Source organism: Toxorhynchites rutilus, chromosome 3, assembly GCF_029784135.1.
Source record: "Toxorhynchites rutilus septentrionalis strain SRP chromosome 3, ASM2978413v1, whole genome shotgun sequence".
Lineage (NCBI taxonomy): Eukaryota > Metazoa > Arthropoda > Insecta > Diptera > Culicidae > Toxorhynchites > Toxorhynchites rutilus.
In genome coordinates this window covers 263,483,025-263,728,042 of record NC_073746.1, presented here as the reverse complement: position 1 = coordinate 263,728,042, position 245,018 = coordinate 263,483,025, and the positions used below count along the sequence as shown (strand labels likewise).

Below are 245,018 nucleotides of genomic sequence, written 5' to 3'. Positions count from 1 at the left end.
TTTATTCGTCTTTCCTCATTTAATCACTACACAATGACACATTCTACTCACGCGATGTGGAAACGCAGTGATCTCGATCATAAACTCTACCAAACACACCCTTATTTCTATCACAATGGAGGAAATGATTTTTCTTGGAATCCTTGCAATCATGTATGTCATACGATTCCCGAATATAATCGGGAAAGAAACAACAGGAACAAAAATAACTGGACAGAAACAAGCGTAATGTCACAAGTAGGCTGGTAACATTCTAACGCGGAAAAACATCATGGGTATAAAACCGCATTTCCGCTTCCTTTCGTATTTTCTCTTCGACCTTATTCATCCTACAAGCCAATTGTTGTTGTTGATTGGAGTGCATCATTTTTCGACACGGTTGATAGTCAAATAGATGAAATTGCGCCTTAAAACGGTATGTGATACGGTGTACGAGTATATGAGTTATGATTTTGCGCGCGAGTACAGTGTACAACAATTCCAAAAACAGCTATTTTTTATCCCATCTGTTTATTTTTATTAGACTCATTTAGCAATTCAGCTGCAGCAGAGCCGAATTTATTCGTGTACATTTTTTTATCTCAAGATAATTTTTGTTACAGTGTAATATAGTAGCCATTTTTAGACGCAAGAGTATTCCTATCTATCGCTAAACATTTGTTTTATCTATTACACTATAGCCATTTCAGGCATAAGAGTATTCCCTTTCTCCTTCTTCGGGGCAAGCATATTCTTATTGTTCGAATGTTCACAGTTGAACTGTTCACAGCGGGACTGTTGATATGAGGCTTCCATTGTTGTATTATTAATAGTGCCAATTACCGATGCAGCAGACCGTAATGTGAGTGGTAAGGGACTGGGATTACAGTCAGATGATGATTGTTGCTTGGACGTAGTAACTAGAATTACATACAAAGATGGTCAGTTGTGGGCCCTGAGTTATGAACTCATGACCGATCGCTTAGTAGCGGACACGCAAACAATTAGGCTACGAAGACCCTCGAAAAAAGAATTAATAATTGTTGAAATCTCTTCAGATTGTGGTGCAATAGATTTGAATTGCAATGAATGATATATTTCAAAACAAAAATTAATCGGGCAAACGTAATGCACAGACCAACCTTACTAAAGGATCGTATCCTGTGTTTTAAACTTACTGGGCAATCAGTGGAACATAGGTTTGCTTGCAAGAGATCGCCACCTCCGACAGCGGGTCGGCGGTCGACTCGGATCACGTCATCTCGGCGGCTTGGTGCCTGCTCGATTCATTCCTCGTTAAATGCCCCATTACATTAACCTCAGAATAAATTTCGATAAAATAAATTTATATTTATATAAAAAATATTATTAATTTGAATAATAAATAAATTTATATTGGTTATTCTGCGAAACATCTACATTCATGATGTCTTTTTCGTTTTGCACACTTTTTCTGTCCGGTCATTTCTGTTGCTGTTATTTTCTTTCCGATTTTTCCCGGTCACGATTTCATACTATCCGTTATTTGCAAACTTCTAGATGTATGCTAGATAAACTATTCAGCGTAGGGTTCTAAAAAATAGAACAAGTAACAAGAAAAGGCAAGATTTCGAAATATTATAAGGCGATTTCTGGGAAGTTCACAGGAATGTCTGTATGAATGGATTGGAAATATTTCTTTTAATAACAGTTTTAACATTTTGATGCAAACGAATTTTGATGCTTCGCATACCGCATCGAAATTTCTTTCAAATTTACCAGCAGATATTTGATTGAGATTCCTAAATCTTCTAACGGGTAAGTCATAAGTAGCGGAACTGAATGAAAACACGTTTGGTAAGAAATGTTTTTTAAAATTGAATTCTTTATTGCATTTTCAAAAGTTCATACAATGTGGGTTTGAGGAGTGAAACAATGAGACAAATAGTGGTCCTTCATCTTCAGTCTTCCTTAAGAGTCCCGGAACCATCACTGTCATGGTCTTCTTCTTCTTAAATGGCACTAACGTTCCTAGAGGAACTTCGCCGTCTCAACGTAGTCATTTTTACTAGTACTTAGTTGAGATTTCTATGCCAAATGACACGCCTCAAATCCATTCTGAGTGGCAAGCTTTAGAATACGCATGACCACAGTGCAAGTCGGTGGAAATTTTTTTGACGAAAAATTCCCCCGACCAGAACGAGAATTGAACCCGAACCCTCGGCATGTTAGGTGTGACGCTAACCACTCGGACACGGGAGCATAACTGTCATGGTCTATACTACCTTAAAGTACAATTTTTTGTTACTTCTGTTGATACGGGATTTGAGCTGTTGAGCTGTGGTGGCTTCCCAACCTTTTTCGTGCACCGAATGGGACAGTATGGCCCAAAATGATTCGATTGGCCGCTCCTGGGGTACGTTTGGAGGATTGTGTTATGGGCGGTCCAGAGTGGCCTTTACGTAATGGCTCGAAACTAGGTCCGGCCAGAACACATCCTTAGATTTTCGAGCACCATTCCTTTCATTTATATAAAATTATTCTTTTTTTAATGCATACATTATGTACTTACCAAGTTTCTTCATGCAAAATCATTATACCTTTGAAGAGTTAAAATTGGAATTTCATAGATGACCGTTTGATTTTCAATACGTCTTCTATTTTACACATTCTTTGCAGAGAAGAGCATAATTCCACCGACGGAGGTCTGCGATAGGCCAATAAACAAATATGTGCAACTGATGCCGAAATACACGAACAAAAACCCACAGCTCAAATACCATATCAGCGGGATGCATTGAAGCCGATATAAGCTGATAATTGAAGCATTCGGTTTATCCTGCAAACACAAACACTCTCACCCCTTTTTACAAGACCGAGCCTTCCACAACCCAAGCGAACAAAAACAATGAAACAGTTGATGGGACCTTCGGCATTAAATTGAAATGAAATTATTAAATCGATAAAGTACTTCTGTTCGATACTTTTTAATCTTTCTGTTTTTTATTATTTTCAAAGTTTTTCATCAATGTCAATATACACAAAAGTTAATTAAATTATTTATTGTGTTCCATGCAATTTTCGGTTTGCTGCCTGAAAACGAAATTAAAACAGGTTGGACAACACGCGGGGGTCGCAGAAGTTAAATAGATTGTGGACAGATTAATGTTGCGCACCGGGGCAATCCCGGGTCGAGGATGGATCCATGTCAGGGAAAATTATTCAACACAACACAGTTGGTCGTATTAATTAAATCGAAAAATGCAAATTATGGTACAATTACAAGCGGCTAATGAATTTTCCACCTCCTCGCGTTCGAATCAAAATTTAAAAAAAAAACCGACTAGTATTATTACAACCGATATTTGTTTTTTTTCTGTTCCTCCATTTGTTATCCTATTTTGATATCTGTTGTGGCTCTCACGCCAGAACTGGTAATGCCATGATTTCTTGCTTTATCTTCTCTAGATCCTACGATTGATTACAGTTATTGTACTTAGTTTTATGTACAGAAAATTTGGATAGTATTTACATGGTTACAGATCCGAGCTTCCGAGGGATGTTATCTTTGCAGTTTCTAAAACCGCTGACGTTTCCATGATGATATGACGTTTACCTTTTTTTCATTAATTCCGAATCTGGGAAGTTCCTCTCTAGGTTGTGATAAAATCTGGTTCTAGGTTTTACTGAAACACGTTTACTTGAAGAGAAGGACAGGTACAGTTGATAAGAATTGTGGGCTCGGCTGGAAAAAGCTTCTGATGTGTGTGTGTTCAACGAATCGCTCCACGTTTGCTAGTGATTGTTACAAATTGACCAAATTGCTACATGCTTGGTTGCTAAGGTTACTTTTTACAGGGGCAAAAGGGGGTGCTCTATTTACAAGGTAAATTTACAGCGTTTTTTACACGACGGAACTATTCTAGTTTGACTAAAGATTGCAAGAGTTCACTTTTATTTCATTTTCGGCTACACGAAGATTTAGCAAGAGGCAGCGTGGCGCGGTTTGACAGCTCCACACATGTGTAAACACGCAAGTTGGCTTCGCATGGTCTGCTGATGACGTCTAACAATATGGATGACATGAACACAAAACGAATCGCCGTATGCCATCCACGATTGGGAGGCGTGGTCGACATAATTGCTTTGTTTATTTGCTGTTTTCCCTGTATTTTTTGGCATCTTTTGTTCGTTCGGTAACCCTTTTCGTGGGGGCAAAACAAGGCGCGTTGAAAAAGGGTGGTGGAGAAACATACAGTGTCTCAAACTCGAATTCGTACCCCACCATGCAGATCTCCTTTTCACCACTTTTGAAATTCGAGAAGTTTTTGAAACATTCTATTTGGTATGATATTTAAAGCTCAGACCATCAGCTTTGGAATATTTTACGAACATATTGTTATCTTGGTGTGTGTAGACGTAGTGGACAAAAATGAAGAGAACCTTTCGATCCGCCAGCGCCTTTCAACCAACGCCTAACAAGCGTCACAAGCGTTGATTGCAATGCCGGATCTACAGCTCGAGTAGAAACGAAGATTCAGTCCTACTCGACGATCGCCGGCAACGATGTTGCTTTGATGACCACCAAACGGGAAGTAAGAATTTTGCTCAGATGATATGTACTTAATGTGCAAGGGTGAGAAAAACTGAAAAAAACGATTTTTTCTTTCTTCCCGATATTTTTGTCCACTACATTTACACACACCAAAATAACAATATGTTCGTAAAATGTCCCAAAGATTTAGACTTTAAAATGATTTTCATACCATTATCTAAATATTGGGTTGCTCGAAAAGTAGTTGCCGATTTTTTCATTACTAATTAAATGCACTTTTTTAAACATAGAATGAGCTTTGATCTATTATATAAAGTGAAAGAATGAACGAATACTTTTTTTGGTGAATTGGTTCTTTCAGAGGTCTAACGCGGGAAACAAAAAACAAAACGTTATGTATATACGTTATGTGAACATAAATCATAGCTCAGCCAGTCTAAACTGATCTGTATTATTTCTTTCTAAGTATCGGCACTCAGTTGTGATTTTTCGGTGGTTTAGATTTTGTTTACGCCCGAAAATTACTCGTTCAATCAGAGCATTTACGCCTGGCAAGCACGATTCAAATTCTACAATTTTCTTCAAATTACCGAATGGAATGACGTCGAATATATCATTCACATCAAGTTCTCGAAGAAGGTCCTTCTCTGACAGACGAGAAGGGAATGTCCAAGCCGCTCTTCTTTCGAGTCATATGGTGAACAGGGAAATATATAGTACGAAGTGCTTGCCGGAGTTGGGAAGGTGATGTGGTCTTTATGCCGATCCTGGGATCAGCCCATTATGCCAAAAGATTACTAGAGGATGGATCGGCTGGAGATAAACATTGTCGCGAAGACCACAAACCCTCCCAACATTCCCCAGCTGCGCCCGATAGAAACATTTTGGGCGAATGGCCAAAATGAAGAGACAGTCGACCATCAAAGCCATGAAAAGGTAAAAGAACACGTCGACATACATCTTTTCATCGGCCATGGTTGAGGTTCCGGCCAACTTCCGTAAAACCGCCCAGCGCTTCATTAATGATACTTCATCAAACAACCCTGCCTCTTCCTGTCGAGTATACACTAGTTCTTCCGTTCTTCCGTTCTCATTTAAAACGTTAAGCCCTGACCGAGCTAGGGAACCAAAGATGGACTTTTTGTCTGACTCACGTTGGTCCCTGCGGATGTCGCATGAGCTAATGCAGCATTGCGTAGATTCGTCAATTGACAAAGTCATTCGTCAAAGTGATTATGTTTATTTATTCTACGTACTTAAAAGCGAGATTCGGTCGTATATATTTTATTCCTACATAGATTCATTCCAACCATTAAATGTCACTGGTGAGAAAGTTAGAATTTTGTATATTTACGATGGTTTCAACATGCAATTTGACCAATGTCATAGATAATCTTCGAAAGTTTTAAGTTTGATAATGCATACAGGTTATGAATACTGTGGATAATTGCGAAGAAATCGATATCATATTAAGTTGGATGATATCATTGATTATGTAGGGGACGATACGACATGCTACTCATCGTTTACCTAGTTGAAAAAAAATAGTTTCAAGACATAGACCGCGCCATTCTTCTCAATATACATACCACATTTTGAAATGATGATTTTCTAACCACTTCAGCGTGGAAAGAATACTTTATTCCGGGGAATTTGAAGAAAATTTTTTGCTATCAAAATTAAACGAATTTCATACCAAAAAACAAAACATCATCATTTTACTCGCTGCGCCATCTGGTTGTAAATCCAACGTAAATTCGTCGATAGAATGTTCCGGAAGCTTGTTTTCGACTTTCAAAAGTAGTGAAAAGAGATCTACACGGTGGTGTACGAATTCGGGTTCGAGTCACTGTATATACGAATGGTGGTTTTTTCTTCGTTGAAGTAAATAATGTAATTCGGCGTTCGTCACCTGCGGATGGATCGCCAAATCGGTGATCAGTTGGAGTGGTTTTGTGTGTGTGTGTGCGTGTCCCATGGCGAAACCGTCAAACTGGAACGGATTCAATGCTTTTTGTTTTATTTTGCTTTGCTACTTTAGTAGTTGGAATCGTTTGCAAGGTTTCGAATTTTTACAGTCTGTTTTTTCCCTCGATTAAAAGTTAAATTACAACCACTGGAGTACGTGTTCTTTGCTTGCTTTAAACATGGGTTTGCGTTTTGTTTCCATATATGAACTGACTCTTCGAACTAGGATTCATATTTGTGCTCTTGAAAACCGATCGAATTATTCTCTCATTAAGTACTAGCTTCAATTGGTTTTGTGTTAGAAATATTTCTGCTCGCTATTACTAGATACTGTATTTTTTGTGAAGAAGATTAGCGCAACTTGCTTAAAGTGTCTGTTCCTACGTAAGAGTTGAGTCTTAAAAGTAGCAATACTTTGAATTTGATAGCTCGATCGTTTTCATTTGGGTTCAATCTCGGTATGCTATAGATAAGGGGAATTAATGTGTAAAACTTATCTTAGTTAACAGTCTTTCTCTGGGGGTATGTCGCGAATAGTTTTTATCTACTGTTCAGCCTATACATCGGGGTTGAAAAAGGATGACGGGATAGGGGGCCTTAGATTTAGTCAATTTAAATAAGTTAGGCGTGTTTTCCACGTCTTTGCCACTTTTTAAAATTAAAATCACATTCTTTTCCTTAAACCTAACGCTTACGGCAGCGGTCGGGAGGTTTTACTTGAGTCCCGGTCTCAATAGCTTCAGATCAGAATCTTGCCGTATACGAGCTGCGAAACCAGTGTCGCCATTGGAACTTTTTCTCAAGAATCTGCCACGGCCTGCTGGGGTTCTGGTTTGGGTTGTTGTTTCAGTTGCTGTTGTTGTTGTTGGTGCGATGGTTGATTTTGCTGCTGCGGGGTGGATCGATTCCTGCTCCAGCCAACACTGCGGCCGGATGCCTGCGTATGCTGACTGTAGCCCGAATCGGATCCGAAGCTGCTGTCCCTGGAGTAGATTGCCTGCTGGTGACCATGACCGGCGCCATGATTCCGGAAAGTGGTGAACTGTGGCAGGATGTAGGGGTACGGTGGGCCAGCACTTCCACCGCTACTTCGATCGCTGTACGATAGGCATGCATCGTAGATTAGGCCTTCGTGAAAAACAGGCTCGTGGTAGATATACTGAGTAGGGTCTTGTGGCGATATGACCGCTAGATTGCTACCGTTGGTCGCATTGTTGTTGTTGTTGTTGTTGTTATTGCTGTTGTGGATATATCGTCGCCGATCCAATGACCGAGGATTGGTTCTGGATCGGTTGCCGACACCAGCGGAGTGGTGATTGTGATGGTTTTGGTTGTTGTTCATGCTGTTACCGATACAGGCGGGTCTTCCGTTACGGAATATCGTTGAAACGCCAGGGCCTCCGTTGTGAATGGTTGCAGCAGACGCGGATAGCTGGGCATTGATTCGATTCCGCCGCTCTATAGGATCGCACTCGTCGTCAATTGTACTATAGTAATTGCTTCGACCGCCATTGTTATTCAGACTATTGCTATTCACGAAGCTATTATTGTTGATGTGATTCAAATTATTAGGATTTCCTGCACCAATTGGGGCCGCGGCAGAGGCTTGATAGGAAGGTGGGAGCGTCATCATTGCTCGCTCATCGTACGACGTTGGGATTACTGCCACCCCACTCGCAGGCTCCGCTGGCGAGTTAAGATTGTTAAAATGCTTATTGGCCCTACCGCTGCCACCTAGGGTCGCTGGTTGCTTTCTAGAACGAAACAAACCTGCGGCGCTGGTGCTATTATTGTTGTTTCCATTATTGTTGTTGCTGTGACTGTTATTGCTATTGCTGTTATTGTTTCCGCTCGCGCTACTCGTACATTCGGTGCTAGAGTTAGAGTTTCTATTGTTAACGTTACTGGCGTTGCCGTTGCTGCCACTGGCTCCTGCACTCTGTCTCAGGTTATTGTCATTTCCGGATGACGATGAGGAGAGCAGTGAGTTGCGTTCGGTTCGGCTACGCTCCATGTACTGGTCGGTGTTGTTTCCACTATTTGTTCCCCCATTGCTGCTGGCGCTACGGTCATGGTATATAGTGGCCACCGTAGTGCCCCCATCCGAAGATGATTTATGAAATGACCGGTCACCGGGTAGGCTCAACTCATCTTCAGCAAAATCGTCATCAGACTGGACCGGTGGCTCCGAGTCGGTGTCTCGAGGATGCTCTAGCTCTTCGTACACATTGTCATTGGATCGGTACGGGTCGGGTCCAGGCGAAGAGCAGATAAACAACGGTGGTGACCGTGGCATCGGGTAACCACTGGGATAGTGAATTTGCTTCGGATGATGGAGCTGCAAAACAAAACAAAAAAATAGAACAAACATTAGGATAATACATTTTCAGCGGGGGATTGCAGCTGCATTTCAAGCCAAAAAACAATAACACCACTCGGTGTGAAAACTTTTCACACCCCTCAAGAGTGCACTCGACTGTTCGCCGTCCGATTGTTCCCAACAATTCACACAACTCTTCATCAATCCCATGCCAAGGGCTGGGTGTGTGAAATCAATCTGCTAAATATGCACACATCACACATTTCGTTGGCTCTTTTCACGCTCCAATTCCCCTACTTTTCATAAGATCTACTGCTGCCTATCGTACCGGGCATAGCTAAGGCTTCAAAACAAAAAGCAAAAGGTTGACGGGCAAAAAGCACTCTTCAAATGTGTGAAAAGCAATATCTGATATGAAAGGAAACGAGATATCGCAAACGAGTAGAACTTTTTGCTCTACCCTCTTCTTGATTTAATGGGATGAAAAGAGGAAAGCTTTTCCAAAACATGACACTGCTAGCCGTGCGAACCGCGGCTTCATTACTGACTATCCATGCGGTGCTCCGGAGCTCTTCCGACATAGTGCAGAGTGCAGACATTTTCGCTAGTTTTAATGTGGCTGTTTAATTAATCCTTAGGCTGCCGCCCACGGAAAGGGGGAAATCTAGCCCTCCAACTCTGACGATAGCAGGACACAAAAGCGTCGATGAGTTTCCTCTGCCTCGCCGTTGCGGTTGAGTCGAGTGTCGAGCGGGTACCATCACCGGTTGGAAGCTGCATTAGTGCGATACTCTTGTATGTGTGTGTACGTGTATTACCGTGTATCTTTCCATAATTAAATGCTGCCAGAACGCGACGATGATAATGATGATAATGGCTGTTCAGCTCTGCCTATATTCAACCCTTGCACAAGAGAGGTGTAGCATTACTTGTCACTCTTGGCTGCATTCACTCACTTTGCGGAAGGTCTATCGGAGCGGTTCTGAAGTGAACACTGAAGAACTGAGAGTGGTGGATTTTCGCACTTCTCACCGCACGGCTTCCGAAAATGGTCGGGTTTGAAAGTAATATTTTTCAGCGTACAATCCGCCATTTATAATTCCCTCTCTGGCCTAATATAAAACACGGTGGAAGGACACAAAGTACGCGAATTAAAACAAACGATCTCGAACAATAGTGAAACGTTCTTTTCAGCAGAGTAAATACTTGCTTTTTTTTGTTCTGTTGAAAACGACGATGCTTGATTCGCTAGTTTGGAGTCCTTGTTTGCGGACAAAAAGTTGTAAAAAATGGGAAACCGGGGGAACGGTACGGTTCCGCGATGTTTTCCTTCGCCGACCGGGGTGCTGTTGCTTCACAAAACAGTGCCATTCTTTATTATTATTGTTATTATTATTACCACTGATGTTGTTGCTGTTATTGCCGCTTGCCACAAATGGGGAGACTTATCAAAGCGCAACCAACAAAGAGTCGAACGGAAGAAGGGTACGTTCTAGGGAATAACAGCGGCAAAATTATTGTATTTTTTCACACTTCTGTTTCAGCTCGCTCCGCGCTTCGATCCGGCGGAACGAGGCTCGGTGTGATTTACCCTAGCTAGTGGAAATCTGTCGACCTGTTTTCACCCCGAGCGGTTTTGATGGGTTTAATTAAACGCAGTATTGTAAGAATGTGAGCTATTGTAACACTATCCTACGTGAAAAGTCCGACTATTGATCCAATGGGCACGAATGTCCTTCTGCGATTGTCAACAACGGTTGCATAAATGAAACATTATTTCAAAGCGCAGATAATGCTGAAAAAGGTGCAATTTTGCTATTCGACTAGATATATTCTACAAGGCAATGGCACTTGTTTATTGGATTGTATCTTTTTACGACATAATTGGTCATGTCGGGCAATTATCACAACATATGTGTTGAAGCAGTGAGTGATCGCATACTACTGTGTAGTGGCTGAGGTGGAAACAAAATAAAACATTGCGCAACTATCATATCCACCGTTCTCTACCATTGACTTGTACATTCTGTCCAACTTATAAACTGCGTTTCACAACTATAGAACCACTTTTTTTCTGAATTTCCAGAGATATTTAAGAAGTCGGTTGAATAGAAGTATATAGTGTAAAATATGACAACTATCTTCATTTAAAAGACTGGCCATTTGAACTTTATTGTTGTGTTCAGGCGCGGAACATTCTGAAAACTAAAATTCCAGTGTTTCATAACTATAGAACCAGATGAAAAAACTCTCACTCCTTTACAGAATTAACGTCAATTTCAAATGAATTTAGTTTATAATCCGTAGGTCATCTTTAGTTTTCAATCAGTTCAAATACACCATTCGGGGTGGTTTTGACCTAGCTGTGTCATGTTGTAGTGTGTATCTCGTTCTACGCAGAGGATACTGCTCGCTTAAGCTCTTCAAATCACTCATACTGCTTTTAAGCTGCATCTACTATTATCACGATCACTCCTCATAAGTTCTTGATAGGGGTATGATCTGATAAAAAAGGTCACCAGCCCAGAATTAGAAGCCCTTATTCTTCAAACCATGCCTTAACTTTCCGGATGTTATGAATTTAGGCCAAATTACCCAATTATCACGGTGTTTTTGATGCAACACCAGAAGTAAATGATTCTGAAGTACTTCATTGCAATTCTGTCTTATCCCGGTCCTGGCTCATCACGGTCAGAGAGATTCAATTTCCGTGGAGCTCTCTTCTTCGATCCGTATTCTTGACGATTCGCCAAATAATTGAGCACTTGATGGGATCGTCCATTCCGACGAGCAATTTCCCTGATACCAACATTTTCTTGGTCAATTGCATCGATTTGTCCTTTTCTCTCTCCGTGAGCACTTTTCCATTCGACATTTTTCAGATTTATCGATCAAATCAAATAAAAACAACGGAAAATGTAACTGGTCTTATACAAAATTGACACTTGAAAAATACAAAAAAAACATATGCTCACGCTCAGCGCTTGCACACATACATATATGAAAATCGCAGTGTATGATAGTTACCAATACCAATACACTAGAAAATAAATCAAAGCGTTGTTTATTCACAATAACACAAAGCAGCAAGTCTTATAGAAGTTGGACAGAGTCTAGCATGTATCAAGTAGGAATAGATGGAATGCCGCCCTAAGACTAGATGTGGCAACTGATTGCTTTCTTTTCTTTTCGCTTATTGCTTGTGAAATTTTGTTCCAACTTTCGCCAATTTTTTTGTTAGTGTCACAAAAAGATAAGTTTTACATATTTCGCCATGCAGTCCTATTTGTTTGAACATCATGATGTAATCTACATCCAAACTAGTGTCAATAGTGTTAAAATGTCTGTATGTATGGAGCAGATGTCTCATTCTCTCAGACTGAACGTCAGCTTGGAATTGTATTAAAAAAAAGTCCAAACGATGCCAAGCAGGGATCGAAACCAAGGCATGATTGAATGTAAGGGTTTTTTATACACGAGCACGCTGTTTACACAACTGTTGCGTGAGAATATTACACCACATTATAAAATGAAATTGGACTTTGAAATTACACATGGAACGGGTTTTCTAATAGCAAAAAGGATAGCATAAACAACGTAAACCTGTAACCTTTTCACGACGGGGGCCGTGTACGTGGCAAAGGGGTCATGTGTGCTTATTTGCAATGTGTCTCTTGTTTTGCTCTCTCATATAGTATACACAAACTCGTCTCCCGTTTGAGTAAGTGCTGTACTAGTATGGAAGGGTAGCACTTTTTTTTAAGTGTATTTGATGTTATAAATGAGGATGTCAAAATATGTGCTAGAAATTAATTTTGGATGTATGAACAACACCATAAGAACGAAGAACATATTAAAAAAAGGGTTTAATTCAATAGCTAGCTCGAAACCGCATTTTGGTGTGTGAATTTTAAGACACTGTCTCTGATGAAATAGTGATGCTGTCATGAAGAGTGTAAGAAAGTTCCAAGACTCATGATAACTAGTCCATCGCTGCAGTTGAGAGTCTTCGTGACCAGTTTGCGTCAAATTATGCACAAACATCCAATTGACGCAGACTGGAGCCCATTAACCGCTTTACTCCAATTGAATAGTAGAACATCGCCACGCCGTTCTCCGTTTTTTTGTTTTTTGAAAATTGAGACATGTGATTAAAGCTGGGGAGATTTCGAACGTATATTAAGCAAAATCGCTACTATGATATTTCATATATCGTAAAATATCGTAAAAAAGCCAATAGTTAAGCAATTAAACAATCTATATGAATAAAAATTATTTGGTGTTTCTACGTCACGATCCAATTCGAGAACGGAACAACGGGTTTGAATAGTTATTATTAGGTTTGATGTGTGTCAATGAGTCTGTGTCAGGCTAAAAAAATAAAATTGGACAGTCGAGTACACCATATATCGAACATGGAAATATACGCTATCGTTTGGCATTTTGTTACGATCGTACGAAGGATCAAGGCATCATGACTACTCTTGTGTACAAGGAATTGTTAGAGACCACAATGCTTCAAAATGCCAATGAACACATTCTGCAAGACAACGATCCCAATCATGCGTCAAGGTTTGTGAAATCATGGTTCTCCAAGGAGATTGTGCCCGTTTTGGAGTGGCCATTACAATCACGTATATTTGTTTTAACGCACAAAAATCCAGGCGATTTTATGGCAGGAATCAAGCAACAATGGTCCAAAATACCAATCGATTCCATTGCTTTGATCGACTCAATGCCAGCTCGATGTGCTGCGGTTACTACATCAAATGGCTACGCAACGAAATACTCAACTTAACTGAGGCAATGTATGACAAATGAAATGATTTCAATAAACAATAAAGCGTCTGATTCTTATGTTTGGTGCATTTTTTTGGCCATCCAGACTTTTGAAAAGTATGGATTTTGCTTCTCCTACTTAAACACATGGTTGTATCAGTAGGGGTAGTGGGGGAAAATTGGGGGGCAAAGTGGTCACCTGCTTGTTTGGTAGTATAACTATTGACTATAGATGCCGTATTGATAGTCACCTTATGTTTGAAGAATTTAATGACTTTTGAGTCACCCTGTACTTCAGTAGAGCTGTTGCATGTCAAAATACAAATAAAAACAGAAATTGCTCTCTCGATAGCCATTCGGCCGTAATTCTGTGCGCATGGTATCTAAGGAATTTCACGTGAAATTTAGTATATTCAATCTCATATGTTGGACAAATCATCAGTTTGGGCAACTGTTCACCTATTCTAGGAGAGGTGAACAGATATTTTGTTCAATCTAAGCGTTTAATTAGCATAGAGATTTTTTTCATGTTTGGGGGCAAAGTGGTCATAGGTGCATAACGACTTACAATGTTCTGTTTACAAGCTTAGTTTACAAGCTGTTATACCTCGTCACATTCTGCTCTTGAAGAGGTTTCTTTTGTGGCATTGACCCTGGAAACATATGCCACTCCAACTAAACGGAGCCGAAGTTCTTACTACATTTTTGTATGCATGAGAAAAATTAAATTGAGACTCTAGGTGAACATGCCAAGCTTATTTCATACATGTACCTACCATATCAAATATTATTTGAACAAATTTGGACGATAAAACGCATAAATCTATCCCATTTAGCTTGATATGTGCGAGTGACCACTTTGTCACTACCAATGCCAATTTTGAACGCGATCTGTCATTTAGTTTGTTTACAGCGTCATTAAGAACAAGTAACTTTAATTTTGCTGGGTGATTTTTGATATGGATATTTCTATTGGTCAAAGATATTGTATGAAATTTTGTGTTGCAAACAAAATTTCTGGTTGGAAATGTTGCAGAATACATTTGGTGACTCCACTATGTCGAAAACACGGGTGTAAGAATGTTATAAAGCATTCAAAGGCGGCTGAGAAAAGATGAACGATTTGCCACGTTATGGACGACCATCCATCTCTTCAACTGATGAAAACATCGACAAAATAAAAGGAATGGTGTTCGGGAATCGTCATTTATATTCGAGAAATCTAGCCCTTGATTTGAATATCTCTTACGAGACCGTTCGTCAGATTTTGGTGGAGGTTTTGGCTATGAGAGAAGTCACAGCACGACTAGTGCCAAAAAAGCTTAATTTTCTTCAAAAATTTTATCGCAATAAACTAGCTGGTGACATAAATATCATATAAGTATAGATAACAAAAAAAGCATTTTCTTTAACCCTCCTATACTGGCGTGTTTGAATTCAATTATAGTTTTTTTCTTTAAATAAATACCAATAACGACTAAAATACACAATAGCAATATTACAGAAACACGCACAGTCTGTGACACTGTTCGCGATTATACGTGTTATGATTTTGTGCACGAGTACTAGAGAGTTAAAATCACAAATTCCCGATATATATAATATTAGTTTGGGGGAAAAGAAATCCATTATTTTGAATGTCGATAAAATCACAGAAATAATCGAAGTTGACTGGCATGTTTCGCATCGCCCAAGAGCTAAACATCGACCATTAAACAGTTTTTAACCATTTGCGCTAAGCAGGATTCAGAAAGAAGCCACAACAATTAACACCAAAAAACATGATGGATCGAATTCCCATCTACGAAGTCTTGGCCAAACGGAATGAAATCGACCCACTTCTCAAACGGTTGGTGACTGAGAAACGAGTCACATATGACAATATTGTGCGAAAACGATCGTGGTCAAAACGTGATGAAGCTGCTCAGACGGTGTCCAACCAAATCGGACAATTCGAAACATCTTAAAGTTTCGGATCTCAGGCAAAAATAATGGAGTTCTTTTTCTCAACCTAATATTTGTAGAAAGGAATGTAGAAAGTTTCACAACTCAACACAATTTAACAAATTAATGATTCCATATGTTTTTCTTGGTCTTGTGTTTGTGTCCTCTTCGTTTGTAAACGTAATTTAATTTGAATTCCATCATCCTTAATTTTACCACAACAAAATTTACCGAATCGGCTAAATCAAACGAGGGAAAGCATACGTCACTTTGACAGCTAATTGTTTTTTGTGTCACAAAATGTTGAAGTGATTCATAAATCATTCTAGAAATTTTATAAATAACTATGTAGTAGAAAGTTTTGGTGACCCTGAAAAGGGTTGAAGGTTTGCGTGGTTTTGTAGAAGCAGTTGAGAATGATGCTACGTTTTTGCTCTCGCACTACAGAACACTACATATACTGACCAAAGTAAAGGCCTTATGTAGAAGCATACATTGCACCGATTATTCATTGCGAACGTTATCGCGGCGGTCTTTTTTACAGTTGACACACATTTTTCACAGGCAATTAAATTTTGTTCCACTAGCACTTTTAATCCATATTTCTTAACCACTTTAATCTATCGTTGTCAACGCAACAATATGTGCGTGTGACGCAAAAATACGCGAGCAGACGGCAAGAAAATCGTTGCGATACTTCCACCGAACATAATTGCATCTCTGTGTGTGTGTTGAACTGACGACGCGCAGGTTCTGGGCGGGTGACGCATGATTATCAAGTGGAAAAGTGCCTCCGGACTTGCAGAGCAGAATCTCTTTTGGAAAAATATTTCTGAGGAGAACTGATAAATTGACTCCTGCGTGGTAAACGGTGGAATACAACACGTTGTGTAAGGAGCAAAGTAGATGATAATGTTTTTATTTATAAAGGCTTTAAACTTTATCAAAGAATTCGCTTCTAGCCTTGAAAAGACCAATTTGGAAAACTTTAACTGAACCGTCGATCCTCGGAAAATTTAATGAATAAAACAGGAAAGTTTTTTTTATTTTATTCGCCGCTCACGTTCCAAAAAAAAACACAATCAACATAAGATGCTTGTTTTTGATGGCGTTTACATTAAAATAAAGCCTCTACTCGGAAAAAGTGAGACCCATTGTGACAGAGTTACAAATTGTTCTATTTACTAGAAAACATATGGAAAAACAAATTGCAGTTCCGTCAGGTCGCTCATCTCAAGTTTCACATGTCGCAGAGGTTTTGCGATTTGTGTCACCGCCAATGCGCTCCCGTGGCCGAGTGGTTAACGTCATAACTAACATGCCGGGTGTTCGGGTTCGATTCCCGTTCTGGTCGGGGGAATTTTTCGTCAAAGAAATTTCCTCCGACTTGCACTGTGATCACGCGTATTCTAGAGCTTGCCACTCAGAATGCATTGCAAGGCGTGTTATTTGGCATAGAAATCTCAACTAAGTACTAATAAAAATGACGCAAGTAATACTACGTTGAGACGGCGAAGTTCCTCTAGGAACGTTAGTGCCATTGAAGAAGAAGAAGAAGTCACCGCCAATTTTGAAGCACTCGTGAAATGGTACGATAGCGTCATTAGACCCACTTATCCGCATAATTTTCAACGTCAACATCCGGATTAACGACATCAGACTGTAGGTTGAAAAACAACAACAAAAAAAGATATACAAAACATTCGAGTACAGCCACTCGAAACTTTCTAAGCGATAATATTTAACTTGCTCAGCCGTATAATGGCCCCATCGAGGGGTGTAAATACTCGAAACATTTGTGTACACTTGCACGAGTCCCGGCCAAAGGGCAAGCGGTGCCGCCGCTCGGTGCGGTGCGGTGATTCAAGTCTTGGACGAATGCTGCATACCCACATAGGCGAAACGTAAATCCCATTCGGTACCGGAATGACCAGCGAGAATGGTCAGCGAGAAAACGGATGATGAAACCGAAGGTGTGGGAAATCGTAGCCCGGCAACTATTTGGGTGGTATTTCGCCCCCTTGCTCTGGCGATCTGTTTCCCCACCGAGGCACCAACGAGTTGCTCAGTGTGTCCGACTGTTTATGCTGTGATGAATCTTTACATGTATATATTTTGTTATTTTGATACGTTTGTTATTCAAACACGCTGTTGTTGATTCAAGTAATGTTTGATCATCATAATCTTTTCAAAGCTTTGACTTTGTGTTCGCGTCTGTTGTTCACGTGAGCGTGTAGTATCCGCTTCTAGCAAAACATTCTTTTCGATTCCTTCTCTTCTTCTAGAGCCGGAGAGTATCCCATCGAACCATTGTCCTATCTATGAGAAACTTGTATGCTCGATGGGGCACTTGTTATTTTCATTGTTCACCAATTCTAACGAAAAAGGAGATGAGAGGTTTCGTCTTTTCCTATGTTGACCTTCGGCCAACTGAACTGATTCGTCTTTTCAGCTCGGTCCAGTTCAAGTGCACTCTCGTGGGGTTCGGTCAACAATGTTCCCGTTTTGCATGTCTGCTTACAGTGCTCAGTTGTTCTCCATGTGCAAACAAGAGGTACTTCAGCCTATTAGTTATCGTACAAATGGCAATACATTTCACCTCCACCTCTCTCTTCATGCAATAAGAATATCAGATTCACTATTTCGTCCCACATTTCGCAGAAAAAATATCCAAGATTCCATACTGTTGCGTTCCATGTCTATCTGTCTGTTGCATGACTTGGATTCTGTTCTATTTTTTCCAAGTTCATTCTTCCGCATAAGCACATGTTGTCATGGTGAGAGGAATCAACTCGGAACGGTGTTCCCATCATCACATCTCTCCCCCGGAAAGAAAATGTGTTTATGTCTATTCCATCCCCATCCCCAACCGATCCATCGTATGCAACAGAACAGAGAGTAAATTTTTCACGGAAATGTGATTTTGTATGCTGCACAAGCAGTGCTTTCATTCTAAGCACTCAATATCCGCCAGTGGTGGTATTATTGCTCGAGTAACCGTATCCGTGTTTGTCACAATGTTTCTTGGAAGCAACATACCGCTAGAGGCGAAGAATCTTGTACTGGGAACGAAACTGCGAGTTTCAAAAAAAGTCCCACTAATATGATAACGGTGGTCACCGTTTCAATAACAGATGGTCTGGTCCTCTTGTAAATTGGTTTGACGTATGAAAAATGTTAAATATTCGAAAATGCACTTCTAGAAAACAATATTAGAAAATTATTTCGACGGGTTTCGGATAAAATCGTGGATTTTATGTGGAATTACCACCATAATTTGATCCACACGTTGCTGATCAATCTCATTGACAAGTTTGTTCCAAAATATCTTCAATGCTTTCTATGAAGTTTAGAATAAATTATCAGTCTATTAACGTTTAACGAACGAGCGCATTTTTCTAGAACGATGACCAGTTGGTTTTTATGAAATTAAGTGCTTTGTTTCCAGAGCGAGAAAAGGTGCATAATTACTATCGCTTTATTGGATTTCATGGAAACTTTCAGTAATAACACGGCTTAACCTAACAGAATCCCTGAAATATACCGGAATGCTGCATGTATGGTGGCATTCGGTCGCTAAGGGTTAATGGGTTATGTTATATGTGACGAATTTCATGGTAACTCGTCTTAGGAGTTGGTAGCACCATCTCAGATAGAAGTGAAAACGTTGTGGGTGTAAAGACATTCGTCATTCAAGCAACTTTGCTTACTTGAAATCTTCAAAAAAGAATTAAACAATATTTTGAAAAGGGTCACTGTTTTTGTTTTATTTTCTTACAAAATGTTATTACTCAAAAATTATAATACAGGGCGGACTCGAATCTATACAGTCTCCGATGTCTTTTCACTGTATATAATGAAATTATCTACAGGCAAACCTCTTTTTATGCGAGGGATAGGGATTGCACACACAAATCGTACAAAACTTCACCAGTAGCTTTAAAAAATTGTGTTCGCAACACAATTGGAAAAAAATGGTTCCTATTAGAAAGCATTTCATTTGAAACATAGTGTATTTGATGGAAGAATGGGGATGATTTGAGAAATGGATAATTTGGACGCAAATATGCTCTTTTCATACTGACAGTTGAAATAACGCTTTGAAATTAACCTTATCGTAATGGTTAAGGAACGAGACGTTAAGGTTAGGTTGGGTAAGCGTTGGACGTGGACGGCAATTGTTATTGGAATTGAAAGCTAAAACTCACGTTATACTATTTGTCATGATTTTATAGCTTTATTAGTTGACCTACTCACTTGCGCCGAACAGAAAAAAACTCTTTAATACATTCAATAAACTCCTAGCTATACGTCAAAAAACAACAAAACAAAGCATAAGACTGGTGATTGGCAGATACACAACCTATGTAAAGGGACGAAATGCTCATCAAACATCGAAAAACACTAAATGAACGATAACTTCGCCGAATATGCTTCTTTGCATATACCGCACAAAAAATGCACACAAGAAAAGAAAACCGCTTAAAAAAATAATCGTACATAAAAGAATCGCACAAAAAAGGTTTGCCTGTATAAAATCGAGTCAGAAAAAATGTTTTTATTTGTTTCTCATACATACATTTTTTGTTTTTCGAGTATAAAAGAAGAATTTAACCCTTTGCGGTCATTTGTCTGCTCTGACCCACCACAGCAAGAAATTATATTGAATACTTTTTTCAACAAAGTAATAGTTTTTTTTTTGAACGAATTTTAATGACTACACGAATGTTTACCGAGTGTCTATGAATAATAGGTAACGGTACTCGGCATAAACAAAATATAACTAGCGCGGAAAGATAAGAGTATCTGTTTCAAGGGAAATTAATTCCGTCCGCAAAAGGTTATTTTTTTTATTCGTCCCTTTAACGTCAGAAAATAAAATTCCCGCATAAAAAATCCGAATTCTCTCAGGAGGTGATAGAGGATCATATTTGATGGAAAAATCTTTCTTCGCATATGTTCGAATTTTAACAAAATACAGATTTGTTGAACCTTTTTCTGTTATGAGCACTGTTTGGTCTCATTCAGAAATAACGCTACGTAGGACAATTCTGTTGCTTCCATTTGAGAGATGACAAAATTTAGTACAGGATACAGTTATAGAAATTCTAAATTAGTGGATTAAAGTAACATTATAGATGTGAAAAACATGAAATGTAGTGGTGTTCTTAATTTTATCAAAAAAAATACATAATAAAGTTGAATGTTTCTATCGACCAAATTTAAGCTCTCTAACCACTCTACAATTCGTTCCTTGATACCGAACCCCTATCTCTTTTAATTTCGCTGCAATATCATTTTAAACAATTCCTGGTGAATCTTCAACTAAAATCTACCAACTTTTGGTACGACTTGCGATTAAATGCTCCTCTAATTGACTCCAAATTTTGAAAAATCGACTAGAAAAAACGGATGAACGTATCAATATGGAACGTTCACAAATCTTCAGGTGATGCACTAGGCTAAAAATTTGTCTGCAAATATAAGAACTTGCTGCGATATTTACAGAATTACAGTGGATTTTGTAAAGCACTATAAAAATCCTGTTTATGGTTAATTTTTGAAATCGATGCAAAAAATTTAAATATTTTTTTTTCGTCAAAGTAACAAATTATACTAGTGCAGAATTCATTAGAGTTTTTAAAACTGTCTTTCGATTTGCAGTGCGATAGTTGTTTATTGAATAATTAATCATCAAAGACGAAGAGGTAATTTTTCATTCAAACTGAAATATCTCTGAATGGGAAGGACAGTTCTAGGAATTAAATGAATACTGATTGATCAGGTTTCTTCGATTTGCCGTTGAGTTGGTAAACAAAAAATTGTGTTAGTCCAGAATATTCTTGAAAAAACAAAGAAAATCGATTTTTCATTTCTTCCCGATATTGTTGCCCACTACACCTACACACACCAAGATAAAAAGGCGTACGTGAAATATTATTTTGAAGCTGTGGCTTCAAAATGATGTGCATCCCGTCGATATGCGTTGATTTTTCACGAAGTTACAGCTTGTTACAAATCACTTAAAATTTCCGACTTCGCAGTCTGTTCCTCTAATTTTTTTTGTTGAGTGTATAATCGAGTCTGTATATCATCAAGTCCGACCTATACCTACAAAACTCTGGTCAAAGGATGAAACGTAGAAAATTGTAGAGAGAAAATTTTCAAAAAAAAATACACTGAAAAAAAAGTTTAAGAATTTCAAAATACATTTTTCAAAATACGTATTTTTTTAAAACTCAAAAAATTATTCGAATAGCCCACACATCGGAAGATGGGCACTTGTACAGGGAAAAAGATTTTCTAACAACTTTTTCGTGTTTTCTTTGAAAAAAATGCAACTAATCCTGATTGTGTTTTAAATCAAGATAGCGATATAGTGTTTAAGATGTTTTAGAAGTGTTAGATCTTATTAAAATGTGGGCTTTTATTCTATTTTTATAGTTTCTGGAATATATAACATGTTTGTATTGAGACTCCAGAAAAAATAATGTTTTACTCGTAATATTTTTGTGTGTGAATTCTCGCGTTTTACATTTTTTGACATGTTTATAAATAGAAAAAAGTTTGCAGACATGTCAATGGATAATTTATAATTAAAAGTGTAACGAGTTAAATATTAGTCAAAGTCATGAAATAGTTATTGTTAGAAAAACTTTTTACCTGTACAAGTGCCCATCTTCCGATGTTTGGGTGATTTGTTGGAAATTTCAAGGGCATTTTTAAGAATAATTAATTTGAATTTTTTTCAGCGTAATTCGAAAAAAATGATATTTTTTTATGAAAAACAATTTCCTACATTTTGAGTTATATTTCCTACATTTTGAGTTTTTTTTTGTAAAAAAATCAAGAAAATTTGTTTTGCCCTTTTCAAAAAGTAGTCTGATTTTTTTAATTTCAATGAACAATTGAATAAACTATGGAACGATGAAACAATGTTCTGGTTACGAATTCAGAGGATCTCTAGATGAACCAAATCTCTAGAATTTTCAAAGAGGAAATATGTAGGCTCCTTAACCAAATCACAAATTGATCCCAAATCCATTCATACTGAATCCGAGGAACACGTCCCCCACAGGATGCACGTTGCTGAGTGAAAGTATCGTTTTTCGCTTCGTGGAAAACAAACAAAAAACATGGCAACGCGCGATTCAAACTGGCAGTGCAACTACCGCCGAATAGGTTGTATTCATTCCCAAGTATTGCTCAGAAAATGAGCGAGAAAAAAACAAACAACCGATGGAACCAGATCGGTGCACACACAAACCGACATCAATTGAATGGGATTAATTTCCTGTCGTACATTTCGTCTGCACAATCAACACACGTAATCCAATTTCGCCGGGAACCAGAACAGGATGCTGTCGCCGCCATGGTGACAACAAAAGCCACCAAGCGCTCGCTCGTGTGCCTATCGCCTTGAGTGCCGGCATGTGAGCGAGAACTACCGCAAATATTCACCGGATTTGTTGCTGTTCAGGTGCCTAGACAGAGAGTGTAGATGCAGACGAACACACACAAACCAAACCGGTGGCTGTCAAAATGTTTGGACAAACGCTGTCAAAACTCATCACAGCGCGACAATATCCTCAAATTCTTTTATTCAGCAGCACAAAACAACCCTCTGGAATCGGAGGTTATGACCGAATGAACGAACATCTTTAACACAAAAGGCGAGGGCTCATAATCGCTGTCGTCGTCTCGCTTGCAGAGCATAATAACCAGCGATGATGATTCCTTTTCATGATTTCCCTCGTCCACGGGAATGTCTTACGGACCTCTCCTCGGCTTCAATTAGAAATGAGCAATGAGTGTTTCAAAGATATATCAAACCGCAACGAGCGCGGAGAGAAGCCTGCAGACACACAGTTCCGTATCGTTGGTAAGGCTTCACTTTTGATATAATATTTTAATAAAATAGTACGTTCATTCATCTCTTTTTTGTGCATTAATAAAGAAGCATCATTCTGTAGACGTAGGCAAAACGGGAGAGTGTATGCAACGAAGAAGATATTGTGGTTTCGTCTAGCAATATCATGTTTCCTGGTTCGGAAGAGGGGAATTCCCACATTTTGAACGGTTTGAAGAATGGACACACATAGATGGGGTTTCGGTGTGCTCCCGTGGCCGAGTGGTTAGCGTCATAACTAACATGCCGGGTGTTCGGGTTCGATTCCCGTTCTGGTTGGGGGAATTTTTCGTCAAAGAAATTTCCTCCGACTTGTACTGTGATCACGCGTATTCTAGAGCTTGCCACTCAGAATGCATTGCAAGGCGTGTCATTTGGCATAGAAATCTCAACTAAGTACTAATAAAAATGACGCAAGTAATACTACGTTGAGACGGCGAAGTTCCTCTAGGAACGTTAGTGCCATTAAAGAAGAAGAAGAAGATGGGGTTTCGCAGCCGTAGAAAGTGCAATGAATGGGTTGCTTATGGGAATTTTCTGTCAATTGTGCACATACCCTTGTGTGGACTATGCGAGTCATCTGTTAGTGACTTCCTCAAATATGAAATGGCACAATTCGAGTCCTCGGGATACAAAGAAATCGAAGTGTCTGACCCTGATAGCTGTAGGCCTCACCAGTATGAGTATTATCTAAGTTGGGCGTAGGGTAGAAGTACTAATTATAGTAATATAAGTGAGTTTTTATTAGGTCAACAAACATAACTTATTTTTCGTGTCCCTAATATGTTTTTGGTGCAGGACTACGTCTAGCAGGAAGATATAGGGGGTAAAGTGAAAATCTAAACACTGAACATGGAAGAAACAATGAAAAATTTGTTCTAGCATATATTCAACTGTTTTGCTCGATACCATCGAATATATCGCCCACTGTTGAGTTCCTGGAGAGAAGCAAAACATTTTATGTGGGGAGTAATCAGTAGTACATGTTAATGTTGAGTCTGAGAGTCAATTTTATTGCTTCGCTGCTTTGGGAATCGTTGACGTTGTCAGTACAAGCATTAAGTTTGGTTGAATTATATTTACACAGTATAGGAATATGAATAAGAAGCAGCAGTACAGAGTAGCCATTTAGTTGTAAAAGTATTCCTTCTTTTCCATTGTTCAGATAGACCGGACTGCGGAGACAGTTGCTATGATCATTATTGTGTTATTAATACCACAACAGCCAGATGTTTCTTGTTGCAAGCAGCATAGCTTGTATGGGCGGAGAGAGGCCAGAACTCCGACCGTGAATCGATATCCATCACTGATGATTGTTTGCGTGAACGTAGTTATTCTATAACAACGCAAAGATGGTCAATTGAGGGACCTGAGATTTGAACTCACGATGGTTCGCTTATGAATATTTCGTTCGAAATGCATATTTAGTGTAGTACGCGCATTGACACAAAGAAATAAATTGCGACATATCGCCAGCTTGTATACTGTTCTTGCGAGGGTAAGAATGCATTATGAATAAACCATTTTCCACTGATATCGCAGAATCACGCAAAATATCGGCCCTTTCCAGGGCCTTTAAAATCAACTATCAATAAGTTGTATTAAAATTTTAAAGTATTCTAAAATAATATTTGAAGTGATAAACAAGCGTATTGAATAAAATAATTTTGTAGGTCTAAGCCAACAATACTGACGTGTGCTATACACTCTATATTTTTTGCCAGAATTTTTAGAAAATGGAAATTTTTTTCGATGCCGGACGACTTCAAAATGCATGAAACGAGATTTGGTATCATCTCGAAAAAACAAAAATTTGCCCCAAAATCGATATTTTAGAACTTAGCCTGAGAAACGATGAAGGTATGGAAAAAACAAACATTATCGAATTTAGAGAACCGACCATGTACGTTTTGTTTATTAGCCCAAAACAATTAAAGCCTGTCCAAGTTAAATTTCGGACACTTTTCTTTCAGTGTAGTTTCTGAAATATTTCAATAATCAATGAAATATTTCATTTACATGACAGCTGAAACCCTACTCTTCGTTTCGATGTCCAACATGTTTACATTCTTCTTCAGTTTGATAAAATGGCGTCGAATCAAGTGGAAGTACGCAAACGCATTTTGCACGAATGGCAGCAAAATCCAACACTGTCGGTACGCGAAAAAGCTAAAACTGCCGAAGAGTACCGTGTTTAGTGTGTACGAATCGGACAGGCTTTACCTGTACAAAATTTCAGCTTAATCGGACATGATTCAGGGGTGCCTCAAAGCTCTCAATGTTTTGATTTCCCCCCTTAGAAGATGTTCGAGAATCAAAAAATCAAAACTTTGAGCGCTTTGAGGCACCCCTAAATCATATCCGATTGAGCTAAAAATTTGCAAAGGTCATTTTTTTGGGGCCAATAAACAAAATGTACATGGACGGTTTTTGAAATTCGATGATGATTTTTTTCCATACATCCATTGCCACCCTAATGTACACATGTTTTCTTGAATCAGACGCCCGGAATATTTCCAAGGCCTGTTGTTTTGTATAGACATTTCAACTTATAAAATATAAAATAAAAAACAACTAACTAATAAAAAAAATAAAAAGTGATACAACGTTGTTATCTATGACATCGTATGTATTAGCTCACATGAAAGATTGGTGTATTCAAGCTGTCGTAAGACTAACATAATAGCAAAGTACATGTTCCACGATTTTTTTTCCCGAACGTGACTTTTGAATTAAATCTTACGAAACTTTGAGGGAACGTGTATAATAAAACAAATAAAAAATGTGTAGCAGTACTTTTTTTTAAACTAACTTATTAACGCGTTATGCAATTCTTTGGAAGAAACCCGATATGGCATAACAGAGATTTCGTAAAAATTATTGAAGCAAAAATATTATCAAAAGATTAACAAATGGCGATTACGTCGGCTGGGAAACTTTGCGCCGATTACACCTCGAATTCATCTGATACAATCGGAACTTTTCCCTCCCATGCTGTGTGCACCGGTTGATGGCTAGAGTAGCCCAGCCCCGTGAATAACAATATTTATGACTCGAACACGACCACATTTTCCCGTGAACCAAAAGCCCACCGCAAAACTGACACGGACACGAGAAAGGGATTCGGTTACACAACGCTGCAGTAACGGCAGCGGCACCCCCTGCGGCAGTTCGAGATGTTCGGCCGTTCGAAGGGAAAAAGTTCGACCGCCTCCAGCCCACCCCCTCCTTGTTGTGGACACAAGCGAGGATGGAGTGCGAAGCGAATTATGATTGGCGTGTGACGATCAAATTTCGTGTCTGTGTAATAATGCTGTCAAACATGTTTATTTCCAGGTACCTATTCCCCCTCGGCTCGCTCCATACGAAGATTGGGGGAGTTCAAGGTGTGTCCTGCTGTTACCGAAAGCTGCTCATTCACTGTCGGACAGTTGCTTGTAAGAGGCGCGCCAAAACTAATTAAGGCAGGCAGGATTCTCCCGTGGTCATCGCTCCTTCCGCTGACCTCAGCTGCCAGGGTGGGTTGAAATGAATATCGCTCAAATTTATCGAATTGGGAAACAGTGCCGAAACTGACAGAACGATGGCTTGACACGAAAGCCGTCGCCAGAACGGATGTCAACCGGAACGGGTTGGAATTCCTGAAGGCCAGCGCATTTCTTCGCAGTGCGTGTCTCATGATCACAAACAATTCCAGTGAAATAAAATTTGGACTCGTCATAAATCTAACAATTGTGATGCATTCCTACGAAACTACCGGTGCTCAACGGTTAAGAAGCCCTCCCGCACAAAACACATTAAGATCTAGATCGACCATTGTCACATTCCTAGCACGAATTGAAATTTCAACGCTTTTCGAAATTACCATTCAAATTGGCTCTTCTTCAGAGAAACTACGAACACTTTTGGAATAGATAGGTAAGAAGAAAAATCCGACAATAAAACCGTCAACCACTTGAAATTGGATCCGTGGAACTATGCCAACAACAAGCAACGAATAGAAGAAATTATTCTCACACAACATTTTTTTTCTTTCCAATTTCATTTTCCAACCATCTTCACTTCATGCTCCTTTTAAGATTCGTCTCAATTCTCTCGGCGCATGGTGCTGACGGTGACATTATGATTATGTTTATTGTCATTACGATTATATCTAGTATCTTGATTTAAAGCCAGTGCTCTCTCTTCGCACGATCTTGTCCCTCGTTTGGGATCCAAGCATAATTGGAAACAGTTTAGATTATCGTTCGAAATATTCTCTACTCTTCGGCTTCGAATATTTAAAGCGCTGCACACTTATGACTCTATATCTGAAACCAGATCGTGCACATGTGTGTTCGTGTGAGTAAGCCAGTCATGCTCACGAGGATGAGAAGCAAAATATGTCATTTTAAGTTATTCAATTTCAGTTGATTTAATATAATCTGACAAAGCGAATTAATTTTGACGGGAGGTTCGGCTCTTTTCACTCTCCGAAGCATTCCTCGAAACCGCCTCACTACGCGGCGGGAAACACGAGTTTGGAATCGGGTGAACGCGAAAACAAATAGGATTGAAGCGAATTTGATTAGAATGTAATTGAACTTGTCGAAAAGATCTAATTGGTGCCGAGTGTTAACAAATTCAATATTTTGGCTGCTGCTGCGGGGGGGTGGTGGGTGGTTGCAGTAAAGCATTCAAACTATTCGGCGATAGCCTACCTCCATGTTGTGGTGATGATGGTGGTGATGATGCCGTAGCACCAACGGGTGGTGACCTAAGTGCACGTCGGGATCCTCGTACGTCACCGAGTGAGCAGCCGAGACACCTGTTGCGTCCAGATGATGGGAGGGTCCACGGGTTGGCGTCTTGCAGGGTAGGAAGTTCTGAACTTTCCGTTTGTGTCTGCGGAAAATAAATAGAGAAAAGTAAGAAAACAATGAGATGAAATAATATTAATTGCCGCATTGAAATATAATACACAGCCGCGAAGAACGCGAAGCTATGGAGACCTGCTAGCGGCCTGACTCGGCAACTAATTAATGTCGGCGGCGGCCGGAGTGTAACGCTGTTCCTTGTCAGTGGGACAGAACTCTCGACGTTAGAGGCAGTTCAAAGCAAACTTCTAATTTATCAACAGTTGCGCGGTGTCTAGTGTCTCTACGCGTAGGGGCTTTTTTGTCGCCTCCGGCGGCGATGCAGGATATATGACTGTCTCATGCTCGTGATGGATGAAATTAGAGGAGAAAATGAGTTTCATACTCGCTCTAAATTTAGTGCTGTTTTGAAAAGGTTAACGGAGGTCCCACGGGGATTACTAATCACGTTCGGTTGACAGAAATCAATTAAACGCGGTTGCATCCACCGGGGGAGACACTCATGCCAGTGTTATGTGCGGCGAAGAATCTGGCACAATAAACAAATGTATACTTTATAGGTTGTGCGGCTTTAATGTTTGTGAAAAGCTGACATTTATTGAAGATTCTGGTGGAATCAATTCACAAGAGATATCGAAACGTAAATAAAGCTATATGATTCATATGTACATTTTCTTTTACTTCTGTATTATAGTGAATTTAAACCTTTTGGCTAGTTCGTCACTCGGATCACGGCTTTACTTCTATTTCGAAGGAAGAATGTCGGGAGTGAGAATTTAACACGTGACCTTTAGCGTGAGAAGTACGGATGTTAACCGCTACGCAGGATTGTCTCCCCTACACATGTACACTAGGGTGCCAATGAAAATGGTCATCTCGAGTTTCAAAAAGTTACCCCATAAAAAATGATCACCACCTCGAAAAAACACCCTATGCAAAATATCAGCTCAATCAGACTTAAGGGAGAGTGGCGCAAAGCGTTCAAAGTTTGAGTTTTTTGAAAATCGAAAAATCACTCAAGGGGGGAGTTAATGAGATCGGGGTTTTCGAAAAAAAATTTTTGATGCCAAATGTCTTTAAATGGCATGAAACGTCGAGATCTAGTGTCATCTGCGAAACGAAAAGTATGGTTTAGGGTGCCAATAGAAATAGTTATCTCAATTTTTCATTCGGAACTTGCTACGAAATGTTGATTTACGCAATAATATACCCTATGCAAAATATTAGCTCATTCGAACTTCATTTACTGGTGTCACAAACGTTGAAATTAGAGTTTTTTTGAAAAACGAAAAATCACCGAAAATCGTGGTTTTGAAAAAAAAATTTGGATGCCAAATGTCTTGAAATTTCCGTCTGAGAAATTGATTTTTGAAAAAAAAAGTTAATTTCGATTGTTTGAGCAAACAATTAACATTTTATCTCATCGAAAACTTCCAAACTTTCAAAGAATGTACTATATCGATATGTATGTGCGAAAAGTGGTTTAAACGATTCAGAAGCAATGATTCTGATGGTGATGATAAAGAACATGCATTTCCACCTTGTTTATTTATTTGGTGCAACAAAAGTGAATACTCTTATTCTGGTTAAGGTTCTAAATCATCCACTAATTTTTGGTTCAATATTTGTGAATGTTAAGTAGCATGACACAAAATGATTCATTGGAAATTGAAGGATCTCCAGACACTGGCCTTGCCGGAGAACAACTTATTGAGACGAACGTTGTCTCCGCCCAGAGAGGCATCTGAGCAAAGTTCCAGAGTTGAGGATTGAGTAGACTGGCTACCCAATGTAGTGAAGATGAGATCGAATATAGTCAAAAGTTTAACCTATACTGATCGATGGTTTATTTGAGTCTGACTCTGTTCTTAACATTTCGTGCCCTATTTATACGATTGGCTGCGACAGCAAATCGATGCGGTATATACCGATTTCTCCGGAGCATTCGACAAAATCAACCACAACATCGCTGTAGCTGAACTTCAACATCTTGGTTTTAATGGTCCCTTCTTATTCTAGCTACGGTCTTATCTCACTGATCGTATTATGTCGGTGAAAATTGGAGACACTATATCTTCTCATTTTCGTGTAACGTCTGGTGTTCCGCAAGGGAGCCACCTCGGCCCATATATTTTTCTGCTATACCTTAATGACATTAATTTTCGTCTGAAGTGCCTGAAGCTCTCCTACGCCGATGACTTCAAGTTGTTTTTTTCGCGTGAATTCCACTGGAGATGCGGAGTTTCTGCAAGAGCAGCTAAATATTTTTGCTGAATGGTGCGCAACGAATAGAATGATCTTAAATCCATCCAAATGTTCGGTTATTTCGTTTTCTCGAAAGCGCACATTGATAAGCTTTGAAGATAGACTGCACGGTGAAATTTTGAGACGTGTGGACATTATCAAAGACCTTGGAGTTATGTTAGACTCTAAACTAACCTTTCGTAATCATATAGCTTACATCACTTCTAAAGCGTTCAAAGCCCTCGGCTTTATTTTCCGTGTCACGAAGCAATTTACAGATGTACATTGCATCAAAGCCCTATATTGTGCTCTGGTTCGGTCCATTCTAGAATATGCTTGTGTTGTATGTTCACCATATTACCAAAATAGTGTACAACGTATTGAGTCGATTCAGCGAAAATTTGTTCGATTTTCCTTGCGTAATCTGCCATTGAATTCCATTGAATCTGCCCAGCTACGAGGATCGCTGGAGTCTCATTGGATTGGATTCATTGGGCTCTCGAAGGAATGTTGCCTAAGCGATTTTTGTATCTGATATTATTTTATAAAATATCGATTGCCCCGAATTGCTATACTTATTTAATTTTAACATTAGTCGTCGCAATTTGCGTACCCGTCACTATTTGTACCTTCCACTACTCGAACAAATTACGACTACAATGAACCCGTAACCAGTATGTGTCATGTGTTCAATCTTTGTAGTTCGTGTTTTGATTATCACCTTTCCCGTTCGTCCCTCAAAGTGCTCTATTCTGTTGTTCTTAAGTAGTTATAAGGTTATAGTTTTAATATTTAGTTATCTAGTTTTATTATTAGTTTTTATTTTATAATTAATTCTCGGTCATTAGGGCAAACATGTTAAGCCTGTTGATGTTTGTAAATAAAATAAAATAAAATAAAATAAAATAAAAAAATTGTCATTTTAGTAGCGTTTGTTTGGATTGCTGGAATATTCGCTATAACACAATTGCGTGTTGTATAGCGGGCTCGTTTCTATCCGTTCCTGGCCTTTTGACAATTCGCTTGTTATTGTTTGTGATTTTTATGATTGTCTATATGTTACTTTGTAGTGCTGTTGTGTTTCGAGAGGTGCAAATAATGTGTATCAGGTTTTGTTCCGTGTTGAAAAGGTAAGTAACAATAAATATTCAGATATACAGAATCACTAATTACTCTTCATTTGCAGGTGTGGATTCAGGTTCTACCGCTGCGGACTCCGTCGTGTTATTAGTGTTTTGTTTTTAGATTTTTTGGTAGTTTTTCAGTAGTTCAGTTTTCGTATAACATGATGTGTTAATAAATTTTGTGTAACGATTGATCTCGACTGTTCGGACTGGGCCGTAACAAACGTAAAAGCAGAGTATTTGCAAATTCGATTACAGGTGCCAGCGAGCAGTCACTATCGAATCACGGTGTTATTTTGTCGCAACTTCAAACCCAAGTTGGAATTGATACAAAGCGTCGGTTTCAATGCCGTCTGGTGGAGAGCGTTCGTGTATTTTTGCATCACACGCATACATTTTAGTTGAATTTTCATGCGTTGCTAAAAGAGGATTGAAATATTTACCACCAAGCGGTTTTAATGAAAACATCGCAAAAGACGAACGATAGGTCCTGGAGAATTTGTGTTAGATGATAGACGGAATCTGAAACTTAGGCTCACCGAACTATTTTGAATTGCTTGTTAACTATTCCTTATTGTAATATTCGTTTGGAATGTTAGTGTCTTATATTAAATATTAAATGTAAAAATAAATTGTATGTGAACTATGCGTACTGTTGTGAATTCTGTAAAAATGATTTGATTTTGTTAAATTTAAGAAGTCCTGTTACCCATCCACATCTATGTGAGGGAAAAGCCATTGGAAATTCGAAGGAAGATCTCACAGCTTCACTTCCTCAATTCAACAGCATTTGATTCTTGGTTGTGTTTCAGAAAATTTGTTAAGGAGGTACAGGTCGGACTCGATTATATATAATCGCTATTTCTCTTACAACGTTAATTTTCGAATCCAATACATAATCGAATCACAAAAAAGCTATTTTTCTATTAATGTTTGACATTCATACATTAATGAAAAAATTGTTTTCTTGAGATTCGATTATGTATAGGATTTGAAAATAATTGTTGAAAAAAAATGGTCGACTATATATAATCGAGTCCGACCTGTATTCCAGTGAAGAGGCACGAGTTTCGGAAGTTTTTCTGAGCTCTGAGCAACTAAAACAAAGAATGTTTTTGCTATTTATTATTTACTTATTTGTTTTTATTTGTTTTTTTTTCAGTTGCATTGTTAAAAGATAAACAATGCAACTGGAACAATATATTTAAAATTAGAATAGTTACAAGCTGAAAAAGTGAGGGGATTAAAAAAAGTTGCACGCCATGAACACGATTCCAGCCTTTCTGGTTATCTTGAACAGAAAAATTTGACAGACTTTGAATCAGTGAAGATGCCGCTATGGTAAAACTTCGTACAATTTAAAAAAGAATGTTTTCGCCAAATCGCTTCTTAACAAGTTTTTTATGAAATTTTTTGAAAATATTAAAATTTAAAAACTTCAGAGATCTAAACAAAAAAAAAAGTTTTTTTTGAATTTCTAGACTAGATACTCCCTTAGTGTACTTGGATAACTGTTTCCGAAGCTGTCTGATGAGTCCTCGTAGCAAGAAAATTCTAAAATATAATCTTTGTTATAGTATACCGCTTAACTTTCTCCTCTTACTCTTTCAAATTGACTATTTATGAACGAAAAATGCTGATGCTCATTTCGCGATGTATAATTTTGAACGATTGTTTTAGAATAAAATTTTTGTGATTTTCGTTATATGTATTTTGTTGCTGTTTCGTTGATGTTTACTAAAATATTTTTTTCTATAATGTTTTTCATGGAAAAATAACCTTGTATGAAAAAGTATGCTTGAATAAATCCTCGTTTTTTTCTGCAGGCGATGTTATGAGAACGCATGCGTATAATTTAGATGGCGGCACATTCATAGAAAAGTGCTACAAACAAGATTAAACAGGCTTTCAGTATATCATTATTCCTAGGACGTTCTCCGCCGCCGGACGTTGAAATATTTGAAAAAAAAATTACAACACGCTGAATCAATAAATACATTGTGGATTTTTTTTTTGTGAAGGTGTTCCCCCGTTTACCTGTGAAAAATAAAGAAGATGTAAAGTAAGGTGTTCCGGCCTAGAATCATAAAATAAATAATTGACTCCATCGCCATGTATACATCATATGTACATCCTACTTTCAGGATTTCTTTCCGACGAGTGCTTTAGAATTTGCGTTCACCACAATGAATCTCGATACACAGCTCTTTCCACCGACAATCATCTCTTCCATGATAATTACAGGAGAACCACTTTATAGAGGCAACCCTTCTGGCCCCGAGTATCATGTCTACATTCCTATTCTTCCCCTGGTGACTGAAAGGAATTCCCTCCGGAGATTACTCAACAATGAAAGATGCATATTTATGAGCAATCATTCACAGAGAGAGACAGAGAGAGAGAGAGATAGAGATAGAGAGAGAGAGATAGAGATAGAGAGAGAGAGAAAGAGAAAAAGAGAGAAAGAGAGAAAGAAAGAGAGAGGAAGAGATAGAGAAAGAGAGGGAGAGAGAGAGAGAGAGAGAGAGAGAGAGAGAGAGCGAAGATTGAGATTATCCCTTCCGTGTATGAAATACAACACACTCCTTGCACTCCTTGGTTGAACCGACGACACCCTCTTTCCATATCACTAACCTGTCCATTTCCTCAAAAATTGTTTGCCCCTAATCTCGGGTAAATCGCAAGTAATCGGTCGAATCTCAAAACGTTTCGAATCAAGGTACAATTCTGCATTTCATCCTTAGAAATAAACGAATTGTAAATATTTATTTTTTCAAGAACCAACAATGTTGAGGGGTTCTTGAAAACATAAATATTTACAATTCGTTTATCGTTAACCAACGTACTTAACTTCCTTTTGCATTTAATACAAGCTAGATTTTCCATTCTTCCTTGTTTATTTCATAGATACTTCAAACTTTTGTGTTTCAGTCGTCTCTAGCCTTGAGAGGGGCCCTTGTGGAAAGAAAACTACTCCATTACTCTTGTTTTACCTATCTTAAGAATGACAATCCATTTACGCTCGATGCTCGCCGGCAACGATGTTGCTCCGATGGCCACCAAACGAGAACTGGCTAGATTTTATTTTCGGAGCATGATTTATCAATTAACGCACAATTATTTGCTAATTTTTTATTTTCAAGAAGACAAACATATCAACAAATCCGTGGTTTTGTATTCACTTATTTTACTGTTTCTTACAGTTAGGAGTCATATTCAGGCAAAACATTTTATGATTTAGTCAAGGATATCAAGCCTACTATTGTCGAAATAATTGAAAACGTGCTTCGATCGGGAAGATTCACCAAGCATATATTATTCATAAGCTTATTATTCGACGAAGGGTCTTTACTTTGTGGAACGGATAGAATCGTGACGTAGGACTGTGATTGTTAGGATATTAAATTTAGTTCTGTTTACTTTGAAAGATGAAATCAAACTCGATGAGACTTTCATTGGCAATCAGTTATTGATTCATTGATTTCTCTTGTGTCTCACATTGTTTAATGTTATTTAACTATTTTCACTATTTTTATTTAGACCGAAAATCTCTGGATAAATTTTATTGCATAACATATAACACAATAACAATTTTGTGTAATATGCGTTCACTTATCTAACAGATTCCATAGAGTGATATGAACAAATATTGTTAAATTGATCTTGGTATCAATGCATAAAATAAGGCACCGGAATTACTTTTTTTTGTGCTCTAAATTATCATTCAAGAACTTGAGAAATTATAATTTTCCAAGAAATTAATTTTAGTTAATGGTAGGCAGTTGACTGTGGAATAATGCATCCAGAAACAAATTTGTGTCATTTGGATTAGCACTTAGCTGGAGTCCTGGTGTCATATAACGGGTTTTGACTGAATTTTGAGTGGCAGATTCAGTAAAACGCGTATGCAGTAGGTTGGAAGTCGAACGTTGAAGCTTTCTTATTGCTAAAATCCACCAGTATGGACGGGAATCAGACTAAAAACTCCCTTCACGACATGTGTGAATAAATGAATGAATAAAGCCTCCACTTTCACACCACTCAGTCGCTTCCTTGCCTAATTGTAAGAGCAAGGGTTTCCCCCTCTGATCTATAGTACAGAGCATCTAACATCCACGCATGGTCAGTACTAATCCAGACAATTGACTTCTTCCGATCTTTCGACTAACATTTTGTGTCGTGTCGCACATCATAGTCCCACTGGTGGTATCGAACTGACTGGTGGCTACCCAGCGTGTACGAAACGATAACGAGCTAACTTTCATCTCATTTGCCGCTTGACGAACTCCAACGATATATCTCCGTTGGGAAGTTGTCGCCGGGGTGGGACAGAAAAAAATGCGCAAAGAAGCGCATAAAATCAAAATCATATCAAAGCGATATCGGAAGCGGCGGCGATGGACGACGGACCGACGAGAACGATTGGGTGGGCGAAGGCAAAGACAAACCTTCCGGCAAAGATGATGGGGAAAAAAGAGAGTGGTTTGATAAAAAGTCAATCCATTGAGAATGCTTTAGCAATAACCCGACGGAATGGATCCGGTTGGCTGGGAAAGGTGGGGCAGGCACAAATACACCCTAAAGAAGGATGTCAACTCGTCGTTTGTGCGGGGAAAACGCAGGATGAAGAAACTTTTTCCACGAGATACTCCGGGTTTTCGTGTGGCTGTCGGTCTATCATGTGACTCTCGCTTTGATTAGCCATTGATTGAATGTGTTCCGATAGAGAAATTAGTTTCCAGGGAGGAGGAAAACCACTGGGATCCGAGTTTCAGAGAAATGAAAGAAGAGTGGAAATCAAAAATCAAGTGGCAGTGTACTTTCCCATCACTTTTGGGCAAATTTCAACACAGTTCCGAAGCGGAAATTGATACCTATCTCGGCGGAAGGCTAGAAAGGATTGGCTCAGCTCGTTTCGTAGATGTCTATTGGCTTTTCATATTGTGAAGGGATAAATGGGATGAACGTTTCGCGATGATATTTTCCCCGTGAATACCGATAAAAGTTGAGTGGAATTTTTTTTCTTCCTCGAGCATTATAACCTCAAACGCGTCAAGTTGTCAACTCACTTTGATACTGGATGTCCTGGTTGACTGTTTGTCACTGCAGAAGAAAGGATTCAATTAAAAAAGATTAAAACCACGTCCTCCCAGAGGAGGGACCACTGGAATGGATGAACGTGTGGCTGCGAGCGAGAGCGGTTGGCCAAGTGTGTAATCCTTTGATGAAGAACATTTTTAAGATGTTTACCCATTCCAAGTTGAATGTTTACTTTGTCTGGTCCTCTAGCTGTGCTATTTTTCTTACCACTCGTGTTGTTTGTTAGTGTACTTCTTGAACAGAAGCGTGTCTCCTTCGTATTCCACCACTAGATTCAAAAGAGCAACGTTTTGTGTTGGCTAGGATGGATTGAAAAGAATTTGAAATTTAATTTTCTGAAAGAACACCAACAGAATTGTTCTGCTCTTTCTCACACTTCATGAGCGTAGCAAAGGGTTCTCGCTTTAATATTTAATTTTCGAGAACAACTGTAGGTTATATTTGAACACATTTTATCCTGAAATTCTCTTTTTTCCCTCGCCCACAGGGTGTAATTTGGATCGTGTTAGTCCATTTAACCCCTTAGTGACAGAATGGTGAACTTTCAGCTAGGGACACCAAAAAGTGTCGGCTCCTCCTCTCAGCGAGCCCACCGAGCATCGGATGACAAAAGTCCTGACAAGTTCTCTGTTGCGAAGGGGGACGATAGGTGGAAGGTGAAGGGTGAAGTTAAATTCAGTCAGAGCCTTTGCCTTCACACACAGCCACGTAACCTAGCATCTCCCCGAGCGGAGATAAGCTAGAAATTAATAGTTTTTGTCCCCTTAAGCTCTGGCTCTGGAATATACCTTTCCGGGCAATATTTGTTTTTCGGATTAACGACTTGGTCAGCAGCAGAAGCGGCCCGTTGGGATACCCATCTTGCCAAGACGACGAAACGACGAGCTAAATCGGTTCGACAATATTATCCGTAAGTTTTTCTTCCCAAACATGGGAGAAGACAGGTACTATCGGTGGAAATTGGATCAGTCTCTCAGCTTTAATCTATTTAGCCGAGGTAATGGTGCTTTGTGCGAAGTCAGAGCCCGGCGGTTTATCCTTCTCAGCACCTTTGAAGGGGGAATGAGCGTGAAAGTGGTCCCCTGTAGCTGTTAAATTTTCAAAGGACAACGGAAAAACGATGCCGCCCGTGGGAAGGAGGTGGGACGTGAAAAGTGCTCACGAACAAATTTGGGATCGTTAGAAAGGTTTTTCTGAATACGGTAGGCCATTTTTCCTTGGTGATATGAATGTTCAGGGTAAAGTAATGTTTGAATTGGAAGGACAAATATTTGCTTCCACTAATCGAAAAGAATCGATTTTTATTCGTGTACATTTTTGAACGGCGCAAATTAGACGGCCGCTTCGTTTACGGTAATAATTATAAATTAAACATTTATGGAAACTCATCCAATAACTCGACAGTTTCAAGCCGTTAGCAAACGATACTTCGGAAATGAGTTTAAAAACTTTCTCAACGATCAGTTAATGGTTTTCAGACAGTTAGTTTGTTTTCGCTCGGTAAAGGCAAAATAACTCCTGACAGTTGACAACCGCAGATCAACCCCAAACAAATGGCCCCGCATACACACACACACACGGACCCAAAACTCTTCAGACATCAGACTTCGACTAAGAAGATAAAAGACTTCCTGCTAAGAATATCGATTTACTTTCGTGTTGTTGTTTCTGGCGGTGGCGCGGGTACGAGGGGGAATCCGCTTGGTAGATGCAATTTGCAGCTGAAATCTCACCTCTTTCGTCTCTTTTTTATCCGCAAGATAAACATCGGATCAGGCAGAGACACACTCACACGTGACTCTGAGGAGCTGCTCTCGGAAGCGATACTAATAATATTAACAGCAGCCACAATAATAACATCAGCGAGAAGTAAAGCGAGAATCTAAAATAAATATTATTTCAAAATCAATTTCAGCGGAATTTTACCATCCATCATCGGCGGTTTTCAAGCCGCTGCAGCCTCCTCCGAATCCCAGACGCAGGCGAGATCTGCTGAGCTACCGGGTTTAAGATGTGTACCGTCGCGCCGCCCCCTCCTCCGCACACTATTTTCGCCGATCTTAGCGAACATGTTGAGTGGAGATAGATTTGCTGCTGGCGAAAGTGTGACGGCTGGGATTTGGGGGAGGGATCTCAAACCGCGCACCACAACATGCTGACACAAACAGTCAGCATAACTGGAAGCAATGGGTGAACTTTTACAGTCTTTCACCGTGACGTTGCTGTCGCGCTTCTCGCGGCAGTGCGATGTGGGTGTTTTTCGGGAAGCTAACCTCCGCCAAAGATAAACATCGCGTTTGCTACTTTTAATTGGAAGTTTGCCCATACAACGGAAGCGGCGATGGAATTGGATCGTATGGATCTTGCATTTAACCGAAGTGAGTGCAGTTTTGCAGATACGGGATCAAGTTTGGACGAATTTGTTTGAAATTGAATAGTGGACTTTTAAGTGAAACTTTTCATGGATGCGAGTGTTCGATGATGATTATCATACGTCATTCGTTTTTTTGTCCGCAAAATAAAAACTGAAGAAAAAAAAAATTAGTTGCAGTTGTATCTATGATACAACCGCAAGGTTGACGTGGGACTACCGTTGGCTTAGTAAGTATCTGTATTGTATTGATTAAATTATCGATTCGATTAAATTAACGATCCGAAGCACACTGCCAAGACCGTTGAAAAGTTGTTTCAGGATAACGAGGATGACGTTACGGAGTAGCCAGTGCAGTCACCGGATATGAACCCTATAGAGAACCTATGGGAGATCGTGAAAATGTCGTTGTATACGGAGAAGACGAAGAATAAGCATCAACTGTGGGATAAATAAGATCCAAGCTTGTTGGAACGCTTTCCCGGTCACTACGTGCCAGGAGCTGGTGGAATTCATGTCGAATCGGATGCGTGAAGTGATGCGTAACAACGGTATTTCACGGTATGAATTTTCTTGTTTTTATTTTTTTCCATGAATTTAAAAATGAATGACTATTGTTTTAACTACTGATGTTATAAATTTCTTCGAACAATGCAAATAAATTATTATAAATGAATTGAAGCACTGGATTGGATTATTTTTTCTCAAAGTTTTGTCACTTTATTATTTTTTGCTTGAGCAGTGGTTGCAATGTTTTGTCCGACACTGTAAGGGCCTCGTCGGATTTGAACCATTACATGATCGTCGAAATGCTCGCAAACCTATTTCATATGGAATCCGAGAGTGTCTCACGACTGTTGCTCAGAGTTTCTGCAGTAAGTAAATTCCAACATTCCACGACGAAATCGATGGGTAGACAGTTTTATCGAAGTGAAATTTACTTTCACGAATTATGGGTACAATGAGCGTATGTCAGGCATTTGTCGCGAGTTCAATCCGCTAAGTTTCCTCTTCAACTTCGAATTATTTCGTTCGTTACGTGAAGAACGCTACGCCTCCGCACTTATAGAGTTTTTTGCTTAGTAATTCAGTTTAAATTTACATAATTACATAATTCAAAAAATAGTATGTATACTTTGGTTGTACGTATCAATTTCAAGAGGAAGTCAACAAAACTCTTTATTCTTACGATCCCTATTTGACAAAATATTATTTCATGAACTCTTTGAATGACCGTAATCATACCGATGTATGTGGACATATAACCAGTAACTCATTTACAATTATAGCTCAGTGTACTCCCAAAGTAGTACACAAACCGAAACAACATTTTGAAACATCCAAATAGATTGCTGTTCCAAGCGGTACGAAAGTGGGGTTTTATCATCTCCACGGCCGCATTTCCGTTAAACAACATTCGAACTGCGTTTCCTTTGTCGATGGTGCAACGCAATCCACTTTCCCTGTAGACATCGCTGGATGTACGTAATCATAAATCTACACTAGAACCGTAAACACGTCTGAAAAACCCCAGACGAATCCAGAAACAGTAGAATACATACCGACAGCGAGCGCGAGCGCCCTCGGACAAAATTCCCTATCAGTTGCACTTCCGCCAAAACGAAACATAAACATTTTCACGTAAACAAAAGAGTTCGCGAATGCGAGCGCGCGAACTGGTATTAAATCAAAAACATAATCACAGTGCTGACGGTGCGCACCGGGCAATGTTTATGCGTTTGTCATAATTGTTGCCGTGTCGTGATCGCGTTTGCGAACCCGGGGAGTAAATGTTTTGGATGCGAAACAATAGTCTGCAGGGATAATAATGGCTTTCCGCAGAGCGCGAAAAACGGAATGGGAAATTGAATGCCTTCCTATTGAATTAAGATGAAAATAATACGCCTCGGCGGGGAACCGGGATCGAAGCAAGGTACCCAACCCGAGTGGTTTGGGTTTCTCCGACGACAATTTGTCAAAATTCAGTTTCAACAATTTGAAACGCCTCGCGGATTTACATTTTCGGCTCCGGCGAAAGCCACCAAACAATGCTTCACTGTTTCGCGTATCTGAGCATACACCACATCATGGGCGAAAGGGGTGATTTTATTCCCGAGGGTGCCGCAGCCCCGGAAGGTATGAGAGGTTAGCTTGTGTCGAAATATGTAGTCCCGCTCTTCTTCATGCTTCTCGCAGCTTAGCGTACGGCCACAGGAGCACATGTGTGAAAATTGAGGATTTTAACGAGAAATAAGGAGGAAAGGATTTGCGAGGTGGGGTTGATGGTTTTGTTTGGTGAGTTTTGAATCTGAAAGTGTCCGATGCGAAGTTACTGTGTTTTTGTTTCACCATGTCTGTCGTTAGAATATGTAAGGATCTCCCGGTGTATCAAATCTCCCTTTGATTTGTATACAGCTCAAAATAACGATGACAAACGAGAAAGCTTGGCATTCGTGGTTGCAGTGAGGCGCTTTAACATTGAAACATGAAAAAATAGGGATTTGAAACTTAATATCTATGACTTCTGCGCATAATCGTCCCTTTTTCTCTATTTTATAATGTTATGAGATTTACACAAAAAAATCTTTGGGTTCGATCGCAAAAGAAATGTTTGTTGTGTCCACGATTGATTAATAGCTTCACGCGAGTCAAGGCCCGAGCGGAAGCAACGCCACCGTCTTGTCGTGGTGTATTACTGTCAATGATGAATGAAAGATAAACCTGGGAATCTTTCACGAGTTAAATACGTTTTACTTTTGCTGGCCGCGTCGGTCATCCGGTATACTCAAGGTGCTCTGACAGAAGGTAGATTTATTTTCGATGTCATTTTACTCTGTTTCTTTCGGTGTACTCGTACAACATGCATAATTTACATATTCAATTATTTAAATGCACCAATACTTTACGATTTCATAAATCTTTTTTTCTCGCCCTTCGTCTCCGCCGTCCGCCAATCACTTGCCAATGCAATTCGCCTGGCTCTCGACTCCAACGCTGACTAGTCCCCGAGCCGGGTTCCAGTTACTCGCCATCGCAGCAGACAGTCCGTGGTTATAATTTCTCGAGTGGGATTTAATTAAATCTCTTTACATGTTTATTAAACGAATTAAGATATTTGAGATACTTCAATTAGACAATTCAGTTTAGCTTCCTCCGCTCGGCAAAACTGGATGGCTGCTGAATTGTTGTATTTATCGCGTACGCCCTCCTCATACGACCGGGATATCAGTGCGAAACCTTGCAATCCGATTTGTGATCCCGAGAATGAATATTCATGAAGGCGTCTGGCTCGGGTGAGTATTTGTTGCTGTGTGCAACCGCTTTGTTTCCATCCAAATGTTGTTCCAATCCTCCGACACCCAAGTGTCGGAGTGAAAGAAATAGTTTTCCCCCCAGCCCCTCGGGCCTGGCAGGAGGAATTTTCGACGCCCAGGCAATACAACTGTCACTGACGGCCTCGCTCAAGAGTTGAATGAAACGACGACCGCGCGATGAGCAAATGCAGTTCCTTCTTCGTCAGCACACGTCAACGTCAACACGGAACGTCGGCACAGAAGCATCGCGTCGGGCTGTCAGTCGGTGAAAGGAAACCACCGAGCGAAAACAATTTCCCTCTGCGTTTATCATTTTGACACTTGCATGTATATTTACAAAGTGTGAATGCAAGGTACTCACTGTAACATACGTTAGAACACAAAAGGGAAGCTCGTTTGGAACGAATGTTTTTCCGTGTTGTTGTATGTGCTGTTCTCTCACAGAGCGAAACTTGCGATTCTTTCCGAACTTTCAGCAAAACAGTTTAACATCGTCGAATGAAAATAAACAATAGAAAAGAAAGATTAACTTTTTTTTGTAATGAAGACGGAAAACATACCGAAAAGTTATCCCGCGATTTACACATTTTTTTCCTTCGGGAGGCTTACGATGAAACAAAATAAATTGGAACATGGGAGTAAATTGTTCATCAGCAGTGAAGAATATTTCGTTGATCCTGAAAGACGGAACCAATTTCACGGAATTTCACAAACGGAACAAGATTTTCACTGTCTCGCATAAATATCATATAATTGTGAGATGTGGGAGTTTCTCTTTGCGAAAACTTCCTGGGTAAATATCAGGCTTAAGAAAACGGCAGACAGCAGCTGGCAATGGTAACATCTGCATGTTTGCTGAAATTTTCTACGTTCTTTTTGTGACGATTTCGGGGCTTCTCCGTATTTCCCAGAGTTGTTTCGACATATGAAAAGGATTCATTTTTACGTCCGGCTATCGAAAGAATAACATTCTGATCCTCATTAGGGAAGTTTTACGTTCCTCTAATTTTAATTAATACTCGCCTCAAGTCCACACACATACCCACACCTCCTAGAATGCACATCGAACCACACTCAACATTCTCTCGTCGCTCATCCTTTTCTGTTGGTTATTCAAATACCGCCGCATTTTGCAGATGTTCCCTCGCTCTGCACTAGGATTCGCCGCTGTGCCAACGGTAATTTATGAAACCGCCAACTGACGTGGTGCAGTGAATGTGGAGGTAATTAAAATAGTTTAATGAGGAAGCTTTCTGTCCTTCTCGGTGTGTAGTTCGTTTTGTTTCTCCTGCCATTTTAAATGTGCTGTTTTTATGGCGAAAAAAAGTGCTATGACCAGGATATAAACAATGGGTAGGGGTTGATTAAAGGATATGTAATTCATGTTAAATTGCTATTTGTTAGTGACATGTGGAAACAAAGTCGCAAGTTCGCAAAAAGGTAGCCTAATTCAACTGTCTTTTTTTTCAACTCATTTGGCTGGTTCATCACTTTTACTTTTAACTGTCTTGACAGCTATAACTTGCTGGTTTACGTGGCCGAGTGGCACATAAGGAGTGTATCGAAAAGTAGTCTTAAATATTTAACACGTTATTACACACAAACGGGTGACTTTTTTTTGTCGTGTAATCAGAGCACGCTTTGTTTACATGACAAAAATCGAAATCGAGTCATTTAGTCGCAGCCATTAAGATGTTTTCTAAATGTCACGGATTGATTTGGAAACCAAAAACGAAAATTATGCACAATTGGTGCACCGAAAAGGGTGTTACATACCACAAAATAGAAAAAAAAATCAATGTTTGTCCAGAAAGTGTTCAACGAATCGTCGCGAAGTTCGGTAATGAATGTTCTTTCGAGGATCTCAGTAGAAATGGACTAAACCCCAGACCAAGTATTTCCGAATTGGACCGAAAAGTTGTAAATTATATTCGGACGAACAGATCTGCATCTATTCGTGATTTGGCCAAGAAGTTCAAAACCAGTGTTGGGATGATTCAGCGGATTAAACAGAGACATGGTCTAAAGACCTATAAAAAGCAAAAAGCCAAACACCGGAGAAGCAAGATCGCGCTAAAGCACGAGCTCGAAAGCTATAGAAGCGTATTTTGAACAATCCCTATTAGTGCATTTTCATGGATGACAAATATACGTCAAGGAAGATCCCAGAACGCTGCTGGGACCTCAATTTTATACAAAATCAATTGGAGAGAGTATTCCGTTAGCGGACTGTTGCGATAGAGAAATTCAGCCAAAAAGTGCTCGTTTGGCAAGCCATTTCGCCGTGTGACGTGTGATCGTCAATTTTTTTCACAAAATGGACCTTAAATGCTCAAATTTATGTGGAAGAATGCTCGAAGAAGATAATTTCTTCCACTTTATAGAAAGCACGAGGTTCCTCCTCTATTCTGGCCGGATTTGGCATCGGCACATTATGCCAAATCAACTCTACGATGGTTTTTGGAAAACAACATCATGTTCGTCGATGTCCCCAGCTGCGGCCAATTGAACGTTGCTGGGCAATTGTCAAGGCCAAGAACAAGTTTTATTTGAATGTTTGAAAGTTTAAGATTACTTTACGATACACTCTTTATCATGCCGGGGGCATCGGGTTCAAACACTGTTTTTGTCGGAATTATTTTTCTTAAAGAAAGTTCTTTCGTAAAGACTTTTTGGCAAATCTCAATCAAGCACTAACTGAGAATGATGCAAGTAATACTACGTTGAGAAGGCAAAATTGCAAAGAATAAGAAGAAGAAGAAGCCACAAATAACTTTTAAGTAGTTCATACAGAGCATAGATCTCATAGGGGAACATAAAATTTCTGCATAACTCGAGAACTAATCGAGCAAATGGAACCAAATTCGGCACATGGAGGTTTTAGGAAGCAATAAATGTTTTTATGGTGGTTTGATACTCCTTTCTCCTCTCTAAAGAGGAGGAGGGGAAGGTGCTGAAAAACTTGAGAACTAATCAAACAAATGGAATTTAACTTAGCATACAGAGGTTTTAGGGATCGACAAACGTTTCTATGGTGGTTCGACACTCCTCCCTTCTCACTAAGGGGAGGCTACCATACGAATGAAACACAAATTTCGGCATAACTCAAAAACTAATTGATCAAATGGAGCCAAATTTCAAGCATTTACATGCGATGTTGGCTTGAATGCTTGCGGCTAAACCAATTGTAACGAACGTGAAAAAAGTTGTCGGGGGCCGGTTTTCGACTGCCAGGAAGCATGGATCGGGGAAAAATCAAAAGCCGGAAGCTGCAGCGGTTACGAAAAAAGTGGTCAGCACTATTGAGTGGAACTCCAACATCTCAATTCGAGCAGACGTTCAGGATTTTGTAAGAAAATAGGAAAAAGAATTTCAAGAATTAACTTTGGCTTCTGAGGCGATCCAAGCGACAAAACCACGCAAACCATCGGTCCTTTTTCAGGGCCACCAAACTTTTCTATTAATTCTTAGATTTTGTTTCATTAAAAAACGAACCAAATTGCATTAAATACTTTCGTAGTCGTACGTCGACAATGTTGTTATGTCTTGAATCTCTAGAATTGTTATACAAATAACAATGAAAATGTGAAAAACAATGAAAATGGATTCTTTTCATTCATCAACATATTTGCGAATAAATAAGGAATGCAAATTTGATCAGACAAAATTTAATCGATTTCGGATACATATTTGTTAGACAGCTTCGAAGCAAGCCTGGGGTGAAATGCCATATATTTAAATGTATTTACCTCAGGAAAATATGATATATTTCAGATAGTCGTGCGAGATAGCTGCTTATCGATAATTCTAACAACCAGAGTTCGAATCCCATCGGAGCAATTTTGTTAATCATCGCCACCACTCATATTAAACATTTATATCCTACTTCCTCCAAAAGCCAATTGAACTCAAAAACTAAAAGACCTACAAAATTTTGGTCACAAAAGGGAAATGCAGTAAATTTTTGAAAATTTCCTTAGAAAATATAAAATAGAATGAAAAATTTACACTGAAAACATTTTTTTGGGGTCTTCGTAGACACATTGGTTGCGCGTTTGCTTACTGAGTGATCGATCGTGAGTTCAAAGCTCAGGGCCCTCAATTGACCATCTTTGTGTTGTTATAGAACAACTACGTCCACGCAACAGTTATCAGCGATGGATATCGATCCACGGTCGAATGAAGATTGATTGATATTCGATAACCCAACAATGATCATATCAACTGTCTCCGCTGTGCGATCTGCTGAACAATGGAAGAACAGAAAGAATACTCTTACGTCTAAATGGTTACACAAACAAATAAGAAGAATAATAAGCCAAAGGGAAATGAGAGATAATTGAAAATTTGAGTAGAAAACAATAGAAATTCATCAGAATCAAACGAAAAATTAATCCAGCAACATAAACGCCAGCGCAAAAGCCATACACTTGCATCACATTATCAATGGACGTTTACGACGATAACTTCAACTACTAAAAATATTGACATATAATAAGCATGAAAAACTTTTCAGGCTTTTCAGATGGAAATTTTTCTTATTCAGTAAATATCGACGTTTCGTGCAATTATAAGACATTTGACACTAAACATTTTTTTTGAAAACCCCGATTTCCAGTGGTTTTTCAAAAAATTCAAATTTTAATGTCTGCGACACTAGCGAATGAAGTCCGATTGAGCTAATAATTTTCATAGGGTATATTATCGTGCAAATCAACATTTCGCAGCAAGTTCCGATGAAAAATTGAGATAACTATTTTTATTGGCACCCAAAACCATGCGTTTTGCCTCGTTTTCCGAAAAGTCCCAGAGTGTCGATTTTTGACAAACAAATTTCGAGATGACAGTAGATCTCGACGTTTCATGCAATTTTTAGATATTTGGCACCTTTTTTTTTATTCGAAAACCCTGAATTCCTTCACTCCTCCCTTGGGTGATTTTTCGATTTTCAAAAAACTCAAACTTTGACCGCTTTGACCTTAAGTCCGATTGAGATGATATTTTGCAAGGATGTTTATTCGAGGTGGTGAACATTTTTTATGGAGTAACTTTTTAAAATTCGAGATGACCATTTTCATTGAAACCCTAGGGGCATTCTACGAAAAATGTAACGAGTCATTAAGAGATTTCAAACGCATATCACTCAAAATCGTTATTGCGACATATGTTGTGTTAAATACCATTAGACAGGAAATTTATTCAGTATTTTTTGCTTGAAACACGAACAGAAAATATAGTAAAAAAGTTAAACAATTCGACGATTAAAATGGGTATGTTTTTTCGATTGCACTAACCACTCGCTTTCCTGCCCGACGCAACGAGCAATTTTTTTGCCTTGAATTCGGCGTTAGCTCACAATGTAAGTCGATGCTTATCACGAGTTATTCTCCGTTTTTCGGACAAATAGGCATTTATAAGTTGGCAGAAGCCGTGGGGAGATGATCTTGGAAGGTGGTTTTACTCTATTATCCCCAAAGTTCAATCAATTTCTGCACACAGACACAGTCCTATGTCAAGGTCCCGTCCGCACTCTTAGGACCAGACCCATAAACTTTTTCGGAGAAACTTGGTCATATGGCAACAAAGTGGTACACGACAATTTGTTTGCCAGAAGCAGTGTTGCCACATTTAATTCTGTAATATTGAGAAAATATCTTTCTCATCAGTACTTTTTCTTCAGAAATTGTGTACCAAAAATTTGTACCATTAGAATTATTCATTGTAGAGAAAAATCATGAAATATGAAAAAATACTCATTTGTTTACTAGTAAATATTATATTAACTTGCTTACTTTATATCTAGATTTATTTACTACAAAAACTAGTACTTACGTATTAACGCCGCAGGCAGTTTTTATTATGAATTTACTTTTCCGTAATTAAATTTATTCTGATGTCAATGTAAGGAAGGCGAAGTCACCATCTAACGAGGAGACGGTCCCAAGCTGCCGAGGTGACGCAATCCGAGTCGAATTCAATATACATTAACATAAGCTAGCCCCGAATCTCTCATGTGTTTGATGATGCTTATACATAGTCTTTCTAAATTTAGACTGCGTACTATCATTCAATAAAATTTTCGAGAGAAATTTCACACGCGGAAAAAATCTGTACCAATCTGTACATTTTGATGAAAATCTGTAATCTGTACCGTACAGGATCTATACCAAAAATAACGAAAAATCTGTACGTGTGGCAACACTGGACAGAAGTTTTCAATGACAAATTACCGAGTTTCCCTTACTTATGAGAGACGCATTCAATTTTGCTATTTTATGTTGCCCTTTTTAAAGCTGAATTAGATTCTAATTTGTTCGCTTGTTTACAATAATGAATTATTTTTTTTTGGTTGGCTCGAGGTTAGTATTACAAGTTCAGCAACGCCCCCTAGTCTGTACCCCATATCTAGCATGGTGCGTCTTCTCGACTCGAGGAATCCAGGATAGAATGGTCACTAGCCAGCGCAAACATCAGCTCGTGTAGAGTTGTCATGAGCGGTACAACCTTTGGCTCTTGTTGAATGATCAGTGGACTGCACAACCTTTGGCCCGTGTATCTGTAAAGAGTGTGTGTATGTATTGCCGCGACTAAGTAAAAGTTTATAGATCGAATAGGAGGGATATGAAACAGGGACACAACGAAGGAAACATCATTAAACGTTGACATCGGCGTTTCTGAGGAACAGGTATAGATGAAGCAGAAGATCAGGATTACGGTTACCTAAGATATCCCGGACGGAGATATCCGATTGTTTGCCTTTTGCTCTCAGTGCTCTAGAGAGCTGAGAGCGAGCAGCATGGAACCGGATACACGACCAGACAATATGCTCGATGTCGTGGTAGCCATCGCCACAATCACAAAGATTGTTTGCTGCGAGTCCAATGCGATAGAGATGCGCGTTTAGGTTGTAGTGATTGGACATAAGCCGAGATATCACGCGTGTGTCCTGACGAGGAATGTGAAAAAATTCGTTATAAGCAATTTGCCTTTCAAAAAGTGTGCCTTCTGAAGCGCCCACCTTAGCTAGCGAGTCCGCTTTCTCATTCCCCGGAATCGAGCAATGAGAGGGAACCCATGCTAAGGTAATCTTGAATAATTTTTCGACCAAAACACTCAACAGATGTCTTATTCTTGTTAGGAAATAAGATGAGCGTTTATCAACTTTCATTGAACGAATTGCCTCTATTGAGCTGAGACTGTCTGAAAAAATAAAATAATGGTCGATGGGCAATGTTTCAATGATCCCTAGTACGTAGTATATCGCACCCAGTTCAGCGACATACACGGAACAAGGATCTTTGAGTTTGAAAGAGGCACTGAAATTTTCATTGAAGATGCCGAAGCCAGTGGACCCGTTTATGAATGAACCGTCAGTAAAGAACATTTTATCAGATCAAACTTTCCCATATTCTGCCGAAAATATCGGCGGAATAGAATCGGAGCGTAGGTGATCTGGGATTCCATGGATTTTTTGTCGCATGGACAGATCAAAAATGACAGAGGAATTGCAGAAGTATGGAAAGCAAAGTTGGTTGGAGATGCCTGGTGAAGGGTGCACGTCGTGGGTAAGGTACTCATGGTATAAAGACATAAAACTTGACTGAGGAGTCAGTTGGAGTAGATTTTCGAAGTTATCAATCACCAATGGATTCATGATCTTGCAACGGATGAGAGATCTGTAGGATAATTCTGTGAGTCGAAGAGTAAGCGGGGGTACTCCTGCCAAGACTTCGAGACTCATCGTATGTGTCGAATGCAAACACCCCATGGCTATACGCAAGCAACGATATTGTATTCTCTCCAGCTTGAGAATATGAATCCTGGCAGCTGATCGGAAGCAAAAACTGCCATATTCCAACACTGATAATATCGTTGTTTTGTACAACTGAATGAGGTCTCCTGGATGGGCACCCTACCATATTCCGGTTATTGTTTGGAGAAAATTGATTCTTTGCTGGCATTTCTGTTTCAAATACGCAATGTGTATTCCTCAGGTACATTTAGAGTCAAAATATACTCCAAGGAATTTGAAAAACATCGAGTGCCTGATCGCTTTACCGGATAGGTGAAGCTGGAATTGGGCGGGTTCGTGCTTCCTAGAAAAAACGACCATTTCGGTTTGCTCCGTAGAGAATTCGATACCCAGCTTGAGAGCCCACGTGAACAGGTTGTTCAGGGTATCTTGCAAGGATTTTTGCAGAATGGCGGGATTAGTACCCGTGATGGAAATAACTCCATCGTCTGCAAGTTGTCTCAGCGTGCAGTTTCTAGTTAGACAATCATCCATATCATTCACGTAAAAACTATACAAGAGGGGGCTTAGGCAGGAGCCTTGTGGTAGGCCCATAAAACTGTATCGAGAAGATTTCAAGCTGCCGTGATTGAAAAACATGTGCTTTTCTGAGAGTAAATTGTACAGGAAATTATTCAGAATTGGTGAAAGTCCACGATTATGAAGTTTCTCTGAGAGAATTTCCATGGAAACTGAATCAAATGCCCATTTGATATCGAGAAAAACGGAAGCCATTTGTTCTTTACGAGCACATACGATTTGGATTTCAGAAGATAGCAGCGCGAGACAATCGTTCGTCCCTTTACCTCGGCGGAATTGCGTATTGCGTATTTGACAGCAAATTGTTCGCTTCAACCCACTTGTCCAAACGAAGTAGAATCATTTTCTCTAACAATTTACGAATACAGAATAACATTGCGATCGGCCTATACGAGTTGTGATCGCAAGCCGGCTTGTTGGGTTTTCGTATGGCTATCACTCTCACTTGTCTCCAGTCATGCGGGACAATATTCGGCTCCAGAAACTTGTTGAACAAGTTCGGCAAACGCTGTTTCGTCAAGTCAGGAAGATTCTTCAACAAGTTGAATTTAATCTTGTCCGACCCCGGAGCTGAATTGTTACATGAGAGAAGGGCAATTGAGGGACAAACCTTTCTTGCAAATTTGAAAATCCAACGGTCAGAGTATTCTTCACTTTCATTTGTATGGTTCCAGCCACGCATTCTCCTAGCCGTATTCCAAAGAGTGCTCATAGCTGTCTCCCTTGACAAACCATTGACGAATTTCCGCCAATATCCACGCTTTTTTGCTTTAATCAGACCTTTTAGTTTGGCTTCTAGAGCTTGGTACTTTCGAAACCATTCCAGTAATCCAGTTTTCCTGAATTTTTTGAAAGCGGATGATTTTTCAAGGTAGACCTTTGAATACTCCCTGTCCCACCAAAGTGATGGAGGACGACGTCGGAAAGTGGTAGCAGGAACACGTTTCTTTTGAGCTTGAAGTGCGCATTCGTAAATCAAACTCGATATAAAATTATACTCTTCGAGTGGAGGAAGTTCATGCATTGAAACAAGTGCTTCAGATATTATTTCTGCAAATTTTCTCCAGTCAATATTTTTCGTGAGGTCATACGCAATATCGACTAGCTCACGAGAACCTGATTCATTGGCGATCGATAAAATTATTGGCAGGTGAACACTACCGTGGGGATCTTGGATTACCTTCCACGTGCAATCCAGGGATAACGAAGAAGAGCAAAGTGATATGTCTAGCATACTTGCCCGTGCAGGAGGGTTGGCTATCCTAGTTGCTTCCCCTGTATTTAAAACTGTCATGTTGAAGTTGTCGCACAGATCATAAATCAACGTGGCACGGCTGTCATCGTAGTGTGACCCTCATGCTGTTCCATGGGAGTTGAGGTCACCTAAGATTAGTCGCGGCTCCGGCAATGCCTCGATGATATCAAAAAACTGATGGCGGCCGACCATGGTTCTTGGAGGAATATATATCGAGGCAATGCAGAAGTCTTTGCCATTGATTTGTGTCTGGCAAGCGACAACTTCAATGCCTGTCATCGATGGGAGAGTGACTCTATAGAAGGAGTGACATTTTTTGATCCCCAATAGTACGCCACCAAACGAGTCATTTCGATCGAGGCGAATAATGTTGAAATCGTGGAAATTCAGCTCGTCGGCTGAAGAAAGCCATGTTTCACAGAGGGAAAATACATCACAGTTAGTTCTCACAATCGGAAGCAAACATAATACTATGCTTTTAAGAGGGTCATTTATATTTAAAGCATTTAAAATGTTGTCCACCAGGTCAGAAAGCGCAAGCAAACCAGATTGTGGCTGTTGCCTCGACCGCGAAAATAGAACAGACGGGGTGGGTGCTGCTCCGGGAAGTGCTGAGGACCCCTGGTGCGTAGAAGAACCGCTTAAACCAGGAGGTACTTGCTTCGGTCTATTATCAGCACGTTCAATTCGAGTTTTCATTCCAACTTGGGAAGTTTTGGTCGTCTTTCTGGGGAGTGATGGAAAAGAAGTAATTTTTCTTTTCCTGACGGCACCCTGCGATGTACCGGAACTTCCTGCATTGGGAGCGTCAGCAACAGGCTCGTCGTTCTGCAGAATGGAGTAGGGATTGTCCTGATTCGTTGGTACGGAACTCTTAAGCATTTCTGCATAAGTCCGCTTGGAACGTTCCTTTAAGGAACGCAAATAATGATTGGGAAATATGAACGAGGCCCTAAGAGTGATGAAAATGCACTACGCGATAGTTTTTGGGGTCGACCATTATGATATTCGTGTTGCCAAACCAAAAAGAAGCCTCAAGGTATCATATTGGTATCGAACAATGAAAAATGTTAAGAACTAGCGTTTTTTTTTAATTTTTTTTTCAACTGCCACCACCAGGAGAATAAATGAAAAATTAACATCAATTACCACCGCGGCAAATCTTCGAATTCTTCACCCAGCATCCAACTATCGTAGCTCTGGAATCACTCCACTCCCCACATTCTTTTTTTTCGTTTCCCAAGCATCGCCTGTCGAAGGCCGCACTCGCACTTTCAGATTTTGTTGACAAAACAAACTTTCATCACAAGAGGATTCTTTGCCATAAGTAGACAATTTTATGTGTCCTTCCCATCCTCCCATCGGCAACAGAGCAGCGTGTGGTCGTCTGCCGCCCATCGCACTCGAAACTCTTGGGCCTGCCCGTTCCATCCAGCTATGGTGTCTTACTCTGGTGGCAACATATGTCACCAGCGGGAGGATAACTTTTTTGTTGTCATCTACGAATGTACATTTTTCGTTTCGTTCTCTGGATCTCTCGCCCTGAAGAAGCTTATTTTCCACTTCAGCCCACATTTTACCAAGCCCCTGGAAGGAAAAAAAACGAATCCAAACTGAGAGTTCGTTTTTTTTCGGGTAACATTTTCATATCAATTTGACTTGTAAACGTGAGAGGGGTGGGGAGGATCTCAAACAGAAAATGTGGTTTTAAAATTGCCATCATCACACAGCGAGTGAGAGTGAGATACTTTCGCTTCTTAAATTCGATCTGTCATCGTCTGCTTCCTTTTCCTCCCGCTCCCTCCTACTACTACTGTCGCTCGCTTTCATCGCTTTTGTCGTGGAAATTAAACACGAGCATTTCCGAACCAAGATGGGACGGATAAATCAACTTCATCGGAATCACTTTGACAATTTTTCAACAAGTTGAAAGCAGATTAACTCTCTCACGAAAACGTGAAAGCGATTCTTCGGATGGATCGATGAGAGCTGACTGGAGGGGGCCCTTCTTCTCCACCTCACCAAGCGGCTTATCGACATTATTTAGTAATTTCCAATCGCACTTCCGTTTGAACAGTTCGGTCACGTTTTCTCCTGGGGGAGGGGAGGAAATTCGACAATCGTCATTGGTGATGAATTGTTACCGCCAACCACCCCAAGCGGTTGAAAAACTGGGACACAGCTTCCCATTTTTCGAGCAAACGGTTCATAAAAGTGCGATACCAGATAGGACACGAACAAGCAGTATTTATGCTTTCGACACACGCGCTCCGTCGGTCCCATTTGGGATGTGACCATCCGCTGTGGGAGGGGGATTGGGTTACCCAGCAAAACATATGATAACATGTGATACTTCGTAGGCACGAATGCGGCAAAAACATCGCAAACTTTTAATTTACCTGTTAATACACCCGCAATGTTTGAGGTTTGCTAACTTTGAAGCTTGTTTTTTGACAGCTTTTTTGTCGCACCGATCCCGCTCCGCCTGGTAAACGTATCGTCTGCGGTGAATTTCTCGGGAACTCCTTTCGCCTCACCTCCTTCCCCATGCTGCGGTGATGAACTTTTCCGGCGGCACTGGTTTTTATGCATCCTGGCTGTCGCCGCTGCCACAAACCAAGCATGGAACTCAAGCGAAACCTTAAACTCCTCTGCTGCTGCTGCTGATGCTTGCCTCGCGAAAAGCGTGAGTCGGAATGTATCGGTAATTAAAATTATCTGAAACGAAACCGTCGCTCCGTCTTCCCGGGCAAGTCAAGTTCCGGATTTGCGCCTCGCTGACGGGCGAACGAAGTCGTCCCTCTAACCGGTGGCGCCTCCGGGTGTCGTATTCGTGTCCTCCCGGCGGCGTCTGTTGGCGCAAATGTTGCCAAAAATTGCCTTACTCTGTTCACGCCTTTTGTTTCGCTTCGCGACAGCCGGGAACTAAAGGAAATATTAATTTGGCAAACTTTGGCAAGCGTTTTTGCTGGCTGGTGCGAAAGTTAGCGAGGCGTGACAAATTTATGGTGGTTTTTTCGTTCTTTGTTGGCGCTCCAAGGAACAGAGCACTTCTGCGGAAATTGATCATTTTGACGGTCTGCTGCTGGTGGAAAAACCAAATTAGCAGAAATGGAATAGTAGAAGCAAAAGAGCAGTTCAACAAGTTTAGTCCCTACCTTCACCTTCAAAATATTTCAGCTATCTGAAGAGTTAGTTGATGGAATTTGAAGTATTCAAATATGTGTTTTTGGGTCTATGGACTAGTGAGCTCGTCAACTGACTTGCCGATTTCAGGCTGTTTCCATGTTTCCCCGACTAACACGCAAAGAACCGCATATTTCGGAACCCTCGGCTGGATACCAGGCTCCCAGCTGTCGATAATGTTCAACAAAGATAAAATGATTCCAATCGAATGAACCTTTTCTTCGTTTCATCTGCAAACGAAAAGGTCTCTCATTCCGGTTTGGGACTCGAATTTACATAATTTTCGAAGTTGTTGTTTCGGCTGCTGCTGCTGCTGCTATGGATGCTTGTCCCTAATCGTTGTTATTGATCTGTACCGGTTGCCTGTTACGTCCTCCACTGCCACCACAGCTAAATACTAAATCAACACGGCCAGCTATTGGCGAGAACCGTTTTGTAAAACCGAACCCCACTAAAGTAGGGCTGGCTGGGGCAGTTCGCCCCCACGCGCCTTTCGGGGCTGACTCGCTGATGTAATTTATGCATCACCCAAGCGATTATCTCTTTGTGATTAATTCATCGTGATGTCTGATTGAGACACCAAAATGGCTGTCAGGCTACTAAAAATGGTTTGGAATACACTGGTAACACGCTTCGGGGGGCTCCTAATTGTCAGGGCTGCTTTGACAGACAGGTGTGACGGTCGTTGCCAAACAATCAATTATCAAGATAATCCGTTGTGATGGGGGAATTTCGTCGCGCTCCAGAAGCGATGTTTCGGGTATTAAAATATTCGTGTGTGCTCATTACTAGCAGAATCTTCAATCAAATTAGTGATCTAAGATAGATTGTTAAACGATATTTATTGATATTCATTTGTATAAGTAATTTCCTATTTATTAAAAAAATAAAACTAGAACAACGCTTTTTTTTGTTCTTGATTATAACCTAGTTTTATTTGATGAAGGATTCTCAGATTCTCACGAATTTTACACGAACATAATGATAGATGATACAGAACATAGAACGAACTCTAGATCTGAGGAAATAACACAAAACAAACTTTACTTGAATATTTTTGTAGGTCATCCCATCATTGCATTGTGCGGTAGAAACATATTCGAATCGGGTAGAAGTCTGATTTATAGTAAGCTTGCGTTCATTCTGGCTGGTATGAACCTCAATAATCAATCAGGTATTGACGCTTAGTATCCTTAAGCGGCCCTTACACGATCAGTAGCATCGACATTATCAATAATGGCAATACTAGCAAGACACACTCCATTCGGCATCATCATTATTATTCATCCCTACACGATTATTTTTATTGCTTCGAGGAATGCAACAACTCTAGCCTTCATAGTCGTAAGAGAAATATACACATTTTCGAAATGAAAACTATCAATGAAAATCAATTTCATTGTATCAAATAAACATCCACAGCAATAATTTGAAAGGTTTTCTGCAAACAATGAAAAAATCTAGAACGAAAGTTGTTCTTAATAATGTTTTCTAATTATGAGTTCAACAATTTGATCTGTTAATATAATGCCTTTCGGTGATGGTGTAAGAAGATTCTAAACAATATGTTATGAGCATTCGCAAACTATTTTGAAATTCTTTTCATTGATGTATTCACAATTTAAAACTGTATTTTTCAATAGTAATCTCAATAGCTTATGCTTGATTCATTACCATTTAATACCTTCGTAGATGTCGACACCGTATCCCACCCGTATGCTTCACCCACCCATTTGGGCAAAAGATGTCGACACTGCACCGTCGCTATCGCGAATTACCATTTTAAGCTTCGTGCTCCATCGTCGTGAAGCGAAAATGATAACGGGTTTTCAGGTAGAAAAAACAAACTTTTAAAATCAAAAAGTATAGATGAAAATCTTTTTTTTTTCGCATCAAATATGCTGCTCTATGTAATAGAGCAACAGGTTTTCTGTAAATGGTAAAAAAATCTTGAGCTAAAACTAATTCTGGTGGTAATTTTATTTTATACTAATGAGTTTTAGTAGGGATTTCAGAAAAATTATAGAAAATTGATCAAGTAAGGTTCAGTGCTACGTGTTTTATGCATTCAAGTAACAGCAAATAATAAATTTCATTCAAATTTTAAGAATTTCAAATTGCTTTGGGCCCACTAATCTGATAGAGAGAAAATTGACTCACAAACATAGATTTTGACACAAGATGTCGTACAGTATCCTAGACACCTTGAATGATAGTTTCCCTGCTCTATTACAGTAATGATGGAGCGAGATCAGAAAATCCGGATTTGCATCATTATTGCCCTTCATATCAGTTTTGTCAACCCTACACGATCATTATTATTTATCGTGTAAGGGACCCTTTAGAATCGCAATCGATATTATTTTCACCTTCCTCGAAACATGAAAACGTTCACATAATAATCTTGTAATACGTTTCCGTCGATTTGTGGGGAGTATTCAGAAACGATCGATAATCGATAATTGTAATGAAGCGTAATGTGAATCCAAATAATTTCACATGACAAACGGAAGTATCTTCTCCTCTTTCGAGACTGTCGGAACGTTTCCCCACATTGAATAGGCGGCATTTCTCCAAACAAATGGAATTCAGATTGTAGAAACAGAATTTACAAGTTATCATTAGAAGAAAAAAAAAACAGAGTATGAAATTTTCCAAAGGAAGTCTGAATTAAATAAAATTTGCAAGTTTTTTTTCACCAAACGTGTTTTCATTTAGTCCCGCTGCTTATGACTAACCCGTTAGGACTCTATATCGTATTTGATATTCGATTGCGAAATCTGAATATGAATTTAGAATTCTGAGAATCCATTGAAAGAGTCATTTTGGAATCCATATTTCTTAATCTAACTCTGAAAACTAAACTTTGGTTTGGAATCCTAATCCACAATTTTGAATAGAAAGTTCAATCTAGAACCATGAAATCAGAAAATGGGATTATGGTTTCCGAAATCAAGGAATATATTACAAATCATATTTACATACAGCCATTTCATGCGAAACCGATAGTGCTTCTCAGATTTTTGTGAAAAGTGGTAGTTTTGTTCTTCATCGCAAAACATTAGACTCACATTTTTTAATTTTTTTAGTAGGGTGACCATTTCCATTTTAGGGTTGTCCAAAAAATCAACTAATTCCTCTTTTTTCCAAAAATGACTTTTTTCAAAAATTTATTGCTTTTGAACTGCAGGACCGATTCAGATGAGTGATATATCAAATTAAAGCCAATTAGCTAGCCCTTTTTGAAAAAAATGACACATTTGCCAATAAATTGAATTCTAGTCGCATACATCCAGTTTAGTCGCATAGAAATATTGAACGAAGACTGAAAACATGTTAGCTTTGAAAAATCATAACTTAAAAACGAAAAATAATACATCTCTGACTTTTGGATATGTTATGTAAAAAACCCAGATTTCAAGAAAAAATATAACAAAATATAGCATCCTTGGTCCCGAAACCAAGTAAACTATGAAAAAAACTAATACAATAAATAATTACGAAATCAAAATCCAAGTCTAATATTTTTCAAAAAAAAAACTATCTAATTGGCTTTTATTTTATGTGTCGATCATCTGAATCGGTCGAGTAGATCAAAAGTTATTAATTTTTGTGTTGAAAAAAAAGGGGAAAAATTGATTTTTCGAACCGTTGGGTAACTTTGAAATATCACAACTAAAAATCGAAGAAACACGCCTCTCTGGTTTCAACATATGTTTAGTGAAAAGAGCAGAAGCAGAATTCAAATTTTCTGCAGGTGTATTATTTTTTCAAAATTTCCTTGTAATTGACTTTAATTTGGTATGTCGATCATCTGAATCGGTCTAGCAGTTCTAAAGTAATGATTTTTAAAAAAAAGTCATTTTTGGGAAAAAAGGAAAAACTTGATTTTACGGACAATCCTAAAATGAAAATGGTTACCCTAATGAAAACATGAAAAAATACGGGTCAAATGTTTTGCAATACAACAAAACTACCAATTTACACGAAAAACTGAGAACCACTAAATCGGTTTGGCATGGAATGGCTGTATAATCATATTTGTTTTTTTTCTGTCTTACTGGATGTCGATCTGGCGACAAGATATGCAAGCTTGACCTCGTGATATCCTTGGTCACAAACGCGTATATGGATACCAGTCTGTTTTTTTACGAAAGAGCAGCGCATCCAACGGGCAGTGCTTTGATGTGCCATCCGGAGAAGATACGAATAAAGTTCTCAAAGAATAGGTTTTTTTAATTCTGAAAAAAATAATATGAATAGTCTATACAATTACCAACAAGTCCTCTTCCATGGAAACTTCTGAAAAAATTTGTTTTACTTGTTACATTTTTGTGTGTAAATTCTCGCGTTTGACATGTTCTTGACATGTTTCTTATTAGAAATATGTTTGCGGAACCCGACAATCGGGATAATGTATACACAGAAATGTTACGAGTAAAACAATAGCAGCATTTTTTTCGAAGAAAACATGAAAAAGTTGTTGATATTTTTTTTATCGAAATATAAAAAAAATCATTCTCCGACCTAAATGATGTAGGTCTTATAATTTCTGTGTTTAAAATTTTTGTAAACAAAAAATAAAAAAAAACTTGGCCCTTTTCAAAAAGTAGTCTATTTTTTATGCAATATGCAAAAGTTGCTTAAATGGCCAATATTTTTAAACCCACACAGGTTCACTGAAATCTAAAATGGTGCTTCCAACGGCCAGTCGAATTGGCATAAAATTCGTCACATGCTAATTTGCTCGGAAAACTTAATTCGTGATCAAAGCTTTACTCACGAAACTCGACACGCGAGCATAGGCGAGAGTAGATTTTGAAGTAGAGCAGTCGGATTTTTGTTTACTACACTTTTTATTCAAAAAGCAACAATGTATGAATTCAAATGATTAACTTCATTTGACAAGTAACATTTCATTAGTGCCTAAAAGTTAAGAAGGTCAAAAGCCGCTATAATAAAGTGAAGAAAGCAAAATTTTAATACAGAGCATGAAATAGTTATAGATGTCTCTACCTCACTCATTTTATTTCGTTTTCTCACACACATTCTCGCTATTTCTTTTGATACTTCTACTTTACATGGTGCAGCAGAGTTGCTAAACTTCCAGTTTTTCCTGGATATTGCCAGTTTTTTAAGCATGCTAGCGAAACAGCCAAACGTCAAAAAATCTACAGTTTTCCTTGCATTTTTACAGTTTTATCCGGTTTTTTTCATTTTCTCGTCATTTTCAAGTTTTTACTCCTCGAAATTATATTCTTTTCTCCCGATTATGAGCATCCTACTCCGCTCCACTCGCATCGAAAACCTTCATGACGTTTTTTTATCCCATTTGTTTATTTATTTAGGCTCATTAGTATTATAGCAGTAAAAGAGCCGAATTTTAATTTGTGCATGTCACATGTTTTGTTTATCTATGAATAGTTGCCATTTTTGAGCGTAGGAATATTTCTTCTGCTCTCCATTGTTCGGTTAGGCCACCGGACAGCGGAGACAGTTGATGTGATCATTGATGTGTTATTAATAAAACAACAATCTGATGTTTCTTGCAGATCAGAGCAGTTGTATGGATGAATCGATTTGATTTCGACCGTGGATCGATCTCCATCACCATCGCCCGAGAACTTGATAATAAAACACCAGACTCGTAACAGAACTCATTCTCACTAACCGAAACACTCCGAGAGTAAGTGCCTCTTAATTGACGTTTGTTGAACATGATCACAATTTTTGCCGCCAGGATACAGAAAAAAACTGGTTCGTGACCCGGCGTTATATAGTTTGTGTAACACGTAGTAGAAGCAACAAAAAGTGAGAGACACGGTACAAGTATTCAAGTGCTATTCGTCGTTTCGTCGGGTCAAATGGTTATTGTTATGAGGCCTCCAGCCTCCCCAAAAAAAGGTCCATTATTTCAATTGCAACCGTCGGTTTGCAGTGGAAGAACACAAGGGCAGAGAAAGTGATGTAAAGGATGTGTTCCAAAGAGTTTTGCTTTATCTTCACGAGAAAGGAAATAAAAACGAGTCAGTCAAGAGGGACGATGATGCTAAAAACTTGATGGATTCACATTAAAATCATTGCGTGAAGGAAGTAAATTAGACAATAAAATTTATACGATGCTTCCTTCGTAGTCGCAGAGTCTCAGTTCTTCCGGGCACGGATCCTAATAACTTTTTCCGATGCGAGAGGATAGCGCTAAAGCGCTGGAAAGGAAGGGTGGAAAAGAAAGAATTTTTTTCTCGTGCTGTTTTGTATCGCTTTTGCGGCGGCAGGAAAAATGAAGGAAATTGCTGACGTTACAAATTTCCCTATATATTTCACGAATTTTTAAGTACCGTTTCTTCGCGCTTGCCAGCGGAAACTCGCTAATGTCTTTCCCTCTCGCTCTTCGCTTCTGTGCCACAATTCTTCAGAGCCTTAAGAGAATAGGGGAATTTCGAAACAAGAATGTCAAAAATTTGGAATAGATGCCCTCGCTGCTGCGGCCAGTTTGCTGTGGGGATGTTACGAAATTCGGCATTGTGTTTAGCCTTGTCTTTTGGCACCAATGTACAACTTCGTGAAACATTCATTTTCAGATTTGCCTAGACTAGGGTGAGGTAATTCAGCAGGGTTTTTGGATGTGGCAGTAGGGAAGTAAAAAAATGACAGAGATTTCAAATCGCGTGTAATCTTCTGCTTCTGCTGCTGCCGGGGTGATTTCCCAAGGGGTAAGCATCCTGTTCGAAATGCGCTGATTCATTTTGGCATTTCCGATAAGTGCTTGCCAGCTTACCGTCATTCCAGCGGATAGAGGTAAGCGAGTGGCTGCCGGGGTGGGAATGCAAGCTATCAGTTGAACTAATCCGGCAATGGCCGTCTTTCTCGTGCCGTGAGTGTCGTCTGTCGTTTCCGTCGGTGCTTTATTGGGCTGTCATCAGCAGCCGAGCTAGACGTGCTCTGGTCTAACGTCATGTCAAGTGGAACCGATTACGATCTTTGAATTGCCTGTCCGAAACTGAATCGTATCTCACAGCAAACGTATGTCACGCGGAGGTACTTATTAGAAGGTAATGAAAACGGATTATTATCCTTGTACCGACTGCTGCCGACGGCTGTGTTTGCTCGCACTGAATAGGGAGAGCAACCCCTTTTTTCGAAAATCACGGCGAAACAACCACAACAACGAACCCCGGTGGAAAACTAGAAGGATTTGCAGTTCCCATTGAAAGCATTTAATTAACGTTCGGCTCCTGAGTGGACGCTGTTGAACCGGAACGTCAACTCACGCCAGTTTTCCTGCGGAAAAGGGTGGATTGAATTGAATCCGGTGAACTGGTGATGTTTGTGTTTGCTGCGCAGGGCTTTGCTAATCTGGAAGCTGTCAGCTGGTTAATTGGAAGTTATCTAATGCTTTTTCTCGGCATATTAGGTACTGGAGACTATGCGAGGTTTTAAAATGCTAGAAAAATAATCATCTGTTTCTTTATTTTGACATATTGGATTTCCGCAACTGACAAACACAGACAAAACCCGCCAAATAATATTTGAATACACAAGGATGGTTTTCTAATTTTGGCCGATTCAACTTCCCTCGAATTCCTACATTTTGTCTCATTAAGGTAGCTGCACCGTTAGATAAATTCTTGAAAAAATTAGCAGCTTAACAATATTGCCACCATTGACACCATAATGCACTCTCAAAAGACATCGGGAAGCACCTCTGCAGTACACAAAACAAACGCGCAAGGTGCTTGATTTGTAATGCATATCAACGAGGAGGTGCATTAGACATAATTTGCCGCCGAACACCCCACTCTATGCATCACCGATGGATCCGGATCCGGATCCGGTAGGCAACAGCGTCATCATCGTCACACCCATTATCTGGCTGAACGACAGGGTTGGAGCGTTTGGTTTTGTTCTTGTCGGACACAGTGAGGTCATGTTAGCACATTATCATGTCAGTCTTCTCAGAACACATAGTTATGTATGTAACGAAATTCTCTTCACTGGTTGTGGATCTTTTTCATGTCGGAAGTTCAGAACACAATGCTATCCACTGTGATACATAATAATGGAGGGATACTACGCGAAAGTACAAAGTCTGTTCTAAAAGTATCGCGAGTTTTGATTTTCCGCAGGTTGACTTTATTTGAATCATTTGTTTGAGAAACCCCATAAGTCCACTTGACGCTTTTGCGAGAAAACGAAAAAAAACTGTTTTCCTCAAAATTTTGGCCTGGTCCATCAATTTGTTGGTATGAGATTCGATTATTAGACCCGACATATACTATTTGGGATCACTACTTCATCAATATAACAGGTTAAGCTCAATAAACGAGAAATCAGTGGTGTATTTAATGGTTTTGAAGTGATTCAATTTAATTTTATGTACTTCAAATGTTCATAATGTTCATACCAACTGAGAATGGAGCTGTTTATAAGTTAAGGTTATAAGTGCATTGAATGAGGTTGGAGAAGGGGTGAGGGGAGGGGGGGTTTTTGAATAAATATTGTTTGTTTTACTCTTAATGCATGAAGAATACAAAAACACGTTGTGGAGGAATATGAAGGATATTTTCAAATAGTTTTTGCGTTACCTAATATATGGAAAGTACCTGGTAAATATTGGGTTGGGAAAAAAGAAATGTCGTATATTGTCAATATATGGCAACACTTAAACATATCTTGTATTGTACTTATCGCATCGGGTCATACTATACGGCTATTTAAAGACGATAATCTGTGCTACAAGTGTCGTTTTGACAGTGTTGTGATTATCCTTTTCAGTCTCAAGTTATAGAGCGTCAAAGATAGAGATAGAGAAATTCGCCATATTCTACGTTTTTACTACCTGCGAGGTAAAACTGCAACGAAGGCGGCCGAAAAAAATCGTGTAGTTTATGGACCCGATACTGTAACGATTCGCACAGCGCAGCGTTGATTTGATCGATTTCGTTCTGGTGTATTGGCTGTCGAAGATACAACCCGTACTGGTAGGCCAATCGTCGTGGAAACCGATAAAATCGTTGAAATCATCCAAGTAGACCGGCATGTGAGCACTCGCTCAATTGGCCAGGAACTGGGTATAGACCATAAAACCGTTTGGAACCATTTGCAGAAGATTGGATTCCAAAAAAGCAGGATGTATGGGTACCACACGAGTTGACGCAAAAAAAATCTTTTAGACCGAATCAACGCCTGCGATGATTCGGTCTAAAACGATAACCTAAAGCGAAAAAAGTCGTGGTCGAAGCGCGGTGAGCCGACCAAAACCATCGCCAAGCCCGGATTGACGGGCAGGAAGGTTTTTCTGTGTGTTTGGTGGGATTGGAAGGGAATCATCCACTATGAGCTGCTCAACCATGGCCAGACCCTCAACTCGGTTCTCTACTGTGAGCAGCTTGACCATTTGAAGCAGGCGATTGACCAGAAGCGGGCAGAAATGATCAATAGGAATGGTGTTGTTCTCCACCAGGACAACGCTCGGCCTCACACATCTTTGATGACCCGCCAGAAGCTACGGGAGCTCGGATGGGATGTCCTATTGCAGCCACCGTATAGTCCGGACCTGGCTCCAAGTGATTATCATCTCTTCCGGTCCATGCAAAACGCTCTTGGTGATACTAAGTTGGCCTCAAAAGAGGCTTGCGAAAACTGGCTGTCTGAGTTTTTTACAAATAAGGAGGGAGGGTATTATAAGGGGGGGATAATGAAGTTGCCTTCTAAATGGCAACAAGTTTGCGAACAAAACGGCGCATATTTGACTTAAATTGGATAATTTTATGTATGTTAAATAAAGCGTCAAATTTCGATCAGAAATACGACATTTCTTTTTCTTCAACCCTATACTAGGGAACTTTGTCTGCTACTTAGCTTAGTGTTCTTTGTGCTTTAGAACCATGGACTTATGGGGTTTCTCAAACCAACGAATATTTGCAACCCCAATTTAAGGGGGTTCGTAGAACTTTCTCTGAATTTCTGATAGTCGTTGTACCGTTCTGAATCATATTTCGGACGCTTAAGGCATATGATACAGAAAACAGATCTAAACTTTATGCACAGGTATCATTTGGTTGATATTTTCAATAAATTAGTTCAATATGCTTGTTAGCTTTCGACTTTGGTACCTATTTGATGAAAAAATCATCGAATAAAATGCTTTTCAAATGAAGCGAATAAGAATCAAACTTTGGACACTAAATCAAATTTCGTACACTTCATTTTGTAATTTTTTGGACGAAAATTACATTACACTTGATTATATTTTATAGTCAACTGCGAAACACTCACCAAGCAATCACAGTAAACTGTTAAAGATGTTGAGAACTGGTGAAACACGAGAGAAATTTAAATATTTATGAACGGGTAAATTCTACGTGCTCGCGTTAAGGAAACATCAAACACAAACTATAATGAGTAGTGTTGTAAGATTTTTGCCGATTATGTTATAATTCAAATGTAGTTCTCATGTGAAATGATAGTGAAACCAAGGGATTACTCTAAAGTAGCTGTTTTGTCTCAACACAACACAAAGTCGCTGACGATCGCACACTCAGATCGCAGCTTGCTCTGACTCGTCGAAGGACCACGGCGCACATTAGCCGTAAAACAACACGAAATAAAGTCAATTTTTACCCTAACTTTTAGCGGCACACAGCAGATCCAGCAGAGAAATTTCAGCGGCTAAAACACGCCATTAACCGCTGCACAACACGATGCTGGCAAAAGGACAACGAACACGTTCGTTGCTTGTTTGTCGCCCGGTGACTCACAAGACAACGGAGGATGGAAATTACGGTGGTCGCCCTGTTGGCCAGATTGGAATTCACTGCTGCTGCTTCACTGGGACACTTCTTCAAGAAAAGGCTGTTTTAATTTTCACTTATATAATTGATGTTTCTCTTCTAAAGGTCACAAACAGAATGAATAAAAACTTAAATCTACACATCCTTACACACTAATAGAATAAAGGAAAAGAAAAACTTAAAACTACACTTCTCAGTATGTGTGAGTACGATTGCATCGACAAGTGCAGCCAATTGCATTTTCGTTTCTGCCGATTGCATCATCGTTCTCCCCCTGTTCGCCTGCTGGTGACTCGGGTCGCGTTCGTCGCGAACAGTAGCAATTGTGATATTAATTTGATAGCTATATCATCAGTGCATTAAGCATTTCAAGATATTAGAACAAAGTGTCTGAAATATGATGTTGTCCGAAATATGATTCAGAACGGTAGGTACCCTCAAGGACGCAAAATCTGCTAAAAAGTCAATTTTGATAAAAATGACGTTCATGGAGTTTCTCAAACAAACGATTCATTTGATTTTATTTTAGTCTCATAAATGTCCTTGATTAATGAAGGAAGGGGTATGATAACTGCTAACTGCTACTAGTCTAATTATTTTCTAGCTTTTAGTACATTATCTGTACTTTTATTATGTTTAATCACAAAGAAACCGTTTACCTTAAAAAGTTTTTTTTTTACTTATTTTAATTTGCTCTTATCTCTCGCCCGATAAACAGCAGACGGTAAATCGATGCAATTTATTTATTCATTACCAGCAGATTCTAGCGAATCTTATCTGGCCCAAAATTGATTTTAAGATTTAAATATTTCCGAACATTCACATTTTTCTGTAAATAGTTTTTTTTAAGCATACACTCGTTATTGATAACAGATGACGTCACTCGAATTTGATTTCAGAAAACACTTTCCGAGTTCGATTGAACCTAATATCCTTTATTTACTTTGTAGATAAAACGAATCATATGTTTGATTAAAACTTCGCCTGTGAATGACGGATCTCTATAGTAGCATGCCCGAAAAAGAACCTGAAACAATTGAGAACCACAACAGAGGGCTCAATGCCCCTAAGGAGGATGGTTGTAACAGCTGTTATCCATGGTTATTATGCAAAGAAAGAGATGGATAATCTCTTAAGCACATCAAAGTGAATCTTGATTCTTACCTCCATCCACTAACCTCTCTTCTCTGATAATCGCTAGTAAACCACGCTATAGAGGCGACCCTTTTGGCCTTCGGGCGGCGAATATCATACTAATATTCCTTCCCTTCCCCTGGTGAATGCAAGGACGTGGCCGGCGACGTTATTGACAATTTAAAGCTCGATTCACCGAAATTTGCGTAGTAAGAATGTTTAGCTACTCTCAAGCGTCATTCGGTGTGTTCTTTGTGCAATTTCGCTGGTTCAGGTCTATCACAGAGAGCAACTACAAAGTGTACAGTCTAGGATTGGGAGATCTCGGATCGATTTTTAGAAGACCGATCTTTTCTATTCCGATTTCCGATTTGATCGATCTTTTGTACTCCAGAAAATCGAGAAAATCGATTTTTTTGCTTTCGATCTTTTCGATCTTTTTGTAGATTTGTTTTTCAATATGCATCGATTTTTTATCTCACCAAAGGCCACATTTTTTTTTTAAATGATATCAACAATTGGATTGCTTTTTCTACGATTCACTTCTGTACAAATGCTGACAGAGACAGAACTAGCGGCAGCCACAGAGGGGATGAACTGTAACCGGTTGCGCATAGGATCACTGAACCTGATGTTGACATCAATTACAGGCGAAAGGTTGTTTTCTATATTTGGCGCCAAAATCAAGAATCGGCTTCGACTAAATGACAGATGAATGGAACGGTTGGCTTTCATGGGATTATTGTCAGCTGAGTTCTTGGCGCTTGTTGAATTTCTAATAATACTTTTCAATTAATTTATCAGATAAAACGATTGCTTGACGGCACAAGAGGAATGCCCTGTGGCTGTGCTGCGGAACAAAACAAAATGCTTTTGAAATTTGAACAGAAATATGAAATTTGTATTCCGTGTTCAAAGAAACGACAGCATTCATATAGAATAAGCAGATAAATCGAAAAAAAGCTTTTGATTTTTCAATAAACGATTCAGCAAAGATCGATTCTCTGGTTAAATCGATACCAAAGATTTTTTTTAGTAGGATCGTTGTAAGTGAATGTAATGCATTAGTATGGACGTATGTTATGGATATGTTCATTCATATGTCTCGGACTTTCGACATATGTGGACAGAGGAATTGTCGAACGACCAATGTTTTGTTTTCATATCTCTTCGTACTTGTTTCATCTCTCAAGCGTACTTACTGCTTTGACCGCAGATTTGCTCGGTTGAATCTGATCAATTTCATGTAATCAGTCTCCATATTGACATACATGTCGCCAATCTCAAGACAAGAAAACATTTTAAAATAAAACTTTATCTCTTTGAATACACCAGTTTTCCCCCAAAGTAAAAATAAGGCATCTAAATTTTTCCAGTTTTATGATGCCAGATCATCATTATCCATTTGAGTCGTACGAGTTTTATGTTGTTATGGAATGTAGGATGAGTCCATTATTTATGGTTATAACACATACAGACAGACATAGTTTGGTTTTCTGTCGAAGATTCCAAGTGGCTTCATCGACCAACATTGAGTGCAGATGTTCGATTAAAGTGACTTATTCTAAACTAAAATATCATCAGAACTCGAATTGGGCATGTTCCAGCCGTTGGTGCCGCACCCTATCACAATTCTCAAGTGGATTTTCAGATGACCTTGATTTTTTTCTTTCTTACGAATGACCGCGGTTTTTTAATGCGGATTCTCGAATGAACGCGATTTTTCTACGCGGATTTTCGCATTAACGCGTTTCTTACACTGATTCTCGAATTAACGCGATTTTTTAAGTGGATTTTCACACCAACGTGGATTTTCGAACGAACACGTTTTTTTACACGGATTTTCGAATTAACGCATTTTTACGAGGTACGTATCCCCCGTGTAAAAAAACCTGGATGTATAAAGAACATTACCAAAGACTTTTTCGTAAATAAATTCAAACACCATGTGAGAAATCCCATGAGAAAATTTGAACATTGAAATCATTCAGCCTAAATGGGATTTCTACTACTACATGTATATCTGCTGTAGCGTGTCTTTTTTGTGCTAGGAGAGGAAAATTGAACGCCCGGACGAGAGAGTGAGAATCGTAAATCCCTCACCATAGAGATACTCATTCTCGTGGAGTATATTCCTGTTGCGAGCTGTGCCACAAATTATCAAAATGTATTCACGAATGAAAGGATAAGCAAGAGCTATCTATACATTCCATTGCCGAAGTCGCTAAAAATAAGAATTTTGTGTGATGAATGGCCATGCTTTGCCATTAATGTATTTCACTCTCAATTGGTTGACGTTGAATTTTATGCTTTGATTTTCACAAACACGCAATGGTTTTCAATTTCTACGTTACGAATATAATGACGAAAATGAAGATGCGAATGAAAAATGAACTTCATGGCAAGCTGATGTTGATGATCATTCCACTGGTGTTCATTGATTCAATTCAATTCTTTGTTTTTAGGAGGCTTTAAATTTTGCAGTTCATTCGCCTATATTGTCCATTGATAGTGTTGTTTCATATTTATCGACTCTCGTTTGAGCAGTAGCTTATCAATACAAGGCAGGCTGAAATTCGCCGTATTTGAGTTTCGTGAACGTGAATATTTTCGGCACTGGTTGCGAGTTGTACACAAAATGAGTGAGGAGAGTAACTCAATTAAAGGGTGTGTCACATCAAATTGCATCACGGAAAAAACGCTGTAGAAATTCGCCCAGTAGACCGATCCTTTTGAAAATTTTAGACAGTAAAATAAAAACTATTAAACAACTTTTGGCATTTTCTTTTTATTCATACTTCGAGCCCAAGCCCGTATGCTCGCACCTTCCTCTTTACCCCGTCCATAAGGTTCTGTACAACGTCAGGTTGTAGTTTTTTTTTTTAACAGAAATCCATTTTCTCTTGAAGTCCGCCTCCGATTTGACAACTTTTGGGTTCTTCCGGAGGGCCTGCTTCATAATCGCCCAATATTTCTCTACTGGGCGAAGCTCCAGCGCGTTGGGCGGGTTCATTTCCTTTGGCACGAAGGTGACCCCGTTGGCTTCGTACCACTCCAACACGTCCTTTGAATAGTGGCACGAATCGAGATCCGGCCAGAAGATGGTCGGGCCCTCGTGCTGCTTCAATAGTGGTAGTAAGCGCTTCTGTAGGCACTCCTTAAGGTAAACCTGCCCGTTTACCGTGCCGGTCATCACGAAGGGGCGCTCCGCTTTCCGCAAGAGCAGATCGCTTGCCACACCATGTACTTTTTGGCAAACTTGGATAGTTTCTGCTTGCGAATCTCCTCCGGAACGCTGAATTTGTCCTCTGTGGAGAAGAACAACAGGCCCGGCAGCTGACGAAAGTCCGCTTTGACGTAGGTTTCGTCGTCCATTACCAGGCAATGCGGCTTCGTCAGCATTTCGGTGTACAGCTTCCGGGCTCGCGTCTTCCCCACCATGTTTTGCCTTTCGTCGCGGTTAGGAGCCTTCTGAACCTTGTATGTACGCAGGCCCTCCCGCTGCTTGGTCCGCTGGACGAATGAACTTGACAAATTCAGCTTATTGGCGACATCCAGGACCGAACTTCTCGGATCACGTGTAAACTGCTTAACTACGCGCTTGTGATCTTTTTCACTGACGGAGCATTCATTTTTGCCGTTCTTCACCTTCCGGTTGATGGTTAGGTTCTCGAAGTATCGTTTTAGTACTCTGCTGACCGTGGATTGGACGATTCCCAGCATCTTACCGATGTCCCGATGTGACAACTCCGGATTCTCGAAATGAGTGCACAGGATTAATTCAAGACGCTCTTTTTCGTTCGATGACATTTTTCCAAATTTACAAAAAATTGACAGTGAAGCATGGCCAACGTGATCTATACACTCTTATCTGATTATAAGCGAAAGCTGAAGATATAATTCCTAAAAATGAAATTTCTACAGCGTTTTTTCCGTGATGCAATTTGATGTGACACACCCTTTATTCGACCCAGATTCAGTCCTGCAATGCATTGGTCAACTCAGAGTTACCGAGAGAACATCATTTTGTTGTGATGGAAGAGGATTCATCGCTAGTCGTGCTGTATAGGTCGCGATCTGAACCATGATTGCTAGATTTTTATTGTTTGTTTTGTCTTCGATTTTCTTAATTCCATGTATTAATCGATAAATCGTCTATGATCGGCATATTCTGCTCAGAGTGATGGTTCAAGGGTACAAATTCAAGATTTCGAGTTCACATTCATAATCCCGGTGTTTGAATTCCCATATATGAAATCTTTGATATTCTGATTCAATAGTTCTCATTATTGATTTCAGATAGACAATTCTGGATCAACACCAACATCATTCCAGTTTTTAAAAGTCATATTCCATACCCGAAACTCCAAACTCCTATATTAAAAATTCCCAAATATGAAAACCAAAAATTCAAATATTGATCTCTGATACAGCATTTTCCTTGGATTCCGAGTTCTTTACTTAACTTATTTGAGATTCCAAGATCAGATTCTATTTTGGAATGACATGGGATATCTGTGATCTTGATTAGATTGAAGTAGCTAAAAAGAATGCAGTAGCTAAAAGACACGATTGTGGGAGCATTGGAAGTGGGAAATAAATCGTATAGTATTAATTCACGCATACAAAACAAAACTTTTTTCGAAGATCCTAGTACAAACATACAAAGCATGTATTGTATAGAGTAATAAACAAACAGTTAAAAATGTGATGGAGTCCGCGGGTAATCAGAACGTGGCTTTGATCTATCCCATCTGCAAATATCCACAAAGCGGGAAGAACGCGGGAAATCCCGAGCCCGTCAAACACAAACAGCACCCCTTCGGTCGAGTGTATTTAAAGGTCACATAGCTAGCTGTAGCGCCACCGTCACAGTGTTTACATTCGGGTGCCGATAATGTTGACCAGCGCTGACCTCCTGTCCGCAGGAGCGCTACAACGAAAGCTGACTGCAACTAGTCACGTTGTGAATCCAGTGTGTAACTAACCATCCCGATGATCCGTCCATATGTAAACCATGCTTCCATCGCTAGTTCGTAGGATATGTTTGGCAATCAATGACCGCGACTGGCCGTAGCGAAACAGAACGGACTTCAAAGGAATACATTAAGTGCATTCAAATGCCTCCAACCAGGCTCAGTGGAATGGTGCTTGATGCTAACTCTTCGGGGGTACGGTTAGTTAAATCAGAAATATGAATCAATATATGGTCAGTGTGCAACTAATTAACGTTCAACTGGAGGGGGTACTCAATTTTAGACTGTTCTGTGGTGGTATTCAATGGAGTGGTCTCTTGAAAATTTCCATAAATTACGCAAAACCAAGGTTTTATTGAAGCGTAATTGCCTGGTTTCGCCCACCTGAAGGTTGAAATCATTTCGAAAAGGCATTGGAACGGTCATGTGCAAAACCTCTTATTTGGTATCGCCCTTCTCGTTCCCCAAAAGTGCAACATGCGTTTGATGGAGCATCAATGAACATTCATTCTGACTGCGGTCGGTTGGGGTAGAACGGAAACGAATAACAATTCCGGATTTCGGGTAGCCATGCTACACAAAAGGGTACAGATCCGTGTCTGGCCAATTTAACATTCGCGCATGGCGCCGGAAGCTGAACGTGTACTCAACTCTTTGGAAGCTACCTTAATATAGATGCCTATCATTCGACATCATTGTGTTAATATTCAAGTGTAGCAACAGCGGTGATGACACGATGGAGGCAACCACAATGACGACAGCGCGTAAGGTGGGGTCTTCCTTTCTTATTTTATTTTGTCCTGTAGGTGTTTGCAGGACGGAACTTTGTTAAATAAAATCGAAACTAGTCCGATACAGCTCAAAATTATTTTGATAATAATTCACAACAGGAGCCTAACGTTTCTAACGTTGCCAAACTAACGACTATAATGAAACTTTTTACCAAAATCTACTGTTTTAGTCATCGCAGTTCACACTGCGCTCATCATAACAGTTCCGTTGATAAAAGCTTCTGGCCTTCTATTTCCGCACTCGACACACTGACAAGGGAAGAAGCGTCGTCGTCGTCGTAGAAGAACAAGCTTAGCATTATATTTACTTTAATTTGATCCGTATACCCGTCGTTACCGTATCCATCGTAGTGAACAACCGGGACCAGGTCTTATCAGTCGTTTTCATCGGCAACGGCTCGTATTGTTCTGCAGTCATTAACGTCATCATAAATATCACTCTTTCAGGCAGTCAACCCCATCTCCCATCCCCTCATTCGAATGGTCTCTCTTCCCTCTCTCCCCGCCATGGAACACTTTTCCGCGAGTATTCCATTGTAGTTTCACATAATCAAAAGATCACATCTCATCTCATCCCCGCTTGATGATAAAGCTCTCTGCACCGACGGTGCAGACAGGAGAGATTAATAATATTATTTCCTCATTTTTGCCATTCATTCATTCATTCATTTTCTGTCGCATAATAAGACTTTCATATTTACGCAGGAGGAGGGAATGCTGCTTCCGTTGGCTCCAGCGATGATGGTACTTATTGAAAGCGATAGTTCTGAGACAGCGATAGGTCTGAGACATAAACAAACGCTGGGTGAACGCTATTCGTTTCTTTTGCCAACATAAAAAAAACAGTAGCATCCATTCAGTCTCGGAATTGATCCATCACAACAGCTTCGCTTCGTGTGGTCTTCTGCCGGCCGCATCTTTTGGGAAATACTTACAAATTTGTGCGGAAATAAGCTTCAGCTTATTTGTGATAATATTCATTAAATTTGTAGACCATTATAACGAAGTTAATTTAGATTATTTGGCATTTATCTGTTCATTCGAATATTTCTTATTCAAATGGATTGGAGTTTCAAGTTTTCAAGTTTTCCGTAGAAATGGGCCAGAGTGTACTCGTGGGAAAAATTCAATCAATTTATGGATGATTTTTCCAGCAATTGGAATTCGGCAAAATATGAGCGATATATGCTAATAAAAACGGTAGCGGTAGTAAGCTTCAAAACTATAGAACTTCTTAAGAACTATCTGTGTAAGAGGGAGGAACGATTTGGCGTATTTCTTTTTAGTGTGTATTTAAAACGCCACTCATTTTGTAGGTGTTGCTCTATTATTATTTTGACGTTTGTTCTTCAGTTCTCAAAATAATGTCCAAGTAAAAGGAGTAACGCTTGGAATTTTCTCTCGCGTTGCAAAATCGGATTTCAAGCAACTCGCGGGACAGGGGTTTTACCCAACGATGGGAAGGGGAAAGTTGTCAGACATCTTCAAGACCATGCAAGTATAAAAGTGCCTCAAAACCTTAGGATGATTTATGGAATGTTGGAATGATTGCCTTACAACCAAATGTCAGCCTATTATTTGCTTGATTCGATGAACTTCAGGCACTCAGTTTCGGTTTTGACATTAATGTCCAACGCATATTGTTAAATTAATCGACGTTATCGCAGCAAAAGTTTATCAGCAGTTTGCTTAATCGTCAAACGGTCTGTGTAGAAATTCAGTGAGCATCTATGAGATATGAAGGCATATTTTCCAGTGCAGCCTTGAATAACCGAGCCAAAGCGTTGTGTTCGTACCCGCTTTTGTAGTCCGTGTTAGGACAACACATTCCAGAGTACAGAAGTACCCCCGGCTTGCATGAATCAACAACTCCAAAGAGATTTCAAACTTAAAAGTTCATTCGCCTCTAGTATCTGAAATGACGAGTTTCCCAGGCTCCTCAGTATAGAAGTACGTGTTAGGGAAACACATTCCTGTCTGCACGAAGACAAGCGAGTACAAAAGTATTCCCAGCTTGCATATATTTGCAAAGCGGATTCCCTCAGGCACATTGATTTTGAAGTCCTTGTTAGGGAAACACATTTCGGTGTGAACAAAAATATTCCCAACTTGCATGTATTTGCAAAGCGGATTTCCCCAGGCACATTGGGCTGCATGTTTTGTGTTTATGTTTTCATTTCACCCCTCATATACTCACGTTAAAAAGTTAGCTTATTTCGAGAATCCCAAACGCAAAAATTATGAGTCAACCCAGACGCAACATCCACATTAAGCGCAAAATCGAACCACTTTGGTAGGGAAACGAAGTCCGGTATTTGAATGATCCACAAGAAAATGTTACCTATTATGAGCTGTTGAAGCCTGGTGGAATGGTTGATCCCCAATGCTACCGAACAGCAATTCAATGTTTTGAATTATTCAATGCTTTGAGAACGACTAGAATACCAGAAGAGACAGTGGCATCCACAATTTGCTCGGAAACTGTAATAAAATCGTAATTATTTATGGCACCTAATTTAAATAAAATCGATTTTAATATACCGTCGATGGGGGTGAAAATAGTTTATGGGGGTGAAATGGGATCAATTCGGACGGATTTTTTTCGGATTTTTCGGACCATCGGTTAATTTTGAAAAATCATAACACAAAAACAAAAAATAACGCATCTCTAAATTTTGATAATTTTGGATATAGTTTAAAAGTTTGAGTTTTTAAAAAAAGTATTTTTTGAAAAAAAAGATAAAAATTATCTTTCGGACCACCCTAAAATGGAAATGGTCACCTATTTAATTTGATATGTTGATCACCCGAATCGGTACAATAGATCAAAAGTTATGAATTTAAAAAAAAAGTCTTTTTTTGGAAAAAAATGGGAAAAAAATGATTTTTGGGCAACTATAAAATGGAAATGATCAACCTAATAATACAAAATACGGGTCTAATGTGTTGCGAAAAAGAACAAAACTACCACTTTTCACGAAAATCGGAGAACCACTATATCGGTTTGACATAGAATGGCTGTATATAAACATTTCCATCGCGCTTCTAGGTGGATTGACACTATTTTCGTAACTCAAATAATCATTCAGGACTGTTACATGTTGTTAAATTATCTTGAAATTATTGAGAAATTGATTTCTAAACACAATTCTTAATAGAAAGTGTTATTCACTACTTTGACCCATTGTCATCCCCTCTAAGGGGTGAGATTGGGTCAATTTTCATTTTATCGTAGTTCAGTGAAAAATGGAAAACAAATTCTTGAACACTTACGAGTGTGTTTTACTCTAATTTACGATAGTTATTCAACAAAAAGTTCGAAAACTACAATTTTTTACCCATTTTCACCCCCATCGACGGTACTTGTTTTGTTTGTTTATTCATTACTATCAACAAGCCTGAACATGAGTGCCCTAATGATACCTAATAAATTTATAACTTAAAATACTTAATCTACTTAAAACTATGCCTAACTGGAAAGAGCGGCCATGAATGCCTTTCTTAAATTTGCGCGAAATAAGTGAAAGTCATAAGATAAGTAGCAGCGGTTAAACACACGAGACATACTCGATACGGGTTCGTTGTAACCGTAGTTTGTGCGAGAGTGAGGAAGGCAGAGAAATGTATGTGAACGCAGGTTACGAGGGCGTATATTAAAATCGATCGACTGAAGAAGATCAGCACAATCGATTCTCGAGGAAATTAGATCGGATATAAAAGTTGCCTTCGCTACATCTCTACGTAAGCTCAACAAATCGAGTCCGATCAATTTACAACGATCCTCATAGCTGGGTAACTTCCAAATGTAAAAAATTTGTTGAAAAAAAAATCGCCTCTTATATTTATACACTCGGTCCCAAAATAAACTGTTATGGAAGAAAAAAACACAACAATAGATCATTTTACCAATCATAAATTCATTTGAACGGATCACCCTAAATTAAAACACATAGACTTACTCGATCATCAAACATTTTTTTTATTTATTGATTGAGATGTCGATGAGGATTGAAGTCATCGTCCGTACTAAGTTTTGTTTCATATCCAGATTAAGCGAGTACGCATCCTACGGCTTTGAGTTGTTTTTATTTTTTTTAAATAGCTTGTCGAATTACTCCCGAAGATTCTGCAAGCTCTGTTTGAGTTTGACACGGATCTTGATCGAATATTGTCTCTAATTCTTTTTCGGTTGACCCGGACATAAACTAAAATCACTACTTTTAAATCGTCCAAACCATTCCCTACAAAATTCGATGGTGTAGAGTTATCTTCCGTGGGTGCTCCCGTGGTCGAGTGGTTAGCGCCCCACACTATCATGTCGGGGGTTCGGGTTCGATCCCCGTTCTGGTCGAGGGATTATTCGTCAAAGAAAATTCTTCCGGCATGCACTGTGGTCACGCGTATTCTAGAGCTTGCCATTCCAGAGTACTTTCAAGGCGTGTTATTCGGCATAGAAATCTCAACCAAGTACTATTAATAAAAATGATGACGCAAGTAAAGCTACGTTGAGAAGGCAAAAGTTCCACTGGAACGTTAGTGCCATCCAAGAAGAAGAAGAGTTACCATAAACTCCCACAATCATTCGATGCGCTTCAGCGGCACTTTTCTTCCAATGGAAAAAAATGAAAACTTCCCGCAAATGGTGTTTATTTGTAATGAAACTCGATATTTTCAATGCAGTAAAAATGTTCAGCTTCTTTAAACTTATGTAACTGAGCCTGTAAGAATAAACGAACTTATGCAGTAAAAATGTAACTCGTTGTACGAAATTCAAAGACTAGTAAACAGTATTTGGTTGGCATGTATCGACACTTCGCGATTCAGCCAAAGATTAGCTGCCGCTGTTGACTATTTATAGCACCCTGAGCCATCTTGTGGAAACGGAACGAACAAAGTTGCACATGCAAATGAAGATGTTTGAATGGAAATTCAACCTCGCGGGAACAATACACAAGCTGGCTACTTATATGTCGTAATTTGATTCCTTATGTCAATGTACGCATTGCTCTGGTTATTCATCGCGAACGCTATCGCGAAGGTCTCTTTGGTCACAGGCGATTATAAATTGGTTCCACCAGCACCATTATTACACATTTCTTAACCACTGTCAGGTCGAAAAATAATGAGTTTTCGTGTTTTTTTTTTCCGATGTTAGGAATAAGCTGAAGTGTTCGAATATTTTGGTTATTGTATAAGGTACATTTGAAGATGTATTTTCCATTTTTTGAGTGCACGAATAATGATTATTACGCTGTTGACAGATGAATGCGTCAAATATCGAAAAATCCTTTTAGGACAACATTTCTGAGGGCATAGAAAATCTTTTTTTCGACCTTCCGGACGGCGGTCGCTACATAAATCTACCTTTGGCTACGCATAAAAACAACATAATGAGTATGTGTGATGCAAAAAATTGTTCCAAATGATATAACGAGCGCAGTGCTTGTGTAACATCTTAAGTAATCATGGATACAACTCAAGTATCGTTTAAGTCTTCATTTTCCAATACTAATCCAATAGAAAAACCGAAATGAGATACTAGTTTTTGAATTACAGATACATCAAATAGCATTCGAATTAGAGCTCTTGAATCAAAATTGCATTTCATTTTCTCGCTTCCATCCAAGACATCTCCAAACAAACCAGCTATCGATAAATCGCCATCAAATCACGGCGGGAAATCAAAAGGCTGCCCATAAATAATGATATAGAAAACGCCCGGAACGGTCGCTCGCGTTTACGATCAATCATTCGGCCGGGAAAGAAATGGAGATGGGCTGCAAATTTGATCAATTCCTCGCAGCGGCAAATCACCTCCAGCGCTCAGCGAGTAAGCTCGCCATCGCTTCCATGCTTTTTTTTTCTTCTCCTTCTTCTCCTTTTCTCCTTAGCAATGAATGGGAAGCAATGCGAATGATGTAATTTGATTGATGTAAATTAGAAAGCAAACAGCCCTTACTGTTTGCTGTCGGTGCTTTCCTTGATGTGATTTCTCGCAGTGAGCCGCTTTCCGGAATGAGCAAGCGCCATCAACGGGAGCAGGGTGGGGGCGTCCCCTAATTCTTACACATTGATTGTCGCCATTTAGTCGGCATTTGACGAATAGTACTCAACTGAAGAAGTGAAAAAAAGAAGCAACGAACGAAAGGGCAGGGCGTATTCTTTCAACTGAAGGCTGCCGTCTGTCATCGGAACCGTTTCATTTGCAGCAAAAAAGGGATCCTTTCAAAGCATCCCGATGGACGGAGATCTGGTGCAAGTGAAGTGAATTTAATTTAATGAAGCATTGTATCAGCATTTTTCATATGTGGTACATCCCGACTGATAGCAGGATTGATGAGTCTTTCCATCACAAAAAAAATATTCTCATGGCAGAAGCACCCGTGGCAATGAAAGATGCTTCTTTGCACTCGGTTTTTCTCCTAACTGTACATTTATCACCCTTCGACGGGTCAGCGGAAGTGGCAAAGAATTTGCTTGAGTGGTTGAGGGTGAAGCTTCCGCGTTGGAATTATTTCTTTGGAACGTAAAAAAATATACCACGTGAGTAGTCGTGAACTATCTGAATATTTTTCATTCGAACCGCATTTGCCCGAAAAGCACTCACAAACATCCGAGACGCATCTACTCGGATGTCACATGAACCCGAATGAAAATTTCCCCTAATGAAAAGGGAAAACATAAAAAAATGATTATGATATCATCATAAAAATCGAAATGATTAAATTTAATAAGACTCGCCTTTGTGGGACAATTCGCCATTGCATTGAAAAAAGAATGTAACAAAAAAAGGTAACAAATTATGATACATATTTATCTTATTATTTCCTGCTGCTGTTTCAGATAGAGCGGTCATTTATGCAATGTTTGCAACACATTCCGTTGAAAATGAAGCAAATAATATTAACAAACTAAAAATGTGCAATAGTTAGATGACGAAGCTCTCGCACAAAACCTATCATCTTCATTTTCCGTGCAGATTGGATGTCATGTCACTTTCCCGAGATGAGAAAGCACCTCTAAATGAGATTCACAGAGTGCCGTCTAGCTTATATACCTGAGACGACATAAAAAACGTTTGTCCTAATGTGCTCTAGAACCATTACCTATTATAAATCATTTAAGTTGCTGTAAGTGCTCCGGTTTTTGCTCCAACAGTTCTTGGACCAGACTCAACAGGGTTAACGGAGATCGGGTCGACGTTCAGCGTTTAACATTTTGCTGCAGGGAAGAACACGAGCCCGAAGGGAGAATCCACCACTACAGAAAGATGCGCACGGGCCGAGAGCTTTTAGAGTGTTTTTCTGTGTAGAGGTGGAAATTAGAGAAAGTGCAGACATTTCACGGTGGCGACCGCTGCAACTCCCACTAGACGTGGCAACGTGACAGAACGCTAACTTTCTCCGTCTAAACTGACACCCGGAAGGACCCGCTGTGACTGGGCAGCGATGAGCGAAATAAAAGGAGCGCTTTGAGTTTTACAACGTTGTGACTTTCGTGAGCATACAGATGACGCCACTTTCGCTGCCAAGACAAGCCTCGCCAGGAGAATGTAAATTATTTATTTTGACAGCTGTGCGCAGCTAAAAAGCAAAAGTTGATCCATAGCTTTTATTTCTTCAAGAAGCAACAATGGGAGAATATCCAGGGTGGAGCCCCATACTCGGCGCGCAAGTGAAACGTAACCGGCCATCTGGTGCTCCCCCGCCAGTTATTCGTCTCTTCTTACTCCACAGCGATCCCTCCATCTCCTTAGGTAGTTATTATCTTCCATCCCCGTCGAGTTTCCTCACCAGAGGCACGTGCACACGGAGGATAAACTGTCATCAAACTTGCAATGAACGTTGCGCCATCAAAAGGACAAAAAACGTGAGTAAATGGGTGAAAAAGTGGGAGCGGAATCCACCCGGCAGTGCGTGAGTTATTCCAAACTTGCAAGCTGTCCAACAATACAGAACTTTTCTCGGAGCGGGAATTGTGTGAAAAACGAGAGCGTGTGACATTCACATTTTATTAACCGGAGAAAGAACTGCACTCCAGAGAGGATCCCCGAAGCCAATCATCATCATCATCAAAAGTAAAAAAGCGGGCGAAGTTTGAAATAATGACTTCGCGCAACTCCCTAGCCAAGTCGAAGAGAGTGAGAGTTAATGATAGAAAAAAAAAACGTTGTTTTTCCTCAAAAACACAAACACACATGATGTGCTTGAAGACGACCATATCGACAAAGGCTGCTTCTGGCAGTTCGACCGACCCAAGCGAGTCGATGGCAGCAGTGGCAGTGGCAGTGGCAGCAGGCAATGGCATCAGCACAAAAAGGGCAAAGACATTCATAAATCAAAAGATGAAATATTATATTGCAGTGCAACATATTTTTATGCTCTCAACCGTGCGGCGGGTCTGGGGGTTCTGCTTTACGGCCCGAACGCAGGGTGTTGCTAGTTCCCCTGCTGGGAACGTTTTCGCCAGCAAATGTGCGATTCTCATTTCCGACTTTCGTGTGTGTGTGTGTTTGATTTTTCGACATTCTCATTGGTTTCGGTTCCGTTTCACGAGGACATGAGGATGCAGCCAGAGGGATGGCGGTGAGTTGAATGTAGATCGATGGAGAATTAAATCGACTGGGGCCAAGATCCGACCAACCGTGGAGATGGATTATATTAGATTTCTAGGTAAAATACGGCTACTGTCTGAGTGATGGCGATTCAGAAGATTCAGCTCATTCAGTTTGCTGAAATAGCGTCTAGACAAGTTTACGAGAAATGTCTATTGATTTTAGTATGTGTGTAAATTCAACAAAATTGTATCTTGTTGAAGGTTCGAAACTAATTTGAGGAAAGCAAAAACAAAGTATATTGGGAACCACAAAAGTAAGCAAACATTGAACCAGAAAACAACACTTTTCAAAATAACACGGTAAATTCTAGCTGGCATATTTCCTCTCTCCGTACGTTTTTTCGAGTTATCATTCCGTTTTTTAATACGCTTTAATACACTTAATCCGAAAGTGACAACAAACTTTGAAAAAATATTGAACTCAGGCGTTCAATCTAGGAGAATGTCTCTATATCATGAATTTATGACTTTGGAAAGTCCATCTGCTTTATCTGGTTCCCAGATTATTCCTTCATTTTTGTTCAGTTCCTCTATTACTATTGACCTGTCAATGAAGAATTATGTGCATAATATTTCAAATGATCTCCGTCATTTAGTTATACCTGCGATATTCCTGTCTAGGTATAAACATATTGACCCAACCAAAACTTTTTTTACTTATGGATCTAGTCTTAATGGATCCACAGGCTTTGGTATATTCAATATCAATTTCTTCACTTTCCGTAGGCTTAGTTTACCCTGTTCGGTGTTTGTTGCAGAATTAGCTGCAATATACATGGTCTTACATCACATTCAGACCTTGGCACCAGATCACTTTTTCATTTTTTCTGATTCTGATAGTCTCAACTCTTTAGAGGTACTCCGTTCAGTGAGGACTAGATATACGTCATATTTCTTATCTGAAATCCATCAGCCTTTAAGTGCTCTTATAACCAGTTCATTTAATATCACTTTTGTAAGGATTCCGTCTCATTGTTCGATACCAGGAAATGAGAACTTGAGACTTTCTTGACAAGAAGGGCGCTATGGAAGGAGACTTATTGTATAGGCCAATTACTTTCGATGAATATCTTCATATTCCTCGTGAACGGGCACTTGTATCTTGACAGTCAAGTTGGAATAGTAGTGATAAAGGCCGATGGCTATATTCTATCATTCCTAGGGTTTCTCTCAAACCATGGTTTAAAGGATATAATTTTTCTCGTGATTTTATACGAGTAGTGCGCAGACTCATGTCTAACCATTATTCTTCGAATGCAACTCTTTTTCGTATCAACATCAGTGATAGTAACCTATGTGTGTGTGTGTGGTATAGGATATCACGATATTGATCATATTGTGTGGTTTTGTTCTGAGTTTCAAAATGACAGGTTATTTTTAATAGAAAATTTTCGCAATAAGGAAATGCCACCTAATTTTCCGATTCACGACGTTCTGACTACTCGTAATATCGATGCTATTTCTTTAATTTATGATTTTCTCAAATCCATACACTTTCAAATATGAATATATATGTTTATTTTTCCTTTATTGTTTAGATTTTTATTATTATTATTCTCTGTTTCAACTTTTTCCTCAGAATTTTAAAAGTGAGCAGTTTTTCATTCCTTCCCAAGTCCCAAGGATATAACTAGTTCCAAGGAGTTGGTCATCTCTGCAACAAGAAGCTTAAACAAAAAGTCTATAACATTATCTTATTGTGAACTTTGTCATTATCTATATTGTATTGACGTGGGACTACGTCTAACCGGAGTATATGGGGGGTAAAATGAAAACCTAAACACAGAACATGCAGGAAAAAATGAAAGATTCCGAATGCTTATAATTCGAACATTTCTTACTGGATCGAAAAGGTGTTTGCATCAATTGATAGGGAATATTTCTACGCTTCTATCGCTATTGATAAAATGTTATTTTTCATTCGCTAAACAAATGAATAATTGTAAAATGTTAAGCGTTATCTAAACGCCCTAACTGCTTCATTTTGATTGGCCCGATCCACGGTTTCCCTAACACAGCCATCAAAACCAAGCAGCCTTGGGGAAATCGGCATTGCAAATACATGAAAGTATGGGGACTTTTTTTCTCACCGAAATGTGTTCCCTAAAACAGACTTCAAACCCAAGCAGCGTTGGAGAGATCGGCATCTCAAATACATGAAAGTCGGGGGTATTTTTGTTCCGACTAAAATGTGTTTCCCTAACACAGACTTCAAATACATGGAACTTAGGGAAATTGGCATTGCAAATACATGCAAGTCGGGGGTGTTTTTTTCCGACTGAAATGTGTTTCCCTAACACAGACTTCAAACCAAGATATCTGGGGAAATAGGCTCAGCAAATAAATGCAAACTGCGAGTACTTTTGTACTCGCTTGCCTTTGTGCAAACTAGAATATGTTTCCTTAAAACGGTCTTCCGGGGGTACTTCTGCACTCGCATGTTTTTTTTTTGCACTCCGAAAAGTGTTTTCCTAACACGGATTACAAAAGCAGGTACGAACACAACGCTTTGGCTCGGTTATTCAAGATTACATTGAAGGATATGCCTTCATAACCGTTTGCTACGATAACGCCTATTGATTAAACAATATGCGTTCAATGTACATGTCAAAATCGAAACTGAGTGCCTGAAGTTCATCAAATCAAGCAAATTCGCGGTTCAAGAAATACGTACACTTGAGAGATGCAAACTTCAGAAGGAAACGTAAAATAAAATAATCGTTTCATAATTCTTCCGTTCCCATAATTTGTCCTAGACATCATACCAAACGTAAAAGGACTGTCATTAAATTTACTTGTAACAAAGAACATAATCTATCACAATGCATGAATTGACCTTATATGGAATTATACAATATTTTTACTCACAAAGCAAATATATTGAATTCAATCAAATACGGGAATTGTTTCATCAACTCAATAATTTAATCAATACAAACGAATGATTGCTACGCTAAGGTAGTCCCACGTAAGCATTGCGGTTATATCATAGATATAACCCACCAATTTTTTTTTTTTCGAAAAGATAATAGGATTTAAATGCCTTTTTGAGAAAGAACATTGGCATTGTTCTACTCACAGAGGCTTTTCCCTATTCATAAACACGGCTCATTGTTACTTAATGTTGCTGAGCCATTTGAAAATAAATTTAGTACAAATAAAAATAATAATTATAACACGGTATATTAGCACCAAATATTAATAGCTGCCCGAGTTGGCATACCTTTTGAAATAGATCTTTCAATCTTTTTTTAGATACCACAACTTATCGAAATCCCTTGATAAAAAGTAAACTTAAAAAAGAAGATGAAAAAATCGTCTCGATAACACCAAATTTAGGTAAGGTAATAATTTAACGGTCAAAATGGAGATGTCTCGACCTTGATGTTAACATTAGTCATTTTCGTTTTCTAATTGGTCAAAAAAAAGTAGCAAAGTAGCGCTGGTGATTAATTTCGTTCACCGAAAGACGGAATTCAACGTAATAAACCATAATTGTCGAAAAACATGCAAAGTGAAAATAATATTAGCATGATTTGAGAACTGCCGAAGAACAGTGTATGTTATCTGCATCATTCGAGCAGAGTTCCTATGCTAAGCGGAATTGCAGACGAGTGGGCACGATATTAGAGCAGGGAATGATTTAACCAAAACTCTAGCTTGATTTGCACTATTCTAAGGTTTGAATAATCAAAGGATGGATGGGATTGGGATTGGCATTGAACTTAATAAACTCAGAAAGCGAACGAGTTCTGAACACTTCGTGCCCATTTATATGATTTGTCATGAAAATTAATCTCACTGTCTTTTCCAATACAGTTCTGACAGAGGTTAGCAACAAGTAACTTTTCTTCATCTAGCATAATAACCAAATATAGCGCCTTTTGATTACCTTTTGTTCAGATCGATGCAGGATGGCTTAAACGCTCCCAAAATATTGAAGATGTACGAAATTGGATGAACGAAAGGCTGCTACGGAGTGGACATTGCACCAACGAACGGATTCCGCTATAAGTGAAGTTATGTACAACGTGTTCTCCTACATATTAACAACAAGAGTGACGCTGATAGGTCAGTAGCTTTATGTATGAGAACGAAGAGAACATGCATTTTGGTTGCCAGTGAAAATTTTTAAAAGTATAGCATAAATTGAGCAAAAATACCTGTATTGAAATAATTTTATGTTTTTTTAATAATAATAATAATAATAATAATAATAATAATAATAATAATTAATAAGATAATAATAAATTCAATTTTATATTCGCAGAGAAAAATCCAAGGTGACACATTCAGTCCTTTGTGGTTTTGCTTTGCGATGAACCCCTCAAGCAGAGCACTCAACCGAAGCAGCTATGGCTACCATATAAATAGAAGAACAACTATAACTCATACCTTCTATATGGACGACTTGAAACTGTTTGCGGAATCAACAGAAGCGCTACATAGTCTTCTAGAGTGTGTAAGCAACTTTAGTTCCGATGTGCGGATGGAACTCGGAATCGAAAAGTGTAAGGCAGTACAGCTCCACCGTGGACGATTGATGGAGACTGGAGGATTCCGCATTAACGAGAGTGAAGTGATTCAAGATTTGGTGGAAGGTGAATCCTATGAGTGCTTGGGATTTCTGCAACTCAAAAGGATTTGTCACACAAAAATCAAGAAGAAACTGAAGGAAAAATTCTTGATCAGAATCAACCAGGTTTTGAAAACAAACCTCTGCCGCGGCAAAAAAAATCAATGCCGTCAATACGTTTGCCGTTCCCTTACTCACGTATAGTTTCGGGGTGCTGAAGTGGACGAAAACCGATTTAGAAACAATAGAAAAAGCAATGAGAGTGACGTTCACAAAGCACCGCATGCACTATCCAAAGTCGTCCATAGAAATATTTACCTTGCCACGTGTTGTAGGAGGAAGAGATGTCACTGACATTAGAGCGCTTTGCAGTTCCCAGATCCAGCAGTTGCGGAGTAACTTCGTGGAAAGTCAGACCCGTCACGATATCTATCGTGGTGTCAGTGAAGTGGACCGTGGATTCAGTGCCCTGCATCTGGCGCAGGAGCAGTACGAACTTAGATGCAACTTGCAGACCATAGAAGAAAAAATAACATCATTGGACGCACCCTCATCGCTTAGAGCAAGCGCATATTAGCAAAGTATTAACGAACACGTGGCTGGTGCGAGGTGAACTCTTTTATGAAACAGAAGGGTTTCTGGTAGCCATTCAGGACCGGATAATAGCGACCAAAAACTACCAGAAGTACATCTTGCACGAAAACGTTGTCGACTGTTGCAGAAAGTGCAATAAAGTAGGAGAGACGATTGAGCACGTCATGGCCGACTGTGGAACGCTAGTCGAATCAGCTTATCTCAATCGTCACAACTCGGTTGCCAAGATTGTTCATCAACAGTTAGCATCAATCCACAACTTGGTAAATCAGTTGGTACCCTACTATAAGTATATTCCGGATCCGGTTTTGGAAAATAACTGCTACAAGTTGTACTGGGATCGCGAGATCATTACGGATGTCCGAATACCAGCTAATCGCCCTGATATTGTGGTCTACGACAAAAATAAGAGAGTAGTATTAATTATAGACATTGCGAAACCGTTAGACCACAATCTTCAATCAACGTTTGCTGCCAAGATAACGACTTCTCAGCTTGCGGTTCTGCAGAAAGCGGTGATTCTTGGAACATGTAATATAGTGCGACGGTTCCTGAATCACCACAATTAGAACACGATGATTGTGAAGACACTATTATAAAGAAAAAAAAAAAAGAAAAAAAAGATATCACAGAGCCTAATCCCCCTTTGGCATTCAAGAAGCCCGGGGTTAGGTGAATATTCCAGCTCAATGCTGAGAAGTGCCATAACTCTATAATAACAATAATAGTGGTTATATTCCCATACATTTTCGATATCTGCGGAGTAAGCGACCGATGCTTGGGAGGAATCAAATTAGTTGTGAAATTGTTTTTTGGCGTACGACTACGTCTTCGATTTCTATATCAGCCATTCCATTACCGATAACTCATAAACTAAAAAAAAAACGCCTCTCTGATTTCTGTTTATGTTATGCATAAAAACCTCAGCATTCAAGAAAAAAAATATAAAAACAATATTGCCCACTCTATCTTCAAACGAATAAACTACAACAAACAAATGCAATCAAAAATTACAAAAACAGAATCCAATTTTTTTATAAGTCTAGTAATCGTAGAAGATTAGCTCATAGGGTATGTCGATCATCTCAATCGGTCCAGTATTTCAAAAGTTTTTAAAAAGAGTTTTTTCTGGAAAAACTACCACTTTTCACGAAAATCTGAGAACCGCTATATCGGCATGGAATAGCTATAAAGGGGGGTCCTATAAGATTGAATATAGGGCATGTAACGGCGTAAGGCCGAGGACATAGTAAACGTGGTGCGGTACGATGCGATGCGGAGCGATTAACCCTTTCATCGGCCCGTCATCCAGATCTAGGTCACGGGTGTCACCAGATATGGGTGTCACTTTTCTCGTTCAATTTGAGTACAGCTTTACATGTCCAATTTTCAACATTAGATAGCATCTCAACTGCCTACTTTTGGATGAAACGATCGGTTTTTGTGGTTTCGAGGTGTCGAAACGTAACGGCGTATAAGCACTTCAAACGTTTGAGTGCGGAGCAAAATATGCCAAAATGCGAATGAGTTTGATTATTTTTTTTAAAAGTGCCATTTTAAACCCATCGAAAAATTGATGAACAATAAGCGATAGAATCTTGACATTATCAATCTGTACCCCAAATATGTTCCCGAAAGACAAAATCCTGTGTTGAAAGGTGCTCCTCGCAGTAACAAGAGGAGCGCTATCGCGCTCTTCCTCACTCAAAGGGGTAACTAATCTGCATATCCTGGCGATATAATTATTACGAACTACCACAGACAAGCTAGCTATTTAAACTCAAGTTTAAGAATACACTGAAAGATGATGACTTTTTATTCTATTCAGTCAAAATAAATACACAAAAAAATAGGCGAACTATCGATTGGAACGAGTGATATGTACGTATATAAGAAAACCATAGAATGTTGTGTGTTTCGTGTTTCGTCTGACAGTTTACTATTGAACATAAAAAGCATTAAGTCTCGTAACTCGTTTGAAGTTCAGTTCATATAACATTCGTTTTTTCCGGGGTCACCAATTGGAGTTTTGAATAAGTTGAATTTACGGATTTCTGAACAGTTGCAAAAACACAATTCCAAAAAAACAGCGTCAAGCCGTCGTCTGCCTCTAGCCACATACCCAACTACTTTTTATTTAATAAAATTTTACCTTCGGTCACAATTACAGAATCACAATTCAAATCTTTGCTGAACGATAGATTGGCAAACGCTCCGGAAGTTACTCCGAAAAAAAATGCTTAAAATAGGGGGTATATAATCTTGGTTTGTCCGATTTGGGGTGTTTCTACGCAACTAATAAATGCAAATCGATCTATCTTCATGAAAATCACACATAATTGATACGAGTTTGGGTTTGTTGAAAAGCCCCAAGCCTCTAGTTGCTAATACTATCATAAGGTGTTGAGATTATTCAAATTTTTATATTTTTGAACGATTTTCCTTAAAGAGGAATTATGATCATGGTTTGACCACCTTTGATCATGGTTTGTCCAAAAAATAATCATGGTTTGTCCGGTTTTAGAAATCATCATTTTTGAATGAAAATATTTTAATTCACAAATAAATGTTGCATTTATCATTGCTTGAGATTACTGTCATCATATTGATCCATTCATAATTCAGGCTTTCTTCAGAATATTGCCTTTTCTTGGGCATTTTAAATGTGTTACCCTCAACACACTCTACACAGAGAAACATTATTTGTGCTATCCGCGAAGGACACAATAAACAAACTGCAGCGCGTCAAGTGATTGCCATAGAAATCATGTGGACAAAACAACATTATTGAATTGGACAACTCATGATCAGAATTGAGTTCATCAAAATGCGTTAATTCAATGGTTTAGCTATGTAAATCTGATACAAATAGTGTGCATACATGATGTTTACAATATTTGTAAGTGCTATAATCCAGAAAAGGTCTAAATACCTGCCAAATAATCATCTGGTGATCGATTAAAAGTTAGCTCGAAATGAGGGGCGAATTGACACAAACAGAAGGTGTATTTTATAATCCTTTAACACATGTCATTTCGTAAAAGTATACTATAAAACTACTATAAATCATGTAAAAGACAATTTTGTTTATATGTTCTGAAACATTCGAATACCTTATTAGACACAGGAGCGCTGAATTAGAGCATTCAAAAAAGTGGGCAAACCATGATCATATTTTCGACTGGAAAAACCAAAATCATTTACCTTAATTGATGTTCTTCATTCCAACTCCTAGACATTTAGTTGGAGAGTGATGGAATTTTTTATAGTCTACTAGATTTTTTGCGGCGAACGAGGTGATTTTTGGAATGATGAAACTCTGTACATAACATATGAAACGACCAGGAAGACATGTAACTACTTCGGTAATTGATATATATTTTTATTAAATAGAACATATGAGTTAATACTTAGGAAAAATATATCACAGTAACCGAAATATGTAATTTTAATATGATATGTGAAAAAAGACGCTATTTTTCGGAAATCATATAAAAAGCAAGAGTCTCTTTGGCCAATCACTCGGCTGTAACTATACATTGTTGGTTTAAAAAAAAGACTGGAAAATTAGTAGAAACACTGATTAAACTGTAGTTTTGACAATCATGTCCTAGGCGGACATAGAGTCATCTGATTCCTCCTGATATTGATCTCTTTCCGCCGCTGTCGGCGGAAATATATCCCCATGCGAAAGCGAGAAATGTGTTTATCATCCTCAAAGGAGCACCCCTCGGCGCTGTCGGTAAATATTTCATAGCAAATCTAATTTCGGATTGTGCTTTTTTCCAACGTGTCTTTTGCTTCCTCTCGGCTTTCAGGAGAAGGAGGCGGAGGAAAAGCTCTTGATTTGACAGCGGGAAAGGTAAACATTTGACTTTTGACGGAACGTTTGGACGTTGCGTCTGTTTATCCGAGTAGGTGGATCGAAATTAGCTTTGAAGGATAATAAATTGCACGGGAAAAATTCTTGTCAGAAGGCCAAACCAGAGGGACGAATGACTAGAAATTGTGAGTGGGAGGGAGTATGCTGGCGTAACGGAGATAACATCAATAATTCATGTTTTGTCGCTTCGTGACCGAGGTGTGAGGACACCTGCCCATGTGGTCTCCCCTGGAATTGGTTGCAATCTCTAAAACTATCACCGGTCGACACGAGGTCAGAGCGATGAAGGTACAAAATGGAACCGGCTCTAGCCCGGCGTGTGTATTTGTTTATTTAAATTGGTCCAATCGTAAAAAGCGAAAGACACCGTGTAGAATCCGATCGTGACATGCTTCGCAGAACGTGCTTTACCGGGGCCCTTGGCATTGCTCAAATTTGCATATAATAAGTGTTGTTTAGATTCGTTTGCCCGTGTACTGCTATTGAATCACAATTAGAGGGGCTCCGCGGGACCGGAAAGGCCTCTGAGCATATCATTAAATATGAAAATGTGCAAATTCCGAGCAGAAGATTTATGTTTGTATTTCTCCTCTTTTTTTCGCGCCTCCTGGAATATAGCTAGCGATGATTTTCGCGGCTCCGTGGTGATTGTAGACTTGTTCAGGTTCGCGAATGGATTTCCGATAGAACTAGTTTCATATTTTCAACAGCGAGATGTATCTTCCCCTCGCTAATAAATATCCTATGATTTATTCGATCATTAATATGAATTAATACATGCGAATGCCGGGCAGTTCGAGTACCACTTTTTGTTTGCTCCAGTCACCTTTTTTTGCGCTCCGTCAGAATCGCACATTTCACGCAACAAAACGCAGTGAATAATATGGCCTATTTCAATATTTAATAAACCCGCCAATGCTACCGAAAACACAAACCTACACACAAACACATGGAACGGCCAGTGCCGGACCATGTTTCATTCTGTTGCATGTTTGCATGAATTTCGATGCGAACCGTATTCATTTATTCATAACGCTGCTCTATAGCCACTTTGCCCCCGATCCAAACACACATACGCATGCACTCTTAGTTTGAACTTAATTTAGTACTCAGAGGAGCGATTTACCAACTGGGATGAAGCAGGTCGGGATTCGATAGGATTATTGATATCGCCCGCTTGCCACACCCTGACAATTCGGTGTTTGACTTCTTCCGCTCGTCTTCCGTGTTCGAATTGATGTAAAATTCAGCGCGCTTTTCGAATATTCACCAATACGACCCTACGCGTAAAAAAAAAACTCCGGTATCCTTCCACCATTCGAACGAGAGCGCGACAGCGGGAAAAATGAAAACATTTATAAAAAGAAGGGAAAACAGCAAAGACACGCAAATCCAATTAATAATTTAGCATGGCCATCACACTGGAAGAGCGCACATGTTGCTATTTTTCCACTGCGGAGCCCATAAATGAAGCGCATAGCACTCTTGCCTGTAACACAATAGCTCAGCTAACTAATAGGGGGAAGATTAATAGCGTCGAGGGGTTGACGTTTGATTTCTCGGCAGACGAGTCCCGCGAGAGCTGCTGCTGCTGCTGCTTCTGCGACAGCAGCAATCAGTGCGCCCATTCATATGGTCCTCAATCTTTTTGCTAATCGAATGTATCTATGCGACAGCGCGCACGGGAGAAGAGGGAAAGCAACTTCCGCGCGCTAGTGACAGTTTGACAGCAGACCGCACCTATTTCAGTGACACTTGATTATATCCGCGTGGACGACACTTGATCATATGCTGTGTGTGTTTGCTGTTCTTGATGTTTCTCCACGTCTCGTGCTGGCCTCTCATGATGCGAGAATATATGCAATATGACATCAACTAAATGCAACCAGATCTCTTATCGGTTCATTGGATGATGATTTTCTTTATCAACATTACAAACAAAACAGTTGTTTTGCTGTTTTTCAGTTTTTCAGTGCACAGTTTTTGACAGATCACTCGTGATTCGTGCCATGTGTCAAAATAAAGGTTGTGTCGCATTCATTGCCATTTCATTATGAATGAACGAACACAATGAACAGCGCTTACTAATCGTTGATTTTTATCATCGTTAAGCGATGACGTACATTTTTTATTGAACGAAGCCTAACAGTTATGTTTAACAAGCAAAATAGCCGTATTTGGTCAGATAAGCTGCCACAAGCAACACAACAATAGCTGTCAGTGTATTCCGAAAAATGTACTGTTCGTTGCAGTTTCTTGTCCAGAGGAATCATTGGCGCTTACTTCTTTGAAGATAAAGATGAAAATCTGGTGATCGCTATGGAGCAATAGTTTCCAACTTTTAATTGCCCAAAATACACGAAATCAATCTTGTTGACATATGGCTTAAACCATACCTGTGAATTAGCTGCTCAGCTTTGAGACTGTTGGATTTTTTTTTGTGGGGTTATGTCAAATCTATTGTTTATGACGATAAACAAGCGTCGATTCATGCACTAGAAAGCAACATCACACTTGTTATCGGTGAGATATCAGCCGATATACTGGAACGTAGAACGAAAACGTGGTCGTGGCCAATATTTACATGAAATAATTATTGAAAAATTAAATGAAAAGGATTGATTTTTAACCTCCAATAATAATTTTTATATTTTTTACAATTTTCCTGTGTGTGTTACTAAAGGTCGTTCACGATAGGCAATCCATCCTCAGGATCTTTGAACCTATAAAGCAGAAAGATATGTGCCTAGAGGCACGGATGGGGACTTGACGTAGTACTGTGATTGTTGGGAACAATTGCTTTTAAATTAAGTTCTCTTTTAACCTTCCAAATGGTTGCCCTGAAAAGAGTATTTTGTTATATGAACTGAATATTCTTCACGCGGATTTTACAAATTGAACTAGTAGAGGAACTGGTTCAAATTCGGTACCCCATTTTGTTTTTTTGGACTTAGCTCTTGGCCAATGCTCGGAATTTCTTCATATTACGTCTGCTTATGAATGGATCTATTGCGGACTTTCCCCTGCAAACCGATTTCAAAAATCTTGATTTATATGGACGATTCTATTGGTCAAAGATATTGTGTGAAATTTTGAGTTGCAACCAACATTTGTTCTGCAGAAACGTTGAAAATGTTGCAGAATACGTTTGGTGACTCATCTATGACGTAAAGGCGGATGTATGAATGGTATAACGCATCAACCTCTTCCACTGATGAAAACATTGACAAAATAGAAGGAATGATGCTCGGAAATCGTCATTTAAGCTTGGGAGAGCTACCCCGTGAATAAAATATTTCTCACGAGATCGTTCATCATATTTTGGTTGATGTTTTTGGGCATGAGAAAAATCGCAGAAAAGTACCAAAGGAGCTCAATTTTCTTCAAAAATTTTATCGTGATCAAGATACTGAAGACATGTTTGAACGATCCCATGTTTATCCATCTTCAGTACCGTCACCGTGTGACTTTTTCTTTGTCCGAAACTCAAATTACCGCTTCGTGAGACTCGTTTTGACAGCATTGAAACCATAAGAATGAATTCGTTGCGTGAACTGAAGACAATTTCCGAATGAATATATATATATATATATATATATATATATATATATATATATATATATATATATATATATATATATATATATATATATATATATATATATATATATATATATATATATATATATATATATAGATATATATATATATATATATATATATATATATATATATATATATATATATATATATATATATATATTGTCATCGTTTGCTTGTCGGAGCTTACAAAGAGTAAGTTCCTTCGGCAAGGATTTGTTAATAGTAGTTTAAAAGATCCAAGTGTCTGGAAGCACCTATCGTCTGAAACAATCACTGGTGAACTGTACCGACTACAATCAATACGTTTGAATGGAACTCTGAGAACAAAATGATCAGAATGGGAGAATAGACACGACAAGATAATTTTACAGCATTACATGGTCGGATCACATGTTCATGGGTCTGTCAAAAATTAGTTAGAAATAGGGAACTGGCAGGTTCTCCCTCATCCGCCATGTTCCCCCAAAAATATCCTATTTTTTAGGATCCATGGCGTTAGCCCTTTCAGAAAGGCATTTGCCATGTCATGCAGGACCAAAGGTTGGTTGATAACTCCTAAACTTCAAATTGCTCCCAAACAACCCGACTTGAACCAACGTGGAATCCGTGTATAGCCTGAAAGAAGGGTTAAAGTTGTGGCTTCCGATGGAACATACACCCAAAATCAATTTTTAGCACATGTTTTGACTTCCAGGTTCATTACATTAAATGAGCCCAACAATAACAGAAAATTTCAAGCTCTCAAATACTGGTAAATATTTGTATAATAAATATGGTATAGCAATGAAAGATCAATATAAGCGAGCGAAACAAGAGACAAATTGCAGATAACATACTTTGTCACATATACGACACAGACCGAGATGGAAATATATCTCCTTTATGCTTTCCTTTTTACTTTTGGAAAACACTTTCCAACTTCATTTTATATTATCACACACTCATGCAACAGCACCAGTAGCTATATGAATAGCGTGGTCGTGTAAAAAAACTTTGCATTCCAGCCGGCCTTGGTTCGATCCCCGTTGATATACCGTTGGTTTTTTTGGTGCAATCCCAAAAGAGATGAAAAAAGAAAAAAAAAAGGAAAAAGATGATAGCTCTCATACATACAAACAATTTAAGGCTTTTGAGACAATTGATTTCATTTGCTCATTTGACGCTTCAGGACACGAAAAGGCATTTTTTCTGCCAAAGATGAAATGTTTTCTAGCAATGCTAGTTTGGGTGTACTTCGAATAAAAATAGAAAATCAATTTGAATAGAATAGAAGATCAGTAGATGGAGGATCCTGGAACTGAATACATGATCGTTCGTTTACTTAATTCGTTTAATTTTTTTTTTTTTGCATGAAAAACACATTTATTTGATTGATAAAATGTATTAATTAACGCGTTTCGTCTTTAACATATTCGTCGCCCAACGCGACGTTTCTGAGTTTCTTGCGGGGCCCAGTTTACGGATAAACTATTCAATGAAGGTTCAATTGAGTTTGTTGAAAACTTTTACATGAACTAGCATTTTTTTTAAATTTGAAGACGATTTGACAACAATAACACATGCCAAAGTCATATTATATGAGTTTCGCCAAAGAATGCAGTACAAACCATCCGTACTATAAATGAATTAGAATTAAAAATTTAGTATAAACATTATAATGATATGGTTATAATTTTATTATTTTTCTACATGCCGTATAGTTACATTTAGGTGCCTATTCTGTAAAATTCCGTTTAAAAATTCTATTCAATGTGAACGATTAAAATGTCACCCACATCTGGATGATGGGGCGGCGAACGTGTTAACACGAAACTCATCACTTTTAAATCGTTCAGACCATTTCCTACAGAATCTAGACGAAACTGGACATTTTCTACGCTGTAAAAATTGAACTCAATGACTTGTATTTGTATTTGGTTGACTGATGTCGACACTTTACGTCGCCGTCGACTATTCATAGCGCCTTGAGCCATCTTGTGGAAACGGATCGAATTAAGTTGCACCCAATATATACTGAACTAAAACCAATCCCAAGACAGTTTAGTCATCTCGCACGAAACGAAGTAATGCAGTCTAGAAGGTAACAGAAGAGTCTGTACCTTGAGGTACGGACGGAGGCTTGACGTAGGATTCTCCAGATGACTGCCCAAAAAGGCGTTTATTACAGAAATTACATACTTCTTTTATTCAGTAAATTATTCCTTTTGTTGTACTACTTCCACTTTTGAATTTTAACCGTTCCGATATTGCGTAATATGCGTCCCTCAAAATTTTAGTTATATATCCCATTTTTTATTTCGTAAGGTGACCCCCCAATATGATGATCTAAGACGTATTTTTAATTGATCCCGAAAAAAAGGCCAATCGATTTCTGTACTAAGATGGAACAATTTAGAGAACACAACCAACTCAAAATAATGCACGTTTGCGGTGAACCCACCATTCCGTTTGGATATTCTGTCAAATGTGTCAAATCATCAACATGTAGCAGTGAAACTTCCAAGCCCGCAGAATCCACCCCCATGAGAACGGATTCGTGGTATAGTTTGAAATTTCCACACATACATACACGAACTGGTTCCAAATCAATTCCGTACCGTAATTTACACCAGGCAGTGCAAGTGATTGCCGTGCAAAAAAAAAAACACGGTCTGTTATTCACTTTGTTAACCCAACTGTTTCAGATTCTGGGGCCCCGCGGACTGGTTTGCACATCCATGTAGAGCTTTCCGCAGTATGGCCCCGAGCCTGGTGGCGTTATACACAATCGGCAGTCATTTGCATGCGATACATTCCAGCCAATCCCTAGGATTTTCAGCGTTCGCTGTGCTAAATCCTCCCACACTTCGGTCTGGGTGAGTGTGTGTATTACGAGTTGAGTTCGATTTTTTACGACCACTCAATTTCCCATTCGGTCCGGACGAAGTTTTCCAATATGCATTAGGAATCCCGCATTTTGCTGTGTTCCGTTCTTTTTTTTGTGCTACGCGTTCGTCCCATATCATATCTTAGATTCCGGTGTGCACATTTACCCTAGCTACGAAGGAATCCGTGAGCCATACGACGAACCAACCGATGGTGCAGATGCTAATGGCTGAATAATAGTGCTTTCCGCAGTGCCAGAGAACGGTTCTGACGGCCGATAAGCGGACTATCACTCTCGCTGGAAAATAGAAACCATATCTGGAGTGTTCTCCACGAAAAAAATCCATTTGATGGAGTCGAAAGCCAAATGGCTGTCAGTGGATTATCTCGTATGCCCCGCAGACACTTACCTGAAAAACAAAAGGAGAAAAAAACAGATGGAAAGGTTAGTAAAAGTATCCGTTGAGCTATGCTAAAAAGGTTGTTCACTGAAGGATCTCTCGCCACTTGAGCTACTTGTAATCAGGCTGTGGTGTGTGCGCCATTTTCGAGCACTTACCGAACGAAGAGAACATGTTTTAATTTTCGCTCAATTATTCATAAATAAAAGTATGACACAGCCACCATTTCTGTGTTTATGCGATCATAGCTGGACGAGGATAGAATGCAAATGAAGCTTCACGAGTTCAGGAATGGGTTATATAGAAGGTTCCCGGAATAAATCGCCACAGAAAACGACTGCAACAGAAACCACCGCTTATAAAATGTGTAGTAGGCTATAAATATTGTGGCGCGGTATTGTATTTCAAAACAAGAATTAACCGGGCAAACGTATCGCCCCAGGCAAACGTAACGCCCCGGGCAGACGTATACCGTCCGACGCTCGCTAGAGCTCGGTCGGACATTGCTAAAGGATCGTATCCTATGTTTCAAACTAACCGGGCAATCAGTGGATCCCAGGTTTGCGTGCGAGACACCGCCGCTTCCGACGGCGGGTCGGCGGTGGACTCGGATTGCGTCATCTTGGCGGCATGGGCCGCCTCGATTCCTTATCCTCGCCAAATGGGGACTTCGTCCCCATTACATTGTCCTCAGAATAAATTTCGAAAAACGAGAACAAGAGAATAAATTTATAATAGAAATGTGAGGCACATGATGTTTTTCCCGCGCCAAATATTTCTAGCCTACTACACTTTTTCTAAGCGGTTGTTTCTGTTGCAGTTGTTTACTGTGGCGATTTATTCCGGTCACCATATAGAAAGCCATTTCGTCAATTTGAAATGTAAGCCGATGTTGGTAAAACCAAAACTGTTTGAAATATTCATCGACCTACACAATCTACCGAAACTATCTTGCTCTTAGGGTGATAGGTTATTCGGTAGGGCCGTGGTTTATCTTTTGTTTATACTACCTATGTCTCCTTGCCTAAAAGTGACGGGTACACACACACATACACCTCAAGTGCGTTTTAGAAGTGCATTGATGTGCACACCCGCTCCCAGCATCACTTCGGCGGTGTGTGCTCGATTCAATTTCGTTCGATGAATTTAAATTAATGTTACAGCTAATTACATTAATTAAACGTGCTTCATAATGAGAGCCGGCAGCAGATGTTGGCTTTTGTGTGAGACTGCTATCAGCCCTTGTTGTGTCTCTGCTGGCTGTTGTTGCGCTGAACAAGCGAGATGAAGTGCTTTTGATGTTCTGCTTGCTATACTTATGGTGATGCAGCAGCCTCCATGGTTTGCTAGGGGAGGCGAAGGGACGCAAAGAGTTCTCCGGTTGCATCGGAGCTGTCGTCATTGCTCTAGGTTCCTGGATCCGCCGTGTCGCCTAGTAACCGGAGAGATAATGACTGTGATAATGGCACTAAGCGCATATAATACAGCTACGCTTCGCTCTGTGATTGGATTTATTTCCTCCTGTTCGTACTCTAGGCAGAGCCATGTACTCCCACCGGGACCGTTGAATGTGATATCCGATCTTCAAGGCCCGCAGGGGACTGTAGCGAATTACGCCCGGCTCATTTCGTAAAAGGAATTCATGTTTGCATCTTAAGTAAACATGTATCAAGTGGAATGTATCGGAGGGAGAGAGGTCGAGTTAACCTCCATTTATTGCCCGCAACGGGAGGATTTTTAAAGGTGCAGGAGTCAAGTGGAAGCAAAACTTAAATTAAGCTTACAATATGCGATCGTAATTAAGATTGTATAATTTTATTACTTTAACGTGACAATCTGCTCCCCCCGGGTACGGGAGGGGCCAAAAGAGCATACACAACACGTATCGTGACTCACCGGCAGTCGCTGCGATTGTCGGAAACCTGCCCAGCGGCAACCGAGGCATCGTGTAGTACGATTAGCCGAAATCCGTCGCTCGTCGGAATTATTGTTGAGTTATATCTTGGGATGCTGCTCGCGGAAGTACCACTCGATTCGTCTCAGGAAATACCATCTCCTCCGCACCGATTAGAGGGGAAAATGCTTACAAGTTGCTTCCTTCTCGAGAAAAATGGCCGACGGGAAGAGGGAGGCTGCGGCCGGATGTGTTCTACCAGCGAGAGCTATTAAACTTTGATTAGACGGGAGGATGCTGGCACTCCCAACCGCCTGTCGCTTCCGCTTCCAACCAGAGCGTCAGTCGGATTCTTTTCGTCTAATGCTGATTTGATTTGCTCAGCAAAGATGCGATTGATGGGCGCTGTGCGGATTTGGGGACAGGGAAAGAGAGCGAAAGAGAAAAGAGAAGTGAATTTTTATGCTGATGATTATAGTTTCCTGGGGTTTCCGTGGCGTAGAAAAACACGCCTCGGGCGGGGGGCAAAAAAAGAGGGGGAAGAGACAACAGGAGGTTGTTTTTTATTGGAGGAGTTTGTTTGATTTGTTTTCGGGCTCTGGTTGATGATCCTCAGTAAAGGATGAGGGTTGAAAATGAGCTCGAAAAATTGGGGCTCAGGGGATGCGGCTGTTCGTTGTGTTTTTCTTGTATAACGAGGGAACCAGTTTGGGTGTTTTTTTACGGTTGAAAAGGGGGGCCGGGCGGACTTGTACGTGTTTTGAAAGCTTGTCACAAATTTGCATAATTCGGTTTAGGGGAAGAGAGTACATTTTGCAAACGAACTGTATAATAGAACTGCATGACATAAGTTGTTCGACATAAGTGTTGGAAACAGTTTTGCTATGATCTAACATGTTAAATCTTCTGTTCATAACTAAATTATGACCCTCAAGCTGTTAGTTTGATTTCAACAGATTTATTTTCATTGTTTTCATGTTGATGCGTTGTTTCAAGTGATTTTGTGAACTAAGTGCAAACAATATATTCTCCAATCAAATTACTAAATATTTACTCCTCATACACAAATAGACACGAATACATATAAATCGATAGAGTGATAAATATACGAGGATTACTAACCGTCCAGAGTTATGGCCATGGAACACGACGAGATATGAAAAGTTCAACATATTTTTAACGTAACGTTTTAACATAGACCTACGTTCAATAGAAAGTTATGGGGTGTAAAACAAAAATCTAAAAACTGAACTTGTAACCAACAATGGAATATTTTTGAAGCTTTTAACTCGACAATTTCTTCAGAGATCGCGAAGATGTTCGCATCATTCGATTCGGAATACGCTGTCACAACCACAAACCATCGAAATGATTGTATATCTAGCCATTTCATGCCAACCGGTAAAAGGGTTCTCGGATTTTCGTGAAAATTTGTAGTTTTGTTTCTTTATCGCAGAATATTAGTCCCATATTTTGTTTTGTTTTGACGTAGGATTACGTCTTTTGGGAACTTATGGGGGTACAAATTGATAATCGAAAATCGAGCACATCGTGAAAATTGTCCAATTTCAAACGCTTATTGCTTATTGAGATTTTTGCGTCAATCACTTTCTACACTCCATAACATTTTTTTACATTATATAAAATAATATATTACATGAAATTAACTATCGAACAATTGAAATATCTCAACCCCTATCCTAACGGAAATACCCGCTTCTGATTGGTCGAAATTGACGACGGCGGCTCATGAACCCACAATTATTGGTCAGTTTTTTCCTGATGGATTTACGAGACATTTGCATCAATCGATCTGAGTACTCCATAACAATTCATCACAATGAATAAAATAATATAACTAATATAATATAACTAAACTATCAAACAATCGAAAAGTCTCCAAACGGAAATACCTGCATTGTAAAACTTTTAGCACAAGTGTAAGTGTAAAATTGTATATGGTAGCGGTTGTGGTAGCGGTATGAAACTTTTTTTTTCTCCCAAGGAAATTTCATGAGACGAGAAAAATTGGGAAAATGGAGGATTTCCGTGTCCCGTTGAAAAATGGGTTGAATAAACACTTAGAAAGTAAAATTTACAAATTTTTCCATTTTAAATATATTTTCTCTATAATAGAGTAACTTTTATTCTGGTGAGGAAACTTAATAATTGTGTTCGATAATGATAATTACCTTATATTACATTGAGTTTTTTTTCTTCATTTTATCCATATATAACACCGGTCCCGTCTCGTTCAGGGCCACAGAGGGCGGCTTTCATCATATCTCATTCCACTTTGGCATCTATCATCGTGATACGCACAATACAATGACTATTCACCATCATTCTATCATTATGACTCGGTTGTGAACACTGGTCGAGTGAACAAACAATACCTAACAACCAGACAAAACGGCCCTTTTCCGGGCCACCAAATCATAATCGAAGCGTTTAACAATGTGATTCTTCAAACAAATCTAAAACAACAGCTCAACGGAATCTTACGTCAACTACCCGATCGTGTCTCGAACACAACTCTCCTGTGACTTTTTTCATTACAGTGTCAAAATCATTTTTTTTACTTTAAGAAAAAAAAACACTTTTTCCAAAGTTCAGAACTTTTGTATCACTGGACAGATTCAGATGATCGTAAATTATTTTCGAATTGGCTTCAATTTTTTATGTCGATTATCTGAATCATTCCGGTAGTTCAAAAGTTATGAATTTTTGAAAAGTCATTTTTGGACAAAAGAGTAAAACATGATTCTTTGGACCATCGGTTAACTTTGAAAAATTATAACTCAAAAAGGAAAAAAAATCTTCATGATTTTTGGATATGTTATGTAAAAGCTTTCAGTTTTTTTTCTTTAAAAATATGGTCCCGAAACCATGTAAACTAAAAAAAAACAAATACAGGGCGGACTCGATTATATACAGTTTCTGATTTCTTTTCACTGTATATAATCGAATCCTGTATATGATCGAGTCAAAAAAAAATTGTTTTTATTTGTTTTTTTTTGCATAAATTTTTCGTTTTTTGAATAAAAAAGAAGAATTTTAATATTGATGCATCCCCTTAAAGTTAGAAAACACATTTCTCATACGAAAAAATAATTTTATCCAGATTCTCTCAAAGGTGATAGACGATCATATTGATGAAAAATATCCTTCTACGCATATGAGTAGAATTTCAACAATGACAGAACTTTTTGACGTAGGACTACGTCTTTCATTTCTGTACCGGGGTGTAAGTTCAAAGTTTCGAAAACGAGTGACGCTTGACTGCAAGGTTTTGAACGTTAATACCTCTTTACCCGCTGAATAGAGTGGTATAATAATCACTCCATCCAAAAGATAAAATGTCAACGAATTATATTATTATCACTTATTGGTCTAAGAAATCGTTTCAATAGCTTAAAAATTGCTTTGAAATCAAGCTATTGAAATTATAACAATCAAGCTTATTGATGGTGATTGGTGATCGCAATGTGTTTCCGAACACGGACGCATCATCTAGGCAACTGGAGAAACCGTCATAGCGGATACATGCAAGCTGTGATTTCTTTCGCCCGCTGGCATTAGTGTTTGGGAAACCATAGCGGACACACGCAAGGCGTTAGTACTTTCCCTCGCATCAGTTTCTGTTTTGCTTTCGCATGGAACAGTCATGAAAAAATGTTTGCATGTTAATGCGTCCAAGTGAAGGAATATTCGCACCCATTTACGCATTCGGCTTGGTGTTCCCGTGATGCAATCTAGTAGCATCAGTTTCTGTTCTGCTTCAGAATGAAACAGTCGTGAAAAATTGTTTGCGTGTGGATGCGTCCGAGCGAAGGAATATTCGCACCCATTTACTCATTCGGATCGGTGTTTTCGTGATGCAGTCCAATAGCATCAGTTTCTGTTCTGCTTTCACATGGAACAGTCATGAAAAATTGCCACATCACGATAAAAACGAAATGATTCTGCGAATGGATTATGGAGTACGAAAACAAAAATGAATCATATTTTGAACATTCAGTTGCTTTTACAAGGTCACTCAAATTCCATCGGTTCGTTTCGGAACCACCCACAAGTTCGAAAGAATCGAATTTTATGTTAATAACAATTCCATACTTATACTCACTCACCCACACACTAACAAAAAAAAACTTTCAGCAATCTTTCAAAGTATCCATTCATTCACGCATTAAGAATTGATTCAGATGCAATTTCAAATAAATTATTACTGAGCCAACGATAGTCCTACGTCTACCTCGCGGTTATATCACAGATATAACCCACTTCTTCTTTTTTTGTTTCGGACTCTGTTGTTTCAAACTGGCTCTACATTCTCTACATTAAAAAATACGCTACGGAAGACGATTTTGTTGCTTTCATTCGAAAGATGAGAAAATTTAGTACAATATATAGTAGTGGAACATCTAAATTAGTGGATTTTAATAACATTTTGTAAGTGAAAAACTTAAAAGTTCATAATTTTGAATGTGTTATCATTGATTTTATCCCAAAAAATTGCATAGAACTAGATTGTGTCTATCAATTAAATTGAAGCTCTCTAACTGCTGTACAATTTGTTCTTTGATACTTTGATCTTTCTTAATTTGGCTGCAATATCGATATAAACAATTCCTGGGGGAAAATTCAAGCAAAATCTTCAAAAATCACCATTTTTTACACATGTAATATTCACTTAAATTTTACCTTAACGTTGAAAGGTTACTTTTCTTCTTGAAATAAGTCATTATTGAAATATTAAAAAAAATATTTTTTCTCAAACTGTATATAATCGAGTCTGTATATAATCGAGTCCAACCTGTACAATCAATAATTACGAAAACGAAATCAAGTTTTTTCGCAAGTGTAATATTTTTCAAGGAAGACTCATTGGCTTCAATTTGATATGTCGATCATTTAAATCGGTCCAGTGGTACAAAAACCATGGAAAAAATAAAAAAATACGGGTCTTATATTTTGGGATAAGGAACAAAACTATCAATTTTCACGAAAATCTGAGACCCACTATATAAGTTTGGCATGTAATGGCTGTATGTATTTTTTTAAACGAACTATTGAATAATTGAAAAATTGTTCTGTTTGGTCCAATTTGTACTCCTTAAACTGTACCGCCCAAAACGAGCAACTAAAGCAACAGCGCATCCTTCTATCCACGAGAACAAACAAAAAGAAGCCACCAAATGAATACGATAAATACGAGAATGGACGAGCATTGTTTTGCTTCAGAATGCATTCTCAGGATATGCACAAAGCAGAGTGCAGAGCTTAAAAAAATATTACTTAGGTGAGTGGCGAATTCTTGGGTTACATTAGGCAGTGAGCAGCCAACATACCCGAACAGATGTTTTGCCCGACACGAAGTTGAGAGTGAAATCGTTTCGTTATTTTAGATTTTTTGAAACATCCAATATTTCCCTTATTTTTTCAAATTTAAATTGATCGTGTTTCTGGAAGTGAAAATTCCATATGATTCTTGTGAGTTTATCGAAACTAAAGGTTGGCGTTTCGTCGTGCAAATCTCTGAAGTTCTTTGCGATCTGATGCAGTGCTGCCAACAGTCAGTCGTGTTGGTTTGATATTGGTCTACAATTGATCAATCGAAAAAAACTTCGTGACGCTGTTTGTGGCTGTTGTCGTATTGTTAGCAGAGGACTACGGAATTCACACTTGGTTTGGTTTATCACTCTCGTTTACGACCAATATAACCGACACGGTATGAGTAACTTTATACTGAGAATGAGGATGTAGTTTCATAGGTTCCTATAAAACTTTCACTAACACTAATTTTCTATAGGATTTTAAGAATTAAGAGCATTCCCGGTGATAGCCACACGGTTTTTTTAATTCAATATTTTATCAAAACTTCACATATAAATCGATGTGATGATTTCACAATATTGTTTTGACTTAACCTGAATTGCAGTTCTGGCTGGGAATAGAAATCGTTGCAATATAGTAACATTAACTTATTGTTCGAAAACGTTGTCGAAAAACCGAAAGTTTTCAGGCTCGCCGTCAAATTTTCATCGCGCTCGGTCAGTCCGACGACTGTCAATCGAAACTAATGATCCAGTCGACGTAACTCGTAACTGGTCCCGGTTGATGGCGTTGAGCGGCAACCGTAGTCAATAGGCCCGCGGTCCATTCGGCCTATTCTACCGTAATTATTTAATTGAGCGTGGAGTGGACTGCTGAAGTGTGTTGGTTGTGCACTCTGTCGCTATTTTGAGGATTACTAAAAGGTAAATATTAGTAATATTAAATGACAATGTGTCGGTGCCTGTGACCTTCATCAGCCAGCTCGCCTCATTTAACTTTAGAACTCGAAGAAGGGACATGTAGCTTTTTTATTATCAATATTTTGCTTCACAGTTTGTCTTTTCATATCACTTTAGGAAATAATATCGAAATTGTTAACGCCCTCAGTCACGATTATATTCCGTGCAGTACAATTATTTTTGTTAGTATTTTTTTATCGCCTCAAGGACGTACCTAATTTGCGTACAAAAAATGTATCGAAGACCTAATAAAATTCTCGAATTGATGCATATCAAGAAACAAACAAAAGTGAGTGGAACAAAAAAAACTGCCTCCAACACGAGGTTAAGTGAGGGTTGCCAAGATAAGATCTCCATCTCAGGCGACGGTATCATTGCTGGTGCTGGTGGGGAACGAGAAAAAAAACATCTAATAAATCAAGAGTTTTATCCCTTTTCTCAATCCTCTCACATCGAGGAAAACGGTTTGACCGTTGTTCTTGGAAAATTTGTTTCGAGAGTTCTCACTAAAAACACGCTGCCGAAAAGGAGGACGGGGAAGTCTATTGGTTCAGTTAGAAAGGCTAGAAGTGTGAGCAAGAGGTCAAAGGAACGCAACGAAAGACAAGAAAAACATCTAATATAATTATGCATTAGATTCATGTTTGGATCGCCTTTGTTTTTTTAAGATCCTCTCGAATGAACCCGAGAGGTGGTGTTTATGTAGGGAACAAAGAGCAACACGGTGAACCGAAAGTCAGACGCTGTGCCGTTGGTTGTGGAAAAAAGGAGACCTGCACGGTTTACGTAATATCTACTTTTCTTCTCTTCGACCGGCTTACTCTCCTCCATGATTCGCGGCCTCCCACACTGTTCGAGCGATGCTTCAAGTCGATTGGCAAAACATTTTTATTGCGTGGAGTGGTTCTCGGATTTGTCTGGGACGGTGTGAATAATTAGATTTTTTTTTGCTTATGTTACAATAATAGATTAGTTTCATATGAACACCTCCACCCATAATAATCCTTTAAGCTTTATGTTGTACGACGTTTGCTGTGTGTCTCACATATTTTATACATTGTAGGATTACAATTTATACCATAGTGTGGCACTCAGAAGGCTGAATGACAACAGTTCCGTAGCGAAGGATTCGTTCAAGTTTATTTACGTAAAACTTCCGTAATACAGAACGCCGTCACGCAGCCGGAAATTCTAGAACCGAGCCAACCGATCCAACTCTTGCGATGATTATAGGCTTTGACGTGTTGTAAGTAGGCACTTACCCCATCCCACTCAACCCCGCCCGTCCCTCGCAAGCTTCACATGCCCGGCAAGCTGCCTAACCAAGTGAGGATAAGAACAAAATAAACATGTAATACATAATTTATGTCAAAAGTGAACGCACCATGCGGATCAAGCGAGCACACTCTCGAATCCCGTACGGAATAAGCAAGTATCGAAAATTAGAAGTTTGGGATTACCTGTACACATCCCCACGTGAAGCAAACGTGTCACTGTGTGCTCTCTCGCTCTCTTTCACGAACACACATAGGTTGAGCCCAGCTTAACCTGTCCGAACTATTACTGCTTTTTGGTCCCCCACCCCCTACTTTTCCGAGCGATTCAAACTGTTCAAAGCAATTGAAGACGTGACCTACGTACGGAACAAGTGAATCCTTAGAGGATCCTCCCACCCACACATCGACCTATCCCTGCGCTTCATTCCGCCCGAAAAATACAGGTATTCGACACGAGCCGGAACCAGTCTCGTTTCCTGAACGAGAAAATAAATAGATATTGGAATTGAATTGGTTTCGTTTTCGGTTTGGCTATCAACCGGTGCATACTAATATCGTAGGAGCGTATGCTTTGCGGCGGTTGCGAATGATCATCTCCAACCACCTCGTCCCCCCGTCTACCATTCCCGAGCTTGAACTTTGGCTAAACTGTGGAGCAAATTACCGTTTCATCAACAAGGAACTCCTGGCTGTTGGTGTTCTAATTATCCAGAACATGGCCACGAAGCGGCTCCGGAAAAAGAAAGCAGCGGCAGCACGATTTAATTAAAACTCCCACCCAAAAGTTTGCTTTCAGCCACCCTCCTGCTTCTGTTGCTGTTTCCTGCGTCGGCGGGGATGCTGCTGTCGGTCACTCGCCAGGTTAGGATGACATAAATTTTCATCAATCTTCTGAGATGTTCGTGTTTTTTTTTGTCGTTTTGTTCCAAGTTTCTGTGTGCACGAGGTCAACCAGTCTGATGAAGGTATGAATTCGGGTGAGGGGCCTTAATAAATGAGGCAAATTAATAAGAACCGTTTCTGGTGACTGCTGCGGAACCCTTTTCAACAGCAGAGTGGGTGTCTCCTGTTTAAATACCAATTTTTTGCTCCAAATTTTTTATTCACTTCTAATTATGGTTGAAAGTTACCTGGTTGTCAGGTTGTAATGCAGACAATTCGGAAGATGGGTATTAAAGTATCAGAAACCATTCGATGGCAGAAAATTATATTTAACGCAGGGAACATAGAGAACCATGAGACGGTCCTGTGGGAATTAAAAGTGGTGAGTCTCCTATGTTGCCACGGTTCAATTTCGGCAACTTGCAATTTCTGGACCTGTTTCTAAAACTGAACAGGTAGTGTAACTTGCATTCGGATGTTACGAGAGGTTCCATTTTCATATTTTGGTTATCTATTCCTTGATCCATTGAACATGGTAAATCTCATAGAATTCATTGACACGAAATAGTACATCGATAAAGCCAAAATGCAAGCAAGGTGGCTGAAATTGTGAATGGTGTTTATGGTGCCGATACTGTGTTTGTAATTCATATGTTTTAATTTTGTCGATTCTATGGAGTGGTGTCTGTCGTAGGATCAAACGAATCCGACCTGCAAGGACCCTTACAAGATACTTACAATTTTTCAACCTGGGCCATTGGGCTAGGGATAGAATTCTCCACGGAGAAAACAGAGATGGTGGTTTTTTCTAGGAAGCATAGACCAGCAAAACCAAAGCTTCAACTTTTGGGTAAACTGATCACTCATGCTATGTCATTCAAGTATCTTGGGGTCTGGTTCGGCTCCAAATGTACTTGGGGGGGCCATATTAGGTATCTGAGTAAAAAATGCCAACAAAGAATAAACTTTCTCCGTACAATAACCGGCTGCTGGTGGGGAGCCCACTCAGAAGATCTTATAATGTTGTATCGAACAACTATTCTCTCAGTGATGGAGTATGGCAGTTTCTGTTTTCAATCAGCTGCCAAAACACACTTAATCAAACTCGAGCGAATTCAGTATCTTTGTCTCCGTATTGCGTTGGGATGTATGCCCTCAACGCATACCATGAGTCTCGAGGTTTTGGCAGGCCTACTCCCACTAAAAGATCGCTTCAATTTATTATCTCTTCGGTTCTTCATCCGGCGTAAGGTCATGAACCCATTGGTGATCGGAAATTTTGAGCAGCTGATCGAGCTAAATTTTCACTCCGGATTCATGAGTTCATATTATGAATTCATCTCCATGCAGGTTGATCCTCCTTCGTATATTCCCAACCGTGTATGTTTCCCTGACTACATCAATTCCTCTGTGCATTTTGATCTGTCCATGAAGCAAGATATCCATGGATATTCAGATTACCAACGATCGAGGATCGCTCCAACGATCTTCGATGAAAAGTATGGGGGTATCAATTGTGATAATATGTACTTTACTGATGGGTCCACTATAAACGAGTCCACAGGATTTGGAGTGTTCAACGAATTTTTTAGCACCTCACACAGTCTTCAGAATCCTTGCTCAGTGTATATTGCTGAATTGGCAGCAATTCATTGGGCGCTGGACAGCGTCGTCTCACGACCTGTTGAACACTATTACATTGTAACGGATAGTCTTAGCTCTGTCGAAGCTATCCGTTCAGTCCGTTCGCTTTCAATGAATTTTATTCTTTAGTCCGCAAAAATACCATCGCTAACTGGCAACACAAGTCGAATGAAGATGAATTGGGCCGGTGGTTTCACTCGATTATCCCTAAGGTTAGCCTCAAACCGTGGTTCAAAAGTCTAGACTTGAGTCGGGACTTTATTCGCACCTTCTCCCGACTCATGTCCAATCACTGTTCGTTAGATGCACTACTCTTTCGTTTCAATCTTGCCAGCATCAATCTCTGCGTTTGTGGCCAAGGTTATCACGACATCGAGCATATTGTTTGATCGTGCGAGGTGTATCTGGTCGCCAGATCGAATTTAGAAAACTCCCTTCGGGCCCGAGGAAGACAGCCCAATGTGCCGGTGAGCGATGTGTTGGCTCGGTTAGACCTTGATTACATGTCCCATATATATGTTTTCCTTAAAGCTATAGATCTTCGTGTGTGATTGTCCCTACATCCTTATACCATCCTTTCCTTCCTTTGCGGGTAATTCGTCCCCTTGCTATAAATAGTAGAATAAGTTGAAATGTAAATACACTATAGATATACGAATAGATTTATGAAATGAGTGTTCATTACCATTGTTACAATTTCCTTATATCCTATCCTTCTCCTAAAAATATGACACCCTCCTAAACTCGAGTACACCGCGAGTAATCGTTTTCCACCTTACTAACCATAGATGTAAGAAAATTGTTTATATATATAGTTATAAAATTATATTTAAGAAGTCGGCTCCTTTAAACTTAAGTAACTGAGCCTGTAAAAATAAACGAATTAATAATAAAAAAACATTCTGTCGATTCCGTTCCAGTAATTTTCTTATTATGAATCTTTGATATGATACACCAACGTAAGTCAATTGTCGGAAAAATTGATAAAATAAAGAGAATCGCCGATTGCTTCGTCTTATAGTCACTTCTTTGATTGCCCAATAGATTACGCATTGCACAAAAACCGCTTAGAATTATTCGAATGAAGCACGTGTTCACTATCCTATCAATGCCCTAGATTAATGAAAGAAGGGGTGCGACAACTGCTAACTGCTACTTGCCTAATTATTTTCTAGCTTTTAGTATATTGCTATGTTCACAATGAAACCGTTTAACTTAAAAAGTTTTTTGTTACTTATTTTATTTTCTAGTTTTTAGTACATTATCTGTTTCATTATAAGGCAAAAGCCTTAAGTGCTACGCCTCTCAAAATCTAATAAAAAAATATAATATTTCTCTACAATAAAACCATTGTACTGTATTCTATTAGTCAAATCATTTCATATGATATCAATATTGAGTGGATTCCAAAAAAAACATTGTGTGTTCTCCAAATTCGTTCGTTTGATACACATTCACAAGTTCGTTCGTTTGATACACATATCCCAATCAACATTTTGTTTAGATAATATGGAATCAGCTATTTTGTAGCGGCGGTCAAATTGGATTTTTCAAGGTCATGTAATAGGCAGTTTTAAAATGACAGCAGAGATAGGTGTTTTATAAATTTCAGAACAATCGGTCAGTACCTCTAGGTCAAATTTCTATGAATGTGGGACAACCCTACAGACATATATACATACAATACAATCAGTTAATGTTAAATAAAAGCGCTTAAAAAAGTAATTTGCTAGTTTGTGATTGTAGCCATCTTGGGTTTGGAGTTTTCAAGTTATGTGATCTACTATTCAAGCCCTTTCATTTGATACCTATAATAACTGGGCCTTGAGAAAAACATATATCGCCTTTTTTGGTGGTGGCCATTTTAAATTTTCATTTTTTCATAAATAACTGTGTTCTACTGGTCAATTCCCTTCATTTGATTCTCATATTGATAAGGTTTTGAAAAAACAATATATTTGTTGCCGTTTTGTAAAGGTGGCCATTTTGAGTATGTTTTTCTAATAATTGCGTTCTACTAGTCAATTCCTTTCATTTGATTACCCATATTGATTGGGTTTGACGAAAACATATTTTTATCGCCATTTTGTAGTGGCAGCCATCTTGGATTTGCATTTTTCATAAATAACTGTTTTGAACTAGTCCCCTTTCATTTGATACTCATATTAATGGGGTTTTGAGAAAATATATGTCTGCCATTTTGTAGTGGCAGCCATTTTAAATTTGCATTTTTCATAAATAACTGTGTCCCTTTCGTTTGATACCCATGTTGTTGGGGTTTTGAGAAAATATGTAGTCCGCCATTTTTTAGTGGCAGCCATCTTGGATTTGCATTTTTCATAAATAACTGTTTTGAACTAGTCCCCTTTCATTTGATACTCATATTAATGGGGTTTTGAGAAAATATATGTCTGCCATTTTGTAGTGGCAGCCATTTTAAATTTGCATTTTTCATAAATAACTGTGTCCCTTTCGTTTGATACCCATGTTGTTGGGGTTTTGAGAAAATATGTAGTCCGCCATTTTTTAGTGGCAGCCATCTTGGATTTGCATTTTTCATAAATAACTGTTTTGAACTAGTCCCCTTTCATTTGATACTCATATTAATGGGGTTTTGAGAAAATATATGTCTGCCATTTTGTAGTGGCAGCCATTTTAAATTTGCATTTTTCATAAATAACTGTGTCCCTTTCGTTTGATACCCATGTTGTTGGGGTTTTGAGAAAATATGTAGTCCGCCATTTTTTAGTGGCAGCCATCTTGGATTTGCATTTTTCATAAATAACTGTTTTGAACTAGTCCCCTTTCATTTGATACTCATATTAATGGGGTTTTGAGAAAATATATGTCTGCCATTTTGTAGTGGCAGCCATTTTAAATTTGCATTTTTCATAAATAACTGTGTCCCTTTCGTTTGATACCCATGTTGTTGGGGTTTTGAGAAAATATGTAGTCCGCAATTTTTTAGTGGCAGCCATCTTGGATTTGCATTTTTCATAAAGTCAAGTCCTTTCATTTGATACTAAAATTAATTGAGTTCTAAGAAAATATGTGATCCGCCATTTTGTAGCGGCCGCTATCTTGGACTTTTGGGATCATGAAATACGCAATTTAATAGTGACTGCAGAGATAAAAGTGTGTTCTAAATTTCAAATCAATCGGTCAACAGGAAGGGGGTCAAATTTTTATTAAAGTGGGATCAATGTGAGGCGCTACTGACAAACACGTTACAAACATGTTACAGGGCAAGCTAAATAAAACCGTTTAAAAATGAACCGAATTTTCATTTGTCAATCCCTGATGAATCGCAACAAAATCGACCCATTTCGAGATCGGATTGTTTTCCTGGGGATGAGAAGTGGGTTATTTACGACAAAGCAAAGAGAAAACGGTTGTGGTCGGCGTTGTCAACTATTATTTTCCAAGCTTTCCGGAGCTAAACTAGCTGACCCGGCAAACTTCGTTCCACCCAAAATGGATGTTTTGTTATTGATACCTTCAAACATTCACGATTTCTTGCCAAGTAAACGTTCATGAGTCCAATCGCAGAACTGTTCATAGATTGATCGTCTAATTGGCCCTTAAAAATTCCTTTTACTATAATTTTCCTGGTACTTCTACCAAAATTCGTCATTGTAATATCAAATTAATTTCAGACACAATTCAAAGAATGCGATGTTGGCCTACATTAGTCGTTACTCGACTTCGTACTAAATTTTGGGCTTGTCGTGTTCTATGTCGGTGGTTTGCTGTAGGTATTGCTAGGTTATGGTGTGATTGCTTGTCATTTATGACACTGTGTACGAGTCTACATGTCTGAAGTTCGCGTACTCCGATTAGTGGCAGTATACAGTTAGGGTTGTCAGAATATAAGTCCAAAGTAGGATGAAGAGTCGGTAGCCTAAACATTATTTTCATGCATCTATTCTGCAATGATTGTAATTTCTTTAGTCTTGTTCTTGTCAGAGTAAAGTGCGATTTTTTTCCTTGGAGAATGAAAGACCATGCATTTGGTTTTCGATCAATTAAGCGACAACAAATTAGCTTGGAAATATTTACACAGAACTATCATTTCTTTCTCAATGTTTGAAACTACACTTCTGACATCCGGGCAATTTCACGAGCATATACAAGACGTGTTTTTCGGCATAGATTTTTCAACAATTTTCATTTCCCGAATTCAGATTTTCAGATTAAGATTCTCGGATTTAAATTCTCGGATTCAAATTCTCATATTCTCACTCAGATTCAGATTCTCAAATTCATATTCTCAGAATCAGATTTTTAGATTCAGTTTCTCATATTCAGTTTCCCATATCTTCTTGGATTCAGAATCATGGATTCAGAATCTCAGATTCAGACTCTCAGATTCAGGTTCAGAACTTCAGATTAGGTTTCTCAGGGTTCTGTTTCGGACGTGGAAGTCTGGCTTCAAATTTAAATAAGCCATTAAAACATTGGACCCCAGATAAAAAGTTTCAAATGCATGCGCAAGTCACAGTTTTTTTAGAACACAAAACCAGGTTTCCAATTTCTATTTCGAACATTTTCTGGATCCTATTAACAAAGTCCATTTTTAACGGATTTGAGATAGAAATTTTTAAGTCGAAACAAATATCAGATAGAAGTTCAGATTTCATATTAAAAAAAAAATCTAAGAACTAGATTTCAATTTTCAAATTCAAGAGCATTCATTCCATACCAAGATACTCTACAAATATTTAATAATATATATAGTTTTCCAATTCCAGAGAAAAATTTCAGACACCAAATTCCATTATGCAACTTTTTTTTAATAGTTCGTTTTTACAGGCTCAGTTACATAAGATTATAGGAGCCAAATTCTTCACAATAGGGAATTCTAGTATAAGGGTATGAGGGTATAAGGATATATTTGGGACATGTATTCAAGGCCTAACCGAGCCAACATATCTCTCACCCCCTGTCTTCTTAGGGTCCAAAGGGAGTTTTCTAAATTCGATCTGGCGACGTGATACACCTCGCATGACCAAACAACGTGTTCGATGTCTTGGTAACCTTGGTCACAAACGCAGATTGTTACCGGTAAGATTGATACGAAAGAGTAGTGCGTCTAACGAACCGTGATTGGACATGAGTCGGAAGAATGTGCAAATAAAGTCCCGACTCAAGTCCAGACTTTTGAACCATGGCTTGGAGCTAACCGTAGGGATAATTGAGTGAATCTCAGAATAAAATTCATTCGAGGCAATTTGACACTGAAATTATGGAACTTTACAATTAAGATTCTCAAACTTAAATTTCATATTCAAAATAACATAAATCCAGATGGGGACAGTCAGAAAGCATTGGTTCTAAAGCTCTCATTCAGATTTCAAAGAGCTTTCTATTGTAAGATCTTGATCATAATAACTAATATTGTACTTCTTCCACTTGTCCATTTCCTTCCCATCTGGTGTTACACTTATAATCCTATTGAAAAGTGTTGATGTACTCCAACAAGTTAAGTGATCAACGTGAAGACATTGAAACGAACATCGCAAGATGTATTACATCCATCATCAAGGTAGATAGCTCACGCAGTTTTATGCGCTCCGTATGCTCCAATATTATTTCCGAGCAAACCAACGCTTGTCGGAAAATTTTGATTAGAATAAAAAAATAACCCACTCAAAAGTTCTCATTCTGACAACCAAGACTTGCCGCACCTGTCACTTGAATCAGGTTCCGATGCCTAGGTAGAAGTCTGTCTTTTCGATCTGTTCAAAGGAGCCGCCACGTTCTCATAAGAAGTACCAAGTCACATCAAGCAGAAAAAAACTATCCAAATGCATGATACGAGAGGCATCGGGGTAGCATATGTCGGTGCATTAAATCGCTTGCCCCGAAGCTCGCCCAGACACGTACACACACGTACACACAAACATCCGTCAGTGTTGACCTTGATGAAGAAATTATGCTCATAATCGTACGGCGATGCCCGGAACAGAGCGCTGAATGCAACGGAGCGCACCAGCATCGTTACGTCGCCATTTTCCGGCAGATATGCCTCCCGCTCTTCTGAGATCTTCATCAATCAACAAGCGCACACTGCAGTGAGCAGTGAGCAATGAGTGCAAAACATAAAAACATATGAAGGCACTGCTATGCGAATGAGTAGAGGCGAGAGAAACCACCGCCGAACGAGGCAATTCTGACGAATCGTGACGAAGTAATGAAGACATTCAGTCTCAACTCGCGTGACCTGCTGTAAATTACCACGTCCCTTCCTCCAATTGGATCCCAACGAATGGAAACCCCTAGGAGTGATGATTTTGTATCCACCATATGCGAGAATGATTTTTTACCAGAGGTGAGTCGATAGCGATATCGTGATGAATCTTCCACTCTACTGATCCAAAGTATGATTATTGTTTAATGCCTTCAGGCTCTAGGGGGATTCGAGCAGCTAGACTCCTCCAAACTCCACCCCACGCTGTGACCTTTTGACGATTATGATGTGCCCCGCATTCCGCAGTTTCGAAGAGCACAATCGATTCTCACTCTGGAATGCGCAAACATCCTGCAAGGATTTGAAATTGTTTGTTTTCATCGTGCTCTTTCATCTTGTGTTTCACACCGAGAAAATGCGGACGGAGCTGACGGGGACTGTTGGACTCGTTTTTTTTATTCATTTTTTTCTCTCCCTACCCCCTCAGGGGTTTGAATAGCCAAGCTCAACTGAGGTGAAAAATCGTACACTGTAATATCAAGAACTGTTTGACTTCGAAGCTACTGGCAGTCAAAGTTATGGAATGGCACAGGGTTGAAGCGATCGAAACTGGCATCCCGGGAATGAACGATAGCACTTCGTGATGCAGACCTAATACAACCTCCCTTGGCGCACTCGTAATGTCTTTATTTCGAACAGGGCACACCACTAACCAAGCTCAAGCCATCGCAAGCTCAAGCAAGCGAAAAAGTGAATTTCTCAGATCGTTTAAGTTTCAAGCACGAGAAAAGTCCCACCCAGCCGAAGCGTTAAGGAAGGGACACACACACAAACATACAAAAAAAAACCAAAAACTCAGTGCTTTCTTTGAAGCGCTTTCACTGTAAGGTTTGGGAATTTACAACTTCCTACATTCGCATAGAAGAAACCTTAAAGTATGCCCACCTCGGGGTGTCCCGAGAGAGGGAAAAACGGCACGAAAGTTGCTGAATTTTTAGCTTCAGGTGCATTTCTTGAGGCTGTTGTTGTGGCGGGAGCTGTGGAAATACGTGTTCGGGTCGCCTTCCATTTACCGGGATTTTATTTATGTTTTCTTATGTCGGTACAGAGCGCATACCCTCGTGGTGTTTGTGCACAGCAAAACAACGTCGCCTTTAATTTCCATCGTGCTCCCTCCGAACACGTTGAACGTAGAACAAATTAAGAGCGACAGTCGACGTCTTATTTTGAATTATGCCCAAACTTTTCTGACGGGATTATTTGATCGCATTCTTCACGGGCTCCGCTCGTTCCGCACGGGGCTTCGGAACAATCAGGCTGACGTGGTTTTTCCGCATCCCGGGAAATTATTCTTTGTTCTTTAAACTGCGGTAATTTTATCACCGTTGAGCGAGTGGAAATTGTTAAGAGTTCATATCATTTCTTCTTTTGAACACTTAATATTCAAGGGTTGAACATCGGCTTTTCCCTCCTTCAACCCGCAGGGTGTCCGCATTCGAACAAAAGCCGACCCAAGAGAGGAAAACTTTCTCCAAAATTAAAATCATGCATCGGGAGTGGGCTGCCCTCGCCGTAGCTGCGCTCCCGACACTGGAACGCCATCTGCTGGCCGAAGAGTTATCCCGCGCGTACATACGTGTATGGGTGACAACATAGAAACAGGCCGAGAAAAACGCCGCTCTCACAGCATAATAAGCATAATAATCTCATTATCATAAATATGCTAATGATGCTTCTGCAGAGCATTTGCAGAAAAAAAAAAGAGAGGAAAGGATAAGCCTCGTGCTGTCTCCGCTCTACTGCTCTGTTGCTTTCCGCGATACGGCGAAGTGTGAAAGTTCCGCCTTGGCAGTCGGCCAGTATCTGAGGCGCGATGGAGCGGCGAACGATAGACAATTCGGAGATCCAATTTAAAAGAAGACTAAGGCGAAAAAACAGCGAATTTCCTTATCGCCTCATCGCCACCCTGGTCAGGACTACCACTGCCCGGCTGCTACGGTACGTGATTCAATCACACAAGACTTCCCTTATCTCTACGAACCACCCTCCACCCCGCCAACGGCGACTCGACAAGACAATGCCGCCGAAACAAAAAATGACCCGGAGCTGCTGGAGCTACCAGGCCAGACCGTAGTTTAAAATGCTTATCGCTGAACTAGTGGCATACCCGCATCCGGGCTATTATTTTTATTATTCCTCATAGCCACTCGTGAAAAATTGTCACGTCAGATTTTTGTTTTGTTCCTCGGAGAAATTGAATTTTCCGGGTGACAGTTCTGGCCAGATGGGGATCCCAGAGCAAAAGAGAAGAGCAGCAGCAAACGACTCGTCGTAGTGATTGCGAATTTGCATTCGTGATCGACAGTTAAAATTTTGGGAGGAACACGTTTCGAACTATTTAGGCTGAACGCAGCTGCGCAAAAAATCTAAGATATGAGCAATACGTGTGTTCGATTGGCTTGCTGATATCAACGGTATGGAGAGTATGCAATATCAAACAGCAGCGATAATTGCAGTTCTTGAGTCAAAATTCGGGAATTTGGTAGCAGCAGCTTACTGTTATACGATACTAGTCGAATACTTCTCTGTGGTCATGAATTAGAAGATATATAACACCGATTCCGTCACCATCACCATTTGAACAAGAAAAATGTTGCCCATGGAAAACACTTTATAACACGATTGCATTGATAGATTTAAACTATTTACAGGTATATTGGGAATTTTCTGAAAATTCCTTGACCTGTCAGCGCTAAACTTACAAATCTTGGTTGGAGATAGCATTAAATTTTTTATTCAATCGTTTCCCCAAAATTGTATTTCTGAATCAATCTCCATCGCTGATGATTGTTGCGTGGACGTAGTTATTCTATAGCAGCACAAAGATGGTCAATTTAGGGCCCTGAGTCGCGAACTCACGATCAATCGCTTAGTAAGCGAACGCGCAACCAATGTGACTACAAATACCACCATCCTATTGCTCTTAGACGCCATAGAATTGTTGACGTAGGACTATGAAATTATTTGTATCAATTTGGTTGTATAGCCGGGGAGATACTTTTAGTGTAGAATGGCATCGGAATTTTATACATAACTCTTAAGTATAGTGTTTTGGTAGTTCTGAAAAGAGTCTACATTTCTACATTTTTTAACCACTTCAATATACATTTGGCAATGCATAAGAACAACAACAATGTGTGTGTGTAATGTAAAAATACAGAAGCACTCTCACCCAAACGGCAAAAAATATAGAAAATTGACACCGTATCTCTACCGAACAAAATAGCACCGCTATTTTCCACCGTGTATGGTGAATCAAAAGCACGAGAGCAGATGTCCTGGTCGGATGGCGCACGGTGGAAACGTGTTTCTGGACGCTTGAACTTAAAACACAAAACGCTTGAACTTAAAAAAAAAAAGCTCTATTCTGCAAAAATGGTATCAAATTTAATATTCAAAGTATTGCCCAACGCTAGTCATAACTTTTTCACATCTTCCTGGCAATTCACGGATTCACGGATCGGCCGGTTTGTCGGCTAACCACGAATCGATCCAATTTTTGACTTCATCAAAACTGGAGAAGAGCTGGTTAACCAGGCCATGTTGCATCGATCGAAAAAGGTAGAAATCGGATGGAGCAATGTCTGGAGAATACGGCGGGTGGGATAGGACCTCCCATTTCAGCGTTTCCAAGTATGTTTTGACCGGTTTCGCGACATGCGGCCGAGCATTGTCGAGCTGCAAAATAACTTAATCGTGTCTTTGCTCGTATTGTGGCCGTTTTTCCTTCAGTGCACGGCTCAGGTTTAGTAGCTCATAGTACACCACACCCAGCTGGTCTTACCAAATAGACAGCATAACCTTCTGACCGTGAATATTCCGCGTGGCCTTCGATGTTGATGCATGGCCGGGGTATCAATACATTGCCCGACGTTTAGAATTGTCGTAATGGACCCACTTTTCATCGTCAGTAATGATTCGATGCAAAAAACCCTATCTTTTATGCCGTTGGAGCAGTTGTTCGCTCTTGAAAAAATGGCGTTCGAGGTCTCGTAGCTTCAATTCATACGGCACCCACTGTCCTATCTTTCGAATCATTCCTATTGCTTTCAAACGATCGGATATGGTTTGCTGAGCTACTCCAAGTGTATCTGCAAGTTCTTGTTGCGTTTTAGACGGATCTTGATCGAGTAAAGCCTCCAATTCTTTATCTTCAAAATTTTTTGGCGGTCTGGAACGTTTTTCGTCTTCCAAATCAAAATTGCCACTTTTAAACCGTGCAAACCTCGTCTGACACGTTCGCTCAGTTGGAGCATGCTCGCCACAAACTTCCACCAAAATGCGATGACTTTCCACAGCTTTTTTCTTCATATTGAATTAATGAAGTAACATTTCCCGCAAAAACAGTCTCTTTGGTACGAAATTCGACATATTCGAATTGGCAAAAAAAAACTATGTTGTTTACGCTTCAACTTTTTGAAATATACTGAAAAAGATGCGCAATGACAGTAGCTTTCCAACGAATGTCGAATGTCAACGGATTCACTGGAATAATAATCAAGTTATGCCATCTGTTGTAAAACCGAAGAAACTTACCGGTACACCTAATAAAATTAAAGAAATATGTGTTCTCCATTCGCTGGTCAGAAAAACGATTCGGTTCGACGGTGAATTTGAATTTTTGAATCTTAGAGTTGTTTGTGATCTCAAAATTGGTGAGTAAATCCATGTATAAACTAATTTCAGAAGAAACTTGTCGCCTTCAATGTCCAATTGAATCCATTTCATCTAGCAAGGTTCGCACCTCGTGATGTCATTTGAAAGAATACATAGAGCGTTCGTCAAGATATGAATTGATTTTGATTACTGACAGTAAACCAAAGAGCGCAAGGGTTCCGGTTGTTGAGTCAATGTTAGTTTGACTTTGCACTTGCACAACATAATCCAGGTATCTCCAAATGAAACATCAGCGTATTACAATATTGACATATCACATTCCTGGGCACAAAAAAATACAGGAACAGCTCGCTGTAGTCAATCGTACATTTACTAATTCGAGACACACATTCCAGTAGCTGTTCGTTCACTTCGGTGCGATGCTCAGCAACGGATTGATTTGTACGGCATTGTTACTGGGTGAACAAATGTTCACGCTCGACATATAAAATTACTATAAACTGTAAAAAACAAATACAATCGGTGATTACGACAGCAAAATCAATCTTTTTTGCATGTGATGAATTAAAAAAAAAAGCTCAAAACCTATAATATCTACAAAACTCTGGTCAAAGGATTAAATGTAGGAAATTGTTTAAATATTTATTGAAAAATAATCGAAAATTTGATGAAGAAAAGTTGCAGTGAAAAAAAAATTATTTTGAAATTGTAATTCATTTTTCTCAAAAAAGTATTTTTTTAATTTCTCAAAAAAAATTTAAATAGCCCTTACTATATCCAACAAGTTCCCTATACTAGCTCTTTTACAGAGAAAAAGTTTTTCTAAGAACAACTTTTTCATGTTTTCTTTGAAAAAATAAAATACTAACTAAAATTTTGTTTAAGGAGCAATTCCACGGCAAATCGATCAATAAATAACAAATTTTGACCCGACCCTCTCCAAATTGACGGAAACTATCTAGAATCACAATTTTCATTGTTATAATTAAAAAACAGAAAGTGGGTTATATCTATGGTATAACCGCAACGGTGACGTAGGACTATCGTTGATTTAGTGATCATTTGTTTGAAGTTGAATCTGAATTCATTCTGAATGAAAGAATAAATGAATATTTGGGGGACTTCGAAAACGAGAGCGTTATGTAGGAGGTACAAGGTTTTATGCATCCAATATTGGATACGGAAATGTCCTACTGATGGGGAAGAATAATCTTCAGAAGCTTTCCTGCTAATTGCACTTGATTGAAAAATCACAGAACTAAATGTATTTGGTCGTAGTATTATATGTATAGAAAACATTAAAATAAATTCGTTCGCTTGCTTGTAATTTTCAATTCCAAGGGGAACTGGCTGATTATTTTGCAGCAACGACATCTTTCCGGAATCTCCTCGATTCTTCTCGAAATCCACCAGTGGTTAATGCTAACTCGATAACTACCTGTTGATTGCACTTGATTGAAAAAGCACACAATTAATTGTATTTGGTCGCAGTATTAAATGGATAGATAGATTAAATGGATTAAACTTTTTCGCTTGAATGTAATTTTCAAGTCCAAGTGGGACTGACAGATTATTTTTCAGCAACGATTGGATCTTTCCGAAATTTTCTCGATGCTGAATGGCATCCAAACGAAAATAATTCCGTGCGTATATGTGTGTGTGTGGCGGCTGCTTCGATGTCTTCCCGGTGAATAGTTTCTCGACGCTGATACTTTCTTGGTCACCTTCTCTTCTCCTTCTGATCTATCGACTTTTCTGCCCTCCCTCACAGTTCCAAACAAACTGCATGTCTTTCAGGTCAGGTCAGGCCAGGTAATGAATCCCTCGATCCCTCGCCGTTCAGCTCGTCCAGCACGTTCAGCTCGTTCAGTAACGATGTTGTCTTGTCGATGTCCTCACGAAAAATGAATGGGTTTCACCACCAGAATATCGCTTAAGTATGCTATTCGTGCGTGATTGAATGGAGAGAAGGTGTGGTTTACGAAGGCAATTCGGAAGGCAAACTAGAGGGGAATGAACTCTCTGAGTTTGAAACTTTCAGCAACTGAGCATTAATCGATTGAAAATTATATAATTTACACGATGCGAAACATTTTCCGTTGCGCGCGCATATAATATTGGATACGAAAATTTTCTACTTATGGGGAAGAATAATTTTCAGAAGCTTTCCTGTTAATTGCGATTGATTGAAAAACCACAAAACCAAATGTATTTGGTTGCAGTGTTATATGGATAGAAAACATTAGAATAAACTCTTTCGCATCAATGTATTTTCCAATTCCCAGGGGAACTGGTAGAGTATTTTTCAGCAACGATTAGTTCTTTCCTGATTTTCCTCGATACTCGAAGCCCACCAGTGGTTAATGCTAACTCGATAACCACCTGTTAATAGCACTTGATTGAAAAATATTTAGTCGCAGTGTTACATGGATAGAAAACATTAAAATGAACTCTTTCGCATGAATATATTTTTCAGTAACGATTGGATCTTTCCGGAATTTTCTCGATGCTGAATGGCATCCAAACGAAGAGTTCCGCGCGTGTATGTGTGTGTGTGACGTCTGCTTCGATCTCTTCCCGAGGAACCGTTTGTGGCATCACTCTTCTCCTGATGGATTCTCTTCTGGCCAAAGGTGCACAAACAGGCTCTTGGTGACACCGTTCATCCGCGCTTTCATGATAAACGAAGAGCTTCACCACAACAGCGACAACATGCTCCAATCGCTGTTCAATTAGAACTGAGTGGATTTCCGAGCGGCGTTCGCTTATATACCGATTGGTGATTTCAATAGCCTGTTTTGAAAGCAATTTTAAGACTATTGAAACAAGTTTTTGGATCAAAATGTAACAAGTATAGAACGCGTAGACATTTTATCTTTCGAATGAAGTGTTTATCATACCGGTTCGTTCAGTTGTTTAGGAGCTATTAACGCTCAAAATCTCGGTCTCCGGCGTAACGCTTTCGTTTTCGAAACTTTGATTTTACACCCCGGTATAGAAATGAAAGACGTAGTCCTGCGCCAAAAAAATAAATTACGACTGATTTTTGAAAAAGGCGTGTTTAAAATCATTGATAGTTATTTTAAAAACCCGTTACTCGGAATTCAGATGTTTGATTGAAATATGATTTTGGTAAATTAATGAACTATTTAGGAAAAATACCTTGTCAAATGCACTGTTAAAAAACCTTACTAAAAATGTAAATTCAATATTAAAAACTTTTATATCTCAAAACACAAAACAAACCCTTTTGACGTGGGACTACGTCTAACCGGAATATATGGGGGGTAAAATGAAAACCTGAACACAGAACATGCAGGAAGAAATGAAATATTTCGAATGCTTATAACTCGAATATTTCATACTGGATCGGAAAGATGTTGCAAACTGTGAATACTTTTGTAGAGGCGAGTGAACTGAAAAGTTTAAAGCCTCTTTAATCCAACATCATCATCATCATGAATACTTTTGTACTCGCTTGCCTTTGTGCAGACTGGAACATTTGTCCCGGACACGGTCTTCTAAACTTAGGAACCTGGTAAAATCGTGCAGGCAGGGGCCAGAGAGGGCAATGAACTTTCAAGTTTAAAGCCTCTATAGTATAAAAGGTAGAAGTTGAAGTTGTTGATTAATGCTCCGCATGTTTTTTTTTGCACTCCGGAAAGTGTTTTCCTAACACGGATTACTAAAGCGGGTACGAACACAACGCTTTGGCTCGGTTATTCATGATTGCATTGAAGGTCATTTCTTCTGCTCACTGAATTTCGACGCATACCATTTGATGATTAGGCAAAATCTTGATAATCATTTACTACGACAACGCCTATTGATTAAACAATATGGGCATGATTCTCGAATACACTACGAATACACTTCACGGTGGAAACGGTATGAAACGCATTCGCGATGACAACAGTACGGTGTCGACATCTGGATGCGAGATTAGTTTCCCACTAAATTTATCATTTTAAAATCAAATTATCTTCAGATTAAATTTTTGTATGAGATTATTATATCACACGAAGAAAACAAAATTTTCCACTCACATTGAATACCAGTTTGATACGAAGAGGTTCTTCTTCTTCTTTAATGGCACTAACGTTCCTAGAGGAACTTCGCCGTCTCAACGTAGTATTACTTGCGTCATTTTTATTAGTACTTAGTTGAGATTTCTATGCCAAATGACACGCCTTGCAATGCATTCTGAGTGGCAAGCTCTAGAATACGCGTGATCACAGTGCAAGTCGGAGGAAATTTCTTTGACGAAAAATTCCCCCAACCAGAACGGGAATCGAACCCGAACACCCGGCATGTTAGTTATGACGCTAACCACTCGGCCACGGGAGCACACGAAGAGGTTAATTTTCATTAATTATTTTTTATTTGAAAAGTGCTCATTCTGCCTGAACTCATCATTATCTTCGACATTTCACTAACTCGTAAAACGTAGTTCAATGATGTGCCGTTTATGTCGTTTCCACCGTGAAGTGTATTCGAGAATCAGGCCCTATGTGTACGACGTACATGTCAATATCGAAACTGAGTGCCTGAAGCTCATCAAGTCATGCAAATTCGTGGTTCGATAAGTGCGTAAATTTGAGAGATGCAAACTTCAGAGGGGAATGTAAAATGAAATAATCGTTTGATAACTCTTCCGTTCACATATTTTGTAAGTCCTAGGCATAATACCAAACGTAAAAGGAGAGTCATTAAATTTATTTGTAACGTAGAACATAATTTACCACAACGCATGAATTGCCTTACATAGCATTTGTTCAATCTTTTTACTCAAAAAGCAAATATATTGAATTCAATTGAATTTGGAAATTGTTTCATTCAATCAAAATTTTTATCAATACAAACAAATGATTACTAAGTTAAGGTAGTGCCACGTCAACCTTGCGGTTATATCATAGATATAACCCATCCATTTTTTTTTGTATATTTTTTGGGTAACATTTCTAATTTTACAAAGTTTGTCGTATAGTGGTGCTGTGTTGGAGTCACCAAAATGGAAATATGATTTTTTATGAAATTTTAATACTTTGTGAAATCTCGACTTTTTAAGAAAAGTAATCTGAAAAATAGAATCTACAGGCGTTTCAACATGAAAAACTATATATTACGTTTTATCCTAGGACCAATCGTTCTTGTGTAATAACCAATTTCTTATTATAAAAATAATGGCAGTAAAGTGTCGGATCCTCAGTCGTAGTGTTCAGCAGCAGTATACATTTTCAAATATTTCACGAGCATGATTTTAATTATATTAAAATAGTTATATCTCGGAAACAGTGGATTCTACGACAAAACGTTATATATAGTTTATCATGTTGAGTCGCATTTAGATTCAATTTTTCATGTTACTTTTCTTAAATAGTCACGATTTAACAAAGTATTGAAATTTCATAAATTAGAAAAAAAATCATCTCTTCATTTTGGTGACTCCGACACGGCTCCACTATACGTCAAACTTTGTAAAGTTAGAAGTTATCCAATAACAATATACAAAAAAATATCGAAGGGGGGGGATGTTTTGAGATATCAAAGTTTTTAATTAACTTTTTGAGTAAGATTGTTCAACAGTGTATTATAAATGTTATGTTCATTGATTTTCCAACAACTTTGTTAAACATCATATTTCAATCAAATATGTCGAATTACGATTTAAAAAAAATATCAATGACTCTGCATACCCCCTTTTAAAAAATCAGTCGTAGTTTAAATTGATATTATGACAATGAAAATAGTGATTTGGGGTAGTTTCCATCATAAGTACCAAACTTCAAAAACAAAATCGGAGAGGTTCAGGTTTAACGGCCGGCCGATTTGGCATGGAATTGCTCTAAAGTCAAGATAGCGATATTGCGTATTCGACAAAGTCTTAGATCTTATTAAAATATGAACTTTCGTTGAAGGCATTGACAAAACAATAAGACCTACAAAATGTTGGTTAGAGGATGAAATTCAAAAAAAAAACTATGTTTCCTTTAAAAAATATCAATTTCTTTGACTGAACAAAATTTTATTGGAAAAAATTTTTTTTTGGAAATTTAAATTCATTTTTCTCAAAAATAATTTATTTAGATATTTATAGCGCTTATTTTTATTAAATAGATATGAATAGCGCTTACAATTTCCAATAAGTTACCCATACATCGGAAGATGGGCACTTTTACAGGGAGACAACAGTTTTTTCATGTTTTCTTTTTCATTTATGCTTAACATGTCTAATTTGTATTAATGTTTAACTCGCAACGTTTTTATGTATAACTTATCGCGATTTACCTGTTCTGTAATTATTTTTCTATTTAGAAACCTGCCAAGAACATGTAAAACGCGAGAATTTACACACGAAAATGTTATGGATATAACATTATTTTTTTTCAGGAGTACATACAGAAATGCCATGTATTCCCGAAACTATAAAACATACAAAGTTAATGTTTTCGACGAATGTTCATATTTTGATAAGATCCAAAATTTGTCGAATACGCTGTTTCGCTATCTTCACTTTAAACAAAATTAGGATTAGTTGTAATTTTTTCAAGGAAAACATGAGAAAGTGGTTGTTAGAAAAAACTTTTTTCTTGTAAAAGTGCCCATCTTCCGATGTATGGGTGTCTTGTTGAAAATTGTGAGGGCTATTCACAAATTTTTATATGATTTTTTTAAAATACGTTTTTGAGAAAAATGAATTTCAATTTTTAAAATAATTTATTTTTCAGTGTATTTTTTTTAGAAAAATTGTTGCTGTTTTTTATGTTTTTTCAATTTCCTACATTTTATCGCTAGACTAGAATTTTGTAGATATTATAGTAATGAGTTATAATTTTTGTAAAATAAATAAAGAAAACAATTTTGACCCTTTCCACAAAGCAGTTTGATTCTTTTTCGATGATTTTTGCATACATGAAAGTTGCTTGAATGACCAATGTCTTTACACCCACAACGTTTCACTGCTATCTGCGATGGTGCTGCCAACTCATATATTGGCATATATAAGATAAGTGATCATTGGCTTAAGTTTGATATTTCGATCATCTGACGTTAAGTCAGAGGGGACCATGTCGCAAGATTGAAAATTTTGAGTTATTGATTACATCAGATTGAACATTTTGTAAGCTACATTACACATTTATCAGATTTGGATAATCACACGTACAGCAGGAATAACTTATCGAAATTGTTTTGAACGCTCAGTGAAAATCCCTTATCGCACCAAACTTCAAGGTTTTTTTTTCTTGAAATCATAAAAATATCACATGGTCCGGTCTGACTTAACACCGATAGGTTGTGAAATTAGTAAAATCGAAATGGCTGACTTTGTAGAAATTTAATTGACACACTTCTAGATTTTTGTTACAAAAAATACTATGGACTCGAGGTTTAAAAAGCAAGAATACATGGAACAAAATTGTTTGATTCATGAGGGCACAAATTGAACACCCGAGAGGTATTCGAAGAGGAAGGTGACAAAGATGTATATTTTTTCAAATAGCTTCTTAATCCATCCAATTATCCTTCATTCCGCCCAATCGAGAGAAATCGGGTGAGCCATTTATAAGCATTGAAGTAAATATGCAATGTAATTTTGTGGTGCTACATGAATGAAGAGACGGAGAAATTGACGGCCGCCCAGGTTGGCCAGTAATGTTTTAAAAATATCATAAGGGGTATTCGAAGAACAATTCGTGATTCCAGCGAAACTACATCGGAATAATAGTTTAAATATCTTTGTTAGAGAGTTTAAAAAGCGTCAACATTTTTCTGGCCTTAAACTAATCTCCTGCGAGATGGAGTCTGACTGAATCGAGCTCCAATGTGTGATATATTGGATATCCATAAGCAACGAATAAAACACCAAAGCGTAAATTCACGTTCTTCCGACCTAACTAGACAGCCAAAGGCATCCATGCAGGATCGATAGTACCAACTGAATTGAACGAACGGAACGCTGCATTGTCAATCATCACCTCCATTGGATTGATTTCACCCCAATCACACTTTACTCCGGCAAACAGAAACCGAACTGTCACTTCAGAGTCGTTACGATGCGATATATCCTTCCGACCTGATAGAAACGATCGATTGGCACTCCGGTGGTTGATGTACACCCATATACATCAGCAGCAGCGTCAGTTCTCCAAGTTTGACTCCCTCGAAAAACCGGAAGCTGGGAAACAAGCGAACGTGAAAACAGTTCGTTTAAAGTTCAATCTACCAACGGATGGATTTCGCGAAGTGGGTGTCGAACGGGCGTAGGTGAATGGGATCCGGAACGCAAATTCAAACAGTAGGGAAAGAATGCTGATTCAAGTGGGAAACTTTTCGGTATTAGCGCGGGGGAGAACAAGAGTGGGAGTTGCATGGGATGTTTGGGGAAAAATATCCAGAATATTTCAAGACTATTCGTTACCGTTTTTGGTTTGGAACTGTTACCCAACCTGAATCCGAATTAGCATGGGGAACATTAATCAACAGTTTGAATAGACTTTCTGTACGCAACGGCTCTGAACTTTATTCCATTTCTGTAGCGTTTTTCGAACACTAACAGCACATGCGTAGCTAATTTATTTATAGTTCCACTAGAGACGTATAGGAGCCCCAAATTACCTACAAATTGGATACTTTCATCGCGAATCACATAGCTTTCGCCACATCCACGCACAGTTCTGAGGCAACGAGCTAAACTAATCCATTAAATCGCTCAGACGATCGTTCAATATCACTTATTGATATGGTCTCTCGCAAAATCTTCAATCGTCCGTTGCCCAAGCTGTAAGTAGCGCTCGTTTGCTCCTACTTACACTCGCAATCGTCGTTTTCTGCTCCCCTGCTCCTTGCTGTAGCCACCGCCGGAAGAAAGTTGGCGATTAAGCTTTTACTCCCACCAGACAGCAACTGTGGATTGCAGCCGGTCGGCAGCACTAATCGAATCATTCGATACTTTTGTAAAACCTATCGAACTGCTACTGCTGGCTGACAGACTGAGCGATTGGATGAGATTTGAACGTATCTTCTATTGCCGATGCTGCCCTCGTTGCTACCGTAACTGCGGTCCCTGATGACAAGCGATTTGGATGGTCCAAGCTCCGGAATCGGTGCCATTTGGAGTTGTTCAGCCGGAAAATTGATAAATTGGCTCATTATTTGGTTCCGATTCGCCAAGGATCAATGTTGCGGCGTAATGTGATGGTGACTTTAATTAGTTAAGTCGAAGATAGGCTGTTTGTTCTTCGTAGCAACGACGAAAAAATGCTCAGGAGCCGAATGAACTTTCCTAAATAAGATATCGCAACAAATAACCAAAACGGAATGGACAATTGGCTATCTGCCAGTGGGAAGGCGTGCGCGGATGAGCTATCTTCCCCACTTTCTTTCGCATTTAATGCACATATTTTATGGGACGCGTATTTCGTCGTCTCAATCGCTGCTGTCCGCCAAATTTCGCTCACCCGTTTCAGCTGGAGCTGATGCGAATTGAGATTGATGCTATCGGTTTATTTATTAGGGCAAAAATATATCACGTTTGAGTGCGATCGCCCTCCATACGTTCTGTGCTTGGAATGACTTAGCGGTTCTTGCAGATGGATTAACGGAAGAAATGAAATACAGAAAAAAATAAGAATAAAAGACGAAGCAAAACTAGTGAGCGCTTCATTATTACCTGCTTCATCCACGTAGCTTGTACCGTTGTTCGGGGGTCATCGGGGGAAAATGGGATATCAGGGCGGGTAAGTCATGTATAACATCACCCATGTCGTGTGCTTAGAAGCGAACACATGTTTTGATGTCGCCACGTAAGTTCTCATGACGCATTCAATGAAGTGTTTTTCCGATGCGGCATTTAATGGAGACGATTATAGCCCTACTTAAACATCTACATATATGTGGTTTAGCCGCTGTTTTGTTATTTGGATTGTATATTAATCATTGACATAAAGAAATAAAGAAATCTTAAATAAGCGCAAAAATAATGTTGAGTTTTATGAGCAAACTGAACGGGTTTTGTCTTACGAGGAATTTATACCGAATTCCAACCTTGAAACTAATTTCGATTTTCGAATTTCGAATTTCGATATTCGATATTTGATATTCGATATTCGATATTCTATATTCTATATTCGATATTCGATATTCGATATTCGATATTCGATATTCGATATTCGATATTCGATATTCGATATTCGATATTCGATATTCGATATTCGATATTCGATATTCGATATTCGATATTCGATATTCGATATTCGATATTCGATATTCGATATTCGATATTCGATATTCGATATTCGATATTCGATATTCGATATTCGATATTCGATATTCGATATTCGATATTCGATATTCGATGTTTTATTTTTGATTTTCGATATTTTATTTTCGATATTCGATATTCGATTTTTTTTTTCGATTTTCGATTTTTCTGATCGAATCATTTTATTTTCATTCCAAAAAAAACTTTTGGAAATTCCAATCTATACAAAAGTATCTGTAGATGCATTCTGTATTCACATCTACTAAACTAAACACACCAAGAAGTCAGTGCTCTCGCAAGTGAAATTCCAAACAAATATACACACATAGACTTCACATTTAATTAAATTTCTCATGTTTCTTCATCCGTTCCTGGACCGGGAATCGTTCCCTTCAAAGTTATCTAGAAAGTGTGCTTGATTCCTGGGCGACATGCTTTTGGCGTTGCTTGTCATGCTCTTCTTTTGATTCAATTGTTGAATTCCACATAATTAACTTCCTTCGCAAGAATTTCTCTGTTTGGTAGTGGAAGACGTATCGCTCTCGTTGTTGTTCTATTTCTACACAAGACATTTTGACATTTGCACACCCAGGGAAAACTCCGCATGAAAAATTAACTTTCACGCGGAATGTGAGAAGCGGGCAAAGTGATTGAAGCTTCGCTGTGTCTCTGTACAGAAAGGGTAGCAAAATCATCTAATTACGCAAGACTGCATGCTTGAGGGAAGCGTATTTAGTGGAAGGCGGTTTACACACCAAGGAAATGAATAATCCCTAAGCCAACAATAGAGTTCGGTGAGCTGAAATGTGTCTCTCGGCGTCTTCAATCATAATTCAAATACCGTAAATACTTCCCATCCGACAACACATGAATTATCTCCTTCCGCTTTCATGCTTTGCTCCCACTAATCCGATTACGCCTTATAATGCGACACTTTCCTAACAAATTACACGTGATTTTGATTTTATTGACTATCGACGCTCCCAAACCCGGTAGCTCCCGACACACTTCGCGCCGTATCTGCTTTATTAGCGAAACGAGAGGAAAATCCCTGCATAAAAGGAGCCACACAAAAAGTAATCCCCCCAAATGCAAGCCCCGCTGCCCCTGCTGCAGTAAATCATTCTTAAGAAAGTGCGAGCGATGAAACGACGGTGGCGGTAGAATCGGAACCTCATCCAACCGCCTATTAAGACTCCTCAAGGGATTATTAGAAGCATCTGCCGTTGCTGCTGCGGTAGGTTTCGATGCTGGATTGTGGCGAAAAAGCACCCATTTCCAGAATCGCGAAATTTATTGGCTCGCTTTGGAAATAAATTCTTCGCGGAGTTCGGTTTTCGTTTTTATATCTCCACCTCCTCTCCGCGCTCTTCCATCGATTGCTAAAGTTTGTGCTCAAGTGTTTTTGGGAGGTTTTGGAGCACCGCAGCAAAAAGCTATAAAAGAGTGCGGTGTGCGGGTCATAAATAAAAAGTTGGTCATATCCAGCGATGCAGCGCGTGAAAAAATAGATTCAAAAACACTTCGTTGCACGGAACTCGCCTCAACTTGATTTAGGAAGCTGCTTGCACCAACAGTTATTTACCTTCCGCCACACGCAAAAACGACAATTGTGTTCAAACAATTAACACCGACAAGTTCAACGGGAGTCGGACCCAACGCCGAGTTGTCTGAGTTCGTCCCAACTTGGGTCGTCAACCGGCAATTATTTTAATTGAAGCACTCTCTGCGCATAACAACATTATCATTTTCCACATTTTTTAAAAATCGCATTCCATTTGCCAACGCTGCTATTCGGAACCAGGACCGCTGTTCGAAGGAAGAGTACCACCTCCAGACCACTCTGCTCGACGCTCGTCAGGTCATAATTAAAATGTGAAAGGGCTACATTCTGACGAAACGCGCGGTGCTCCATGGGAGTCAAATATCTCGATCGGCTTGACAGACGCGTGTGTTTCATATTTTCGTGCACCGCTCCACCTCAGGCGGACTGTTGTCATTTATCACCTGTAGAAGCGTGTGTCCTGGCGAAAAACGCTACGACGGTTTCGCTAGGTTGAGAAGTGCTGGCTGGAGATAGTGAGTAATTACGTGGTATGCAAGTTGAATAATTACGGTTTGAAGAGAGCTGCAAATGATTCCATAATTAGACACAACTGAGGGAATGCACTCTTCAGTAGCGGCAACACAAAGTTGCCATGCGCTAGATTATTAACACTCCTATACTCGCGCATTGGTCTGTCAGACCGAGAAATCAATAATTCATTCATTTCTCAGAAATTATCAACACTACGACTTTGCGATTCTCTCTAGCTTCGTTATTCGTCGTTCGTCATCGTTTAGCGTATCGCATGTGTTGATATAAAGGGGACGTTTGCCACTTTTTTAACACTTTCGGTCTGACATACCGACGCGAGTATAGGAGTAACTTTTTCGGACAAGTGCCTTTTTTCATATTCTAGAATATTTTTGAATAAAATGTTAGTGGCGTGGAATTTTTATTGAATATAATGCATAATATCATTACCTGACTATTCTTATTTGATTACAGCCCCTTTTGTAACTGGATTGAACTGATCCATTTATTAACTATTCGTCGATATATTCGTCGTTAGATTCATACGTTCAAAAGCAAAATATAAATGTTTGACTTTCGTATAGTTATTCGCTAAATATAATGGTCATACATATACACACTTGTGAAATAATTTTACTTGTGGAAGAATTGTAAACAGTAAACTATAAACTAATCGATAAATTATGGTAATTTTTAACAGTTAGAGTTTTGGGCATATTTTTTTTATAATGAACAATATCGACAAGAAAACAAGAAAAAGAAAAGGAAGTTCCTAGAAATCCTTTATATCATCTTTTTATGCCTCATCTAAAAAAGGCATTAATTGTTAGTTTATCAAGAATACAGAGACAAAGAATATTAGAAATATGCAAACTTTATATTCCAGAACCTTTATTATCTAGTGATTAACAAGAAGGCCGTTTTACATTCTCCTCTTCGGTAAAAGACCCGAAAAACACGCAAGAACTGCATGGAATGTGAAAAATATGTTTGTTTCGAGCATGCAGTTATGCTATGTTCTGATTCTAACTCCAATGAAACCACGATCGATTAACACGTTTTTATGTTATTTTATAGCTCTTTATACTTCCATGAATTATACTCAGTTGCTTGCTTCTAATTAATAACAGAGAAAAATTCGAATTTCGTTATTTGTGTTGGAGTATCAAAAATTACTCTGTTTTGAGGAGGCTGAATTAGATGATCTATTAAAACATAATAAAGACGAAGAAAACATATTTTTTTGAGTTTTTTCATTTAATAATACCCTCTTCTTCAAATAAATGCCAATAAAGCCTGAAAAATACACAATGGAAACATTACAGAGAAGTTCAATTTTCGGTCTGTGACACCGTGCGCGAGTATACGTGGTATGATTTTGCACGCGAGTACAGGAGGGTTAAAGGTGGTGGAGAGTTACATCTTTTTAAATATGAAAAAAATGTTCTAGGAGATTTTCCTTAATCATATTTGGATGATTTTTGTCAGTTCAAAAAAGTATTTTAAAAAATACTTCTGCAATGTGGGTCTATACTTTCCAAATTTCCTCAGAAATTCGTCGATTTTGGAAGTGAGCCTTATCATCATATATTCCTTGTTCATAGTTGGCAAGAAATTATTGGTAATGTTCGTATTTTCAGAAACGAAACAGCGCTACACAATTTAACCAAATAGGTTATCGAGGAACAATTCTATGGCAAACCAGCCGGCCGCTGCCCTGCCCCTATCCGTTTTTTTTTAAACCTTGTAACTATTTTTTTTGAAGGACGTGTCCACATTCATTAACACTTTTTTGCAAAAACTCACAACATAATTTTAATAAAAGTTGTTGAATTAATGAGCTGTTTAGGAAAAATAACATTTTAAATACATCGTTAAAAATCTTACTCAAAAATTTAATTTAATGCTGAAAATTTTTATAACCAAAAACATGCTCTTTTCGATATTTGTTTTCAAAAATGAAATATCTTAATTGTCACGTAGCTTTTTTTTTGATATCTATTTTTTTAAATTTTTTATGGTTTTTTTAGATAGTGACTTTTGTTGAAAAAAACAGCCAACTTTTTATTCGAATGGATGCCAATTTGGAAATTTTGCGGATTTTTCAAAAACCGCTACATTTGAGATACAGTAGATGAAAACTATGTTTCATCAATACAGAAATCATTGAACTATTCATCTGTAAAGTCGTGTACACCAGTGGTCTGATAATGTAAAAACCATGACCAAACAAAAGTGCATGTGCCTACCACTCACTGATAAATTTTGAGAAGGCCTATGGATTTACTATGGAATTCATCTTCGCGAATAATTCGGATAATCGGGGTTCCTTATATACATTTTAACATGTCAGATCGGTCCACTAGATTCTAAGAAAAAACGTACTACTAGATCGGTTTTTTACGGCATAATTGGCGTGGAAATGCCACAAATGACTATTACGGTGCCAATGAATGTATAAGCAAAAATCTACCCTAAAATTCCCCCATAAAAAATGTCCCCTATGATAAATATCAGCTCAATCGGATTTAAGGGAGAGTGGCACAAAGCAGCCAAAGGTTGAGTTTTTTGAAAATCGAAAAATCACCCTATTTGGTACATCACTTTCGTTTTCGAGAAATGTTTTTTGATGCCGAATGTTTTAATAACGTCGAGATCTACTGCCATCTCGAATTTTTTAATGTCAAACATCAACGCCTGGTTTCTTTTTTCAGAATACAAGTCAAAACGAATGTTTTAGGGTGCGTATGAAAATGGTCATCTCAATTTTCGACGTAGGACTCCGTCTAACCAGAATACATAGGGGGTAAAATGAAAATCTAGGCACCGAATATGTGGGAAAAATGAAAGATTTCGAGCGCTTATAACTCGAGCCTTTCTTAATAGATCGCAAAGATGTTTACATCAATTGTTAGGACATATTTCTACGCATCCACGACAATGAATAACATTTTATTTTTCTTGAGATAAACAATCGAATAAATGTGTAATGACAAGCATTGTCCAAACGCACAATGCGCCACGTTTTGATCGGTTCAACACCTAAACACCTAAAACGTAAATAGGGGTTTTTGAACATTCGAAAAATTGTCAAAAAGCCGACCATTTTTGTGAAAAATGAGTTAATTTTAACGAAAATCGCTGTTTACTATAAGTTCATAAAAAATCGACAAAATGTGATATCAAAAAACGGCTATGTAACACTTTAGATAATTCATTATCGTTGGGTGTAGTAACCGAAGACGTCCGAAATGGCTTTTGTCAAGGCCGAGAGTTCTGGATAATTTTTCTAAACTGGGTTTTTTTCAAGGTTGAAGGCAAACTAACCCCCGTCCCTGTTAACAAAAAATAATGGAAAAATGAAACAATCCGACGATACAAACAAGCAAGCAAGTCAACAAATAGCTTAACGTTATCCTATGCCAACTATATGTTCGTGTCTCGGACACAATCCTTCAACTTTATAAACTTTATAAACTTTATAAAATCATGTCTTTCTAGCATGAAGTTCGGTGATGGCTTTTAACATGTTTTCTTCCTGAATATCAACCATTGCATATTAATGGTTGATCTGGCTTTTTTTTTGTATAATATATCAAATAAAATAATTATTAATTATTATGAATTCAGAGTTCTTATATGCCAATGATTATTTATGATTCCTTCCAGCCTCTTCATAGATACTCCAACAAAAATCCCACTTCAATATCAAGGATAATTTTTCGTTCGTTGTTGAATGTTGGAGTCAAAAGTGAAGACATCTTTGTGTCTCCTCCAGTTAGATTTACTTCGAATGAAATTCCGCCAGAGACTATCCACGGAATCTTCAGCGCGCGAACAACAACCCACCATTTCATTGCAGCAGACTGTCACTAATGAAAAGCTTTTGTCGCTGCTGATTCACCCCGGATGGGAGCGATCCGCGCCAGCAACCACTTGATGCCGAAGGCATCGGGCATTATGGCAGGACACAACACCAGCGGCTACACCATTCCCTACCCATTGGCAACATCTTTTCCAATTAATGAGAAAAAGCTTTCCGCCCACCCGTTGTGCGTTGTCGGCGGAACACTTGTCGTATACAACTAATTAAATTAATTGAAGCGTATTTGCAAAGTTTCTTTGAGTCCTCTCGGCGCGGGAGTACAACAAAGCACGCCCGGAAGTTCTCGGTCGAAGAGAAAGGAAGGAAGAAAACTGCACTTTGTTTGCGCGTGTTCGCCGGATTCCGGGATGGTGGTTCCACGGGGAGTTGTACGCCAGGAAAACAGGACCACGATTCCCCGGTTCGTCATTCCCGGAGTACAGAGGGATGGGGTGAAATGGACAACAAGCAGTACAAGCGCTGAATTTCCTTTTACTGTCACCTCCCGTCGAGTTGATGGGCAACAGTCGCCTCCTTTGTAACAAAGCCCTTCGCAGTTAATTACCAACTGCTACCAAACCTTGGGTTTGGAAGGACACAATCAATGTCATTGGTGGAAATAGCGGCGAATCGCACTTATCAATGTTTCAATTATGCTCCAAATTGGTTGGGGGTCGATAAATAAATTGCGCTTTGTATGATATAATTGGTGCCGTTTGAACCGAAAAGACAAGGCTAATTTTCTCCTCGTAACAATATTATTGACGTATACTTCAGCAGTATCAATTTTATGGTTGTAATCGACACAGGATATTGTGAAACCATTTTCGTGAGCATCCGTGGGTGGCCTTGTGCACTGGGGGAAACCGCAGACACATTCTTTTCTCTCGAATTTCATCATCAAAATATCTGATCTCGCTGATTAGCATACCGTCCCGCAATACACCGGTTGGATGTTTATGGTTTGTGCACCGCGGAATGGGGTATTATTTGTCATCACGATCAAAAAGTTCACGTTTCTCTATCGAAGTGTAAAACTACGACTCCACACTCGAGAGAAGAATATTTTTTTCCGATCCGAAACTGAGACACTCCCTGTGTTGTGTCGTCGACCGATAGCTCTCCAAGATAAACATCATTAATCTATCATTTGGTAGCGCTGACGCAAACTACTTTTCATCTGCCGACTTATGTACTTCTTTCGATATCCGTAACTAAACCGTCTCTGCTGACTGGTACATTCATCGTGAGTGCTTAAGCTCTTAAAAGTCAACTAAAAATATCCTCCTGAGCCCGAAGTAGAGTTGTAATGCATTGCCACAATTTCGGGTGGGGCGTGTCCGTCCTTAAACCGCGTCTGCATAGCTGCAGAGAATAGCAAAGAACGCATTTTCTCTCCACTTGTGTTGTGCAAAAAAAAAATATAAACATCGTCTTGTTCGGATGCCAAAAACGCTTACTAGCCAACCTCTAAATATATACACCATTCGCCAAAATGTGCACGCATTTCAGTCTGTCAAATAAAACGGCAGTCGACATTGTTTTCGACCACGCCTCTTCTGGCGGTGACGATTCTTGGCCCGAATTCCGTTCGAGGCTTCCATGTGTGTGAAGTATTTGTGTTTTACTTTGGCTGATCTGCGATGTTGCGATGCTAACGATGGAACGCTTCGCTTTCGGTTCACAATTTGAGGCGGTGAACGTGCGGATTGGAAAACGAAAGTTTAAACCCTCGAGACACATACTGTATAGGTTAGATCCATCAACATAAATATGCGCATACACATCCCCGCTGCAATCGGAAATCAATTTGCACTCAATTAGTGGCACGAGAGCGTATACTAATATGCCTGATTGTGGCCCAATTCGGCTCCGTCGGCGGAAGCCAATTATTCGTTCCAATTTTCACGAATTCGTACATAACAAAGATCACTCCATTATCTATTTTTCGCACGCTTTCCGACCGCTTTCCACAGTCACGCGAATTAAAACGATTTCGCCGCTGCAGAGCTATCCCTGGACAAAGTGTCAATTAAATTTTCATTAAATTGACATAAATTTGTCATAATTGGCCAGACTGCCGAACCAGAACAGGGCCACCGCCTCACCGCCACACGACAGATCGATGACATCGATGTTCGCAAAATTCTCAGCCCAAATTAATCGAAATAAATGAATTTTCAATCCACTACACCATCCCCCACCCCCCCTGACACTAAGGGCGGGAGTATCTTTCATCAGGATGAGGAAGGGGATAAATCGAGCGAAAACTTTTTATCGTCATCATCATCATCACCGCCACCGGCAGCTAGCCTATTGGCAGCATGAAATTTTCCAAACGGAAATCCTGTCACAATTAACCTCGGGAAGCTCAGGCAAAGCGATTACCCTTTTGAATGATAACAGAAAGAGAGGGCAGCATTTCTGCGGAATCGATTTGGCGTTAATCGTGTTGGGAGGAGGCGATCGGGTCGTGACACGATTAGAAGGGTCTGTTATTCATGGCATTGAATTTTGTGACAGGGAATAGCGAACAAGTGTACAAGGATATTAGGTCATTTGAAAATATCCGCGGTTATCAGTCACTAGACTGCGTGCGATTTTTCTGACGAAGATCAACAATTCACCAATCGTGTCATACGTTAAATAGATTTGATTAAACAAACTTTTTGTGTATTGTGCAGTAAAGTTCTGTACGCCTACAGAAGAGGAACAATTTGATGCAGCGAAACTGTAAGTTTGATAACAATAAATGAAATTAATTGCATTTTGATTTTTACATGTTGTGTGGGGTGAATTGGTCCTACAGATTTGAGGTTTTTCTTCGGTCTAATTGATTCCAGATGCCGCTGAATTGGAAAAAGAGAATGGGCGAACAACGTTGAAAGAAGGAGGAGCTTGAAAGAGCAACGCAGGCCATCAAGAACGGATTTTCTTTGACCTAGCATCGAAAGTGTTTGAAATGCTCGAACAACAGTGAAAAAATCCATGTACAATTCGAGATGGTCTCAATCCAATTTTTCTGGCCTGTAATCTGGCCAAGAAACCTGGTATCGATCCCAGAACACTGTTACTGATTGTAACACTACGTGTAAAAATATTGGCTATTTAAGCAATTTTGCATACTTCAAATATCCGAAAAAATGTAGATGAATTTTTGAAAAGGGCCTAAGTTTTTATTAAATTCTTGCGAAAATTTTCAGCTCAAAAACTAGAAGACCTACAAATTTTTTGTCAAAAATGAAAAGTAGGGAATTGTTTACGTTTACATTAGAAAATATCAAACAAATTTTAATATTTTATTGATAAATGTAAGAAATGTTATGGGATGTTTAGGAGAGTATTGAAATATGAACTTTTGTCTACGAATACTACGAATACTACGAATGTTTTACTCGTAACATTTGTCGTAACATTTATCGCGATTGTAGGGTGTGAAAATGCGCTCGCTTGACATTTTCAACAAACTTTTTTCTATTCAGAGAAAAAAAAGTAGACGTCTTCGACAATAGTCCATATGTTCATATTATTTTGAGCTTCGTCGAATAATATAGTGCTACCTAGAGTTCAGACAAAATTAGGATTTCTTGTAATTTTTTTTCAAAGAGAACATGAAAAATGTGTTGTTAGAAAAATTCTTTCTCTATATAAATATCCATCTTCCAATGTATGGATGTCGTTTTGGTTATTTTCATATTTTTTCCCAGAATTAAAAAAAGTTTTTAATAATAGTGATAAATTTATTCTTTTTTTTAAACTTGTTAAATTTTTTCAATGAAAATTTGAACATTTTTTTACATTCATTTTAACCCAAAAACTGTTTTAGGTCTTATAGTTTTGAAGTTCTGGCCGGCGGAATTTTTCGTCAAAGAAATTTCCTCCGACTTGCACAGTGGACATCCAAGACGTGTTATTTGGCATAGGAATTGCAACTAAATAAAGGGTGTGTCACATCAAATTGCATCACGGAATAAACGGTGTAGAAATTCGCCCAGTAGACCGATCCTTTTGAAAATTTTAGACAGTAAAATAAAAATTATTAAACAACTTTTGGCATTTTCTTTTTATTCATACTTCGAGCCCAAGCCCGTATGCTCGCACCTTCCTCTTTACCCCGTCCATAAGGTTCTGTACAACGTCAGGTTGTAGTTTTTTTTTGAACAGAAATCCATTTTCTCTTGAAGTCCGCCTCCGATTTGACAACTTTTGGGTTCTTCCGGAGGGCCTGCTTCATAATCGCCCAATATTTCTCTATTGGGCGAAGCTCCGGCGCGTTGGGCGGGTTCATTTCCTTTGGCACGTAGGTGACCCCGTTGGCTTCGTAACACTCCAACACGTCCTTTGAATAGTGGCACGAAGTGAGATCCGGCCAGAAGATGGTCGGGCCCTCGTGCTGCTTCAATAGTGATAGTAAGCGCTTCTGTAGGCACTCCTTAAGGTAAACCTGCCCGTTTACCGTGCCGGTCATCACGAAGGGGGCGCTCCGCTTTCCTCAAGAGCAGATCGCTTGCCACACCATGTACTTTTTGGCAAACTTGGATAGTTTCTGCTTGCGAATCTCCTCCGGAACGCTGAATTTGTCCTCTGCGGAGAAGAACAACAGGCCCGGCAGCTGACGAAAGTCCGCTTTGACGTAGATTTCGTCGTTCATTCCCAGGCAATGCGGCTTCGTCAGCATTTCGGTGTACAGCTTCCGGGCTCGCGTCTTCCCCACCATGTTTTGCCTTTCGTCGCGGTTAGGAGCCTTCTGAACCTTGTATGTACGCAGGCCCTCCCGCTGCTTGGTCCGCTGGACGAATGAACTTGACAAATTCAGCTTATTGGCGACATCTCGGACCGAACTTCTCGGATCACGTCTAAGCTGCTTAACTACGCGCTTGTGATCTTTTTCACTGACGGAGCATCCATTTTTGCCGTTCTTCACCTTCCGGTCGATGGTTAGGTTCTCGAAGTATCGTTTTAGTACTCTGCTGACCGTGGATTGGACGATTCCCAGCATCTTACCGATGTCCCGTTGTAACAACTCCGGATTCTTGAAATGAGTGCTCAGGATTAATTCACGACGCTCTTTTTGTTCGACGACATTTTTCCAAATATACGAAAAATTGACAGTGAAGCATGGCCAACGTGATCTATACTTATAAGCCAAAGCTGAAGATATAATTCCTAAAAATTAAATTTCTACAGCGTGTTTTCCGTGATGCAATTTGATGTGACACACCCTTTACTAATAAAAAAAAATGACGCAAGTACGTTGAGACGGTGAAGTTCATCTAGGGAAAAAAGTTTTTAGTTATTTTTGGAGATTTCAAGCATGCAAAGTTGATAAATGGCAAATATTTTACACCCACAAAGCTTTACTGCAACCTGAGATGGTGTTGCCAACTTCTAAGACGAGTTGACATGAGATAGTCACTGATTTTGATCTACTAGAAGAAGAAAAATGATTGCGATGCATGATCAGCGCTGTATACAATGCCAAAAACGGCACAAATCGCGACATATGGCCAACTTGTGTATAGTTCACGCGAGGGCAAGAATGAATCATGAATCAACAATCTTCAGCTGCTTCTATAAAACCAATCCATCGGTCCTTTTTAGGCTTCCAAGACTTACTAAAGAGTAGAAAGTAAAAGCATGAAGTAGTGAAAATGGAATTGATTTTTAAATGTTATTGCCGGTAGAAAATTTGTGTGAATTTGGGAGTGTTCGGCCTTATTATTCCGATCTATCATTTCATCGATGAATTCGAGCATTGTTTTTGGTGGCATCAAAGTTCAGCGCATAAAAAGCCGGTCGTAAAGAAGGTGTTTCCCAGCGGTGAGAGCTGTGTTCTTCGGTGGAAAACTGAAGGTGAAAGTTTGTTGCTCAGCGGTTGTTGTCGCCGCTGCCGCCACCTCACAACCGATTCGGTTCGGATTTTCTGTTGCCGTTCTGTGATGGGTGCTGAATAGCATAGTTTGGGATTTTTTGTGTTTCATGGACGAAAACGCAGCCTTTTGAATAAATTACACTCCAAATCAGTCACTCTGTAAAATCATATTAAACTAAAATTTTAAGTATAGAAAAACCGAAATTGATTCATATGACAATTATAAAATTCAGATAAAAAACCGTCCAAGGAAGCCAACACTAACACAATAAGGGAAAACTTAGGCAACCGCAACCCGATCTATGTTAGCGATGTCAATCGGATCTCCAACTCAGCTCTGCATATTGAGGCAACTCAAACGTCATGTAATCGTTATGTTTTCATCTTTCATTTTCAACTGCATAATCGCTGGCAGAGATGCCATTTCTTTAACTGCCATAGAAAATCTTATGACGAGCGAATTACGGGAATTGTTTTTGAAAAAAAAATCTACTTTAAGTGAGATTTTTTTAGCTCGAGCAAAAGGAAAAAAAAACAAAACTACCTAATTTTGCTAAGTTTGTAAAAGTAATTTTTATTCCATTGTGGAGTTTTCGAAAGTCGCGCATACTACCAATTTGATGAAAATTGTAAATTAGGTACTTTTTGGTGGAACGAAGAAAATACTTATGTTAAGTAGATTTTTTTCCAAAAAACATGTTTCATAATTTGTTCTTCATATGATATTTTATGGCAGTTAAAGAAAGCGGGGGAAAATTGATCACAATTTTCAGAAAAATGTGAATATTTCCGAAATTTTTTGTTAGATCTATTCCCAAGTATTTTTAAAAATCAATACTGGTGCTAAAGCCACAAAACGCTGTGGAAAATTTTGTTCAAAAAAATCTTTAGGCGTTCATTTGAAAAATGTTTAGCGGAAAATTTCAAAATGTAGCTTTGGGGTGAAATTGATCTATCTATGTTTATCAGGACTTTCAAGTGTCAAATGCACAAAAATGTATAGGAAATCAATTATTTCTTCACCTGCGGTCATTTAAATGTTAATTCAAGGGTTTGAGGATACAAAAACCTGATTTAATCCACCTAAAGGTGTGGTCATGCCTTTCCATAACTCGATTAAAACATTGATCTGGAGGTCATTCGTAGACACTTCGGGTTATCCTAATGTGGCCAAAAACCCTTGAAATGGACACCAATGAGCTAGTTTTGACAAACCAAGACGTTCGATATGTCGCATGATGGGATTCGGTTCTGGTTATTCGTGGTGCTTTTTTGTATAATAGTTTTTTCCCACTTGTTTGAATAGTAATTACAAATATTTGATTACTTATTCAACTCATCAAGTATCGGCTAGAAGTGAAATCATATGTTTAGCGTCTATAAATATTGTTTTGATGTGTTGAAAATATGTTTCTTTTCAATAGATAAAAATGGAAACGAAAATGCTATTCAGGAAAATATTATTTTTTATGCAATTTAATAAGTGATTCGTTGTGAGCCATTGACAAAGGTGATTATTGAACATGTCAGATAAACAGAAGTTTAAAATTAAGTTGCATAATACCTCCGAAAATTTATGTTTGTTTTCAATAATACGTTTGATCAATTTCACCCCGGTGATCGATTTTCCCCCGGATAACGGTACCTCTGCCTGCGATTATGCAGTTTATGATGGCGGATGAAAACTTAACGATTCCATCACGTTTGAGTTGCCTCAATGTGAAAAGCTGAGTTGGAGATCCTTTCGACATCATCAACATAGATCGGATTTCGGTTGCCTGATGTGTCTAACGCAATTTCGTGATGTTTGTTCAAAAATTTTGTGGTCATTATTATTCGTCTTTCTAGATGCCATTTACCCTGCAGCTCGAGAAATGGCCAAACTAAACACAGCAAGATAGATCTCAGTGTGTGCAGTGTAAATTAAAACCGTAGATTACCTCTTGATGGAGGGAAATTACACATACTCAAAAGGTTGTGATCCCCGGTGACGTTCCCGTCGCTGAAACACTCATGTGTACTCTTGTATTCTGTTCCAAATAGTCACAACACAGGGGATGTGTGTTTATCATTTAAATAAACTACACAAATTTTAAGTACACATACAAAAATCAAGAGCCGCTGCTTCTTCTGCTGATTAATTACGGGGCAACGACGCTGGAAGTTCTGTCCGAAGAGAAGAAAGTTCTGCTCCGGAGAAAAACAACACTCGGAGTGTTTCGCCACGAAGGATATAGCACAGAGGTTGCTTATTTGCGATCTCTATCTAACTCGGTGTGTTTCACCGAAACCCTGCACGAATAGTAGAACGTCTAGGGATCGTTTTTACGATTGTTAATTGAATTTATTTGATGCTAGATGAAGGCAAGTGTAGACCCGGAAGCGCTAGGGATGCTCGGATTTTCTGGCAAGATGAACCAAACAAACAAAAAATGACTATCTGTTTGCATCCGAAAGTTCGTCTTGGTACATGAGAGGTCGAAGTGTGAGGGCGGCAGGTGCTACGACGCGGCGGGAGCCCAGCCCTACGCTTTAGATTGTGCCGGAGCCAATCCAGAGAAAAACGAGATGTTTCCGAAGAGATTAAACAAATTGAATGCACAAACTCTTGCATTTCCGGCTCGGCTGTATTGCATGCAAACGGTGCACCAGGGAAGGGAGAGGAAAAAAAGGGATGATCTCGGCTCGGTACTCTCGTCTCGAACGGCGAACGGATCATCTAGATGAGAGCGGATTTGTTTTCATTTGCAGACGAAAGTCATTAAACTAATTATTTAAGCTTTTTCCACCGAGCGAGATCGCAGTCCGACGGTGGCAATGGTTGTTCGCAGTGCGGAACACGGTCACGCCGTCAGCCGAGTGAATGCGAATCGAGGAGTAGTAAGGACAACGGAATACACTCCCAGGTTAGTAGATGATTTTCGCAGATTCATAGAGAAGATAAGCGGCCAAAGTACACTCGGAAGGGTTTTGAATTCATTTCCGATTCACTTCCATTCATTGCCCCTGTTTGTGTGAAATAATTGAATATTACTGTTTTTTTTTCGTAATCAGGTACATTAAGTGATAGTGCGAAATTATTTTCATTGTTGAGTTATTCAAATATGCAATATTTTTTGTTAGAACAAAAACAGAATCCTTGCCACTGTCACAACATACAAAAAGATAATACAACAGGTCGAACAACTGTTGCTCCAAGAACCCTGTTTAATGCGAACAACCTAAATAAGATCCGGGAAATGCGACCACCTAAATATATAGCCATTAACTCATACTGCCAGTTTTGCTCGCGTACGTAGCCTTGGGGTGCTTTATTTTCAAATTCGACTTCGCCAAACAGGAGAATGTCGCAAACAAGTGTTGGCTTCCTGTTGCCTTGTCGGTTTTAAGACTGGTCGTCAATTTTTAGAGAAAACGTCAATCCCGTCTTTGCCTCATCCATCTGGATTACATCTTTCTATCGGTTGGATGGGATGAAAATTCCAATTTTCTCGAGATGTACATGGACATTTTCCCCGAAGCTGGTAGTGGTTCTGTATCCCCCAATTTTTCCAGTGAACGACGAACATTGACGCTGGAGAAAAAGTTTTGTTCTGTTTTGGCTGGAAAAAGTTCTGAAATATTGTTGTGGCACTTTAACATTGGTATCCTTCGAATGCTCAGCCGAGTTTCCTTGAACCGAAATTTTAACAATTTTGTGGTACGCCCATCATGTGGTTTACGGAAAGTACAAGTAAATATTACCAGAAAAAAGCACGACGAACGTTAGGGACAATAAAACCAGTAATGTCTTTCACTTGAGAGATTGAACCCTTTTGAAAACGAATTATTGTGCCTGTGTCAGTGAGATTTGAGTTTGTTAGCCATGCAATTGAAAATTCCCCATGAAAATTACAACGATTTCCGATCTGCGAACAACCTCACATCACGGAAGTAAAAAGTATGAGTTGACAATGTTTTTCAATCATTAACTCTCTGCTAAACATTTAATCAAGTTCAAATCCCTCCTCGAAACCGTTCTGACTCAAAACAACGATCAACCACATGTATTACAACGTTTACGGCTCTGCCACTGTTTTATCTGGCGCTATTATACTTCGAGAAAATGCTCGAGCATAAATCTCTGAAATCACACCCCCCAATTCAGGTTCTCATTCCCTTCTGGAACCCCACCCGACCAAAATGACAGAGAAAACAATGAAAGGATCAAATATTCCGCAGTTCATATATATTTTTCCAGCTAAGCAAAATATATATATATTCTGCGCGAGCTGACTGTAGGGTGTTGTTTGACGCCACAGCCTTCCCAAATCGTTTCGGCAATCGTCGTCTTCGTCGGCCCGGGATGAGGAATAAATTTGAGCAAAAGTGGTGTTGCTATTAGCATACGTACATTTTCACCAATCTTTTTTCTTCGGTTCATCTTTTTTTTTCGTGTGTTGCCGTTGCCGTTATGAGAAAGGCAGTTAATTTTCTACGAGGCATTGTCACACGTGTCTGATGTCATCGTCACGTACTCTCGACGAGGGAAGGGGAGGGGGATGTGTGGATGGGGAGGATTGAAAATTGAGGGTTTTTATCGATTTCCGATGGGTGTTTTTTTCTTCTTGCTCGCTTGAATGAGTATGTTTTCGGTGGATTCGATCTTTTTTATTCGTTAGAAAATGGTATTCTTATCGCCTCTGGAGCCACTTACTGTGAAACGATGCTTTGAGATTTGTGGCTTGTAAAAAGAAAAACTGGAAGCGATATTGGAGGAAAGCGAATGCTTCTATGCGTGCGTAATAGCCTATCCGTGTTTAGGTTGGGATATATTCATAAACTGAAGTTGATCGTCAGTGAAACCTCTCTTGATACTTTCTCGATTAACACTGTTTCGATATAACGCGGTCGAAAATTTCAGATTCATCCCTGATTCCTCATCAAAATCCTTCGATTTTTCATATCGCTCTGCACCTCGAAAGGACACTGTTATGAGCTTTCAACAGTTCTTTGACCCAACACTTTTTAAAGAAAAAGAAAATGCACAAACGGATTGGTACGAGACGACTTTACGAAAACGAGGGTCTGTAATTTTCTATTTTATTTTCTGTACTCACGTCTACTCTCAATTCCGATTCAGACAGTTCTTATTTTCTAATTGCAGATTACACTCTCATTGTCTAGATTTCAGGAGACTCCAGAATTGTTTTTCTGATTCATTCAAGACTCATGGATTTATTTAGATAACCAACTTCAGATCCTCAAATACGAATTCACATGCTCCTAAATTAAATGTGTTATGTTGATCCTAGATTTAGATCAACGATTCAGTTTCAGCGCTACGGAGTTTGAAGCAAGATTCAAAATCCAGATGGATTAAGATCTGATTGGGATACCTGATTTGGATTGTGGAATCATATTTCAGATCAGCCGCGTTAAATGCAAAAAATGTTCCAGAACCAGATTTTGGATTCAAATACCAACATACAGATTACAAATCTTACTCATCATATTTAACATTCTGAATTTTAAACTGGATGTAGGCTTGGATTCAGGTACATGTTTTGAATATAGATATCTGGTGGTCTGTAGAGTATACAACCACATTGTTAACGTAGGACTACGAACTTATTACTGTCGAGAAAAAAATTATCATAGAAATTGAAGAATGAATTTTTCAGTACAAATATTTGGTAGCACTGAGAAGTACCGATGAATGAATGCTTGCACTGAGTGGAAGGGCGAACGATTCGCAAAGCAATAAAAAAAACAAGTGAAGCAAATTACCAAATTAGCACACAGCATCAACATGTACTGTTGATTGCTCGTTGTCTAGAGCGACACTGAAAAACTGAACTTCCAAGAAAATTCAAGTAGTTTTTCAGTCTCTCAGAAAAATTACACCTCGAACGCTTCCGAACCACCCGAAATATGTTTGTCTATTGGGGATAGTACACAAATTATAACACACGCAAATAGGAGAAGAGGATTTGGCATTGGGAAAACACGAGGGAGCGGGAAGTAAATGTTGCTCTTCGAATTTTAGATTTGATTTAGATTCAGATTAATTTCTGATTCTCAATCACTAATCTGATTTGGATTTTAAATTCATACGAATCCGAAACAGATTCAACATGTGAGCAAACAACTTAGATTTCAACATAAAATCTTGAATTTAGATTTAGTTTAATTCATTATACTTAGCATTCTGGAGTTTGAGGTGTATGATCTGGGAACTGATCCCATTTTGGATTCAGATTTTGATTCCAAACCCAGATCTAGACTCGGATACGTATTTGTGGTATAAGACTGGATGCCAATCACGACCAAAACATGTGCCATATTCAGATGTAGGTTCCGGAATTCCAGATTCAAAACTGACGTTTACACACCACTGCGATCCGGATAGTAATTGTTTTTCAATTCCGCATTCAGATTCTGCGTTTTGAATCTTAATTAGGATATATAGATCCCGAATTAAAACTTCAAACTTAAAAAATTCTGGCAACTAAACGCCAGTTTTCATACTCCAGATTTCTTCATGTAAACCGAGATATCGGAGCTGGGCTCTGGAATCTGATTTCAAATTTTAGATTTCAGATACAGATCAAGATTTCATCAGATTAGTTTTCAGGTACGTTGTGGATATAGATACAGATTACAGTTTGAAAAAAGTTCTTGGATCTGGGCCTAGAGACACGGATGGGATCTTGACATAGCACTGTGATTATGTGTAGTAATTGCATTTGAATAGAGTTTCTTTATTGGTCAAAATCTGTAATTTTTTCTCGTTTGATATATCGTATTGAAGTCCTGAAATAACCGTTTCTTGTATGAACTTGTGTATCCTTCACTAGTTAGTTGAGATAACGTGGTAGAATTTGAAACCACATGCTCTCCAAAAATGTACACAAAAATACCATTAAAGCCATTACCACCCTTTTCTTCTGTTTATTCAGTTATGCAGAAGAAGACAAGGAGTCATCATTTATAATTCTTGAACACAAGTCTAAATGGTGAAGATCTTCATAAATATAAACCTAAGTCAAATAAATCTTAACTACAGAAATGTATTATGGATAAAAATAGCATTTACTCATTCTTTGTCACGTTGTCCGGAACATTGTTTGTAGGAGGTTGTAATCACTTCACAGCTAGGTGATGTATATTGAGTATAGCCATGTGTGCTCTCTTGGGAAGCTCGTTTGGCTGCTGTAGTGACCTGATCTTAGTTTTTATTATGTACAGGAAAGAGAAAGGAGAATGGGCAAGCGCATTCAAGAAAGTGAAGCGTGCTTCTAAGGAAGACATATATGAAGAACATAATATTAAGATCGCGGCTACTCAAGCTATCATAATCTGATATGCGTGAGTATATCCTTTGGAACTTCTAAATCAGCAGCCAGTTAAATTCATTAAATGCATTTTTTACACAACCAAACAACATGCTCGATATTATGACATCCTGGACCACAATGACTTAATTTGTTAGTAGCAACACCTATACGATAAAGACGTGAATTGAGCCCGAAATGATTGAACTATGGGGATAATAAAGTAAAACTATCTTCCAAAATCATTCCTCCTATGATTCAACTTTTGCCATCTTATAAATGTCTGTTTGACCGAAAAATGGAGAATAACTCGTGATAGGCATCGACTCACAGTGTGAGCTAACGATGAATTGTAGGCAAAAAATTGCTCGTTGCGTCGGGGAGGAAAACAATCCAAAAAACATACCCATTTCGTAATTATCTTTTTACTATATTTTTTGTCCGTTTCCCACAAAAAAGCTGGTTAAATTTCCTGTCTAATGGTATACAACACAACATATGTCGCAATAACGATTTTGAGTAACGTGCGTTTGAAATCTCCTAATGAATCGTTACATTTTTCGTAGAGTGACCTCTCTACGAAAATCAAAGCCATAGTCCTATGTCAAAATGAATCAGATCAAATTTGCGTAGCTGAATCCACATGGGTTCAATTGCATTTTAGGCAGTTTATGTTAAGATTTGATTTTTGAACCTTGTCATCATTTTGGGCGCATTTTTGTAATGACTCATGTATATTCTGTGATTTTATGATAGTTTATGACATTTTATGGTAGTTTCCAAGTTGAAGATCTACAATAATCATAAACAGGGTCTGATGACAACACAGTACCCTTTCAGAATTCAGTCAAATTTTGTTGTTTTAGATGGCAAATTGAGTAACTTTCCATAATAGATTTCTCCAGAATTAGTCTAGTAAATTGCTTTCTGAAAAGGGCGAAACTTTTTTGTGTTTTTTTTTCTGTAAATCGATAAAAGAAATTTGATTTACGAGGAATTGTCTGAAATTCCATATTTTTAAAATTAAATCAAGTACATATTACACTTGAAGAATGTATTTTAAAAACTTAGATTCGAATAAAATATAATCATTTCAGAACTAGAACTGATGGATGAAAGATTAAAAGCAATATATTTGGTTACAAGTGTTGTAAGTCACTTTAATACAGAAAAAAGCCTCTCCTAGAACATATTTCTATAAGAGTAGCCGTTTTTGAGCTATATTGCTTGATAGTGAAGCACAAAAAAGTATCGCCCTTTACATAAAGCAATCTAAACTAATTCTGGAGAAATTATTACGCAAAGCCACTCAATTTGTCCAGTTCTGAAATGATAATTTTTTAATCGAATTTTAGTGTTTAAAATGTATTTTTTAGTAAAATACTTAACATATATCTTAAAACATATTTTTATGAAAATTCAGATAATGTCCAATAAGTCACTCATAGAAAATAATTTGCAAGAGTTGCCGTTTTTAGCTGTATAGATTAATAAAAAATGCATAAAAAAGTTTCGCCCTTCCCAGAAAGTAGTCTAGACTAATTTTGGAGAAATTTAATATGCAGAGATACTCAATCAGCTTAAATCTCCACATCCAAAATGGATCCTGAGAGCCCCATAGACGAATGTGAGTTGAGAGATGGTGCGAAATTCGTTTATAGTCACGCTATTCGCCTTCGAGAATACTGTGACTCGAGCCAACTCATGCTACTCGCTACGTGGAATAAGCGGGATGGCCGTAGAAATATCTCTGGAAATGTTAAATAAGTTGGAGAGAGAGAGAAAAATGTAAGCATTGATAGAAGTTTTTTTTTCTTCGAGGCGCGAACTGTTCTTGTTGATTTTGTTTATTTTATTCCAAATATTGAAGCAGGAAATTTTAAAAAAACAATCATCGTTTCATGGATCCCAGTTCTCGTTCAAACGTAGTGTTTTATATCTCTTGTCTTATCAATGGCTTTATTGTAACCGCTGGGTAACTTATTCTAAATCACAGCATGTATTTCTCTTAGAAAATAAATTTCAAAGCTACTGTGTTGCAACACAATTTATTTAATTCTGTTTCGTGCTTGTGAATTACTATAAGTCCCCGTTAATGTAAATGAAGTCTCATTCAGTAGTGAATGATCTATCATAGATATGTTAATAAATTGATATTCAGTCACATTTTCATTAATTTTCGAAAGATACATGCTGTACTCTGAAACAATTGCAATAACTCGTGCGTTAATAGGAAACTGTGCATCAAAATCTGCAAACCTCATTAGAAATTGCACCCTGCCTTTAAACAATGCCTAATTATTTGAATTAAAAATAGATGTTTTTGTCGTCCAAACTGGAAGTGATCTGATCAGTTGGAAAACATACGAAGAGAATGAAAAAGCCGCTCGAAAGCTAGCTAACTGGATAAGACTTCTCCACTCATCAAGGGTCACAAACGGCAGTAAACGGTGGCTCTCAATGAATCATCGGATTTCTAGTGGTACATAGCGATAACTAAGCTTCGTTCACCCGAAATTGGTTTCAGTTTAGGTGCTGTTACGAGCTCACCACCATCTTAATTGAATCGTCAACGTCTCTTCAAATGCACGCACAACATTCGCAGGTGGTGGCGAGAGATTCCGTTCGCATGATACCTGGGGCTGACCATTAAAAACAGCGCCCGTAAAACATGTTGTTTTCATGTGTATGTTGGATAAAGAATTAATTGGGTTGCTACTTACTTCCACACTAGTAACGATGATATAAAAATGACTAACAATAGTAGCACTGAACACAGCACAATCATGGCGGACGTTTGGAATGATGGACTGCTGTGGTAACTCGCGTCGAGGATCTGAAAAAAAAAGAAAGACAAAAGAAGGACATTAGAGAGGCAAAAAATAACGATCAAAGAAATAAATTTAATAGTTTTCAGAACGATAGAAAAATCGAAACAGGTAGATCAGGTAGCTGAGAAATAAAAAAAAACAACACTGACCAAGGTGAGGCGAGAGAAGCACTGCGCAACATGAGAGGAGTGTGCGTCGGTCATAAAACACGTAGAGGTGATTAAAAGTAAACATTTCGTTAATAACTTAATTAAGTTGGCAATTGCCTCGGGGGAACCAAAGCCACGCAGATGGAGGGTTTTCTTCTTTTAACTTCTTCTATGTCTAACCTTAATTCTATACTTTTTGTTTCACCGATAAAATTGCGTAGAAATTCGAATCATGTCCAGTTTTCATCACATTTACTCTTCTGTTCGCTACTAGTGTTCGTTCCAGTCGGTCAACGAAAGAAATTTTATGACTTTCCTAGAGTCTGGACAAACTTTTAAGTCTTTGTTTCTGACTAGTGCCGTGAGATTCAAATTGTTTGAGTTAGAGAATTATCTGAAGTAGGAATGTTTTGAAATTGTGAAGTCACGAGTTGTCGACTTTTCAATGCTCTTGGCTTCAATGCATCGAATAGTTTTCACCTACGCATTTTATTCTATTCCGAGTTTTGGAGCCCAATTTAATATCATCTCATTCAATTTGTACTTAGGGCTAATTCGACAGAAAATCTTCATCCGCCAGAAGCACTTTTCAATTTATCTCATGTAATTACATTACACAACGGACCAACCATTTCCCAATTCCAATAAGACCGCTATCGTTCTGATTGACCTTTTCTCTAGCCGTATGGGTTATTTCGGATGAAATGTAATTGAAGGCAGCATCGTATCCTCCGCCTTACCGGTCGGTCGGTCGGTCAGTGTTCGCCCCAAACTGGTTGGTAATTGAAAAATTCCCGTACTCCGCGCGGGCACACACAATAGGAAATTGATTTTCCTCTTATCACTCTGACTCGTCGCTCATATCTCTTCCATTCTGTTCGTTCCTTCCATTCCTTTTTAAACACTTCGTGGCGGTCGTAAAAATCGAGGCTCAACCCTTTCCACACTTTTTTTTCCTTCGATACCTTTCCACTACTCAATGTTCATTGTTTGTATTTCCAACCCTCCTAAACGCTGGTCAGGGCGAAAAAAAATTAACGAGTTCCCATTCGAAGCGATGATCATCAGGAGAGAACGAGAGCCTCGACAGGTGAGGGGGAATCCATTGGGAAACTATCTTCACCCCTTTTGTTCTCTTATCATAATAAATCAGCCCAGAGCGGAGTCTTTGCCGGGTGTAGGTGGGTAGGTATGCAGTCTTTTTAGTCGATATGGAGAGATGAAAACGGAGATATAAGAGAAAGCTAGTTCTCTAGAATTTCATACTGGCCTGGAAATGTCATGTGTCATCGGGAATAGATTATATATTGGATTGGAAATGGAAAAATTGATATATACATATGTATGTCGAACAGAAACTTAGCTAAGTATAGTGAAGCACCGAATATCCGTGAGCAGTTTATTCACCATGCCTGAAGATCCACTTTGTTTACACTTTCCGTTTTATTATCAGAAAACATATTTCATATTTCTTTCAAGATCCAACTTCATTTTATAATGTGGTGTAATATTGTGGTGCATTGGTATAACAGCAAACGTGGTAATGTGGTCGTGTCAAATCGGCTTTGATTCAATCTGCTTGGAATCGTTTGGATTTTTTTTATGGATACAATTCCAAGCGGACATTTTTTTCGAAATGACACCAGATCTCGACGTTTCATGCATTTTTAAGTCATTTGGCATCGAAAAAAATCGATTTTCCAATTTTCCCCCCTTGGAAGATTTTCTAGTATCACAAAAGCAAAACTTTGAGCGCTTTGAGGCACCCCTAAATCATGTCCGATTGAGCTGAAACTTTACACAGGTCATTTTTTTTGGGCAAATACACAAATTGTACATGGTCGGTTTTTGAAATTCGACGATGAATTTTTTCCATACATCCATTGCCACCCTAATCTATATATATAAAAATGGAATTCTGTCTGTCTGTCTGTCGATTCTTATGGACTCGGACACTACTGAACCGATCGACATTAAGATTGGTATGTAGGGGTTTTTTAGGCCGGGGAAGGTTTTCGTGATAGTTTGAAACCCCTCCACCCACTCTAAAGAGGGGCTGCCATACGAATGAAACACAAATTTCTGTATTACGCGAGAATTAATAACGCAAACGGAACGAAATTTGGCATGTGGAGGTTTAAGGGTGCAATAAATGTTTCTATGGAGGTTAGACACTCCAATCCCCTCTCTAAGGAGGAGGCTGCCATACAAATGAAACACAAATTTCTGCATTACTCGAGAATTAATCACGGAAATGGAACGAAATTTGGCATGTGGAGGTTTAAGGGTGCAATAAATTTTTCTATGGTGGTTAGGCACTCCAACCCCCTCTCTAAGGGGGGGCTGCCATACAAATGAACCACAAATTTCTGTATTACGCGAGAATTAATAACGCAAACGGAACGAAATTTGGCATGTGGAGGTTTAAGGGTGCAATAAATTTTTCTATGGTGGTTAGGCACTCCAACCCCCTCTCTAAGGGGGGCTGCCATACAAATGAAACACAAATTTCAGCATTACTCGAAAATTATTTAAGCAAATGAAACTAAATTGGGCATATTGAGGTATTAGGGTGCAATAAATATTTTTATGGTGGTTAGACTCTCCACGCCCCTCTCTAAGGGGGGGGGGGGGAGGCTGCCATACAAATGAAACACAAATTTCTACATCACTCGAGAATTAATCAAGCAGATGCTTCCGAATGCATCTGGAGGTTTTAGGGTACAATAAATGTTTCTATGGTGGTTGAACACTCCTCTCCCCCTCTTTAAGGGAGCCCCTCTCTAAGGGAGGACTGCCATATAAATGAAACACAAATTTCTGCATTACTCGAAAAGTAATCAAGCAAACGAAACCAAATTTGGCATGTGGAGGTTTTAGGGTGCTATAAATGATTATATGGTGGTAAGATACTTCTCCTCCCTCTCTTAGGGTGGCCTGTCATACAAATGAAAAACAAATTTCTGCATAACTCGAAAACTAATCAAGCAAATGGAGCCAAATTTGGCATGCGAAGATTTTAGGGGGCACGAAACGTTTCAATGCCCCCCCTTTCTAAAGGGGAGAAGAGAGAGGGGTCTGTGTCCGAAAATAATCTGATATTAGAATGATGAGTTAGAAGTACTAGGATTTTTTTTAGTAAAAGGTAAATTCAACGGGGTCGATTAGAAGATCAATCAATGAACTGTTCTGCGATTGGACTTATGAACTTGCGCTTAGTAAGAAAACGTGATTGTTTGAAGGTATTGATAACAAAAAAACAAATTTAGTCATTTATTGCATTATCCGCGATTTTCGTGATCCGCGGTGGCCTAGCCAGACCATTCGGCGGATAATCGGGGTTCTACCGTACAATCATAAAAAAATAAAAATTTGAAAAATGTTCAGCCAAAAGATTCAAAATTACAAATTCCCGCTATATATTTTATAGAATTTATGATGGGGCACATGTCTGTAGAACATCTCACCGCGTTGTCGCAATGGACCTATACATTCAATATTAGACGATTACATTTTCAATGTAAGTTCTGGTATATCTGGTTCATCTCGTCGAGGTGATCGAAAATATAGTGCTCATATCGAAATACTTCGAATAAGCTGAATAAATATGATTCAACTTAAAAAATCTGGATATTAATCAAACAGAAGATAATGAGATTTGAAAGAAACTAAACAAAAATTTGGAGAATTTATTTGGCGCACCCTGTATTCTGTAATCTGTAATCTATAATCTGTGTGTTCCATAATTAGAACGTAGATTGTTCCATAATTGGAATGTGAGTAGAAAATCTTGGTCAAACTTCTGAGAAAGCTGAAAAGATTTTCAGATGATTTTCCTAACGTAAAAAAAATTAACATAGCGAAATATCCGCGCAAATTACACGTCTACATCTCTGGTTGCATTGGGCGTTCTCAAAAACATCGTTCCCAAAAAGATAATCCACAAATTGTACTATGCAGCACTTTTCGCAAAACGGCAACATGAAATCCGGACCGAATCGGTTGTGTGGTGAAAGCGGAGGCGATGGCAACCGCAGCGGAACCAGGTTTCCACCATAGGACACAGCTTTCCTTCCTTTATCTTCACCTTCTTCACGTCCGGCTTAAATGCACTATAATGCTACTTTCAACCCGAAAAAAATGCGGGAATTTGCGAAAATCGATCATTCAATTTTCGCGGAAAAAGTCACCAATAATCCCAAAAACATTCCAAAATTCGGTTAAGCTCTATATCATAAAAAGAAAGTATAAATTAATAAAAATCAATTTGTTTTTTATTATTTCGGATATTACTTTGGAATGCATCAACATTTCTGAAAAATTCTCTAGTGACTAGTGACTCTAGTGACTAGTTTTGTTGTCCCTGAAAAGAGCCGATAGTTTGTGTGGTTTTATGAAAGATGAGTATAAAAACGAGGAAACATTATATATCACAGAGACGAAAAAAGGTGCTTGGTGAGGTGTTTCTGAGAATTTGCCACAAAAATTGAACTTTTTTTAAACTCTTCGCCTTAAAGTAGGCATTTAAGGTGACATTTTTTTAACTTTGTTAAAATACCTCTCATTTGCATTAAAGAAATCGAAAACTGGTTGAGCGCTTCAAAATTAACAATTTTTTTAAAATGTACATATAGGTTGATTCCCAAATATTGGTGTCATTTTTTTCCGAAAAGGAACAAATATACGAGGTTTATGCTTTTTTATATATCTTTTTTATGAAATTGGTGAAATGTATTTTTTTCTCCTAATAACAATGAATTTTCTTTTCCATTTATTTTTTTTTATTTTAATTATTAATTTCATTTTAAAACGAAAATCACAAACAAGAATACATAACATGTCCCGAAAAATCATTCATATGCTCAATCGTAACAGATGAATCCAGTGAGAATGCAATCCCGGTGACAAAACTAGAAATTCAAACAATGCCAAAACAAATCATAGCGAAAGAATAATCGCAGTATTATGCAAGCACTTAAAGTAAACTCATTTTCCCCCATTTTCCGTCACACAAATGAATTCCTTGGTTGAATCCGAAACGAGCAGAGCAGTACAACTTATTTAAATGAGCAAAAATTATAGTCTCTGAGCAGCGGAAACTTTTCCGATAGAAAGAAATCTCGAAGCAGCATCGAAGGGCTGCATCAGCCCGCCCAGAAGTGAAGGTGTAGCGCTGCAGGTAAAACTTCGCCCGAAAAAGTAATTTCTGATGTCCCCGCTTCCCTGTTCACGCCACCCACCAACCCACGACTGAAACAGAGAACAAAACATTTAATTATAAGAAATACTTTGCTTCTGGGTGTGTTGCACCATGGAATGAAAAGTTGGTGCCTTCCCAGAAGGGTTTTTTTCATTTAATTTGCACAGAAATTGGGCAGATTTGGAAAACAGCTCGAGATGCGCGTTCCTCGCTCGCTTTCAGTATTATAATTCACGAAAGTTTCAGTATTTGGAATGTTTACGACAATTCGTTTGAAGGCGCATTCATGTTTGGAAGTTATCGTGCGACAAAAACTTGATGGTTACTATTTCGGTTGGGTTTAAAAAAAAGGCGACGATCAAAGTTCTAAATATTTCCAACAAATAGCACAATTTTTGTCAACGAAAATCCTTTTATATAGTCGAAAGTACGAACACCCGATTAAACAGGTATTCAAATCCCCTAAAATGCCACGAACATACACAGTGTTATCACGCAAAGCGAAAACTGGGATGCGAACGTTAGTAAAACGGTGATAAAAAGCATGTTTGAATGTACCACTGCTTGATATTTCTCACGCCAGTCTGTGCCACGCCGAAACCAAATGGATATATACAATCACTGCTAGCGAACAAAAAAAAATGGAACAAAAAAGGAAATGGTTCGATTTTCCAACCACCCACCGAAAGCGAGAGTTTGTCCTGGCTGGCCATAAAATCAAGTGTATGGAAGGAAAAAAGCACACATAGAAACGATTCAGCGTTCGCAGTGTCGATACTGCCGACATCTCTGCACGAATAAAACTTAATTTTATTCGACATTTATAGTGCAGTTAATGGATTCGAGCAAAGCCAAAACCTCGGTGTGCCTTTTTTTCCGCTCCGTTCTTTTCTGTAGCGCTTCCGATGGCAGTTTTTGCGCTGCTCTCCACCATGTGGCTACTGTTGAGATAATGGTTGAAGATTCCTCGTTCGAAGCGAGAAAAACAAAAAAAAAACTAGATCGAAAAAACGAGGGTCTGTGTGACTGGGTTCCACTTTAGATACAACAAAAATATATGACAATGGTCTAATATCCCGGGAAGCCCGCTCAAATCGAACTAAGTGGGAGGAAAGGGCTGCCGCCTTCGATTCTGTGGATAGCTTTTACATTTTGTTTCCTACATTCTCCTCTAGGCGAACACTCCTCCCTAGCAGCAACCATTAGGGGGTCAGCCCGATAGCCTGCAGATTCGGGAGGGCGTGAATTGGTCAATTGAGGACATTAGTGTGACCAACAATTCCAGTTTGCCGGAATCGGCTGGGTGGGGATGCTGTCAGCTGTAATAAAATAATTATGGCACAATCACTCTCGGTCAGGGTCCCGGCGGCTCCGAAAAGTATTTCCCGACTAGTATCATTCGGAGAGCGAAACAGTGTCACTCCTCTCTATGTGTGTGTGTGTGCTGCAGCGACGTGAGTGCTAGGACTGGCAAAAACATTCCAATACTCCTCGGGCCAATATCACGTTTACGATGATGACCCGGAAAACGAACAAGCTGAATGACCATGCGGGAGAGCAATAATCGTTACAACTCTTCCCAAGTCACGTCCCACCGGACGAAATGATACGAGACGAATAGTAGATATAATGGGCTCGGGATTTTGAAGTTCTAGAGCTTTAACTTTTAGGCGTGAGCTCACAGTCCAAATTGTGGAGAGATTGTATGTGTGTCATGCTGATAAATTTGAAAAAAAAGATAAACTTTAAATACATTTTAACTAATGAACGCATTCTGCCTGCATGTAGTCCAATTACTCACCGGTATCGCTTCGCACATGTCCCCGTCGGCGAAAGGACTGCCCGGTCCGAGCATGGCCGCCACTGGTCCGTCCTCGTTGCAGTTACTCAGCTCGGCTAGGAAGGGAGGCCGTGGCGGTGGAGGGATTAGAAACTCCGGAGGTGGTCCGGGACCGCCACATTCGTTACCACACTCTAGATCGGGATCCACCATTTCCCACATTAAAGTCGAACTCTCCGCTCGACTTTCGCTACGCAAGATATCCTGGATTTAGCCACCGTGCCGGCGATCGATGTGTTTTTAGCAGATATTTACACTGGCACTGTCACTCTGGAATAGAAAAAAATAGGGCATGTGTTTAATTATCGTTCATATAACCAAGGAAACTATAATATTATATTTACTAAAATAATACTGAAATTCTCCAAACAAATAACCATGCGCTCCATCATTCACATTTCTTTGCGGAGACGCTTCAATACAATTAAAAGATTTTTACGAAAAAAAAATCATTTCCTGCCTTCACCAAACTTAAGAAAAAAAAACGAAAAAGAAGAATAGATTTATTTCACCATCTGTTGCTCGCTGCCACGGAAAAGTGAAAAAAAAGTTCAACCACGAGGTTAAATTTCTCCGGAAAAGTAACGCAAAGTTTCGGTAGCATTGAATATGTTTTCTCGATTAATTACCGCGGAGTGATAATTGAAAATTTTACGGTTTAATTAACGCTCGCGCGTTGATGACCGAAAGATGCGAACAGTGACTTGAGGTTTTTTTTCTCTGCAGATATTTTCACTTTCTACTGAGGCCCACCTCTACTCCCACAAGAGAAAGCCTAAAAAATCACCATAATCTCGGTTCGCAGATCTCCGATGAGGGGTGAAAGTCCAGTCCGCCATGTTGGAGAGATAATACCGTAAAAAGACCACTGGGATATTCCGATGTGATAAATCGGAGCGTGATAGAAATAAATCATATAATAATCCCTGGGAATGAATGATTTCTGGTGCCGTGTGGATGTTCACTCAGTGCGAATAGGATTCGACTGAGATTGCGTTTCTGTGTTTTCTATTTTGTATAAAACATGGTAAAACGAAATCATCACTCGGACAAATTGTGTTGATTTTTCAATTAAATTGTGTTTGGACACAGCGCTTTCGGCGCAGGATTTGGGGATCGGCTACCCTTAAGTGGATTGCATATCGGAAGTGGGCGATTTGAAGAAATCCGCTTTAATGGATGGCGGCGAGTGGGAAAGGAAGCTTTCCTTGATACGTGCTCTGAAATGAGATCGGAAGCTGCCACAACCATCGAAACACAAGAAATGGCTGCTGCACGAGATCGATGACAAAAGGAAATAATGAAGAGGATGCTTTTTCCACTGCAATCAACCAACAGCAAGCAGGGTCGGGAAGCTTCGTGCTGGTGACTGTAACCCAAGTCAAAGCCACTCATCCCCGGTGGGGGAGGTGGTGGTGGTTGTGTTGGTGTGAAAGCCAAAGGATCAGCAACACATCCGTCATCCGACTGCATGATTCTCGATTCGGCTCACGTCCCGCAATACGGTCTTCGGTGTGAGCACGGCTGGAGATGGATGCGACAGGGTTGACTTCAAGTGGATGAGAATTGATTCGCTATCGAGCTTGGATGTGGTTTAGGTCAGATGATTTGATAAATTATGTTTTCACATCCACTTCGCCGTAATTGAATGGGAGTGTATACTTCATAATTTTGTGAAAGGCGATCGACAATCTATAATTGTTGCACCGAATAATATAGGTTACAGCAGCAAAAGCTTCTGTTTTCAAATTGAAACCAACGACAGCATAAAAGGAACGAAACACTTTGTTACTAGACTCTTTTTTTGAAATATTGACTTATAACTCCGTTTTTCTATGCATGGATTCTTGATATGAATGAGCGTAATAATTCTCATTCATTTTGAGTCATTAAACAGTGTTCGCTAATAGAGTCCGTTCATAAAGTACAAAACAATTCTCGCTACAACCGTATATTCTGCTAAACCGTGAACATCGTAGAAGCTAGTCGGTAATAATGATAAAACATTGAAAACTTCCAGCAGTTTGTTTCTGTTCATAACAGTCGTCGCAAGACAACGCCTCTGCATCATGCAACTATCATAAGAGAAGTTCGTAAAAATCTGAGGATAACATGTCAGGAAGTGAAGATACGATTGTGCGGAATGGCCTCCCATTCACATTCAAATACTGTGACTCAAAAAATTACTTCTTTATAAAAATTTTGGAGGTTCTGAAAAGAACCATTATTGTTGTCAACGGGCTTCTTCTTCTTGGATGGCACTAACGTTCCAGTGGAACTTTTGCCTTCTCAACGTAGCACTACTTGCGCCATTTTTCTAAGTAGTACTTGGTTGAAATTTCTATGTCGAATAACACGCCTTGAATGTACTCTGGAGTGGCAAGCTCTAGAATACGCGTGACCACAGTGCAAACCGGAAGAATTTTCTTTGACGAAAAATCAACGGGCTTGGTGTTGCTGAATCATAATGTTGCTGCAAAAACCGGCGAACTAGCGTTGGCAGAAAACATTTCGTTTTCGGCAGCAAAAATGCTTTTTCGTGTGCTGAAGAGTGAAATGAACAAATAAAAGCACCTTTTGCAGAAGCTTCAAAATGTTTGCATGTTTGGGAGCAGACATCTCTTTCTCTCATACTGAACATCAGCTTGGGATTGTACCCAAAAAAAAATGTACAAATGATGTCAACGGGGATCGAACCAAGGTCGGCTGGAATGTAAGGTTGTTTTACACAACCACTCTATCCACATAGCCGCTAGTGATGTTGCATAAATGCGTGATAACATTACATCTCATTATAAAATGAAGTTGGAAAATATTTTCTGAGAGTAAAAAGGAGAGCATTAAACGTATATCCTTTATCCGTATATCCTATATCCTTTTTGGTTTGGGTCGTGCATGTGGCAAAGTATTCGAAAACTGTAATGCGTGCTTATTTTCAATGTGTCTCTTGTTTCGCTCATATTGCTCTGATATTGCTATAGCATATATATTATACAAATGCTATACCAATATAGGAGAGTAGCACATTTTCTGTTAATTTAAAGCTCATTGAATGTAATAAATCGGGATACCAAAACTGGTGCTGAAAATTCATTTTGGGTGTGGATTCGATTTACGGTGGATTCTGATGAGTTTTCATTTTAATTATACCTATTTTTTTCAATTCTATCTGGTTTCTTCTTCTTGGTTAGTTTTATTGAGGTTGTAATTATAGAGGCTTTAAACTTGTTTAGTTCATTCGTCCCTATTCTTGAAAAAAATACAATTTGGGGAACTAAACCTAAACTCTCAATTATCGACCAACTGGCCATTTGGGCGGCCACGTTGCCGCCACCGACTGGTGAATTTAAAAAACTTATCCAAGGCGCTCGGCCTTGAAAAGAAGCCATTTCGGACACCGTCGCCGCCGCCGCCGCCACCGCTGTCCGGTTGCTAGCTGCATGACTACCGAATCGTAATTATGTTTTGGCGTATGCAAATATTGTGCTACCAAAATTATGTCCGTGATAGGGAATGTGATAAAAAGATTTCATCATCGATATTTCATGATTTAACGGCGCGGAAAATGTACGACAATCTAATAATCAGCTTCTTTATTTTACAATTATTCAATAGTTTGTTTTAAAAAGTATATAATTTTCTTGATTGTTATAGGCGCTTGATCGATTGATGCAAACATCCTTTCGATCTGTCGAGAAAATATTGAGTTAAAAGCGTTCCGAAAAACAAGCAGTTATTATGTTGCTTCTCAATCATATTTCTATACAGTGCAGATATAATTTAAGGAAAATAAATGCTTTCATTAAACGGTGCAAATCATTCTCTAACAGCAGCGAACAAAAAAATATCAGCATCAAAAAGCACTGTTAATTACTCACTGCCTAGACACCTAGTTCAGTAACTTATTGAATATTCATCTTCCAACATCATTACATCTCCAACGCTCCCAAAAACATAATTAGCAAACAAAAACAATCCACAAACTATACTATGCAGCATCATTTGCAGAACGGCAACAGAAAAGCCGCACTGAATTGGTTCTGTGGGGGCAGCGAAGGCGGAACAATTTTTTCTATCTTCAACCGAAGAACACTGAGCTCTCACCGCAGCAAGATAACTTCTCCACATCGGAGAAGTTATTTTCTATATAGGGGGACACTCTACGGAAAATGTAACGATTCATTGAGAGATTTGAAACGCATATTACTCAAAATCGTTATTGCTACATATGTTGTGTTATATACCATCAGAAAGGAAATTTATCCAGTATTTTTTGCTTGAAACACTAACAGATAATATAGTAAAATAGATAAACAATTTGACGATTGAAATAGGTATGTTTTTTCGATTGCACTAACCACTCGCTTTCCTGCCCGACGCAACGAGCAATTTTATTGCTTACATACGGGCGTAAGCTCACATTGTGAGTCGATGCATATCACGAGTTATTCTCAATTTACATGCACACATGCATTTATAAGTTGCCAGAATCAATGGAGGGATGGTCTTGGAAGATGGTTTTACACTATTATCCCCAAAGTTCAATCAATTCGGGCTCAATTCACGTCTTCATCGTGTAGGTCTTGCTTCTAACAATTTAAGTGATTGTGGTCCAGGATTTCATCGATATCGATATCGAGCATGTTGTTTGGTTCTGTAAAAATTGCAATTAATGGATTTAATTGGCTGCTGATTTAGAAGTTCGAAAGGGTATATTCACGCATATTCGATTATGATAGCTTGAGTAGTCTTCCTTGGAAGCTCGCTTCACTTCCTCGAATGCACTTGCCCATTCTCATTTCCTTTTCCTATACATAATAAAAACTTAGCACCCAATGAGATCAGTTCACTACAGCAGCTACACAATCTCTCTATGAAAGCACTCATGGGCATAGAATACTCAATATACATCACCTGGCTATAAAGTTATTACAAACCCCTATAAACAATGTTCCGGACAACGTGGCAACAAAGAAAATGCTATTTTTATTTATAATATATTTCTGTAGCTTAATATTTCTGTAGATTAATTTGACTTAGGCTTATATTTATGTAGATCTTAACTGTTTAGACTTGTTTTAAAAAATAATAAATGATGACTCCTGGTCTTCTTCTGCATAATTGAATAAACAGAAGGGAAGAGTAATAATGACTTTAATGCTATTTTTGTGTATATTTTTGAACAGAATGTGGTTCCAGATTCTACCACGTTATCTCATCTAACCCGTTTAAAGGATACAAGTGATGTATCAAAAGAAAAAAAATAAAGATTTTGAACAAAGAAAAAACTCAATTCAAATTACGATTACTACACACAATCACAGTTCTATGTCAAAATCCCGTCCGTGTTCCTAGGTTCAGACCGATCAACTTTTGTTTCATCAGCGCAACTATTCCTCATTTATTAACCATTTCAATCTACTTCTGGTAACGCATGAAAACAACATCAACGTTTGCGTGCTGCAAACATATAAAAGCAAACATAATCAAAGCACCAACAGACGGCATGAAAATCGTGTGTTGGATCGATAGGACGGGAACGGTTCTCCAATTCCATTGAATGATTGGACACTTGAACTTGCAAGTCCACATCGGAAACTTATTTGGAAAAATAGTTCTGAAAAGAACTGATAAATAAATTCCTTCTGGTTGGTAAACGATGGAATAAAATACGATAGGACAGGAGCAAAGCATAAGCACAGGCATTGTATTCCCATTCAGGTTAGGAAAATTTGAAATATTTTACTACTTCTAATGCTGCTGCTGCTGACGATGTTGTTGCTGATACCGATGATGTTACTGCTGCTGACCTTGTTTCTGTTGGTGTCGCTACCGCTGCTTGTGCTGATATTGAATTTGAATACTTTGCTTCTTTTCGAAGCTCTTATTACTTCTGGTTGATGGTGTTAACTCTGGTGTTTGAAACTCTCGGCTTTGAAAAAAAGTTGCTGGCTGCTTTTATCGCTCCTACTTCAGTCGCAGATCTCCATATCTCGCTGCTCCTTCAGTCGCCTCTTTTTGATCGGTACAATCTAAGGAGCACAAATTGGGTCGATAAAGACGTGGGATTTTGAGCGTTTAGAAGATGCTTGACATTTTACAATCATGAAAATGAATCTTTCAAAAATATATGATTTTATTTATGTAGAAATATGTTCAATCAATTGATGCAAACATATTTGCGATCTTTAAGAAAACTATAAGTTGAATATGAGCATTCAACTTATCATTATTTATTACATGTTCAGTTTTCAGGATTTCATTTTACACCTCATATAATTATGTTAGACTTGGAAAATGTGCCAATGTGGCCCCAGGCATTCACTAATGATAGAAGGCACTAAATTATACTAGACATAGGTTATACTTTATTACTTGAATTGAGTACACATTAGAATATGGAGAATGGTTTCGAAATTCGGAAATTTTTAAAATTTGAATTTTAATTGAGTCTCAGCATAAATAATATTTTCTTTATATGTAGTTTATATGTAATTCTCGAGATTTCCATCCGAACGAAGCCGCAAGATCGAATTCGCGTCTTCAGCAGTAAATACTGATATGCTCCATGCCCTTTACTGATGATATCTTCCATGATAACCACATGGAACCAGAAACTTGCTCTGTTGTGGGGTTCGAATAGACAGACGATGTTCCTCATGAAGCTAAAGGTCCAATTCCTCCCTGCCATTTTTGCAACTTAGTTGAATTCGAATAGAGGCTGTTGGCTTCCGCTAAAATCAAACGACAGGGGGCGTAAATCTTTGAGAATCAAAACGTGCTTTGTTAAGTGCTCTGCAATTGATCACCAGATCCTCAGACTGCTTACTCGTAAATACTAGTCTGAACCGCCCTAGGTGCTCGCTGGCACATCCCAGCAGAAAATGTCAATATAAGAATATTCAAATCAAAAATCACTTACTGATATGAGTCTCTTCCCCAGAGCTGATTCAGAAATACCGAAGTCTGCCGCAATCCGACGCTTCGAGATTCCCTCCCGAAGCCTCTGTCGGGCCATTTCGAGCATTTCTGGAGTGCATTTCTTCAAATTAGTTTTCTTCTTGTGGGTCTCGTTAAAAATTTGGTTGAAACAATTTTTTTTTTCAGTGCAAAACGCTGGTGCGCATTTTTGCCCCACAAGCAATTTTTCAATTAATCGAATTTTTAAAGAAAGCTTTTAAACGTTTTTACAAAAACGAATACGCACTATTATCTACTATAGAATTAAGGTTTCCTCGACAATGTAGTTTCTAACATTCCAGTTATTTTAGGTAACTCAATCGTCATCCCCAAAATTGAAAAAAATAGATCAAAACAACACAAAACCCTCCTTACTTCATAACTTTGTATGCTAGAACAAGCACTCTGGCATATAAACAATATAGAAAGGAACAATGTATAGAACTTATGTGAGTAATTTTTGTATACGTTCCTTTGTTCACAATGTTTTTTTCATATTGATTATTACAGATATCATTTTCACTAATTGAATGCTGTATGTGAAAAGGTACATTTTTAAGTGTATTTTTTTTCGGAATAATAACTGCTTGTAAAATGTTTTTAAAAATAGCATCAAGCTCAAGCTGTCTGTACAGTTCCTGTCAAGGTGAACGAAAATAATTGGAAATAAAATTTAAAAATACATAAAGTGACCGAAAAATACTGATGAAATGTTTGAAAATTGTGTGTGTATTATATTGCATGAATAAACAAAAAAAGAACTGCAGAATATTCAAGATTCTCAAAATTATTCGACCATTATTCCAGAATAAATAAGTTTGCAAATTGTATAAACCGGTACGCTTCAATGACACAATCAGTGTCAACTGATTATTAAGATTGATAAACAACGGAGCAACGTCTAACGTCTAACTTAGTATCTGCAGTAAAAGCGGATGTTTTGCATTGTCCGTCGCCTCGCGCAGATATTCGTCTTCCTGTGATTCCGGTACAAGTGCCACTACTAACGAGCTTCCTGACGCGATGGATGGGACCCTCTCGGTCAAAGCCATTTAACAGGAGGGTTGGGTCACGGGCCGCTGTTTCTGCTACTACCGGAAGATAAACCAAAACGTGACCTGCTCTGCTTGGTGGAACGTCACGGTGAAAATTAGGACGATGTTTGTGGCTCCCCGAGGAAAGGAATCTCGGGGTTGTTTGCCACCATGGACAACGATTTCGCTTTCGTTTTTGTTGGTGTTTCGTCCTCGGTTTGATTTGACTGAGAGATTCAATTGAAACAACGTTCCATTGTGTGGAGCCACACGAATGGCTAAATAGCGGGAAATATTAAAATGTTCGAGCGGATAGTTTCCCTAGCGGCAGAAACGTGCTTTATTATCGAACAGTGCTTCGATAGTAAAAAATGTAAGTTGAAATAAACATTCACAGGATGCTCAACCGGGAAGCTGCGACTTGTTCATGTGAATGAGTGAACAGCGTTTGGCTCAAAAACTTTCGCTCAATGGGTAGTGTGCTGGTTCCTCCCGGAAACGGTACTACCATGAGTGACGCAGAAAACCACAAAATTGCGGCGCCTGAAATTGCCTGTTTCTCCGTTCGCCAGTGCATATTAAAATCCCGAAAACCACGGCATTTTCATTAGTGCAAGCAGTCCGAGGGATCCACGCACGTCCAGCTGTTTGGTTTCCCATATCAATTTGCAATCAGCCGTCCTGCAATGGTTAATGACTGCCCGATTGCACCTCCTCCTCCCGGAAACACCGTAACCGCCGTGGGAAGGCAGTGGCAGGCAGTATCATGATTGAGTTACCATCACGGACGTTCGCTCGATCCCGAACAGATAGCTTATGAACTAGCTATCGATACCAACGGGATGTTCCGAATATGTCCAGCAGCTTTACCCCAGCTACATTCAAATTGTATGCGTTCCAAGGTTTTACATACGCTTTTTTTTCGCGAAAATTGTCGAACATGTAACTGTTTTTATCCTCCGGAAGGACATAAACGTACAACATTTTTAGATTACCGGCACCATTGTCTGGTCGGCAGCTGTTGGTTTCACAAATTCAGATGTATCCTTTTCCATCCACGGATCGTTTTTTTTCTGCCCAGCGATCCGAGTGTTGTAACGAAGTGACTGAATGTAATTACTGGTGTAAACATAATAACCCACAGCTTTGTTGCCGACTGCGATACAGCTGCATACGCAACACGGCGATGATGGCGATGTTCTTTTTATGTGTTGTTGAGCATACGATTATGATTTGTTGTCCCCTCGAATCAATTTTGTATTTTGGAGCGCAGAAAATCATAACTGCAATTTTACATTCGTATTTCTGAATTCATCAATCAGAATCTAAAAACCTGAAAATTCAATATAAAAATTCATTCAATCAGAATAATCCGTTTACTTTTTACGTAGAACAAAATTGAATATTTTTCTATATGAAATCTTAACTTAGTTTCCGCTATTGAACATTGGATGGTGATATAAACGTTTTTTGTAGCCATCACTAACATACATCTGGGCGTTTTCTTAGTTCTTACATTTCTCGTTAAACGTCAGCCGGCAGACACAATTAATGGCCTGAAAAACTTTTTTTTTGCATAGATCATCATATTGATTTTGATTTTGTCTACATGTGCATTTACAATCCTTTAAAATTTTATATTTTGAAAATATTTCTTCATAGTTCTGAAGTTTAGACATTTTGAAATATGCCCTCAGAAGGATACTAAACGGACTGATAAGTGCCGGGATTTTTCAACAGATGGCGCCACTAAAAATGAACAAGATTCATTTCGAAAGGTACTTCTGTCACTAGCTTATATGTGAAGTTTCATGACATTTCGTTTATTTGTCCACAAACTACAGTTGTTTAAGTGTCACTACCCGAGCATTCGTACAGAAAATGGAAATAGAGGAATATCGTATATTGATCAAACATTGTTTTTTGATGGGAAAAACTCCTGAACAATCAATGCAGTGGTTGACGAAGTGTTATCCCACTTCTGTTCCTTCGAGAACAACAGTTTATCGGTGGTTTCGTGTATTAAAAATGGATCGTGTGGAGGCGATCTGGCGTACCTCTCACGCTAAAGGTAACGATTTCAATTCTCACTCCCGACATTCTTCCAAAAATGGAAGTAAAAGGGACGAACTAGCCAAAAAGTGTTGAAAGCCACTATAATACAGAAAAAATGGGCCGTACAACACATGAAACATGAAGAAGCTATCCGCGCGATGGGTGCCGCGTTTGCTGACCGTCGAACAAAAAACAACGGTGCGTTGATAATTCAATAGCCGGTTTGGCGTTGTTGAAGCGTAATCGAGTAGACTTCTTTCGACGTTTTGTGACAATGGATGAAACGTGGATCTATTACCACATTCATGAGTCCAATCGGCAGTCTGCACACTGGCACTGAGTAATATTTCGACGTTACGTACTACAGAAAGAAAATCGAAATTTGGAAACTCGCTTTACCAAGTGTATTGCCTTCGAAAATTTTGTATGAACATCCAGAGGGACGCTTCCACCGATGAACTGTTCTCGTGCTACCGATCCAATACTCACAGTCAGTCTTCAGAATGCAACGCGGTGCTGATGAGTAACAAATTTTTTGTACTCAGTTGAGCTCTTACTCCTTGTATACACATGCGCTCTGGCGAATGAACACACTCCGAAACATAGATCAAATGTTTTGTTGTCAGCACCGGTTTTGCACCGAGTTTAGCGCCGTGTTCTACGCTGTATTTTGCACTGTTTTTCTATACCTGTTTTACACCGCACTTGAATTCTTTTTCGCTTTCTCTGTTGAGTTATTTTTCTTCACACAAGCGCATATGGTTGGTATGGAGGCGAGCTGTTGTTTTCATATTTTGCTTAGAACGAGCGAAGACGAAGCGGGTGCTAGAATTTGATGTGTGTATATAAATATGGCCCTATCTTGTTTATGAATTTGGTATACTCCGTACCAAGAGAGAATGTGTGTGTACACGTAACTCCTAAACATATATTTTTACTATAATGTATTTGAAAAAGTTGTTGAAAATTATAAGCAAATTCATAAAATTTAACACGACAAACATATTAAAAGAGCCTATTTAAAAAGACAATAAATCAGAAATGTTTTTTCCAAATGTCTCGAGAATGGCTGCATTTGGAAGGAGGTTGATAAAGAGCTTCTTTGTTTTAAATCACTTCTGAATTCATAGTTTGTGGCTAAAAATGGTTGGTCACATACAAAAATTCGAAGTTTCGAAAAATTCGATGTTCCACAAAGTTCGTCAAAAATCACGAACGTATAGAACCTTGCATATAAATCATTTCGTTTTCACCGGGAAGTGACGTTCGTGATCAGGCCCTATATAAAATTCCACGCCAAACTAACCGGTCGCTACCTCGACCATCTTGTTTTTTTTTTTAATTTGTTCATGATAATTATAACCACAGTTTGACAGATTGTGATCAAGTCTGTAAGATCTGAAAGAAATAAAAGGATATGACTTTCACAGTGAAAGATTTGCAACAATTACCTATAGCTGGTGTCAAAAAATATACAGTTACCCAAGCGATAGTTTGCGTGTTTGAAGCAGTTGTTGAAATTACCACGAATGAAAAGAAAAATCCATACTCAAACGTAACTTCCAAAGATTTCGACAAATTTTTGCGGTAGTAGACATCACTGTTAACGTACCATTTGCTCCGGGTTGTGAGTCTCAACGCTCGACAAGGGTTTTGCGCAAAATGTAAATTGAATGGAAAGGAACGCTGTGCAAAGTAAGTACGACAATTTATGTAGGGGAGGTGCGGGTAAGACGGACAGTGGGGGTAATATGGACAGGTAGTTGATTTGTATAGTTATATTATGAATTTCAAATTTCTGTTAATGAGAACATGCTCTACATGTTATTCTATAATATTTAAACCACCCTATGTCAATGAACACTGATCGAAAGTGGAAAAGGGAAACAAAAATCGAAAATCATATATAATTCCGCGTGTGGATGTAAATTTTGCGGCTTCGATATTAAGCATTTTAAGTGGTTTAATTTCAAAACACAATTCGCTGATGGTTATAGTTCGGTTTGTAAGTTAACAGAGAAGCGATATTGGGTATGTACGGAAAAGTAAATTCATTTTTGAGTGGAAAATTGAAATTATTGAAATAATTGTATTGGTGGGGTAAAACGGACAGTATCCAGTGGGAGTAAGATGGACTGTGAAAAGTCTGTTTATTCTATTCCTAAAGAATACTCTGCCTCTATAAACGGAAATCAAATCGCCAAAAGAGAATGTTTAGAACAGCCATACTTAACATGCGGCCCGCGGGCATTATCATCATTATCATCAAGTCACAGTCTCGCTCCAGCTAGTAGACAGCAGTCTTTTTCAATGCTGATGTCAGACACAGATGTTCGGTAGAAAGGAAGAGTGATGTGATGAGTATTGCTTGTTACTTATAGACCCAAAAACTTTCTTCCATAACTCAAAAACTTCTTTGACAACAATGTATTGAAATCACAAAAATCTATGAATATTGGTGAAATCACAAACATCAATAAATATGGCTGAAAGTTCATTGAAGTCAAGTTTGGTCAGCGGTTGGTGCATGTTGTCGGATGGCCGTGAAAGTACTATCAATATAGTGCTCGCCCCAGCCAACCACAGTTTCTATTTCGGTACCACGTTAGAAGGACGTGCAAAAATTTTCGCCTCAGAATGCTTTCTCAGAATATGCGAGTTGTAAATATAGTGCATATAGCATGCACTGACGGGTAGAAGCAAAGCAGAAGAGAAATATTAAATAGGAAATGTGGATATGATTGAATCACAAGTACGAATTGTTGGTTTTATGCGTATTCAAATAAATAAGGGCGGTTGGGCAACAAATATCTAATCGCAAAGGTCCGCGTCTATCGAGAGAAGAATATCCGCGGTGCGTACTGAGTACGCTACATGCATTGGCAACAAAAACACAACTCTCGTATATTGTTCTCGCGAAAACAAGAATTAATAATTATTCCATCATCATTATTTTTTTCTACAAAACCACGAAAACCTATCGGTCGCTTTCAGCGCTACAAAACATTCGGCCAAGAGTAATTTCAAAAAATCGATGCATTTTAAAATAAAATCCGAAGCAATCAAAAGCGTTTTTTTTTATTTTTTGCTGAAAAAATGCTTCTGTGAATTTTGGAGCGTGTTCGGATTTACTGGTGTAGTGATGACGATGCATTGAATTATGCAGACTTTTTCAGACTCTCAGATTTCCTTAATTCATTCGCCTCTAGCCTTAGAAAAAGGCCAATTTGGAAAACTAAACCATACACTCGGCCTTGAGTCTCCCCCACTATATGTCCACATCGAAGAAAATGTTTTACTTTTTGGTCTGTTTTAATTTCAGTAAAACACATTGAAAACCACTTTTATGTAAAATATTTGATCGATTATTTCGAAAAACAGTATATTGAATTATAAGAAACTGCATTCATGTTTTGGGAAACATGAGTTTTTGTTTGAAGTTCTTTTTAACATTTTCATTTTACCCCTACTTTCCCTACTTGAGAAAAATTGACAGAACCAAGCCGACCTTGAAACGATGCAGCTTAAAGTCACAGACACGGCTTTCCTGTTGTTGTTGTTGTTGTTGTTGTTGTTTTGCGTTGGAGTTGAAGGGTTTTGTTTCCTTTTGGTGTCTTTGTTTGATATAATCTTTACCGGGGTTTTCGGTTGTTATTATTCCAATTGAATTATGCAACGGCCACACGTAGGACAGTTAGAAACTCATCTGAACGGTAGATAATTCTGAGTACTGTTTATTTGCCTAAATGTATGGTTTTAATACGTTTCTTGACATTCTAACATAAACTGACCAGACGTCCCGCGTTACGCGGGACAGTCCCGCATTTCAACAAAATGTCACGCGTAAGATTCCGTCCCGCGAAACGTCCCGCGTTTGGCAAAAGAAACGAAAATGTCCCGCGATATCAACATATTTCAATATCATGGATGAACCTCAAAAAAAAACTCGATGAAATAAGCCGGAAGAACTAGTGTATACTCGACAGGAAGAGGCAGGGTTGTTTGATGAAGTATTGTAAATGAAGCACTGGGCGGTCTTACGGAAGTTGGCCGGAACTTAAACCATGGCCGATAAAAAGATATATATCGGCGTGTTATTTTACTTTTTCGTGGCTTTGATGGTCGTCTGTCTCTCTATTTTGGCCATTCGTCCAAAAGTTTTCTATTGGGCGCAGCTGGGGAGTGTTGGGAAGGTTGGTGGTCTTCGCGACAATGTTTATCTCTAGCCGATCCATTCTCCAGTGATCTTGTGGCATAATGGACTGATCCCAGGTTCGGTATAAAGACCGCAGCACCTTCCCAACTCCGGCAAGCACTTCGTACTATATATCTCCCCGTTCACCATATGACTCGAAAGAAGAGCGGCTTGGACATTCCCTTCTCGTCGGTCAGAGATGTGAATGATATATTTACCTAGGGAACGTAAAGTACCCCGTCCCCTGCCCGGTTCACCGGCACCTCAAGCTACTCCTGCTGCTCAGATACGGTCGGTCTCGTCTGACGCTTCTGCATAAAAATGTCCATTTTGGCCAGATTCTTTTCCACCGTTTAGCCGGTTGCTTCAATCTCCCGGTTTAAGGAGCGGCAAAGAAATGATATTGTAAGTACCAGATCTGCTATATCTGGCGGTGCCTCAGGATGTTCAACTCCTTCGCTGTGGGGTGGAGCTTGTAGCATGGAAAAATCATCAAGTTGCTTGACAATACTGCTGCTGCGAATCAACAGCCTTGAATTTTTGTTGTAGACTTAATAAACGTAAGATCTAAAGAAATTTTGTTCATATAAATTATCTTTCATCGCCATCCGAAATTAGTCCATTTTTTAGAATGCATACGTTAACACTAAAATCGATGAAAAATGAATTGGAATTTTCGAGCCTTCCATTCGGTAATTTGAAGAAAATTGTAGAATTTGAATCGTGCTTGCCAGGCGTAAATGATCTGATTGAGCGAGTGATTTTCGGGCGTAAACAAAATCTAAACCACCGAAAAATCACAACTGAGTGCCGATACTCAGAAAGAAATTAATACTGATCAGTTTAGACTCGTTAAACTATGGTTTATGTTCACATAACGTGTATATATAACGTTTTGTTTTTTGTGTCCCGCGTTAGACCTCTGACCATCTGGTCACTTCATTCTAACATGTAGCTTTTGCCACTCCATTTCGGTTCGGATGTGAGGTTGTTGGTAGTAGAATGGCTGTGCACAGGTGTCTGATGTTATCTAATTGGATTAGCCCTTACGCTTCCTGCGAGGCAGCGCTATGGTGGACTAAAGCTACGAGGTAATCGAGGCTTAATATTTCTATTAGATTCGGACGAATTCCAATTACTTCGGGCCTTCCGGGTATCGTCTAGGCGCGGAAATTACACATGTATTGTTCGTGATTTCCTCTACCTATCAGTTGGGTAATTGTTGAATTAGAAAGAACAGAATGGAATTAGTATTGGCAGGTCATCAAATCCGGATTGAGAACCACAAATTGTGTTTTCCAACCTGTTGTCGTCAGTGGTGGCACTTCGTCTACCTTCCGGAAACATATCAACGTATGTTGTGAAGGACAGAAAATAAAAATACCGGGTACATGTCCCCGCCGGATTTGCGTGCCTTCAAATGGTATAAACGGGGCGACCAGTCATCGAGATAATGTAATTTTATTTTTCCAATCTCCCTCACCTGAACTCAGCACCCCGCGGCAATAATACATCGCTGCGGTCAAAGCCGAGAGGGACGACGGAAGTTGCGGCCGCCCCTGCAGCTCTAACCATTACTGGCAGCAAACACAGACAAAACATGAAAAATGCATTTAAATGCTGCTCTCGTGTTCAGAAAGTGGTATTAACAAACAAAAACATTAACAAATAATATTTTCCCGAATGGCAAACGGCGCGTCGTGCTGAGTGGATTTTGTGTGTTGCAAATAGCGATCATCAGAGACCGTTGGGCAATGTGCAAATAACATTTCAACCGACTAGGTACAAACTGAGCATTGGTCAAACCAGTCCTAGCCGCTCCCCTCCCCATACGCACACGCACCTTTCGCATCGAATTATTGGCTTTCGCCAATGGACTCAGCAAACGACAACAATGTCGACTACGACAACGACGATGGCCGAAAACATGTGATTACATCGTTTTCGAATTATTCCTCCCCATTGCTAACAATTTTAATTACAAGCCCAGTACATAGCGATCGCAGAGGTCAAATTCCAGACGGCACCGATGGCACTCTGCGGGATGAGGTGTGGCCGCAAAATGCCGATACAACAAACCTGCTAAATAGCGTCTTTCCACCGAGTCATTATTATCGCTGATAGAGTCGTTTGTTTACCGAAACGAGCAAACTCATCCCGGTGCAGTGAAAACATAGAGAGACCACCAATGAACTAATAACTCGCTCTAATCAAACACAACTGACCACAACGAACTCTGACACTATGCAGCCGTGGGCTGTCGATTCCGTGAGAGCGTTTCACCTAAATAGAAAAAAAATCATATCTATTTGCTGTGAAAACAATGCCAAATAAACTTTTATTGACTTCCACCCACTTTTGTGTTCGAAGGGTCAATACAACGTTCGACCTTATGCTCATGACAACCGCCGGCATCAGACCACCATTAGACAGACAGATCACGGGACAAGGGGTTGGCCGGCGCACAGTGCAATTTATTGAATAAATGGTTGCCTATGGCCAATCGATGGCTGTTGTTGTTTTTGGCGAGGTGGCTCCAACTTCCAAGTGCTCCTCCCCTTCCGGGCGGATGATGGCGAGGAAGTGTTTGACCTGGTACCGCTGATGAAGTATTTTGTTCCACTTAAGCTGGAACAATCGATTGTTCGCGCGAGCAATGGTCCATGAACATGAAAAAAAAACAACTAATAATCGTGGCCTTTTGTGAATGTTCCGAAAGGAGCGCGGCCGCCGCCGTCGTCGTCGTCGTTGCTTTTCAGTTACTAAACACCAGGATCGATGTTTGAATTGCAATTCAATTTTGTGTGATATGATTGTGCGAGTTTTTCCTTTCTGATTTTATCGTTATCTCTGTACGACGAATAGCACAGTTGACCGAATGACAACAATGATCAAACTGAAGCAGGTATTCCGTTGGGTTGGAATGGAGAAAGTTTGTCACTTTACTGCTTCACTGAAAGTTTAAAATGGACGATTGTGTAGCACTCAGTGCTAAACTTTCACTTGTGGTTCCAGTTCAGCTGGAACGTTAGCGAAATGGATGGTGCCGGAAAAGTGCACATTTTCATTGGGCGAGCGACATGCGAAACGCAAGTGTCACTGCAGCAATTGAAAACGATTCCGAGAGTTTTATTGCGCATCAAATCCGGTTATCACCAGTATCGATTCTGGGTCAAAATCCAGATCGTTTCTTGGAATCAATATTTGTATTAAAAAATAAATACTTTGGACAATCAACAGCAAGTGAAATGAGTTGCTGGATCATAAATGGTGATTGAAATTAGGAGAGTATAACATCGAAACCATCGTCTCAAAGTCATACTGAAATCTGTCCATAGAATGTAGGGGATAGAGTAGGAGAATAGACCAATTTTTTTTTTCATTTTTTGTTTTGATCGAGTGTAATATTCAGATTACTTATATTAGTTTTGCTGTACGATTAATAATACAGCCATTCCATGCTAAACCGATATAGTGGTTCTCAGATTTTCTTGGAAAGTGGTAGTTGTGTTCTTTATCGCAAAACATTAGACACGTATTTTTTATTTTTTTCAGTAGAGTGACCATTTCCATTTTAGGGTTGTCCGAAAAATCAACTTTTTCCACTTTTTTTCCAAAAATGACTTTTTTCAAAAATTCATAGCTCTTGAGCTACCGAACCGATTCGGATGATCGATATATTAAATAAAAGCCAATCGCCTTAAAAAAAAACACCTGCAGAAAACTTGAATTCTGTTCTCGTTATTATTGATTATTTTTTGCGAGGTTTTTTCACGAGGTTTTTTACGAGGTTTTTTTTATGTGGATTTTCCAATTAACGCGGATTTTCCAATTAGCACGGTTTTTTTACACGGATTTTCCAATTAACGCGGTTTTTTTTACGCGGGTACCGCTAACATTTCGTCTTCATGCTCCGTCAGCATATGAGGGTAATCAGTGCTTGCGACGGAACTTAGCGCTTATGACGGAAATTAGTGCCGCACTCTATCACGATGCTTACGTAGATTTTAGGTGACCTGTTTTTATTTACGCGGATTTTCAAATTAACGCGGTTTTTTTTACGAGGTACGTATCCCTCGCGTAAAAAAAAACTTGGGTGTATTCGTTTTTTATTGTTTTCATAGTCTCGGGACCAAGGGCGCTATATTTTTTTATATTTTTTATGGAAAGCTGAGGATTTGTTACATAACATATGTCGAAACCGGAGAGGCGCTTTTTTTTGTTTTTGAGTTAAGTTAAGTTAAGTTGGTTCGAAAAATCAATAATAACGAGAGCAGAATTCGAATTTTCTGCAGGTATAGTAAAACAGGTGATTGGCTTTAATTTGATGTGTTGATCATCTGAATCGATCTTGTAGTTCAAAAGTTATGAAATTTTAAAAATATTCATTTTTGAAAAAAACATAAAAAAGTTGATTTTTCGGACATTTCTAAAATGTAAATGGTCACCCTAATGAAAAAATAAAAAAAATACGGGTCAAATGTTTTGCGATAAAGAACAAAACTACCAATTTTCACGAAAATCTGAGTAACAAAACAACTAGCGGAAACACATTACGATGATGCGTGTCCCTCACTGCTGATTCATGGAATTTTGGCGCCATTGAACAATGACCGCAGGAACGAATTTTAGTGCAAAATTGCATCTAGAGTTCGACAGTCATTCTCACCCTATTTATGATAACATGAAACTGAGCGCTGCAAAATATGTAACAACTTTGGCGAAGACAGTTTTTGTCTTGAGAATACCGATCTTCGACAAGATCGAAGGCTAATTAGATGATCAAAATCAACTCTCCCATTGACGGCGCCAGTGGTTGTATGGTTAGCGTAACAGCCTCACAATCCGATCGGCCTGGGTTCAATCCCAGCTGGCGTCGTTGGGATTTTCTGAGGCGAAAAATCTCTGGTTACGTCTTCCTTCGGAGCGGAAGTAAATGAAGTTGGCCCGGCTCATGAGTTGTTGAGTCTGATAGGTAGGAACAGGTGGAGTCGCCTCCCTGATGTCGGTGATTGGCACTAAAGTGGCGGAAATAGGCCGACGAAAAATAAGCGAAGATAAAAAAAAAAAAAAAAAAAAAAAACTCTCCCATAGCAGTCCGGCGGTCGTTTTCGTAGTTGGCCTAATACCTTATGTGCGACCAGTACCGCTAGTAATGAATGTCCAACTATTGACTGGTTGCTGATCCGTTGAATTGAAGATTTAAATGACGCCTCGCGCTATACTAGTTACCCGTTATTGACAGCACGGGAACACATAATTGTATAGAACAAATGTATGTGAAAATTAAGAGCATACCAAACAACTATTAGAGACTGAGAGATAATTGGGACCTTATTCATATGTCGTCAGTGTTTTTTTTTTAAATTCCAGAGAAGACTATGACGAGCATTCTTTCGGAAAATCGCAATGTTATGAGTTGCTTAAAACGTTTAAAAGTGACAAATTATGATATAAGGAACGAGGAACGTGGCAAAACACCGGAAGTGTTTGAAGACGCCGTATTACGAACCTGATTGGAACTATAACAATTGCGAACCGCATTGCTAACTTAACAACAACACGCGGAACAATTAGGTTTGTAACGGATCAATTATTTCCCGAAGTTTCAAAGCCACGGGAAAGATCCTAAAGATCGGAAGATGGGTTCCGCATCATTTGACCGACAGACACTAAGAAAACTGGAAAAGTATTTGGGAAACTTTGCTTGCCAGATACGAAAGAAAGTCATTTTTGCATTGGGTCGGATCGTGACTGGAAAGGAAAGTGAATCTATTTCAAACGCAAACAAAATAATACAATGACATCGACCACAAAGATCGGTGAGATGTAATCTTACACGACCATTTGAAAACCAGTGAAACTGTAAATAGTAAACGCTGCCGAAAACAGTTGATTGAATTGAAACGTGATTGAATTTTTCTAGATGACAATGCCCTGTCACACCGAAAACACTTGCCAGGGGAACGGTTGGGTTACTCAATTCAAGTAAACTAATGCATGCGGACTTGGAGCTGCTTTTGATTGCCATTTGTTTTAATTTTTTTGTGAAGAAGGCAAAACAAAACAAAGATTTGATAAGAGATTCACAAAATACCTTAAAGTTAGAAAAATGTGTGGCTTCCAATGGCCATTGCTTCGAATAAACTATTCCAAACCATTCAAGAACAATAAACTTATATTTTTAATGCGAGAAAAGAAACGGTTTCAATTCTGGTATATCGTTTCGTAGTTCAATAATTTGAGCATAAATGTGCTTTCTGTCCTAGTGTATTTGAAACCAGTATGATGTGCATGTGCACGAATCAAAAAAAAATATTGTAAATAAGTGGTTTGGCCGTTTGAGTGCGGAGCAAATTCCGGTCGTTTCATATCACTGTAAATCGTTGCGAGCTCGGTTTCATGCCAGGTTTGATCCCAAATGTCTTAAAATTGCATGAAACGTCGAGATCTAGTGTCATCTCGAAAAATTTTTTTTTGTCAAAAATTAACTTTCTGGGACTTTTTTTTGATCCTAAATGTTTTTTTTTATCCTAAATGTCTTAGAATTGCATGACACATCGATTTTCGAGATAACTGTAAACCTCGACGGGTAATGCAATTTTAAGACATTTGGCATCAATATTTGGATCAATTTTTGTTTTAAATCCCGATTTTCGGTGATCTTTGGTTTTTTCAAAAAAACTCAAATTTTAACGTCTGTGACACTAATACATGAAGTTCGAATGAGCTAATATTTTGCATAGAGTATATATATCGTGCAAATCAACATTTCGCAGCAAGTTCCGAATGAAAAATAGAGATAACTATTTTTATTGGTACCCAAAACCATACGTTTCGTCTCGTATTCCGAAAAAAAAACTAAGTCCCAGAGTGTAGATTGTTTATAATTTTTTTTTACGAGATGACACTAGATTTCGACCTTTCATGCTATTTTAAGACATTTGGCATAAAAAAAATTCGAAAACTCCGATTTTCTTTACTTTCCTCTTGGATGATTTTTCGATTTTCAAAAAAACTCAAACTTTGACCGCTTCGCGTCACTCTCCCTTAAGTCCGATTGAGCTGATATTAGGCACAGGATGTTTTTTCGAGGTGGTGAACAATTTGTATAGGGTAACTTTTTGAAATTAGAGATGATCATTTTCATTGGAACCCTAGTGTACATATAATGTTTCATCAGTTCGAATTAGGTTACATGAGTTAAGGTTTTGAGCATAGTCTCAGTCGAATAGATTTACGAAATTTACAATGGGTCATTTAAACATTTACAAAAGGGAACATTAAATGTATATTTTTTTCAGAATAAAACAAACTGTGCTGATCCACGTTCTACAGCTCGGAAACAAACCATACAAAGTACAATTACAGTAGTTTGAACGAAAAAGATACAACCCGATTCATAGAAGACGCAAACTTTTGCATGTTTTCACGTTAGATCGAACATAGGAAGGAAGACGCCATGATGCAACTGAATGTCAAAAAGAGATGAAACTCATTCAAACAAACAAATTTGTAAATAAACATTAGGGTGTCAATGAATGTATGGGAAAAATCGACCCTAAAATTTCAAAAAGTTACCCCATACAAAATGTTCACCACCTCGAAAAAAAATACCCTATGCAAAATATAAGCTCAATCGGACTTAAGGGAAAGTGTCGGAACAAGTTTCTTTTGACAAAACTTTTTTTTCGAGATAACAGGAAATATCGACGTTTCGTGTAATTATAAGACATTTGGCACCAACAAAAATTTTTTGAAAATCCCAATTTCCGGTGATTTTTCGGTTTTAAAAAAACTTAAATTTGAGCAGTCACTAAAAAATGAAGTCCGATCGAGCCAATATTTTTCATTGGGTATATTATCGTATGAACCAACATTCCGCAGCAAGCTACGGATGAAAAATCGGGACAACAATTTTTCATTGGGTATATTATCGTATGAACCAACATTCCGCAGCAAGTTACGGATGAAAAATCGGGACAACAATTTTTGTTGGCCCATAAATTTTGCCTCGCATTCCGAAAAAAAACGAAAAAGTCCCAGAGTGTCGATTTTTAACGAAAATTAATTTTTCGAGATGACAGTGGATCTCGACGTTTCATGCAATTTTTGGCATCAAATTTTTTTTCGATAACCCTGATTTCCTTTATTCCCTTCTTGGGTGATTTTTCGATTATGAAAAAACTCAAACTTTGACCGCTTTGCACCACTCTCCCTTAAATCCGATTGAGCTGATATTTTGCATTGGGTGTTTTTTCGAGGTGGTGAACATTTTTTATGGGGTAACTTTTTGAAGTTCGGGATGACTATTTTCATTGGTAAACATGTTAGGTAGGTGATTGAAAAGATAAATGAAATAGACATGAATTGGAAAAACAATAATAAAATGGAAAATTTTAACATTGATTTATAATTAACATCGGAACGTTGTTTGAAAAAATATGTAAAATCTCTATGGGTCTAACAAAATCTGTAATCTGTAACTACAGATTCCGAACAGGGTTTTCTTGTGTGTATGTATTTATTTTCATCTCTCCATCTTCTGTTGCAGGGAATATGGAGTTCCGTAAAGTTCTTCGTTCCAGAGTTCGATTTCGGATTCGAATTGTGCATACGGACCTAGATTTTAGATAACGACTGCAACTGTTGGATTCAGATTTCGGTGACAATTTGAGATTTCTGATTCAGATTTTGGAGCCCCTCTCTCCAAATTTGCGGATGAATTGCTGAAAACATTCATCTATGGTATCCAGGCAGGCTCGTTCGTGAATCTCCGTTGTTCTCGTCCAGAGAGGTAGATTCAGAATGATCTTGAGGAACTTATTCTGGAAGCGTAGAAGTATCAGCCTGTTTGTCCGGGCACAACGCTTTCACAAAGGAACTGCATATCTATGGCATTCAATTGCAGAGAAATGATATGTTTATAGACAGCCATCTGATTCTTCAAGGAAAGGATTTCAATCAGTGAGTACAAATATCGGAGCATAATATTATATTTCGTGGTCATTTTCAAAACATGAGACCTAAAAATAAGATAACTGCCCAGAGTGAATCCTGAATAGACTTTTTTGGATCAAGGAGGTACCAAACCGAATTCTGACGTTATCAGTCGGAACAAGTCTACGATGAGATCTCGAATGTGGAGATAGAATAGCATGAGTCTTCGCCGAATTGATGACAATTTCCCAACTGGTGTAATATTCTGTTAGAGTATCTAGGCTACCCTGCAGATCTTTTTTTTTCATGAAATTACTGTGTCAAATGTCAAGAAGTATATATCCAATCCGGTTCGTCTTTCCAGGTTGGCTATGGATACCTTCGAATGTCAAATGTGTTAAAGATTAACAAGTTCGCTGCGCGATAAATCACGAAATACATCGTCGGTCCGTTTAATGGCATAGGTGTTCTTCCAGGTGCCTTTTCACAGATATTCTCCGCAGTCGGGAACTGCATTTAAGAATTCATGAAGCGATGTGTGATGAAAGGGTAGACTGATAAGTAATGCACACACGCCCACACAGGTTGGGTGAAAAACAAATAACTTTTTTTTTGCAACATATTCACCGTTAAGCATTACACATTTCTCCCAACGTGTTACGAGTTTTTTTTAAACCTCCAATGGAAAAGTCTTCTGACACTTGTCAAGCCCAGAACGTGATAGCCTACACCTCATTGTCCGAGCTGTAATTATTACCCTTTAGGTCTCTTTTGAGTAGAGGAAAAAATAAAAAAAACGCGAGGCGCAAGATCGGGAGAATACGGAGAGTGTGGAATTGTTTCGTGCTTCAGACTTTTCAGAGCCTTTTTAGTTGCACGCGAAGTGTGTAGACGAGCGTTGTCGTGTTGCAAAATTATTGGCGCCAGGTTACCTCTTACACGACAAACTTGACGTCTGAGGTGTTTCAGGTGTTTTCGAATCAAATCTTCGATGAGTTCGCGACGGTTATCGTCTGAGGCAGGGATTGGACGTCCGCTGCGTGTTTTGTCAACAATTGAGGCTTTTGCAGGTTGGCAATCACGAAATTTTATTACCTATTGATTCATAGTAGACCTATCAACAGTATCGTCACAATAGACAACCTGTATACGATGATGAATCCCATTAGGATTCACTTTCTCAACAGTTAAAAATTCGATAACAGCGTGTTGTTTAATTATATATTCAAAAACTAAAAAAATACTGTCATTCGATTTGGATTTCTAATGACACATATTTACCCATCCGTTTTGTGTATTTGTGTGTAAAGTGTTAAATGAGTAATGAGGGCAGTTTATATGTACCGGCTCTGGAAGGGAAAACAACAAAAAGAGAATATTAGATACTGTATGGAAAATTGAATAAAAATTGGAAAGAAAAAGTTGATATTCTCACTTCTCACTGATCATTAAAATAAATTTAATTCTATTATTTCGTTCTGAAGTATTTCTCCAGAACATGAACAGGGGTAAACTGTGTCACTCATAGTATGTCATTTAGTTCAGCTGCACTTAACATCATCGAGTCGCGTGTGAAATAGACGCTAATCCGCGCTGTCAACACTCTGTCAATAGGGTAGCTTTGTGCAGCATCAAACATTAGCGGGAACTCCCACGCACCAAAACCAGAGCGCCGCCAGAACGTCACACCACGCCAGGCCACCCATAAAATCCAGCAAACGGATTGGTTTTAATCGCACTGTTGCGGCCAAACATTCGGCGCCGGCACATTAAATTCTTATTTTAACCGGACCCGGGAATCGCAGCAATAATGGATCCAAGCAGCGTCCCTTTAAATTCTCCGAACGTTGAAAGTGTTGTTCGGCAGTCACAGTTATGGTGGGGATTAGTACGAAAATAGCAGCGGCCGGGAAGGAAAATAACCGAAATTCAATAAAAAAAGGTAAATTGTAAACAAAGCCGGGTTCGTTCATGTGTAACTTCCAGCCCGATCGGATCTGGATGGGGAAAAGAATCGATGGGGAAACATATTCGAGATAATGTGGTTGTTGGTGAATGGGTATGAGTGTATAACAGAGTCAAAAAAGCATGGTGAATGAACTACGAGGTCGGAGTATTTGTGCTGTTGATGATGATGCTTCTGCTCCTGTGAGGAGCATAGTGCTCGGAGTGATGATGCTGCCCTATTGCCCAAGTGTCATAAACGAAAGGAAGAATGTGAAAGTCGCTACAGGAGTGTAAGGCAGAAGTCATACCGTCAGAACGGTGCATAAATATTTGAGTGAGAAGAAAACTGTACAGAAGTGGATTGGCCTCGAGAGGTTTATGTTTCTGCTTTGAACCTGTCTTGTCATAGCTGCGGTGCCCATGAAAATGTTTATATTTCATAGCTCTATATTTTTTCTTAGCTAACCCAGCGGGTCCTTATCGTGCAGTAACCGTTTTTAGCAATATCCAGGAATCAATTCCCCAATAAATGAAGGGCACCAGGCAAACACACGCTAATTGCGCTTTTCCGTAATTTTTCAATCTCCCAATGCGTCTCCCGCTGCCAAAGTTCGATTATCGCGGTTCCCATGGAGCATTCTCGTCATTCAGACAATTTAAATATGATTTTTCGGTTCGTTTTGCTGGCGTCGTCCGTTTTTGGATTTATCTTATAAATATTTAAAGCTTCGCTGGGTTTGGCCACGACCATCCGTGGAGTGGGATATCCCCGAGTTGCGAGCGAGCGAGAAACGGCAATGTCTTTCTGGTCGGGGGCATATTGTAATCGCTTATGCTAAGCTGAATTTTTCATAATAATCCATACATATTTTATGATAAAGGTAGAGAGAATGTAAGGATAGCGTGGTGTCGTGGTAAAAGTGGGGGTATTATTATTTTATTTTATATTCATATTTTTTTTCGCTCTGGTCATTCGCCCATCTTGGTGTGTCTTTGCGGACCCTAAACTCTGGGAAACAAAAGGGCCTCAGCAGTAAAGGTGAAATTTATACTCGTTCTCGGGGCAACCAGGAGTGGTTAGCCTGAACGCAAACGTGCCCGCCGTCTCCGTTAGCCACACATACTTTCGATGGGCAAATGTTTGTATGGGGTGAATGAGACAGCATGGGTACTTTTTTTTCTAAATTCGGCATTATGTTTTACTTTTCGTTCTACATTACAACAACTGAAAAAAATTTAAAATTTCTCTTGATGAGGAAAGATTTTGAATACAAAAAATTGTGTTTCATGCAGAAAAATAACACACGTCCCGTTTACGTGCCGTTTACCCTTTTCCGACAAGCGGCGGAGAAGATGAAACCCCTGCAAAAATATATTTCTATATTTTGAATGTTTATGCATACATCGGTCAAGCGAGTGCACTTGCTTTGTGATGCTTCCCTACATATATTTATGCTAATTGTGCTTCCGAAGCTTAGTTAGGATGCAGGAAGCTTAGGGCTTCTCCGGCTGTACCGATCGTTGCTGTTACCGTTTTGCTTCGAAATTTGTGATGTGATGGCGGCTGCTTTTTGGTGCAACGATGCAAACTCGGATAGGAACGGAAGCGAAAAGTTAATTTGGCTAAAGTGGCAACAACAAAAAAAAACAGAGTGATAATTCTCTCCCCCCCCTCCCTTTCATTCGTTCTTTTCCAGCTACACTCGGAGACCTAGTTAACAGAATACAATAATCCCCATCGATTAGAATAAACATCCAACTTTGTCCGCAAAATGTGCGCCTTTTCCTTTTCCGTATTCTCCCCGGGAGCAAACCGATAAGCTAGGAGTCTGCTGCGATGCGAACCATTACAAGGCAAAGAAAGCAGCAGCTTAAAAACAGGGAGTCCCGCGGTAAAAAAGGCGCGATAATGACACCTGAATAATGGTGTAATTTTTCTTCTTCCTTGTGCTACGTGTTTTGATGGAAGATTATTCTGAGTTCCCCGGCTTTGTGTGATGCTGTGGTACAGTTCAGGCCATGTTCCAGGCAACCGGTGATAGTTGCCGGGCGCGCCATGTGCCTTGCCTATTGTGCTTTCGACCCAGCTGGATCCCAAACAAACTAAGCGAATCCTGACATATCTGCGTCCGAGCGATGATTGCTGTGAGTGCAACAATTTAGCCTCGCAATTGTACGGATTGCCACTTTGGCGCGCATAACTGCCCTGGGATTAAGTGTGGAGCCACGGAGCGAGAAATGAATCTCGGTTGGAGGTTTTAATGATGATAATAAGCCTAGGACCGGTGGCGAGGAGAGACGAAAGCGCGGAGGAAGACCTTGATTCAGAAGATTGATAGTCTGTTTTTTTTATGTTCAGCATTTGTTTTTTTTTGCTGCTCTTCCCACCAACACTGGTAGCGGTGCGAAACGTCCAATCCTGACCAAGCGTCCATCACCAGAAGCGTACAAGGAAGTGGCGAATTAGGTCCAAATTAGACTTTCGAGGCATTCCAGCCAAATTATGTAACTTATTCAAATTCGAAGGAAAGTCCCGGGCCCGCAGAGATAAAGTTCAACGGGAAAATTGCTGCCACCAATCCGCAGCTTCGCAGCAGTGTGATGTTGAGGCAATTTGGGCTTTCCGGGCACCCACTGTGTGGGTCAAGTGGATATAAAAAGTTGGCAAATTAAGTTTTTAAAACTCAGTGCAATAATAAACCAATTAGGTACTCGCCCGTTGGATTCTCGCCACGAAAAGTTCGACGTTTTGTGGCGGCTGGCTCCGGCGACGACTCAATGAAATAGGCGTGTATGACGCTCGAGGGTACAAATTGGCTTTAATTTATTCCTGAGGCCTCACTCCTCAAAGCACGCGCATTCCCGTTCTGAAACATTGGGCAGACATTTTGTCCGAACACTGTTTAAAATAGTTTTTTGAAATAGCGTGCGAATGATCATAATGATTTTACCTGTACAAACTGGATCATTTTTAGCGTGCATTTGTTATTTAAGATATACGGACGGTTCAGACTTATAAATTTTCAAATTAGTCTATTATAAAAGAACAACTCCTGATCGAAAAAGCAATACCGAAAACGTGCATAGGAGATAATCAGTTGAACTATAGTCAGAAAGTGAAACTTTCCAACTTCTTACACCCAATGGGGAACTAGGGTAACACGGGGTGAGTTAGTCATATGGGGTGATTTGGACCACCCCTTTATCTCAAAAATTGCGGCTCAACTTGGATTTTTTATAATGTCATTTCCTTCTATTGTTGAACCGTATGTACCTAAAGTAAAAAAACTTTGGAAAAACTTCACAAGTAGAGGGCAACGGTAGCATAAATATAGCAAGCACTTTGATTGTCAAAAGATGTGAGTTTTCCGATAGAGGTTTTAAGGTTTTTCCCGCTAATTAAACGAACTTTTCGTGTATTGTGCAGTACAGTTCTGTTCGCCTACAGAAGAGGAACAAATTGATGTAGCGAAACTGTAAGTTTGATAACAATAAATGAAATTAATTGCATTTTATTTTTTGCATGTTGTGTGGGGTGACATGGACACGTTTCTGTGGGGTGAATTGGTCCTACAGGTTTGAGACTTTTCTTTGGTATAATTGATTCCAGATGCCGCTGAATTACAAAAAGAGAATGGACAGACAACGTTAGAAGAAGGAGTAGATTGAAAGAGCAACGCAGGCCATCGAGAACGAATTTTCTTTGACCAAGCATCAAAAGTGTTTGAAAATGCTCGACCAACAGTGAAAAGATTCATGCAGATTTCGAGATGGTCTCAATCCAACTTTTCTGGTCTGGAATCTGACCAAGACACCTGTTATCGATCGCGAAACATTGTTACTGATTGTAAGATTATCCCAAAATACTTCACATAAACATAAGTATGTTTTTTTCGATAAAAAACACCCACTGGACCAAATCACCCCACAGACGGTCCAAATGACCCCACATCAAATTTTAATGTCCAAAAATCATCTCTTTTATGATATATTTGGTAGATTGAAGCTTTATATAATGATTAAACATTATTTATTGAGAGAAAACAAGTGTAGCTCAGTATACAATGTGACATTTTTTATTTAGACCGTATTGGTTTGGAAATATTAGGCGATTTGCTTAGGTGGTCCATATTCCCCCCTTCTCCCCTACGTGTTTTGCATCTCGATTGATTTTCACGCTCGAAGTGCATGTATTTTTTCTAGGTTATTTATCTGTACGACACAATCACAGTTGGTCCACGAGGCCGATAACTAAGTGCGTGATTTTGAGGATATGTGAATGAAAATGTTGACAAATTTGTAGTGATGAAACGGATAGTAGTTTGGTCGGATAACAAATACTCTTCTCTTTCTCTTCCTCTTTCTCATTCTCATTCTCATTCTCATTACCATTTATTAAGGTATTATTTTGTCATAAACAGCAAAAGTGAGTCAATATATATATACCATACCATTCATGAAATAAGTCAAGAGCCGTTACAAGATACTGATGTGTTATGTAATGATATTATGTTAATAGCTAGCATGGACTTGGTTCGCTCTGGCTGCAAAGAAAACGAAGTCTAGCAGAAACATAATTTTGTTTATGTCATATTTCTAAAGGTTCTGAATCAGAAATTGACGAAGACGAGTGCTAACAGCATGAAAGGGAGTATTATGTTTGACATCCTGTTTGTAACACGATAAAATGATAGATTTGATCCGACACAGTCAATTAGTGGGAGCCGAAACTTCAAGTTGAAATATCTCAAAATAATGTTTTTGGCGCTTGGTTCGTTTTGGTAGAACCCCGACCAAATGATATCATATATTACGGAGTATTAATTTTATTCTCACAAAACATAATATTTCATGCATGATAATTGATAAATGATATTGATAGTAAAATAATGTGAAATGAAAAATTGAAATTGGAATTTTTGATCTATACTCTTTCATTTAGCTGAAAATAGAAGACACTCGAAAAAAATAGATCCGCGGTAACGGAGCATTTTACGGTTTAATAAAGTATTGAGATGGGTTCGAATCATCTTGATTCGACTTATTGTGCAAACTCGCTATTTCCAATCGATCTTGTAGTGTAACCGGGAATTTTCGGGAAGTAGATTACAAAAGGATGCGTTTTTTCTTTGTGTCCTTCATTTTTTCAGTTTTTGAACTCAAAAAATTTCAAAAAATTAGAATAAAATCAAGATCCAGAAAACGAAATTCAGCTAAAAAAGCAAGTCCGGTGGACACAGCACAATTCACTCCAGCTGGCGGCTTGGTTCTCCATTCATTCCGCAATAGAGACGGCCAATAAATAAGATATCGGAAAATCGGTCACCTTCTTCACCGCTCGCTCATCTCGAGCGGTGTCTTTCGACATCCGAATACAAATGCGTCTAACTGCGTTATGAATAATTTAAAGTTAATTAACTTTTTTTTCGATTCCCGATTTTGCCATTCGTACCGGAGCCGGTCTTCGTGTGTTGTTATCCAAGCCGATCTGGTATTGATGCCTCTTGCCGAGTGTTGGATATTGGGCATCGCGGCTATGATATCGCTTGCTTCATTATCTGCTGCTGATTGCTCATTTAGTTCGGGGCCTCAGGCATCTCACCCTCCGCTCTCATCGCTCATCGTTTCGGGTGCGCTTTCCTCACTCACCCTGCCTACCTTCCGAGGGTCGAAGACCAGACCCGACTAGCGCTGAGCTGGTACAAACAACCAACGAAAAAATGGTATCAATATCATAAATTTCCTTTATTGGATGGGGAATATTGACTACAAGCTGGACTCTATCTGTTTCTGTTCTTTTTTTTTTCGTAGTGTGACTCGAAAAATGCGATCATTTCGAGCCACTTGATAAGGGTACACATTGTGCCGCGGATGGAGATAAAAAAAGGAAGCCAAGCAAATATGTATTCGGTGATAATGTTACGTATGGATGTTTCAAGCTGTCAGACCGTCGTCGATTGATTTGCTACAATTTCGGTGTGAGGTGAGCGAACGCTTATCACTGCGAGGGAAACAAACATGGGATGACTAATTATAAAGAGTAAGAGTTTCTATGGTGTTTCTTCATTTTCTACCCGGAGAACGTGCTCTCCACGCCAGGGTTAGATCCTAAATTGTTCCACAAAAGCCTCACGAACCTATTAGACACGACTGACTTCCATTTGAACACAATAGAATCCACTCTCGATCCCATACGCTGGGAGACCCTTTCTGTCATTGATATGCCCGGTGTTAAAGGACCGACAAGGAACATAGCAATGTCTGAGCCCGAAATGGATTTTGAGGACAATTGACAGGCTTAGAAAATTTGTTCCCAACATGTGCTGCTCTGGGTGAGGAGGAACGAGAGCCGGCGAGGCTCAAGAATCCATTTTTCCTTTTATTCGTTGTAGTTTTGGAAATTTGTGTGCTGAATGGCCCACACCCGGCAGGAGACGTTGTTTCGGAATTAGCTCGCTCCATTCCAGTAGGGGTCTAATTGTGGCACTGGGAAGAATGAAATGAGAGAAAAAAAATCACAAGAACAAGACATCCACCATTCAACCTTAATGGCATAATGAATTGAGTGCATTCGGTTGGCTCGCCGTCGGTTGGGAGGATTTGGAATGCTCAAACGTGAGTAAATTAAATTAGAGTCGCTCGGGTGAGGCCCTGCCTAGGTGTGGGCTTGTAGATGATGGACAGGCGCGCTGGAACAGGAACAACAACAAAAAAAGCTTTATTTCCTTTCGGATTACGAGCGACTTTACCGATTGATTAGTTTCGTCCGTACGCTTTGCGGTTGCTGGCAATTATATTTGAGGCGTCTGTCACAGGTAGGCTTAATGTAATGCCGGCTTAGCCGTGTCCGGCAGGACAAGCAGTATAGAATCGAGCGAACTGTTACTGTTACAATACGTTCAATTGGAAGGTATGGGATCGGATAGTGATGGTTTACCACGAGGTATACTCCTACTGGTTGCAAACATTTTGTAATTGGTTGAAATATTGAAAGATTCCCTAAGAACCTAACGCAGCAACTCTTATTCCAATGATTCAAACCCTACTAGGATATTTGAGAATAAAATCTACAGTGAAAGCTCTCTATAGCGACATCGCAAGGGACCGTCGTTATAGAAAATTGTCGCTATAGAGAATTCGAATGTCGTTATAGAGAGAGAAACGCTCATGTTCACACGAAACAATAAAATTATATTATCTCACAACAAAAACAACAAAAAATTGAACAATAGATACAAAATTTAGCTCATTTGCCCTCTAACACATTTTTCTAAATAAAAAGAATAAATGCTATTCTTTGGTAAATTTGTTTCAGTTGATAAACCAGCATAAATAGTTTGGAAAGCATCTTCTAGCTGGTTTTTAAAGGGTGGGCTTATAGTTCCACTGTCAACTACTTCGCCAGACACTGAAAGAGTTTCATAATCAAGGTTATCTATAGATGATTGCTCTTGCACTGTTCTATTATGTCATCGTCAGACAAAATTACCTTCTATGATATTTGAAAATAATAACCATTTATGACCAAACCTTCAAAAGAATCAAAGCCTTGTTCAGCGAGCGCTTCAAATTTGATCCGAATACATTTTTCTATAATGGGTCGTTATCAATGCTGTTTTCAATTATGCACATTATGCAAATACACATCTTTTTCTATTGCATTCAGTTCGTCCTTTACTAATTTATTGCAGTAGTGCACTTTCAACGCTTTAATTATTCCAAGGTCAAGTGGTTGGAGCACAGAGGCCATGTTTGGAGGAAAATGTCTCAGTTTGCAATTTGTCATTTTTTGTTGGATATTTGGATAGCTAGGATAATTATCAATAAACAAAATTATTCGTCTTTCTTCAGTCACCATTCTTTCATCCAATTTCAAAATAATTTCTTCAAACATCGTCCTCACCATCCACGCATTTTTGTTGCTTTTATAAATCACTGGAAGGTTCTTAATGTTTTTAAAACATCTAGGTTTTTTAACTCTCTCTCTTGCACTTTTATTTGTGGAATGGATTTTGTTTGCACCAGAATCATTTTGAGCTGGGTCATGCGGATAGAATCAAATTGGTTGTCATAAATAATCCAATAGAAATGTCAAAAGAGATCCACTACATAGTGAAAGCATTGATAAATAATAGAATTAATAAAAATGAACGAATTACATTTTTCCATCAATTAATGCTAGCGTCTCAGATCATAAGGCCCAATTGACATATTGGCAGATACTGAAATTTCAGTATTATTGACTTCTAAACTTCTCTAAACTTAATTCAATTTTACACTCACACGGTATCACTTAGTGGGAAACCACTACGCATCCCGAAAGCTTCAAAGCGGTCACGTCCTTTCCGACAGTAATTTTTTTATTGTTCTTTCGCTATACGAAATGGTTCAGCAGATTATGTGCAGCAGAATTTGAACAGAATTTCAAAATGTAGGGGAAGACGGAGTAATACCGTCCCTCTAAGAAAACCAATTTTCATTTAAACGTCCATCAGGATTTCCCCTATTTGTTGTACTACATATCATTGGGTATCTAATAATCTACTACTAAAAAATGTGTAACTGTTGATTGTATAACTTTTTTTTTGCGTTTTTTCATTAATTTTTGAAGTGATAAAAAATTACTTTTTTTTGCTGGCGGGGTAAGAAGGACCATCCGCGGGTTAAAACGGACCATGACGGAGCGATGTTATTTTCAAACAGTTTAGTCTAGTAAAAATAACAGGAACAGTGTTGTCTAAGGTACTAAATGTTTAGGGTTGTTCATAAACTACACACAAATTTCTGAAAAGGCCATAAATATTCCACGTGCAGAGTTTTGCAAATATTGAAAAATGAAATTGAAAAATTTACCAAATTATCGGAATCTGTAAGGATGATTATTCGACGACTTCCTTATGCACTTCCGGGGCATTTGTGTGTAAAGAGACGAGCAAAAAGATGGTATTTTATTTGATACTAACTGACCCGGCAAACTTCGTCCCGCCCTAAATTTGTTTTTTGTTATCAACACCTTCACACATTCACGTTTTCTTACTAAGCGCAAGTTCATGAGTCCAATCGCAGAACTGTTCATTGATTGATCTTCTAATCGATCCCGTTTAATTTACCTTTTACTAAAAAAATCCTAGTACTTCTATCAAAACTCATCGTTATAATATCAGATTATTTTCAGACATAATTCTCGTTCAAGATCTTTCAACCACTTGTAAATAACATGTTTCTCCGTTACATGGAATAAATGTTTGATGCAGAAAATATGATACAATAAAGACAGCCCTAAATCGGACAATTGCTTCCTCGAGTTCTGCTCTTATCAACACATCCGGGGGAGGAGTGTATTCACCATAGAAACGTTTCGTGCCCCGTAATGTTCATGCTTCACATGCCAAATTTTGCTTCGTTTTCTTGATTAGTTTTCGAGTTATGCAGAAATTTGTGTTTCATTTGTATGACAACCCACCCCTAGAGAGCGGGAGGAGGGTCTAACCACCATAGAAACATTTATTGAATCCTTAAACCTTCACATGCCAAATTTGGTTTCGTTTGCTTGATTAATTCTCGAGTTATGCAGAAATTTGTGTTTCATTTGTATGGCAGCCAATACAATGACTTGCAATATTTACGTTACAATGCCGTCGTTTTTCATTTATTAATCGCTGGTACATTCAAAATGAAATGAAATAGAACAAAATGAGAACAACTGATAGACTGATACGCAAAACACAATCTTCTCCGCTTGCGTAACTTTACCTGGGGCAAAACGTTTCATCGTATGAACAAACATTTCGATAAATTAAGTTATCATAAACTGCAGCTGTGCTGTCCAATATCTGTTAACCTCAATACGGAAGCGCTAAACTTTTTTAATATGGCATAGGTTGAGCTAACAGCAATTTGCAAACTAATTTCATTTCGCCGAAAACAAAGTGCAATTTCCCATTTCCTCACCTCGCCCAGGGAACTACACGATCATCAGATTCAGACGAATTTCCCCTTTAAAGCATAGCCGCGCTAACGCAACAGTCCAACAATGAATAATAATTTACTTTCGAGCTTGCGCTGCCTCAACCCGACGGTTTATCTTGAGTTGGTAATCATTCTTTTTTTTTTGCTCGCTCATCCTCCCGCACCCCGTCCTTCTCAGTTTGTGTGAGCGTGTGTGTGTGTATGTCGGTGGCTATTCGCAGTGCGATGTTCTCAACCATAGTTTAAAATATGTTACACGGAGATAACGATGTACGCTAGAGCAGAAGACTACACTCACAAACGCTTGCACCCAAAGGAGAGAACAAAAACAAATAAATAAGTGATAATTAGAAGAAAATAAATATTATTTTCCCCATCGCTTCAGATTTTTTTCCTTCTTTTTTCCCTCATTTTGGACGGTTCGGAATATATATGATTCCATTGTTACGATGCAGTGGACGTGAGTGTGCGCGCTTTATTTAGGTGCCTGGGTAAAAATAATGGAATTCATTATTTTTTATTTATAGCGGGTTTAACTCCGGAGGAATTTTTCCCGAAAATGTAAAAAAAACGACGCGACGCTGGTCACTGGTGGCAAACGCGAGCCGTTAGGTCGCCGTTCTGTTCCGGGTGGTAAGCGAGCGTATGCTCGTGACATGTCTCCGTGGTTAGGTGTAAATTAATTGCCCTGAGCTACGCGTTCCCAATGCTAATGGAGCTGGAATTCTACGATCCGTGTGATTGTTTCTGGCCAAAGTCGACGAAAGACACTTAAAAAAACAAGGCATGGGACATTTGGACGATAAAATTAAATTTTTATGACCTCACAAAATTCAACTAGCTTTCCAATCGCCACCAGGTCGGAAACATTCCCGCCTAACGACCGGCTCCAAAGTAGAAGCTTTCTCTAATGGATTGTGGTAAAACACTCGCGGTGGCTTATTATTTTCCCCAATGCCGAAAATAGCCATTACATAACATCAAACATCTTCCCGCACCTCTTCCCACATATACCACGCAAAATCGAAACTCGATCTAAGCTATAATTTGAGCGTTTTAAGCTCGATAAACTTAACCTCGCGGAGTGTTTGTTCGGGCTGGATTTCCGGCAGCAAAGAGCGCCCGTTGAATAGCACAAATCACGAGCTTCAGATGAATGACTCAATCGACTGAAACAAAGCCCAAATGTTCACCCGTTTGCAGGATCGTAGTTTCAGCCGCAGGCTCATTAATATTGAATGAAAAACCCGAACAACTCTGATCGGAGCTTTAACTTAACTTAATTTAGATGCTTCCTTTTCTGCGAACATCAACAACTCTCTTTATTCGCTTCGTGTTCTGTTTTGGTGGATTCCCTTGCGGAACCACCGCTTCTCACCTTCTCCACCCATGATCCAATTCGCCAAAGTGAATTCGTCGGTCACCCGTCGTCTGCCGGCGCGGTAGGAGTGCAGTCGAGTGATGGATAATTGTATAAATTACCGCCCTATGCGCTGCACTGCGGTCATCTTGGAGAGTCCCGCGGGGACTGCTCGGCAACGACATAAACAGATTTGCTTGTGCGAATTCACCGTCCCCGAAAGCATCCACGAAGAACAACAACAATAGCAGATAAAAAAACATGACCATTTGGTGTTGAAGGTTCGAATTTCAGCTTCGGATCTCGCGCAGAACTGTTCAATATTCAGCATTGCTTAATTTGGGACAGCACTGCGTCAACTCCTTCTTTACCATCGTCATCGTCTGGTGAGCCCCTTCAGGACTGCTGCTGCTGTGCGTGCACCCAAGAGGTGCTGCTGTTCCCATTCTGTCCACTGCGGTGTTGACAACTACTCGTCTCCGGAGTAGGCAGTTTTCGGAATAGAGAGTGCAGAGAGTGCGCGGATTATGAATATTTATACGACCAACAGATGCCTTTCCGACAGACTCCCCGTTGAACGCGACTGATATGTTGGTCAAGCTGGGTCGTTTTTTCGGCAATTTAATTAGTAACCAACTGATGACAATCTGCGGGGAGAATGAGGAGGAGAGAACTAGTGTAACCAGAACAAGTCCAATCGAAGACGACAAGCGTTACGGAGCGGGTTATCAAAAATTCCGAATGCTTAGCATTGTTGCTTTCCGATTGTAGCAGGTATACTGATGGTCAGCGGCACGGATGTGCGTGATTCGAATAAACAATTAATGCTACAGAGGTAAAGAGGCGAAAAATTTGCTGCCAGTTCACGACTTTCCTCGTAGTATTATTTTTTGGAGTCTTGAACATGGATGTGGTAAGGAGCGCCCCTATGATTTCTTCCTCGGAATAAACCTTGTATAGCCATAATTTCAAATAACGCGAGAAAAAAATAATATAAAAAAGCTAAAATTATTATTGAGGGTATGAAAGTATCTAAAAATACCATTTTTGGCAAAATTATTCGAAGTGGACCCCTACCTATTACACAGAGTTGTAAACGCTCGAGTCAATCGTCAATCGCTGCACGGATTGCTGAAAGTGGAAGTTCACGGGCTGCTTTCTCGATAGAATTCTTCAACGATTGTAAATTTAAATGCGAACGTGCACTGGTACGCTCTTCCAACTTGATTCAATGTGAATAATCCAATGGATTTAAATCTGGACTACCGGATGGATAATTATTTGCGAAGATGAAGTCTGGAAGGTTTGCTGCCATCCCCGTATTTTAACCATTGTAGCAGTTTTTTGAATTGTTTCCAATCGTGTTCGTTCCAATCTGGGCGTAAATAAATGGGTCGCCTGTGCGCGACAAGCGGTAAATATTTACGTAAAATGCAACTTATGCTGCACATGGAAACGTTCATTTCGATTGTTAGACGCTTTTTCTCACGAAAGAGATTGGGCCGAACGCGTTCACGAACGGCATGGATGACAATATGCAGTCGTACTGAACTCGAACGCTCTTCTCTGGATTTATCTTCCACATCAACTATTGCTTTGTACCGTCGGTGACTTCCCGCACTTGAATCATGCGACAATTGCCACGCACTTCTTGTACAGATCGAACTTCATCGTTGTTAAGAAACCGAACCAATACTGATGGGACCGCGAAACATGGTTATAGTGAAGGAGGGACATTACAAAACACGACTGCAGTGATAGAGCCCCCGCAGACTGTAGAGTTTTGTTGGCCGATAGTTTGATCGGCCCACTTGATTAGTACGGAGCGAAATGCATAAGCGCACACTACACCGATTCAGTATCGGCCGATAAAAAAGTTTGATGGGCTTCCCGATTTCATTCAAACTGTTTTGGCGGCCAACTATCGGCCGTCTGTTTGAACAGTACTGGCTAGCTTTGATCTACGCACACACGACGATTGTTTATTGGTCGATAGTTCAATTCGCTCTCAATTTTTACATTCGACATATGTGCCGTGCGAATCACTGAGAATGGGATGCCCCCCATGCTCTCGGAATCTCTTTTGACGTAGAACTACGTCTTTCATTAAGGGTGCCAAATCAGAAAACAGGTCACGTTTTTATGAAATAAAGTTAACGTTAATAACTATTTTTGCCGCGAACGGATTTTAGCGATTTACATACTAAACGAATCGGAAATTCCCTAAGATTTGTTTAATATGCTATACATTAGAATCCCCTGGTTTGTAAATGGTTAAAATTCATGAAAACTTTAGGCGTTTCCATTTTTCCATACATTTGTTCTGTCCATTTGTGTGCTTTCCCGAACAGAGCTGTCTATAACCAGTAACTTATCAACGACCAACGAAGGGGAAATCGTAGGATTTGAAGTCGCCGTGAACAAAGGAAAAGTAGAAAAATGAAGGGGAATATTTGTCTTGAGTATAAACAGTGGATCTCGCTGAGGCAAACTTTTATTCGGCATCGGAGCAATCCAGTGCTCCCTTGGCCGAGTGGTTAGCGTCATAACTAACATGCCGGGTGTTCGGGTTCGATTCCCGTTCTGGTCGGGGGAATTTTTCGTCAAAGAAATTTCCTCCGACTTGCACTGTGATCACGCGTATTCTAGAGCTTGCCACTCAGAATGCATTCAAGGCGTATTATTTGGCATAGAAATCTCAACTAAGTACTAATAAAAATGACGCAAGTAATACTACGTTGAGACGGCGAAGTTCCTCTAGGAACGTTAGTGCCATTGAAGAAGAAGAAGCAATCCAGTTTACTTTGCCTTCACTGCGCTTCGATCTAAGATTGGACCCCACCAGTGGTAATCTAACTTGGATATCGTCGTTTGCTTTTTCTGTTCGTTATTCGTATCGTGTGTTTTTCTTCCCGCGTCATAAATTAGACGTTTCGCGTAGTGTGTGATGAGCAAGAAGAAGAGGGAGGCAGGCTCTAGCCCTGCAAAAAACGAACGCATTTCTAGGCAAGCGTCATCTAATGATGCACGCGATGTTGGTGTAGTGAAAAGCGTGCGCACTGAACCAAGCTTTCGCGAGTGTGACACCGCATCGAACAACAGCAAAATAGGCGACTTCGGCGCGTCGGTCGAAAATGTAAACGGCTTCTTTGGTGCCTTCGAGAATGCATCAATGCATTAAACTGACGTTATGGCGAAGCAGGCGTTAAGGTTATGCTCCAAAAAAATATTTGGGGAATACCATCTTGAATGTCTTACTGGAATATTATAAGTTATTTAGGTTCGCGTGCCAGTCGCAAAACTGCCTTCAACTAGGATTGCATTTGCGCTAATATTGATCATAATGAAGCATTTCTACTGTTTTCGAGGTTGTTGATATTAACAAAAAGAGTTTATTTCGCTTGTTTAATCACCAAGAAAGTAAATGTCGTTCTGGAATTTTGTGTGTGATTAGGTTTCGCTTACCAGTAGCAAAAATTGCTCCACTAAGGGTGCTCCCGTGACCGAGTGGTTAGCGTCATAACTAACATGCCGGGTGTTCGGGTTCGATTCCCGTTCTGGTCGGGGGAATTTTTCGTCAAAGAAATTTCCTCCGACTTGCACTGTGATCACGCGTATTCTAGAGCTTGCCACTCAGAATGCATTCAAGGCGTGTTATTTGGCATAGAAATCTCAACTAAGTACTAATAAAAATGACGCAAGTAATGCTACGTTGAGACGGCGAAGTTCCTCTAGGAACGTAAGTGCCATTGAAGAAGAAGAAGACTAAGGGTGACAGCTGCGCTTCTCTCGAGCATGAGAAAGTAATGCAACTTTTTTTGAGGCCAGTAATATTAACAAAAGCGTTTCTCTTGAGAATAACGCAAAATGATGAGAAGTGTTTGTATTCCTAGTAGCTTCAAGCCACCAATGTATGGTTCTGTATGCATGCTATGACGAACGCTTGTTTGGCGCTTGGTTTACGTTGTACGAACGATGCCTAGAGGTGCGATTCCTTTGAGGCAATACTAAATAACATGTAGCATGATATTTGATACTTACAAGTGTTGTCATTGTTGTTGTTTCCATCCGGTGCCAAAGATGTATTAATGTAGTTATGAGATGTGGAATAATGGTGCTGGTGTAACATGTATATAATCGAATGTAGCCGAGTCTATGTCAATTGCGAAAAAGGCCACCGGAATAGCGTTCGAGGTAAATTTTCAATGCATTGACATGAAATAAATTGCGACATACGATCAGCTAGTGTATTGTTTTGCGAGGGCAAGAATGGATCATCAATCAATCATCGTCAACTGATTTTACAATGAAAAACCATTTCAAAGATTATTCTACTAAGCAGTTGTTTCGAAAATTTCACAGCATTATAGAATAATATCCGAAGGTATAAACAAGCGACTTATATAAAATAACAGCGGAGGTCTACGTCAACAATGCGGTCGTATCTTGGACACAACCTCCTATAATTTTTTTTGTTTTTCTTTCGCGGTTCTCTTCTCCGTTGTCAAACACGAATTAAATACACAGTCTTTCGAGAATATTCGGCCGGTTGAAAGCGCAAAACATATCAAAAGCAGAAAGTACTTAAAACGAAAAATTATGGTACATCTTATACGAAGGGCAATGTATAGAAAAAGATTTGTACAAGATAGCAGCTGAAATGCTCATCGAAAACAAACAGTAAAGTAACTTATTTAGCTATAATTCTATGATTAAATTTTTCTGAAATATATAGTTACTATAGAACGAGATATATCTTTTGTACAGGCAAACCTGTTTTTGTGCGGTTGCTTTTTGTGCGATTTCTCATTTGTGTAACTGTTTGGGTGCAATTTTATTATTTGTGCGATTAGTTTGTGTGATTCAAGACCCGATGCCACAATAAAATCGAACAAAAAGAGTCACACAAACGAGGTATCACGCAAAAAGCGACCGCGCAAAAACTTGTTCGCCTGTATATCCATAGTACCGCAAAATAATGAAATACAGATTGTATTCGAAAAAAATGCAACACCTTCTTTTCTGTATAGCTTTTCATTGCATGGATAACAATTTATGAAATTCTGGGTGAAACTAGTTTAGAGTGTAATGTTTACATGCGCAAAATTTCGTCACAATCCGTCAAATGGTTATCGAGATGGCTTCCAAGCAAGATGTGCTTCGACAAAAAAATATGGGCGCGTTTGTAAAATATCCAGACCAGGTGGATCGCAAAACAGTTAGGAATCGACCATTCGACCATCTCATTTGTTGCCATCAATTTACGTTAATACCTTTTTTTAATTTTTTTTTTGCTTTTTTTTGTAAATTCACTTTTCATCGCCAGTCACAATCCGATGAATAAATGACTTCCTCTCATACCTGGCCAGCAGTATTTGACAAGTGATTTTTAGGTTTTCCTGTTGTTTTTCGTACAGTTCATGTTGAGCCCATTCCCGATCTTTTGGATCTTTCCCATGGTCTTCAAACGTATGGAAATAACTTCTTCGATCATTTGGAAAAATCGCGTTAATCTGAGAATCTGCGTAAAACAACCTCGTAAAAAACCGCGTAAAAAACCTGAATGTGTTTCTTGTGAATGCTCTAGAATCTCGCTTGTTCATGCAAGGCTTACGGATTACCACGAATTCCCATTTGTATGGAAAACATCTCATCCAGAAACAAATAATATTCATTCACAATATGACTAATGTATCCGAAAAAATGATTGGAGTTCATCATTTGATTTTTAAGGCAAATTATCATATGTCATGCAGGTGAAATTTTATCACCCATTCATTACGTTGATGAAGATACAATTCTCCGCCTATTTTTCTTTGTTGAACTATCCACAAAATATTTTGGATTTAACTGGATGAACAAGACATACATAATATCAATAATGCTTATCATAAATAAACCGTACTATCCAGAGATAACATTGGGAACAATACACCATCTAATTATGAAACATGGGTATGACATGATGGGGTATGACAATTTCGATCGCTTATATCCCGACCATTTTTCAACAGATTGCACAGATGATTGCATCAATTGATTAGAAATATTTGTAAGCATCTATCACACTAAATATATACATTTTTTAAATACCTAGTACTTCTACCAAAACTCGTCATTATAATATGAGATTATTTTCAGACACAATTCTCGTTCAAGATTGTTCAACCACTTGCAAATAACATGTTCCTCCATGTTTCAATTCATTTCGGCTGGTTCGTCACTTTTACTTCCATTTTTAGAAGAATGTCGGAAGTGATCTCTGTGTGAGAGGTATGGATGTTACCACTACGCTAGATCGCCTCCACACATGGAATAAATGTTTGATACAGAAAATATGATGGAATAAAGACAGCCCTAAATCGGACAATTCCTCTCTCGAGTTTTGCTCTTATCAACACATTCGGCGATCCATTTTTATTTATATAGAAAGAAGTTATGCAAAACCTTCCCATGGCAAATTTCGCTCAATTTGTCCCTTAGAACGGGGGAGGAGGAGTGTCTATTTACCATAGAAACGTTTCTTCCCCCCAAAAACCTTAATATGCTAAATTTGGCTCTATTTGTGTTTAGCAGAAATTTGTGTTTGTGTGGTCTCGAACTATCATAAGAACCTTCCCTGACCCTAAAAATCACTACATACCAATTTTCATGTCGATCGATTCAGTTGTTCCCGAGTCCATAAGAATCAGACAGACAGACAGACAGTCAGAAATCCATTTTATATATACAGATCTGTAAAAATAAAAAGCTACTTGATTTTTATGATTTGTATACCGGGGGAGAGCTTGTATGAATTTAGATGGTGGTCGGTGATTTTCCGATCGATCATTAATGTTCGCAAATTCGGGCATTCGGGTTAAAAGTGGCGTCAAACTGCAAACAAATTATAAACCGGATGGAAAGGAAGGGTTTTTCCAACAGTGAAAGCTGTGTTCTTTGAGGAGAGACAATCGAGTAGTCGTCGGGTGCGGACGTATTTTCTTCCGCTCCGTGCATAATTTCTAGGAAGTGTTTTTTTCTGTATAACAAAAATATGTTTCCGTTCCATTCTCGTAGTTATTTTTGTGTGTGGTATTCTTAATATAATCGTGAATATGGGACGAATTTGTGGAGTTGGGAATTGTTTTATTCGTTTTTAATCGCAGTGTTGAGCAGTGGACATGAGCAGCGTACTGTACAAGATGTGCGCGTTTGTTTTCTGTGTTGTTTATTATACATGGATTGTGTGCGAAAAATAAGTCCCCTGCTTTACTGATTTTGAAATCAGTTGAGCTAGCTTGAAGCGGTGGTAAAAATTAACATGGGTCGAAGAAAAAAGTTGTTGCGCCATTTTTGTTTTTCGAAAGTGTAGTGAACATGTTATCGTTGCGCTCTCAACCGTCGCGTGCCCGTTTCGATGTGTGGTGTTTCTCTCGCCAACACGTATAAGTGTTTTTTCTTGTGTTTACGATTGCGAAGTTTGTGCGTCGTAGTGAACGTATCACAGGCTGGGAGCGAAGCCGAATTCAACAGAATGTGCTTAAAATTAATGAATTTTAAGAGAGATTTCCGTTCGGCACCATTCGTATCAACAAGTGCAGGGGTTAGACATCAATTGAATATAGGCTACCCAAAATCAAAATCAATATGGCGTTATTTGTTTATCAACATATCATTTACGAGGATTGAAATCGAAAAATGCGCTGCTTTATTCTAACTGCATGAGCGATTTTCATATTTCGGTTTCACATGGAGGTGTTCACATTTAACATGGAGTTTAAAGTTAGCCACTATTCGACTATATAACCGGACCGAGTTGTAAACAACAGTAATTGATTGAACCAAAATGTCAGTAAACCGCAGCAATATTGGGTACACTCGCAATATGAGGGATTTGACGTTTTAGTCGTACCCCTGAACAAGTGTAGTAATGACAGTGTGGTTCGTTTTGCCGGCTGTGTGTCAATTTTATTTACACGCGTGTGATACATTTGTATGTGTTTTCTCGATTCTCTTGGTGTAGGTTTGTGTCAATACAGTGAATTTTTGTGCAGTATTGGTGGAACGTTCCGGATAGTGGGGTGAAAAAGAGAAGATCAAAATATACATTCAAGAAATTATTCTGTGTTGGATTCCTTTGGTGAGATTGTTCCATATCATCAGATTTAACAGATTAAGGAAAATGTGAACGTTTATGCCATCGTAAAAAAGATGGTGATAGCTGTAGAGTAGTGAAATATAATAGTTTCACTTACACACTTCACAAGTTAACTTTTTTTTTGATTCATTGTTTATTTGTTTCTTTAGTTGTTTGTTTCCTTGATTATTCAATTCTTGAAGGAGTTCAAGAATTGAATAATTAGGTAGATAGATGGTTGAAGGGATGAATGAGTGATGAATGGAAAAAAATGTTAACTTTAATGGGTTAACAACCCATCGTTGTGATTAGAGTTAAATAAAGAGTGCGCTTGGTGATGAACAGAAAATGACGATTGATTTCAGAGGAGTTCTCAGGTTTCCATACGAAAACCATCGCGATTGTTGTTCGATATAGAGTACGTGCAATAAATAAAGAAATACATCACTGGTTGATTTGTGAAGAGTTTTTCCGATTACGAAATTTATCGCCAGTCCGATTGGCTTGCAATAGAAGTTCTTTCGGTTACCTTCTCAGGTTTCCCTAAAGTTACTTTCCACAGTAGCGATTCGATTTCCATGGAACGAACGGTCAACGAATAACGAAATATATCGTCGGGTTGACTAATTTCAGAAAAATTCTCTTGGTTACCTTCTCAGGTTACCTCGCGATTGGGGTAGATTCTACGGTAGAATAAAGAATACGCGCATTGAGCTGCGGAATATATCACCGGTTTCAGGTAACCCATGAATATTATCCGTCGTCGGATGTTTAAGAATGCGACAAATTGAAGGTCCCACGATACACTGAATCACGAAATATATTATTTCATTGTAGAGATGTTTTTCGGGCCACTTTTTCAGGTGGTCCATGGTGTCATCTGTCGTCCGGTGTTCGAGAATGTCAAATTGAATCACGAAATTCATATTCGACTAGTATTGTGGTTGTGTTTTCCAGGTTACCTGTTCAGGTGGTCCATGGATACCATCCGTCGTGAGTGTTTAAGAATGTGTAAATTTGAAGGGTCCACGACCTATTGAATCGTATATTCTATATGAAATGAATATGTAAAAAATAAAAATATTCATCTGTTTTTAAAATACATCGCTGGTCCGTTAGTCGAAATACATTCGATTTCGTAATTCAGTTTCGTCGATTGGTTGAGAATCCGCGTTTACAGAATCATATCACTTACCACAGTGGATCCTGATTATTACCCCTTCCCACTAACAAACTATCTCTTCCATGATAAACGCTAGGGAACCACGCTATAGAGACGACCCTTCTGGCCTTCGGGCGGCGAATATCATACTAACATTCCTTCCCTTCCCCTGGTGACTGTAAGGACATGGCCGGCGTCGTTATTGACCATTCAAAGCTCGAATCACCGTGAATTGCCCAACGAGAATGATTTGCTAGTCCCAAGCGTCATTCTGTGTGTTCTTTGTGCAATTTGGTTGGTTCAGGTCAATCACGGAGAGCAACTACGAATTGTACAGTCTACCCAAGCTCAAGCTCAAGCTCAGTGAAAGCTGTGTTCTTTGAATGGAAACTGAAGGTGAATGAATATTCATTCCACATTTTGCGGTTGCTGTAACTGTCGCTACCAAACCACAGTCAATATCGGATTTTCTGTTGCCGTTCTGCGAAAGGTGCTACATAGTATAATTTGTGGATTATTTCTTTGGAAAATATATTTTTGGGAGCGTGAGGGATGTAATTTTGATAAGAGATACTGAAAAACTAATTGGATATTTGATTAGTTAATTAAGTTAACAACTTGTGTGCTCCCGTGGCCGAGTGGTTGGCGTCCCACATTATCATGCCGGGGGTTCGGGTTCGATTCCCGTTCTGGCCGGGAGATTTTTCGTCAAAGAAATTTCTTCCGACTTGCACTGTGGTCACGCATATTTTAGAACTTGCCACTCCAGAATACATTCAAGGCGTGTTATTCGGCATGGACATCTCAACTAAATACTACTAATAAAAATGACGCAAGTAAACTTACGTTCAGAAGGTAAAAGTTCCACTGGGAACGTTAATGCCATCCAAGAAGAAGAAGTTAACAACCCTTGGTGTAGTCCTGTGCCTCTCTGGTTGAGTCTTTGATATTACCGATTTTATAGCCCCCGCCATAAATACCATAAATTTTTCCAAAAAAAAACTGAAAGTCTCGGACCAACAAATAAAAGATTCTGCGACGAATTGTCCTTTTAGATAGAGAGAAAATGTTGAGGGAACGTATTTTTTTTTAATTCCTGATGAAGAGAAGGTCAGAAGAAAAAAAAACAACCGTATTCATATTACATCGCACAATGGTCCAGGAGATGCATTTAAGTGGAAATTAGCATTTAGAGCTCGACAGTTATTCAATAGACAAAAAATATCTTCGAAAAAGTTATTACATATGATAGAGCGCTCATTTTTATGTTATCAAAAATAGGGTGACCAAAATTGTCGATGAAATAAAAAATCTTACTTTCTTATCTTTATAGATAGAGATAAACATAGTTCGACAATGTTGTAGCCCTAGTTATTTTAAATAACTTTGTAGAACAAAGTTTTTTATATCTTTTAATATAATCGATTTGGCGCTTTTTTCCTAAATTGCATTAGGGTGGCCATGATAAAGCGGGTTTTTTTTTTGCTCTAACTTTTGTATTTCGAATTCTAGATCAAAGCTGTCTTGGTACGACTTTTAGAGCTTATCAAGACCAACATTTTGCCAATATCTTGTCAATATCCTAATACCCAACAACTCATGATTGCAATTTTAATTTACTCAAACATAAAAAATAACATAGTTTAGAATTTCACACATTATGTAGAGTTAACTCTGCTCTTTAAAATGCCGCCAATAAACTTTGTTTATGTTTGCCCCAGCGTCGAAAAATGTTTGTTTCAGTGTGTTCTAAAAGCCTTTCGAAGACAGTTTGTATGTAGAATTCGAAATATAAAAGTTAGAGCAAAAATAAAACAGTTTTTTTTTTAATGGTGACCCCAACGCAACTTAGAAAAAAGGCGCTATGTCGGTTATTTCAAGAGACAGAAAAAACTTTGTTCTACAAAAATGTCTCAAATAACTGGGACTATATCATTGTCGAACTATGTTTATCTCTATCTATTGAGATAAGAAAGTTATTTTTGTTATTTCATCGAAAATTTTTTTTTTTTTTTTTTTTCCAAAATATATTTTTTATTAAGGCACATGTGGCGTTAGCCTGACGGGGCCGGGAGTCCAATATTTTGACAATTTTTGTCTTACAACTATGTTAGTAATATGTAACCGATTACTCGCGGTTGGCTCGAGGTTAGTATTACAAGTGTTCTCATAATTGGTATGTTGCAGTCTTCGATGCTCTATACGTGTGCCCGACACGGGCTACTTCCTATTGGGATGCAGCTGACCATTAATCAGCAACGCCCCCCTAGTCTGTACCCCATATCTAGCGTGGTGCGTCTTTCTCGACTCGAGGAATCCAGGATAGAATGGTCACTAGCCGGCGCAATCATCAGTTCGTGTAGAGTTGTCATGAGCGGTACAACCTTTGGCTCTTGTTGAATGATCAGTGGACTGCAACCCTCATCGAAAATGTTGGTCACCCTTTTTTTGATAACATGAAAATGAGCGCTCTATCATATATAACAGCTTTGTCGAAGACAGTACTTGTCTAGAGAATGACTGTCGACCTCTAAATGCTAATTTCCACTTAAATGCGTCTCCTGGACCATTGTGCATTGGCGTACAAATTATATTGGAATTTCTCTCGCCAACACGAGGTATATCTCGGACTTCAGTGAAAACCTTACTACTAGCGGGAATAAAACCATTCACAGCATAACGCTGAATGATTGAGAGTCATTTGCGATAGCATCAGCTTGACAGGGAAATGGCTAAAAACAATCCCTTATCTTGCCCCGACCCGATTCGGAGAGAGGCATCAAATCCCTCGCTCCCGGTGAGCGGCATACGTCAGCGGCATCTTTCCGACAGCTTTCGGCGGCGGCAAATCCTTAAATTGCTGCCATCATTCACCTTGTGTGTCACGCGCGATAGCTCAGTATCAAAAGAAAAAAAACGTAAGGCCGCTGACGGCGGCTAAGTCTCGGTGTGGACAAGCTGCGGGGCTTAACTTTCGGAAACGCCCAAAGTCTAGTTTACTGCGATACATAGATAATAGTGCTACCTCTTAATTCGAAACTGTCATTTGGTTGACGGTCTGGCAGCTCATTCCGAAGAAGAAAATGGAAGGCAGTGGCAGAAGCGCCTTCGTCGGGGCGAACAAAATACTTTAGGTGACAGTCTAAAAGTGGCTGCTGTTGAATGCCGTCGCCTTATCACACTCTGGTGATGCCTTAATGGCGCAGCTTTGAACCACTTCGGCTTCCCATTCCAGTCCTTGAGTGCCGGATTAAGCAATTACACATACTCCAACAGCTCATCCGTCCAATTAGAAGTCAATCTTTTCACTTTGGGATTAGTTCCGAGAACGAGATACGAGAAGATAGCGATAAATATGAAACGAGAACACATAACCATAAAATTTTAAATAACCAGAACGCGGAGAAAGCGGCAAGTGGAGAAAGAATTAATATCCAATTCATCTCTTTCTCCTAAACGTCTTAATTGAAGAGGCCTTTCGTTCCCAACGCAATGACGCTGCGTGAGAGGAAGCTACGCGATGCGGCGAATTGCGACTGATCCGCGGACGCTTGAGATGATGCGGTTCAAAGGTATGGCAAAGTGGAATGAAAGGGAGGAAAACAATATCCCGATTGCATTCAAGTAACCATAATTTTAATGATGCTTTTTCAATTCTGTTTAAAGTAGGAAACCCAAAAATTATAGGCCCGCAGTTGGTTTCGGGACCGATGACGAAATACCCTCCAAAAGTGACTTATGTTTAAAGATTATTCCTCAAGTAAACAACATAATCCATTATTATCTTTACCCCTCTCAATTCTACTCCGCACAGACATTCACTCTCGGTGTACCGCTGTTGTCAAATTTGTGGGTTAGAAATATTGTTTGAGGGCGAGAAAGGGTTCGCTGACTTGAAGTTCGATGTTGCGCGTCGTCGGCCGCTTATGGCACAATCCTTGGAAGTAAACTGTTGTTTACACCAGTCGTTTCCCTTCCGGAGGAATCGAATCGATACGCCGTAGTCTCTTCCTCGCCGTCATCGTTTGTAGTCAATTTTAATCGGAACTGTTTATTTACACGCATCCGATTCTTTGGGCACCCTCCGCGCAGGACGACGACCCGATGAAAGCCAAACACCAGACGTTACTGCTGCTGCGTTTGCGTCTTCCAGAGGACTCTCACCGAGAGTGAGGCGAAAAAAAAACTGCCAGCTTGTTTAAATTCTGATTGCGAGCTCGGTACCCTTACCCCTCCGGGAACCTTTGCGTGCTACGTGTTTGCATTATTGATTGGTTTCTTGCGAGAGGGCTTTCCTTTATCGCGTCGGGGCCATTTTTTCTTCTGGTGAGACGCGCTCGATATCGTTAGCTATTATTTGCTCATTTTGCTACTCTCCCCATCTCGTTCAGAACATTGTTTTTCGAGGCATGAAACCAGCTGCTTATCATATGCGTACCCCACGTGGAATTCGACTGCAACCAGTGGTAGGAGTGAGGGGGGCCGCAAATTATAATAGAGAACTCGGTGTACTCTTCGTGACCAAGTTTCGCGGCAAGGAGGAGGAGGAAGTTTACTCTCTTCAAATTTCCCATGGGGCTTGGCTCAGTTCAGAACGTAAACTAAGTTAAACAATCCTATCGAGTGCTGTCGCCGGTTGTTTGACACGGGTGTACTTATCGGTTGGTTTGCGTTTGATTTGTTTACTCTTGAGGAATACCACGCTTTCGGTGTTTCCCGGTGGAGTTTTTTTCCCTCCCCAGTGAGTTACGTTCGATGTAACAACTTTCGTGCACATGTTGTTGATTCAACGTATCTCTTCACGTCTGGTATAAACTCATAAACGTGGACATATATTCTGTTGACCTATTTTTGGACTTCATTTCCGAAGCCCCGGGCAGCGCCAAGATTGATTGCGGACCTTAGAAATTCCCTGTCACTATATGATTCCCCATATTCGAATAATTTGAATAACTTCACCTAGCCGCAGCTGGTAGCCGCCTCGGCCCGGAAGTCATTTCGTCGTCGTCTTGAAACGAATTTGCATCATCATACGCCATCTTCGCCCACTGTTGTAGGAGTGTTATTGATCGCCGGGGACTGACGTCAAACGGACTCGGTTTGGACAAAATGTTGCGTTCGTCTGGGGGCTTTCTACATCGGTAATATGTTCTCCATCAATAAGCATTCATCGCTAGGACGAGAAAGGGAAACACGTCTGTGAGTGGTTCACCGACGAGAGACCGACAGAGGTATGGGAAAAATTTTATTGTAAGCAAATTTCGAGTCACTGCGAGACCGTTTCCTTGGTGTGCCATTCCCCAATAGGAGCCTGGGGATAAAGGAGGATGAAACTGATCGGCTGCGTAGTGGAAGCATTCCAGAGTACACCTTCAAAAGAAAGAGTCGGAGGCGGCAAATCGATTAGGAACTCGTCGTATTTTGTTCTGCCCCCACACAGCCACCAGAGCTCCACTTCTTATTATTTGCTGCCGATATTCGAGTAAAGCGTCGCTTTTCTAACGTTGCCTATTAAAACCCGAAAACAACTCGCTATTTTATTTGAGTACAATACATTTCCCAGCCTCAGCGATTGATTCAGTATGCACAACTAATAGAGTTTTTTCTTCAAAAAAAAAAGACAGCATCATTAGGCTCTATTTCTCCTTCTCCGTCCGTTTTTTTCCTGGACGGGTTTTGTGCTGGACAGCTTGTAGTAAAATGTAGTATTTAAAGTTTTTCGGAGTGACACTGCGTCGAACGTGTGAGGATCTGTCGTTGGAAGATATAGACCGGGAAGGGGGAGAATGAGCAAAAGAGTGAGTTTTCTAAAGGTCCCCGAAAAGCTGGCTTACCGAGCGATTGATCCCCGGCCGGAGGAATTCCTTTTGTGTGCACAATTGGCAGCTGCTTCGCAGGATTTATGGGCCTATTTGATTATGGGCCGCCACGAAAGCTGCTTGCGAGCGTGGTGTGATACGTTAAGGTGTGTGCGGTAATGGTGTGATGGTGCTGTGAATTTGACCTGGGTGACGGGTGACAGCGGAACGTGACGTAGGTCCTGGCAGAGGGATTGTGGTGAAATGCAATTTCCTGACTGAGTGACTGTGGCGATGTGGCTGGGCGTTAAGGTGGTGCTAGCTCAAATGTATAAACGAAATTTATGCGACATAAAGGCAGCTGCAAAGAAATCGATCGAAAACTTGCTTGGATAGCTTTGCCATTGTTCAATCGGTGTTCAACGAACACTTCCTGCTCAGTTAGTTAGAATCTCGCTCGTTCATACAAGACTTTATGGTACCACGAATTCCCGTTTTTGTGAAACACACCGCATTCAGAAAAAAAATCATTCTCATTATGATGAACGTGTTAGAAAAATTGAGTGGAATTTATCATTAAATTTTAAAGACATATTATCATATGTGATACAAATCATATTATTTCATTCTTTAATTTACTTTGATGAAGATATTATTGCTCCACCGGTTTTTTCTTGTTGGGCTATGCACAAAATATATATGACTTGGATATAACGGGTGTTAAATAAAAAATGAGAATTTTTTCAATCACGTATAAACATTTTTTTTTCATCGATTTCAGTATTTTTTATTAATAACATAATGTATTTTCTTCAAAAAAATGTCAGTGAATGTTTGAGTGAGGGCCGTGGTCTGCTGTTCGACGCAACTTTGTCGCGATGCTCTCACAAGAACGTTGTACGGCACTTACGTCCATTTTCCGGATACAATTCCGGATTCTTGTAGTCAGTTGCTTCGTGTCCTTGGCCCTCCAATTGCCTTGTCCGGCCAGAAGACGTACTTCCCATCCGCGTGATGCTCGTTCATGAACGGCAGCATGATTTTATCGAGGCACTCTTCTCGATAGATTTGTTGGTTGATTGCCAGACCGCTCGGCTTAAACCAAGGCATTGAAATGCCCCGGTCGGAAATGGCGATGTACAACATAACCTTTTTTTCAAACTTGTGCTTGAAATTGTATTTCACTTCAGGCGGTGTGGATGACTTGTCGCAGGAGTAGTAATTATCATTTCCTGGAATATGCGTTTTTGACAGCGGAAAATAGCTTTCGTCGTCCAGAACGAAAGACATCCCGCGGTATTTTTTGGTCATCCACCGACACTGTGATTTATCTGCTCCTCCGTGTACTCCGGCGACTTCGTCTTCTTCCTGCAGACGATTCCTTCCATCTTGAGAGTCCGATGGATCAATACGTGGGAGCAGCCATATTTCCGACCGGCGTCACGCAGGCTGGTTGCGTCCTTGTTGTCAAACAGCTTCTTTAACGATGTCTTCCTCTGCTTCGCCATTATCGTCACCGGACGACCACTTCCGACCTGCCGCTCTACGTTCAGGCAACCCAGGATACGATATACCGTACTGACAGGTACATTTTCTTCCTTAAAATGTGCCACCGTGAACTTTTTTCCTTGCTGGAAATGCGTTTCGTAGAACCGTACAATGCGTTCGCGGAGCACGTGCTGTTTCGACGCCATGTTTGCTTTGACTAAATTCAAATTAGCAAAACCAAACACGCCTACTGTTTCTACGGAGCCCAAAGAGCAATTTTCTTGGAGAAAGAAAATTTTACGCTCTTTATTTGAGTTACTGAAAGGTATTGAAAAAATTCTCATTTTTTATTTAACACCCGTTAAGTAAATGTACAAGACATAAATAATTTTAATCATACTTATCAGAAATAAACCATATTATCCAGAGATTGGGTGAATGTTACATTGGGATAAATGTTGCAGCAAAACTTTAATTTTATACAAAAGAAAAACCACGATGACGGCACGAAAACCATAATTTACAAGGCTGGATACAATCCGATATTTGTGAGACGCATCAGTACAGGGAACAAAACGTGGCTTCATGAGTACGATACTCAACTAAATTCAATTCGGACATCATGAATGATGTGGACAATTTAAAAACCAAACATGTCTTGAATTGGTTTCAATTGTAGCTCCTAAACACATACTTTTATCATAATGGTGCATTTTGAAAAGTTTATGGAAAATATAAACAATTTCATAAAAATTCATGGACGCGATGGTGTAACACGACAAACATATGGAAAGGGCCTATTTACTATAAACAAGACAAATTAAATTATTTAAAAAAATTAAATATGTCGTCAATGGCTGCATTTAGAAGGGTTTTGACTATGAGAATTTTTGTTTAGAATAAAATCACAATTCATAACTTGTGGTCAAACTTGATTTGAACCCCTTGAACGACAATTTATTTTCAGTCAGCACTGCTTTGGCAGACGATTATTTATTTTATTTTTTTAATCTTCCTAGAAGCATGCACACAAGTATATCAAAGCAATCGATCGATATGACTTTCAGATACTGCTATCATAAAAAGCATCAAAACTCAATCATTTCTGGCGAGTCATTTTCAGTTTGTTCAGGAAAGTTTATGATGAGCTGGACTCGTCTTTTCCGTTCAACGGGTTAATAAGTAAAAATTCTATGTTCCAAAACATCGATTCTCTACATCTCTCAACTTCATTTTGGTGCGACTCATAGTTTTTGAGACAGATGCTCGAAGATTTCTCTTACTAGAACAGATACGCCCTTTTCAAAAGTTATTCTTGAGGCAAAATGGTCCTAATTCCTGTGGAAAACTTATATTTCCTCTAGACCTATCCAACCAACAATGTATGTTTCTAAAATCTGCATTTTCAGATTATTTCAGTTGGATCAATAGCTATAATTCATCGATTCTATTTCTGCGCGATTGATGCACAAGCGCAAAAAAGCGTAGCAAGTCTCTCAAAATTAAATCGTGTGATTTCGAGCAAATCGCGTAGTTTCGAGAAAGCCGTGAAAGATAAATCTAGTGATTTTTAAAAAAAATAAACCAAAAAAATAGCATTTTTGGGGCACTATACAATGATTTGATAGCTTATTGCGACCCGAAAGTTCTCGATGCAGGCTAGTCACACAAAACCTGATACCTAGACGTGCATCCTGATTCTCGGAACGAGTACTTATTAGAAAATGTTCGTTTTTATGAGGCAGTTGCAAAAAATGTTATACAATGTTGGATAACCGAAAAAAGGATGTTCATCACATGCAATAGGCGGCTACAGAATCACGGCGGTATATTCAATTATTTAAAAAGTAGAATAAGTGGGAAATTCATACAAAAATGCCAGGTGTATAAATATGAAACCGGAATTCACACACTAAAATATAATAAATGTCATATCGATTGTAATTTTTTATATTTTTTTGCAATCTGTCAACAATATCCAATTCAAAATATCAGAAGTTTCATGCAGCCACATTTTGTTTTGTGTTAAAAATTGTTGATTTTTTGCCTACGAACTATGATTTACGAACATCGCTGATTGAGTCCGCTCCCAATCCGCTCAGAATGTTAGTGGAAGCTTACGGCGAGCTCAAAATTTTTAAAATGTTTAAAATGCCTAAAACGAACGTTGATGTGAGGAACGAGGAAAGCCGCCGAAAGTGTTTGAAGTCGCCGAAAATCGGCGAAATTGTTAAAAGTGGACGTTACCGAAAATGATTGAGCGCATTCTACCGTAAAGCGATCCAAAAACCTGCTCCAAAAACGACAGTTATGTCAGAAAAGACAACACAAAATTATTTTTCTCGATGACAATGCCCCGTCACAACGAACAAGACGGGTCAGGGAAACAGTTGAGCTACTCAATTGGGATCAACTACCACATGCAGATAATTCGCCAGACTTGGTTCCATCCGATTACCTTTTGTTTTCATTGATGGGATACGTGTTCGCTGAGCAACGCTTGAATTCTTATAAAAATGTGCGAAAATGACTCGATGGATTGCCTCCAAAAACAAAGATTTTTTTTACGACACATTCATCAGACATTCAGACATCATTGCTTGACAGATGAGAATGAATTGTGCAGCTTCCAATGATCAGTACTTTGAAAGTTCATATTCATACACCTGGTATATATTCTCGAAAAAATGGTTCATAACGCCTTCGTTTAGGCTGGTCAAAAAACTGAATGAAAACCGGGTGAAGAATTAGAGGAAAGAGAGAAAGAGTCTGTTTGATTTTGGACGTAATCGCCTGTGATCAAGTACGTGTGTCAACTGCGACAAATTCCACCCTAAAAGCTAAAGAGAATCAATTTAAATCATATAATTCAGCCATTCCATGCCAAACCGAAATTGATGAAATTGATACCGATGGTTCTCAGATTTTCGTGAGAATTGGAGGTTTTGTTCCTTATCGAAAAGTAAAAGTCCCGTATTTTGCATTTTTTTTTTCATTAGGGTGGCCATTTCCACTTTAGGGTAGCTCGAAAATGTTTTCTTTCCAAAAATTACTTTTCTCAAAAATCCATAACTTTTGAACTATTGGACCGATTCAGACCATCTACATATCAAATTTAAGTCAATTAGACAATCTTTCTACACTCGCAAGAAATTTTAATTTTAATTTTATTATTATTGATTATATTTGTTTGTTATAGTTTACATGGTTTAGAGATGGATGGCGCTATATTTTTTTTATATTTTTTCATGAAAGTTTATGCCCTTTTACAAAGCATATGCAGAAATGTGTTCTTTTCGTTTTTGAGATGTGAATTTTCTCGTTTTGAGTTATGATTTTTCAAAGTTTAAAGTTTCGCCGCAATCGAATCTGCCAAACATAACCACGTTGCAGTTCGTTTTTTCGTAGTAGATTATATTAATTTCATTAAAAGTCAGTTACCTAGCTGTAAGAAAAAGCGATGGAAAAGAAACTTAAAACCCATTATGATCATGTGAAGCAAATTTCCGGAACTCAGTTATATCATTTTCACAAAAACAATCATTAGAAATTATCATGAGTATTGATAATATAACCATGTGGTGGGTCGTATCCACATTAGTTGCTCGTTCGCTTACCAAGCGAACGATCATGAATTCAAACCTCAGGGCCCTCAATTGACCATCTTTGTGTTGCTATAGAATAACTACGTCCACGCAACAATCATCAGCGATGGAGATCGATTCACGGTCGGAGTCCTGACCTCTGTTCATTCATAAAGCAGAGATTGAAATTGCTCTGCTCTGCAAGAAACATCATTGTGTTATTAATAACACAACAATGATCATATCATTGGCTCCGCTATCCGGTCTATCTAAACAATGGATGAACAGAAGGAATACCCTTACGCCTAAATGGTTACTGTGTAATTTACAATTCATATAGATACGATAAAACATGTAATATGAACACGACTATATCCGGCTCTATTACAGTTAAAATTCTAATGCGCCAAAATAAATAAACAAGTGGGATAAAAAGTCTGGTGGCATGGTAGTCTAGTCGCATAGAAATATTGAACGAAGAAAGAGAACATGTTAATTTTGAGGAAGCATAACTCAAAAGCGAAAAAGACACCGATTTTATGTATGTGTTATGTGAAAAAGTCTGAGCCTTAAAAAATATATATATATATATATAAAAATATTGCGCCCTCTCTATAAATCATGTAAACTATAAAAAAAACAAATGCAGTCAAAAGCTACGAAAACAAAATCCAATCTCTTCAAAGAAGATTAGTTAATTGGTTTCAATTGGATATTCCGATCATCTGAATCGGTCCAGCAATTCAAAAATTACGAATTTTTGAAAAAAGTCATTTTTGGGAAAAAGAGCAAAAATTATTTTTCGAACCACCCTAAATGGAAATGATTACCCTGATGAAGAAATTAAAAAATACTTATATTTTGTTATATTTTGCGATAAGGAACAAAACTACCATTTTTCAAGAAAATCTGAGAACCATGATATCAGTTTGACATGGAATGGCTGAATTAGCCTTTCTCAACGTAGGGGAACCCGGGGCAAGAGTGCTATACAGGGCGAGAGTACCGATCTGATTATTTTGCCTATTTCCACCTTTTACAATTATTTAACTACAGAACTTTGTTTTATACAGATACTGCATATATCTCACATATTATCAGCCAGAGCCTCAAATGTTTTTTTATTAGAAAAAAGATAAATACTAACTGAGCTTCTTACAAATGCAATCTATATAAGAACGCATAGGCGCAAATTAACGAAATACCCTCAGCTTCTATATGTTTGCATGACTCCACCCATAAATACAAATAGAATAATCATTTTTCTTCAACATAACATTTTGCTCAAAAGAAATACAAGTATAATTTTTTTTTCAATATTTCCGTATTAATATTTACATTTTCGTGAGATATACGACGCACTGCAAGCTACCAAAAATAGCTATATAAATAATATTTGAATACTAACGAATTAAAATTTTGAGTAAGTTTTTTAACAGTATATTCAATATGTAATTGTTTCTAGAAGGCCATTCATCGACTCTCCCGCAACGCCTGATAACACCTTTTTCGGGTTTAGGTTTGTGATGCGTGACCTAATAAAGAAATAGTCGCAATCAAAATTGATCATAGGTTAAGGAAAATATTGATTATAGATTAGTCCTCAGAATTAGGGATTTTAGATTAATGATTTTAGAATTATCGAATATTTTTGTTTTTTTTTATATTGTAGAGAGGCACCACGTACAATGTGGATCCATAGAAGCGATTCGCCCCGTGACACTCTAACGAGAACCATCCGAGAGTCGGTTGGAATGCGTCGTAAACAATCATCCGCCGTTGATCACACACTATTGTTCATCTCTCGCGACCACCTTTTCCGTACGATGTGTCCCCCTTTAATTGCCTTGGAATCCTAGCGCGGAACAGAGAAGAGACGGAAGGATCAGAGCGAAACTAACGAGCCCAGAAATATTTCATAAATCTCGCCCGCTACGGACATTAAATCCGCGGAAAGAATTTGCGCCCCACACGCGAGAGCTATCAAGATGCAGTCCGAATCCATTGTTTTTTGTTTTTGTTTTCGCTCTTGCCTTCCTATTTGTCGCTTAATATGCCCTCGGCTCACCGACAGTGGCAGAGGTAATGGGTAATTGTCACCACAGAACCCGCTACGGCTTATCGGACGGTATTTCAGCTGTCAACTCCAGAGGCGAGCGCGCGCGAGTGGTCCGTTATCGCGGCCTGTTCCGTTTTCCAATATTTATGGAACCTGATTATTTCATTCGTTTCAATCTCGGCGCAAAGCGACTGGGAGCGAGGAGGATTGGAGGGGGACAATACGTGTAACAGCCATAACAATGTACATTTTCCAGCAAGCGAGAGGCCGGGTGTAATAAAATCTCAAAGAAAAAGGTTGTCGGAAAGCGTCATAAATAATAATAAACCTAAGAAATATGGCACTCGGTCCGCGGCGTTGGAACCTCGCGGAAATCGCGAACCCACGAAGACCCGACCACACGTCAGCACAACTATAAAAAGCGGGAAAAGGGGAAGCGGAAGGCTCGGGAACAGAACGTCGCGCACCCAAGTTTAAATTGGATTTCGGGAAGTGAGATTTATTGGCTGGCAACCGCTAAACCGTTGGACCTTTCTCATCGCTTCTCTCGCAGGTGTAGGTGTTGATGGCGGTTTAAATCTGCCTAATTTGCGTAATTTGTTGCAGTTGTTGCGAGTGTTAACCGCGTACGGGCGTGGGGAAGACCGCTTCAGCAACGTAACGCGACCTTTATCTCGCTTGTCATAACTTTGGAATGCCTCGGACTCAGAAACTTGTGGGAGCACACAGTGGATCCGTTATTCTTCGCGAGTACCTTCCAACAATCGACACCACTGTTGATTGGAAGCCTATTCATTCACCCATCCAGTGTCATTCAGAATGTTTAATCTGCGCAAATACCTGAAGAGTTCTTTTGATTAGGGGGGTTTGGCCGCGGATTTCTTTGTTCGGGACGACAAGGCAAATGGTCACACCGGAGGCGGTCCATTTTCTTAGATCTTTTACAGTTCCCGCTGTTCTTCTTCGATTGTCGGCAAAGAAGAAAAAAAATCAGTCGCTTTCTTCGACTTGATTGCCGTGTGTTCGACGAGGGAAAGATTCGAAGAAAACCAACGAAAATACAACAACGAGAGTCTTCAAATATTTACCGTCACTCGCACCTCTATTAGGAGAGTTCACGTAATGATGCATAGGTCCGAACGCAAACAATCGCGCATCCGAAACCCGGAAGACGCTTGTTTGGTTGTTTTCCGAGTGTGTAAATGCGTCTAAAGGTGATTGGAAATAATGCATAGCATTGTTCGAGCTGCAATGACGTCGATCGGAATAAGCAAATAAATACAGTGTCAGTGTCTAGTGGAACAAAAGTTTTAATTTCGGCGGAAAAACTAATGCTTCACACTTCCACCGAATCGCTTCTTCGACGCTCACCTTCCTCAATTTGTCGCCCGGCTGAATTTCACAGCGCAATGTGGCAGTGGGATAAACGATCTTTCGTTCGCCTCGGCCTCTGCTGCTACCAATCAGCTTGACAACGAAAAACCAATCACTAAAAAGAGAGAAAGAACACAGAGGCAAAAAAGCGGCTGCTAATTGATTGTTTGTTGGCCTCCATTGCCTTTCCGCGTCCCAATCGAAACCTCATCTCAGGTCTCATCGGCAAAGGAGACGAAAAAACAAAGAAATTAATTTCTTCATCTGCTGCACCCATTTTCTGGCCGGTTCTGTGACTGTGTCGTTACCTAATCTGGACCGTTTGATCAGTTCCCTGATGCTGGGTTCTGTGACTGTGTTAGCTCTACCTCCAGTCTGCGGAAAGCGATATTTACTCCCAATCGTTTGCCTTTGATCACTCCTAGTGCACTCCGCCGTTACCCTATAGACATCTTCTCGTGCACTTCGCAGGCAAAAAATCTTCCCAATGACGGATTTTTTGATTAGTTTGCTCGTAATTGTGTTGGTTACCTTCGAACTCACCATAGACTGTATTCATTCATAGCGATCAAGCATCGAAGCAATTGGTGATCCCCCGCCCCGCAATCGATGACTTCCAATCCAATAATTACCGCTCAGACGCGGAGAGAAGTTGAATCACAGAGACTTAAAAGTACCAAAATTGATTGTACCACACTCAATAATTTAACAATATCGGCTACCAGCCAGGCTATTCCTGCACACTCATCGCTGCCATTAGGGGGGCTCATTTGGATTACTTTTCTTGGGTTTATCATGTATTTGTCGGTGGCAGCGGGAGACGCCATCGTGACTGCACGCCTTGAAGATATCATCCACCCACCCACGTTTTTGAGTTATTCGTACCCATAGCGCATTTGTGTAACACTAACGAATCAATTGTAATCATTATTGCCCGGGCTGCAATCTACCGGGGTGGAGGATAATTTATACACGCTCTTAACTTCTAATCTCGCCCGTGCGAGCGCGCGGGGGTGGTACCGTGATAGCGACGGTACGAACGCACGTACGTTTCGATCTTCGCAGCTCATGTCGCAATCCGGAAGTCACTTGTTTGTTGTGGGTTTGTGTGTGCTTTTGGAAATTGGATAAAATTGTCAACCGAAGCACACACACGGGTTCACTGATGTGGTGCTAATCCGGTTGGTTTCTCCCCTCCGTGTGATCAGGTGAATCAATTGGATACTGTCTTAGTAGAAGGTGACGGAAATTGGATGCGATAGCGGTGATTGTGATTCGCTTGAGAGAGCATAAGTCGTGTGTGGCTGAATAGGTCATACAATGATGCCGAATTTAAACCCGCTTTGTCGATTGTCGTATGCATAAAGGGTTGTTCGGATCAACCGTTTTAACCCACTGCAACTCAAAACTCAATAGGATTAAGCAAGTGAAAGTATCATATAAAAATATTGGTTAGGAAAGAATAGGAGTTTTTAGTTTCGTTTTCGTTCTAAAAATGGTACTGCAGTATGCGATTGGCTTTTTTTTGTCAATAATCGATAACAATTATGGAACTGTTTTTTTTGTAATGTGTTCTATGACCAATGTTTCAGGATAATATGAGAGTTTTTTTTAAAAGAAAATTAAACCATATACTCCACAAAAAAATTAGAGGAACAGAGTGCGAGGTCGAAATTTTGAAGTGATTTTTGGCATGCTGTAATATCGCGAGAACCCAACGCTTATGCTGTGATGTGATGTACATTACTTTAAAACATAAGCTTTCAAGTTTTAGGATATTTTACGTACACATTTTTTGAACTTTTAAAAAATAGATGCAAAAAATTTCAATATTTTTAAAACGTTGACGCAAAATGTTGGTTTCTATTCCTACTACTTCCCTTTATTCTACGCTCTCACAGTCCGCGCACTCTCGCTAGTGCACCAAATTGTTACGATTTCAATGTAGAATAGAAATGAGTTCAATCAGATCTTCTCATCGTGAGTGTCTCTCAATTCTCGCAACCCGAACTTAGATAACTGTACACCCTCCAGACCGTTTATCAAAATACAGTTTGAGTGGCATCTGAAAACTAGCTCTAGTATATTGCCAATTTATTAGTGTCTGTTTCGTGCACATATTTGCATTGCGTGTGTGGGAGATCATCGGAGTCTCCCAAACAACTAATAGATTTTTTTTATCTTATCCATTTTTTGGAATAATGTCGGGAGTGAGAATTGAACTCGTGACCTTTAGCGTGAGAGGCATGGATGTTACCACTACGCCAGATCGCCTCCACAACTAATAGATAATCTTTGTTGCAGATTCTCTAATTTTGACTGAAATTAGGTAATGAACTACGAGTGTTCTATACGAAGCCAGAGTTTGCCGAGAAAAAAGTACCGAAGATAATAAAAACACTGATCGGTAGCAATCTCGACGATATTTTTTCGGAAATCAATCTACTGACAAAGCTAATACTAACGCTTCCATCAACCACAACATCGGTCGAACGAAGTTTCACAGTTATTCGCAGACTGAAGACCTACTTAAGATCAACGATGGGAGAGGAGCGACATGAAAAGCTTATGCTTACGGAACTAAATGCTTCTTGAGCGTCAATGTCAATGTTTTTTTGAAAACCCCAACCGATTTGTCCATCGTACAGAACGAAGAATTTCAATACTGTATCGCTAGTAGAAATTTCATCAAAAACAAACAAGGCTGTAATATTATGTTTAAGATGCATCCTATCACACACCATTACGCATCTAAACATATGTAATGTTATACAGTAAAACCTGTTTTTGTGCGGTTTTTTTTGTGCGAATTTTTTTTGTGCGATTTTCTGTTCTTGTGCGGTTTTTTTGTGCGATTTTTGACGTCGGACTACGTCTAACCGGAGTATATGGGGGGTAAAATGAAAACCTAAACACAGAAAATGCAGGGAGAAATGAAAGATTCCGAATGCTTATATCTCGAACATTTCTTACTGGATCGAAAAGATGTTTGCATCAATTGATAGGGAATATTTCTACGCTTTTATCGCAATTAATAAAATGTTATTTTTCATTAAATAAACAATTGAATAACTGTAAAATGTTAAGCGTCATCAAAACGCCCTAAGTGCCTCGTTTTGATTGGCCCGATTTACGGTTTCCCCAACACAGCCATCAAAACCAAGTAGCCTTGGAGAAATCGTCATTGCAAATACATGCAAGTCGGGGATATGTTTGTTCCGACCGAAATGTGCTTCCCTAACACAGACTTCAATTCCATGGAGTGTGGGGAAATTGGCATTGCAAATACATGCAAGTTGGGGGTATTTTTATTCCGACTGAAATGTGTTTCTCTAACACAGACTTCAAATCCATGGAGTGTGGGGAAACTGGCATTGCAAATTCATGCAAGTCGGAAATTGTTTCATTCAATTAAAAAAATTAATCAACACAAACAAACGATTGCTAAGCTGAGATAGTACCACGTCAACCTTGCGATTATATCATAGATATAACCCACCCATTTTTTTGTGCCGTGTATGAAAAGAAGCATATTTGACGAAGTTATCGTTCATTTAGTTTTTTTCGATGGTTTATATGCATTTCAGTGCGAAAAAAGCATATTTGCGTCTCAATTATCCACTTCTGAAATCATTCCCCTCCTCATCAAATGCTCTAAGTTTTTCTAAGTTTTTGCATGACATGATTTCTAACAGTAACACGTTTCGATATGCAGCTAAAAGCACAAAACCGCCACGCACTACCGAAAAGGCAAAGTGTCCCATCGCAAAGCAGGGAAACAAAATGAAATTGAAGGGTGAATGGCGTGGATTTGAGTTATTTTCTTGAGAGAAACTTTTTTTATGCGGTCCCTATCTACCGCAAAAAAATAGTTTTTTTTCAAAATGTGTACCGAACACGATTTTTCAAAGATGCTGGTGAAGTTTTGCACGATTTTTTTATGCGACTTTCTTTGTGCGTTCCCTATCCCCCGCACAAAAAAAAAAGGTTTGCCTGTATTGAATTTATATACAATATATATATATATATATATATATATATATATATATATATATATATATATATATATATATATATATATATATATATATATATATATATATATATATATATATATCAATCTGGTTCGACTATGAAAAATGGGCCAAAATTAGAATTAGACTCAGAACTGTCTGGAACACGCTGGAACACGAAATAGTTCAGTCAATTCGTTAAAATTTTCAGATAAAGAAAACAATATTCGAGTACTATTGAACCTCTATTTCCAATTTTGAGTAACAACTCACCAAATTATTAGTTGCTCTCGTTTTCCGTGTAGATGCACAATTAGTCTATTTATTCACAAGACGCTTCCGCAAAAATCTCTTAAAAATTTCGACTCACTCTGTTCCTCTTTTTTGTTGCTAAGTGTATATATACTACTTAATCAAAAAGTTCCCAGAATCGGTTAGCGCTCTCAGTCACCGTTTTTATTTTTCTTTCTTTTTTGCAGGTTGGCACATCTTCCATTGACATTCTATGAAATTTGTAGTGTGATAGTTTTAAATTTGTAAAAGTTACGCTATATTGAGTACATCTGCCATTGTGCGTGCTTCGATTTTGTACAATTTGCAAAAATCAATCGTTATTCGTGAACATTTGCTGTCGACGGGAAATATTTGGAACGGGACAATATGGATATTGATATATGATCTTGTATTTTTCATCTCCTGAATACATTCCGGAAACTTTTTTATTATGCCAACTCGACAGGCCGTTGGCAGCACCATCTTAGATAACAGTGAAACGTTGTGGGTGTAATCACATAGGTCTTTTAAGCAACTTTGCATGCTTGAAATATAAAAAAAAATTGGCCACTTTTTGGGAAGATTCAAAAAAAATTCTTGAATTTTTACAAAAAAAATATAGCTCAAAACTATACTACCTACAAAACTCTGGTTCAAGAATGAATGTAAGAAATTTTTCACATTTTCATAAAAAAATAACGAAGTTTAAAAAAATATTGCTGAAAAAAAAATTGTTCAAAAATTTAAAACTCATTTTTCTCAAAAACGTATTTTTTTTCAAATTCTCTTAAAAATTTTATGAATAGCCTTTACAATTTCCAACAAGTCGTCTAAGATTGGAAGATGGGCACTTTTACAAGGAAACAGTTTTTCTAACAACTTTATCATGTTGTCTTTGAAAAAAATTACGACTAATCCTGATTTTGTTTAATGTCAAGATAGCGCTATAGTGTATTCGACAAAGTTTTAAAAAAGTTCAAAGTTTAAAATAGGAACTTTTGTTAAAAACGTCAACTTTCTATCTTTTATAGTTTCTGGAATATAAGGCATTTTTGTATGGAGACTCCTCAAAAAATAATGTTTCATTCGTAATATTGTTGTGTGTAATTTCTCGCGTTTAACATGTTCTTGACATGTTTCTCAATAGAAAAAAAGTTAGAAGAGTTGCAAAAGTTGCTCGAAAAACATTTTCCTGTGGAAGTGCCCATCTTCCGATGTATGGGTGACTTTTTGGAAATTGTATGGGCCATTCATATCTTTTTTAACAGAATTGAAAAAAAACACGTTTTCGAGAAAAATAATTTTTAATTTTTAAAATATTTTTTTCAATGATTTTTTTTCAAAATTTGTTTGATATTTCTTATGAGAACATAAATAATAAATAAATTCATTCTTTAACTAAAATTGTTTAGGTCTGATAGACTTTGCGTGAGATGTTTTTTGAAATTTTGAGTTTTTTTCAACTTTTTTTCGAAAAATTTAAAACCTATATAATCTAAAAAATGTTGGATAAAGAATGAAATATAGGAAATTTATTTAGGTTTTCTTTAAAAAATAACAAAGAAATTTTTGAAAAAAAATTCATTGAAAAAAATATTTTGAAAATAAAAATTACTATTTATGTTCAACATTTTTACGTATAAATTATTACATGTTCTGAATCGTTCTGCAGCTACATGTGCTTTTCATTCCTCATTCCATTTTAATCATTTCAAATTACCTCTGAGTCTTCTAATTTGATAGACAGTGATTTGCCTCCCTAGCATGAATATCGCCGCCAGACGTCGGCACTGTACATTTGAAATCGCGGATGGATGAAAGTTCGCTGGGGCGAACGCAGTGCCATCTGTCTTTCAACAACAAAAACAACTTTGTTTTGTTTGCCAAATAAAACAGTAGAAGGGTCTGTGCCTAGAGGCCCGGACGGAAGCTTGACGTAGGACCTTGATTATTGGAGACTGTTTTTTATTCACAAAAAGGATGTCATGAAATGGAAGCATTTTTGACAAGTGAACAAGATGACAAAACACAATAAATATAGAAGCAACACAACAGTTATCCCTGGATGTTCGATAGAGGATGTTCATCCTCATCCTTATCTCTTATTCCACAACACGCTAGAGGGTTTGATGATATATTTTCATCAATTGTATAGTTATATTCAATCAATATATGCTTTTATCTAATTACTGAATGAAGAGACTTGAACATAATACCGTCCGAGAACAGACAAAACAAACGTAGCCTCGATAACAATTATCACCTCCCGCTAGAAACACCTTCTCTTATAATGGATTGAATTCGAATCCGAACGGACTACGGAAGTCCCGGACATAGACGTTTAGTGGGCCCGCACTGCGGTGACTTCCAATGTCAACCCTCTAATCCATCGACCCATTCAACGCTCATCATAGAGACAAAATTTGTTTAAACCGATCCTCGCATCTCCGCCGTTGGTTCAAACTCCTGGCTCGAATCGACCAAGCGCTACCAGGTGTGACTGGTAACAACGGTCCTGCTTTTCGGCTAGACGCGGGGCGACGCTAGTAGCTTGATTTATGGCCGTCGAGTGACAAATTAGTCACAATCTCCGCGCTTTTCGGACGGTTGTATGTGTTTATGTGCGCACGCACGGGAGCTCGCGACCAAATTGATCCCCGGACGCGGTGGCATAACCACGGCGGTCTCAGGCGGGGTAAAATGCAAACTAGCTAATGAACATCGCGCGTGATTCTGCGTGTGTGTTTATGTTGGTGGGACGGGAGGAAGGGGTTGCATTTGCACTTTGCCAATCATCATTATCAGTGTTTTTTGAAGTGCGATGCTAATTAATGCGGCGAGAGGTTGACGCTGATGGCGGTGACTGTGGCGATGTGAAACGCCCCATTGTTACCACTGCGGCAATTTCTGCAGAGTTCCTTGTTTTTCCACGATCCCTCGACCAACCGCATCAATACAACCCTGCCGGGATTTGGCTGCCGGTCGTTTGGCTAGCAGGATGCTGAAATGCATATTCGAAGAATGGCAATGTCACAGCAGCTGCGGTGGGAATCGAAATTGAGACTATGATATTGGAAAAATGTCCGCTCTCACCGGTATAACCAGAATGTACAGATGGGTGGATGGCATGTTGGGTGCTGTGCAGATCACTTTTATCGAACCGTTGTACGGCTATCTACCCAGGCTCGGCAATTGCCGCTAGGAGCAGCTCTTTCATCAGCAAATTCAGAGCACTTTCCCGGCATTTCTTCCTCATCGATACAGTTCCATAGTTTCAGTTTCAGTTGGTATAACCTTCCCAATCGAACCAAAACAGTGTTCCCGTTTGTGTGAGATAGGTTTACCATCCCCTCCCAGGCAACGAACAGCGTTGCAGCGCTCAGCAAATTTTCACTTTGCTTCTGCATTCGCTCTGCGCTCTTTCCAGTGCTTTAAAAATATTGATTTTTCACCACACGAACCCACAGAATGCAGCCGGAGAAGAATCAACATAACCCCAAAAGCGAATGGACCGCCAAACCAAACCGCGTTTCACTGTTCCCGTGCACCGGTATAGTGGCTTTGCATCTGCCCACCACACTTTGGCGAGGGTGAAAACAGTTCCGAAACTTTGACATTTTCAATTTGTTTTCGTCGAACAGGAGAGACGAACGACAAACCAACAGTAGGAGAAAAAGCGTACTCATTTAGCCATACAATAACAAAATGGGGTTTCCACCACGTCGGACCAGCCCCTCGAGAGTTCTCTAGAGATCAGAAAACAAAAAAAAATCCTGGGAACTGATGCCACCCACATCGTTCCACGTAAGGATTTGTTGCCCCAGCTTTCGTCCACCAAACATTCCCTCCAGAACCTAATAATTGAACAGTAATCGAAATTTGATTTGACCACACAGATTGTAACTCGGTGGCTGCGGTCCAGTGGGAGGACGCGATGGATTTGACTTTGACTGACGTTCACTCAGCTGTGTGTTATTCGAGAATTGAGAAGGAGCAAGTTTTTACTTACTCCAAGTTCTGGTCCAACGGGTTCAAATGTACATAATCATGATGCTTTTTATTTCGATAGAGTTAATCTAATTGATGTTATTAGTGCCTAAATTTATGCGTCTTTACGTTCATTATACATTTCTGCTTCATCCTTCACTTCAAAGCCTAAATCAAAATTGTTCAAAAGCCTTTTTTTCCCGTATTTTTAGCATGCGATTTCATAATTGATTACGTGTCCTTCCATTACCTTCAATAAATGAAAAGGCCCAAATATCTTCCGGTTAGACTTAGTCCTGCGTCAAAACTACGTTGTTGCTGATTTTTGCAGAGTCTCTTGAAAACAAAACAATCTGGTTATCTTTACATTAAGCCGATCAGCAAAATAAAGTTTTCAAAGACATCGAACGTCGAATCTAATATTAATTCGTTCACAGCATTTAAGAGAGGATGTACCTGTTGAGATTTTTTATTGTTTTTTTTTACCTCAATTTAATTGTAAAACTTGTTAATAGTTCATTATTACCCTTAAATATTATTCACATACGCTTGTTCTATCTTACAACTACCGATGTGACATGGGAAAGAGACAGGTCTTAAGTTACGCTACACAGAAATAATGTAAAATAAAGCAAACAAACAAACAGTACTCTCAACGAGCAGTCAACATCAATGTGCAATCTTGTTCGCAACTTATAATCCGAGGTGGAACTTGATGGAATAATACAAAAAGTCGGGTTTCATGCTGTCCGATGGAGAATGCTCATGTATTTTTGCATCACACGCACGCACACATTTTTGTTGGTTTTTATGCGTTCCCAAATGTAGATTGAAATGGTTACTTCCAAGTGGTTTAAATGTTATCATCTAGCACTTAAATGACACTACTGGCGCGTATCGTGATTATGTTTAATTAGTATCATCTCTTGGAAGAACACAAATTTCTCCCAGATCGGTCTGTTTCTTTGTGTTTGATATTCAATTCAATCGAGGAAGTGTGAGTGTCCAAGCCCTCAGTAGTTGGGGTCAAGAATTTAATGGAAAAAGGGTTACAACACGCTTCACATCCCCATATTCTCATACTATTGAAAAAGATTTTAGTCAAACGGCTACATCATCAATAGAGTGCTCTATTATTCGAAGGAATCAACAAACTAAAGCAGCGTTGGACGAAGTGTATAGACCTGAGAGAAGTTGAAACCTTATGCTGAAAAATAAAGAAGGTTTACCCCAAATAATTGAGTAGTTTTTATTTTTACACGAAATTTTCAGACGAAAAACTAGAGGTGGGTTATATATGTGATATAACCGCAAGGTGAACGTAGGACTACCGTTGGTTTAGTAATCATTTCAAAGCTGCATCTGAATCAATTCTCAATGAATGAATGAATGAATGGATGTTTTGAAAGTTTGCTGAAGTTCTTATAAATGTGTGATTATAAGTGTTGAATTATAATTGATACAGGGAAATATATACAATTCAACTCTTTTGAACTGGCTGTGGACCGTTAGTTGTAGAACCATCCGGAGATGGTTGATACATGTTTGATTCTTATTTTCGTGAGAACAATACACAAGATTTGTGTTCTTCTTGCCAGTATGTGCCTCTTCTCCTAGACATTGACTGCCGCTACAGACGATTCTATATTTGTTCCACCACCTCCATTATCTCCTTATCAATCTACTCAGAACTTTCGTGAACATTTAACCGTTTGAGTGCGGAGCAAATTTTGTGAGCATATGCCAAAAATGCGGATTTTTGGGTATATTTAAAAGAAATACTAAAGAACGCAGATAACTGATTAGGTCACAAAAGTTGTATTAATGAAATAACACACAAAAAGTGGGTTTTATAAAATTCATTAACATAAACTTCCTTATTTGTATATATATATATTATTTTTTCTTTAATAATGAGAATATTGTAATTACACAATTTCCTTCGCAATTATCGTTTGCTGCACAAAACGCGTGAAGTCCTCTTTCACAAATGTCCCCGAAAGACGAAATTCTACGTTAAGATGTGCCAAGTTAAAAATACGAGTATAGGTCGGACACGATTATATACAGAATCGATAATATGTGATTCGATTATATACAATTTTGGACTCGATTATATACAGTTTGGAAAAAAAAAATTTTTATACTTCAAATATGGTTTATTTCAAGAAGAAATTCAACCTTTCAACGTTAAGGTGAAGTTTATGAGGCTATTACATGTACAGTGGGGTGAAAATCGTAATTTTTGAACATTTTACTTGAATTTTCACCAGGAATTGTTTATATCGATATTGCAGCCAAATTAAGAAAGATAGAAGTTGGGCGTCAAAGAACAAATTGTAGAGTGGTTAAAGAACTTCAATTTAATTGATAGAAACAATCTAATTTAATATAATTTTTTAGGATAAAATTTATAATAACACATTAAAATTATTAACTTTTAAGTGTTTCACTTCCAAAATGTTATTAAAATCCACTAATTTAGATGTTCCACTACTATATCATGTACTACATTTTCTCATCTTTCAAATGAATCGTCTTCCGTAGCATACTTTTTAATGTAGAGCCATTTTGAGGCAACAGAGTCCGAAACAAAAAAAAGTTCTATAACTCTGTCATTGTTTAAATTCGAACATATGCATTAAGATTTTATTCATCAAATATGATCAACTATCACTTCCGAGATAATCTGGATAATTTTTTTTCCATGTGAGAAAGGTGTTTTCTGACTTTTAGGGGGTGAATCAAAAATCAAATTCCTCTTTTATTTTCAAAAAAAAAAAACAAAAAATACATGCACAAAAACAAATAGAAATTTTTTTTCACAATTTCATTCAAGATTATGGTTTGTGGCACAAAGCGCGTAAAATTCTCTCTTAAAAATGTCCCCGAAAGACGAAATCCTACAATAAAAGGTTAACATAAAACAAGAAGAGCGCTATCGCGCTCGCCCGTATTCAAAGGGTTAAACTGGCACTGTTGCTCAAACTATGTGGTTTCATAGATATTGCGATATTGAGGTATTGTAGATGCGTATCGAATATAACTCTTAGACATTTTATCTTAGGAAAGTGGTGATTATCATACCACTTCGTTGAGCCGTCAATGAATTATTCACGCTCAAATGAGGAATCGATTCCTCCTCCGGAAATATCCAACGCAAATCAAACCCTCCTCCCCACCAATTGGAATCATCGATCGATTGCGGCATTTGTGTAGATTCAATAATGACACTGTGGCTTACATAAAACATTGCGGTTTCATTGATGTTGTAAAATATTCTCCATCCCATACAAAAATTTCGTGTTCTCCGTTTTCAAATCTTTGCCAATGGCTCCATTTGTACGCAATGAATTATCATTGATATTGAATTATCATCGATAACTGTTTTTCACTAGAATCTCCGTTCAGACCGGTAGCAGAATAAAAAGTGTTTGAGAGAGGGAGAGTATAACGCTATCACGAACGAACATTCTCTAGCCACTTCACAGTTACAACCATGTGGATTTCCAAGTTCGCACCGGTTTATATACAGATTTGTGAGATTTCAATGGCCTGTTTCCGAAGCAATTTGAAAGCTATTGAAAAAGTTTTTGGACCAATAAGTAACAGGCGTACAACGCGTAGATATTTTATCTTTCGAATGAAGAGGTTATCATACCATTTCGTTCAGTCGTCAAAGAGATATTAACGTTCAATATCTTGTTTCTCCAATGTAACGCTCTCTGTTTTCGAAACTTTGAACTTAAACCTGAGCATTGGAAGAAAATCTGCCGCCTTACAGGCAGAGACACGCCAAAGTGATTTTACAACACACCAACGCTAGACCGCATGTTGCAAAGCCGGTAAGAGTACTGCCTTTTTCGGTTATCACTTGTTCCGATCGATGACACATAGTTTAGCCTGAGAAATGAAATTCTCTGGATAGCGTATGCTATGCTACCGCAAAGAAAAAAATGGAACATGTGTCACTTTCAACGAAAACACTTTTACCAAACACATTACCACAATATACGTTCACGAATATTAAAAATTCAAAATTTTCTATGAGAGCAAATGTGCATGTTACTCATCCGCTTTAAGCGTATTACGCTTCACACATAGTTCATAACAGCAAAACTACTACAGCATACGAAGCCCATTTTGCGCTCAAACACTTCACAAACAATCACAGTCCCACAAAGCTGTGGCGTATCAAATGGCCTTGCAGGGAAAACTATATCGTTTACTTCTACCATTGGACGACACATTTCAAATTCGTGAGAGCACTTGCAGTGCGGGAAAATTCCGGAACTAGTACAAATGACCGACGAACGTTACATGATAGGGCTGTTGATGACCGGATGAACGATATTCCAAATAGGATGAACAACAAAAGTAGGACGAAAAGATGTGTCACTCACTTGTGTTTAATAGTTTCGCTCCAATAACAGCACCCGATCAGCGTGGTCCCATCCGGGTCGTCCAACTATCAACAATTCTACCGATACTCACGATTTTCACATGAAGCAATGCTTCGCATTCATTTATTTCCTTCTGACTTTTTTCCCAACTTTCGACGAGGTAAAACAAAACAAAAACAAAACTTAAATCACATTGCTTCCGCACGTCGTCTGCCGTAATGAATGAAACTTATGAAAACAAAGAGCGTAGAACAAACTCAACTTTTCACAAACTGAAATTATAAAACTTCCGCCTCGTTGTCGATCATACAGGCGGCACACAAACACCCGCACACACTAACTAATCACTCGTCGAATATCTTCGATCAAAAATCTTCTTCGGCGGCTTTTCAGTTGCCACTTTTTCCGCTCCGTCGAAACTTTTTCTCTGCGCCAGCAGCCATCAATCATTAATCAGAGCCGACAATATGAACGAAAATCAATAGCCCGGAATAGCACGGACACCCCCGCTTCTGGTATGAAGCCGAGGGAAATTAGCCCAGACTGGCTCACAACCGCACATGCACGCACCCACACCCACAACTCATTAGCACTGCGAGGCCGATTAGTATGTAGTGGCAAAACGGCCGCTCGTTTCAGCACACCTGATGGTTGTGACCAACCGTCGTCAATAGGCTCTTCATCATCCCGGTATCAGCAGCGATCAACTTTGCTGACACTGCCATCGTCAATCACTCTCGACAATGTTGCTGTTGTTGACAACTGTCAAACTCACGGTTACCCACAAGGACGCGATGGGGCACTTCCCGCAAATTGGTACAATTTTCAAATCATTGTTTTGATTTTCTCATCTCCGATTGTTTCCACTTCTTCCCACGGTTGTGGAAATCATGGGGACACCACCGTACAGGAACGACAGAAAAAAAAACTCGCACGTGATTTATTCCCGCCGCTTATCTGGCGCGGGTGAAAAATGACAGTTTAAACTCATTGTGGCGCCTCTGCTGCTCCGGAAGATTCAAGTTTTGCAACAGCTTTTAAAAACAAGATCCGCTGCAAGCGTTTAGCCCGATCCTGCGAATCAAATACGCGGAATTTCACATTATACGCTACCACCGCACTTTTTCTTTGCCGCACTGCGTGCCATACTCCCCATGAAAACTTGGGAGGTTCCGATTTTTCCGAACGCGCGAAGCAAACAGTGCAAAAATCCCTGCCAGTAACACAACTACGTCCTACCCGAACGACGTTTAACAGAGCACTGGAGGCCGCTCACTATTGTGCAACCGAACGGGCAGCGTGCTGTGGGCACTCACCGTTAATGCTGTTCCGCTGGGAATAACTGCACGCGACCGGCACGAAGCGACCCGAGTCGCTGGTCGGCATCGCTCGGGCTGAGAGCGAGTGGCTGCTGCTCGGCTCCGGGTCACTCTCTTCGGGTGGTGAGTCGCTTCTCTCACCGTTAATGTTGCTTGAGTGCTCGAAAGGATCCCCGGTGCTGCGACCGACAGCCAGCCTGGTCGGATGCTGCATTGTAGCATTGACGTTCGTGCTGGGATGTGTTAGCATGTGTGTCCTGTCTGGTTCACAGCGGTTGGCATTTCTCGGAAGCTGCACTGAGCCCACATTACAGCAGTGTTCGCATTTGCATTTATGCTGCTAATTATCGTATAGTGCCGCGGGATTGAGAAAAAAATCTGGGAAGACAGAAGACAAAAATCAATACGAACTGTGAGGAAAACAAAACAACAGCAATAAAACCGGGACCAACTGGAGTACATACAGCACATGTGGTCACGGCCTTTCGCCCTCTATCTTCAGGCGATGGGGGGGAAACCGAATAGAAATTATTTGTGAAGACGAACGAGTGTATATTTTTTATGCATACATTTATTGAGGAACCGTAAAATTTTATGGTTTAATTCAAGCATCCATAAAATACGAACAAAAAATCCAGACGAATGAGAAGACGACAAACCACGAAAAGCGAAGAAAGGTCAAGGGGTGAGATGTGGTCGGCTTGGGCACAGAATGTGTTCTCAATTTTCGTTTCAATAAAATGTAAACGAAAACCAATGTCGAAATTCGGATAAAACTTCGCTTTCTTCGCTTTAAGAAAATCTAAATTTATCCTATAAATTTTGGCGGGAGCCCAGCACTGATACGATGTGATAAAAATGGCAAACTCTCATTGATATGCAAATTGAATTTTTAACTGCTGTGCGCTAATTCATACTTGATTTGTTGCTTCGGTTTAGATCGGTATCTCGTTTAGTCGGGATATTGGAGAAAGCTTTGTAAGCGGAATGGAGTTGGCCATAATTAAACGGGTGAAGTTTCCGGCATATATTAACGCAAACAATTGTATGAAATAAACTGCTATAGTCGAGAACTCGAACAAATATGAACGCGAAATTTTTAACAGAAAAAATATTCGATTTTAAATATTACGCAATATTAACACTGAACCGGTTGAACTGGAGGCAGTCAATATCAGACAAATTTAAATCTTTCGCCAAAGGAGAATGATTGTTTCACGTTGTGTATCCACCGGACCAGGTTTTGGAAAATATTCTTTGAGGGTTACCTAAAAGTTCTATTGAATCTGTAGAAAACAAAGGGAATAATCCATTTAATGGTCTTTTTCTAACTCTTGTTCTTCTTGTATTTATTGTTCTTCTTGTTGATCTTGTTCTTCTTGTTCTTCTTGTTCTTCTTGTTCTTCTTGTTCTTCTTGTTCTTCTTGTTCTTCTTGTTCTTCTTGTTCTTCTTGTTCTTCTTGTTCTTCTTGTTCTTCTTGTTCTTCTTGTTCTTCTTGTTCTTCTTGTTTTTCTTGTTCTTCTTGTTCTTCTTGTTCTTCTTGTTCTTCTTGTTCTTCTTGTTCTTCTTGTTCTTCTTGTTCTTCTTGTTCTTCTTGTTCTTCTTGTTCTTCTTGTTCTTCTTGTTCTTCTTGTTCTTCTTGTTCTTCTTGTTCTTCTTGTTCTTCTTGTTCTTCTTGTTCTTCTTGTTCTTCTTGTTCTTCTTGTTCTTCTTGTTCTTCTTGTTCTTCTTGTTCTTCTTGTTCTTCTTGTTCTTCTTGTTCTTCTTGTTCTTCTTGTTTTTATTGTTTTTCTTTTTCTTCTTGTTCTTCTTGTTCTTCTTGTTCTTCTTGTTCTTCTTGTTCTTCTTGCTTTTATTGTTTTTCTTTTTCTTCTTGTTCTTATTCCTTTCGTGTTCATGTTTTCGTGTTTCAATGAATGAACATGGACTTTTTTGTTATTTATTCACTATTATGATTTACTTCAAGAAAAAATGTAACCTTTAAACGATAAGGTGAAATTTAAGTGGCAATTCACGATTTTTACCCCACTGTATCATATATATATAGTGGGGTAAAAATCGTGAATTTAGATGATTCTGCTGGAAATTTCACCAGGAATTGTTTATATCGATATTGCAGCGAAATTAAAAAAGATAGAAGCTGGGTGTCAAAGAACAATTACTAACTTTTAAGTTTTCACTTCCAAAATATTATTTCAATCCACTAATTTAGATGTTTCTCTACTATATCGTGTACTAAATTCTCTTATCTTCAAATGGAAGCAACATCGTCTTCCGTTGCATACTTTTTATGTAGAGCCAGTTTCAGGTAACAGAGTCGGAATCAAAAAAAAACAAGAAGTGGGTTATATCTGTGATATAACCGCAAGATAGACGTAGGACTACCGTTGGCTCGGCAATCATTTATTTGAAATTGCATTTGAATCAATTCTAAATGAATGAATGAATTCTTATTTTGAAAGATTGCTGAAAGTTTTTTTTTAGTGTGTGGTTGGATGAGTATATATATGGAATTGTTATTAACATAAAAATCAACTATTTTGAACTTGTTGGTGGTTCCGAAAAGAACCGATGGAATTTGAGTGGCCTTGTAAAAGCAACTGAGGATGTTTGATACATGATTCATTTTTGTTTTCGTGAGAATAACACGAGATTTTTCATGATCACTCCATGCGCAGAATAGAAACTGAGGGCGCCACTTCACGGTGAAAACGAAATAAAGTCTATATAACCTTGCATGAAATTAATTTCTTTTTCATCGTGATGTGGTAATTTTTCATGATTGTTCCATGCAAAAGTAGAACATAAACTGATGCTATTGACGAATTTACGTTAGATTTACAACCGGATGGCGCAGCGAGTAAAATGATGATGTTTTGTTTGTTTGGTCGTTCAAATTTTTTAGAAAAATCAGAATTTATCTTCAAATTTTCCGGTTTCACGTATTCTTTCTACGCTAAAAAGGTTAGAGAATCGCCATTTTACAATGTGTTATGTATATTTTGAAGAATGGCTTGGTATAAGTGGTGTAACTTTATTTTTTTTTGAACTAGGTAAACGATGAGTAGCATATGTTGCGCTAAACATACTGCAAATCCTTCTTGTATCGGCCCTTACATTATCAATGATATCAAACATCGTTTTATGAAGAAATGAGTGATCTGCAGTGATCTTCGCAGAATATAAATCTCATTGGTGTTAGGCATTCGCTAACAAGGTGTACACGTGTTCTGGTAAACTTTTTCTTATTTGTTTCAGAATTAGTTCGTTCTTCCAAACCAGAAATGAGTGCATTAGCCCTGCTGAAAGTGTGACATGAAATTCTTGTTATTTAACCGATTTATTCGATATTGATCTACAAAAAAAACATGGTGGGACAGCTATGAATAGAATATAAACATGGGACAATTGAGCGTGATGATGTTTTTTTAAAAGCTGGGAACAAACTATATGTTTATTTTGTGTTCTTCTGCAAGATTATGCATAAAAACAACGGTTTATGAAGAAAAGTGAAAATCGTCAAAATGTAACATGGGACAACTATGTGTAGAACGGCAGCAACGCTCCCAAAACACCTTTTTTCATAGAAATAATCCACAAACTATACAATGCAGTACTGTTCGTAGAATGGCAGCAGAAAATCTGAACCGAATTGATTGTGTGGTGGCGGCGACGGCGAAAGCAATCGCTGCGAATTTTCAAATTTCAGATTTCACCGAAAAACAAAGCTCTCACCGCTGAAAAATAGCTTCTTCACATCCGGCTTGAAACGCGCTGCAGTTTGGCACCGCTTTCAACCCGTAAACAATGTATGAATTTACGGAAACTGAAGGATCGATCGGAAAATCAACAAGCCCGAATACACTCCTAAATTAATATTAGCTTTCTCCCGGTAAGAAATATATGAATCAATTCACTTTTCATTAGTTCGGATGTTACATTATTTTGCATTTAATTTTTGGACTGGTGGCCCTGAAAAGGGCAGATGATTTGCGTGGTACTACGGATACATCTAAATGCGGTTGATTACTGATTCATTCTTGTTCTCACGAGAACAGTACACAAGTCATATATCGGGATCTGTGTCCTTCTTGCTTTGCGAACGTTCATATTCGTCTAGACACACAGCTTACACACACTGCGGCCACAGGCGATTATACATTCTGTCAAATTTATACCGGGAGTTTGTAATTTTCAAATCTTCACGCTGAACATTTCGATTTATTTTTCTTTTTTAGTTGGTACTACTGTCAGTATTCTTAATGTCAAATTTAAATGCAACCTGTCATTTTGTTTGTTTGTAAACAAACTGTAGCGTCGCTGTTACAATAACAAATTAACTTTAGTTTGCTCGGCGATTTTCGATATGGATAATTCTAATGATCGAAGATATTGTGTGGAATTTTGTGCCGGAAATAAAATTTCTTGTACCGAAACGTTGAAAATATTGCAACTCAACAATGTCGAGAACACGGGTGTATGAATGACATAAGGCATTCAAAAAGGGCCGAGAAGAGATGAACGATTTGTCACGTCAATGACGACTAGCCACCTCTCCAACTGATAAAAACATCGTCCAAATAACAGGAATGGGGCTCATAAATCATCATTTAAGTTTGAGAAAGCCAGCCCGTGAATTAAACATCTCTTACGAGACCACCAGTCATATTTTGGTTGATGTTTTGGAAATGAGAAAAGTCGCAGCACGACTAGTGCCAAGAGCGCTCAATTTGCTTCAAAAATTTCATCGCGATCAAGTGGCTGAACACAAGCTTAAACGTCAATTTCAGATTCCACGTTCATCCATCATATGTTTCTACGTCTTTTTTTAGACATTTGTGATGATTTTTTCAGAATTTTCAGAGTATTGCGCGGTGCGTTTTTTTAATTTTTTTTTTATGTTTTGTAATTTTAGAATTTGTGGAGTTTTTAGTATTGCTTTAGTTTATATTTAAATGGGTTCGTAGGTTTTTTTATATGTGTGAATTTCTTCAGAGTTTTTGGAGTACAAAACTATCTTTCCATTTTTCACCGTAAGCGTTTTTGTTATTTTCCCAAAATCTATGATTTTATTGTATTCATGAATTCAAAGGACCTGGCAAAGTAAATATGTGAAAAGTTGGCCCAGAAATTACCACCAGCACTATGGAAAATATTCTGCAGGGTTTGAATTTGTCAGACACATCGACATCTGATCTATTTGTAAACTACTCCAAAATGTTTATTTCTTATTTTTCCGGTTTTCGTTGATTTTGACACTTTTCTCAAGTGTGTTTTGAGTTATAAACGTTTTGACGTAGGACTACGTCTTTCATTTCTATACCGGGGTGTAAAATCAAAGTTTCGAAAACGAAAGCGTTACGCCGCAGACCGAGATTTTGAGTGTTAATAGCTCCTAAACAACTGAACGAAATGGTATGATAAACACTTCATTCGAAAGATAAAATGTCTACGCGTTCTATACTTGTTACTTTCTGATCCAAAAACTTGTTTCAATAGTCTTAAATTTGCTTTCAAAATAGGCTATTGAAATCACCAATCGGTATATAAGCGAGCGCCGCTCGGAAATCCACTCAGTTCTAATTGAACAGCGATTGGAGCATGTTGTCGCTGTTGTGGTGAAGCTCTTCATTTATCATGAAAGCGCGGATGAACGGTGTCACCAAGAGCCTGTTTGTGCACCTTAGGCCAGAAGGGAATCCATCAGGAGGAGAGTGATGCTACAAACGGTTCCCCGGGAAGATCTCGAAGCAGCCGCTACACACACACACATACACGCTTCCAGTATCGAGGAAAATGTGGAAATATCTAATCGTTACTGAAAATAATCTGCCAGTTCCTCTGGGAATTTAAAATTACATTCATATGAAAGAGTTTATTTTAATGTTTTCTATCCATGTAACACTGTGACCAAATACATAAGGTTTTGTGATTTTTCAATCAATCGCAATCAACAGGGTAGCTTCTGAAGATTATTCTTCCCCATCAGTAGGATATTTCCGTATCCAATATTGGATGCATAAAACCTTGTGCCTCCAACGTAACGCTCTCGTTTTCGAAGTTCTCCAAATATTCATTCATTCAGAATGAATTCAGATTCAACTTCATACAAATGATCTCTAAATCAACGATAGTCCTACGTCACCCTTGCGGTTATACCATAGATATAACCCACTTCCTGTTTTTAATACTATTTTTCTTTATGCATTTTTTGAGTAAGATTTTTAAACATTGCATTAAAAACGTTATTTTTTCTGAATGCGCCCTTTTAAAAAAATCAGTCGTAATTTCAATTAGTCATATGACAATGAAAATTGTGTTTTTAAGTAGTTTCCATCGCGAGTACGAAGTTTCGAAATATCGGAGAGTTTCAAGTTGGCGGCCGGCTGATACGATATAGCGTTTACCTTAAGTAAACGTTGTTTTTTTTCGTGAATTTCACAAAAAAATATAGCTGTCTCTTTTTATTATAAAAAATTTAATTTTGCTAAATCAATGTGTCCGACGACTTTGAAAAAATACAAATGAGTCGGGAAAGATGGACACTAACTGAGAATTCAACTTTATGTACTCGATAAGCTTTAAAGGTCTTCAAATAGGCTTTAAAAATAATCGAATAAAAACACTTGCCTAAAATCACCTAGAAGGGTTTGTAATTTTTCCGTTTTTTTATATCTGGAAGCTTCAAATCCGAATAATGTTTCAAAAACCGCACTGGTGATTCGTCCATGATATCTGGTTGATCTAGCAAACGTAGTTAGTGGGCATCTGTTAAAAAAGAAGGAAGAGATAATCAAATTGTTTTCAAAACAATATTTTTTCTTCCCCTTCGGTGGAGTGTCCGTCTCACCCGAATCGATTAATAATTTTTTTCATCAATATTTCTGGAGTAAAAATGAGAAAACTTCACCGCTGATTCGATAAACTGGAAGAAAAGTGATGGTAAAACATTCACGTAACGAAAAACACAACAAAAAGTTACTCGATAACAATGATTATCCTTATTATCTGCAGACGAAAATTTACATCGAGCTGCTCTTTGCAGATTACTTTTTTGTTTTTATTTACAATTTTAACAGAAGGCCAGCTAGGTGTACACAGTAAGTGTCAAATCCATTAATTTTGTTCGTGTTTTGTTGCAGTTTTGATGGGAATAACTTCAAAGTTGAAACAAATTATTTAAATCTTAAAATATTGAAAACGCTCGCCACTAATGTTTGTTCGCACATCTTTCGAGAGCAAATCGTCCGATTTGAGTTGTCTATTCTGTTGTGTTATTTGTCTACAGATACAGAACAATTTGTCTACAATACAGAACGCAGAAGTCATCTCGTTCAGGGCCACAGAGGGCAGTTTTTAGCATATCTCATTTCTAACCAGCATCCGTATACCTCCGTACCTCTTGTGGATTGAACAAACAATACCCAACAATCAAACTAAATGGTACTTTTCAGGGCCAACAATAAATATCAAAGAGTTTTTCAAACATATCCAAAAATCAATATGACGGATTTCGCGCCAACTCGACCAGATGTTGGCAAGACCATCTAGAAATTGAATGAAACTTATTGGGCGTGAAGATCTTACCTAATTAAGCAACTTGGCATTCTTAGTTTTCCGAAAATTTATCTAGATTAACATATGGAAAGGGCCAAATATTTTTGCACATTTTTTATAACTTTTTTTTACCCAAAAATGGTAAGTCCTACAGAAAGGTGATCTATTGAAGAGTTTTAGGAAAATAATTTAATTGTTAGAAAAAAAAGCTGAAATTTTTTTTTAATTCCCACATTGAAAAAAATCGATTTCAAAAACTAAAAGTCGATTTTCTCAAAATTGTCATCTCAGATTTCGATGAAATGGTAGATAAATATGTGCCCTACAACTCTTCCATACATCGTAACTTATGCATTTTTAAGGTAAAAAAGTTTTTCTAACAAAAACTTTTTCAAGAAATTTTCTCGAATTTTTTTTTTGTTGTACAGTAATAGAAAATATCAATAACATGTAGAAATGGATTTATGGTGGCCCTTGGGCGCTAATGTACAATTTTTAGCTTGTTTTTGTAGTCAAACACAATATGTTTCAATTCAAAGAGCAACAACAGCTCTCAAACAATAGTCATCTGCCAAAAATCTCTTGATCGGTCGGTCAGGTATCGAATAGTAGATTTAGGTATCTATTAAGAGTCACTGTAGATATGATAATAGAATATGGATTGTATAGATACCTAAAGGACGAAAAACATGGCTCTGCAGTTGTTTTAAAATTGGCGGAAAAGAAATAGCATTATTTTTTTTCTGCCGGATAATCTGATAGAAAGTAGTAATCCTTGTTAAAAACTAATTTGATATCCAGATGTCAACACCGTATCGTTGTCATCGCGGATACATTTATTATCGTTTCCACCGTGAAGTGTATACGGAAACAAGGCCTTATAATTCAACCCTGACATCGTGCAAATACTAACAGTACTGAAATATAGATATAATTCTACATTCCCAAATTATAACATAGCGTTTATTCAGGTTTCAGGTTTGATTTCAAATATTTTTTCTGCGGCCTTGGTTGTTATTTGTTATTGGTCCTAATTTTATTGCTAACTGCTTTACGGTTGAAAAATAATTGGATGCTCTTCTCTGCTAGGCCGCTGCTATTATGCTATGCTAGATGACAGGAGAATCACAAAAAACAATTCCGATGCAATGTTTCCCTCTCTTCGGTAACTGAACACAGGACATAACAGAAACGAAAATATACAAAGAATCCATACAAGAAATTTCCGCTCAATTGAAATATGAATGCAACTATTAGTCAATTTTGAATATATTTAGCAACACTGTAAAAATATTGGAAATCCCATTTTTGTATATTTATCTTTGTCAACTAGTTTCCTCATCAACCTATCAGGAGTCGAGTTGCAAGTTGTCCGAGTTTGACAGAAGAAGTGGTCCGGAATCGGCCCCTATTTTCATGTCTCGTCTCAGCTCGAGATGTAGAAGAAACAGTCTTCAGAAAACATATGCTGCGCTGGGCTTGAGTTCATTTTTCATCAGCGCGCGTTCATAACAAACACGTGTTCTCTCTTGGTACGGAGTGTACCAAATTGATAAACAAGACAGCGCCGAATGTACATAGCGCAGAATTCAGATACTAAACATCGCTTCTCACTTGTGTGATGCGCGCCTTATTTTACACTTCTTATTTTTGGATGGCACTCACGTTCCCAGTGAAACATTTGTCTCCTCAAAGTAGGTATTACTAGCGTCATTTTTATTAGTAGTACCTAGTTGAGATTTCTATGCCGGATATAACGGATTGTATTCTGGAGTGGCAAGCTCTAGATTACGCACAAAAAAATGTGCTGACAACAAAACATTTGATTTGTGTTTCGTAGCGTGCTCATTCGCCAGAGCGTATGTCTATAAAATGAGTGAGAGCTCAACTGAGTACAAAAAACATGTTACACATCTGCCCCGCATTGCATTCTGAAGACTGAGCAGAAATGAAATGGTCGCTCAAGTTAGACAACGTAATGCCCAACATATGATGCGGGATATTCGAATGAAAGTTTAAAATTTCGTCAAAACTACATCGGAATAATTTCGTTAAAATCATCAATAGAGCTCATTTTACGATGGATTCAAGTGACTAGAGAATTAGAAAGTGCAGCCCAGAACAAATCTTGTTTAATTTTTACTTCGGAGCACGCCTTTCAAAAATTTGATCATGGAATGAACTTATTAAGTTAGCATTGAAAAATCCTGTTCCCAATGGTTTATTCCAAATCTGAGATGTAGTTTACCTTAAACAACATTCAGCAAATATTCTATCGTATGTTTTTTTCATCTCAGTTAATTGAGACTTGTTTTTGTTGCAGACCAACTGGCATCAGCGAATGTTGATCGACGGGATAGGACTTTAAATATCTACCTCTGAGTGGGGTCGAAAACTGTCTACTAAAAACGTGAATGTTCAAAATTTGCTATTTTACGTTCCTCGCCTTGCTTCTCATTTAAAGGGATATCCCGATGTTTCTTTTTCTCGCGCGAGATTTGAACTTTTTTTTTGCAGCCAGTCGAATCACTGCAAACGATGAATGTGTTACAAACGGTATGTTTTGCCCTTTTCGGTGTGAATTTTATGGATGGCGCGAAAAAAAACCAAGCAAATCCTACCAAATTGGATGAAAGCATGAGATATCGTTTTTGTTGCCCGCTCTAAACACACAAAAATGATGTTCATTTAAATTACTCAGGTGTTTTACGACCCGAAAGCGAGTCCAAAGTGCGGGAAGGTCTATCTTTTCGGCACTGTGGACGACAAAAATGTGGGGAAAGTTAAGCAGGGTTCCCAGTCAGATAAGACAATAAGTGATAACTCACTGCCGCTGATTGTGTTTTCTACACTTTTCCACTTGTAATTCGAATTGTTTTATTTTCGAGACTGCTTGCTAGCCCTCATCCACACCTCCGTGTGCAGGTCTTCCATCATTAGTTACTTACCATGGGGTTGTCTTTTGTTTTTTTGTGTTGAGCTCTGGCTGACATCAGTGACCCGCTTTGACGACGGGTTGAGTTGTTTCGTTGGGAGAGATTGAAATTTAGAGCACTAGCTACAAATCATTAGCTTCATTAAAGACACTGTCGTGTTTGGGACAGTTTCAGTGACCCAAATCTAGAGATTCGAATGAAATCGTCACGAAAATGAATTCGCAACCCTGGTGATGATTTATGTGCACGTTTTTATAGTTGTTTCCTACTTTGAAAAGAGCTCATTTGGTATAATAAAGGTAACAGGTCGGCCAACGGTCTTGGGATCAAGCGCTTTTGGCACTCCAATTGTAGGTTGTAAAGAATTCCATTATTTTCTATTCTATTTTCTTTATAGCTTTCGATTAACCCTCACAGCTATTCAATTATTTCCTAATCCTGCATCATAAGGTCGAACACGTTCTCCTTCTGCTATCAGAAAAACAAAAAAAAAACAATTAATTTCGGCAAGCGCTGTTGCTAGAATTCTGGGGGATACCAACCGATCGCATTAAACTCAACGTGCCAAACAGCAGAAATCAGCCATTTGCCGATTCAATTAGGAGCCCTTCGAGGAGGCACTTTTCAGGCTATGTAGTCAATGTGGCAATAGTAATTACCATAACATTTCACGACCTACAAGCAGCCGCCAGCCAGCACATGACGCGGTCCTGTGTTCGGCAGTTGCGTTCTTTATTCCCACTGTTTAGCTTCGTTATCACGTCTTA

The 245,018-nt window shown here is 38.9% G+C and overlaps 1 protein-coding gene across 2 annotated transcripts; it reads right to left on the bottom strand.

The window, feature by feature from the left end:
• Window positions 1-2,922: 2,922 nt before the first annotated feature.
• LOC129777569 (uncharacterized protein DDB_G0283357) lies at window positions 2,923-233,685 on the bottom strand. Of its 2 annotated transcripts, none has more exons than XM_055783917.1 (5): window positions 232,439-233,685; window positions 159,680-159,988; window positions 152,422-152,534; window positions 28,134-28,317; window positions 2,923-8,819 (listed from the first exon to the last, which is right to left on the bottom strand). In XM_055783917.1, the coding sequence occupies exons 2-5, from the start codon at window positions 159,878-159,880 to the stop codon at window positions 7,281-7,283; spliced, it is 2,037 nt and encodes a 678-aa protein (XP_055639892.1). In that variant the 5' UTR covers window positions 159,881-159,988; window positions 232,439-233,685; the 3' UTR covers window positions 2,923-7,280. The 2 variants fall into 2 exon arrangements, with proteins under 2 accessions (XP_055639892.1, XP_055639893.1); XM_055783918.1 differs by lacking the exon at window positions 232,439-233,685 and adding an exon at window positions 202,822-202,917.
• Between the last annotated feature and the right edge of the window lie 11,333 nt (window positions 233,686-245,018).

Coding starts and splice junctions, on each gene's coding strand:
- LOC129777569 (XM_055783917.1), bottom strand. CDS start 159,880: ATGTGGGAAATGGTGGATCCCGATCTAGAGTGTGGTAACGAATGTGGC. Junction 152,535..159,679: donor ACATGTGCGAAGCGATACCG/GTGAGTAATTGG, acceptor TTTTTTTTTCAG/ATCCTCGACGCGAGTTACCA. Junction 28,318..152,421: donor TCATCGTTACTAGTGTGGAA/GTAAGTAGCAAC, acceptor TATTTTCCGCAG/ACACAAACGGAAAGTTCAGA.